Source organism: Acartia tonsa, chromosome 12 (assembly GCF_053477335.1).
Source record: "Acartia tonsa isolate MP-2025a chromosome 12, ASM5347733v1, whole genome shotgun sequence".
NCBI classification, from domain to species: domain Eukaryota; kingdom Metazoa; phylum Arthropoda; class Copepoda; order Calanoida; family Acartiidae; genus Acartia; species Acartia tonsa.
This window is the reverse complement of record NC_137271.1, coordinates 15,732,811-15,971,328: the sequence shown is the minus strand read 5'-3', so window position 1 is coordinate 15,971,328 and position 238,518 is coordinate 15,732,811. Positions and strand designations below refer to the sequence as shown.

General features: G+C 33.0%; 5 protein-coding genes across 7 annotated transcripts; 3 read left to right on the top strand and 2 right to left on the bottom strand.

Annotated features, from left to right (window-relative positions):
• The first annotated feature begins 6,997 nt into the window (after window positions 1–6,997).
• On the top strand, window positions 6,998–8,021 carry RpS21 (ribosomal protein S21). The gene is made up of 3 exons (XM_080179556.1): window positions 6,998–7,159; window positions 7,346–7,410; window positions 7,777–8,021. Exons 1-3 carry the CDS (start codon window positions 7,046–7,048, stop codon window positions 7,847–7,849), a joined length of 252 nt encoding a protein of 83 aa, XP_080035682.1. The 5' UTR covers window positions 6,998–7,045; the 3' UTR covers window positions 7,850–8,021.
• HisRS (histidine--tRNA ligase) lies at window positions 8,016–27,632 on the top strand. 3 transcript variants are annotated; one of them, XM_080179552.1, is made up of 21 exons: window positions 8,016–8,148; window positions 10,237–10,351; window positions 10,912–11,011; window positions 11,766–11,868; window positions 13,493–13,621; window positions 14,171–14,245; window positions 14,669–14,743; window positions 15,551–15,612; window positions 16,212–16,311; window positions 16,692–16,748; window positions 17,616–17,687; window positions 18,214–18,288; window positions 18,764–18,894; window positions 21,187–21,306; window positions 22,418–22,511; window positions 24,362–24,471; window positions 25,135–25,240; window positions 25,861–25,940; window positions 26,280–26,355; window positions 26,970–27,041; window positions 27,564–27,632. In XM_080179552.1, exons 1-21 carry the CDS (start codon window positions 8,065–8,067, stop codon window positions 27,621–27,623), a joined length of 1,896 nt encoding a protein of 631 aa, XP_080035678.1. In that variant the 5' UTR covers window positions 8,016–8,064; the 3' UTR covers window positions 27,624–27,632. The 3 variants fall into 3 exon arrangements, with proteins under 3 accessions (XP_080035678.1, XP_080035680.1, XP_080035681.1); XM_080179554.1 differs by lacking the exon at window positions 10,237–10,351; XM_080179555.1 differs by lacking the exons at window positions 10,237–10,351; window positions 10,912–11,011; window positions 11,766–11,868.
• Window positions 27,633–30,686: 3,054 nt separating this feature from the next.
• Window positions 30,687–31,896, bottom strand: LOC145334184 (uncharacterized). The gene is made up of 3 exons (XM_080179551.1): window positions 31,847–31,896; window positions 31,388–31,495; window positions 30,687–30,962 (listed from the first exon to the last, which is right to left on the bottom strand). Exons 2-3 carry the CDS (start codon window positions 31,492–31,494, stop codon window positions 30,716–30,718), a joined length of 354 nt encoding a protein of 117 aa, XP_080035677.1. The 5' UTR covers window position 31,495; window positions 31,847–31,896; the 3' UTR covers window positions 30,687–30,715.
• Window positions 31,897–45,015: 13,119 nt separating this feature from the next.
• LOC145333207 (uncharacterized) lies at window positions 45,016–160,690 on the top strand. Its single transcript, XM_080178353.1, has 32 exons — window positions 45,016–45,141; window positions 82,434–82,499; window positions 86,885–86,983; window positions 90,684–90,804; window positions 91,110–91,244; window positions 91,628–91,809; window positions 92,324–92,663; window positions 93,487–93,637; window positions 93,933–94,033; window positions 94,348–94,477; window positions 94,927–95,033; window positions 95,929–96,081; window positions 96,510–96,616; window positions 96,988–97,093; window positions 97,378–97,571; window positions 100,323–100,392; window positions 100,967–101,020; window positions 111,430–111,520; window positions 111,960–112,017; window positions 119,673–119,739; window positions 124,659–124,741; window positions 128,044–128,113; window positions 129,434–129,516; window positions 130,462–130,494; window positions 130,977–131,010; window positions 142,110–142,188; window positions 144,449–144,544; window positions 145,134–145,172; window positions 145,701–145,763; window positions 151,471–151,550; window positions 159,902–159,955; window positions 160,392–160,690. Exons 3-31 carry the CDS (start codon window positions 86,903–86,905, stop codon window positions 159,925–159,927), a joined length of 2,934 nt encoding a protein of 977 aa, XP_080034479.1. The 5' UTR covers window positions 45,016–45,141; window positions 82,434–82,499; window positions 86,885–86,902; the 3' UTR covers window positions 159,928–159,955; window positions 160,392–160,690.
• Window positions 160,691–165,942: 5,252 nt separating this feature from the next.
• Window positions 165,943–167,433, bottom strand: LOC145333206 (uncharacterized). The gene has a single exon (XM_080178352.1). The coding sequence runs from the start codon at window positions 167,431–167,433 to the stop codon at window positions 165,943–165,945; it is 1,491 nt and encodes a 496-aa protein (XP_080034478.1).
• Between the last annotated feature and the right edge of the window lie 71,085 nt (window positions 167,434–238,518).

The window sequence follows — 238,518 nt, the reverse complement described above, 5'->3', positions numbered from 1 at the left end:
CCATTGATGTTTTATAGTTAATTGTGCTCCTTAATGATGGGAATGTTGTCAAAAAATTTCAGCTCTCTATCTTTTATAGGAGCCGAGAAAATCACGTTTCCCCCAATTCATTAATTACGGACGGACAGACGGACGGACGGACAGACGGACGGACAGACGGACGGACAGACGGACGGACAGACGGACGGACAGACGGACGGACGGACATAGTGAATTATAGAGTAGCTTCGCTACTAATAACTTGTCTAAAAAGGAATAGAGTAAATGTATATAGAACCCTTCAAGAAATAAATTAAATAAAATCCTTATTATAAAGTAACAGGAAGTCTCTTTGTATGTTTGTTTGCACTTATGGATCTCGCTAACTTCTGAGCAGATATGGTTCAGTAAACTTCGATGATTGATAATTATTGTACTATAAATATTTCAGGTTTCTGAGTTAGATTTTGAGTCATTTCTGCAACTTCAACTGCAGCTCTTCGTTCTGATCAATGATGGTCCTTCAAAAGGAGAATTTCTTTTCATCCCCCAATATGTGATAAACTTCTTCAGCATATTCACATCTTGCTTTAGTCTGGTTTACGGGGCATCTGATTACTTGCTCTACCTGCTGTATGGTTCTCAACAAAAATCAACAAAAGTTGCAACATTTTGTGTGCTGTTTACGTTTCCTATCACACTAACAAAAATCAATTTTACACTTGTTGTTCCTCTTACATTCATGATAAACTATGTCACTGTCATTAACACATGTGACAATTCAGAGAAAAACTGTGTTGATGTTCATGACTATATTGAATTTAATGGAAAAGATATCTTTATTGTTGTAATATTGTATGTGCTTGATGAAATAATCTATGTATATTTCATGAAAGTCTCTCACTTTACCACAGTCAAAATTATAAAGTATAACAAAGATTGTCCACTGTTCACTGACTTTTATTCAATTTTTTGTTATTTCAAAGAGAGGCTTTGTACAAAAAATTTAGCTATCATTGTCAAACATTTTTTTAGACGCAATGCAATGTTTAACATTTTTTATGTAATTGGATGTATCTACCAATTGAACACTTTTGATCACAATTCTTTCAATGAATGTAGAAATAAATTCTCTGAATCCCCTAAATCCTGCAATATTCTAAAAGAGAGGCTACAAAGGGTTGACTTATTTTTCAACTATGTCATAATATCTGGAATTGTATTTATAACTTACATATTCATTGTGTTAATAGTCCTACGTTTTAAGAAAATTGACAAACTGTTTCTGACCTTTCTATTTGGCCTGACTAAAGAATGTGAAATTGAAGACCAGATAGCTGATACCCAGATAGCAGATACCCAGATAGCTGGTACTAAGATAGCTGGTACCAAGATAGCTGGTACCCAACCTGGCAACAATACTGAGACATACCTGAAATTGGATATGGATGGCAGTAAGAAGGAATGCCTGCGTGAATTAGAAGCAGCAATTGTCTTGAAATAGAGTTATTTATTTTAAATTTAAAAATTGAATATCATATTGTAATGTTCATATTGGACTTTTTATTTTATAATATTTACATTAATCATATTGATTATTTTTAAATAATTAGCTTTTTGTTATAAAATTGTAATTTTTAGTTTGTATTTTAGTTTAAATATAGCATCTACTCTACAACTAGGGTACGTCTGATGTATATACAAACAAGGATGACAACATCCATGAAAGCGAAGCTCTGAAATGGAAGAACAAACGAACATTAACACTTGTAGATTGTCAGAACTGAATTAGCAGAATATTAATGCATCAGTACAAACAATATTTTAAGAAAATTTGTTGCAAAACTGCATAAATAGATGATACTTTTTAAGGACATACTTACATTTTGAGGACTTGATTATAGAGATGCTTTGCTTATAACCTTTTACTTTGTTGTCTTAGGAATCAGTATTTCAAAAATCAGATCAATCGGATAATTTTATCACATAATTATTTGTTGTTAAAAAGTTAAAGAACAGTACATGTTTAAAATGGACTTACGGGCATACTTGTAACATTATAAAGTTGCTACGCTTTCTAAATCGTACCTAACTACTACAGGAATCACAATGCAAAGTTTGGAATCGATAGGACCATTCTAACATACTTAAATTAACGAAAAGAGCTATCTGTCTATGACGGACGGACGGACGGACCAACCCTAATTATAGAAAAGCTTCGCTTTTAACAACTGACCCTTGTATTGAACAATTATGTCCAAGCTCTAAATGTTAATGCAATATGACAGTGCTTGGTAGGGGCGTCCAAGCTTTTTATTTTGGGGGGGGGGGTTAATTCGTGTTTCGTGGGGGTAAAATGGCGCGCGAAGCGCGCCGCAAATTTTTTTTACCCCCCCCAAAATTTTTACCCCGGGGTAAAATTTGCTTGGGGGGGGGGTAATTACCCCCCCTGAAATCTGTTGGCAGGGGTAAATTTTGAATGGGGGGGGGGGGGTTGGTAATCGATTACCCCCCCCCCTTGGACGCCTATGGTGCTTGGTTCAAGAAATTTGGCAATAAAATCAATATATTAGTACTTCCGGATTGTTATGTACTCTGATAAAGTAAAACTCGCAGCTGGCTAAAATAAAGCTAATATAAACTTCAGGATTATTAAGAATAAGGTAAAATTGGAAGATAAATTAAAGTTCCTCACAATTTAATACTATTTTACTACTACTAGAGGCTTCTTTACCAAGGGGCTATAACCGAAAGATATGAAGAATGAATACACCACGAGATTTTGATGCATCTTTAAACAAAAACTTGCTTAATTGCTGTGCATGATAATATGGTCAAACGTTCTTTAGACAACCAACCCATTGATTGTAAACCCTTGGTCTTTAACTGTACATAGTAGTAAGTTGGACCTGTTTTGGGCCAAGACATTCCCTCTACTTTAACTATAAGTGTCACATGCTAGACATAGAAGCAGTAGGTACTAGTTTTAAGTATCATGATCAGTGGACCAGAATTAACCAAACTCCTCCTTAACAGTAAGCAGGCACACTATAATTTGCGCCAATACCGCGGTTTTGATCCTACTATTTAAAGTAGTAAGTTTTTTTTTGTCTGTAGCAAAGGATCTCGCTAACCGCTGAACCTATGTGGTTCTCCTATACAGTGAAGCTCCTTATAGGTCAATGGAATGTTTATATCTATTTTTGGGAATAGTATCTCAACCCAAGTAAGAAATCGCACCTAGAAGGAATAACTTTATTTTTTACTTTAAAAAAACTAAAGTTGAAAATGGTGGCGTGGTCGAATTACCCCCATCCTCAAGTTACCCTAAAGGTCTCTAGGAGCATAGCCGCTAGTAGATATAAATGTGGTACCCTCCACCAAAATAGTTATAAACCTTCCCGGGACCTATGAGAAGCTACCCTGTAAAAGAGAATCATATCGGTTCAGCGGGTATCGAGATCCTTCGGTACAAACATACAAACACAGAGATATCTTGTTACTTTATTATAAGGATAGTTATAAACCTTCCCAGGACCTATGAGAAGCTACCCCCTGTAAAGGAGAATCATATCGGTTCAGCGGGTATCGAGATCCTTCGGTACAAACATACAAACACAGAGATATCTTGTTACTTTATTATAAGGATAGTTATAAACCTTCCCAGGACCTATGAGAAGCTACCCTGTAAAGGAGAATCATATCGGTTCAGTGATTAGCGAGATCCTTCAGTACAAACAAACAGACACACATACAAACAAACATCCTTTTACTTTATTATAAGGATATACAATACATACAGAGGTTTGACTGCGAGAAGACATCCGCGATTTTTTACAAAATTAGACAGAGTAAGCTTTATAGTGGGATATTACAATTACGACTCTTTATTTGTTTCTCTGTGTCATTTGAAAAAGCCGAATAGACAAGCCCCCAAAATGGGGTTTTACTTTTATAGAGGAATTTTAAATAATCTAACTATAAAAGTTGACTTAACTTAATGTAAAAATCAATCGTCGGTAAAAATCATGTAAATAATATAATATTAAAGTATAAGTAATCAAGTTTTAAAGCAAAAACTTTTATATATCATTATATATTTTACATATCCTTTCCTTTATTCCAGTTTTGTGAAAATTCAGACACCATTTTTTTAAAATTATTCCATATCATTTAAAATTTTATGCTTCAAATAATATTCTAAAACATAATCACAAAATAAAAAGGATATTTTTCCTTTTCTTAAAAAAAACTACCTTTATTTTAGCGTTGTTATCATTATACATGAAACCTTATAAAACCGTGTCATGCGCATGAATGCCGCTGAATTTTTTTTACTTTTAATAATTTTCTGCTATAGGGAGAGTGTCCTTCACGTCACACGTGGAAGGATTTGAAAGGTCAAATTTATGACATTTCTTATGAATTTTGTTATTTTTATAGGTTACAGTACAATTTTGTCTTTTTTAATCTGTAAAAATGTATTTGTTATCTAATTAATTACATATTTTTTGCCCTTATTTAAGCTGTTATAAATCTGATGCAATTCTCGTAAAAATCTAATTTGGTGAAACAATTACAAAATTAATTGTTAATTGCAGTATAGGAATAGTTATTTCTCATATCGTATTATAAACGGCTTTCCGCGGATATAGAATGTACAATAATAAGATTAAAACTATTTTGAAGCCCCGAGGTGCCGAAGGCTGAAAATCCGTAAATGTGTGAGTTTTAACTTAAGGCTTCAATTTATATATAGAAATGCAGTTTTTTTCCAAGAGGTTTTTGTGAGGTTTATTTACACCTACGGGCAAATAGCTTAAAACCAGTGCGATCGAGCGTTAAGTAGATGTTAATGTCCTTGTTTGTTTCTATCCTTTGTCACCTTACAAGCGGGTGCGCACCTAGCATCTAGAGGCTCTATTCTAATGGAAAATAAGGATAGAAAAATAGCCTGAAACCATACCCAGACTTTAGCTGTAAATTAAAAAATAGCCTAAATTCCCCTCAGGACCTATAGGAAGCATTTAATGTAAAGGAGAGCCATATCGGGTCAGCGGTTAGCAAGATCCTTCGCTACAGACTAAAATAGCGCGCCAGCTAGCTTATTACTTTATATAATACTAGCGGCTTCGCGCATAGCCTCTAGTGGCTTTGCCCCAAGAGATGATAAAAAAGTCAAGAATAAATCAAATAAGGATATCTCCTACAAAAAAATGGGGGGATTTTTTTGTTGTTGGGGTTGCAGCTTTGTCGTCACTGTAGGTTGAAAATTAGGGGTAGAGAAATAAAAATCATCATAACTCCTCCAAATTTTAAGATAGATCAATAATATTTGAATTATTTAATTCCCCATTAACAGTAGTTTTAGAAAAATCTTTTTTATTTCTTTATTTACTAAGCAAAAAGTCGAAAAAAAAACACTTTTTAACAAAATTTCTAAAGCAAGTAATTTATACACGAATACTTGTTAATTGTTTAGCAAAATCAAATATTATGTATAAAATTCTTCAACTTTGACAAAAAAGTGGTTTTTAAGCTCTTAACCGCAAAAATCGTTAAATTTTCGATTTTATATCACTGCGCGCAGCTTTGTGGCCAATGTAGGCTAAAATTTTGGGGCAGTAAAATAAAAACTATCATAACTCCTACAAGCTTTAAGATAGATAAATAATAATTGGATTATTTAAATCTCCATTATCAGTAGTTTCAGAATATTTTTCAAATTTTTTTAATTTTTATAACAGAAAGTCGAAAAAAACCGTTTTTTACGAAATTTAGGCTAAAAAAGTGAACATTAGTTCCAGTAAAATCCAGTGGACTTAGAGTTGACCGATTTGAAATTTTTTTTTTTAAATGTTCATGAAGAATTTCTGTACCCCAAACATCTTTTTTTATATCTCTATTGTATTTGCAAGACAAGAAACAGATATTTTAGCGCCGTTATTGGTAATTTTTCAGGGGTAATTTTGTTTATCGGTGCTTAAAAATTATTTTTTTTTAAAGCATTTATATTAAATTCACATAATTAAAAGTAGATATTCGGAAAAAAAGATCTAAAATATTTACATAAATCACTTAAAATAAGATTTAAAAAGTCCTATTTTTCGTAAAAAATGCGCTCTTCCGTGACGGGTCGGAGTTGAAATCGGAGATTTTGTGGATTCTGCAGAATGCTCATCCCGCAGTGCGCGCATTATACTTGACAAAACTGCAGTGGGGGGGGGGGGGGCGCCCACCCCCAAGAAAATAGCCTAAAACCACCACAGGACCAGTAGGAATATTCCCTGAAGAATAGAATCCGATCGGTTCAGTGGTTACCGAGATCTTAAGCTTTAGACGGACAGACATCAAGCTACTTTGTAATATAGAATATATGCCTACTATTCAAACAATAAAGGTACTAAGAAAGAGAGGGAATGTCTGATTGAGCCAATAGGAGAATCGCATCGGAATTTACATTGGATCTCATTGGTTGAAATTATGTACACATTTTCCTATGAAGGCATGTTTTTTTTCATTTCATACATACATAAAAGTCAGCTGTTAACAGTATATTTTCTTAGTAGAAAGCTTTGCGGAATCAGAATTAATTGCCCAAAAATTTCGTTTACAATTTGAAAGCTTGAAACAAAGTTGGATTCTTAAAAAAAAGTTAGGCTGGCAACTCGCTGGTGAGGCAAAATTATTTTTGTGAAAAATCCTCCAAAATCGAATAAAAAAATTTACAAAAATGAAATAAAATCTTAAGAGGGTTATTAACATATGATTTTGTTTAATTTTTGTAGAGTTTTAATGTGCTTTTGGATGATTTTTCACAAAAATAATTTTGCCTCACTATCGAATAGCGAGTCTATCATTTTTAAGAATCCACATCAGCTTGAGTCGAAAGTAAACAATACTTTTGTCTGCTAGGAATGTTCTCTCTTAGATTTGACGAAAAAAGGGTTCAGAATATTCTTCTACTCTTCTATTTCTATTATTCAAACATTAATTGAACATTGGTTTGCAAGACAAATACTTATTACTTTTTATTAAAAGTCCTAGAATTATTTCAGAGCTCACCATGCAGAACTTAGCCGGAGAATACGTTGACCTGTACATCCCCAGGAAGTGCTCTGCCTCCAACAGGATCCTGGCAGCCAAGGACCATGCCTCGGTCCAGCTCAACTTTGCTGATGTAAGTAATTTTACTTTGTTTCCTCCTGTATGGAGATGAAATATTTTACCTTGTTGTTCTAAGACTCAATGTTCTAAAGATCAAATGATTCATCAGCGTCAGGACATTTATTTAAAGAGCTAACCGTTACGTACGGGCGTAAAATTCTCAAATTTTTTATTAGGTATTAATACTTTTTTGTAATAGGTTGATCCCGAGACTGGCCGTATGACTGGCGAGTTCAAGACCTACGCTATCTGCGGAGAAATCAGGCAATGAATTTAATAAATATAGAATTGAATAAAATGGTTACCTACTTGATAAAACGGAACGTTATTGATTTAGTAGTTATTGGGATATTAAGCTTCAGACCAAAGTCGCTCACTACTTTATATATTAGAATTATTCATTTACTTATTAAGTCAAAATAGAACTTGCAATTTACTATTATATGACTCTGAAACCCACATTTTAAGGGTTTATCCATAACCAATGGATTCTAGAAAGGTATTATTTAAATACTCTAACGTTTCTAATATACATTTATAAATACGTTTCCTATGTATTTTTAGTTTTTTTGTGAATGATTACCGAGGTACCTATAGATATTATCTATATTTATTATTTCTATTGTATAGACGCATCGGAGAGAGCGACGATTGCCTCAACAGATTGGCCAAGAAGGATGGGATGATTAGTCAAAACTTTTAAATCAAATATTTTTCCCAAGTGTGCTGTGCAGCGATCTCGTCAACAATTATTTTTAATGTGATTTAGAGATCTTAATTTAACATCTTGTAATCTTATTTTCATATTTTAATTGTATGATAAATATGAAAATTTGAACCATATTTGATCCTAATTAATCACATGTTACAGAAAACCAATGTATTAGTAGGGATATCTATCTATCTATCTAACCTAAAATGAGCGAAGATTTACAGCAGAAGATTAAGGAACAAGGAGATTTGGTCAGAAAGTTAAAAGCTGAGAAAGCGTCTAAAGATCAGGCAAGCAGTTTTGTTTACTAATAAAGGTATTAAGAAAGAGAGGGAATGTCTGATTGAGCCAATAGGAGAATCGCATCGGTACATACATTTAATTTCATTGGTTGAAATTTTGTACACATCTTGTTACGAATGCATGTTCTTTTTCATTTCATACATGGACAAAAGTCAGCTGTAAACAGTATATTTTCTTAGTAGAAAGCTTTTCGGAATCAGAATTAATTGCCCAAAAATTTCGTTTTAATTTGAAAGCTTCGAAACTAGGTGGATTCTTAAAAAAAAGTTAGGCTGGCTACTCGCTGGTGAGGCAAAATTATTTTTGCGAAAAATCCTCCAAAATCGAATAAAAAATTTACAAAAATTAAATAAAATCTTAAAAGGGTTATTAACATATGATTTTGTTTAATTTTTGTAGATTTTTAATGTGCTTTTGGATGATTTTTCACAAAAATAATTTTGCCTCACTATCGAGTAGCGAGTCTATAATTTTTTAAGAATCTACATCAGCTTGAGTCGAAAGTAAACAATACTTTTGTCTGTTAGAAGTGTTCCTTCTTAGATTTGACGAAAAAAGGGTTCAGAATATGCTTCTATTCTTCTATTTCTATTTGTTTACTAAATAAGTACACTTTTTGTTTGGTTATGGGATCTTTTATTTTCATAAATGAGGGTTTTTCGTTTTATTTCCACTATTAAATCATGTTCTTATATTTTCCTATTTTTATAATTAAGTTTAGCTAAAACCTGACTAAAGGTATCTTACTAAAATTTTTGTGTTATAGCTGCTGTACTTAAGGACATTATTCTCTTGAATTTGATATTTTTAGTGCAGGCATGATGACGGTAAATTCTTTCAAGTTGATATAGATTGCGCTTCAACGGGATTGAATTTATGTCTTGAAGTTTAATAATCTGGTGAAGGTTAATCCTGTATGTTAATGGTTTGGTATATTAATGCATAGCACTGTTAGGATCTTTTACTTTAACTCCAAACAAAATAAAGGATGTTCGTTATATTTCTACCAAGTACCTACCTAATCATATAGTTTCAAGTGTTTCAAAACCAGGATAAAAAAAATTGTCTAAAATCATGCACAATTGTCTTAGTTGGCGGAAAATAAAGAAAAAAAAATCTGCTGGAGATGGCAGTTACACATTTCAATATCAATGTTGCTCAATGTTTTAACTTTTTAAGTTGATATCCTTCCTTGCATAGTTTAAAAAGTTTATTTTATCTTATTGACATTTATTCACGCTATAAGAAATAACAAGATCATTACCTTTTGTTGGTCTTTAATGTTGCTATCTGTGGATAATTGTCTATAACTCAATCTTATTACAACGTTAATAAAACTTTATTTTTATTGAAGAAATTTCAAAGCTTTAAAACAAGACGTTAAAAGCTTTTATAAATTTAGCTGGATCAGATGCAGTTCAAGGTAGAATGGTAATTCAATCATAATTTTAATAGTGGTGTAATAACAGGGTTCAAGCTTATGTTTTAATATACAATTTACAATGTTTTTGTTTATATACAGCCACAGGGGTGTATATTCTGGAAATTTAACCCTGCTAAGCGGGGAGGGAGGAAGGGTTAAAGAATAAAAAAATATGGTTGAGGGAAAAAAATGTAAAATTCAAAAGAAAATTAAGATAAAAACTTAACTCTAAAAACATTTTTTCCATTTTTCTCCCCACCTTGGTGAATAAACTAAAAAAATATGTGGGAGGGAAGATAATATGAAAAAAATAAAGAGTTCTGAATAAAATGAACCTTGTGCAGAATATACAACCCTGTTTATATATACAATACAATATATCCAAAAATCCACATGCAATGGAGCGTCTGGCTAAAGATAACCCGTGTAAAATTTTGTCTCTGCAGTATTGAGTGTTATCGTAGGGGTGTATTTTTTCCAACAGTTTACGTAATTGAATTTCTTTTGGTACATCCCCCCGCTCCCTCTCCCTCTTAGAACTGGTGAAATGTTGGTAAACACATTATTTTGTGGAAATATTGTGATCCAGTAACATTTTACCGTGAACTGCACTACGTCCAAATTGTTTTATCATGGAACTTTTCATGTTCAGGGGTCCTCTAGCAAGGCGAGCTACAACGAGTTCATAACTACACCAGAATTAGAAAGTTTAAACTTATATTTTCAAGACAACAGCTATATTAGTTCCTATATTCTTACTGATCTAGGCAATTTTCACAGATTTTTATATATTTTGCCCTAAAGTTTGAATATGTTATGATTTAAATATCTGATAGTATTTTGTTGAGTCTTTTTGAACCACGGCGCGAAACCCAATTTTTTTTTCTCTTGCTTCGAATTTTTTTTGGTGTAGGTAAAAGTTTAGATAATCCGTGAAATTTGGTGGGTTTTTCTTATTCTTCCTACCCCTCCTTGTACGTCATTCAAGTTTAAAAAAAATCAGTAGCTGCTTCATAGTATTCTAGTGGCTACGCCCCTAGCATCTAGGGGCTCTGTATTCGAAGGGGAAGATAGGGACTAGATAAATATATCTTAAAACCATCCCAAGACCTAAATATGAAAATAAAAAATAGTCTAAATCCATTATATGACCTATGTGAAGATTGACTGCTTGGTTTTAATCAAGGGATTTCTAATAGTTTATTGGTTTTAAAGAATACGTTTCTTGGTGCGCTACTTGTAGACATAAATGTCCTTCTAAAAAAAGTAAAAAGTTAGACATAGAGCTTTTTGTTAAAGTTTTATGAATCTGTTCTACATTGTTCAGATATGATGTTGTACGGCATATTATCTGCCCATAGTTCCAAACTAACCAGCTATACGAACCTTTCAAGATGGTTTCATCATATTAAAGCTGTGGCTAATAGGAAAGCACAAATATATTTAGTCTTTCATTGGTTTTCATTTGAGAATTTTTAAACATAAGATACTTCAAAAATATCGGGTCATGTGATGGGAACTAAGTTGCGGGTTTCGTCGTATTTTCAAAGTAGCTTTTGAAAGGTTGTTTTATGGTAGGTTAGGTGATTTCCCCGCAGGGTTAGAGCTCCCCGAAGGGGCTAGAAATATTAGAAAAGCTACTGTGAAAATATGACGAAACCCTCAAATTCGTTTTATTTACATGACCCGAAATTTCTGTATCCAATGTTTACATTAATCATTAAATTAAAATATCAGTATGTCTTCTTTTTTTTTTGTTTTTTTGGTGAGGATATATTAAATCTTGCATGTGAAATTGTCTTCATAAATATTTTTAATACTGATAATCTAGGTAATGGGTAAAACTGTTCCACTATTCCCTCTAATTTTATTGCTTTGGCTCCTGGGAGATTGATTCACGGAGGGACCCATTGAGATTTTTAATACATCAGTCCCCAAAGTTTAAATAAAACTAAATTCTTACTCTTTGGCTTAAAAACTTAGAGACTTTAATTTAATCTTGCTTGGTTCATCAAGTTAAGTGTCTAAATGTTTCAACCACTAATTAAATTGAAATCTTCAGAATGGGTAATTTTGATTATTAATGGGTCTGTACATTAATATTTCTGCCATTGTCTTATCCCTTTAGAACCCTATAACTTAATTCATTTAATTTACCTTATTTGTGTTTCACTTTGATAGTGATAAACTTATAAAACCAGATCTGAACAGATTAAGAAACTCATTGAATTGCTCTTCTCCTAAATCAATTTCTACCTCTTCAATATCGTATCTTAACAAACAAGTAGGTTATAGCTTAGATACAGGGGTGTATATTGTGCATGTGCATGGAATATACATCACTGAAAACATTTTTCCAGTTTTTTGGGGAGAAAGTAGAATTAAAATTGTGGGAAATTAATAAAATAAACTGAAAACATTTTCTCTTTTTTTCCCCTCCTTGGGGGGGAAGAAATGAATTATTTTGCAGTAGGGACAAAAATACAAATCTTATGCAGAATATACATCCCCGTAGTAGATATAGTAGTTTCACTTAGGAATAGTTTTACGTAGGGTTTTGAATATTTTCTGACTTCTCCTATGTTGTGAATAAATGTCCTATTCTTCATTACAACCCCTCCTCCACCATTTGGTCTGTATTTCTAACTATTTAATCTGTAGAGAACAAGGTTTTTAAAAGCGAAGCTTTTCTATAATTTGGGTCGTCCGTCACGGATAGCTTTTTTTCGCTAATTTAGGCATGTTAGAATTGTCCTATTGAATATAAATTTTGCATGGTGATTCCTGTAGTAGTTAGGTACGATTTAGAAAGCGTAGCTAGCAACTATATAATCATTACCAGAATGTCCGTACGTCCATTTCAAACATGTTGAATTTTTTACTTTTTTAACAACAAATTTTTATGTAATCTAATAATCCGATTGATCTGATTTTTGGTATACTTATTCCTGGGACAACAAAGTACAATATTATAAGCGAAGCAACTCTATGATCAAGTCCTAAAAATGTAAGTATGTCCATAAACATTATTCTGTATCAAGCAGTTTTTCAACAGTTTTACTTATAATTTTGCTTCGACATTTATACATTTATATTCTGATTATTCAGTTCTGATACTATACAAGTGTTAGTGTCCGTTTGTCCTACCGTTTCAGTGCTTCGCTTTTATGGATGTTGTCATCCTTGTTTTCATAACGAACACCTGTTATTTTTATTACCTGTTATTACAAAAATTAAAACAACTTAATTATTTTTGTATTAGTATTACATAAATAAAAATAGGTAGATATTGAAATTAATCTATCATAAAAAAAATATTTTTTTTATAGACATTTGTTTAAAAGTCTAAATTCAGTATGCTTGCTTTTTTGTGTGTTTTATTTTAGACATGAAAAACAGTTATTGATAATATTTAACATACCCAATGCTTTATAGATATTAAGATAATTTAGAACTAATACTAATAAATATTTACACTAGAAGCGCAGCTACTAAATAACTATAGCATGTGTTTTATAGACTGATTGAAAACATACTAAAAATGTATAGCCTATGAAAAATGTAATTTTTCTTGCAAGAAATCTGCCAGTACGTTGCTGCGCTTCTTATGAACACCATTGATCTTGTTAGAATATATATCCGGTGTGGCCGGTTATCCGCCCGGATATCCGGCCATTTTCAATATCCGACCGATATTAAAACTATCCGGTTACATGATATCCGGATGCTTTTTGACGCCTGATATTCGGTTATCCGGCCGGATATCCGATAATTTGCCGGATATCGAACGTTTGCCAGTTATCCGGCCTTAACCGGATATCCGACATTAGAAATCAGCCGGATATCCGGTATCCGGCCAAAAAAGTATCCGGCCCAACCCTAGTATAAACAATACATTTTGTTTTTAGATTGATGAGGAAGTTGCCAAGTTAAAGGCGTTGAAACTCGAGGCGGGAGTTGATGCAAAACCCGCCAATGCCGCCCCCAAAGGATCGCCTAAAAAGGGTGGTGGAAACGCCCCCGACTCAAAATCTTCGGTAGGCATATTTTGAAATTTCCAACATTTTCGAAAAATTTACTTAGCTTCGGGGTTATGTATGTATGTTGTATATGAAAATTAACGTTAAGGAGGGGTGGGGGGGGGGAGGAGTTTAATGCCACCATCTCGTAATCAATGAGTAAATGGCAATTAGAATTCGAATTTCCATCTGAAATTTTGCATGAGTAATCCTTGTCAGGTATATTTTCCCTAAATCGAACAAAAAGTTGGAAAAGTAAAGCTAACGGCTGGCGGCTCAGCAGTTTTGCCATTATTTGGCTATCTTCGGGGCAAATTAGTCACGAAACCTATCTACATATTTACTTTGCATCTCCAAAACGTTATCAACCGGTTCTAGTCGGTAGCTTTTGGTACTAGAAATTTTAAAAATGGTTATTGCTATCATTCAATAGGAGGGGAGGGGAATCTTCATTTTAGCTAGTTACAAGTTTCACTTTATTTTAGTACTTAATAAGCTGATGTAATAACAAAGTAGAACCAGTAAAATTCCGATTGGTCGAAATCTTTAAACATCTTAAATATTTAGGGTGGAAAGTTGATACTCAAAACGGCCAAAGGAACCCGCGACTATGAACCATCACAAATGGCAGTTAGAGAAAAGGTATGTAATAATTGTTATTTATCGCATCGTATTGAAGACAGCTTTCCACTGATTTCAAAACTGATTTCAAAAAAAAAGAAAGTTCATAGTAAAACATAAGTTCCGAGGGTCCAAATTTTATGATGTTATTTTAATAATTATGGCAAATTGTCTGTAATACGATACGAATACACATAAAACTACTGGCAGCACCAGTAATACTTAGTTTTATTTTTTTTCAATTTTTGTTAATAGCCTCTTAGGGAAAAAAGCCCCTAGAGGCTAGGGGCGAAGCCGCTAGTGGTTTCAAAATTGTCACATCCACCCCCCCCCCCCCTTTTTTTCATTTCTGTTTATGATAGTATATCTGTAGATAAAAGGAACGTAACCTTTTTTATACTTTAAATTCATAAGTATTCATGAAAAATATTATTTTTAATTAAGGTATTTGGTAAGATCACAGAAATATTTAAACTTCATGGCGCTGAAACTATTGAAACTCCAGTATTTGAACTTAAGGTGAGTTTTACAGGATATTTTTTTTTATTTATATTGTTTTAGGGAAAAATCTTCCAAAATCACATAAAAAATCTACAAAATAAATTAAAATCTTATGTTAATGACCCAGAGCCTTTTAGGATTTTACTTAATTTTTGTAGATTTTTTTTTGAGGATTTTTCACTAAATGAATTTTGTTGATGTAGCTACCCTAATTTTTTTTAAAGAATCCATCTCAGAATTTTTACTTTAATCACTTCAATGGATATAGAATATACGTGGATATTATGCCAAGGGGAAAAATTGTCTACATTCAATTAAGGTTGCTAACATGGCGTTCCTTTATTGATTAGTTGTTTCATCTAGTAGGAGCAGGGATGGGTTAACGGGGGTATCGTTGTTTTTAGCCTGCTGCGAGTAATACTTTGTTTGAGTACATGAAAATCTAATCAACATCACAAGTAATAATATATCGAATTGTACAATGTACTTATCGTAAAATTTTTGTTGGGTAAAATTGTTCAAAGTTTAAATATTGCTTTTGAGCCTACGAATAACATAACATGTTAACATAACACAGGTAAATATACTTATTGGGACAGTACCTTTTTGGCCCATTGTACCCTTCCTTAATTGGTTAATGTATTATTCTGATTTTTTTTTCTCGAGGGATAGGTTGTTGATTTTCCATTTATATAGACCTCGTACAACACGCGAAGAAAAGCGCATTATTTTTACTATTTCATTGTTTATTTTAACTTTTTAAGATATTACATACCTAGGTACCTACTTGTGTTTTCTAATCGACGTATGTATCTCTTTGTTAAGGAAGTATTGACTGGCAAATATGGAGAAGATTCAAAACTGATCTACGATTTGGCCGATCAAGGAATAGCTGACATTCTAAACTTTTAGTAGGAAGCTAATCTTATATTGTACGTCCGTCCGTCCATAACGCTATTGTAAAAATTTTATGAATGAATTATATTAGGGTTGACAATCCGGAATCCGCCCAATTTTTGGGCCATTTTTGGAATCCATTTTTAATAACGGATTTCGGATTCTTAATTGGTATGCTAAAATTAGCGTCTTGAGTTTTTTCTTTCAACTCTCACTTTTTGAAGGAAAAGATTACCATCATTACATAATTTTTAAAAATCTGGTTCGATTCTCGGAAGTGAATTATAAAGAACACCAAGATTAAATTTTAGGACATATGTAGCACTTAATTTTTTTAAAAAGCATTTAAAAATACTGCTAGAATCCGGAATCCGAATCCGGAATCCGCCAAAAATATGAATCCGGAATCCGCAAGGAATCCGCCACTTTTTTTTGACCGATTCTTTTTAAGAATCCGAATCCGGCCCAAAAATTCGACGGATTGCCATCACTAAATTATATTGTCTCTAATAAATCTTTGCGCATCCGTCGGTTTGGTCCTTTGAGTAATGCTACAGAAATAGAATGTTAACTTGCTTGTACGTGAAGGTGGTGAGATCTTGGCCCTGCGTTATGACCTGACCGTTCCTTTTGCCAGATACTGCGCCATGAACAAGGTGGATAGGATCAAGAGATATCACATTGCGAAGGTATGGAACTGTTGTGCACTACCGACCTATTGTCAGTCTGTGAACCACAGTTAGTATTTCCTCGAATTTACCAATAAATCCAGGGACGTCCTAGCTTTTAATTTTGAGTGGAATAAAATGAGTGGTTTCTATGGTTTGAGGGGGATAATTTAATGTATTTAAAAAAAAACCTTCAGGGGTAAAATAAGAGTTCTTTAAAGTTTGAGGGAAACAACTCTACCTCTCACCCTACTCTTGGATGTTTCTCCTATCTTCTTTATTTCTCCTCTCTATACCCACTTTCCTTTAGTAACGTTCAAAAATCATATTAACGCGTATTTGTCTCTGATAAAATATAAAACTTTCAGAAATTTCAATTTGACTTAATTTTTTGTATTTAGGTCTATAGACGAGATAACCCGAGTATAGCTAGAGGAAGATTAAGAGAATTTTACCAGGAATGCATTTTTTTGTCGTCCATTTTATTAAATACCTACCTATGTAATATTAGAATTTTATTTCTAAGGAATACTTAAATCAAAGGGTGTTGTTTAAACAAATCCATATAAGGGGGGGGGGGAGGATAGGTTATTAGCGATAAAATCATTCTTATATGATGAATTTTCCCAAGTTTTAAGATTTTTTTGATAGGCCTCCAAGTTCAGGAGCTGCAGGCCTCCAGGTCCTCTCTGTACAGGTAAAAATTAAAAAAACAAATTTTGTTTTGAAGAGTTAGAAGTCAACCTATGAAACAAAATATGTATATTTTTGAATGTTATTCACATATTTAAAGAAAAAAATGCTTATTTTGTTTCATAAGTTGACTTTTAACTCTTAAATTTTTTTTTAAAATTAGGTAGCTGTAACCAAACTTTTCAACCAATAAGAGGGGGGGGGGGTTTACTTTTTCATCTTTTTGTTCGATTTAGGTAAAATAGACCTACCAAGGATTACTCGTGCAAGATTTCAGATCGTAATTCGAATTCTATGTGCCTTTAATCATTGATTACGAGGTGGTTGCATTACCCCCCCCCCCCCTTTGAATCAACAGAAGGGGTAATTTGTATATTAAATTATCGTCCATCAATTTTCTGGACAAGTTTAATGGATATATTTATAACATACTTTAAAGTGAAACTCGCAGCGAGCTAAATATATATTTCCTCTATCCAACCCTTTCCCCTCCCCTACCACTTGATGAACTAACTGCCCAATAAAGGAGATCCATGTTAGCAACTTAAGCTGATAATTATTTCCCTGTTATAATATCCATGTATATTCTATATCCATTAAATGTGTTAAAAATAATGCATTTTTCTTGATAGTGTGATTTTGACATAGCAGGAGCGTACGACGCCATGTTGCCTGACGCAGAATGCGTCAAAATTGTTGATCAGGTGTTTATACAATACTGCCAGTCTTAGATCGTATTGATACATAGACTTGTTTCACTCAATTAAGTTTGGATAGTAACTTAATTGAGACGTAAATTTTCTCAGACGCTTTTTAAGGCGTTTGGTTATAAGGTTCATAACTACCAATAAGCATCGGTTGGTCTGTTTGTCATGCTATAGATATGATAATGGATGCTGCTTGATTGATGAGCCATTATTTCACAGACTGGAGCCGCTAGTATGGCAGGTGTCTTAAATTAAGTCACCGTAATGAATAACCCTCTCAGCAGAGAAGCTGGGGCTACGGGGGGAACTAATATCATGTACGTGACTATTGATCAATCAATGATCCCCCGTTTTACACACTCGGGGGTTATTATTGTAAATGTGAAATTCAAGTCAACATGAGGAGATTTGAACACGAACTCTCACCACCGTAGCTCTTGTGTGCTGCCACGACGCCCCAATGAGGATTATGGATGTAGTCATCCTTGTTAGTGTCCGTATTGTATAAACTGATACTGCCCAGATCCTTTCTTCTGTGGATGTTGGCAAGTTTGTTATCAAGGTCAACCACAGGATGATTCTTGACGGAATTTTTGAGGTAAGATATTATATTGTTAACATATATCCTATTATATAAAGTAGTAAGGGTTTTTTTGTCTCAAGTTTTATACTAATCGATAATTATTCAGAAAAGTCCATTAATTTTCTGTTAAAAGTTTTGAATTTTTAGATTTCAAATTAAATGTAATAGTTCAACTTAGCAGTATTAAAATTATTAACCAATAATTTTAATTTGCTAAGGGGGTTATTTTATCCTTTGATTTCGTGTATGAAGTCGTCGTCAAATAAATATTTCCAGTATGTCTTCGAAACTGTGCCTTGTACATTTTATATCCGCGGAAAGCTGTTTATAATACGATGAGAGAATAACTATTATAGCATTGTATTACAGAAAATTTTCCATAAATATTAAAATGAAAACCATTAACAAAACTGGTTTCAATCTTAGGATTTTTTATTTTAATATCCGCGAAAAGCTGTCTATAATACGATATGGTAAATCAATATTCTAGGTATGCGGAGTTCCCAACTCAATGTTCCGTACAATTTGCTCAGCTGTGGACAAACTGGACAAGTCCCCCTGGGAAGAGGTGAAGAGAGAGATGGTCTCGGAAAAGGGACTGGATGAGGCAGCTGCAGATAGGTAACAAATCCTTATACTAAAGTAACAGGATGTTTGTCTGTGTGTCTGTACTGAAGGATCTCGCTAACCGCTGAACCGATCGGGTTCTCCTTAACAGGGTAGATTCTCATAGGTCCTGGGAAGGTTTATAACTATTTTGGGGGAGGGTACCACCACCCTCCTAAGAGAAATGACAAAAAAATTGAAATTTTTTTAATATCTGGGAGACTACAACGTAACATAAAGACTCAAAGAGGTATCCGTAACATAAAGAATTATCGTAGAGACTATAACAAAAAAAAACATTTAAGTGCCACTAGAGGCCTCTAGGGGCGTAGCCGCTAGTAATGGATATAATGGAATACACTAGACCGTGGTTTAAAATGTAGTGCATGCGCTCGTCGTCAGAGAGTTGATAGCAGGGGTGTATATTCTGCATGGTTGACCCTTCTAAAGGTTGGGGGGAGGTTGTTAATATTAAGAGAACTTCAACATTTTTTTTTCATTTTTCATATTAATGAAATAAGAGATCTTAAGATATTTTTCCATTTTTTCTTATTTTATGCTGGAAATAAACTAGGAGGGAGAAAAATTTTGCAGCAGGGGGAAAAAATTAATATTGTGCAGAATATACACTAAGAGATAAGTTTTCCGGAATTTTAATGTAGGGAGTAGATTTGAAATCCAGGGGTGTATAATTTACATGGGATCCCCGGCTCAGGGGGGGGGGGGGGGAAATAAAAAATAAGTGGTTGGAGGGAAAAAAATGTAAAAATTAAGAAAACTGAAAACATTTTTTCCATTTCCTGGTTTTTTCCATTTCCTTGGTGAAAAAAACTTAAAAAAATGTGTGGTAGGAGGGATAAAATAAATAAAATATAGAGTTCTTACATTATTTTTCCATTTTCCCCCTCCTTGGTGAGAAAAACTAGGGGGGAAAAAAAATAAAAAAAATTTTAGCCGGTGAAAAAAATAAATCTTGTGCAGAATATACACCCCTGTTGAAATCTGCATCAAATTTTAAGGATTTTTTATAAAATTCGTTTTTTGTATAATTCTTTATCTAAAAGCGGAAATACAAATTAAGTTAATTAATTTTGGCATCTGTGATTGGTGGATTTAAAAAATCTGCGCTCTGATTGGATGTCGTACATCATTCAACCAATTAGAGCGCAGGTAGTTTAAAATCCACCTATCCTATTGGTCAAAATTAATTAACTTAAAATGTATTTTCGCTTTTAGATAAAGAATTTTACAAAAAACGAATTTTATAAAAAATCCTTAAAATTTGATGCAGATTTCAAATCTACTCCCTACATTAAAATTCCGGAAAACTTTTATCTCTTAATATACACCCCTGGTTGATAGGTTGTATCTACTATCTACTCCATTAAAAATGATACATAAGCTTTTGTTGCTATCTTAGATGCACAACATTATTATTAGGGATGCGAATCCGTCGAATTTTTGGGCCGGATTCGGATTCCGGATTCCTTCGGAATCCGTCAAAAAAAGTGACGGATTCTTGCGGATTCCGGATTCTTATTTTTGACGGATTCCGGATTCGGATTCCGGATTCTAGCAGTATTTTAAAAGGCTTTTTAAAAAACAAATGAAGCATGAAAAGCTGTAAAATGAAAATAAATACCTACAAAAAAACGCAACTTTGGATGCTAGCTACCTTTTTACCTGTAGTGAAGAAGAAACAATAAAATCGCTGGCCTGACAATGAGAGTGTGTATATTTTTATGTCACGTGATCACTGTACAGCCAATTAGAGGGTTTGTTGATGTTGAGTGGATTACACTTCATCACGTGATCGTTGGCTGTCCAATCTGAGGTCTTGGAATTGAATAGTTCATCACGTGATCGCTCTGTGCTATTAGCTGGTATATCAACGTTGTTTATGTGGGAAGAAATGGGGGGGGGGGGAAGGTGGTGTGTTGGGGGGGGGGGGGGGGTGATCTTTGCTTTCAAAAAGAGGGAGTTGTAAGAAAAAACTCAAGACGGTAATTTTAGCCTACCAATTTAGAATCCGGAATCCGCTATAAAAAACGGATTCCGGATTCGGATTCGGATTCCAAAATTGGTCGAAAATTGGGCGGATTCCGGATTCCGGATTCGGATTCCGGATTCGGATTCGCATCACTAATTATTATAGTTATGCCTTGGCCCAAAACAGGCGTAACTCATGGTTAGTTTTTTAAGACAAAGGTCATTCAATCAAAACGTTGATTGACTGTCAGTTTTTCATTTTAGTATCCGCGTAAAGCTGTCTATAATACGTTGCGATATTAAACTATTCTTTTATAGGATTGGTGAATATGTGCAGAAGGCTGGTGGTCTACCTCTTATTGATGAGTTACTCCAGGGTGATCTTGCAAAGAGTAAAATTGCTAAGCAAGGCCTTGAAGATATGAAATTATTGCTAAAGTAAGTTTTTTCTTTTTCTAGAAGGTACCCATTGTTCATAAACATTCAACAGTTATTAGCCTGAAAACTCTGGGTACTTTCATTATATTATTGGTAGGTTGGTTAAAAATAGTAGAGTCTAAACATTTTAACAAATAATACTATTTACATGTGGGATGGTTTTTTTTTATTTGGGATGTACTGTACATCAATTTATCGTCTTCTACCTCAAGATAATATTTTAAAAGCGAAGCATTTCTATAATTAGGGTCTGTCCGTACGTCCGTCCGTAATTTTCGTTAATTTAGACACGTTAGAATTGTCCTATCGATTTCAAATTTTGCATGGTGATTCTTTTAGTAGTTAGGTACGATTTAGAAAGCGTAGCAACTCTATAATCATTACCAAAATGTCCGTACGTCCATTTTAAACATGTTGATTTTTTTACTTTTTTAAATAGCTTTCTATAATTAGGGTCTGTCCGTACGTCCGTCCGTACGACCGTCCGTCCGTAACGGATAGCTTTTTTCGTTAATTTAGGCATGTTAGAATTGTCCTATCGATTTCAAATTTTGCATGGTGATTCCTGTAATAGTTAGGTACGAGTTAGAAAGCGTAGCAACTCTATAATCATTACCAGAATATCCGTACGTTCATTTTAAACATGTTGATTTTTTTACATTTTTAACAACAAATTTGTATTGTGACCTAATTATCCGATTGGTCTGATTTTTGGTATACTGATTCCTAGGACAACAAAGTACAATATTATAAGCGAAGCAACTCTATATCTAGTCATAAAAATGTAAGTATGTCCATAATCATTATCCTTTATAAAGCAGTTTTTCAACAAATTTACTTACAATTTTGCTTTGACTCTTATACATTCGCATTCTGATTATTCAGTTCTGACATTATACAAGTGTTAATGTCCGTTTGTCCTTCCATTTCAGAGCTTCGCTTTTATGGATGTTGTCATCCTTATTGTTAAATAAAACGTATGTGCTAATTTAGCTCATATTTTCATGGTTTTCTTCAAATTATGCCTTCAAAACCAGTTTTTCCAAAGTGCTTGATTTTGGAAATATTTAACATTACCTAATGGATATAAAATTTTTTGAATTTTGTTAAGGTATTGTGAGCTGTACAACTGCAGTGAGAATGTATCTTTTGATCTGAGTTTGGCCAGAGGTCTGGACTATTATACTGGGGTTATTTATGAAGCGGTTAGTATACTCTTCTATTAGATGTTCTTAGATTGTTATTAAGCCTTTGTTTGTCCTTATTTGTTACAATTAGGGTTGGCAATCCGTCCAATTTTTTTGGACTGGGTTCAGATTCTTACAAAAATCCGCCCAAAAATGAAACTGATTGATCCGTAGATTCCGGATTATTATTTTTTTGACGGGTTCCGGATTCTAGCAATATTTAAAAAGGCCTTTTTAAAATAAATTTATGGATTAAAGAGGGGGGGGGGGTGGCGGATGTGCCACTTTTTGAAACCAACAGTAAAACACGCATAATCTCAGCCCATAAAAGAGTTACAGCTCTAAAATTTGGCACAGCAATTTCTTTTGTGGAGAACAATATGGAACTGTGAAGAAACTGCGGCGGAACCGCCGCTCCCGCCGAAAACCGCCGTTTTCCCGCCGAAATTTTTTTGACTTTTCTCGCCATAATAGACAATTTTGAATCATATGAGAAACTTTTTTTTTCATAAAAAAATTTTATTATATTTTCATGTGACACTTGTAATATTTTAAACATGTCAATATTTAAAAGTCAGGGGTGTATATTCTACATGGGATCCCCTGCTCAGGAGGGGGGAAAAAAAATAAAAAATAAGTGGTTGGAGGGATAAAAAATGTAAAAATTAAGAAAACTGAAAACATTTTTTCCATTTCCCCCCCCCCCCCCCCCCCCTCCTTGGTGAAAAAACTTTAAAAAATGTGTGGTAGGAGGGATAAAATAAAGAAAATATAGAGTTCTTTAAATATTTTCCATTTTCCCCCTACTTGGTGAGAAAAAACTAGGGGGGGGGGGGGGGAAGAAAAATAAAAAATTTTGTACCAGGGGAAAAAAATAAATCTTGTGCAGAATATACACCCCTGTTAAAAGTGTAAAATCTTTTTAAGTGTCAAGTGAAAATATAAGGGAAATTTTTATGAGAAAAAAAAGTTTATCCCAGATGATTGAAAATTGTCTATTATGGCGAGAAAAATTTCGGCGGCTTTCGGCGGGAGCGGCAGTTCCGCCGCCGTTTCTTCTCAGTTCCATATTGTTCTCCACAAAAGCAACTGCTGTGCCAAATTTAAGAGCTGTAACTCTTTTATGGGCTGAGAACATGCGCGTTTTACTTTTGGTTTTAAAAAGTGGCACATCTCCCCCCCCCCCCCTTTATGGGGTACTGGAAGGAATCTGCGTATTTCTTCATATTTTTACAGTAGCTTTTTCTCCTTTTTTTTCTAACCCTTACTCAACCTAACCTAACTTTGTTAAAAATTATAATATATATTTGGCCAAAAAAAAATCTCAAGACGCTAATTTTAGCCTAACAATGTATTAACAATCCGAATCCGTTGTTAAAATAACTGATTTGGATTCTGGATTTAAGAATTATCCAAAAATAGGACGTACTCTGGATTTCGGATTCCAGATTAGGATTAAGATTGCCAACCTTAGTTACAATGTTCAAGTTTCCGCTTCCCTCTCTTACTGACTAAATGACTCTTTCTGCATTTCACTTTTTACCCAAGAAAACATTGTTTACCCATATGATTTTAATTTAAGCTAGTCCACATTTGTGGAGGACATGATTTAATATATAAAGAAGTTGAATATCTGTTTATTTTTTATTTAATACCAGCCTGTCATTAACCAGCCTTTTTTTATACCAGCCTGTCACAAACAAGCCTTTTTTTATAAACACCATTTTTATGAGCCAGGCTACTCTATAATTCGCTGTTCTTATGTTTTGTCCTTTTTCTTCCTCTGTCTGCTAAAACTTTGTTGATGGTTCTGATTTAAGTGATATTATAAATATTTTTTTATTACAATATATTTCTCCTTTTTTCAGGTTTTGTGTGGTGATTCCGTGGATGATAAGGGAGAACCAATCACAGTTGGATCCGTGGCAGGAGGTGGCCGGTATGACGGTCTCGTTGGCATGTTCGATCCAAAACACAGGTATAGTCTTTGTAAAGGTAACAGGGATGTGCATTCTGCACAACATTTATTCGCCATTGTCTGTGCAGACGTAATATCTTGGCGGAAAGACCTTTTTGTTTCTTCAATAGGTATGTAATTTATATACCAAATAATTTATATTTAGGAGTGTACCTTGTGTTGGAGTTAGTATAGGTATAAAGAGGCTATTCCCTATTATGGAGGCTAATATGACAAGTATTTATATTTAGGAGTGTACCTTGTGTTGGAGTTAGTATAGGTATAAATAGGCTATTCCCTATTATGGAGGCTAATATGACAAGTATTTATATTAAGGAGTGTACCTTGTTTTGAAGTTAGTATAGGTATAAAGAGGCTACTCTCTATTATGGAGGCTAATATGACCATAATATTTATATTTAGGAGTGTTCCTTGTGTTGGAGTTATTATAGGTATAAAGAGGCTATTCCCTATTATGGAGGCTAATATCATAATATGACAAGTATTTATATTTAGGAGTGTACCTTGTGTTAGAGTTAGTATAGGAATAGAGAGGTTATTCTCTATTATGGAGGCTAATATGACAAGTATTTATATTTAGGAGTGTACCTTGTGTTAGTTAGTATAGGAATAGAGAGGCTATTCTCTATTATGGAGGCTAATATGACAAGTATTTATATTTAGGAGTGTACCTTGTGTTGGAGTTAGTATAGGAATAGAGAGGCTATTCTCTATTATGGAGGCTAATATGACCAAAAACCAGAGCAAAGTTAGAACTGTTGAAACGCAGGTTTGTGGCCTATTGCATGTTTTACTTACTATCTTAACTAGAGGCTAAAAATTTCTATGAAAATCAATATGTTTTCAAGGGTGTATATTCTGCACAAGATTCATTTTTTTCCTCTGCTGCGAAATTTTTTTTCCCCCTCCTGATTTTTCTAGCAAGGAAGGGGATAAAATGGAAAAATATTTTCAGAACTATTGATTTTATCCATATTATCCCCACTTCCACATTTTCTTTTATTTTTTTTCACCTAAGAGGGGAGAAAAATAGAAAAAAAAGCTTTCAGTTTTCGAAATTTTTTTAATTTTTTTGCCCCAACCACTTTTTTTTTTTTTTTAATCCCTTTGGCAGTGTCAAATTTGCAGAATATACACCCCTGCATGATTTTCTATTTTGCATTTTGAACTCAACAAAACATATTTCGTTGAAAAGATAACTTAATATTTTAGTCTAAACCATCGTAAAACTTTTTTTTGTTGATATATTTTTTAAACAGTACTTTAATAAAAACATACTCAAAATCACTGTTGCAAGTTGCTTCAAATCACTTGCTTTCGTTCATGCATAGTCCTCTTTCCTGTAAATTTACCTGCCATATCATCTAATTATGCTGTATGTATATGTAGGTGTATGTTGTAACTGCCCAGAAGGGGTTAATTGAGGAGAGAATTAAGATTGTTGCAGAGTTATGGGGAGCTGGAATCAAGTAAGTTGTTTGTACCAACCGTTAGAATCTGAATCCTATTGGATTAATCCCCCAAAGTTTTGGCCATTGAGTAAATTTGTTTTTAAAGTTTGTTTACTTTTTTTAAAATATCTGTAAATATAAAAAAATATTTTAAGAACATAATGCATATAAAAATGTGTTTTTTTGTGAGTTGTCCCTAACAAAAAAGCTTCAAACCACCGCAGGACCAGTATCTATTTTCCCTTAAGAGTAGAGCCCAATTAATAGTTGTTCTTAACATTTATCCTATTTGAATACCTATATTATTTCTGTAAAAATCTATAAAAAGTTATTTTGTATATAAAAATATTTGTTAAGGTGTGAACACTCGTACAAGCTAAATCCTAAGATGTTGAAACAATTACAAGACTGTGAAGATACTGGGGTTCCTTTGGTAAGTTTGTCTTCCGCTGGATTAGAACCGGTTTTAAAACGCACTGAAAAATCGTGTATCGTATCGTATTATTTCCAGTGCTCTACAAATATTAAAATGAACAAATATATATCCGCGAAAAACAGTTTATAATTAGATGGAATTAAATACTATTCTTAAAAATTTAATTTTTTTTGGACAAACTTAAAGCGTCGCATTCTTTGGAGAGGTTTCGATCGCCGGTCTTTTATACGTAAAATATTCCTTTTATATGCCCGATGGGATGTGAATTATGAAACTGGATACGTATAGGTTCATTCATGGCGTTCTTAGCAGGGAGGGAGGGGATATTGGGTAGTTTAATAAACAGTGATTATTACACAAATCCGCAAAGTCTTACAATATTTTTTTTTATTTGTTGGCTCAACATCTTTGAAGAATTTTAATTGGTTGGTTTTAAAATAAAGTGTCCAAATGTTTCATCCAATCACTAATGATGTAATATACAGAAAGCGAAATTTTTGTATCATCATTGGGGTTGCACATAATTTTATCGCTCATTGTCTTATCCCTTAAGAAGTTAAGATCCCTGTGTCCTTTTAATTTCTAAATTTGAAGTTTTTTTTAAATTTTAGGCCGTTGTTATCGGAGAATCTGAAATTGCCGGTGGTATTGTTAAGATTCGTAACATAGAATCTAGAGAAGAGGTAGTTTTTTTTTTTTTTTTTTTCTTCAGGTCTTTGAAATTATTGTCTTTTGTCTGTTGATGTAGCCGTCTATTCTTTTTGTCTATTTTTGTAAAAAACATTTATTTGAGCTATTAGTAGATTTTCCTTATCCTTATAATAAAGTAACAAAATTTGTGTGTTTGTACTAAAGGATCTCGCTAACCGCTGAACCGATATTGTTTTCTTCAGTGTAGCTTATCATAACTCTTTTTTGGTGGAGATTACCATCCCCCTCCCACGAGAAATCCCTTCCCTCCCTTAGAGGCCTCTAGGAGGCGTAGCAAATAGTTATAAAGAAAGCGTAAAATCAAACATTTTACCTAAAGACTTTTTTTAACCAACCTAAAGGGCTTTGTCTAAAAAAAGTTACAGATTATGAAAAATTCTCATCTGTTTCAATTAAATAAATATGAACATAAACCACGTAATTTCAGAGATTTAAAGTAAAACCCACAGACAACAAACTAATTAAAATAAAATTTAAAAAATCTTTGATTTTAGGTTGAAGTGAAGAGAGCTGATATGGTACAAGTATTGAAAGAAAGATTAGGTTTACTTTGATTATGAAAACATTATGAAATATTTAAAATATTATTTATTTGAAAATTAAATTTGTTCCTTCACCACCAAATGAAACTAATAGAAAAGGGAAGTAATCAAGAAAAAATGGGTAGGACTTTGCAGGATTTATGTTAAATATTTTTTATGCGCTTTATAGTGTTTGCTACTTATTCTAGCCTCCTTTTTTGTACCAAAAATATGTAATTTTAAGACTTTTGTAAACATTAAATAGGGGGAGGTAGGTTGTGTTAAATTCCGTAATATTGTGAGTTTTAAGGCTTAAAAATCGTAGTAGAACGATAAAATTTATGTTTACTTAAAAACTAATTTTTGTCCATGGTTCATTTCAATAAGGAATACACATATTTAGTTAATTTAGTTAATTTTTATCGTTTTACTATTGTTTTTATTCCTTGTAACTTGCACCTTTAAAATTTCAGCACAACTTTTCTTCCCCTTTCTCAACACAGTCCTTTTATAAAAGGAGGTAATTGTTCATTAAATATCTGGTGAATTTAGATTTTTAAGTTTTAGTAATTCTTTTCCAGTATGGCTTCAAAACCGATTAATATTCGCAGGATAAGAACCGGTTATTGGCCATACTAAAAAATCATGTATAGCATCGTAATACAGACAATTTTTAACGAATACTAAAAAAATTAATATAAGAACCAATTTAAAATTTTATCTTTTTAATTTAATATCTGCGGAAAGCTGTCTATAATACGATGGGATAAATAAGTAATTTTACTAATCTTGCCTTTAAGAATATTTGAAAATTTCTATCGTTCTCAAATTTGTTAGTTATTAAGTTAAATTGTATTATAGTTTCTTATTTTCTTTTGTTACGTTAGACATTTAATTTTATATTTATACCTTCACTATGTATTTAAGTATTTTAATAAAAGTTTATAAAAGGTTATTTGTTAAGGTATTTTCATTAAAAGCAGAGGTGTATATTCGGCAGAAGGTTAATTTTTTGATATCTCTATTTAATTCATGGGAGAAAAATGGGTAAAAAATGTTTTAAAAAAATGTTTTAGAAATATTAATTTTTTTTCTCGTATTCATTCGAATCCGGTGGATAGGAACCGGTTCTCATCCACACGAAAAAACTATGTCTATCATCGTATTATATTCAGCTTTCTACGAATATAAAAATGTACAATCATAAGATTAAAACTAGTTTTTTAGCCCGTGCCTTCGGCAACTCGGGGCTTAAAAAAATAGTTTTAATCTTATAATTGTACATTCTATATCCGCGGAAAGCGGTTTATAATACGATGAAAGAAATAACTATTCTTTTCCCCCCAACCACTCATTTTTTTATTTCCCTCGCCCCCATTAGCAGGGTCAACAATGCAGAATATACACTAAGAGATATAAGTTTTCCGGAATTTTAATGTAGGGAGTAGATTTGAAATCTGCATCAAATTTTAAGGATTTTTTATAAAATTCGTTTTTTGTAAAATTCTTTAGGTATCTAAAAGCGAAAATACATTTTAAGTTAATTAATTTTGACCAATAGGATAGGTGGATTTTAAACTACCTGCGCTCTAATTGGTTGAATGATGTACGACATCCAATCAGAGCGCAGATTTTTAAAATCCACCAATCACAGATGCCAAAATTAATTAACTTAATTTGTATTTCCGCTTTTAGATAAAGAATTATACAAAAAAACGAATTTTATAAAAAATCCTTAAAATTTGATGCAGATTTCAAATCTACTCCCTAAATTACAATTCCGGAAAACTTATATCTCTTAATATACACCCATGAATTTAAAAGTGAAGCTTTTTTACATTCAGATCTGTCCGTAACTCATATGTGTAAAATATTAAGTAATAATTTTAACCTAACTAAGTAACTAAGAGAAATTGCACTATGCAAGTTAAAAATCTAATTTTAGTTTTCTTTAAATTTTCAGTTGAGAATGGGTAGGAAGTGGTTTTTATAAAAAAATATCTGTTGAAATATGATTTATTTTTATTTCAATTTGTAATAGCATTTTTAAATGATATTGTATGGCTTCGAACCAGAAAAATATCCGCTATATTGGTTCTTAGCCATACTTAAAAATTAGGTATCGTATTGACAATTTTAACGAATAATAAAATACATTGATTTTTAGTAGCGAAGCTACTCTATAATTCACAATGTCCGTCCGTCTGTCCGTCCGTAATTAATGAATTGGGGAAACGTGATTTTCTCGGCTCCTATAAAAGATAGAGAGCTGAAATTTTTGACAACATTCCCATCATTAAGGAGCACAATTAACTATAAAACATCAATGGCAGTCGGGCCGCTTTTTAGAAGGTTCTAGGCTATTTTTATATTTTTTCAAATTTTCCTCATAAATTGGGTGTTTGTGGTCCGATTTTCAAATTTTTTTCAGTTAAAGATATCAAAATTAAATTTCCCGTCATTCGTAGAAGACAACAATGACGGTCAGACTTCCTTTTTGCAGGTTTTTGGCTATTTTTATATTTTTTACATTTTCCCCCATATCTTTGGTGTTTATGGTCCAATTTTCGAAATTTTTTCACTTATAGATATCAAAATTAAATTTCCTGTCTTTTTAAGAAAACAACCATGAAGGTCAGACTTCCTTTTTGCAGGTTTTTGGCTATTTTTATATTTTCACATTTTCCCCCATATCTTTGGTGTTCATGGTCCAATTTTCAAAAAATTTTCAGTTAAAGATATTAAAATTAAATTTCTGGCGTTTTAAGTAAAGAAACAATGGCGGCCAAACTGCCTTTTAGCAGGTTTTTGGCTATTTTTATATGTTTGACACATTTCCCCATATCTTTGGTATTTTTGGTTTAATTTTAAAACTTTTTTGCATTAACAGTTTCAAAGTATTTTTTCTCATTGTTATGTGCATCTAGTATGTAATTTACTTTAACCGTTTTCATCATGCAAATACAAACAAGGTTTCGTGTTTATTTTCTCCAATAAATCTATTCTTGATTTTAATAGATACACTTTAAATCTACTTCTACGTACTCCAATCCACAATTTTTTGTGCTTCGCTACTTATGGATGTTGTCATCCTTGTTATATATACAAACATAAGAGCATGGATATTAATTGTCTATTTTTAGTACATACTTATTCCACTCTTTCACAGTATAGAATTCAACACAGAGCTGATGTCTTCCCTCCCATTTCTTGCAATGGTAAGTGTACACTGATTTCCCGCCAATATTAAGCGGCAAATCAGCTGATTGCTCAGTCAGACTTGTTTCTGTACACAAGTGGCACCATCGTTCTCTAAAGGTTGGAGTTCCTGTTGATTCCGGCTTTTCAGCGCATTTTAAAACGGCTCTGCATCTGAAAAAAGTAAATAATTAAACGTTGTTTTTTTTTGTATTTGTCAGTCTAATTTCTTTAGTTCTTCGGTCCTTGATGTCTTAAAATAATAACAACTTTACGGTATTAAAAATTAGTTCTTTAATGCCATAGCGGTCACTGATATTTTGATACAAATCGACTTCGAAATAAATTTTCTAGTATGGCTTTGAAACCGATCAGTATACGCTGGATTACATCCGGTACTTAGCCGTACTGTAAAATCATGTATAGCATCGTATTACAGACAATTTTTCACAAATATTTAAATAAAATTTGAAATTGATGGGTAACAGTTTTGTGATACTGGCCCTTCGTGGCTAACAAAATTGATTTTACTCTTTCAAATTTCAATTTAATATCTAAAGCTGTCTATAATACTACGATAATTGACTATTTTTGCTTACCTGACATGACACCAGCCCAAGAGATGGCACAAGGCCGGCGGCGGCGTTAGGGAACTTGATCCAAGGTTGACCGACAGCACCAAAATTAGAATCGTTGCAATCTTCATTCTAAACAAAAATATATTGTAACTAAAGAACTACAGGAACCATTTCAAATAACAATTACTAATCCTTATATTAAAGTAACAGGATCTCTAATGTCTGTACCAAAGGATATCTCTAACCGATATGGTTCCCCTTTACAGTGTAGGTCCTCTTAAGGTTTAAAGCTATTTTAAGAAATAGCGAAAAAAAATAAGCGACGCCACTATATGACTTGTGGAATTCTCTTTCTAGAAGGGTGTTGAACTTTTTCTGTTAAAAAAGTTGGGGAGAAGGGGGCTAGGGGCGTAGCAGATAGAAATATTATTTTAATGTAATAGACCCAAAAACTTTGTAAAAATTAAAGTTATATGTTACCTGCGGTATAATACTTGTTTTCTTTACTCTTCAGATATTCTTTCCTAACTAACCATATTCTATTAATTCCTTATTTTAAAAACCTTTTAAAATGCCCGAATCAATACCATACCTTAATTTATCCCCTCCTACTTTCATTAAAAAGACACTCGATGACATTAGGTATTGTTTTGAAAATTTTTACACGTGACATAATAAAATGTTTTTATTTAATGCTTAAATTATGATTTATTGGATATATTCTTTAGTAAAGTAATAATAAAATTTTCAATGAATTTTCGAATAAAAATCCTAAATATTTTAATTCTTAAAAATAGATGACCCCTCCCACTAAAGGCAAGTGTCAAAGCTGCAAATTAAAACAAAATATAGGAATCTCTCTTTAATCCAGAATTTTCCATAATTCTAGCAACAACGCAGTATTCGGATCATGCGCTAACAACTCGCGATAATCACCTGAAACTCCGCCCATTCAATATTTACATTTCATTTACTAGTGACTGCCCTAAAAAAAAGGGGGGGGGGTGGAGTGAAACTCGCGTAAATACATCCTTGCGTTGTCCATACCTCGTACGAAAGAATAAAGTATACGTGGATATTGTGACGGTGGATTTTTTGTTTGTTGATTTAGGTTGCTAATATAGTCCTCAGAAATTGGTCAAGTATTCCTCCATGGTCAGGGGAGAGGATGTACATGGCCAAGCTGGCGAAGTTCTCCTTGATAGTGGCAATGAGGGAGGTCTTTGTGATATGGGCACGTCTATTGGTGCATGCTTCAAAGTAGCTTTAGGCCCAAAAGTCCATTGAATTAAGATCAGGCTGCTGAGAGGCCACATTTCCTTAGGAAGGTGAGTAACCGCAGGATCCAAATTAACCCAACTTTCAAGCTACCCTTAGACACGGAGGCTCTTATCTGGACCACAATTGAGCTATAAAGACTTTTTACCTTTTTGGAAATGGCATGAAGATTCAGCTAGGGTTGTCAGCGCAATCCATAGTCTGAAACGAGTTTTAAAGTTCCATATGGGTCCTTGAAATCGAGAACCGAGAAATATTTACAATTTTTCACGATTTTTGACATCTTAAAATCTGCCACGTTTCAGTTTGCTGGAGTACTACGGCCAAGCCATTTCAGATAGAGCACTCTAGTCTTTTCTACTTACTTATGTATCTAACAGTATCTCCAGCAAGTTTCATATGTCTATCTCACCTTCAGATGGGCCGAGGTCAGATTTAGTGGGCCCTAGTCGAGAATCAAGATGAAACCACCAGCGCATTTCGAATCTGCCTTGTTGAACATATGCGCGGCCAGCTCGGAATACACGTCCATCATCGCCCAAAGAATTTTTTTGTGCTTTAAGGTCATTACCTAAGCTTTTTATAGTGGGGTCAAATGTCCTGATTGGTCAAGTAGTTTTGACGCTATGGCCGTTTTAAAAAAGTCCGGATTTATGTACCCTGTATATTAGCCAGCTGAGAGAAACAGTTTATAGGGGTATTTGAGAATCACAATATCCACGTATTCTATGGGGTATGGCGCAATGGGTTAGACCTCAAAAACCCAGTAATAGAATTTAAAATTAATATTTTGGAATTCCCATCAATTTCAAGGTAATATATTGAGGTTTAATAGCCTTAAACCTACTATTGACCGGTATTTTCTTGTTTCCTGAAATTTTGTAAATGATCCAGTTACGAGATCTTATTGAAAATACACATATTTTCTTCATCATGATAACAGATGTACATTCTACTCCTGTGTACATTCAGCTTCTAGGTATGGACTTTGCCTCTGAAATAAAATGAAAACCATAAAACCTTTCAAATGGTCGTCTTTTACAGAAATAAAATTATAAAGCTGTTAGAATTTAAGTTATTGTCACAGAAACATTTTTGTTTAGTTTCTAGTAATATTTAGAATATCATAATAATATGGACAGTTTTCCGCTTATTTAGAAATTAAAATTAAGATTTTTTCCAGTTATGTTGGCCCCAGGGGACCGAAAGGTCTAGACCAACAATATCTTGGTATATTAGGGGAAGGATAAATTGAAATAAATGGCGTTATCCCTGAAAGTGGTTAGCGAGCACAGAACCCATACCTCGTAGTTTAGAAATAAAGGGAGAGGTTTTTTTTTCGTATGCGTTACCCCTGCGGGGAGCCCTAGCCTTGTGGGGCTACCTTGGACCCAATTTGCAAAGACACGAAAACAACCCTTTATAGGTATTCAATCCATTTTAGAATAAGGGTAAGGGTTCAGTGTTTGACTTGGCATTTTGAGGGAAACAACGACGCTTCCGTTGTACATTTGTTGTTCTTGTTCTTACTCTCATATTCTCTTTAATTTACCTGTAATTTGTATCGGAAATTAATTGTTGATGAGTTAATCAGCATGTGTTGGGATTCTCTCTAGGGACAGAGGGATGGGGGGGGGGGGGGGGGCAATGGGCTGTTTATTACACACAGGGTAAATGGAATGTGATTCTGAAAAACAAAAACACCCTTTTCCTCCCCTTCTTACCCACCTCTCTTCAGTTACATAAAAACAAGATATACTCCAACCTTGCTCCACAAGTTATAATAGTATATTTGTAATATGGAATTTTGTAGAGAAACAGTATTCACGACGTTTAGAAAAATAGCTTAAAACCCAGGTATGGTCAGTAAGTATATTCCATAATATACAATCGAATGGCCATAATATATAATTCAAGTAAACAGATAGACGGACCGACACCTTTCTACTTAGTATTATACTAGCGGGTTCGCCCCTAGCCAGTAGGAACTTTGCACCATGAGGTGTAATTACATCTTCTATTACCTACCCAGCCGAAAAAAGCGAATGGATAGCAAATTTTCGCGAATAAATGGCGAATTCCCGAAATTCGTAAAAATTCTTTTTAAAAAAAATTGCGAGGGGGATTTTTTTTGGGGGGGATCTTAAGAGACAGACAGACGGATGAACGGACAGACATTATTCTACTTTGTATTATAGATGTTCACCATGATTTGCTAAAATTAGAAAAGTGTCTTCTGAAAGACTTTCTTTAAAATTTTCACACAACAATAAAAATTACAACATTTGTCTTTAACATGTAGTTAAATAGCGGAGCATCTCTATAAACAATATCTCTATCAGGAAGGAAGGGGACTGTGGACTGTTTATGGCACTAGTCCCAAAAGTTTTATAATAATATTTTCTTATTCTTTTCTTATTCTTATCTTTGGTGACTTTCATTGAATTCTAATTGGTTGGATCATAAAGTTGAATGTCCAAATTTTTCAACTACAAATTGTAATCTACAAAAGGTGGAAATTTTGTGTATCATAATTGGGAATATACATCCATTTAAATCTCTGCTAACAATTGAATGCAATAGTTAAAAAGCAGTAAATTATACAGCCAAACGCGGCTTGGTTGCGGCTGCGGCAGGTGTCTTTTTTTTCCGGCAACGGTTGCAGTTTGTTAAACTTTTGTGGTTGCTCATGATAACTATAACTGTTCAGCATTTTATATTGCCTATGGAAAATGACGTCATACTGGCCTATCACTGGTTAATTAATATTTATAATTGCCTGCCATTGGTATTTAGTCTGTGTATTGGCCTTTCATTGGTCATTTGTATTGTATGACGTCATATAGAGCTGTAAAGAGCTTCATTATAACTTCTTTAGTAGCTGAAGCCCAAGTTACATCTGTTGGGCCATAAATAAAATTCTTTTATAGTGAAGTTAAAGTATTTTTTTTTCCTTCTGTATATTTTTTTATAATGGATATGATTATTCTTGTTTTTCTTTCTTAAGCACTTTCACTAAAACAAACACACAAAACAAGGACACTGATGTTACATATACAATTAGTAGCGCAGCAACACCATCTAATCTTAAAAACTGTTATGGTTAAGTCTGCAGTCATTACCAAATTAAGAAGAGTAATAGTTATTTATCACATCGAATTATAGACAGCTTTCCATGGATATTAAAATGAAAAATTATGGGATTAAAACCAATTTTGTTAGCCCCAAAGGCATGGACTAACAAAACTGGTATTAATTTCATTATTTTTATTTTAATATTTGTGGAACTGTCTGTAATTTGATGCTATACATGATTTTTCAGTATGGCTGAGAACCGGTTATAATCCACCGGATAATAGTAAGTTTTCCAATACTGAGAAATGAATTATAGAGTAGTTTTATTACTTTAACACACACACACACTAACATATATTTGTAAATTGTCTTCTTAAGTGAAAGTCTTTTAGTGAAATTGGGAAAAAAATATTATTGCTAATTTTAGAAAGAGGAAAGAGGGGAGAAATTTAGTTTTTTAATGGACAGAGCCATAGAATATAACAAGGATGACAACATCCATAAAAGCGAAGCACTGAAACGGTAGGACAAACGGACATTAACACATATATAGTTTCAGAACTGAATAATCAGAATATAAATGTGTAAGAGTCGAAGCAAAATTGTGAGTAAATTTGTTGAAAAACTGCTTGATAAAGGATAATGTTTATGGACATACTTACATTTTTAGGACTTTATTATAGAGTTGCTTCGCTTATAACATTATACTTTGTTGTCCCAGGAATCAACGTATCAAAAATCAGATCAATCGGATGATTAGATCACATAAAAATTTGTTAAAAAAGTAAAAAAATCAACATGTTTAAAATGGACGTACTGACATTCTTGTAATGCTTATAGAGTTGCAACGCTTTCTAAATTGTACCTAACTACTACAGGAATCATCATGCAAAGTTTGGAATCAATAGGACAATTCTAACCTGTTTAAATTAAAGAAAAAAGCTATCCGTTTGTGACGGACGGACGGACCGACCCTAATTATAGAAAAGCTTCGCTTTTAAAAATGAGGATGACAACATCCATATGTAGCGTAGCATATAAAGTTCATTGAATGGACAATAATACAAGCAGATATTCAGATCTCATAACAAACAAAAAAAATGAGAGAGAACATGCAAAAGCTCCGCGAAGTGAAACATGTAGCGGCTAAAATAATCATCCCTTTACTCTATCCCCTTCCCTCGTACTGGATGAACGACCTGGCCAATAGAAACCTAAATTGGCGACAATTTTCCCCCTGTCATAATATCCACGTATATTCTACATCTATTATTAAATAATTTATAGTTCTATGCATTAGCTACAAGCTTTTAAAAATTAGAGGGAGGGGGTATTTTTAAAAAAATGTTCCTAAATTAGAATACTCACATGGTATGATTAAAGTCATAAAAAAAGTTGATAATAACCTCTACAAATAATTATATTATCACAACAAGCTGATTAATTCCCTAATGATGATAAACAAATTACCCTTTCAGTAATTTGAAAATATCAGTTGAACATTTTTAGTTATTGAAATTATTAATCTATTTTTATTAAGTCGCCTAAGTTTTAAGCAAAACATGGAGAATTCATCGTTTGGCGAAAGTATTTCCCCTTATTATTGATATCACTTGCTTGACATAACAGCAAGAAAAAGAATTCAAGTAGTAAGAAGGGGAAAAAATATGTCAAGGGCCAGAAAACTACAGTCAAATAATCTATGTACCTCCTTTCTTTAGATACAAATAGCCACACCCCTAGAGGCCTCTAGGGGCTATTGAGGTGGTGGGAGTTGAATTTCCTCCCCCCTTATTATGTCTTTAGTTTTAAAAAAAGATGAAAAATGGGGGGTGGGGGATATATATGTGGTACGCTGGTACCCTTTCTCAAAGTAGCTATAAACCTTCCAAGGATCTGAAAAGCTACACTGTAAAGGAGAACCGTCTCGGTTTAGCGGTTAGCGAGATCCTTCGGTACAGATAGACACACAGAGATCCTGTCACTTTTATGTAAGGATAAAATCAAAAGCATATATTTTGTAAAATTAACCAATGAAAGTGGCTAGCGAAGGGTGAATATTAAAACCCTGTTGCAAGTCAAAGTTAAGCAATGAAAGTAAAAAAATAAAATGAAACTTATTTGCTATTGTCATAGCTTGTAGCAATAAGTGTGCAGAAGGGGGGGTTATAGAGAGATTCTAACACCCCTATCGAAAATGAAATTTGTATGATCTTCACAGGTAGCTTCCATGTTTTCAAGTTTGAAGGATACCATTTCCAATATATTTTAAATTCTCTACAAAATATGTTATTTTATATTGATTGTTAAGGAGAGCAGTGACTGTTCAGCAGTTAGCGAGATCTTTCAGTACAAACCCACAGACAGACATCCTTTTATTTGGGTTTTACATTTAAATAAATTTATCACTCTAGATTGTCAAATAAAAAAAATCCGCCTAACCGAGAATAGTTATTTTTTCTGCATCGTATTATAGACAGCTTTTCGCGGCTATGAAAATAAAAGATTAAAACCTTTGGCCCTGAAGAACCAGGCTAAAAAACTGGTAATAATTTTATGAGTTTCATTTTAATATTCATGGAAAATTCGCTGTAATATGATGCTTAATATGATTTTTCGGTATGGCTGAGAACCAATTCTAATACAGCAGAATCAGAGATTAATCGGTTTTGAAGCTATGGATAAGAGGTTCTTGTCATATAATTCAATCCTATACAATTAACATTAATTTTGAATGATATAATTTTCCAAAGCTCCTGAATTCTAATTATTTACAATTAACTTATAAAATGGATAAATGAGAAGCTCTGAAACCAATATTTAGAATTATGGTCAGATTGTTCCAACACTGGTTTTACATTGGTCCAATTCAAGGATGGATCATCTAGAAGTTCCATATTTATTAACATAATATATTTTAACAACAGATATATAGTATAGATATAACTAAAACCTTCCCTTTTCCAATTAACTTTTTCCTCTGTTAGCAAATTGTTTTCTGCTACTTGGCTGTGTTAATATTCCCGACACCATTGGTTGATTTTCAACGACCCAATTGAGAGTCGGCAAAAGTCCATATGGATATTGAATCCCTTTTCCCTCTAGTGTTTTACTATAATATTTTAACATTGAAAGAAATTTTAATATTGTTTTAGATTTTTTTATATGGTAACTTATTAACATGGATATAAAAACTTTGGATACGGTTTACTTCCTAGCTACTAGTAACTATACACAGTCACTATCCACAAGCTAAACCTCTTCCTATTGACATTCAATACCCGTAGTTACAGCTTGATATAGGTCCAAATTTTCTCTATGAAGTGGTGTGACATTATGAGTGATATACAACTTTAGAATTGACCTAAACTTTTTTTTGCAATTTCATGCATTTTACGTGATTCCTGCTTTTTTTCTCATTTACACGTACGCTTACACATAAATATACATGAAAAATATATTTTTAATTTTATGTTTTTAGTAGCGAAGCTACTCTATAATTCACTTTGTCCGTCCGTCCGTCAGTCCGTAACGCTATGGGGGAAATGGGATTTACTCAGCTCCTATAAAAGATAGAAAGCTGAAATTTTTTGACAACATTCCCATCATTAAGGAGCACAATTAACTATAAAACATTAATGGCGGTCGGACGGCTTTTTAGCAGGTTTTAGGCTATTTTTTTATTTTCCACATTTTTCCTCATATCTTTGGTGTTTATGGTCCGATTTTCAAAATTTTTTCATTTAGATATACTAAATTAAATTTTCCGTCGTTTGAAGAAAACAACAATGACGTTTTTGCAGGTTTTTGGCTATTTTTATATTTTTTACATTTTCCCCCATATCTTTGGTGTTTATGGTCCGATTTTCAAACTTTTTTTAGTTAAAGATATCAAAATTAAATTTCCCTTCGTTTGAAGAAAACAACAATGACGGTCAGACTGCCTTTTTGCAGGTTTTTGGCTATTTTTATATTTTTTTACATTTTCCCCCATATCTTTGGTGTTTATGGACTGATTTTCAAAATTTTTTCAGTTAAAGATATCAAAATTAAATTTCCGCTCAATTGAAGAAATCAACAATGACGGTCAGACTGCCTTTTTGCAGGTTTTTGGCTATTTTTATATTTTTTACATTTTCCCCCATATCTTTGGTGTTTATTAATTGATTTTCAAAATTTTTTCAGTTAAAGATATCAAAATTAAATTTCCCGTCGTTTTTAGAAAACAACAATGACTGTCAGTCCCATCCACGAAATTTTGTGCTTTGCTACTTATGGATGTTGTCATCCTTGTTTTTTAATTAAGGACAATTTTAAGGTAGGTCGTTTCGTTACGTTTTATGAGGTCAAAAGTACGATTGCGAAATAGACAATTATAAAACCATAAATACTTTTTCAAAAGAAAAGCTTTTAGCTATAATTAGAGTCTGATTGAAGATTGAAGATTTTTATCTGTTTTAACTGTGCATGGTAATAAATTGCGCATAATATATGGGACCAGGCATTCCCCTTGCACTTACTATCAATGTGACGCGCCTGACAGGCGGAGTGGGTACGGTTTTTAGCGTCTCTAGTTTGACGCAGTGTGGATTCGAGCAGCTTATCCGCCTGCCAATTCACTGAGCAAAAAAAAACAGGTTGTTGGCGATATTGACTCTATTTATCAATAAGCACGGCATCCCAGGGATCTAAACGGAAAAGACAATGGCCGATAAATGGATCTACATCCCCAAAATTATCACTTCTATCGACAAAAATTAGTGGTTGAAACGTTTGAACACTCAACTTAATAAAATAACCAATTAAAATTCAGTCCCAAATTCAAGTCCCAAATGTTGTTAAGCCAAGGAATAAGAAAACATTATTGTTAAACTCTTAGGACTAGTGTAATTGGACCATTCCCTCAATAGGTAATGCTATAGAAATACGAAATGTCAAAGGGGGGTATGTGATAATTATACTCTTCTGACATTTTAGTGAAGTCTTATATTTTTAAAAGCGAAGCTTTTCTATAATTAGGGTCGGTCCGTCCGTCCGTACGTACGTCCGTCACACACGGATAGCTTTTTTCGTTAATTTAGGCATGTTAGAATTGTCCTATCGATTTCAAACTTTGCATGGTGATTCCTTTAGTAGTTAGGTACGATTTAGAAAGCGTAGCAACTCTATAATCATAACAAGAATATCCGTACGTCCATTTTAAACATGTTGATTTTTTACTTTTTTAACAACAAATTTTTATGTGATCTAATCATCCGATTGATCTGATTTTTTGGTATGTTGATTCCTGGGACAACAAAGTATAATGTTATAAGCAAAGCAACTCTATAATCAAGTCCTAAAAATGTAAGTATGTCCATAAACATTTTCCTGTATCAAGCAGTTTTTCAACAAATTTACTACCAATTTTGCTCCGATTCTTATACGTTTATATTCTGATAATTCTGTTCTGAAACTATTTAAGTGTTAATGTCCGTTTGTCCTACCGTTTCAGTGCTTCGCTTTTATGGATGTTATCATCCTTGTTCATAAAAAAAGCTATTAATTCTTCCTAACCCTATACTACTTTATCAAAACTAACATCTTTGTAGTAGACTTAGAGCCAATATATATTTTTTATCAATTGTCATGTAAAGAATAAAAACAACAAGGATGACAACATCCATAAAAGCGAAGCTCTGAAACGATATGACAGACGAACATTAACTTTTGTTGAGTGTCAGAACTGAATATACAAAATATGAAAATATAAGGTTTGACAAAATTATACCAACGTAAATTTGTTGCAAAACTTCATAAATACAGAATTCTGTTTAAGGACATACTGACATTTTTAATACTTGATTATAGAGATGCTTCGCTCATAATATTGTACCTTATTGTAATAGGAATCAGTAATCCAAAAATCAGATAAATCGGATGTTTATATCACATAAAAAATTGTTATTAAAAAAGTAAAAAATTTAACATGTTTAAAATGGACGTTCGGACAAACTGGTAATGATTATAGAGTTGCTATGCTTTCTAAACCGTACCTAACTACTACAGGAATCACCATGCAAATTTTGAAATCGGTAGGACAATTCTAACATGCCTAAATTGACGAATAAAAGCTAACTATCTCGGACGGACGGACGGACGGACGTACGGACCGACCCTAATTATAGAAAAGCTTCGCTTTTAAAAACAGTATATTTTTTAAAATGATAGATATTTAATGTTCTATTTTTTTCTAACCAAATAAATAAGTTTTCTTGACCATCGGTAATATAGCGGTTACACATACAGATTACAGAAACAAATACCGATATGGTTCTCCTTTACATTGTACTTTCTCATGGAAGGTCCTGGAAAGGTTTATAGGTTATGACTTTTACCAACAATTCAAGTACCCCTAGTGGCCTCCAGGGCCGTAGCTCCTAGTATAGTATATAGAGCATTAGTGAATACGCCCCTAGCATCTAGGGGCTTCGTGTTCGATGGGGAAGAAATTTGCAGAAAAATTAGTATAAAACTATCCCAATACTTAAATCTAAAAAATAAAATAGCCTAAAACCATCCTGAGACTTGTATAAAGCTTCCCTAATATGGAGAACTCTATCGGTTCAGTAGTTTTTAGCTTTAGACAAAAAAAACCTTAGGATAAACATTAATGAACGTGAGCATTCGTTTAAATTTATAAGCCATCATGAAGAATATATCATGTTATTGCTTTCCTGTCAAGATACAGAATTATCCTTGTTAAAAGCGAAACTTTTCTATAATTAGAAACGGTCTGGCCGTCCGTTCGTAACGGTGAGCTCTTTTAGTTAATTTAGACATGTTTGACACGTCGGAATTGTAATATTTGTTACCGGAATCTCCGTACGTGCTGATTCATAACAAGGTACAATGTCATAAGCGAAGCATCTCTATAAACAGGTACTAAAAATGTAGGTATGTCCTTAAACAGTTTCCTCTATAGTTTTAACCAAATTTATAAATTTTGTTAGAATGCATAGATTTATATTCGACTTATTCAGCTCTGACACACTACAAGTGTTTGTCCTTTTATCCTTGCGTTTTAGAGCTTCGCTTTTATGGATGTTGTTATCCTTTTTATTTATTACCTGTCCCTATCAGAATAATAAAATAGTGATTATAAAAAAAATGTTAGTAAACAAAGTATTGTATACATAATGTCTTGTAAATATAAGCACTGCAATTCAAAATAAGTAAGTTCAAGTAGAATGGACATTGGAAATTAAGTCACAGTGCATTCGAAGGAGCTTTGACTTTTGTGTCAGAACCTAAATTGGGACATAGTGCATTTCATTACCCTAGGTTAGGAAACTTCATTTCTCTTTTCAATAAAATCTAAAATGCAGCCGTTTTTGAGAAAATTAGATTTGAAAATTTCAAGTTCAATTTTCACCCACTAGGAGTTACCGCATAATCATGACAAGAAAAGCAAAGATTTTTTTTGAACAATTTTGCTTTTATGAAGTCTTTCATAAAACCTCTCTATATATGATTTATTTAAGGCTTAATTTCCGTGACCATAGCAAAGCAACTGATAAAAATGGCCATGAATCATCTCACTTAGGGAATGATTTTATGAAGAACTTTATAATAGCAAACTTGTTCAAAATTTCAAATAAATAATCTTTGCTTTTCTTGTCATGATTATGCGATAACTTAGGGGATGAAAATTGAACTTGGTAATAGAGTTGCTACGCTTTCTGAATTGTACCTAACTACTACAGGAATCACCATACAAAGATTTTAATCAATAGTACAATTCTAACTTGCCTAAATTAACAAAAAAAAGCTATCTGTCTCGGATGGAGTGACCCTAATTATAGAAAAGCTTTGCTTTTAATAATGTTAAACCGAATATTAACTTGGAAAAAACGTAGATAGCATTAAAATCTATGCTTTAATTTAGATAAGTAATTTTAAAAAATTTTATGTAATTTATATTTAGCCTTTTTCACAGTTATGTTTCTGAATAAAGATAACTAGCGCCCCTAGTGGTGGTAAGACTGAACTACTAATAATTATTGGAAAACACTTAAAAGGTTTGGTTTAACATGTTATTTAGATATAAATATTACATTTAAGCTATCTTGAAAAAATTATATTTTTGATCATAAATGATGAATTCTCTTGTTTTTGAAAAAGTGTAATATACATTTAACCCTACCAAACAGCACCTGGCTGTTTGCTTTTTGAGAACAATATATTTATTATTTTCATTATTTCATTATATTGAAATGCAAAAAGCCGCATGCTGTTCGTCTGCAAAATTTGTATAAATTTTTGGGGGATAGGGAAGTAGTATTTTACAAGGATAAGGGGTGAGTATTCATCCTCTTATTCTTTTTCTTTATGGTGCAAAGGTTAAAAAATTTATCAAGTGTACTCTCTTTGCCTAATTAATCTGTCAGTTAGGCCTGACCAGAGGTAATGCAATCACACACACACACATACACACACACTCATACAAATACACATACACATACACACACACTCATACACACACACACACACTCACATACACAAACACACAGACACAATGATAAAATTGAGTTAAAGTTCAGAAACAAAATTTCACTTTGTATTGTATCTATCTACGGTTAAATCTTTTCCCGGCGCGATAACTCCCCCAACCCCAACCCCCTTTCATAAAGGCCCCCTTGCAGTATCCTTTCCCCTTTGTTTAGTTCACCTTAACTTTGTAGGGGATGGTTTGTGCGTGTGTGTGTGTGTGTGTGGGCGTTGGTGTGTAGAGCGCGGCGCTCCTGCAATGGTTGAAACCTCTCGCGCTCACATAAACACACACACACACATATGTATATACTCGTATGAGAGTGTCGTACAGACACACATATGTGGACCAACCAACCACTATCCTTCTATATGAACGTATATATGTATAATAAACACACGCACACAGACAGACTGACAATCAAAACACATTAGTACATGACGTCGATCTTTCCTTCCTTCTCGTATCCATCTATCTATCTATCTACATTAGTATGTATCTCTCTGTAAGTATCTCCCCAGCAATAATCCTTATTTCAAGTTTGCTGAGTTATTTAGTAAAATAAACATCAACTGTCCGGAACATATAAAGTTTCGAAGGTTGAATTTTCAAACAAAATTGTGAAAATACGGATTTTTATTTCTCTTGCTCACCATATTTCATATTTAATTCAGTGATTATTTTTATGTTACAGACTTGTTGATTATTTTTATGTGTTATTGTTTTGGAAAGTGATTCTTTTATATTTTAGTGTTTCAGAGTTGATAAAATCATTTATTTTTTATGACTTTATTGTAGTTAAAACAAGTGAATTAATAGATTTTTTTTATGGAATTAGTTTACATTTTTTCTCGTGAAACAAAAAACTGAATAATAATCTTTTATAAACAAGGTAAGTCTATTTTTCACTATTTTTTTTTATCAAAGTACAAACCTTCTAAGATTTTTGCTTGTTTGTCCCGATTAACTTAAGGCCCTGGGCCAACAAAGAAGTCATGAATTGTAAGATTTTCATTTTCGTTGACTGTCTATGTTATGATATCATGCATGTTTTTGTTTTACTGTTTGGCTTTACCGGTTTTAATCCAGCGGAAATTAATCTCATTAGTAGGTGTAAATAAAAATTAAGAACTTATGGCTTTAAATTTACTTTTACTATATTATAAATTTTACATTTATTCGAGAGAAGAAAAAACGGTGGTAGATTTTTAAAAGAAACCTTGAAGAATATTTTTTGACCTTCGATTTTTGTTATTTACAAAAAATAAAAAAATAATCTTCAGTTTAACTTTAAGAAAAGCTTCCACTCAAAAACTATGATATGTCCTTATGTCAGTCCGTTTATTTTTGGTTGTCATTATTGTGAATTTAGAAAAAACTAGCTATGAATAATTTTAATGACCAATTTATAATGTAAATTTATATGTATTACTTTCAACAATTTACTAATGAATTAAACATATTGTTCGATTTCATGTTACTTAAACTAATTTAAAGTAATAAAAGAAACTAAGTTTTAATTTTGATAAAAGCATAGACTTTCATAAATATGTTTAGATGTTTTATACATGTCTTGAGGTGGTTTTATGCTATAATCTTACCTAGATAGGTCTAAATGCAAATCAGCTAGTATTTTTACATTTTAACTTATGGTACCAAAACATATTTTGAAAAAAAAGAACATTGAAGACTGGATGTATTATTACTTGGATATTGCACCAGATTTCCATGTACTCTAACAAAGTGATACTTACAGCTGGCTACAATAACGATACTCCTCATTCACCCGCTTTACTCCATCCACTCCTCTTCTACCAATAAATGAGGTCCATATTAGTAACCTAAATTGACGACAAATTTCCCCCTGTCAATATATCGAATTAATTATAAATGGATTGATTGAAGATATATAGATGTAAATGACAACTAACTGTTACTTTATGTAAAAACTTCATTATTTAGATTGATACATTTTTTTATTGTCAAATTATAAATAAAAACACGGTAATAAGCGTACTTTTTCATCGTGATTGCCATAAGGATAAAAAGTGTTTCTTGCAAAATTTACAAAAATATAAAATAGCAAAATTTAATTATCCTATTATAAGGTTCTTATGTTAGTAGCTTAATATTTCTTAACTACTGAACCGATTGAGTTCTCCATTTTAGTGTAGCTTTATAAAATTCTTGGGATGGTTCTATGCTATTTGAATTTTTATTTTAATCTTTTGGATAGTTTTACGCTATTTTTCTGCCTCTTTACCCTTTTAAAGACAGAGTCCCTAGATGGTAGGGGCACAGCCGCTGGTTTTAATAAAGAAAGCATGTGTAAGATCTCGTTAACGGCTCTATCAATGTATTATTTTTTATGAAGCTGCACGTTGGTTTCAATCTCTTCATAGGGGCGAAGCCTTAAAGACCAAATATGATATTATGAAAATACTTAATTTTATTTTTTGTTTAATCTAAAAGTGTTGAAACTTATTTTAAATATATTTTTGCTGTAAAGTATGTTCACAATAAAAATAGATTTCAATAGCTAGTTAATTTTTCTATTTATAGCACCGTTACACAACTTATTATTGTTCTTACAGCTTATTGTTGTAAAGGCGAAGCATCTCTTTAATTAATTCTATTCTTATAACATGTTAAAACGGTATTATATCCTGTTTTATAAAGTAGTATAGTAAATTTTTTATGTTGCATATGGTTTTGATAACTGCAGAACCAATTGAGTTAGGTTTAGGAAGGTTTACATAGGTTTTAAGCTATGTTTCTGCTTTTCCCTACTCCTTTGAAGAAAAAGCCCTAAAATTCTGAGGCGCAGCTAATATAAAAAATACCAGCTATAAAAAATCATATCTCCCTTAAATAGAATACAGCCATTTTAAACATTTTTCTTCGCATAAGAAATTATAAATAACACTACTCAAATGAATACAACAGTTTTAAACTATACAAGTAGTTGGAGGAACTATTGGAACTTTTTTATTCTTGTTATTTTATAAAGGTTACAAGTAGTTATGTCTTAATCTCAGGAGTATTTGTATAAGCAGTAATATTTTTTCCAGCATGGTTTCGAAACTGTTTAATATCCGCTGCACTTGAACTGGTTCTCAGTCATACTGATAAATTATGAATAGCATCGTATTTCAGAAATTTTCTGTACATATTCAAATAAAAACCATAAGATTAATATCAGTTATATTAATGTGGCCTTCGACCCTTCAGGGCTAACAAAAATGTTATTAATCTCTTATTTTTTATTTTAAAATCTACGGAAAGTTGTCTATAATACATTTTACCGCCTTAAAAATTGCTTACTTATTGAAAATGAAGGTAAATAGAAAGAAAATGGCTGAATTAGATTACAAACCTTCTTACAAAAAAATGTTTCTTTTAACATTGTATTTAGACAGTCCTGAAAAAGCATACAATTCAAAGGCGTTTGAAATAAAAAAACTGTAACTTCTATTTAGTAAAAAGCAGAGTTTGCTAGGTCTTATTTAGAATTTGATTTTTATTCAAATTCACAATTAATGTACTTTTATAATCATTAATTTATTAGATATCATCTAAATACTTATATAATTAAGATTAATGCATTGCGATTAAAGTAAAATATTAGAGGGGACACGAGCTATAAGTAACTCTACCCACGGGTATGGGGACCCTGTGTCGACTTTCAATTTGGTCTTTGAATATCAGCCAATGACATCGGAAATATTTACACAGCCAAGTCGCAATAAAAGAGCAGAAAGCAATTTGCCAGCAGACGATTGGCCAGGTGGTTGTCTTGGTTAAACACTTATACTTATTCTTTGGTTTGTGTTAAATTCTGCTTTTTGTAGCTAAACATTGGGGTATGAGGGAGAAATGTTTTACTGCAATTGTCCTATCTCACAATGTTATTTAATCTGAATACATAAGCATGTAATTGCTACGCTCTTCATGACCATTATTGTCCTCGTTGATATAATTTCATTTATAAACACTCTTTAGAAAGGTAGCAAATTTAATCTTTAATTTGAAATACACTTTTGTATGTTAGAAAAGAGACTAGGGTAAACGCTAATTTCTCGGTTGCTATTCAAGATTTACAACTGCAATTTTCATCTGAGATCCTCTTTGAGCATCCAATATGATTACAGTAGACATTAATTGCAATTCTTCTCCATAACATTAGAGTAAAACACTAGATAGAGAATTTAAGAATTTGGGGACTAGTGTAATAAGCAGCCCAATATCCACTCCATCTCTAATATTTACCCCGTCCCAAAAATATCTAAAACATTATATCCAAAAAGTACAAAATTTTCAAGAAATTTAGCTTAAGACTAAAAACATTAGAGTGATACACTAGAGGGAGAAAGGGTTAAATAACTGTATCTCCCCATCGCAACCGCCTTGTGCAACATTTCTATTGGGTCATTGAAAATCAACCAATGGTGTCGCTTACATTAACACAGAAAAGTAGCAGAAAATAATTTAGAAGCAGACGAAAGAGGCCTTTTAAAAAGGAAGGGAGGTAGTTGTCTATGTATATATATCTATACTATAGATCGTTTCATCTTTCCATAATTTTTTTGTGCTTCACTTCTTATGGATGTTGTCATCCTTGTTCCTTTCTTATTTGCAAAATTCACGGAGGGAGTGGAAATTGGGGTGTTGATTACACTAGTCCCCAAATTTTTTTAATAACGTTTTCAAATTCGCTGGCTTAAAAACTTTTGGAACTTTCATTGAATTTTGATTGGTTGGTTCATTAAGTTGAGTATCTAAACTTTTCAACCACTAACTTTAATCTACAGAAGGGGCAATTTTATGTATGATCATTGGGATCTACATCAATTTATCGGCCATTGTCTTATCTCTCTAGATCCCTGTGCAAAACCACTTATTACATCTCGCCTTCCGTATGTCTGTAGCGGTTTGTCTGTCTGTTGGTGCATATTTATGTCTGTTAAAATATATGTCTATCTGTACGTGTGCTTAATAATACAGGGAACGAAAGAGATAAGTCAATGGCCGATAAATTGATTTGTACCTCCAATATATACACAAAATTACCCCTTTTGTAGATTATAATTAGTGGTTAAAACGTTTGGACACTCAACTTGATGAACCAACCAATCAAATTTCAATAAAAGTCCCAAAAGTTGTTTAGCAAAAGAATAAGAAAACAATATTATAAAACTTTAGGTTCTTGTGTAATAAACAACCCATTGTCCCCTTTCTTCCTGTTAACTATTAGTTGGTCTGTCTATTTGTTTGTCTGTCTGTCTGTCTGTCTGTTTGTCTGTCAATTACTAGATATGGTTGATGATAAGTAGTTGTTAAATGTAAACAAATTTTCAGAAAAGTTGTTCAGTAAATATAACAAATATAAATAAAATCAAAATAGCGATAAATATTGAAACCAAATTATATCAATTAAGTGAAATATATAAAGGAAAATTTCCATTAATTTTTTTGTTATATTTGTCTAAATCCTTATAATAAAGTAACAGGATATCTGTTTGTCTATCTGTCTGTTGTATCGAAGGATCTCGCTGGACGCTGTACCCATATGGATCTTTTTTTACAGGGTAACTTCACATAGGTCTTGGGAAGGTTTATAACTATTTTAGGGGAGCATAACACCACCTTTCCAAGAGAAATCGCCCAAAGAAAAAAATCCATCAATTTTTTTTCTTTTTCTTTTTAAATCTAAAACAAAAAAAATGGTTATTAAATTCAACACCCCCCCCCCCTTCTCAAGTGCCCCCACCGGCCTCTAGGAGCGTAGCCGCTAGTTTGAAATAATTATATTGGCTGTTTTAAATAGTAGCACAGAACAATCAAAGTTAAGTACATATTGAAAAGGGTTAAATCGCCTTGGTATTTCATCGCCTGGGGCTTTTCTTTGAATACATATTACTTGACAAGGACAATAAGGGTAGTAAATGGCGCAGCAATAATTAGCCCCATAATAATTTTGAAGAACCATAATCAGCAGGCTATCTAATGAAAAGTCATATTCATTGATTTATTTACACTTTAACTTGTGTTCTATAGAAGATTTCAACACTTTTCATACATGGTAGTAAATGGCGCAGTAATAACTAGATCACAATAATTTTGAAGAACCATAATCAGCAGGCTATCTAATGAAAAGTCATATTCAGTGATTCATTTACACTTTAACTCTTGTTCTATAGAAGTTTTCAACACTTTTAATACATGGACATAATAATCTTTTTTTTTTACAAAAAGTTATGCATTTTTAAAGGTATGTGCATATTTTAACATAAAGACATAAAATATTAAAAAAATATAAATTAGGATTAAAACATTCATTAGTAGCAAAGCATAAAAAACTCCTGGATAGACAAACGGACAAAGTGAGTTAGTAAGCTGATATTTTTGTATTTATATACATATATGTATTGTATATTTTTTTTTGTAGCATAACCGACAGACAGATTATAGACAGAGGGAGGGACGTACATACATATCGAATGACAATGTAGTTTCGCTACTAAAAACAGGAATAAGGAGTTAAAGCAACATGGTCAATTTTGATAATGAGTAACGTAGTAACAACAAACTAAGCATTAGGATGAAAAAAATAAGGAAATTTTACATTAATCCAATCTAGCACCCCAACCAATAAGTAAATCTATATGAGCTTTTGATGGAAATGTAGAATGTGAACTTATTCAATCCCTGTAAATTTCAGCTGGGCCATCGTGACTAGGAACGAGAAGACCACGTTTTCCCCATTGCGTTACAGACTGACTAACGGACGGACTGACAGACAGACAGACAGACAGACAGACAGACAGACAGACAGACAGACAGACAGACAGACAGACAGACAGACAGACAGACAGACAGACAGACAGACAGACAGACAGACAGACAGACAGACAGACAGACAGACAGACAGACAGACAGACAGACAAACAGACAGACATATAGACATACAGACATACAGACAGACAGACAGACAGACAGACAGACATACATACAAAGTAAATTACAGAGTAGCTTCGCTACTAAAAATTGTTGTACAGAATTCTTATCCCCTAAGAATGGTTGTTACTAACCGACTAACAGACCGTCTGTCTGTCTAGTACCTTCATAAGCATGACATTCAGTTTTTTTTCTGCAGCGAAGCTACTCTACAAGTCGTTTTGATCTTTTAATTATTCTCACACATTATTTTCTCTTACAAATTATTTCTAAAACAATCTTATACGTGGCTATTTTGACAGGGGGAATTTTTGTTAATTTAGCTTGCAAACATTGAACTCTTTTACTGGTCAGTTCGTTCAGTAGGGGAGGGGATTAGGCAAAGGGGGTTGATGAGGGTGGGGTATCGTTATTTATCCAACTAAGAGCATCACTTTATCAGAGTACTAGCGGCTACGCCCTTAGAAGCCTCTAGTGGCACTTTGAATGTTTTTTTTTATTTAAAATATCTAATTACAGAAATAATTGGTTTGATTTAATTTAATTTAAAATTCAAGTCTCTTTTTCGGGAGGGGTAATTTTTTCTAGGGGCGATTTCTCTTGAGAGGGTGGTGGTACCCTCCCCCAAAATAGTTATAAATCTTCCCGGGACTTATGAGAAGCTACCCTGTTAAGGTTCAGCGGTAAGCGAGATCCTTCGGTACAAACACATAGAGTAGGGTGTCCCATAGAGTAGTAGTTAGCGCACTGCTCTGTGGTAGGGAAAATCCGAGTTCAAGTCCCCTCATAGATATTGCACTTGGATGACAAATGCTGTTGCAACTTGTCAGAATATAATCACGCAACCTTCCCTGTGATGCCCTTAGGTTGTAAGGAGGGAGATATGTAGGATGTTAGGATCCTACTTATAAAGCAACTGCAATCGTGCTTTCCCTCGTCCATGCTCCTCATTCATATGAGAGTGTCATTAATTAGGGTGGCATAATATGGAACACCTGCCAAAACTCTAGGCCAGGGTGATGTAATAATTGAGTAGCTTCCACGAGAATTGCGGGTCAGCTTGTAATGTAACATAGAATACACTCAGCTGTGCGCGAAGCTTACCAATCTAGGATTGGTCAAAGGATTCTCACCTCCAATCTCCTCGTGCATCTGAATCCTAACTTCAGAGAATCAGGGCTACATACATACATACACAAACACATAGACATCCTGTTACTTTAGTATAAGGATATGAAAATCTGTTTCAACATTCAAATAATAATCGATGGCTAATGCTAAATTCTTTCTACATTTTAGATGAATATTTTACAAAAATTATATTATTAAAAATGAATGATTATGATAAATAATTAAGACTAAAGAATTTCCCTTTAAAATGTACATCTAATAGGCAGAAATTTCCCCAAAGATTTTATATAAGATGCCATGGAAAATCCCTTATAACCAGCGATTAAGCGATTGGAACATTTACTCATAAGATTAAAAAAAACTACCCCTTTTGTGGTTTAAAATTTTTGGTTGAAAATTATGCACTGTTTTTAACTAACTACGTATTATTTCAGCTAATTGCTATTTTATAAAGCAGTAAGGTTTATATTGTTTTACGTTCAGATCTCCCTAACTAAGTAATTCAATTTGGGTAACATATGGTGAAAACGGTTTTAGGCTATCTAATATTTAGAATTTAGTTATTCAAAAGTTTAAGGATGTTTTATACCCTCCTTCCCAAAGGATCTAAAGCTATGAGATTTAAACGTTTTTTTTAAACGTAGGTATCCTATAACAAGTTGATGTTTTTACTAATCTTAATATCCAAATAATGATAGAAAGATAATTTTATCATCCATTGTCTTATTCCTGTATCTCTATATCAGATTATTTATTGTAATCATTAATGGAATTTAAATTGTTAAAGCGAAGCTTTTCTATAATTAGGGTCGGTCCGTCCGTACGTCCGTCCGTCCGTACGTACGTCCATACGTCCGTAACGGATAGCTTTTTCCGTTAATTTAGGCATGTTAGAATTGTCCTATCGATTTCAAATTTTGCATGGTGATTCCTTTAGTAGTTAGGTACGATTTAGAAAGCGTAGCAACTCTATAATCATTACCAAAATGTCCATACGTCCATTTTAAACATGTTGATTTTTTACTTTTTTAACAACAAATTTTTATGTGATCAAATCATCGGATTGATCTGATTTTTGGTATATTGATTCCTCGGACAACAAAGTATAATGTAATAAGCGAAGCAACTCTATAATCAAGTCCTAAAAATGTAAGTATGTCTTTAAAAAATATCCTTTATCAAGCAGTTTTACAACAAATTTACTTACAATTTTGCTTTGACTCTTATAAATTTATATTATGATAATTAAGTTCTAACACTATACGTGTTAATGTCGGTTTGTCCTACCGTTTCAGAGCTTCGCTTTTATGGATGTTGTCATCCTTGTTTATTAAGTTCTAATATGTTATGTGTAGTACTCAAGAAATATGAAAATGAACAACAAAAAAAAGGGGGAGGTAGGTTGTGCTAAAATTTCGTAAAGGTGTGAGTTTTAAGGCTTCAAAACATTGGTAAGACAATAATATTCACTAAATATGTGTATTTCTTATTGAAAAGAACTATAGACAATTTTTTAAGTTAACATAAATTTTATCGTTCTACTGCTATCGTTTAAGCCTTTAAACTCACACCTTTACGGATTTTTAGCACAACCTACCTCCCCCTTTTCTATAAGATTTATAATGATAATAATGACGGAAAGTGTCTTGGCTAATAAACAGGCAACTTGGTTACCATGCATAGTTTAGAAAGGTCCCAATAAACTACAAACGAATATATTTTAAGATGTTGATTTTTCCTGACCCAAAATACATTATATAGATAAGAATTATTGGTTGAAAAGTTTGAACACAGTTAGTTTGTACAACCCAATCATATATCAATAAAAACCACTCATGATATGATTAAACATTTTTTAGCTGGTTCATTAACAGATCTCTAGTATAGATGTATATTCAGATAACTACCTGCCTCCCTTTTCCAAGAACCTTTTTCGTCTGCTAGCAAATTGTATTATGCTACTTTATGTAATAATATTCCCGACATTATTAGTTGATTTTCAAAGACCCAATTAGGAGTCGGCACTGGTCCATGGGATGGGAACATACAGTTATTTAACCAATTCCCCTCTAGTGTTTTACTCTAATGGTTTATTAATGCTGCGCTACTTATGGAGCAAATACAAATTCACTTTCTCTCTGACTATGATTATTCTGATTTGGGTTACTTAATCTACATGTTATTGGTTACTTAATCTACATGTTATTGGCTAGTAATCTGCATATCATTGGCTTGTATTCAGGGAGGGAGGGAGGGAGGGGGACATGGGATTGCAAATTACTCTGTAACCCAAAGTTTTATGACAACATTTTTGCTATTTTCTGTAGTTCACATCGTATTATAAACAGCTTTCCGCGGATATAGAATGTACAATTATAAGATTAAAACCAGTTTCTTTAGCCCCCTTAGATGCCGAAGGCACGGGCTAAAAATCTTTTTATCTTATGATTGTACATTTCTATATTCGTAGAAAACTGGATATAATACGATGCTAGACATAGTTTTTTTTTCGTTTGGATGAGAACCGGTCCTAATCCACCGGTTTCGAATAAATATGAGAAAATTGTTTATCCTCATTGGGAATGTTCATCAATTTATTATCCATTGTCTTATCCCTAGAGATTCCTGTTTGACTCTACAAGTTATTAGCTAGTAATCTACATATCTATTAGGCATTAGGTATTTCTAAACCCCTTAATAAAATTTTTAGACTTTAATTCAACTTAGAGAGGCATCGTTTAATCAAATATAAAATGTTTAAATGCATAAGATCGCTATATATTTTATATAAAAAAAACATTCCAAAGGCAAAACTCTATTGAAACATGTTAAAATTTTACTATAATTTTCAAACGTTGCATGATGATTCCTGTAACGTACCGTTGTCCGTTATAATAGAAAGAGAATTATGTAAAAATTTTGTATGTTTTTAAACAAAATTTTTAGCTGTTTTTTTTCATGAAATAATTTTTTAATTAACATGAGTTTTGGATTAGTGATTCCTAGATCGATCAGGTACATTGTTTATTGCGTAGCATCTCTAAAAATAAGTTATGCTAGCACTCACATATAAAACGTCCTGTATTTAAGTAGTTAAAGTTTTACGTGGAATTTTTGTTCAAACTTCATTGAAATAATGCAGTTAATGTCTTAAAGGCTGTGACTTTATTTTTTGCATCTATGGATGTTGCCATCCTTGTTTATTTATTTCAGTATCAAAAATAAAACACCTGCTTTAACATGATGTAATATAAATTTTAAATCTTTTATTGTTTTTCTTTATTTTAGTTTGGGGTAATAATAAATATAAATAAAAAAAGACGGATCAAGTCAAGCTGAGTATGCCAATAGCCTGTTTTGGCACACGCTACTTGACTTGGGGGAATATTGGCATACTCTACTTGACTAGGGGGAATATTGGCATACTCTACTTGACTAGGGGGAATATTGGCACACTCTGCTTTACTTGTCAAGATATGCTTTTTCTAAAATTTTGAAATAATTTATGTATATATACTAGCGGCTCCACAACCGCCCCCTCCCCCCCCCTCGAAGTCTCTAGGGGCATTTGAGGGAAGGAGAGAGCTGAAAATCTCCTTTACATTTAAGTTTTAAAAAGAAAAACCATTGTAACAAAATCATGGTATTTTGTATGGTAGGACCAATAAGAAGCTTCATTGAAAGAAGAACCATAACAGTCCATCGATTAGTGAGATCTTTTATTTTGAAATTTTAATGGTTTTAGGCAAAATTTTTGTAACTTTTCTACTACTTGAATAGAGAGCTCCTAGATGCTAGGGACGCAACTGCTAGTTTATATATTTTACGTACATAAAGTAGTAAATTTGTAGGTTGAATTATTATAACATAAATCGGAAAATATGTTAAATTCATCTTTTTTTTTTTTTTTTTCATGCTGCTTTGTTTGCTAAACTATTGGCATACTATGCTTTACTTGATGAAATATTGGCATACTAAGTTTTACTTGGGGGAATATTGGCATACTCTACTTGACTAGGGGGAATATTGGCACGCTCTGTTTTACTTGTTGCCATTGGCACACTCAGCTTGACTTGATCCAAAAAGACTTTTTCAACTGTTTCATTCAAGTCAGCAATTATACCAATAACGAAATTTATTCGGGGAAAAATCACGAAACCTATACTTGTTTTTCAGCTGTCGTTTGGGGGCAACACATCGTATAATTGACGACCTTTCCATTTGCCCTCCAAATATTATTTTAGATTTAATTCGCTTGTTGGTTATATCTTATTCCTGCCTTCAAGTTATATTCCAGCATTGCTTTATAAACAAATTTTCCATAACAATGGATTTATTAACACTTGGATCTTTAACCATATTTTAATGTTTTCAATTCCCTCTCCTCTTACTGGATTAACAAACTGACCAAGATGTACGGAAGCTAAATTGACGACAATATATCCACGTATATTATACATCCATTACTAAAACAAACCTTTAATTTTTTTAAATATTAAATGAAGATGATCAAAATTAGTACATAAACAAAATATATTCATTCGAATCCGGTGGATAGGAACCGGTTCTCATCCATACGAAAAAAACTATGTCTAGCATCGTATTATATCCAGTTTTCTACGAATATAAAAATGTACAATCATAAGATTAAAACCAGTTTTTTTAGCCCGTGCCTTCGGCATCTCGGGGCTGAAAAAACTGGTTTTAATCTTATAATTGTACATTCTATATCCGCGGAAAGCCGTTTATAATACGATGAAAGAAATAACTATTCTTAACTTCCAAGAAAAAAAGAAAGTTCATGTTCTTACTTCAATAGTAGCGCAACTACTCTATAGCTAGGGTATGTATGTGTTTCGATCCATTTGTTAAATTGTTTATTACATTTATTGAATATAACGCTTTAGTTAATAAACAAATAACGCTTATAATTAAATTTAACATCAGTGATTTATACATGCAGAATAAGATTTTATTTCTTGTTTTAATCTCCCTAATATTGTGTATTATTGACTCATAAAACAATAATATAATTAGTTTGTAATTGCTAAGCTACTAATAGATATTAATGTTCTTGTTAATAAAATAAACTATGAACAGCTGTCATTCCTTCGTGGTAAAATAACTTTTTTTTTACAATTTTTATAATTTTATTAAATATGAACTTGTAAATTTACTTCTACATATTCCTAGTATGGTTAAGTTGTCTGCGTATACGAAAATAAAAAAAATATGATACCATATTGAATATTTTATTTCTATACGGTGTAAAAGCAGTTTGTATTCAAACATTATATATTTCATCTATAGAAAGAGGTTCGCTTCTATTGAAATTTATCATTCATGTTAACATACTACATTATAAAATCTTAAGGTTATCATGGATGTAATATACACGTGGATATTATGGTTCGTTAACCCTGTGGGAGTGGTGGGGACCTTTTTCGTCTGCTAGCAAATTGCTTACTGCTTTTTTAGTTTTGTAGCGACCTGGGTGTGTTTATATTTCCGACGTTATATAACTGATATTCAAAGCTCAAATCTTTCGTTATCAAAAAAGGAAAATAATACCTTTTAGAACCCACTTTTTACTTTTTTTTTTAATTTTTGTGATTATTATACTTTTATATTTTTTTAATACTTCCCAATCCTATGTCCTATCATCTTTGTTATTAATGATCCTACAAGTTAAAAATTAAATCAACTGACATAAATATTCGAGAAAAAAAGTGGGGTATAGTCCCTTTCGTAACATCGCACCTTATGGGGCGATTCTTCGTATTTTTCACAGTAACTTTTCTTCTATTTCTACCCCTGCGGGGGGCTTTAACCCTGCGGGGCGAATTACCTAACTCTGTGGGGCAATCACCTAACCCAATATAACCTAACCTAACCTAAAATAACATATAAAAAGCAATTTTAAAAATACGACGAATCAATCGCCCCTTATGGGGCGATGTTACGAAAAGGACTATTCCCAAAAAGTGTTGCAGATTTATGATAATGTCAGTTTCATAGATAGATGTTTCAAGATTGTGAGTCCTTGCGGAATATAGCTTAAAGTAGCCAAAAACCTGTCTATGGCCAATAAGAAGTTTTCTCGTATTCATTCGAATCCGGTGGATAGGAACCGGTTCTCATCCATACGAAAAAACTATGTCTAGCATCGTATTTTATCCAGCTTTCTACGAATATAAAAATGTACAATCATAAGATTAAAACCAGTTTTTTTAGCCGGTGCCTTCGGCACCACGGGGCTAAAAAAACTAGTTTTAATCTCATAATTGTACATTCTATATCCGCGGAAAGCCGTTTTAATACGATGCGAGAAATAACTATTCTCGTATTCATTCGAATCCGGTGGATAGGAACCGGTTCTCATCCATACAAAAAAACTATGTCTAGCATCGTATTATATCCAGCTTTCTACGAATATAGAAATGTACAATCATAAGTGTCTCAACCATGACACTTTGGTTGAGTGTGACTTCCGAATTAGCGGGAAGTTCTAGAGATCTTGTTTGACGTACACACAAACCCCCAATACCAGGAACCATCAAGTTTCAACAGCAGGTTTGATTATAGATTTATTGAGGCAAACTATTTCAAAGTCCTGAAATTACAAAATCAATTAATACAAAATTCCAGTTTTTATAACCACGTAATCTTATTTGCTTTTTAAAATCTTTTTTTTCTACGGTTAAGAATCTTTGGAAACTTTGGCTTTAAAGGAAAATTATTTGGTTTAATAAATCATTGTTAAATGCAAAAATAAAGCACATAAAAAATTACTAAAACATAATAATTAATCATAATAAAGTTTCATGTTTAGCTGGCTAAAGCCTTTTAAACTAAATAAAATCGTCCTATACGCCATTCAATTTAAATAAAATTAACAAATTCTACCTGAAGTTCTTATGGTTTAAAGCCCCTGGTATACTAGGGTCGTTCACGCACTATGAGACCAATGATAGACGCATCAAAACATAAACAATCCATGCCGCGTCTCTTTAGAAAAGGAAAGTCAAACAAAGACGACATTTGCGCCTAATTTGGGATAATGAATAAGGAATTAATTTCGATCTTGATAAACACAAAGCTTCCTCGAAAAGAGGTTAAGACAATAAGATAAAACCAGTTTTTTAGCCCGTGCCTTCAGCACCTCGGGGCTAAAAAAACTAGTTTTAATCTTATAATTGTACATTCTATATCCGCGGATAGCGGTTTATAATATGATGAAAGAAATAACTATTCCAGCATGGCTACCCCAACAACTCTTTAACTACCCCCTTAAAAAAAACCTAAATAAAAATCCAAAAAGGCTAGTGGCGTAACATATATTAAAAAAGTAGTTTTGATTCAAAGTGTACTTTCAACTTTGTAATCAAAAATCTATAAAAAAAACATATTTACACCAAGAACTTTTACGTCCGTTATTAGGCAAAAATGTTAACTATTGAAAAGAAGAGTAGAGTAGGAAAATGGATAACGAAAATATAATCATTACAAAATTGATATTTCAATCCTAAAGCTCGTTTATTTGTTAGCATTTCTTAATAAACAAGAGTCTTGTAGTCATTATTGGCCGTCAGCCGGACGGACAAAAAGTAAGTATAGAGTAGCTACGCTACTAAAAATGGTCTCAAGGTTATTCGCATAGTTAATCTCTAAATAATATTATAATCAAGGAGGGAGGGAGGGGACATTGGGCTGGTTATTACACCAGTCCCAAAATTCCTATTATAACCTTTTGCTTATTCATTAGCTTAACAAGCTTGCGGACTTTTATTGAATTTTGATTGGTTGGTTCATTTAATTAAGTGTCCAAACGTTTATACAACTAATTATAACATATAACTTTGTTTATCATCATTGGGGATGTATATCAATTTTTGGCCATTGTCTTATCCCTTTACTTCCCTGATTTTAATACTCTTCTAGCAAAGATTATTTAAGGATTTGGATATTTTATATATTCACCATAATCAACCAAGCAAAAATATTGCTAATATCCTAAGAATATACAATGGACCAATTAAAAAGCCCTCCTTATTCTATTATTTTACTAATAAATGTTTATGTATAGATGTTTAGCACAGACAACTGCCTGGCCCAAGTGGTGGGGACCTTTTTCTTCTGATAGCAATTACCCCTTTTCTCTTTTGTAGCGACTTGGCCGTGTTATATTTCTGACGCTATTAGCTATTATTCAAAGACCCAATTAAAATTCGGTACAGGGTTCCCACCCCATTGGTAGGATTATATATAGATGTGTCCCCTCTATTCTTTTACTTTAATGTTTCACTGTCTTTACCTTTTAACTAGTGTATTTGTCTTCGAGTTCTTAAAAAACGGTGTTCTAAAATTGTCTGTCTATTTTCTTTTTAAACTTGATTCAAATTTGTCCATGCCTGAAGTAGTAGGATGTGTAGTGTAGGACTGTCTTTCATAAATAGATACGTCATAATAGAGACGTTAAAAATGGTGTCTACTGCTGGTATGTCAGGCGCGTGACAACAATAGTTCTAGTAGGGGGAATGTCCTGGATCATAAACAGTTATAACGTATTACCATGCACAGTTAGGACTTCCAGACAAAGGACGTGCAATCAAAGGGCCGGTGGTATACCCAATAATACCCATCGGGCAAATGGAGGCTTTACACCGCAATTATGAGACGCAGAGTATGTTTTAAAGTGAGTTGAGAGGTCTAGAACACGAAGCGCTAAATAAGTCCCCAAGTCAATATCTCCTAAATATATAATTCATTTGCTGTTCTGTAAAATTTTTTCATCTACTCAACTTAAAAGTCAAAAATATTTTTTAAAAAAATAATTCTTGTTGTATAATATTAGATTCGGTAAATTATTATTCAGGGGAGCCCCGTGAAAGAATTAGAGCCCTTGTAAGGCCTTGAAGATAAAGTAATGGGGGTGGGTTGGGTATGAGTATGTGATATCAAAAAAGGTATTTTTTGAGATTCTACATACATATTTTAAAATATAGGTTGAACAAAAACGATAATTTTCAAAAGTGAAAAAAAATAATTATGAATGTAATTCAATATTATGAACCACTAAAAAATCTTAAAATTAAACTTTGTTTGGATTTTTATCACTATAATTTGATTCGTTTGCATACAACATTCATTCCTTAGTTATAGACTAGCTTCGCTACAAAATATACTTTAAAATTAATCCTACTTATATATATTTTTCTTCCTTTTGTTGTCCATTTAATACGATTCATTTAATATGGACACTCCTGTCGTCAAAAGATTAAAAATAAAAAAAAATTTGAAATGTAAATAAAAGCTCTATTGAAAAGATACTATAAAAATATTTAGATTGTCCTTTTAGATTAGCTAATTGTTGGGAGGGAGGGGACATTTGGATGTTTTTTTTTATTAGTCACCAAAGTCTTATAATAACGTTTTCTTATTCGTTGGCTTAACAACCTTATGGACTTTTATTGAATATTGATTGATTGGTCCACTTAGTTCTGTGTCCAAAGATTTCAACCACTGATATAATGAAGGGGTAATATAGTGTATCATCATTGAGGTTGTATTTTAATTTATTGACCATTGTCTTATTCCTTTAGATCCCTCAGCTAAATGCCTATCCAAAAATATTAGAACTGTTAATTCTAAAAAAAGCTGTAATAGTCCTATTGATTTAAAACCTAACATGTCGATTCTTATGAAGATAAGGCACATTCGTCGAAGCGGAGTAAATCTTAAATCAATGTGTTCTTTTTGATTTTATACGATTTAAGGTAATATCCTCTTAGAATTTTTTTTCAATTTTTAAAAATTTGAGCCTCCCCCTTTCTCGACAGAACTCTATAAACTCTGGCCGCAGCGCTCGGCTCTTTACCCTATAACCTAACCTAACCTAAAATAGTTGTTCGTTGCCGGGTTGACAAGGATTAGATGTGATTAAATCGAAATATATTCCTACAAATTGAGCTGTGTGTTTTTCCTTTGATAGTCTCTTTTCAACAACGTTGCCGTGTATTATTCCAATGAATTAAACTCTTAATAATAATTTTTTGATTAAACTGATTTTAGTTAAATAGTTCCAAATTCTTCGCCATCTTTAATTAAGAAGCTCTATATTCAAAGTGATATGAAGGGCAGAAAAATGGCCTAAAACTACACCCTGCTTCGCATTCTTGTTAAATGCGAAGCTTTTCTATAATTAGGTCGGTCCGTCCGTAACGGATAACTTTTTTCGTTAATTTAGGCATGTTAGAATTGTCCTATCGATTTCAAACTTTTCATGGTGGTTCCTGTAATAGTTAGGTACGATTTAAAAAGTGTAGCAACTCTATAATTGTTACCAGAATTTCCGTACGTCCATTTTGAAAATGTTGATTTTTAACTTTAAAAAAAACAAATTTGTATGTGATAAAATTATCCGATTGATTTGATTTTTGGAATACTGATTCCTAGGACAACAAAGTACAATGTTATAAGCATCTCTATAATCAAGTCCTATAAAAACGTAAGCATATCCTTAAACACTATCCTGTATTTAAGCCGTTTTTCAACAAATTTTATTAAAATTTTGATTTGACATTCATACATTTATGTTCTGATTTTTCAGTTCTGACACACTACAAGTATTAATGTTCGTTTGTCCTACCGTTTCAGAGCTTCGCTTTTATGGATGTTGTCATACTTGTTTTATGTATATTTTATGCAATTTACCATCACATATGTTATAAAGATACAATTTGGATGTTCTGCTTAGTTGGTTTAGTTCAGGGCATCATAGATTTGGAATCATAAGAAAAACACGTTTCCGCTATTTAAAAATTAAAACTTTGAATTCTATCCTTTGTTATAAAGTAACAGGATGTAATTGTGTGTGTCGGCTGCTTTTTATTGATTCTGGGCAGGTTTCACACTATTTTGATTACTGGGAGTTTGTAAAGTAAACTTTCTAAAAATATCTCAAATGAAAAGTATATCCCAAAAAAGCTCATTAAAAGATTGACGCACATTTTCTAGAATAGCTTGAAACCTACACGTAAGTAATTAGTGTAAAAGTGCAGTTAATCTAGCCATTTGCGAGATTTAAATTGACTAACTAAGGTCAACATACACACATAATTCTTAAGATTTAAAAGAATTTTTAATTCATTTTTTTAAATGAATAAAAAACACATTTTAATTTAGACATTATAATTTTATTTGGTTGATTTTTTTTGTTTGATTACAAATATCTTCTCCCGGAATTTTATTTATTTATTTTACAAGCCAATCTTAACAGGAAAGGGATTAGAAAATAGACATGAAAATAGTCTTTAAATTATTTTAAATAAAAGACCCCAAGACTAAATTTTGAATAAAAACCATCCTTAGTCTTATTCAAAGTTTTTTTAAAAAGAGAACTCAATCTGTTTAATAGTTAGCGAGATATAAAGGGACAAGCAAAATACATCATTCATGTAATAGGATTTAAAATGTAAAATGTCACTTTTCAAATAAAGTTGAAAAATAAATTTTTGTCCTACCCATCTGTCCCTGGTATTCTATACTTTATGTTCACTAAATTAATTTACTAATAAAATTAAAATTATTTTTCAATGTTTCCTAGTACACATATCTCTAATTATAGACAACTACCTTGCCCAAGTGGTAAGAACCTTTTTCGTCTGCTAACAAATTGCTTCCTTATCTTTTTAGCGACTTGACTGTGTTTATATTTTTGATGCTATTGGCTAATATTCAAAGACCCTATTGAAAGTCGGCACGGGGTCCCCGCCCCGTGTGTAGAGTTACGTATAGCTCATGCTAATATCTGCAAAAATATAACTGGTTCTCAGCAACACTAACTCGAATTACATACAATTTTATACAAATATTAAAATTAAAATAAAATTAATATTAATTTTAATCTTTTGATTTTTCATTTTAATAATCGCAGAAAGCTGTCTATAATACGATGCTATGATAGAATATCTTTTACTTTGAAAAGACATCAGTTTTCATGAAAGCTGATCTTGTTTGAAAATAAAATTCTTTTAAATTCGACTTCAAAAAGAAAGGTCCTAAATATACAATAGCTTCGCTATTGAAAAATGTAAATGATTAATTATAATATTTTTTCAGGTAAGAATTGTCTTGGCCTAATAACTGGTCCTCTGTTCCGAGTTTTATATTTTCAAAATATATGTTTTAAGCAGATGCTATTGTAAGGGGTCAGCAGCCACCCATAAGCTGCAAATTTAAACCAGATTGGATGCAAAAGTACTAAACAGACGGATTGTCCAGGGATCTAAAGGGATAAGACAATGGTTGATAAATCCCAAATGACAAAATTACCCCTTCTGTAGATTTCAATTAGTGGCTGAATCGTTTGCACACCCAACTTGATGTACTAACCAATCAAAATAAATAAAAGTCCCCACGGTTGTTAAGCTAACGAATAAATAATTGTTATTAAAAGATTTTGGGGACTAGTGTATTAAACAGTTAATGTCACATTAAAAAAAGAAATCAACATCCATCGTTTTCTTTCAAACGAAATAAAACGTCCCTGGGTTGCAAATGCACGGCTGCCAAGCCTTGGTAATTATTCTATGCTGTTGCATATGCTTGGCTGCCGAGCCCTGGCTATTTATCTATGCTAAAAACAGTGAGAGAAGAGATAGGGAGATGGGACACTAGTCTCCAAAGTTTAACTTTTTCTTATTCGTTGACTTAACAAGTTTGGGGACTTTATACTGAATTTTGATTAATTGGTTTATTAATTATTTTAGTGTTAAAACGTTTCTATCACTAATTTTAATCTATAAAAGCGGTAATTTTGTGTGTAATTATTGGGGAAGTACATCAAATCATCGGACATTGTCTTATCCCTTTAGATCCCTGTGTTGCAAAGGTATATATTAATTTTAGAATAAAGGTACTAAGAAAGAGAGGTATTCAGGCTCCACCAATAAAAATATCCCGGGAGAACTCGGCAGACCTGCTATTGGGTAGAAACTGTACACATTTTGGTATGAAAGGCCTTATTTTTTTAATTTCTTCCCAATAAAAAAGTCGGCTATAAACGGTCGAATTTCTTAATTAAAACCCATAGATCAATTCGTTTCAATAGTTTTCAAATTTAGTGAGAGATTGATGCTAGTGACACTACTCCTTAATTTTTAATAGATTTTTAAAAAAATAGGGAAACAACTCCTAAATAATAAAAAACGAGTCATTAATTGTCACAATTCCAAGTATTTAGAGGATTCGCTAAAGAGGTGGATGAAAGTAACCCTAATATGAAAGATTGAAAAAATATGGCATATGATACTTGATTGTTTTTTTCTTTTGTAGGTTTATATATTGTAAGAACTGATATCTTCTAATATGAAAAAAAAACTACAAGCCGATATAAACACTTCCTGAAAATTGAGCATTAATTATTATTTTATATGTTGACGAGATCTTAAAAGACATACCATGCTCAACCCTATTTAATTTTCTTTAAATATCTTCTTTTAATTAAAGAATCTGGTTAGCGTACACTTATTCAAATATTACATATCAGTTCTTAATTAACAAATATTCGATTCCTTTTTTTAAAGATAATGTTGGAATCTAAAATAATTTTCTCATATGCAGTGTAAAAAATAAATGTACAATATTATTTGTAATGGTTATAAATACTTTAATTACTAAAGAAATCTATTAAACTAGTTTTGGTTCTGAATAAACGTGCGGCGATTAAAACTTTTTAAAGAATAAATGATTTTTAAAACTGTTTAAGTTTCTACCTTACCTGTTTTTTTATTCTTTTTTAACAAAAAGATTTTAGCTGATTCTAATAAGGTTTCAACTGTTACAATTTCTTTATAAAGAAACCATCTAATAGTTCCTTTTTCATTATGACCAAGTTCTTTACTATACATTAGTCTTCTTCTCTCATATTTCTATTAATTTTAGCATGGGAATGAATTGACATGATTTGATAATCATTTAACGCCAGCTTTGTATTTGGATTGGTGTGCTTACAATTCGACTATTTTTCTTATCATAAAAAGATAGGATGTTTGTCTGTTCATATGTGTGTATTTTTGTCTGTCCCTACGATCTCTTCAATGGCCTTTGCAATGAGTTTTTTTTGTTGTAGATGTAGTAGGGTTATATCTATTCTATGATCAAATCAACAAATGTTGACAGGGAGTTCGATTTTCTGAACCTGAACCTACAACCACCCCCCCCCCCCTCGGAATCAAGCAGTTTGTGTTTGTCCCCCCCCCCATTCGGAATTAAGCAGTTTGTGCTTGCCCCCCCCCCCTTCGGAATTAAGCAGTTTGTGTTTGTCCCCCCCCCCCTCTTCGGAATTAAGCAGTTTGTGTTTGTCCCCCCCCCCTTCGAAATTAAGCAGTTTGTGTTTGTTCCCATCCCCCCCCTTCGAAATTAAGCAGTTTGTTTGTCCCCCCCCCCCTTCGGAATTAAGCAGTTTGTGTTTGTCTTCCCAACCCCCTTCGGAATTAAGCAGTTTGTTTGTCCCCCCCCCTTTCGGAATTAAGCAGTTTGTGTTTGTCCCCCCCCCCCTTCGAAATTAAGCAGTGTGTGTTTGTCCTCCCCCCCCCCTTCGGAATTAAGCAGTTTGTGTTTGTCCCCCCCCCCCCTTCGGAATTAAGCAGTTTGTGTTTGTCTTCCCCACCCCCTTCGGAATTAAGCAGTTTGTGTTTGTCCCCCCCCCCCCCCCCCTCTTTGGGATTAAGCAGTTTGTGTTTGTTCCCATCCCCCCCTTCGAAATTAAGCAGTTTGTTTGTCCCCCCCCCCCTTCGGAATTAAGCAGTTTGTGTTTGTCTTCCCCACCCCCTTCGGAATTAAGCAGTTTGTTTGTCCCCCCCCCCCCTTCGGAATTAAGCAGTTTGTGTTTGTCCCCCCCCCCCCCCTTCGGAATTAAGCAGTTTGTGTTTGCCCCCCCCCCCCTTCGGAATTAAGCAGTTTGTGTTTGCCCCCCCCCCCCTTCGGAATTAAGCAGTTTGTGTTTGTCCCCCCCCCCCCTTCGGAATTAAGCAGTTTGTGTTTGCCCCCCCCCCTTTGGAATTAATCAGTTTGTGTTTGCCCCCCCCCCCCTTTGGAATTAAGCAGTTTGTTTCTGTCCCCCCCCCCCCCTCCTGGGTATATTATTTCCAACTTTTTGAATTTTTTCAGGGGGTTAAAGGGGGTTATCTCCTTCCCTACCCTGACCCAAATGAATGAATTATGTTTAGGGTTTTTAGAAATTCCTTTCATTAATATGACCTAAACAAAAAGAACTTAACAATTAGCCAGTTATAATTTTTTTTGTAAGAACACTTATTAATTAGCTGAACTAATTCATTGGATTGGATTATCGAAGCCTTGTAAATGTTGACAAACTCGGTCGAGCACTGTAAAAAATATTTCTCTACTACTTTTCCCTCCGTAAAAATATCCATCAGCCAACCGATCTTTGCCAAGTTGATTAAATTTTTGTTTAACTGGAAGCATTTAAAATTTTAAGTGTTTTTCAAGGACGTTCAAGCTTTTTATTTTTGGGCGTTGGGTACTAAATCTCATTAGGAGGGATATATGGATTTTTTTTTTTTTGGGGGGGGGGGGGGTTGGCGGACTAGAACCCTGTCCTTAATTCCACAAAACTATTTACCCGGGAGTCAAAATCCACATGAATGGGTTAAATAAATTATCCCTTTTAATATACTGGGAAGATTTTTTTATGAGAAAGAACAAAAATTAATATGATTTGTAGAAAGCTTATATAATAATAATATTTTTACCAAAATGAGAAGGGACAATGGACTGTTATTTCACTAGTTTTCTTATAGGTTGCCTTAACAACTATGGGGACATCGAATTTTGATTGGTTGGTTCATACAGTTGAGTGTCCAAAGTTTTAACCACTAAATTTAATCTACAGAAGATGTTATTTTGTGTATCATCATTGGGGATGTACATTAATTCATCTGCCATTGTCTTATCCCTATAAATACCTGATTTTTTACCGTGTAAACTAAACATTAAAGTGTATAAGCATTCCGATTATTAAACATGATTCATTAAATACTTCCTTGTTTTACAGTCAGGAGGTAGAAACAATCTTCATTCTCTTGAAACACTGACAATTATCCCATAGATAGAGAATTAAAAACGTATAGATCAACAAATTTAAAAGCATTTTAGAGGGGGGGGGGGGTAGACAAAAAAAAAAGTAAGGAGGGGGAGGGGGGGTACGGGATTTGCCCTTAAAAGCCCCAAAGAAAATTGTTTATAGAATTAGAGAGGGTATGTTCATGTTCTTATCAAAAATCGACAGGTTGTAAGCTATTTTGTCTAATACTTATTCTCTAATACAACTGTTTTATGCTGATTTAAAAACAGCAAAACGATTTTTATCTTTTATTGATTGGCAGACTAACAACGCTGTTCAACGTTAAAACCCTTCAAAACATTCAGGCATAAGATAATGGACGATAGTACATCCACAATGATAAGCCAAATTACCCCTTCTGTAGATTAAAATTATTGATTAAAAGGTAGAAGAGAAAAAATAGTTTAAACCAACCAATCAAGCAACCAAAGTTTTTGAGTCATCATATCAGAAAATGAATTTATAAAAAATGAGGTATCAATGCAATTTAAAGTTTCTTGTCCATTCCCTCACCGGTTAGATTACATAATATATTGCTGCGATATTGTTTGTTACTGCTATGATATTGTTTGTTACTGCTACGATATTGTTTGTTACTGCTACGATATTGTTTGTTACTGCTACGATATTGTTTGTTACTGCTACGATATTGTTTTTTACTGCTACGATAGTGTTTGTTACTGCTACGATATTGTTTGTTACTGCTACGATATTGTTTGTTACTGCTACAATATTGTTTGTTACTGCTACGATATTGTTTGTTACTGCTACGATGTTGTTTGTTTTTGCTACGATATTGTTTGTTACTGCTACGATATTGTTTGTTACTGCTACGATATTGTTTGTCACTGCTACGATATTGTTTGTTACTGCTATGATATTGTTTGTTACTGCTACGATATTGTTTGTTACTGCTACGATATTGTTTGTTACTGCTACAATATTGTTTGTTACTGCTTTGATATTGTTTGTTACTGCTATGATATTGTTTGTTACTGCTACGATATTGTTTGTTACTGCTACGATATTGTTTGTTACTGCTACAATATTGTTTGTTACTGCTATGATATTGTTTGTTACTGCTATGATATTGTTTGTTACTGCTATGATATTGTTTGTTACTGCTATGATATTGTTTGTTACTGCTACGATATTGTTTGTTACTGCTACGATATTGTTTGTTACTGCTACGATATCGTTTGTTAATGCTACGATAGCTATGACATAATTGTCCTTGTTATTTATGCATTATATCACGCTTGGTAAGTTTCAAGCTATGCATTGTTATTAGAATATATAAATTAAATTACAAATATTTATCTAATTAATTTGTTCCATATTACATATTATAATCTAGAAATATAAGATTTAATAAGACGACCTTTAAAGTCTTTTTTTCTTTGATATAAATAGCAAATAATACAAATGTATAAGTATTGTTGTATAATCCAGACAACTATCTGTCCCAAGTGGTGAAGACCCTCTTGATCTTTGTTTGCTAGAGAATGTATTTATGTTCTTTTGTAGGGAAGAGTTACATTACACATAGATTATACCCCTTCTACTTTTACCTTTATAATATTAATAATACACAGAAAACGCAAGAAGAATATAGTATATGTATCACATGCTTTTAAAGAATGTTTTCTACTCATTTGATAGTAATTTTAATGTAAGTTATACTTAATTGTGTTTAGTTAAATGAAACGATCTATAGTATAGATGTATATAACAGACAACTACCTCTCTTCCTTTTTCAAAGACCTCTTTCGTCTGCTTCTAAATTATTTTCTGCTGCTTGGCGGAGTTAATATAAGCTACACCATTGGTTGATTTTCAATGACCCAACAGAAAGGTTGCACATGGCGGTTGCGATGGGAAGATACAGTTATTTAACCCTTCTCCCTCTAGTGTTTTACTCTAATCTATTACTTATCACTATATTCCTGTAGGTCGAATGCAACTATTTATATATGTTTGTTGCAAACTTGCAATAAGTACAACAATGACATATTATTTTCAGGGATTGTAGGAATGTGACAATGAATGATAAATTTATGCCTCTTTTCCCTAAAAGTACGATAAAAAGTTACCCCAAATGTCGTCAAAACAACATTCAATAATATCCCTTCAAACTTTTTAAACTAACTTATTGCAGAACGAGTTCATTATGTTTGGGGGAAAAATAATGTCCAGACCATTAACTCTTCCCCTCCCTGATAATTGTCAGTACAGCAGGGATACAGAGATAGGTCAACATAAAGATTAGAATAAAAAGGGAAAAGTAGGTTGCGGGTAAAATCCGTAAAAGTGTGTGTTTTAAGGCTTAAAAATAGTAGTAGAACGATAATATTTACTAAATATGTGTACAGGGGCGTCCAAGCTATTTATTTTGGGGGAGGTAAAATTTTTTTAAGGGGGTGGTAAAACGTTTTGGGGGGGGGGGGGTAAAGCGGCGCGCAAAGCGCGCCGCAAATTTTTTTACCCCCCCCCCAAAGTTTTTACCCCGGGGGTAAAATTTGCTTGGGGGGGGTAATTACCCCCCCCTGAAACCTGTTGGCAGGGGTAAATTTAGTTTACCCCCCCAAAATTTACCCCTGGGGTAAAATTTTTGGGGGGGGTAATTTAAATTTTATTAAATATATAGTATTAAAAATGCGCGCGAAGCGCGCAAAAATTTTTTTTATTAGAGATTTTTTTATTTTGGGGGGGGTATTTACCCCCCTAAAATTGTTTGGGGGGGGGTAAATAACCCCTCCTAAATGGTTGGGGGTGCCTACGGCACCCCCAGGGTAGGGGTAAATTTAAATGGGGGGAGTAAAATGAAAAAAAATTTGGGGGCACCCCCAAAATCGTTTGGGGGGGGGGGGTAATCGCCCCATTACCCCCCCCCTTGGACGCCTATGTATGTGTATTTCTTATTGAAAAGAACTATAGACAATTTTTTTTATCGTTCTACTACTGTTTTTAACTTAAAATACACAACCTTTACGGATTTTACCCACAACCTACTTTTCCCTTTTTGTATATCTACTCAGGGAGAGAGAGAGGGTACAATGTTTATTACACTAGTCCTCAAAGTTTATAATAATGTTTTCTTATTGGTTGGCTTAACAACATTGGAGATTTTTACTGAATTTTGATTAGTTGATTTATTAAGTTGAGTGTTCAAACATTTCAACCAGTAATTTTAATCTACAGAAAAGGTAGATTTTTGTATCATCATTGGGGAAGTATATTAATTCATCGGCCATTGTTTTTTTTACTTTTATATCCCTGATATCAACAAAAGTCTTATCAGTTCTTACATTCCTGATATATATAAAAAATAACCTTTTTCACAAAAATGATTTATTAGACTTTATTAGCCCTTCAGATGACATGTCAAAAAAATAGTTGGCATTATGATGATTTAAGATTAAAACATGCCATAAAAAAGATTTAGTAAAATATATTTTGTTTTTGAAAATTTTTATGCCTTAATCAGACATTTTAATGTATTTTTTTGTACTTATTCCCGCCATTTGTAGTAATTAGTCCTTGGTATATTGTTTAGCCGAAACGGCAGCCCCTTTTACCTACAACCACCAGCAGTCGAGCGGCTGAAAGGACATTCTTTAACTATTCGTTTGAGCTATTGAAACTGAACGATGGCTGCTTTTTTCAATTAAGGCACAGAACATGCCCTAACTTTTGTGATTTTTTAAAAATAGCTAGTCGGTGCTTTTAGTAAGTGTAAAATGGCCCATAGAATCTAGAAAAAAATTAAGTTGGTTTTAAGGTACTAAAACGCAACAAAAAAGAAGAAAATTGCCATTATGAACAAAAATAGTAAAATCTTTAATTTGACACCTCACTTTTTCAATTCTGTTGAGTAATTATTGAAAAAATCTATTTTGTTGAACTCCGGTGAATCAAAACTTTGAACTTTGGGAGCTCGTCACGAATGGGTTAAAAAAACTACAAAAGTTAGGACACCTTCTTTATAAATTCTCGTTAGTAATGTAATCCTTATATTTATTACACTAAAAATAATTAATCTTTATTACACTTTTGAACCGGAAAGTTTGGACAATTAATCAAATAATAATATCATACATATCTTTTCCTGGTTTTATCAGAAGTAGATACTATACAGTTAGGGCATGTTCGTTTGTCTGTACGTCTTCTGTACATTTATACCATGCATAATTTTTCCGTCTGCCTATAGCATTTATTTCTTATTATTTAAAGTAACAGAATGTTTGATTGTCTTTTGTCTGTCAGCTTGTCCGTTTTTTTTGTACCGAAGAATCTCGCTAACCGCTGACCGATCTGGTTCTCCTTAACAGGGTAGATTCTCATAGGTCCTGGACAGGTTTATAACTATTTGGGGGGAGGGTACCACCACCCACCCGAGAGAAATGGTCCGTAAAAAAGGTTATTTCCTCAGGAAAAAATCAAGAACTAAAATAAAAAGCTATAATTTAGGATTCAACTTCCCTAATGTCTGTCTGTCCGTCCGTCCGTCTGAAGCTTAAGATCTCGATAACCACAAAACCGATCGGATTCTACTCTTCAGGGTAGATTCCTATTGGTCCTGTGGTGGTTTTAAGCTATTTTCTTGGGGGGTGGGACACCCCCAACCCCCCAAAAAATGAAATTTCCCCTCAAAAAAAAATTGGGGGGGAAAGTATGAGGGGAGAAATTTTTTATATTTTTTATTTTTTTAAAAACTACCTCATGGGGCAAAGCCCCTAGAGTCTAGGGGCAAAGCTGCTAGTATTATACAAAGCAGTAAGCTTTTTTGTATGTAGCGAAGGATCCCGCTTACCGCTGAACCGTTTTAGTTCTCCTTTACAGAAAAGCTTCTCATAGTTCCTGAGATGGTTTTTAGGCAATTTTATGCTGTTAAATAAGTCTAGGTATGGTTTTAGGTTATTTTTTTCTGTCCTTCTATATTCCTTAAAATTAAAGAGCCCCTTGATGCTAGGGGCGCATTTGCTAGTATTTTATAACGCGACAGTCGGCATTATGGACTTACCAACCGCGATCTGAATGAATGAAATACTCTCATATATTTCTTTTCCATCGAACAATTATTCACATGACTAAATAAATATATTTTAACAACTTTTTGCTACTTTTATTTAGCAGGAAGCGTTTTTACCTTAAATAAAACAAAAAAGGATTAATTTAGTCCAGTAGTGGCGCAGCTACTACATCTGTGCTCACTTTAGATGAAATAAAAATATTGCTTGAATAGAATAGTTATTTGTTGCATCGTACTATCGACAGCTTTCCGCGCATAGTAAAATAAAATTGTGAAATTGTCTATAATACGATACGATACTTATTTTTTAGTATGACTGAAAACCGGTTTCAATCCAATGCAATGGATTTCGGAGCCAATCTATACATAAGACTCACTGCAATTTGGATAGACCTACGTACATTATAGAATTGTAAAGTGGCTGCGCTATTGAAATCAAAATTACATACATGTATGTAACAAAAATATTTTTGTAATAAAAACTAATTTTGAGACAAGCAAAAAAATATTATGTTTAAGATATCAAGTATTTTTGAGTAAACAGACATACAGACCTAGATATTAAAGTGTATATTGGCTTTGCTGAAAAAAAGTATTCTTTTTATCCACCATTAATGTGTCTTTTGGACATTCAAGTTTTTATGACATTTAAGGATATTAAGAAATGGCTAATCTATTATTTTCTTTGATGAACACGTCCATGAAAAACAGATCTATAGTGCAGATGTATGTATAGACAACTACCTCCCTCCCTTTTTTAAGGACCTCTTTCGTCTGCTTCTAAATTTTCTGCTACTTGGCTGTGTTAATAATATAAGCGACACAATTGGTTGATTTTCAATGACCCAATAAAAAGGTTGCACAAGACGGTTGCGATGGGGAGATACAGTTATTTTACCCTTTCTCTCTCTAGTGTTTTTCTAATCATAAAAACGAAGCTAAACGAATTAGACAGTCGAAGAAACAAACATCAACACTTATAGAATTATCAATAAAAAAAATCAGAAAAGCCTGTGTATATTGTTATAGTATATCAATATACTAGCGGCTACGGTCCTAGAGGCCTCTAGGGACACGTAAAAATTGTTTCTTTTCGATCTATTTAAATTCAGCTATTTACCAAAAATATCTTTTTTCGCCGACAGCTGGTGTTAGTTATGTTTTTAGCAAATTGCAAAAATGTGCAGGGCGTCGTTTTTTATTTGATTTATTTTTGTCGATTTCTCTTGGGAGGGTGGTGGTCCCCTCCCCCAAGAAATAGTTATAAACCTACACGGGAACTATGAGAAGCTACCCTGTTAAGGAGAACCAGATCCGTTTAGCGGTTAGCGAGATCTTTCGGTACACACAGATACACAAACAGACAAACATCCTGTTTCTTTATTATAAGGATTGCCGATGTGTCGATATTATATCAACCATGACCACTTTTATTTTATTAAAGCCATATGGTCGACATAAATCAGTAGAAATCTTTCGCAAAATTACTCGATTATAAATAAGGATATACTGTTTTATAAGACTTGATTATAGAGATAATTCACATGTAACATTGTGTACAATCGTCTAAGTAATTATACTTCAAAATCTAGTTTAATGCTACAAAAATATCATTTATAAAATTGATGTCAAAATATGCAGAAAGAATCTAGCAGCAATATCATATTTAGTAATTTGCTGACATAAGATATTCAAAAAAAACTTTCCTTCTTATAAACGTTTGTCATCCTTGTTTTGAAATATTTATTTTATTCTGTTTTTGCTCATTTGCTATTGACATTTAAAAGGCCAAGATAACGACAAGGAAAATCATTTACTCTTTGAGATTTTAAAGGACAATAATTTGGTGCAAAAATTTAAAGAAGTATGTTTATCTTTCTAGTATGGCTTCGAAACCGATTGCTATCCGTTGGATTAGCATTTGTTCTCAGTCGTACTAAAATTTCATGCATTGCATCGTATTACAGACAATTTTCCTGGAATATTAAAAAAAAATCATAAAATCAATACAAGTTTTGTTAGCAAGGGCCTTCGGCAACTCGGGGTCTAACAAAACAGGTTTCAATATTTTAATTTCTCATTTCAATACCCTCGGAAAGCTGTCTATAATTAATACGATATGATTAATAACTATTATCCTTCTTTTACCTAATCCCTGATTAAGCTTTAAAGCATATGTTAAACATTAATTATATGAAAATTTAATTGTCAACTGTCAAGAGTAGCGGCTAACTATTGTGCGGCTAGCTAGGGATTGGACAATATAATTAAAGTATTAACGTAACCGAAAGTGGAAAGCCCCCCCCCCCTTCCTTACTTTCATAATAATTAAAATTATTTTAAAGCGATAATTTGTTAAAGCTCATTTGCTAATACCAGAGATCTTAAGGGACCAAACAATGTGCCCTTTAGATATATTGATATTATTGGTTGAAACGTTTAAACACTGCTATTTTTAAAGGTTGGAACCTTTTTAAAAAGATTTTCAGCTAACAAATGAGATAATGTTTTAATAAAATTTTGAGTACTAGACTTGTCTTGTCTTGTCATTTCCCCCTTCCTTCTCTTTTTTGTTGCTGTTAGGTTCATAGATAACTTTCTGCAGATAAAAAAAAAAAAAAAACAAGATGAAAATCAGTTTTGTTATCCCCAAGGGGTCGAAGGCCCTAGCTTACAAAACTTGTGTTAATTTTAAGATAATATTTTATTATTTGTATAAAATTGTCTGTAATACGATGCTATACAGTTGAGAGTATCACCCAAGTGGCTAGACGTAGCATTATTAACAATTTTTTCTTGGTTACTTTGAAAAGCGGGGCGGGGAGGGGAAGGTTTACTTATAGTGATCTTATGACAAAAAAAAGAAATAGTGCATGTAAATTATATTAACAATGTGGTCTGATACCATTCCTTGTAGTAATTATAATCAGCTGGTTAGATAATTATAATTATTCAAATCCAGGGAGGAAGGTAATGGACAATGTGTTTTAAATAAATTACAAGCCTCCAATAAACTCTAGAGCGCGTCAGCCGTGCGTAAGCCTCAGTAAAATCGTCATATTACAGTTTTGAAATCCAGCTGGATGTCTAAAATGGGTAAAGATTAGATAATGGTCCATTACCCTGTTCCTATTTCCCTGAGTTAGTTATTAACTATTATAATGGATATATTATTACTTGGATCTTACATCAGATTTTCATGTTCTCAAATAAGGTGAAACACACAGCGGGCTAAAATAACGATTCCCCCCTTTCAGCCCCTTTACCCTATACCCTGCTCTCTTCTGGATTGATAAACTCTTAACAATAAACAAGTAACATGTTAGTAGCTTAATTTACGAAAATTTTTCCCATGTTATAATATCCACTTATATTCTACATCCAGTATTATTCTTCCTAATCATACAACCTAATCCTTATACTAAAGTAACAGGATGTCTGTGTGTCTGTGTATCTGTGTGTCTGTACCGAAGGATCTCGCTAACCGCTGAACCGATCAGGTTCTCCTTAACAGGGTAGCTTTTTATAGGTCCCGGGAAGGTTTATAACTATTTTCTTGGTTGGTGGGACACCCCCAACCCCCCCCCCCAAAAAAATGAAAAATCCCCCCCCCCTCCAAAATTTTTTTTTTAAATTTTTGAAACTAAAATAAAAATGAGTGGGGGGGGGGCACCACCCCAAAAAAAAATTTTTTTTTTTAAATCTAAAATAGCCGCTAGTATATATAATAATATATAATATTATAATATATATTATTCAACCTAATAATAACAAGAAGCAAGGTTATTAATTAAAAATACCGGCGAGTCTTCTCTATATCAATCTCTACATATTTATCTTTCTTGCTCTATAGATCTGTCTATCTTTATAACTCACAAATGGACTGACTATTTAAGTAAAATAATAGAGGGGGCACGAGCTATATGTAACTCTGTCCCGATTTTGTATTGGATCTTTAAAATCGGCTAATAGCGTCGGAAATACAAACACAACCGAGTCCATACAGAGGAACATAAAGCAGATTTGGTAGCAGATGAAAAGGGTCTCCTCGAATAAGTCCAGTATAGTCGTCTTGAATATACAACTATACTAACTTGTGTAATATGTATGTGAGATTGGCTTTGGAAGATTCCCCTATAATCCTCCTTTGCAACTTACTATAATCTAAAAGGCTAAATTTTACAATCCAAACATATGAACTCTAGCTATATAATTCACTTTCACTTCCTGTGATTGTTATCATCCTTGTTTTATTATTAAGAAATATGTTTAATTTTGCAACATAAGTTGTTGTAAAATATAAAATGTGTCAACAATTTCATAATTTTAATGATTAATAGCATATTTTAAAAAGTAATTATGTATAATAAAAATAAAAATTATGTGTCAGATTAAGAAAAAGTAGCTGGATGTCTGTATGTATGTACCTTATTGTCTATGCTTTTGAAAAAAAGGTTTAGTTTTGCTCCTTAAACGATATTGACTTTTTGATTAGGGGGATGTAGGTCACCCTTTGAAGAAGCCAAAGAAAAATCATGAAATAAAACAACCCCTCAGGGTTAGAACCCCTTCATAATCAGACCTGCTGGGTTGGGAAGCTTTGTTTTGGTCTTGGTCATGTTTTATGCTATTTATAGAAGGCAAATTCAACACCTTAAATGAAATATCGGTTAAAAAGTGGCGTGCATAGGTTTTGTTTTCCGGGGAGATGTACTTTTTGAGGGCTTGAATAGAAGGGGACTATTGTCCTTTTAATTTCAATTTGAGGAAGACGTAAAACCCCTGTCTTTAAGCTTATGGTTTAAAAGCTTTTGATTAACAGATTTAAGTGGCTTAATAACTCAAAACAAACCAATTATGACATTGTATAAAAGCTTTGATATTCTTAACATGGCCTGGTATATGGTTTCAGGGATCTAAAGGGATAAGACAATGGCTGATTAATTAACGATAATACACAAAATTACAATTACAAATATTGTAGGTTACAATTATTGGTAGATACACTTAGACACTGAACTAAATGAACCAACCAATCAAAATTCAATAAAAGTTCCCGAGGTTGTTAAGACAACTAATAAGAAAACGTTATCATAAGACTTTGGGGACTAGTGTATCCAACAGAACACTGTCCTTTCCCTCCTTGCTGATATGGTACGATATTAAACTAGCTAGAATGTAATTGATTTTAATACAACACATATTATTATAACTGTTTCATACAATGTCAAGATAGTATTTTTACATTACAACAAATATTTTTTCTCCAAAAAAGATTAGCTATTTTTAAGGAGACAAAAAGTAACTACGTCCAATACAACACATCTATATGCAGATAACTACATCCCCCCCTTTTCCAAGGAACTTTGTCGTCTGTTAGCAAAATATTTTCTGCTACTTGGCTGTATTAATATTCTGGACACTATTGCATGATTTTCAAAGACCCAATTGAAAGTCGGCACAAGTTCCTTAAAATATAAGTATCAATGTAACTCAAATACCACATGTAATATACATCAACAGTACTTAAAAATACCATTTCCCTAAATGTAAGACAAAATCTAACTTTAAAAAATCATCCAAAATTCATTTAGAAAAATCTGCTTTTCTATGATTATGGCTATAATGTGTATACGTCAAATTATCAAGGATTCTGGAATTCCCACAAACAGGGAGATAAAAGGATTGTGGATTGGAATATTTCAAAAAATATAACAATGATAATTTTATCTATCATTAGCATAGCAACTACAAGATTTAAATAATTAGAATATTACACTTTGGGGGTAGATGGCCGTTAGTAAGTAAGTATGACATTTTATATTGTACTGCAAAGTTTTAAGATATATTGATATCATTTTGAATTGGGGCCCCTCACCTTTTGGGGCAGCATGAATTTAGGGGGTTATAGATTAAAACTAGCAGATGACCTATATAAGGCTTCCCTAAAATAAAGCAGTCAATCATATTGATTTAAGACACAAAAACTTACTTTATAGAATTGGATAGCTCTCTTTATCTCTGAAAATTTAAAGCTTAAAACTGTATAAACTTTAATGTTGATGTACTTTAATAATTCACTGTGTATTACATTATTAAAGTAAAAGAATAGAGGGGACATGAACTATATGTAACTCTGCCCAGACCAGAGGCCGGGGACCCTGTGCCGATTTTGTATTGGGCCTTTATAATCAGCCCAAAGCTTCAGTGCAAGTCCATATAAAAGTGATTAATAAGTGGTAAGGGTTTTTCGTTTCATTATATATTTTTTTTAGGTTAAGTTAGATAATAATAAGAACCGAGTTTGTACACTTTAACTCAAAACTGTAGAAAGGAACTCTTTTAAATGATGGAAAACTTGGAAGAAACATAACTTTGTCATGGAATAAAATCTCAGTTTTTTTCTTTTTATTAAGAAATGTTGTTGGAATCCCTTTAATCGCATAGAGACAAGCAATTTAAATCCCATCCCACCCCCTACCCATTGATTTTAAATATCATAATACCTAGTTGTCAAAGGAATATCAATTTAATTAATTATTTAAATCAATGGGTTGAATAAAAAATAAGCTAAAATCAACAAGTTTAATTGGAGTAATGCTTACGATTTTTTACGAGAATCTTCATAGGATTTTTAAAATAAATAGGACAATTTTCTCGTGCTTAAAAGTACGAAAAAGCTATACTGGGAAGCTGGGGTTAAAACTGGTCCACTGGTAATAGAAGGGAATTTACCTGGTAGCTTGGTTCCACTTTACAATTTTATATAAAGATAGAAGGACTCTTAACACACGAGGTCAATATTAATTTTAGACAAAAACAAGAATAAAAACAATCAAAGCTGTTTCATATTCAGGGCTTTTTTAATTAAAAACTGTTAAAATTTGCAATTATTTAAAATTATCAGAAGTTTATTCTTAAAAAAAAAATAGGGTTGCTTAGTGAGGCAAAATTATTTTTGTGAAAAATCCTCCAAAATCGCATAAAAAATCAACAAAAAAAAATAAAATTATAAGACATAAAATTTTGTTTAATTTTTGTAGAGTTTTATGTGATTTTGGAGGATTTTTTACAAAAATAATTTTGCCTCTCTAATTGACCCTAATTTTTTTTTGAAGAATCAACCTCAGAACTAAATAATAATAGAGTAGCTACTAACCTTACAAAAAAATAGAATAAAAAATAAAAAGAAATAAAAAGAAAAGAATAGAAAAGGAAGGTATAAAATTAGATTTCTTTATAATTTAATCTTAAAAATTTTAGCTGTTGCTTCACCCAACCATAGCCAACCATCCAGGGAAGGAGGGGACATTGGACTGTTTCTTACACTAGTCCCCAAAGTTTTATGATAAGGTTGTTTTATTTGTTGACTTAACAACTCCGGGGACTTTACTGAATTTTGATTAATTGGTTTATTAAGATTAGTGTTAAAACATTTCATTTTAACCACTTTTTGTAATCTTCAGAAGGAGTAATATTGTTTGTCATCCTTGGGGATGTATATCACTTTATCGGCCATTGTCTTATCCCTTTAGATCCCTGTTTTACTTTTGTGATGTTATTTTATCAAGATTGTAGTCACAATGTCAATAAAATAACAGGCGGTTTCCCTTAGTTAAAGGGCCTAGCCGAGCAATTTTTTTTCATAGCATCCAAACGGGATTAACGAGACCTGCCTTCCAACATTCTTTTTTTTTTAAATTGAAAATTATAAAACCATACGTCAGATTCGGTTAGGTTGTATTAGGTACTTTATAGCCCCGTAGGTTATGGCCCTTCAGAATAAGGTCCCCCTTCATTGGATGGTGGCTTAGTGCTCGATAGGCACTTTAAGAAAAGGCACCAAATAGCAATACTTAGGTAATATGTTAACAAAGAACGGTATTATGTTTTCGTCTAATGATATTAACAATAATGACTTTGATTTATATTTAAAAGTACAAAAAACAAAATCTTTTTATTTATTAATTAAAATCAATCATATGTAAAACATCAGTTATTGTTAAAATTTGAATATTATTTTTCGTTTATTTATTTGCTTTAAATCAGTTATTTTAAAAAGTGTTTACTCATTTTTTCAAAATTTTTTTATATTTTAATTGTTATTAAAATATACTGAAAGTACATATATAATACTTATATGAAAGCAGTTTTCTGAAACTTTTTTTAGCTGCAAAATTTATGTCTGCTTTTGAAAAGAATATTATTTAGAATCCTTAAAAAGATTTAAATTTATTTGGACATAGAATATACTTGAATATTATGCTTGCCATTGTCGTCAATTTAACTTGCTAACATGGGCATCATTTATTGGTACAGTTCGTTCATCCAGTTGAAGGGGAAGTGATGGGGTAAAATGGTACATAATTATCTGGTGTAAGATCCACGTAATAATAAATCCATTTCTATTCATCAATTTCATGTACTTTTTTGGTTGAAATCTCTAAACACTTTTTAAAAATCCGTTAGTCTAAGATGCACTTTAAAATTTTTGCATTTATCTTAGACTTCAACTTTATATCTTACAATAATATGATAAAGCATGGATCTAAAGGGATAAGACAATGACCGTTAAATTGATGTACATCCCCAATGATGACACAAAAAATTATCCCCTCTGTAGATTATAACCTGTGTTTGAAAAGTTTGGAAACTCAACTTAATGAACCAACCAATTAAAATAGCACGTCAAAAACAATCCTAAATATTATGTAGATTAAGATTTTGTAATTTAATTTTACAGTATTGTCAGTAAATAGCTATAGATATAATATTTCAGTTAAATATCTATAAGAAATTATGCTTTTCAAACTTAAAAACGTTTAAACATATAAAGGAAGACATTTAGAAGATTTACATTGACAGTCTAATGTTTTGATATTAAAAATATAATTAATTTGGATAATGCTAATTTCAGGTATGATCAGTTTCCGAGATCTTGTGTGTGCGGACTCTGGGAAGGACTGAATGCCGGCTGTCTCAGGTAATTAATTAATTGATTGATTGTTCTATTATGAAAATTAACGCGGTATTGCAGAAAAACTGCGCGGATATTTAGTTTTTGATTAAATTTAGGTTTTATAAGCAAAAATGCCGCTTTTAAAATAACAATTTTAAACATCAAGATGCCAACTAAAAATGAAAAAAAAGTAGATTTTTCCAATATCTTTTATAACATAATTTTTAATCCTTGTAGTTTTGTTTTTCTATTAAATATTACCTAAAATTCTTTCATTACTTATATACAGACAGGCATCTTTTATATTCAATTATTACCTGTAAATATATTTGTATAGTTTATGATAGACCAAGTTATCCAATAACAGCGCTATGCTTATTAATTAACTGAAATGTAAAAACATATTCAAATTTTAAAATATATAGATTTTAAAATGCATTAGACAATGATTGTACATAATATGATATTTAGCAGAAACTTTAATAGTCAAAAAAAGTTACATAATTACTAGGATATCTTAACGGTTAATATTAGATTGTATCTACACGGGTTTTTGGGTTAAGCAATAACCGAAGAAACTTATAATGCCTATATAAAATGAAGTCATACAATACAAATAACCAATGAAAGGCCAGTATACATTGTAATTAAACAATCATAAAATGTATACTGACCTATCATTAGTCATTTGTATTGTATGACGTCATTGTTGTTGTTACCTTGGTTTTCGGGCCCTCGGGGTTTTAATTATTTATTTTTTCATTTTAATATCAAGGGAAAACTGTCTGTAATACGATGCGATAAATAACTTAATCTTCATGCTTTTTCTTTCGCTATTATGTTATTCTAATTTTATGTACGTTTGTAGAAGAAAATGGATGATAAAAAATATATAAAAATGCAAAGATTTTTAAAGTAATGTGTAAGCACTTTTCTAGCAGTTTTTGAGATCTATAATGACACACATCTAGGGATATATTGATTTAGTTATAACAGCCATAATTCTTCTTAAACTATAAGAACGAAATTCACCTCAAGATCTTATTTTAGTGCACCTCTGAACAAAATATTGTGGGTATAGTCCCTTTCGTAACATCGCACCTTATGGGGCGATTCTTCGTATTTTTCACAGTAGTTTTTCTCCTATTTCTCGCCCCTACGGGGGGCTCTAACCCTGCGGGGCAATCACCTAACCCAATATAACATAACCTAACCTAAAATAACCTATAAAAAGCCATTTTAAAAATACGACGAATTGCCCCTTATGGGGCGATGTTACGAAAGGGACTATTCCCAATCTTGCTTACTTCCTGTGCAGGATATTTTTGGCCACACATCCTTCAGACAACCAACCCTTTAATTGCATGGCTATAATTTGCGCCGGCCAAGGCCCCCCCCCCCCTTCTCTAACGTTTTATGTCAAGCACATGACATAGCAGCAGAAGGAACCTCTTTTAACTTCTTTGGTTATGACACGGTGTTGGGCTGAGATTCGAACCTATCATCTTCCAAATAGAATTTAATTGCAGAGATAGAACTTTACAGTTTAATTTTGATATTAATAGTTAGTTGTAAATTGTAAGGCATTAAAAAATATATATCATTTTTTCCCCATCCAATATACATACATATCCCTACATCTAAAGGGTATATATATACTTTTGGAATTAATACCATAAACCACTAAAATGTCAAGGAAGCAATTTTAAACAGGATAGGGGCTGAGTAAGAAGGGGGGGGGGGGAGAGGGCAATAAGCAACAAAAAGAAACAATTACTGGACCATTTCATTTTATGGCTTTCTTGTAACCCCTTTCTGTTGCTTAAAAAGTAATTTGTATCTGGCTTAAATGTTTTTTTTTTGTCATTAAATAATATATAAATACTTTAGATGTTGTAATAGTATTTTTCTTGTATATCTTAGGTGTACTAGCGGCTACTCCCCTAGAGGCCTCAAGGTGCACATTAGGTGATTAAGCTGGAATTCGACCCTCTCCCCCATTTTTTATTTTGGTTTTGAATAAAATTTAAAAAAAAAAGTTGCGGGGGAAATTTTTTTTCGGGGGGTTGGTGATACCCTCTTTTCAATAGCTTAAAACCTTTCCAGGACCTATGAGATGCTTCACTGTAAAGGAGATCCATAAAGGTTCAGTAATTAGCGAAACCCTATGATGCATACTAAAAACACCTTACTACTTTATTTTAAAGGATATCTCAGTTTATATGTTTTTATTTTGTATACTAGATGTATTGAGTATCTACTGGATATCTATAATCTATATATCTAAATGTCTTTCTCTCTAGGTGGCTTGTATACTAGAGATGGTATTGAGTATCTACTGGATATCTATATATCTATATGTCTTTCTATCTAGGTGGCTTGTATACTAGAGATGGTATTGAGTATCTACTGTTCATCTATCTAACTATATGTCTTTCTATCTAGGTGGCTTGTATACTAGAGATGGTATTGAGTATCTACTAGGTATATATCTATATAACTATATTCTTTCTATCTAGGTGGCTTGTATACTAGAGATGGTATTGAGTATCTACTGTTCATCTATCTAACTATATGTCTTTCTATCTAGGTGGCTTGTATACTAGAGATGGTATTGAGTATCTACTAGGTATATATCTATATAACTATGTTCTTTCTATCTAGGTGGCTTGTATACTAGAGATGGTATTGAGTATCTACTAGGTATATATCTATATAACTATATTCTTTCTATCTAGGTGGCTTGTATACTAGAGATGGTATTGAGTATCTACTGGATATCTATATATCTATATGTCTTTCTATCTAGGTGGCTTGTATACTAGAGATGGTATTGAGTATCTACTGGATATCTATATATCTATATGGGTTTCTATCTAGGTGGCTTGTATACTAGAGATGGTTTTGAGTATCTACTAGGTATCTATCTATATAACTATATTCTTTCTATCTAGGTGGCTTGTATACTAGAGATGGTATTGAATATCTACTGGATATCTATATTTCTAAATGTCTTTCTATCTAGGTGGCTTGTATACTAGAGATGGTATTGAGTATTTACTGTTCATCTACCTAACTAAATGTCTTTCTATCTAGGTAGCTTGTATACTAGAGATGGTATTGGGTATCTACTAGGTATCTACCTATATAACTATATTCTTTCTATCTAGGTGGCTTGTATACTAGAGATGTTATTGAGTATCTACTGTTCATCTACCTAACTACATGTCTTTCTATCTAGGTGGCTTGTATACTAGAGATGGTGTTGGGTATTGAGTATCTACTGGATATCTATCCATCTATGTGTCTTTCTATCTAGTGGGTTGTTTACTAAAGATGGTATTAAGTATCTACTGGATATCTATATATCTATATGTCTTTCTATCTAGGTGGCTTGGATACTAGAGATGGTCTTGAGTATCTACTAGGTATCTATCTATATAACTATATTCTTTCTATCTAGGGGACTTGGATACTAAAGATGTTATTGAGTATCTACTGTTCATCTATCTAACTAAATGTCTTTCTATCTAGTTGTCTTGTATACTAGAGATGGTATTGGGTATCTACTAGGTATCTATCTATATATATATATGTCTTTCTATCTAGGTGGCTTGTATACTAAAGATGGTATTGAGTATCTACTGGATATCTATATATCTATATGTCTTTCTATCTAGGTGGCTTGTATACTAAAGATGGTATTGAGTATCTGCTGGATATCTATATATCTATATGTCTTTATTTCTAGGTGGCTTGGATACTAGAGATGGTCTTGAGTATCTACTAGGTATCTATCTATATAACTATATTCTTTCTATCTAGGGGACTTGGATACTAAAGATGTTATTGAGTATCTACTGTTCATCTATCTAACTAAATGTCTTTCTATCTAGTTGTCTTGTATACTAGAGATGGTATTGAGTATCTACTGGATATCTATATATCTATATGTCTTTCTATCTAGGTGGCTTGTATACTAAAGATGGTATTGAGTATCTGCTGGATATCTATATATCTATATGTCTTTATTTCTAGGTGGCTTGTATACTAGAGATGGTATTGAGTATCTACTAGGTATATATCTATATAACTATATTCTTTCTATCTAGGTGGCTTGTATACTAGAGATGGTATTGAGTATCTACTAGGTATATATCTATATATCTAAATGTCTTTCTCTCTAGGTGGCTTGTATACTAGAGATGGTATTGGGTATCTACTAGGTATCTATCTATATAACTATATTCTTTCTATCTAGGTGGCTTGTATACTAGAGATGGTATTGGGTATCTACTAGGTATCTATCTATATAACTATATTCTTTCTATCTAGGTGGCTTGTATACTAGAGATGGTATTGGGTATCTACTAGGTATCTATCTATATAACTATATTCTTTCTATCTAGGTGGCTTGTATACTAGAGATGGTATTGGGTATCTACTGGGTATCTACTTGGTACCTAGTCTGTCTAGGATTACTGGAATCTATAAATGCCAACACACAGGTTTCAAGCATGCTTCTAAATTGAAAATAAAAAAAAACTTTGAAAATTAAAAATCATCAAATATTGAAATGAAAAAAATATAGATTTAGAAGTTTTACCCGGAATCATAATGAGAAAAAATATTGTACATCCTAAATGTTTTTAAAGAAAATCAACCCATCTATAGTTTGGACACTGTTATTTTGTAACCTTTTTAGTTTTTTTTCTCACTTAGCTTTACCCAAAGATATGATTTAAAAAAAATTTAACTACAATCTAGAGCCTAAAAATATAGGTTGAAATTAGTAATTAGTCATATTCACATACACACACGATTTTTGCATTAAGAAAAAAGGTTGAATTTGAACCATGTATGGTTTAATTCCTAAACCTATTTTGACTTAAACATTTTGATCATGGAAAGAAATTGAAGTAACGGGTTTAGTCGTATTTTTATAGTAGCTTTTAAAAGGTTTATTTTAGATTAGGTTAGGTAAATAACGTTAATAATTGCCCCGCAGGGATAGGAAATAGACGTTGCAGGCAGGGGCGTCCAAGCTTTTTTTTTGTGGGGGGTAATTCGTTTTTTTTTTTTTGGGGGGGGGGGTAAAATGGCGCGCCACAAATTTTTTTATCCCCCCCCAAAAATTTTTTTTTACCCTGGGGGTAAAGTTTGCTTGTGGGGGGTAATTACCCCCCCCCCCCTGAAATCTGTTGGCAGAGGTAAATTTTGTTTACCTTCCCAAAAAAATTTACCTCCGGGGTAAAATTGTGGGGGGGGGGGGGTAATTTAAATTTTATTAAATATTTAGTATTAATAATGCGCGCGAAGCGCACAAAGATTTTTTTTGTTAGAGACTTTTTATTTTGGGGGGGTAAATACCCCCTCCTACATAGTTGGGGGTGCCTACGGCACCCCCTGGGTAGGGGTAAATTCTAAATAGGGGGGGTGTAAAATAAAAAAAAATTGGGGGGGGGGGGGGTAATCCCCACTTTACCTTCCCCCCCCCCCCTTGGACGTCTATGCTTGCAGGCAGGGTTAGAGACATCCACAGTAGAAAAGCTACTGTGAAAATACGACAAAACCCACTATTTCGTTTTCTTTCCATGATCCAAACTTTTTGATGATGAATTTACAAAAATTGAAATTGATTTCCTAGTTTGTTCAATAACTCTTTAACACCTTCCAACTCAAAATAAGCCAATATTCTTGCTTGTCATGCACATGGACTCAGGGATAGATATATTGCAGATTAATTACTTATTTTTCTCAATTAAAATAAAATTACTTTATTAAATTATTAGATACTAGCGACTGCGCCCCTAGCATCCAGGGGCTCAATATTTGAAGATATATGGAAGGGCAGGAAAATAGCTTAAAACCATACATACCCGGACTTTTATAAAAATAAAATAGCCTAAAACCATCCCGAGACCTATATGAAGCTTACCTAAAATAGAGAATCCAATCTGTTCAATGGTCATTGAGATCATAAGATTCAAGACAAAAAATAACCTTACTACTTTATGTAATAGCATATTGTATAATTACTTGAAGCTTACGCAAGATTTCATGTTCGCTAATAAAGTGAAATTTGTAGCGGGCTTAAATTGACGATAATTTTTCCCCTGTCATAATATCCACGTATATTCTACATCCATTATTCCTATATATTTTGCCATTGTCAATTCGAATTTATTTTTATGAAAAGTGAATGATTATGCAGAGAAAGGGGACAATGTGCTGCTTATTATACCGGTCCCCAAAGTTTTATATTAACGTTTTCTTATTCGTTGGCTTAACAACTTTAGGGATTTTTCTGTATTTCTAGTTGTTTTATTAAGATGAGTGTTCAAACGTTTCAACCACAATTTTAATCTAAATAATGGGTAATTTTGTGTGTCAACATTGGGGATATACATCAATTTATCGGCCATTGTCTTATCCCTTTAGATCCCTTATCCCATGATCAAATGTTTTGCTGATCTCATTTACTAGCCTTGACAATTAGAAACAGGAAAAATTAGGCAACATCTTATCTACCCTAGGTGGGACACTCATAACCCATTTTCCAATGTAGCTATGAAACCGATTATTATCCGCTGGATTATAACCGGTTCTCATTCATATTGAAAAACACATGTATAACATAGTGTTGCAGTCAATTTTCCACAAATATCAAAATAAAAACTAGTTTGAATCTTATAATTTTTTTATTTTGATATCCGTGAAAAACTGTCTATAATGCGATGCGATAAATAACTACGGAAATACCGTAGTGCATAAAAAAAAGCGCAAAAAGAACTTTTTTATGCACATTTTCTCTTGCCATACGCCTCCTCTCAATTACTAAATCTTGGCTATATCAGATTATTACAAAGACCTTTTGCATAAAAAGATGTTTTAAGAAACTATGTCCCTTACAAATGTCTTTTATGATTGAATTAGTTAAGCTACAGGAGAGCCCTAAATTACAAATAATTCGTAAGGTGGGTGGATGATGGGGGTTTCACAAGACGGTTAGTAAAATTTTACCACAAATTCCACAATGACACTCGGCAACACATAAAAAAGGGCTTTTCCTCGTTTTTGCTCAGCTTTTATACACGTAAAATTACACCTTTTGTTATTTAGATTAAATTTGTTCTATTTAAATATTTTCATGAAATAAAAATCCTTGGCCTTTTCAATTTTGTTTTCAAGGATTTTTAAAAAAAGTATTCGTTAGTTTTAACATTGTTTGTCGGTTAGTTTGTCCGTATACTTCCCTACTACTGGATGAACGTACTGACCAATATATGATGTCCATGTTAGCAACCTAAATTGACAAAAAAATGTCCTCAGCCATAATATCCACCTATATTCTACATCCATTAATAAAATTAACCCTTTTCTTGACACTAAAGGCATCAAATTCAGTTTCTGGTACCATAAAATTATTTCGGCGAAGAAATGGTTGAAGTTGAACCATTGTCCTATACCTTTATTCCTAAATGCAAGGACATATATTCACAAAGTGATACCAATTTAGTACTACTGTATGTAATTGGCCTTACAGAGTTTCTTACAACCAACCAAATATTATTTGATAATTATTTAGTTAGGGGAGAAAGTCGCTCAAAAACTTTCTGACGTCATAAAAATGAGGGATAAGGAGAGGAGGAGTGGGAAAGAAAACCTCTAAAAAGAGATGGATAATTCCTTATTTTTATGACGTCACATGTTGATTTTTTTGGCGACTTTTTCACTTCACAGTAATATGAAATACATTAAAACAAATTTAATTAAAAAGCCTCTTTGTTATAAAAACAGAACAGTTAAAATAAATATACTATCAATTAACACCATACTGTTATTGATTTCAAAATAGTACTGTTTAATTGAAATTAATTGTATACGAAATTATGAAATAAATAAACTGAAAAGGTAAACTTTCAACTAAACTATTGATATAAAATTTGTCCTTTATCAATAAAAACATAACAAGCAAACAGTAAAATATTATAAAAATTAAGAAAGTTAAGGACCTTAAAAAAGGCATTGAAAATGTGAAAATCCTATTTTGTTTTGTGTTGTTAAGAAAAAATCTTCAAAATTTATCAAAAAAAATCCTCAAAATTTATTAAAAAAATCTTTAAAAATCCAAAAATTCTTCAAAATTTATCCAAAAATCTTCAAAATTTAAAAATAAAGCTTGCTTGACATGATTCCTCCGTATAGGTACGACATACCTTACCATCTATAGCAGAAAGGTTACGGCCCCGCCTACCCAGAATTAATAATGGCGGATACGTGCCAAGTGAACGAAAGTTTCGCCGTCAACAAATTCCAAATTTTTCAGGTTAGTTTTAATAGTTATTTATCGTATCGTATTATAGACAGTTTTCCGCGGATATTAAAATGAAAAATTATAAGATAAAATCCAGTTTTGTTAGCCCTGATGGACCGGATGTCAAAGCTGGTATTAATCTTATGATTTTTATTTTAAATCTATGGAAAACTGTGTAATAAGATGGTATACATGATTTTTCAGTGCGGCTGGGAACCGGTTCGATCCAGCGGATATTCATCGGTTTTGATTGGTTAAACTATATCAATAATAGTACATAGTAGGGTGAAAGAAAAGTATATGTTATATTTATTAAGGTATTAATGAAGCCAGATCATTTACCAGCAGTCCATCCTCCTTTACAGATGTACATTTTGTGAGTAGCAGCGCTCCATCAAATAACCATGATACTGTGCTGACCGCTAGTGAAGTACTGCGACAACTTACAGGAATGTTTAAACAATAATATAATAAGTTGATTATGATTGTTCAATATATAAATTGTCTATTTTTTAAAAATAAATATAAAGTATTGCTTTATTTAACCCATTTACCCCAGATAGAAATTAATCATCTATATCTCATCTTCTCCTTTGGCGTGAGAAGAAAATATTTCATAGCTTTCCACAAATTTTGCCTCAAAAATCAGTTTTTTTTCTTTAAATTATTTTAATTTGAGAATATTGATCGGTTATGATGGATTTCTGTCAAGGGTAAGTGGGTTAAATTAACAAATTCTTATTAAAATAATATAAAAACACGCTGTATAACAAATAACTGTGTTTTGTCTTAATTGTTGTATACTTGATTCATTTAAACATCTTTCAAATAGGAAACGATGGCAGTAAACAGCTTTATGGCAGCAGCGAGGCAAGATCTTTTAGCAGCAGTATAAATAGTCAGCAGTCAATAATCAATGGCGGCGGCCAGCAGCCGGTTAGCAGCCGGCACCAGCAGGGAGGAGAGGTGTTTCAAGCCAGGGCGTTAGCTGCCAATAAAGAACCTTTTATACAACAGGTTTGCAGTGTTTTTTTTTATATTGAAAACAAGTACAAACTTTTGCCATGAAGTAGTCGCAATTCCTCCCAAATTTTGGTTTAATTGAGATTTTGGGAATTTTTTCTTGGGATTTATAGGTACTCCTCCCCCCCTCCCACTAAAAAAATCTGAATAGTTTTTAAACATTTCCTGGACCTATAAAAATCTTCACTGTAAAGAGAACCATTTTGTTTCAGCGGTTAATATTATCCTTCGCTACAAATAGACACACACACACAAAAGGCATCCTGTTACTTTTATATAAAAATTATTATGACAACGCCTCTGAAGGGGCGTGTCGTCGTATTTAACTTTAGCTTTTGAAAGGTTATTTTAGGTTAGGTAGGGTTAGGTTATTGCCCCGCAGGACAAGAAATAGGAGAAAATATACAGAGAAAATACGATGAAACGCCCCTTAAGAGTCGTTGTCACGAAAGGGACTATACCTGAATATTTTATAATTCATAACAACAAATATTCTTAATGATTTCAGGTTCAGCAGATTTCAAATCCTAATAAATATGAGGATGATCTATTAAGGACAGATCTTGTTAAATCATTTCAATATCCCAATAAACACAATTCATATGGTGATAAAGATAACTTAGAAACATCCATCCAATATAGAGATGATAATATTAAAGTTAGGATAGAAGCTGGTGGTGGGAGCAACACTGATAATGTGATAATCAAGGATATATATAGTGTTGATGTTAATGATAATAGTGAGCATAATGTGATCGATGAGAGCGAGTCGGTTAAATATGTTGATGATTATCTGCAGTCAGCTGTTAATAGTCAAGTTATTGATAGGTTTGATAAGCAAGTTATAGGTAAGATACATTTTGTTGGGTTCTGTAATTTCTACAACTTGAACAGTTTAATCACTGGGTTTTTAACAATAATTTGGCGCGTTCTTGTCAATTTTATTAGTATTTGTATAAATTCCAATTTGAAAAAAGGTTTCCCTTAATATTTGTTTTTTAATTTGAAATGCTTCCTATTGAATACTTTACTCTGTTATAAGTCCTAAAAATGTAAGTATGTCCATAATCATTATCCTGTATCAAGCAGTTTTTCAACAAATTTACTTACAATTTTGCTTTGACTCTTATACATTCGCATTCTGATTATCCAGTTCTGACATTATACAAGTGTTAATGTCCGTTTGTCCTACCGTTTCAGAGCTTCGCTTTTATGGATATTGTCATCCTTGTTCTTTTATGTCTTTTTGTAATATTTTTGAGTCAGTTTAATTTTATTAAAATGGTATACTTTTTAAGTTAGGGCACTTTAGTTAGGGCACCGCAGGGTTAGCCCCTCTCAAAGATGCTGTACGTATTGGTGCAAAAAATGGGGACGATTTTAAAATTGATTTGACGGGGCTGTTTATTTACGTCACAAGTGAGGGGAAAGAAAAGGGAAGGAGGAAAGAAACCCCCTAGAAAAGAGATGGGGGTATGACGTCACACGCCAAAACAATTTGAAATTTGTCCCCATTTTTTGCACCAATACGTACAGCATCCCTCGCAAATTTTTGTCATAGAAAAAATACCTCCACCACCTTTTTTTAAATAAAAAAATATCAGGGTTGGGATTTAAGTGTTCATTGGGCGCTTTACGGGAAAGTACCCATATTCATTACTTTTGTTTTAGAAGATGAACTGTTGAAAGAATATTCTGACCTATCAGTGAAGAATGTTGTTGGTCGCCAATACATTCCCCTGGACACACACAAAGAATATATTCCAGTAGAGACACACAATATTGTTTATATGGACAGCAACTCTTCTACATTTTCTTCAAGGGACGAATCCTTAAAAAAAATTTTAGTATTTTTTTTCTTAACACACTTGTCTCAGTTCATTTAAATTTTATATTTAACGTTGAGAGTTTTTTTCAGAGTAAGGATACATGACTTAATATTGGATAATTGGATATTTCGGCAGGAATAAGGTATATATAAAGGTAAATCTTCAAATTTTTCCTTTTAATATCCGAGGAAAGCTGTCTACAAATAACTATTGCCAAATTATTGTTCTTTTCAACTCTTACTTTATTTAAAGAGAAATATCTAAAACAAGGATGCACCTGTCCGATAGTTTGAATGATGACAGCACAGCACTGGACTCCACCCCAACAAGAACATACATTGTCCATGATCCAGCTTTCAACAAGGGACAAAGCCAATCTCCTATCTTAGGTCACAGATTTTGAATATTTAAGTAATGTACGAAGCAGCTTGTAGTGCCTATAAGAAAATAACGTCATACAATACAAATGTCCAATGATAGGCCAGTATACATATGAAATGACCAATGGTAAAATGTATACTGGCCTATTATTAATCATTTTATTGCATGACGTCATTTTTTATAGGCACCATAAGCTGCTTCGCAATGCACCCAAATTCATGCTAAATGAATTATATATAATTCCTACTAAAATTGATCATTTTTCCATTTAAAATAAATTTCTATTATATTTGAATTAAAAAATGTATTTTTTATATATTAGATGTGAATATAAGAGGACTAAATGATGGAAAAGGTAGACCAAGCTCCGGCACCCCTGTTCATCATATCACCAGTAACACAAGAACTCCACAATCTGGCGACCCTGTTCATTATATAAGCACAAATACAAGGCAAAATTTAGTCGAAGAACGCTTCCACTTTTGATTCAATACTTTGTTGCAGTCAAATGAGTTTAAATTAATGTTGTACTCAGGGAAATAAAGGGATAAGACAATGGCCGAAAAATTAATGTACCTGCCAAGTTATGATACACAAAATCATCTCCTCTCTAGATTACAATTAGTAGTTGAATCGTTTGGACACTAAACTTAACGAACCAAGCAATCAAAATTCAGTGAAAGTTGAACCATCTTATAAGAAAACGCTAATATAAAACTTTGGGGACTAGTGTTATAAACAGCTTATATCCCCTCCCTCCCAATATTGTGCAACATTATTTACTAAATTCTAAAAATGTAGAGTTGTGAAAATTGTATTTTTCTTGATACGAATTAACAGCCTAAATTTAGGACTTTTATTAGTGGTATTATTTCTTCAACTTAAATTTAATTTTGTGAAGGATAATCCAATCTGGCGACCCTGTTCACTATATAAGTGGCAACACGCGGATTCCCCAACACGGCGACCCTGTTCACCATATTACCAGTAATACTAGAACTACTTCAGGTACGAACAGACTAGTCAGGGAAATAAAGGGATAAGACAATAGCCGATAAATTGATGTACATTCCCAATTGATGATGCATAAAATTACCCCGTCTCTATAATACAATTACCTAATATTTGAAACGTGTGACTGTGGACACTCAACTTAATTAAACAACCAAACAAAATTCCATCAAAGTTCTCAAAGTTGTTAAGCCAAGGAATAAGAAACTTGTTTTAAAACTAGTGTAATAAACAGCCCAATAAGAAACTTGTTTTAAAACTAGTGTAATAAACAGCCCAATGTCCCCTTCTTCCCTGTAGACTAGTAATTTAGTGACAATATAGAACACTAGCGGCTTCGCCCCTAGCCAAGTAATTTCCCCTACTCTAACTATTTATGACATAGCAGCATTATGAACCATATTTAACGTCTTAAGATATGAAGGTGTGTTAAGCCGAGATTCTAACCTATCACCTCTCCGACGACGAACTGATGCGCTACGTGTTGAATTGCGGTCGCCTGTTGTAGAGACTGTTTTATTAAACACTAGTGGCTACGCCCCTAGAGGCCTCTAGTGGCACTTTAAATGTTTTTGTTTGTTAAAGTTAATTTTTTATGTACGATACCACCTTATTTGACGCTAAAGTCTCCCATATTTTAAGAAAATTTTAAATTTTTTTGTCATTTCTTTTGGGAGGGTGGTAGTACCCTCCCCCAAAATAGTTAAAAACCTTCCCAGGACATATGAGAATCTACCCTGTTAAGGAGAACCCGATCGGTTCGGTTAGCGAGATCCTTCGGTACACACAGACAGACAGACAGACACACAGACAGACAAACATCCTGTTACTTTAGTATAAGGATTGCTGTATGAAAATTGGTTCAATTTTAATTAATGTATTTTAATTTTAGCTGGACCCCACAAGATCTACACATCTGAGAACCCCTCCATCCCTTATGGCGGCCAAACCAGTTTTGGCGGGAATACCCTGACAACCAAACTGGTTCCCCCGCCAAGTCAAAAACCGGTTCAGATCATATCCACCTCCAGTATTACTACCAATGGTAACTTTTATAATTTTGTCATTTTTGCAAATTAATGATCAAGTAAATAACACATTAAATCTAAAATATTAAACAGTATGAAAGGAAAAATGTACTGTAAATTACAACGGTCCTACAGTTTTAAAATCACGTTAGCTTATTCGTTAGCTACAAAATTTTTGTATTTTTATTTGATTTTGATTGGTTGATTCTAAACTACTTACATCAACTTATCGCCAAGTGTTTCATACTTAAGATCATTTGTATTAACGGTGTTTGTTTAAGGTTTTGTAAAATTTAAAAGAGAGGTTACATGAGATTTGAAAAATATTGTTTGTACCTTAACAAAGGTTAATTAATATGACTATTTTTCTTTAGAAGAATTGGTAACAAAAAAAACCTTTAAACCCGAAGTCAACAACAACAAAATACTCCAATTATTTTTGTAGTGAACCCTCCAGTAAGAACTATACCTGGAGGCTTGTCCATTCCAGAAGGAAGCCAGCAACCTGGAACCATCATTTACACACAATCTAATCATAACCCTGACTCGAGGAAATAATTATTAATAATAACAGTTTTAATAATAATGATAAAAAAGTTGCATCTAGTTTTCATTTATATTTTGCACTTTTATTCAATATGATGAATTACCCGATTAATATCCGGTGGATTAGAGCTGGTTCTCAACCATCCTGAAAAATCAAGTATGACATCGAATTCGAAATAACAGTAATTTTCAACGAATATTATAATAAAAATCAGAATATTAATACCAGTTTTGTTGGACCGGGCCTTCGGTCCCTCGGATCTAACAAAATTGGTTTTAATCTTATATTTTTTTATTTTATTACCAAGGAAACTTGTCTATAATACGATGCGATAAATAACTATGAAGATTGTTAATTTTTATATAAACCCTGCAGGGTTCCAATAAGGAACAAGATCATACGTCACACCGTGCCCAAACAGTCCCACCCCATCCCACCTCCCTCGGAGAGTTTGCCCCATCCCACTAACATTCCCCCCACAGGTATGTTCTTTCAACTGTAGCTATTCTATAAGTAGGGTTAAGTATGTTATTTTTCTTCAAATTTTGGTTTGAGTCTTATACAGTCTTTTTTTATTATTAAATACAATAAACAAAATACTAAGTTTGTCTTGAATAGTAAGAGCAGAAGGCATGCCTTGACCTAAAATAGGCACACCCCATTTTCTTTCACAGTCTGGATCTCCATATTTTAAACTTTTGCAATAAACAACAACAAAAAAATTTTGAAAAATTTAAACAAAAAAATTTAAGAAATAAATGTTTAGGTTCTGACATAAGAACAGTACAGCATGTCCGTCAGAGCATTCCCAGAGTGGACGTCGGACCTCCTCCAGTTTTGGCGCCAAACAACAATGGCGCGCCAGTTTTGGCGGGAAATAACAGACAGAATGCCGCGTACCCTGTGGAAAGATATCAGACGACATCCAACCTCGTTGACACACAGAATATTGTAAATAAGGTAAAAGCAACTTCTGTAAGAATTAAAATTGGTTAGGCGATTTTAAACCCTTTATATAATAAAAAAAGAACCATGGAAAAAACCCAACTAGCTTGGTTGTATTTCACAATAGCTTTCTCTCCAATTTCTAGCCCCTGCGGTAGGCTCTAAACATGCGGGGCCAATTGCGAGGCAATCACTAACATTAATCATCCTAACCTAACCTAAAATACCCTATCAAAAGCTACTGTGAAAATAGACGAAACCAGGGATAAGGGATGGGAAACGTAGGAAAATATTATTTCAGGCCTATTTCAAGCCTAGGCCTAATAAACCAGTTTTGGGATGACGCAGTGGTTCGTCCTAAACGCTAATAAAAAAGCTGTGTGTGTGTGTGTAGATAAAGTATAGAATCAAATTCAGGTAGCTAGTTTAAAGTAAAAAACATAACTTTTTTATAAACCTATATATTAATGGCTTTTGTTAAAATGAAGTTTTTTCTCTCCCAAAATTTTTTATCTTTTACTTTGGTAATTTGAACTGTCAGAAAGCTATCGTTGGGTTTCCCTCAGACAGATTTTAGTTTGTATTATTTGCATTTTTATTAATGAGTAAAAATTTTATTTGAAAATTTCATTGCTAATTAAAATTTAAAATAAATAAATAAATATGCACTTGGGTAACATTCTATCAAGTTCTTTGGATACTATAATGTAATGATATATCTGTACTGTGTTGTATTGTACAAAAATTAGGGTTAAGGTGTTGTATCAATTCCGTACTAAATTTTTAAAATTCAAAATACAACATCTAATTTATAAACTACCAAATGAAAATTCGTAGCTACCTTCTTTGTTTTTTCTATATGGCCCTTTTTTAATGTTTAACTCTAAGCAGATTTAATAATTAAACTAATGTGATCTAACACCATTTATATTTATTTTTTCGTAGCAGACGAAATCATTATTTTTTCTAGAATTGTCTGCTTCTAAAATTTCCGCCATCTGTGATTTGGGCTTGTTTTGTATCAACCAATCACCAATTGGCGGCGCCAATTGGTGATTGGTTGATACAAAACAAGCCCAAATCACAGAACACTATTGGTTTAGAGCGGTAGCCAATATGAGCCGTCCGCCAGTAAGGTCATTAAATTAGGCAAATGGTAAAAGTTGCATGATCCCTTTCAAACCCAGGCCGAGACCTAATTTATGGCCAGGTTTCCTATCCATTATCCCTGGACGAAACCCGCTACTTCGTTTTCTCTCCATGGCCAAGAAAAGTTAGACAAAATTGACAGCCATTCTTTTTCTTATCGATTTTTAAGCTCAGAACTTGCTGGCAATTATCTTTGCACGCTACTGACTGATTATTGTACTAAAATATTGCAATCCCGCCTGGATGCAATTATTTGTTCACCCCCCCCCCCCCCCCCCCCCAAAGAATGCATTTTAACGGTGCCTTAGGATATTTCTAAATGAGTAAAAATTGACAAATTTTTACCAAATTGATGCCAATGTCCCAAAATCAATCATTAAACTGCATTTGAGGATTTTTATAATCTAAATTTGTCTTTGAACACTTGTCTGGACTAGTTAGTTTTTTTTTTTAATATGTATAAGTATTTTATGACCCACATAACAAATAATAATAATAACAGTATTATCATACAGGTATTAAATATTCATATATGTACAAACAATAAAATTGGATATGAATAAAAATTAAGGACAGTTTAATCAAATAATAATTATGCACTGTGTCAAAAGACTAAACAATCTCGACATGCAGCAGTAAAATGAATTTATTATTAATTCTCTCTTACACTAAATTATCATTTTTTTTTAATAAAGTGAACCTTGTAGCGGGCTCAATTAACGATCCCCCCATTCCCTCCCTTTATCCCATCCTCTTCCCTCCCCTCCTACTGGTTTAACGAACTAACCAATGAATTACAGGGGAAATAGCAACCTAAATGGACGACAATACCTCCCCCCTGGTCTTATGCTGATATTATCTTGAGTAAACATTTTAGTTTGTAAAGAAATGAAAAACTTAAAAGAATTGTGAAATCTTTATTGACAATAATGACGGGGCACTTTTTTAGTACCACAGCTTCTCTGTAACTCTTTTCAACATATAGGGCCGGTCTGTCCATAAAGTAGCCCTTATCTTTAATTGTCCTATCATTTTAAAACTTTGCATGATAATTCCTATAACAGTTGGATGCATATAGAAACGCTGCAAGTCTATAATCGTTATCAGAAAGTCCTTACGTTGGTTCCACGACAAACGCAGGAGTCCCAAACGTCGGATGGACAAACGCAGGAGTGTTAAAATATTAATTTAAGTAAGTATTTCTATACAGGTTAGGCTAGGTTAAGATATGAATGTACAAATAAGCCCCACGCAGGGGTTAGGCATTTAAAAAACCTAAAATATGGTTTAAAATAGGTTAGGTTAGGTTAAGTGTCAACTCCTGTGTTTGTGACCAACCTGATTTGTAACTTTTTTACTTTATATTTGTGTTTATGACATATAAACAAATCTCTATAATTAAGTTAAAAAATGTAAGTATATCCTTTTGCCACAAAATTATGCATTGCTTTAGACATATAAATTAATAGACTGTTGATTAAGTTCTGAAACTCTATTGTTTATATTCATTTGTCCTATCGTCTGATCTTAGAGCTTTGCTTTTATGGAGGTTGTCATCCTTGCTTTTTATTAACACGCACAGTTCTGAAAATTGACTAAATAATAAAAATATTTTAGGATGTGAGAATAAAGATCCTTGGAGATACATCAGATATTTTGCCTAGCACTGCTCAACTTTTACAATCAGGTATTTAAATTAGTTTTTTTTATATACAATCTTACATCCTTATATAAATAACATGGCGTCAATCTTTGTATATGTGTTTATGTGACTTAAAATCTATTAGATTTACAGCTTCTCATAGGCCCCTAAAAAGTTTTATAATTTTGGAGTAAGATACCTTCACCCTCCCAAGAGAAATATCCTCTGTAAAAATACCCCATTCCTCATTTTTTCGTTTTTCTTTTAAACCTAATAAGGAAGTTGGATAGTTGACTCACCCCATTTCACTCAAGAGCCCCTTAAAGGGCTCTAGGGGCTGGCTAGTTTATTCTATTTTTAACTTGCATACAGTCATACATACTGAAATATCCTCATAAATATAGACAGACAATCATACAAATTACATATAGCATTACATACAGATAGACAGAGAGACAGAGATTATAAATCAACCACACTTACATAATAATACATATATACCTAAAAAATAGACATATACAGAAACTGGCAAATATTCAGACAGACGTACAGTAAAAACTAATGGTCACAAAAACAACTTAAAACATATTCAAATTTTAAATTAAAATATATTTTTTAGGAGAATGGCATTCAGCTAGTGAAGAAAAGAAAAAGAACTCTTTTATTCCTCAAGGTATGTTTTGTTTCCAAGTATGGCTTCGAAACCGATTAATATTCGGTGGATTAGAACCGGTTCAAAGCCATACTGAAAAATCATGTATCGTATTGTATTATATCCAGTTTTCTACAAATATAAAAATGTCTAATCATGAAATCTAAACCATTTTTAGCCCTTGCCTTCGGCATCTCGGGGATAATAAAACTAGTCTTTCTCTTATAATTGTACATTTGTATCTGTGGAAAGCTGTTTATAACATGATGTGATAAATAACTGTTATTTTCATGGACATAAATAATATTGTCTTTGTTTCATTCACGAGTAACAGCATTGTCATATTCAGTGATTCATTGACATTACCCACTGATACCTTGAATTTTAGCATATCCTTTTAGCACAATTTAATTGATGCGCTATTATTAGAACAATAACAAGAACGTCAACATCCATAAAAAGCTAAGCAAAAAAGTCATAGATGGAAAGCCGGACAAGGCGGTTAAAAAAGTATAGGTAATCTCCACAAAAAAATCATTAGTCCATCTTGAATAGCAGCTAAGAAATTAACATTTCCTACGAACTGACGGATGGACAGATAAAGTAAATTAAAGAGTAGGTTCACTAATAAAAAATATAAAATTCCTAAAATTAAGAGGAGTAGAATAAAATTGAGAATTGTAAAAGTTACATTTGGAAGAATTTTATACATAGAAACACTAATACAATGTAATATAAAATTTGATTTAGCAACATAAATAACATGTTCAACAGAAAATAAATTTAAAAAAGAAAATTTTTAATGAAACTACTCCAGTATAAGGCATTGTTCAGTATAAGACTCTTAGATTAAACTGGCTGCTATGTATGATAATCGTCTGATTTTTTTTGTGTGTAGAATTCCAAATACATGGGGAAGGTTGATTTTTTACTTAATTTATTTTGTACTTATACCTGTGTCTTTAATGACTAATGGCTTTTTATTTCATTGGGCGTTTTTTAGTACTTTAGGGAAGGTTAGGTTAAGTTATATTGGGTACTGAGTAGTCCCACAGGGTAAAGGCAGCCCGAATGGGTTGGACACAAGAAAAAAATATATTTTTTTTATTTACAATTTATTTTAAAAATAAGGAGAGGTTGGATTCAGTGCTCGACGGGTACTTTGAGGAAAAGGCACCGAATTATTATGGTTTCAAACAAGTCAATTTTGTTAAACTGTTATTTTGTTGAAACATTTCAACTGGAGGCTAAATTTATTTTAATTATGAAACTCATTTATCAAAATGTGTTTTAATTTTGGAAGAATATCTTTCAAACCATAGATACAGGGGAAGAGCAACAGCAAATGGAATAACCCCCACTCCCATAATATAATTGTAAATTAATTCTTGTTATAATAGAATGAGTTGCAGAATCATTTATCTATCATTATCTTCGTCTAATTAATTGTTATTCAAGTAAGCAAAGAGTGATTTAAAATTGCTTGAAAAAGTACTTCTCAAAATACATTGTTTATAGTTAGACTCTTCAATAATTATCTAGACTCTACAGTATATGCACAGTCTAATGAAAATGACTTAACTAATACTGTAACCTTTGCTTGTTTCAATTAAATAAATTATTTTTTTCTTCATCCTATATGAAAACAATCGTCTTTGCCATTATTAAATCTGTTAATTTGAAATAATTTAGATTATTTTCGCTTTCATGGGTCAGAGGAAAAGAGTCATAAAATATCCAACTGTGTAGATTTAAGTTTCAATTATCTTAATATTTTAACTAAGTTTTTATACATTTCATGAAAATAGTGTCCTTTTATAAGATAGAACCTTAACTAGAATAGTTTGTAAGCGATCAAATACAATTATGTTAGGATATCCAGAATATCATTGAATCCCAGTTAGATCATTGTTAGAAAACACTGTTTCAATCCATTCGTAGTTGAAACATATTAATTTATTCTTATTTTGGAAACCCCTGTCTTAAACAGATACAATAGATACACTCGTATGTTTGGACACCCAGTTAGAATCCTACTTGAGACATATCATATACTCTGTTTGGAAAACCTAACTATACTATGAATACATTTTTGTTTGAACAACCTAACTAGACCAAATATAATATTATTTTTGGACATTCAAAAGAATGCAAGTTCGAACACTTTTATTTGATTTTTGGGACAACCTATTTAAAATTAGGACCATTTTTATTATACTATTACTCATGTCTTACCCCTAACAAAACAATTATAATCGTATGCTCAAAATGGGATACCCTGTTAGAATCCCAAATAAAACAAAATTTATGTAGACACCCTGTTTGACTTCTGGCAGAACTATTTTCAATATTTCGATGGGACACCCTTTTTTAACCCAAACCAGAGCAGATACAATATTGTGTTTGGACACCCATTCATTTAATGTTTGCTGAGAGCTTAAAGATATCAAGAAATTTTGTAGACACCCTGTTTGAGTCCTGGCTGAACTTTTTTTTTTGATATTTTGGTGGGACACCCAGTTAGAATCCTAGCTGGAACACATTCATTTAATTGGTCTCATTACAATTTTCTTGGAATTCATTTATCAACCCAAAGTTCTATACAGAATATAAAGGAATACAAGAATTATTATGTCCAAAAATATACAAAGTAGTTATAAAAAAAATAAACTCAAAAAAAAAGGATGATAACATCCATAAAAGCAAAGCTATGAAACGTTAGGACAAACGAACATTAAAACTTGTATCAGAACTGTGTTAGAACTGATTAATTAGAATATAAATGTATAAAAGTCGAACGAAACAAAATTGTAAGAAAATCTGATGAAAAACTGCTTAAAACAGGATATTGTTTAAGGACATACTTACATTTTTAGGACTTGATTATTGAGATGATTCGCTTATAACAATGTACTTTGTTGTCCTAGAAATCATTATTCCAAAATTCAGACAAATCGGATAATTTTGTCACATAAAAATTGGATGTTAAAAAAGTTGCTTTGCTTTCATACTCGTACCTAACTCCTATATAAATCATCATGTAAAGTTTGAAATTGATAGGACAATTCTAACATGCTTAGATTAACGAAAAGACCTATCCGTTACGTACGGACCAACCTTATTATAGCAAAGCTTCGCTTTTAAAAATAAATATAATTTTGGCATTGTAACTGAAGATAGGTCCCTCGACAAAAGATATATATATATGAGTTTTTGATAAAATTAAAGGAGAAATAGGGTGGATCAATTTTATTATTGAATGCCATATCCATTTATATTATTGGTAATATTCTTATTCTTTTATTCATGAACACTACATTCCATTGCAAAAAACGCGATATTCAGTTTGTTTAAATATTCAATTAATTAGGTTTTTTCAAGAATATCAAGCGTGGGAAAATTTTTAGAATGTGGGAACCATTTATTTTGATTTAAATGGTACATATGATTTTCATTTAATTTCATTTTTAGGACCCGTGGGAACTTTTTTTAACGTGAGAACCATTTAATTTTCATTGAATTTCATTTTTTGGAAGTGTGGGAAAAAATGGGAGAAAAAATATGTTTTAGTATAAAGAAATGTTCTATCATTTTCAAACCTTTTTCATTCAATAGATCATACTGACTTTGAAAAAACTGTCAGACCGATTTTTGAAATTCAATATGTGAAAAAAGATATTCAAGTTTTAATTTTTTGTTTTGAAAATTATTTTACATGTATTGACGCCATCTTGGATTATGATAATTTTTTTTTGTTAGAAGATTTTTTTTCTAAAATATTTTTAAAAAAATAACTTTTTACAATATAAAATCTTTGAACTTAAATTGACCAATAATTCAAAGATTTTTTCTCTTTGATTTGGAAGATTTTTTATGATTTTTATTTTTAATGTCAAATAAAAACACAACAGTGAAAAAAATGAAAATTAAATGAAAAAACGTTTTATGATTTTATTCAAGAAATTATTTGCTAACATCACCTTTTTGTTGCAATAGAATGTTATTTAAGCAAACAAAATTTAGCATAAATGGATATTTAAATCCCTCGGTATTAAATGATGAGCTAACGCTCGATCATTTAATACCTTGGGATTTAAATATCCATTTATGCTAAATTTTGTTTGCTTAAATAACTCATTCTTCTAGTTTTATTTTCAAGATTAACAAGGATAACAACATCCAGAAAAGCAAAGAATGTAGAGTGTCAGAACTGAAATAACAAAATATAAACAAGAAGTTTAAACAAAATTGGAAGTACATTTTTTACAAAATAGCTAAAATACAGAATATGCTTAAGAAAATATAACAGTGTACCTTGTTAAAGAAACCAGTATGCCAAAAATCAGATGAATAGGATAATTGTATCAAATAATTTTTCTTAAAAAAAGGTTAAAAAAGTTTTTAATGGACTTACGGACATTCTGGTAACGATTATAGTTTTGCTGCACTTTCTAAATCGTATCTAACTACTTCAGGAATCACCATGCCAAGCTTAAAATCGATAGGGAAATTCTAACATGCCTAAATGAACAGAAAGAGATATTCGTTAAAGACTAACGAACGTACGGGCCTACCCTAGTTTAAGAAAAGCTTTACTGTCAAAAACGGTAATTTCAAGACGTGTCAATTAAATGCTTTGTTAATGTCTTACTAACAATAACTATCAATATAAAAAAAACAATATGTAGTTGTCGCAGCAATGTCTTGGCTTCTAAGAAGACACACAACTCAATGTCATATTAAATAATGACCTTTGTCTTAAGGTTCCAACTTTGTACGTATAGTAATGAGTTTCCTCTGTTATTAGACCATTTCTATGCTTGCTGTCACTTATATATAGGAAAGAATCTGATTCAAAGGCAAAAGATAAAATGACACATTAAAGTTTTAAGTAATTTTTTTTACATTTACTATATGTAAAACTAGCTGCTACGCCGTTAGAGGCCTCAAGGGGCACTTGAGGAGGAGGGAGTTGAATCCAAACACCCATTTTTTACGGGGTGGGGTAGTTTTTTTTTTAGGGGCGATTTCTCTTGGGATGGTGGTGATACCTTCCCCCAAAATAAATGTAAACCTTCCTAGGACCTATGGGAAGCTAATCTGTAAAGGAGAACCTGATCGGTTCAGCGGTTAGCGAGATCCTTCGGTACAAACATACAGACAAACACACAGACAGACAGACATCATGTTCCTTTATTATGAGGATTAAATTGTACGCTTTAACCTTGAACAAACTATATTTATATTCTAAATAAAAGTGAGATGGAATGTAACAATTAGATTTATCCATATTTTCTTCCATCTACCAGATATACAGGGAGGGAGAGGACATTGGGCTGTTTATTACGCTAGTCCCTAAATTTGTATAATGACATTTTTTTATTCGTTGGCTTAACAACTTAGGGGAATTTTGTTAAATTATGATTGTTTGGTTTATTAAGTTGAGTGTCCAAACATTTCAACCACTCATTGTAATTTACAGAATGGGTAATTTCTTGTATCATCATTGGGGATGTATATCAACTTATCGGCCAATGTCTTATCCCTTCAGATTCTTCCAGATGTATCAAATATACATATATCAATACACAATCTATGCTTATAAGGTGCTTAAAAAAATACTTTTATTTTTTTACATTTTACGTACGGTTTACTAATTTCGTTTGATCATAAAAACTTTTCGGGACCTATGAGAAGCTTCACTGTTGAAAAGAGCCTTATCGGTTCAGTGGTTAGCGGTATCTTCTGGTTCATACACAAAAACACATACACATCAAGTACTTTTTTTATTAAGTATTGAATTAATTTTAGCTTTCTAGTATACATTTGCTTTATTGATAGCAATCAAGGCATGATATAATTCAATTATTTATTATTGCCAGTAATTAATACAAAGTGTCTTAAAAGTCATTTTGCGCTCTTACTCTAAATTTGTATAAGTCCGTCATACTCTCAACCATTGCAATTTTCAGCGAATGGTACTAGTGACTAGCAGAAAAGTAGCCTAAAACCATCAAGGACCTATAAGAAGCTTCATTGTGAATGATAACCATGTAAGTTTATCGATTAGCGAGGTCCATCGCTACAGACAAAAAAACTTACTACTTTATATAATAGGATAAAAAGATTAAAAGCATATTTTTTCATACATCCTCTTTTTACCCAATTCTTGCCTTCCCCTCTTTATGATGATTATTACCTTTATAAAAGCATATCTTGGATTTTATAAGCAAAGAAAAGACTGTTTACGCAATACAACGAAAAAATCTGTTTATACATTTGATGACTTTTTAGTATACTTGATATGTAATTTCTGCAGTTTCTACGACGAACATATGGACCTCCACAGTATCTAAGCAGTCGACAATATACAGTCATTAGTCACTGAAGCCTCCAGAAAACATGGGACCTTTGTAGTCTTGACTATACAGTAACTACGCAATCTATATAGATAGTAGGGTTGGGCCGGATACTTATTTGGTCGGCTACCGGATATCCGTCTGATTTATAATGCCAGATTTCCAGTATCCAATTTGATATCCGGCAAATAAAGGATACCCAGCCGGATAACCGGACATTGAAGTAGCATAGTCTTCATAAATATTGGTTGCTATTTGCTGTTGACTGCCGGGTATGGCGGCTAAGCGCAGCCAAGTACAGCTGCCACCACCAAAAATCATGTTTTGAGATTTCTAACATAAAATTATCAAATAAATGAACATTGTTTGAAATAAAGAATTTCATCCAGCCATTTAAAATACAAAAAGTAGAGATTTTTGTAGTATATTTCATTATCTGGTAACCAGGCGGATATTGAAAATGACCGGATATCCCAAACCCAAAGATAGCGATATTTTTTTCAGTAATGATTTTTGACAATTATGACCAAAGCCATAAAGTAGAATTAAAATCAATTAAAAAAGTAGTTTGAAAATTCAGTTTTGACCTACACTATTCTTGTCTTCTAAATAACATTCTATTGCAACAAAAAGGTGATGATAGCAAATAATTTCTTGAATAAAATCATAAAACGTTTTTTCATTTAATTTTCATTTTTTTCACTGTTGTGTTTTCATTTGACATTAAAAATAAAAATCATAAAAAATCTTCCAAATCAAAGAGAAAAAATCTTTGAATTATTGGTCAATTTAAGTTCAAAGATTTTTTTTATTGTAAAAAGTTAATTTTTGTAAAATATTTTAGAAAAAAAATCTTCTAACTAAAAAAAATTATCATAATCCAAGATGGCGTCAATACATGAAAATAATATTTTCAAAACAAAAAATTAAAACTTGAATATCTTTTTTCACAGATTGAATTTCAAAAATCGGTCTGACAGTTTTTCCAAAGTCAGTATGATCTATCAAATGAAAAAGGTTTGAAACTGATAGAACATTTCTTTATACTAAAACATATTTTTTCTCCCGTTTTTTCCCACACTTGCAAAAAATGAAATTCAATGAAAATTAAATGGTTCTCACTTTAAAAAAATTTTCTCACGGGTCCTAAAAATGAAATTAAATGAAAAACATATGTACCATTTAAATGAAAATTAAATGGTTCCCACATTCTAAGAATTTTCCCACGCTTGACATTCTTGAAAAAACCTAATTAATTGAATATTTAAACAAACTGAATATCGCGTTTTTTGCAATGGAATGTCTTTTGTATGAAAAAATCTTGAGGGTGGCCTATAGTGTAGTGGTTAGCGCACTAGTACTACAATATGGTTGGGAGAAACATAGTTCAAATCCCTCTTTAGACTATGCACTTGGTTGACAAATGATGCGGCAATTTGTCAGACTGGTATCACGCAACCTTCCCTGAGATACCCTAAGGTTGTAAGGAGGGAGATTTTAAGAAAGTTAGGATTCTACATATCATGCTCCTTATTCACATGAGAGTTTCTTAATATGGAACACCTGCCAAAACTCTGGGCCAGGGTGATGTAATAATTCAGCAGCTTCCACGATAATTTCGGGTCAGCTTGTAATGTATCATAGAATACACTCCGCTGTGCGCGAAGATTACCAATCAATGATTGGCCATGGGATTCCTACCGTCAATCTCCATGTGCATCTGAATCCTAACATTAGATAATCTGGGCTACAAACTAACTAACATGAAAAATCTATTTTGAGTATTAATGTATGAGCACCTATAAAGGATAAGAATCATTAATGGAATAATATAATATTCATGTATCATAACAACAATAACAAATACAACCAAAGAAAATGACTTGGAGAACATATTTTAAGATAAGAATATTTTTCTTTACATAAAAGTAACAGGATGTCTGCCTGTCTCATGTATGATAGACGAAGAAAGTCCCTCAAAAATCAGCATGTGACGTCATAAAAACGAGAGATTATCCATCTCTTTTTAGGGGTTTCCTTTCCCACTCCTCCTCTCTTCCCCTAATTTTTATGACGTCATTTAGGGACTTTCTTCGTTTTCCATGTATTTAGCGAATGATCTTGGTAACCGCTGAACCGATGTGGTTCTTCTTACAGTGAAGCTTTTTATTGGTGCAGGAAAGGTTTAATTCTATTTTGGGGTAAGGTTCCTTACCTAAATAAATTGGCTCAAAAAGTATGCCTATATGAGAGTAAGAAGGTGTCGATATGTTTGTTTTCTGTAAGAAAGATCTCGCTAACCGCTACACTAATCTGACTCTCCTTTACAGGAAAGTTTGTTAAAATTAAGCATTATACTTAATACTAGCGGCTACGCCCCTAGAGGCCTTTAGGGGCACTTGAGAAGAGGAGAGGGGAATTTGATAACCCAATTTCTTATTTTAGATTTTAAAAGAAAAAGTTGAAAATTTTTTTTTTTAGGGGGGGGGGGAATTTTCATTTTTAGGGGGGATGGGGGTGTCCCACTCCCCAAGAAAATAGTTATAAACCTTCCTGGGATCTATGAGAAGCTACCCTGTTAAGGAGAACCCGATCGGTTCAGTGGTTAGCGAGATCCTTCGGTACAAACACACAAACACAGGGACACACATCTTGTTACTTGATTATAAGGATAAGTTTTAATGAAAATTAAACTAAAAATAAGAATCTAAAATTTATATTCATTAAAAAAAGTACAAATCAACACAAAAAATTCCTCTTTTTGTACTTATTCTATGACCAACAATATGTCAGAAAAAATGTATAATAACATTATACATCAGACAAATCATTATAAGGAATATATCATTTTTTTATATGTACATTTTTGGAGTCCATCTACTATATACTTAGGTGGTGACCGTTTTATAGTTTGTCAAAGATTTGTTAAGGCAACACAAGTTTTTGGGCCATGGAGGGGATAGGAAAACAATTACCCCCCCCCCCCTTATATTTTTTTTCTAAGAAATGGAAGGGAGGATATTCATATAAAAGTATATAACTTAGTTTATACAAAATAAACATAAAAATATGCTAATGATTTTGATTTATAAAAAAAATCTTAATTTTATAATTTGATATGGACAATATTAATAATTGTTCTTGTTAGTGTAATAATTATTGTATATTCCCTGAATTAAAAGAAAAATAATAATGGGTTTATTCCCAGGGATCTAAAGGGGAAAGACATTGGACGATAAATTATTGTACATCTCCAATGATAATACACAAAATTATTCCTTCTGTAGATTACAATTAGTGTTTAAATTACTCAACCTAATGAAACAACTAATCAAAATTCACTGAAGTACCCAAAGTTATTCAGCCAACGAATAAGAAAACGTTATTATAAAACTTTGGGAACTAGTGCAATAACTTACCCATTATACCCTGGTTTATTCCAATGGAGGGGAAGGACAATGACACTTCTATATATATATACTAGCGGCTACGCCCCTAGAGGCCTCTAGGGGCACTTGAGGAGGGGGGAGTCGAATTTGATAACTCAATGTCTTATTTTAGATTTAAAAGAAAAAGTAAAAATTTTTTTGGGGGGAATGTAATTATTTTTTTTTGGGGGGGGGATTTTTCATTTTTTGGGGGGTTGGGGGTGTCCCACCCCCCAAGAAAATAGTTATAAACCATCGTAGGACCTATTAAAAAGCTACCCTGTTAAGGAGAACCCGATCGGTTCAAACGAGACAGGGTACAGATAGCGAGATCATTCGGTACAAACAGACACAAAAACAGACAGACATCCTGTTACTTATACTGTTAGTATAAAGGATTTATCCTATCCATTATCCCTGCGTTTTTCCTGGTCAATAATAGTTTTTCTCTAAATAAATCTCACTGTGAGATCCTTTGGTGCAAACAGACACACAAACACATAGACAAACAGACATCCTGTTACTTTAAGGATTTATCCTATCCATTATCTCTGCGTTTTTCCTGGTCAATAATAGTTTTTCTCTAAATAAATCCGCAAACTTAGATTTTTAAAAATCTTCTTATGTTTATGTTTTTTTTCAGATGTTGTAGCCAGTGGTGGAGTCATCCTGAAGGTTTTAAACCTGAACCTTTGGGGTCTTGGCTGGCCTCTTGGTGAAGATAAGGACCCAAGGTAAGCTTCATAACCCTAGACTATCGTCTAACTTACAGACAAAGATCATAAAATCAAGGGGGTGGATGTGTGTAGTACGTTTGTCGTCGTAATTGTAAACTTTACAGGCAAGATTTGGTTTAGTGATAAACTAAAATAGACTTCGGTGAGTATCCCGGTTTAGGCAAACTCGATATATGAAATATATGATATATTACATGTTAATAGAAGGAAAAGAACTTGTAAGTGTTGTTTGATAATTATTGTAGATACTATACAACTTAAACATGTCTATGATTAAATATAGCGGTCTGACTGTTCTTTGGTCAAAGATTTGTAAAAAAATCTCACTTTAAAAACTTAGTTACAACCGATAAGCTTCCCTCCCCCTCCCGACAGTTTTACAAACATCTCAATACTTTAATCAATACAAAATTTAATGTTTCAATTTTTATTTTAGGGTGCTAGCGCTGAGAGAGGAGTTATTAGATGGGAAATATGATATTGTCATGTTACAGGTTTCTTTTCATTTTATGTTTTCTTCTTGTTAACCGCTGAACCGATATGGTTATCCTTTACAATAAAGCTTTTATAGGTACTAAAATGGCTTAGGCTATATTATTTTTTGTAAATAGGTCTTAGTATGGTTTTATTCTATTTTTCTACACTTTAATATCCTTCGAAAATAGAGCCCATAGATGCTATGAGCACACAGCTGCTAGTTCTTTAAAGCATACTTGTGGTTTTGCCCCTTGCCTCTAAGAGCTTCGCTCCATAGAGGAGAAATAAAAGAATTTTACACCACATGTTACGCCATAGTTGTTAAATAAAGGAGTCGGATATTTTTAAAGGAGGCCCTAGGAGAGGGGGTGGGGTTGAGTGTCCCATAGGCAATGAATTGCCCATTGCCCAAAATAACTTCTGCATTTACAAATTTCTATATCTTTATTACTTTTTTCTTTACTTTTGGTATTTTTTTACACTTTTTATCTAATGGTTTAAATTATTCTTGTTTTATTTGATTGCGGAAATATTAACTGCTATAATAACAACTATAATAATCATAATGTATGTACATGGTCAAGTATTCGTAAGTATAAATAAATTCTCCTATTAAGTATTATTTGACCCGCGACCGTGGCTCAACACGTAGCGTATCCGCTCGTCGTCGGGAAGGTAATAGGTTCGAATCTCGGTCCGACACCGCGTCATAACTAAAGACGTTAAAAATGGTTCCTACTGCTGCTATGTCAGGTGCGGGACATAAATAGTTAGAGTAGGGGAAATGCCTTGGCCCCAAAACAGGCGCAACTCACTACCATGCACAGTTAGGACTTCTCAGACAAAGGTCGTGCAATCAAAGGGTTGGTTGTCTGATGGCAAATGGACGCTTTATACTGCAATCATAGGGCTTAGGGCTGACAACCCTATCCCATATCCATAAGCCACATTGTTACAGAAACACTGACGAATTGTCAGCGGCCTATGCTCCCCCCTGTGGAGTGAAAAGGGCTTGTTACTGTTACTGTTATTAAGTACAGAAGTAAGGGTTTTTGGTTGTCCATTAAGATCTCGCTAACCACTAAACCGATTAGATTTATGGAAGCTTCATATTGGTCTTGGGATGGTTTTGAGCTATTTTATTTATATTGATGGTTTGTGACTATTTTACTGTCAACACCTTACATTGGAATAAAGAATATATAAAACTTATTTTTTGTAAAAGAATATTGACTAGCATTGACCTAATGTGGCCTTTAACCCTGTCGGGCACTATATCTATGGCTTCTTCTAGCCTTTACTAAGCCTAACCTTTCCTCAAAAAAGTATCCAAAACATATTTTTAAAACAGTTTTAGGTTTAAGGGCATATTGTGACAGGGGAATTTATCGTCGATTTAGGTTACTAATTAAGTCCTCAGATATTGGTCAATATATTCTTCAATGGTCAGGAAAGTTAAAGGGGGGGGGGGTTTCATTATCATATTAATCAGTTTAGAGAACAATTTTATTAGGGTATGCGAGAATCTCTTACTATATCCATTTCTGTTCTACTCAGAGAGACAGAGAGGGAACAATGGGCTGTTTTTTACACTAGTCCCCAAAGTTTTATAATAACGGTTTCTTATTTGTTGACTTTGGGGACTTTTGTGAATTTTGATTGGTTGATACATTACGTTTAATTGATCAAACGTTTCAACCTTTAATTTTAATCTACAGAAGTGGCAATTTAGTGTATCATCATAGGGGATGTACATCAATTAATCCGCCATTGTCTTATTCCTTTAGATCCCGCGTTCTACCATTTGTTTATATGAATACAGATGACTATTTGTGCTGAGTATATTAATAATGTTGTTTATGCTAGATTTGACACATACTACTCCAATATACAGTTTCCCTTTACCAACTAGTGGACCGTAACCCTCCCACCCCAAAAAAAGTTCTCTAAATTTGACTCAGATTTTGACTTTTTACTATCTAAAAAAATAACATAATTGATATTTTAAAAAGGGAAAATTAGGCGTATATTATCCTGATGTGACGTCATAATTTCCAACCCCCCTTCCCTTCTCCTATACCGAAATTTATGACGTCACAACAGGACAGTATAGGCTTTGTCGATTTTGTCCTATAGGGGTCCTTATTTAACTTGACCTAACTCTTAAAAAAAACATCAAAAATACAAATGATGTTTAAGTTTTTAGGTGGGGTAGAGGGGTGGGGTGGGTTATGTTTGGTTCGTTGTCGGTTACTGGGAAACTGATAAATATATTGTACACTAAATAACACACAAACATGCATTACCATGCACAGAAAAATATAAAAAAAACAAGTACGACTTTACCAAACATTATTACCAAAATGTATACAAATAGTTATGATCAGGAAATTTTTGAGGAAGCTTGCTTGGCATCTAGAGGCTCTGTATTCAAAGGGGTAGGGAATTTAAATGAGCTACAGTATATATTTCTAATTTACAGCGGCGTGCGGTGAGGCGATGTAGACGGTGTCAACACCCCACAGGTCTCCTTAACAAAACCTTAGATTAAAAAAAATCTCCAAAGAAACGAACAACGGGGCCTTCAAATAGGGCACAGTGGTGGTCAGAATCCGTTGGAGATTAAATCTTAGCTGCTCCTTCATGCCAGATATTGCAATTTGAAGTTTTGTGGTAAAAATGCCTAAAATTACAAGAATTCCAAGGATATATGCATACATTTTTGATCAAATAAAAAGGTGAATTTAAAATTTGAGGAGTTTAGATGTCTCTGTATATGTAAACTACACAGTTCCTCCCCATTCAGAAAATTTTAAAACTTTTAAGAAATTATTTTAACAAGAGTAATGAAAAAGGTACAATGTCCTGTCCAGTTTATAACTTTAAGCTAGAGGCTGTTACCCTGGTACAGTAGGAAAAATCCTCAGTTCAAGTTTACATATAGCTAAAGTTAATTCTTAAAATACTCACAACCTCCTCCCCCTCCCCCCTACAACCCCACCACTTACAGCCCACAAATTTAAGGAGGGAGGGGGTGGGGGGGGCAAAGTAATAGTATTATGTTTTACTCAAAACTACTTGAAGTATTGTGAAAAAAAGGACCTAGGAAATCTTCCGCATATCCTCCTAGAATCAATTATATGAAAGAAGTGTTACAACAATCTTGTGAAATTTTATTTAAAGATTTAATAAATTAAATTATTTTTTTGAAAAATAAGTTATTTTTATAGTTTTTTATAAAAAAAATTTAATCGGTTAATTTAGGAAAAATCCGCCTTAAGATGTAAAATGTCGTCTTTTTATAGAGAAAACTTATTCTAATCCGCCATAAGTGTCACCATTCTTTTTTATATAAATATTTCTATATTCTTATTATAGGAAAAAATGGTTAAATTTTATTTTGACCGTGCGTTAAAAGAATGTTTTATGTTTGTGATTGGTTTTAGTTTGATTTGTGGCCATAATAGTATTAGAATTTTGGCAACATTGACCCAATAAAATGATTCTTTTGATTGTATTGATTAATGCTTACTACACTTTTTCATAAAAGCGTTTGGGGAAAACTTAAGTAAAATTTTATTAGTTTTTGATGCTATTTAGGGTATTTTAGATCTAAAAACAATAAAATTGAGTATTTACAATATTTTCCTCTAAAGCACCTATACAAAAACGTTTGTAAGCCCATACTACAAGTGTCTGCATACAATAGAAGTTAAGAATAATAAAGGAATACTATTTAAAAGGGTTTTAAAATACTTAAGCCTTAAATTACAAAATAACACATGGGAAATATTTAAAGGGTGATGTTGATGTCAAATAATTATTGTTAACTGCTGCAAAATTTTCAAGTTAAGAATATGGGTTATTATTGTTTAAGCCTTGGATTTGTTTTCATAGTGTTCTTCGTTTAAAACTTATTAAATCTATTGTGAAATAAAAAAAAAAACGAGTGTTAATGTATAATGTGTTTTGTAGATTTTGTTTAGTTGAAAACTTAATCGCAGTAAAAGAAATAATAGAAGATTAAAGTTTTAAATGTTTTTAAAATTATATTGAAAATTTTGATCTTCAAAATTAAAAATCTCTTCTAAGGCGGTATAGATCAAAAAATATCTAAAGCTTTTTTCAGATGGCGGAAAATTGTCTAAATGTGTCAATTAAATTTTTTGTTTAAAAAAAACATACAAAAAAGCAAAATTTTAAAAATTCAACCTCATTTTAGAAATCTACATAAAAAATTTCTCAACCTTATTGTACAAACATACAAGCAGGGATAAGGGATAAGGGATTTGTAGAAGATTTCCTAGGTCCTTTATATGTAAGATTCTTAGGCCCAAAGTTTCTGGAAATATTGTTGACTACCCCCCATCTCCCCCCCCCCCCAAGAAATCTAATAGGAAGGGGGTGAAGGGGCAGAGTTCTTTAGATATCACTAAAGAAATATATAAGCTTTAGTACTTAAACTTTAGTAGGCATCAAAATCTCTTGCAAAAATTACTTTTACAAACATTACTGAATCCCCCCCCCCCCATCTGTTGGAAATAGTGACTAGTGGCATAGGTAAATAATATTGTGTATCATTTAGAAATTTCTAGAGATATTTCAACTTATATAGGCCAATATTTACTTTTATAAATATCTATTCCAACTACAACCCTCCCAATTTAGTACAATTATTTTTACTTATAAAAGAAATATTGTCAACCCATTGCTCCTTCCCCAAACATTGAATAAGTAATACATATAAATCAATTTGGAAATCTAGAAGCTTTATTCCAAAGTTTGCTCCTCATTACTTTAGTGGTTCCTGAGTATAACACAGGTGGTGAGATTGTATGGAAGGTAGCTGTAGAGGGAGGGGAGGGCAAGCAATAATTTAATATTTTTCTATGGGGGTGGAGTGTGCAGCAATATAATTTTTCTGGTTGGAGTTGGTTGAAGTTGGGGAAAGGCCAGCAATATTTGTTCAAGTATGAAGTAATCATGGACTTACTAAAGTATTAATCCAAAAGCACACTATAACTTGAGGAATCTCCAAGTAAATCACAAGGGTATTGCTATACTCGCTTCTATTACATAATTTGAGGGGGGGGGGGAGGAAGGAGATTGTAAAGCAATATGGAGGGAAAGGGGGCTTAGGGGGGCTGGGGGGGTTCAGCAAAATTTGTAAAAGTTACTTTTGGCCAACCAAAGCATATCTCAAAGGTTTGCTTTGTTGCTATAATTCTAGCGGTCTCTGAGTTACACAACAGAGTAGTACCCTATCAACTGCAACCCTCCCCTCTTTCTCTCTTTACAAAATGTTATGTTTTTGATTTATGGGGGGAGGGGAAGAGGTCAGCAATATATGAAAAAGTGCTTTGGGTCCTACAACAATACAAATCCAAAAGCTTATATATATATATCTAATAGTCATTTAAAACACATTGGAATGATCTTTTGTCACCCCCCTTCCTCTCTCAATTAGGTTAGGAAGAAGGGAAGGGGGGGGGGAGAAGGTAGTCAACATAATTTGTACAAAGTTTTGGCCTAAAAACCTTACATAAAAATTTTTTGCACTATACTTAATTAGTTTTTGAGAAACACATAATAGTATCATTATGCTTCCCCCCCCTCTCCACAACAGTTTGGGGGGGGGGGGAGGGAGCAGAATTACTAAAAGTAACTTGGGCCATATGTAAACTTAAGGGTAATAGCCTTTAGGATAAAGTTGTAAATTGGAAAAACCTCCTTAAGCTTATAGTACCTTATTTATTACTCTTATTTAACCCATTAGTGCCGAGCGCCACTTTTATGGGCAGATCGAGCTGAAAGTTTCAGGGAAGCTTTATAATGGTCAAAACGAAATTCGTATTTTTTTGTTTTGCTCTAGTGGCATGCACAGGAAAGTTGCAAAAAAACCCGGTTCGGCTCGGCCATAAATACCAACCAGGCGTTATTACCCGTTTTGGGCGGTTTCCGCCGGCGTTAAAACCCAGTTTTGCTGTAAAAACCCGGTTATTTCGACCAAAAATCGAAAAATGTAAATTTTGAGCGCCAAAAGTGAGATGAACACTTTTTAGAACTTTGATACGATCCGAAATTGAAAACTACACAACTTCATGTAATCTATAGAGCTACAAGTATAATACGAAGCGATTTATTTCAAATTTAGTGTTTCGGCTATAGGTGCCGCCATTTTCGGGTAAAAAAACCCGTTGCTCAAAGTTTTAAAAGACACACACTACAAAAAAAGAACATATAAAATTTGGGTGTTACATATCAGAAAACAAGAATAAAACTATTGGGTGACACCTATAGAGATTACTAGGGTTATTAGGGTGGCTCAAACCCTTACTAATGACGTAAACTGTTATTTTTATTGGTTGAAAAGTTAAAACTGGGTAATAAAAACCAAAACCGAGCCGGGTTTTAAAACTGTCGGGTATTTATGGCCAAGCCGAACCGGGTCATAATAGGGCGTAAAAAAACGATAAAAATATCATATAAAAAATAATAATTTGAATAAAACGAATTCACAAATAGATGTACTTGTCAATAAACATTAGATTTCTCGAAAAAAATCAGCGACTTTACTATAAAAACAAAAAAGTTAGAAGGGGTATTTTGAATTTTCATGATTTTCAAATTTTGTTGAGCTATACCGGCAAACGGAAGTAAGCTAAACTGCCTGCTCCAGGGGGAAATGAAAGCCAGGGTAGTAGAGGGGGGATTCATACTGAGAATGATGCAATTATGAAGCCGGAAACCGTTTTTTTTCCATTTTTCGGAACCAGGTTTTAATGCCCGGTTTGGCACAATGGGTTAAGTTAAAAATATCATTTATAGTAGTAAAAATTGTTTTGAATGGGGATGTAGTGTGTAGTGTACATATGAAGAGATATCTAAACTCCTCAAATGTTAAATTCACCCTTTTTATTTCATGAATTAAGGTGTTCACTTATGCATATATCCTTGGAATCCATGTAATTTTAGGCATTTTTACCACAAAACTTCAAATTGCAATATCTGGCAAGAAGGAGCAGCTAATATTTAATCTCCAACGGATTCTGACCACCACTGTACCCTATTTGAAGGCCCCATTGTCCGTTTCTTTGGAGATTTTTTTTAATCTAAGGTTTTGTTAAGGAGACCTGTGACCCTCCTGAAAATTAAAATTATCCGCTTATGGTTTCACATCACATCCCTCTAGTGAATCGCTGTGCATGTCACTGTTTCTAAATTATAATATATTAACCAATATATCCTATAATCTAAAGTAGTAAGGATTGTTGTTTGATTGTCAAGATCTGACTTACCACTGAAACGTAACTATCATTGTGCAGTAAAGTACAAATTACTAGCTTTCAAATCTATCTAATAGAAAGTAGCTTGATGTCTGTTCGTCTGTCCGTCCGTCCCTTAAGATCTAGGTAACCACTGAACCGATTGGATTCTACTCTTTAGGGAATATAGCTACTGGTCTAGTGGTGGTTTTATGGCATTTTCTTGCTATTACCCCCAACCCCCCTCAAAAATAAAATTCTCCCCCATTTTTTTGGCAGTTAATTTAAAAGTAGTGGGCGCAGCACCAGAGGTACTTATTTTTTTTTAATGCCTCATGAGGTAAAGCCCCTAGAGGCTATGGACGAAGCCACGAGTAAGAATATATCATATTAATTTACTATTTTAGGAGCTATGGTACAGAGCCGATTATGAACTGTTGAAGTCAACAATGCCATACGTCACTGAATACGACAGTAAGTACATTCTCAAGTAGCGCAGCTACTCTATAACTAGAGTATATCTGCACGTTTATCTGTCTGTACTAGCGTGTCATGAAAAAATTAACTATCTGTCAATTTTTTTCACCTTATATTGTCTTTTGTTATGTTTGTTTATCTTTATATCTATCGATCTATCTATCTATTCATCCATCTATCTTTCTATCCATCTATCTACATTCTACAAATCCTTTTTTCAATATGACTGTAAGTATATTTTTTATAAGCGCAGCTACTCTATAACTAGAGCATCTTTTAACATTATACTTTTTTCATGTAAGTCCATTAAACTATTTAACTGTCTATCTATCTATTATGTATCTATATATCTATCTATATTCTACATATCACTTGAAAATAATTCTCTATAATATTTCCAACATGATGTGATAACTGAAACATAAAATATTTTAAAATGTAATAAAATATTCTTTGTTAGAAAATTGTAAAATATTTTGCAGCCTACTTTTGATTGGTTCAACATTGTTAAACACTAATATTTTGCTTTTTGGAGAAAAGACCCCTCCACTAAGATATATAAGTTGGAAAGAATTTTAATGTTAGAGGGAGATTTGAAATCTGCATCAAATTTTAAGGATTTTTTTTATAAAATTCGTTTATTGTATAATTCTTTATCTAAAAGCTGAAATACAATTTAAGTTAATTAATTTTGACATCTGTGATTGGTGGATTGAAAATTATCTGCGCTCTGATTGGAAAATCTTAAGTGTCGCACATCATTCAACCAATTAGAGCGCAGGTAGTTTCCAATCCACCTATATATTGGTCAAAATTTATGATCTTAAATTGTATTTCCGCTTTTAGATAAAGAATTATACAAAAAACGAATTTATAAAAAATCCTTAAAATTTGATGCAGATTTCAAATCTCCCTCTAATATTAAAATTCCTTCCAACTTATATATCCTACCCTCCCCCCTTACCCAAAGTTTAAAGGTAAAAGTAAAGCTTTACTCAGAGATATAGAGGGAAAATAGACTGTTTATTACACTAGTCCCCAAAGTTTAAAAAGACGTTTTCTTATTTTTTGGCATAATAACTTCAGAGACTTTTGAAGTTTTGATTGGTTGATTCATTAAGTGTTCAAACGTTTCAACCACCAATATTAATCCTGAAAAGGGGTAATTTTGTGTATCATCATTGGGGATGTACATTAAGAGATATAAGTTTTCCGGAATTGTAATGTAGGGAGTAGATTTGAAATCTGCATCAAATTTTAAGGATTTTTTATAAAATTCGTTTTTTGTATAATTCTTTATCTAAAAGCGGAAATACAATTTAAGTTAATTAATTTTGACATCTGTGATTGGTGGATTAAAAATTATCTGCGCTCTGATTGGAGAAGCTTAAGTGTTGCACATCATTCAACCAATTAGAGCGCAGGTAGTTTCGAATCCACCTATCCTATTGGTCAAAATTTACGAACTTAAATTGTATTTCCGCTTTTTGATAAAGAATTATACAAAAAAATGAATTTTATAAAAATCCTTAAAATTTGATGCAGATTTCAAATCTCCCTCTAACATTAAAATTCCTTCCAACTGATATATCCTACCCTCTCCCCTTACCCAAAGTTTAAAGGTAAAAGTAAAGCTTTACTCAGAGATATAGGAGAAAATAGACTGTTTATTACACTAGTCCCCAAAGTTTAAAAAGACGTTTTCTTATTAGTTGGCATAATAACTTTGGGGACTTTTAGAGTTTTGATTGGTTGATTCATTAAGTGTTCAAACGTTTCAACCACCAGTTTTAATCCTGAAAAGGGGTAATTTTGTGTATCATCATTGGGGATGTACATGTATATTTCTCGGCCATTGTCTTATCCCTTTAGTTCCCTGAGCTTTCCTTCATTTGATTTAGGGTTTGACTGATCATAAAATTTATAAACGTAGGCGATTTAAAATCGTCCTTTCGACGTCAAACCTTGCTGATTCATTTAACAGTTATCTAAAGAAAAACATTTTCCGTAGCACGTATACCAAATGATTTATAAGAATAAAAGGGTATAGTCCCTTTCGTGACAACGCCTCTTAAGAGACGTTTCGTCATATTTTTACAGTAGCTTTTAATAGGTTATTTTAGGTTAGGTGATTGCCCCGTAGGGTTAGGCCATTAACCCCTAAAGGCGCCAAGGGAAATCTACTGTGGAAATACGACGAAATGCTTCTTAAGATGCATTGTCACAAAGGGTACCCAATTTCAAAGTAAAGGATATTGCTGAAAAGATTACACACAAAATTTTAGATAAATTCCAATTTAGACTTTAAATATATAAAATAAGGGATATACATTCTTAAGATAAATTTATTGTAAATATATTTGCAAGGCTCCATTTAGAATGAAATTTTTAATATTAGAAAATATTGATAATTTATGTATAACTAGCGGTTACGACCTTAAAAGCCTCTAGGGGCACTTAAGGTAAAAGAGCGGAAAATGGAAACCCCCCCCCACATATTAAATTTGAGTTTTAAAAAGAAAATTAAAAGTTAATTCCAGCGGTTAGCAAGATCCTTCGCTTTTGACAAAAAAGCTTACTAATAGGATATTATATAATTTTCATAATTCGAATAATTTTCATATAAACTTTGCTTTTTAGTAATCATAATTTTGTTATCATATACTGTATACAAATATTTACCTTATAAATGTTTTTTATTGCTAAACTGCTTCTGAATACAATTTAACTTCTTTTATAATGTGTTTCACACCAGGCTACAATTAAATCAAGACAAATGTAAGTGCCGAACATGTATGGTGAAATTAGACATAAAACCATGATGATTCCAGGTAAAACAAAAATATTTCAGCGGGGTCTTTTTGAGAAAATCAGATTTGAAAATTTCAAATTCAATTTTCACCCCCTAGAAGTTGCCGCATAATCATGACAAGAAAAGCAAAGATTATAAATTTGAAATTTTAAACAACTTTGCTTTTATGAAGTCTTTCATAAAACCTCTCTATATATGATTTATTTAAGGCTGAATTTCCGTGACCTTAGCAAAGCAACTGATAAAAATGGCAATTAATTAACTCCCTTTAGGAGTGGTTTTATTAAAAACTTTATAAAAGCAAAGTTGTTAAAAATATTAAATAAATAATCTTTGCTTTTCTTGTCATGATTATGCGGCAACTCCCAGGGGGTGAAAATTGAACTTGAAATTTTTAAATCTTATTTTCTCAAAAAGATCCCGCTGAAATATTTTGGTTTTACCTGGAATCATCATGGTTATATGTCTAATTTCACCATACATAGGTCCCAGAGCTCGGCACTTACTTTTGTCTTGATTCAATTATAGCTTGGCGTGGTTTCCTTTTTCGGGATTAAATAGAGCTAAATGAAAGTTTCCCTCAAAGTGCTTCGTCGAGCACATAAATGCCCCTCCCTTAATTGAAATTAAATTGAAAAATGGGTATAGTGCAATTTTTTTGTTTTTTTCTTTTTTATTATAGGTCTGATATAAGGTTATGTTAGAGTAGGAGCTTTTTATAGTGCCTATAAAAAATGACATCATACTGGCCTACCATTGGTCAATTAAAATGTACATATACTGGCCTGCAATTGGTAATTTAGTATGTGTTTTAGCCTATCGTTGGTCATTTGTATAACGTTATTTTTAAAAGCGAAGCTTTTCTGTAACTAGGATCGGTCCGTCCGTACGTCCGTAACAGATAGCTTTTTTCGTTAATTTAGGAATGTTAGAATTGTCCTATCGATTTAAATTTTGCATGGTGATTCCTTCAATAGTTAGGTACGATTTAGAAAGCGTAGCAACTCTATAATCATCACCAAAATGTCCGTACGTCCATTTTAAACATGTTGATTTTTTTACTTTTTTTATTAACAAATTGTTATTTGATCTAATCATCCGATTGATCTGATTTTTGGTATATTTATTCCTGGGACAACAAAGTATAGTTTAATAAGCGAAGCAACTCTATAATCAAGTCCTAAAAATGTAAGTATGTCTATAAACATTATCCTTAATCAAGCAGTTTTTCAACAAATTTACTTACAATTTTGTTTTGCTATTATGATTATTCAGTTCTGACACTATACAAGTGTTAATGTCCGTTTGTCCTACCGTATCAGTGCTTCGCTTTTATGGATGTTGTCATCCTTGTTTTTATAGGTACTATAAAGAACTTCGATAGGGTAACCCACAGTATTACCACCCTCTCTTGATTTTTTTCTCCAAAATGAGGTTGGGGGGGTGTTTAGTGCTTGATTGTCACATTGTGGGAAAGCACCATTAAAATTTAATACTAAACCTTTGTCTACAATTTATTTGAGATTATCTTTTACAGTGACATTTAATATCCTTTTATTTTCAGCACAACTTTTGTTTATATTATGTTAGTATGTCTGTCTGACTGTTAACCTTAGTTTGGTATGAAAACATTATTAAACTCAATATCTACTTTTTTATGATAGCATATATGTTTATCTAAATCTATCTATCTAAAACTATTATGCATTAACAACTATCTTTAAATATGTCTAACAATTTCTCGATATCTATGAATCTATTTTTATCTGCATATTAATATACTTATTAAAAGAACTATCTTTATGTCTTTCTTTCAATTTGTATATCTATCTAAAACTAGCCAGGGAGGGGCAGGACATTGGGCTGTTTTTTACACAAGTCCCCAAAGTTTTATAAAATTACTTATTCGTTGGCCCAAAAACTTTGGGAATTTTAATTGGATTTTGATTGGTCGGTTCATGAAGTTACAAAATTTTGTGTATCATCATTTGAGATGTAAATAAATTTAGCGGCCATTGGCTTATCCCTTTAGATCCCTGCAAACTAGTTAACATTCTTTCAAATAATTTAATTATATCATTTTTACAAATCAATTTTTTTTCAGGTATAAATTCTGGATGTACCAGCTTCATCCTGCCCCTGGGATGTTCTGGTCTCACTGTCCTCTCAAGACATCCAATCCTAGATGTAAGTTTAATTTAAAATCGATAACGGGTATTTATTGCATCGTATTACAGACAGTTTTCCGTGGGTTTTGAAGCGAAAAATTATAATTTTATATAATTTATGGATTTTTATTTATTATTTGTGGAAAATTGTCCCAAATACAAATACAAATACGATTTTTCAGTATGGTTGAAAAACATTTCAAATCCAGCGGATATTAATCGTATTTGAGGCTATACTGAAATAATCATTCTAATTTTTTCTTAGGTGAAATACCATTTTTGTAGAATTATTCTTTTCTACATATTAATAATGATTCTATTTGAGGATATAAGGATAAAAAAGGTGGGCAATAAATTATTATTCTTATTATAAATTTAAACTCATATCAGTGTTTTAAAATGTTGTAGGGTTTTTTGTTTATGTGTTAAGATTTCTTTATCCACTGAACCGATTTAGTTTTTACATTTTCTAGGGAAGTTTTAAAGATGTTTTTTTTAGATTTAAGTGTGGAGAATTATTTTTCTACCCCCAACCCTTTAACTACAAAGCCTCTTAACAAGGGTCGTAGCTACTATTAGAGATTTAAGGTGGAAGGTCAAAAGACATTTTATAAAGCTTATTTGTAAAATACATTCAATAGAGCCAGAATTTTTCGAGATCTTTAGCTGCAAACATTACTTCTTGATATGATGGGATAAGTAAGTTACAAGATCCAAGATTTATAATTACTTGGATCTTACACCAGATTATCTTGTAACCTAATAAAGTAAAACTAGAAGCTGGCCAAAATAACGATCCCTCTTCCCCAACCACTTCCCGCCTACTGGATGAACGAACTGACCAATAAGTGGTGTCCATGTTAGCAATCTGAATTGACGACAATATTTCACCTGCCATAAAATCTACGCTTATTCTATATCCATTTATTTATTTTCTATTTTCCTGTCCCTGTATTTATGAGAATTATAGTAATCTTTTTGCAGATAATTGACAAGCAAATTGTATCGGTTATTATATGAGAATGGTTTGTACGAAGGGTTAAGGAACGGTAGCATGGGCTCATTTTCAATCATTTTCTAGATATTATTTTCTTTAAATTTGTTCTTGTTGTTTTGTGATACTAAGGAAATGCCTCGGTCCAAAACAGGCACAATTCAGTATAATACACTGAACTTTCAGACAAAGGTCATGTCATCAACGAGTTGGCTGGCTCTCTGTAGGACGTTGTGCCACTTAATGTTGCACTTGATAGACTAGATATGGTTAAAAAATACACCAAAATACGACCTGTGGTTTATTCTGTCCTCTAGAGTGTTGCAATATAAAGATAATGAAAAACAATTACTAGTCCTAAGTCTTATAGAACATCTTACCTACTAAATATAGTCTTATAGAGTGAAAATACAACATCCTCATAAAACAAGAACTTATCCTAGAGTCATTTTTAGGATAAGTATTACAGTACCCTTTCAAACTGTTATTTTATCAACATAATAACACTCATCTAGTGCCATTATTAGAAAAGCGTTGTATAGTATATAAGTGTTGGTATAATATCGATGTGTAATTTCAAGGGTTTATGTCGATTATATGATCATTTCTGACAATTTTCCACTAATATTTAGAAAGAAATAATACCAGTTTTGTTAGACCAGGTACTCAAACCCTCGGGCCTAACAAAACTGATTTAAATCTTATAATTTTCCATATTAATATCCGCGTAATGCTGTCTTTAATATGATGCGATAATTAACCATTAAAGATCTTTTTGAGTGATTGCTGTCATAATAAATTGGTACTGTTTTGTCATAGAGGTATGACATTATGACCAAAGAAATGAGCTGTGTAAGTTTACACATAGGAAAATAGGTTATTCTAGATTGTAAAAAAATACATATTTTTTATCCCTTTCAATTTTCCTCACTTCTTTTACAAGCAGTTTTCCTTTTAGCCCTTTAGCAGTGGTTTTACAGATTTTTTCTTTATTTTGGGAGGAAATTGTTGATTAAATGATGACCTATTTTCCTAAAAAATCTCCCCCCCCCTTGTCCTAACCCCTGTGACTAACTATTTGCCCCCCACACCCTGGTTAATACAATTACATTCAAAAACTTTCCAAGAAACCAGTAAAGAAGATGATTAAAGTCCCATAACAGATTATGACGTCATACGATAAAGCAACCAATGAGAGGCAAGAATAAATTTTACCATTGGTCAATTACAGTGTATACTGGCCTCTCATTGGCTATTCTATCGTATGACGTCATAATCTGCTGAGGAACTTTAATCATCTTCTCCAGTAAAAAGTAGAATTTTTTTTCTCGTATTCATTCGAATCCGGTGGACAGGAACCGGTTCTCATGAATACGAAAAAACTATGTCTAGCATCGTATTATATCCAGTTTTCTACGAATATAGAAATGTACAATCATAAGATTAAAACCAGTTTTTTTAGCCGGTGCCTCCGGCACCTCGGGGCTAAAAAACTAGTTTTAATTTTATAATTGTACATTCTATATCCGCGGAAAGCCGTTTATAATACGATACGAGAAATAACTATTCTCGTATTCATTCGAATCTGGTGGATGGGAACCGGTTCTCATCCATACGAAAAAACTATGTCTAGCATCGTATTATAAACGGCTTTCTACGAATATAAAAATGAACAATCATAAGATTAAAACCAGTTTTTTTAGCCCCGAGGTGCCGGAAAGCCGTTTATAATACGATGAAAGAAAAAACTATTTCAAACATCTCCAGTTTTTATTTTAACATCCTGTTGATAAGTTTCAACATAATTTGTGACAAATTAAAAAAATATATATTATATAATCATATTTGTTATTATATAATGTCTCATGACTGTTAAAATCGAAATGTATCTTCATGTCTAAGAATAATGTATTTTTAACATTCTAACTTTTAAAAATAATGTGAAACATTCAATCTGACCGTTTTAGAGATTTTAAGTAGCACAAAAGCTAAAAATGGTAATAATAGAACAGAACATTATAACAATAAACTAAAATTGTAATATCAAAGAATTTTTTTATCTCGTATTCATTCAAATCCGGTGGATAGGAACCGGTTCTCATCCATACGAAAAAACTATGTCTAGCATCGTATTATATCCAGCTTTCTGCGAATATAAAAATGTACAATCATAAGATAAAACCATTTTTTTTAGCCCATGCCTTTGGCACCTCGGGGCAAAAAAACTGGTTTTAATCTTGTAATTTTACATTCTATATCCACAGAAAGCTGTTTAAATACAATGCGAGAAATAACTATTAACAAATCTTAAATTTAAATTTCTTTAGGTGCGATTGATTCCTTTCAACGAACGTGGAAGCTTTTGGAGATTTGATGGAGAAATATTTGTTAGAAAAGGTAATTGTAGTACAGCTACTATATAACTAGGTATGTCCGTACGTCCGACAATAGTGTTATTCTATCCTAATATTATAAAGTTTTATAACCATCTTTGAGCACTTTCATTGAATTTTGATTGGTTGGTTCCAAACTTAAAGTGTCGTTTCAATCAATAATAATAACCCATAACAACCATAATCTTGTTAAAATTGATTTAGATGAATGTATATTTATCGTCCATTGTCTTTGATTTCTCAGAAATGAACTCCTGAATTTGATTCACAAAGACATAAAACTTGGTTTAGAGGGATGGACTTGCAATTAATTTCCCCTTTTAATGTTAATGTTAATGCACAGTTAGGATCTCCAGCCAAAGGTCGTGCAATCAAAGGGTTGGTTGTCTGTAATGTACTGTACTACGGGTATGAGGTGAAGGACCAAGAGTCTGGCCTTGAGTTGACAAGTTGACTGATCAGTCCAAGTGCAACTCACCCACACGACATTAACATTATTTCCCCTTTTAAAAATATGTCTAAGATACTTTGCATGTCTTTGCCAAATGCTACAAACACAGGGGATGGATATTTGGTTTTAGATTATGGTTGAGATAGATTTATAACTGTTAAAAGTGTTTAGATTATTTTAACTGCAATTATCCTCTCCCTACCTGTATGATACAAAATTCAAGGGCCTCTCTGTAACCTAAACTTATCCTGAAGTTAAATTTTGTGGTTATAATCCTAAGGATTAACATTGGTTAGAATTTGGCAGAGTAAGGACATGTGGTTACATTATTAAATAAAGAGGAAAATCTTCTAAAAAAATAAATTACTGCCTGTTTAAGCAATCCTAGGGGAAAACTAGGGCTCGGCAGCTGGTAGACTAATGCATTGCAAAATTATCAATGTTTATGATAGAAGGTTTAAAAAGCTATATTTCAGAGTGGCTCACAAACAAAAATTGTAATGCTTTATAAGTCAAGTTGATTCTATGTGAAGTTGAATCACATAAAAAATCTATGTATAGCCATCCCAACTATCTATAATCAAGAGAGGTATACTTATCTTTTATATAGATACAGCTCTATATCTGTAATTGTATTAAGGTGCCAAAAAGTTCTAGCCAGTTTGCTTCATACAAAGCTGCTTATAGTGCCTGTAAGAAATGACGTAATACTGGCCTACCATTAGTCAATTAAAATGTATACTTGCCTGCTTTTGGCAATTTAGTCTGTGTATTGGCCTATCATTGGTCATTTGTATTGTATGACGTCATTCTTTTTATAGGGACAATTACCATATTACATACACAATATCTTAACTAAAAATATATTTTTAGGATTGGGTGTCGCCAGAATTTTATTTAATCAGATGACAATTGATGTTTTTACCACTCATCTAGTCTCCTATACTAATATAAAGGTAAGTTTGTTTTTCTGTAAAAAAGCAAAAGGTCCATTGCATAGGGTTTTGTCACTCACAGGGTGACCTATTTTTACACGAAACAAGGATGTCAACATCCATAAAAGTGAAGCACTGAATCGGTAGGACAAACGGGCATTAACACTTGTATAGTGTCAGAACTGAATAATCAAAATATAAAAGTATAAGAGTCGAAGCAAAATTGTCAGTATATTTGTTGAAAAACTGTTTTAAACATGATAATGTTTACGGACATACTTACATTTTTTGGACTTGATTATAGAGTTGCTTCGCTTATATTATTGTACTTTGTTGTCCCAGGAATCAATATACCAAAAATCATATCAAACGGATAATTAGATCACATAAAAATTTGTTGTTAAAAAAGTAGAAAAATCAACATGATTAAAATGGATATACGGACATTCTGGTAATGATTATAGAGTTGCTACGCTTTCTAAATCGTACCTAACTACTACAGGCATCACCATGCAAAGTTTGAAATCGATAAGACAATTCTAACATGCCTAAGTTCACGAACCAAAGCTATCTGTCTCGGACGGGCGGACGGACGGACCAACCCTAATTATAGAAAAGCTTCGCTTTTAAAAAATGTAAGGTGAGGATTTTAGGTGTTATTTGGGACAAGTTACATAGATTTAAAACATGGTCGAAACAAGGATGACAACATCCATAAGCTCTGAAATGTAATATAAATAGCAGCAAAGTAACCTAACTATCTAGTTATCTTTTATAACAGTATAGAATTGTATTTAGGAGAAGTACCTATACATCCATGAACAGTGTTATCTATAGAGTTGACATGCATGTGTGCATTACCAACAGACGGACGGACCAAGTAAATATTTATAGGATGCTCATATTATAAGCTAATTTAAAGCTACAGCAATTTTTTTCATGTTTTTATTTCATAATTATATTTAGGCTGATGATAATAAGCTAGTCAGATATATGCAGGTATTATTACTTCCAGTATCACTTCCAAACCGTTTAATATCCGCTGGATTATAACCATTCCTCCGCCATACTTAAAGATCATATGTTGCATAGCATTAAAGACAATTTTCCACGAATATTGATACAAAAACCATAAAATAAAGTTTTTTTTATACAGAGAGTTTGGCCCTTGAGACTAACAAAACTGGTGTTAGCCTTACAATTTTCATTTTAATATCCGCGGAAAGCTGTCTATAATGCAGTGCAAAAAAATAACTATTCTAGGCATTTGCCGATTATTTTAATTCCTTTAGTTTTCAATCTTTCCAATAACTCCCATTGCTTTTATTTTTCCATAGATTTTTTTTGTAATTTGAAAAAGTCATTTAGTTTCTTATGCAGAAATTGATCTGAATATTTTTTTGAATCACGGACAACGCCTAATTAAAATTTTTGGTGGACAGTTGAAAATTATGTACATTTATATTTATTTTAATTTTTAGGCAACTGAAACTACAAATGCTATTACAAAATCAGGAAATTATTCAGTTATTGTAAGACAATACAGAGCTGGATCTTTAAATCATTTCAATGGTGCGCCAAATCGGGGTGCGCCGAATTTCAGCCAATCACAGCGCGGCATTTCGTAAAGATCCTGCTCAGGTTATGTCGGGTTCAAGTGTAAATTCTAATTGTTTGTTGGATTCTTACTTTTTTCATAAAAGTTTATTTGAAGCGTTGAAGGTAAATGTGACGTCATAAAAATGAGGAAGATGACAGAAAAAGTGGGAAAGAAACCCATAGAGGTGGATAATCACTCATTTTTATGACGTCACATGTCTTTTTTTCTCCATCTACCGTTAAACTACTAAAGGTTTATTAATGACTATACACGCATAAGCTATTTAAAAATAGTTATAATTTGCAAAATTATAAATATAAAAATAGAATATTGATAATAGTTGTTAAGTCAAATATCTTTGGTTAGATAGATAAATATTGATTTAGTTTAACGGCTGATAAACCTTTAGAGAGCTCTTGACTTTAGCAATTCAACAGATTAAATGAAAACCTCAGATCAGACTGAACGATAGGTTACATTAATTTATAAGTTTTGTACAACAAATTAGAAAATATTTTTATTATTATTGTGAATGTATAGCCTTGTAAAATTAACTGAAATGTTTGCAAAAACCCTTTTAGTAGTCCAAAAATACCTCAAATATGTTTAAAAACTTTAAAAAAAGAAATATGCATATTTAGCAAGGATATGAAAAATATTTCAAATAATAGGCATAGATGGTGCGGTTAGTCCAATATATTAGCGGCTAGACCCTTAAAGGCCACTAGGGTAAGAAGGGGGGGGGGGGGGATGATACTAGTCCTAACCCAATTTAAATTTTAGATTTAAAATAAAAGTAAAAAAATGTTTTTAGGGGGTATTTCTTGCCAGGAATAAGGTATACCCAACAAGCAAATTAAATATAAAATAATATTTGGGGGGCAAATGGAGAGGTCGTCAATTTTACGATGTGTTGCTCCCCAACGACAGCTGAAAAACGCGTATAGATTTCGTGATTTTTTCCCGAATTAATTTCGTTATTGGTAGAAGCTGATTTCTTGCAACCCTCCTCCAATATTGGTAAAACCTTCCCATCAGGAAGAAACACTTTAAAGGAGAACTAAATCGGTTTAGCGGTTAGTAAGATATTTGTTGACATAGAAATAAATGTATAAATATTGAAAATAATCATTGTGAACCTACCTAAGACCTTTGCCTTCATCAAGTATGATGTTTACACATGACTACTTTTCCAGTATGGCTTAGAAACCGATTACTATCCGCTGGATTAGAACAGGTTCTCGTGTATACTGAAACATCATGTGTAGCATTGCATTGCAGGAAATTTTCTACGGATTTTAAAATATTTTTTTTCGGGAATAGTCCCTTTCGTAACATCGCCCCATAAGGGGCGATTCGTCGTATTTTAAAAATGGCTTTTTATAGGTTATTTTAGTTTAGGTTAGGTTATATTTGGTTAGGTGATTGCCCCACAGGGTTAGAGCCCCCCGCAGGGGCTAGAAATAGGAGAAAAGCTACTGTGAAAAATACGAAGAATCGCCCCACAAGGTGCGATGTTACGAAAGGGACTATACCCTTTTCTTCTTCTTCATATTACTATCCACTAAAAGCTGATATAATACGATATGATAAATATCAATGACTTAAAGTAATGGATCTGTTACCTATAAAAAAAGAAGTATCAATGCTTTGAAATAACGTTTTCTTTATAATATCTCTTGATATCTGTATAATATAAAGGTTAATATTTAATATTTTTGTCTCAGTATCTTAAAATTGTATGTGTGATATCATAGATAAGATTTAATATATAATTTAACTTACAAGGCCGAAATTTCTATCTCTTTAAGTTTTCCCAAAAGACATCTATGGTCGCCTCCGTTATCCTTATTTAATAGTAACAGGATGAGTGTATGAGTTTGTCTGTGTGTCTGATTGTACCAGCTAATCTTGTCTGTGTGTCTGATTGTACCAGCTAATCTTGTCTGTGTGTCTGATTGTATCAGCTAATCGCTAATGTAGCTTCTCCTAGGTCCTGGGAAGGTGAGTAACTATTTTGGGGGAGGTTACCACCATACTTTGGAAACCACCCCTAGAAAAAAATGACTTACCCCCCCCCCCCGAAAAAGAAAAGAAAATGTTTGTATTACTTTTTATTTTAAAAATTAAAATTTGATATTAGAGTCGACGTCCCCACCCCCATCCCAAACAAATGCCCCTAAAGGCCTTCACATATTTATATAATATATATAAAGTATCTCCGCTGCAAATAAATGCTATCAGACTGTCAAATCTCTGTCTTTGTGTTGGGTGAGAGAAGTAAGATCCATTCAATTAGAAATTAATGCCCCAACAAATTTATTGTTCATCCCAGCTTTATCAACCACAGCCATGGGATAATATTTATTATTTTAACAAGGACAATCATGTTCATAAGTAGCGCAGCTTACATATGTAAATTTTGTTAAAATCTAATCAAAATGTTGCAATTTGTTACCATGCACGCGGTGGTCTAGAATTGAATCAAGACAAAAGTAAGTGCCGAGCCCTGGGACCTATGTATGGTGAAAATAAACATAACACCATGATTATTCCAGGTGAAACCAAAATATTTCAGCGGGGGCTTTTTGAGAAAATTAGATTTGAAAATTTCAAGTTCAATTTTCACCCCCTAGGAGTTGCTGCATAATCATGACAAGAAAAGCAAATATTATTTATTTTAAATTTTGAACAACTTTGCTTTTATAAAGTTCTTCATAAAACCACTCCTGAAGGGAGTTAATAAATGGCCATTTTTATCACTTGCTTTGCAAAGGTCACGAAAATTCAGCCTAAAATAAATCATATATAGAGAGATTTTAAGAAGGACTTCATAAAAGCAAATTGTTCAAAATTTAAAATAAATAATATTTGCTTTTCTTGTCATGATTATGCGGCAACTCCTAGGGGGTGAAAATTGAACTTGAAATTTTCAAATCTAATTTTCTCAAAAAGCCCCCGCTGAAATATTTTGGTTTTACCTGGAATAATCATGGTTTTCTATTGTCACCTATGTCTATTTTCACCAATAAAGGTACTAAGAAAGAGAGGTAATCAGGCTCCACCAATAAAAATATCCCGGGAGAACTCGGCAGACCTGCTATTGGGTAGAAACTATACACATTTTGGTATGAAAGGCCTTTTTTTTTTAATTTCTTCCCAATAAAAAAGTCGGCTATAAACGGTCGAATTTCTTAATTAAAACCCATAGATCAATTCGTTTCAATAGTTTTCAAATTTAGTGAAAGATTGATGCTAGTGACACTACTCCTTAATTTTTAATAGATTTAAAAAAAAATAGGGAAACAACTAAATAATAAAAAACGAGTCTACTCCATTTCCATTTTTTATAAGTGCAATTTTAATTAAGAAATTAATTGTCACAATTCCAAGTTTTTAGAGGATTCGCTAAAGAGGTGGATGAAAGTAACCCTAACACTAGTCGCCGGAAGGAAAAAGCAGTTTTTTGAAAGGGGCTATCTGAGATTATTACAGATTCTGATATATACATATATAGACAAATGAAAAATGCAAAAAACGAAATCAAAAGCGTTCCTTCTTGGGAGAAAATCCGGGAAAAAGATTTTAGCTATTTTTATCCTAAAATTGACATTGGCAATCCTGCAAAAAATATACAGACATTTTAAACTTGTCATTGCTCAGCACCTAGAAGTGGTAGAAAAATGCTACGCATACCATTGGAAAGCTTATAACCTCTATTTTTCATATTGGTATATTACGTTTTTGTACTATCATTAGTTTTTGAGCTATCCTCTGAAGTATACACAAATTTTAAAATGCAGTTTTTTCTTAAATTTTAAGTTTGATACTTGTTACACAAACCTTAAATCTTATTGCTTAGCACCTAGAGTTATATAATTATTTTATATAGATACCAGCAGCTTACCCCCTAACCTCTAGGGGCTTTGGCCTATAAGGTAATTTTAAAAAAATTGGGAATTTTCATTTTTGGGGGGGTTGGAGGTGTCCCACCCCCCCAAGAAAATAGCTTAAAACCACCACAGGACCAATAGGTATATACCCTGAAGAGTAGAATCCAATCGGTTCAGTGGTTACCAAGATCTTAAGGACAGACAGACAGATAGACGGACAGACATCAAGCTACTTTGTATTATAGATATTTGTATATTTTAGGTACTTTGGGTACTTTCAATCTTAGCTTAATTAAAATTGTCTTTGAAATGTGTATAGTTTGTAGTTTGGGGGGGGGGGGGGAGTTTATACACTTATAGGCAATGCAATTCAGTATAAAACTTTGCCTTTGATGTTTTTGGGTTTGTTGTCATTAACCTGATTCTCTTTGTAAAATCTCTTATATGACATAATCTGCCAGCAAATCTTTGAAAATTGAATTTTGGCACTTTTCTTCTAGGGGCTAGTGGGGTAAAACAGCTTTAAAAACACTAAAATCTAAAGTCTGAGCTTAGTTTTAGAAATATCAAGCTGATTTTTTAATGTAAACTTTTCTACATAATTAAGCTAGGTAGTCACTGAAGATTTCATTTGGTACTTTCCTCCTTGGAGTAGTTATGAGCCTATTTTTAAAGATGGCACTTTCCTTTTTGGGGCTAGTGGGGTAAAACACTCCCTGAAACATTAAAATCATAAGTCAGTACCAGATTTTGCCCTGGCTGTTTGGACTTGTTGTTATAGTTATTAAATGGTTCTTTTTTAAAATTTTCTTATATGAATATATCTACCTGTAAAACTTTAAAAATTAAATTTTGGCACTTTCCTTCTAGGGGCTTGTGGGGTAAAAAAGCCTGTAAAACACTAAAATTATAAGCTATGAGATTATTTTTGAAGATATCAAATTATTTTTTTTAATTTAACCCTTAACGGTCGGGGGGGGGGGGGGCGTTGAACGCCCCCCCATCCGGTTTTTTCTATCTCATTTTCTGTGTGTGAAAGATAAAGAGCCCAAACTGCTTGACTTTTTAAGTATGGGTATGACACATAACTGAGAGTTGGAATTTTTTGAATATCTCCATCCTGGCGGGCACAGGATGCCAGCAAACCTGGCAGGGTCATCCAGGTAAAGAGCAAAAATATTTTTTTGACTAAAACAAAGCATTTTATCATAGCAAAATACTAAAAAATCCTCTAGTAGTACATCCTTATATGAAATACAGGTGTTCAAGTCACTTTCAGGTTCCAGGTATGATCCTGCAGGTCCTGACCCTCCAGGTCTCCAGAAATCTTTAAAAGGCTCCTGTGGCCGCAATTTTTGACTTAGAGACTTCAAATTTTAAACTTAAGCTTTTCTTACATGTCTACATAACTTATTAAAATTTCATGAAGATCCGCCGCCGTTTTCCCGCCAACCGCCGACTGCGGCGGCTGGCAGCTGCCATTTACAGCTGCGGCCGCTGAAATTTATATTTTGATATTTGTAATGTAAAATTTACATAAAGATAAACATTTTCTGGAAAAAAATTTTTCTTCTAGCTTCAAAAATAAGAAAATTACAGCCGTTTATAATTTTTAAGTAAAAAAAGACCTAGAAACAAAGGTTGTCAAATAAAAGGGTGAAGGAAGCGAAAATTGACTTCGACTTATAAAAGGTCGGAAATTCATTATCAAACAGGGGACTTGCACAAAAAAAATTAGCCCTCTAGCTCTAATAGGAACTGAGATAATAAGGGGGGGCGTTGAACGCCCCCCCCCCCCCCCCGATCGATTAAGGTGCGGCAAGGGGCCCGACTGTAAAGGGTTAAACATATTTTACTAATTGAATTAGTAGCTTTTACAGATTTCCTTATGGCACTTTCCTTCTTGAGTCTAGTAGGGTAAAACACATCAAAATACAAAAATTATGAGTTCTGAGCTTTCAAAGATATCATGTTTAACATTGATGAAAACATATTTCACATAATTGAAACAAATGATATAGTCTTTGAAAGAAAGTGCCTAATTGAAATCTAATGATTATTTAGTTCAGTTATTTGAAAAAAGTTTTCATTAACAAAATCAGCCCAATATTTTTAAAAATAAGCACAGAACTTAAAGTTTTAGTAGTTTTAGAGTCAGTTTTACCCCCCACTATCCCCTCGAAGGAAAGTGCCAAAACTTAAGACTTTCTGGTATATTCAATCACAAGCGGTTAGGCTCTAGAGGACTCTAGAGGCCCTTGTGGTGAAGGTGACCCCTCTACTTTCAATTGTACTTATTAAAAGAAAGAGTTCATTTTTTTAGGGTAATTTCCCTTGGGAGGGTGATTGTACCCTCCCCCAAAAGAGTTAGAAAACTTCCCAGAACCTATAAGAAGCTACACAGTATAGAAGGACCATATCTGACCAGTGGTTACAGAGATCCTTTGCTACAGACAAAAATAGCGTACTACTTTATATAATAGGATATAAGAGATTTTACAAAAATAATCAGGTTGATAACTATAACAACAAGCCCAACATCTAGAGCAAAATTTTGTACCAAATTTATAAAAATTATATAAACTACCCCCACCCCCCCTTGGATCTTATAACTTAATTATTGGGGGGTCTTTCACCACACTACAACCTAGAAAGAAAGTGTTTAAATGAAATCATTAGTTGCTACTTAGCTCAATTATGTAAAAAAAGTTTACATTAAATAATCAGCTTGAAATCTCTATAAATAAGCTCAAGCCTTAAAGGCTTAAATTTTAATGTTTTGGGAAGTGTTTTACCCCACTAGCCCTAAGGAGGAAAGTGCCAAAATGAAATAAAAAGTAGCTACTTGGCTCAATTATTCAAAAAAGTATACTTTAATAAAATCAGCTTGATATCTCTAAAAATAAGCCCAGAACTTAAAGTTTTAGTAGTTTTGGGTGCAGTTTTACCCCACTAACCCCTTGAAGGAAAATATCAAACATTAGGTTTACTGGTATAATTAATCATATAAGAGATTTTACAAAAAGAATCAGTTTAATGGCTATAACAACAAGCCCAAAAACATCCATGGCAAAATTTTATACTGAATTTCATTGCCTATAAGTGTATAAATTTTCCCCCTCCCTACTTGGTTCTTACTACAAACTATACACATTTCAAAGACAATTTTTAATTAAGCAACAATTTAAAGTACCCAATGTACCTAAAATATACAAAGATATCTATATAGAAAAATTATATAACTCTAGGTGCTGAGCAATATGATTTTTAAAAGGTTTGTGTAACAAGTATTAAGCTTAAAATTCAAGGAATAAACTGCATTTTCAAAACTTGTGCATATTTCAGAGGATAGCTCAAAAACTAATAATAGTACAAAAACGAAATATACCAATATGAAAAATAGAGGTTATAAGCTTTCCAATGGTATGCGTAGCATTTTTCTACCACTTCTAGGTGCTGAGCAATGACATGTTTAAAATGTCTGTATATTTTTTTGCAGGCTTGCCAATGTCAATTTTAGGTTAAAAATAGCTAAAATCTTTTTCCCGGATTTTCTCCCAAGAAGGAACGCTTTTGATTTCGTTTTTTGCATTTTTCATTTGTCTATATATGTATATATCAGAATCTGTAATAATCTCAGATAGCCCCTTTCAAAAAACTGCTTTTTCCTTCCGGCGACTAGTGCTAATATGAAAGATTGAAAAAATATGGCATATGATACTTGATTGTTTTTTTCTTTTGTAGGTTTATATATTGTATGAACTGATATCTTCTAATATGAAAAAAAAACTACAAGCCGATATAAACACTTCCTGAAAATTGAGCATTAATTATTATTTTATATGTTGACGAGATCTTAAAAGACATACCATGCTCAACCCTATTTAATTTTCTTTAAATATTTTCTTTTAATTAAAGAATCTGGTTAGCGTACACTTATTCAAATATTACATATCAGTTCTTAATTAACAAATATTCGATTCCTTTTTTTTAAAGATAATGTTGGAATCTAAAATAATTTTCTCATATGCAGTGTAAAAAATAAATGTACAATATTATTTGTAATGGTTATAAATACTTTAATTACTAAAGAAATCTATTAAACTAGTTTTGGTTCTGAATAAACGTGCTGCGATTAAAACTTTTTAAAAGAATAAATGATTTTAAAAACTGTTTAAGTTTCTACCTTACCTGTTTTTTTATTCTTTTTTAACAAAAAGATTTTAGCTGATTCTAATAAGGTTTCAACTGTTACAATTTCTTAATAAAGAAACCATCTAATAGTTCCTTTTTCATTATGACCAAGTTCTTTACTATACATTAGTCTTCTTCTCTCATATTTCTATTTTTTCACCATACATAGGTCCCAGGGCTCGGCACTTACTTTTGTCTTGATTCAATTCTAGCCCACAGTGTGCACATTTAGTTGGGACTTTTAACCAAAGGTTTAGAACCGGATCTTATAAATACAAAAAAAAACTATGTCTGGCATCGTATTATATCCAGTTTTCTACAAATAAATATGTACAATCATATGTTTTTTTAGCCAGTGCCTTCAGCATCTCGGTGCTAAAAAAACTGGTTTTAATCTCATAATTGTACATTTTATCCGCAGAAAGCTATAATAAGATGCTAGATATAATATGGTCGAATTGTTCCTACATTACGATCCCATTGATCCTATTTAATTATTGGGATCTAGACTTTTTATTTTTATTGATACATATATCTTTCCTTAATCTTTATTAAACTGTTTTTAACCTATTTTTAAAACATATATCAAAAATATACTATGACACTAGTAGAATTAAACTGCAGAGCCTAAATTTGAATTAAGTCCCCAATAAACTTTTTTGAGGAGATTTAAAAATTAATTTTACTGTTGCTGTGGTCTTTTTTGATCAGAGCAAAAGGTCTTTTTTTATTTGGTTAAAATTCGTAGCTTTTAGAGTGTTTTGCTTCATATATATAGTATTCTGGTATAGAGTAAAATTAGGCCTTTTGATTTCATCTAAATTAATTCATTAAAAACTTAATTCTTTACAATATATCAATGAATTAACTTTATCGTGCTTGTTTTCCATCACTTATTTAAAACACAAAAAAATTGGTTGTAAAGGGTTAAATAGTGAAAGATGATAACAAACGTCTACGCAATACAACTAATTTTTTTTTGTCACATATACAAATATGATAAAATATAAGATTATTCAAACTTATTTTTTTAAATATTTTTAAAAAAACATGTATCTTTTAAGTGTATAGTTTTCATTCTTTTCATTTTGATTAAATAAAAATTATTTAACTACATTGGAAATAAGTCACTTGGTGAAAACACTCTTTTTTGAATTGTAAAAAACTGAAATGAAACGAGACTTCTAATTGGTTCAGACTTCAGAATAATATGTTTTATTTTAATGTTAAATTTCTTCTATATAAATTATTGTTTTAGAAAAAAATTATTTGCAACGAACAGAGTAGAGTTTTTATTATTGTATTGATATAATCTGAATCACATCAAATTGTTCTGTAAGAAACAATTTAACCCCAAACTAAAAAATGCTTTTGCTTCCATCAAAATGATCACAGCAACATATAAAATTGATTTTTAAATCCCCCAAAAAAAGTTTATTGGGGACTTAATTCAAATTTGGGCTCTGCAGTCTGATTCTACTGGTGTCATAGTATATTTTTGATATATGATAAAAAATAGGTTAAAAACAGTTTAACCAATACACATATTCTTCAATCTAGTTAGAAAGTTAAATTAACTATCTTTAGTTTTTATAAGATAGCCAGAATTCAGTCTTTCTTAATAGTACAATCCTATTTTATCAGAGAATTGCAGTTTTACTGGACAATTGCCAGGGAGTAAGGGAGGGGACAATAGATCGAATATTCAATATTTTTGGGGTCTCAAACCTTGGGGACTTGCCCAAAGTGTCCGTAAAGGATTTAGCAAGTTCTGACTGACTTTGGGGACTAGTGCACATTTGCCGCTGAATTTGTTAAGATCCTAGCAGACAAAACTCAATCTAGTTATAAAGTTAAATTAACTATCTTGATTTTTGTAAGGTAGACAAAATTTATCCTTTCTTAATATTATTACTTTTTAAAAGCGTAGCTATTATAAAATTAGGGTCGGGTCGTCCGTCCCTAACGGCTAGATTTTTTCGTTAATTTAGGCACGTTATAATTATCCTATCGATTTTAAACTTTGCATGATGATTCCTGTAGTACTTATGTACTATTTAAAAAGCGTAGTATCTCTATAATCATTACCAGAATGTCCGTACGTCCATTTAAAACATGTTGTTTTTTATAACTTTTTTAGCAACAATTTTTAAGTGATATAATCATCCGATTGATCTGGTTTTTTGAATACTGATTCCTATTACAATATAGTACAATATTGTAAGCGAAGCATCTCTATTAACCAAGTCCTAAAAATGTCAGTATGTCCTTAACCGGTATTCTGTATTTAAGAAGTTTTGCAACAAATCTATGTATAATTTTATCAAAACTTATATATCTATATTTTGTATGTTCAGTTCTGACACTCTTTAAGAGTTAATGTTCGTATGTCCTACCGTGTTTCAGAGCTTCGCTTTTATGGATGTTGTCATCCTTGATATCAGAGTATTTGCAGTTTTACTATTCTAAGACTTCCATCAGATTGTTAGTTTTATTTATTTTTTTTTCTCAATTATAGGAAAATCAATACTCAAAAAGTCATTAATTTCATAAAGTAGTTTTAGATAATTTAATCAGGAATGAGGTACATCCAACAAGCGAAATAAATCCAAGTCTATATTTTGGGTAGGGTTGGGCCGGATATCCGGCCATTTTCAATATCCGGCCGGATACCGAATATTGAGCCGGATATCCGGTAATTTGCCGGACATCGAAAGTTGGCCAGATATCCGGCCAGAACCGGATATCCGGCATTAGAAATCACAGAGATATCCGGTATCTGGTATCCGATCAAAAAAGTATCCGGCCCAACCCTAATTTTGGAGGCAGCCTAGTAAAAAAGTTTGTTATTTCTACTTAATATTTCCACAAAATTGGTCAAACCATAACCCTAAATTGTAAAGTAACTGAATAATGTTGATAATTAGATGCTGATATACAAATATTTGGTGGTGATATCAATGCTAATCCTATTGATAGTCTTAACCAACCTTATGGAATGCTAAGGTAAACCTTTTATTTTTTTTTGTTAAAATTGTCCTATAATTTTCAAACCTTGCAGAAAGTGTAGCAAATCTTTCAAAATTGTTAAAAGTCTGACTGTCAATTTTTACATCTTTTGTTTAGTATTATCTTTTTTTTGTATAAGAATAAGACAATTGATGATAAATTAATATACATCCCAAATAATGATAAACTAAATTAGCACTTTTGTTAAAACTATTGGTGAAAAAATTTGAGACTGCTCTTTTAGAACTAACCAATAAATTTAATAACAAAAGCCAACGGAAAAAAATTATATCTAACAAAAATAAATTCGTTTGAAAAAAATGCATATAAATAATATATAAATGATATATATTAAGCTATAAAAATTGGAAAGAATTTTAATGAATATAATAGATTTGAAATCTGCATAAAATTTTAAGGAATTTTTATAAAATTCGTTTTTTGTATAATTCTTTATCTATAAGCGCAAATACAAATTAAGTTAAATAATTTGACATCTGTGATTGGTGGATTGAAAACTATCTGCGCCCTGATTGAAGAAGCTTAAAAGACGTACATCATTCAACAAATTAGAGCGCAGGTAGTTTCCAATCCACCTATCCTATTGGTCAAAATTTATTAACTTAAATTGGATTTGCGCTTTTAAATAATGAATTATATAAAAAACGAACTTTATAAAAAATCCTTAAAATTTTATGCAGATTTCAAATCTATTATATTCATTAAAATTCTTTCAAATTTTTATAGCTTAATATATATACTGTATATGTTTATCTAAAATTAATTTATTCTGTGATGATTACCAAAATGCAAAATTTATCCAATGCCAAGTTAAAACTTTTCTGCATTAACACATTCACAAAGCGGCTTCTGGAAACCTCAATCTACTCTGCTATAACAGTTCATTAGAAGGCTTGCAGTAGCTAGAACTATTTATGATTTTATAGTATGGATGACAGAAGTTTTGCTGCAGACAGCTGGAACAAATTTGTACAAAAATAGCACTGCAATATTAAGCAGACAGTCTTTTTATTTCACCTTATTTAGTTCCATAATGAAGGATGATCTGTTAGAAAAGTACAATTGACAGTCTTTTTAAATCGTATTATATTTAGTTCCATAATGCAGGATACTCTATTAAAAAAATAAAATGGACAGTCTTTTTAATTCTTATTTTATTTAGTTCCATAATGAATGATGTTCTATTAGAAAAGTACAAGGGACAGTATTTTTAATTATTATTATATTTAGTTCCATTATGAAGGATGCTCTATTAGAAAAGTACAAGGGACAGAGTTTTTTAAATCGTATTATGTTTTGTTCCATAATGAAGGATACTCTATTAAAATATTACAATTGACAGTCTTTTTAATTCTTATTTTATTTAGTTCCATAATGAAGGATGCTCTATTAGAAAAGTACAAGGGACAGTCTTTTTAAATCGTATTATATTTAGTTTCATAATGAAGGATGTTCTGTTAGAAAAGTACAAGGGACAGTCTTTTTAATTATTATTATATTTAGTTCCATAATGAAGGAAGCTCTATTAGAAAAGTACAAGGGACAGTCTTTTTAAATCGTATTGTATTTAGTTTCACAATGAAGAATGCTCTATTAGAAAAGCACAAGAGACAGTCTTTTTAATTCTTTTTATATTTAGTTCCATAATGAAGGATGTTCTGTTAGAAAAGTACAAGGGACAGTCTTTTTAATTCTTATTATTTTAGTTCCATAATGAAGGATGCTCTATTAAAAAGTACAAGGAACAGTCTTTTTAATTCTTATTATTTTAGTTCCATAATGAAGAATGCTCTATTAAAAAGTACAAGGGACAGTCTTTTTAATTCTTATTTTTTTAGATCCATTATGATGCTCTGTTAGAAAAGTACAAGGGACAGTCTTTTTAATTATATTTAGTTCCATAATGAAGGATGCTCTGTAAGAAAAGTACAAGGGACAGTCTTTTTAATTCTTATTATATTTAGTTCCATAATAAATGAAGCTCTGTTAGAAAAGTACAAGGGACAGTCTTTTTAATTCTTTTTATATTTAGTTCCATTATAAAGGATGTTCTGTTAGAAAAGTAAAAGGGACAGTCTTTTTAAATCGTATTATATTTATTTATATAATGAAGAATGGTCTGTTAGAAAAGTACTAGGGACAGTCTTTTTAATTCTTTTTATATTTAGTTCCATTATGAAGGACGCTCTATTAGAAAAGTACAAGGGACAGTCTTTTTAATTCTTATTACATTTAGTTCCATAATGAAGGATGCTCTATTAGAAAAGTACAAGGGACAGTCTTTCCATCCATATTTTGCTACATTTGGTAATAGTGAAAATACATATACCAGGTAAAGTTTTTCTTAGAAATGGAAGTGCTGTTATGGTATCAACATACATCTATAGCTTTATTTAAAAGAATCACATAAATCATAAATTCTAAATATGTAAGGTGTATATATATCAGCCATATAGTAAGGTATTGGCAAATCCAGTTTAATTGATAGAGGCAAAGATTGCTTGTGGTTATACTCATTTATAGAATACCATTATAATTATACATCTATTCATGGCATTATTATTGAATCTTACAAAATTACGATAGAAATAACTGGCAATTTTTACAATAGTATGTCGATACAACATAGCAATTACCTAATGGTGCTAAATCTCAATGTGAAAAATGACAGTGGAGAACTTTTAAATAAATTATAAAAATATAAATAATTGTTACTAAAATCAGGCTTTAAATTTAAATAGATATATGCATAAATGTTTAATCCAGACAACTATCTGGCCAAATTGATGGAGACCCTCTTCGTCAGCTAGCAAATTGCTTTCTGTTCGTTGATATTTCAGTCGCTATTAGCTGATTTCAAAGACCCATTACAAAATCGCTACAGGGTCCCTTTTACTTTAATGCTATATAATTTTTTTTAGACATTACAAGCCAGAACGGATAGACTACCTCATGTACAGGTAAACTTTTCCAGGGGTGAAGTAAAATATGTGTAAAGTAATGTAGAATAGTTTTTTATTGGTCAGTGATTTATACACAAAATATCAGGCCTTCTATTTTTATTATATTAGATATATGTGTGAATTTGTTTTTTTAATATGGTAAATTATTTAGAATATACTAGAATAGACCAATAAATTGTCTACTTTACTTAATTCTACGCTTACTTCATGTAATTGTATTTTTAAAGAACGTGTCCTAACTCTTGTGATTTTGTTTTAACCCATTCGTGACGAGATTCCAAAGTTTAATGTTTTGATTCACCGGGCTTCAACAAAATATATTTTTTAATAACACTTTAGTACCTGAAAAACCAACTTAATTTAAAAACTTAAATCACTTATAAATAAGAGGTCTAAAAAAAACGATTGCATATCTAAATTCAATGGATCATTTTACATCTACTACTTGCTAAAAGCACCGACTAGCTATTAAAAAAAATCATAAAAGTTCTTTTAGGATTATTTCTAATTCTAAAACTTTTTAAGGACAAACAATCCTGCAGTAAAAATGGAGACACGAAATTTTAGCATGCCTATTATGCTTACAAGGTAAAAATTATTTGTAATTAATGAGAAAACAAGGATGACAACATCCATAAAAGCGAAGCACTGAAACGGTAGGACAAACGGACATTAACACTTGTATAGTATCTGAACTGAATAATCAGAATTTAAAAGTATAAGAGCCAAAGCAAAATTGTAAGTAAATTTGTTGAAAAGCTGCTTGAAGCAGGATAATGTTTATGGACATACTTAAATTTTTTGACTTGATTATAGAGTTGCTTCGCTTATAATATTGTTCTTTGTTGTCCCAGGAATCAATATACCAAAAATCAGATCAAACGGATAATTAGAACACTTGAAAATTTGTTGTTAAAAAAGGAGAAAAATCAACATGTTTAAAATGGACGTACGGACATTCTGGTAATGATTATAGAGTTGCTACGCTTTCTAAATCGTACCCAACTACTACAGGAATCATCATGCAAAGTTTGAAATCGATAGGACAATTCTAACATGCCTAAATTAACGAACAAAAGCTATCTATCTCGGACGGACGGACGGACGTACGGACGGACGGACGGACCGACCCTAATTATAGAAAAGCTTCGCTTTTAAAAAAATCGTCCAATATAAAGTAAGAAAATTGTCCAAAGATCACGAAACCTCTCTTTTTACTTCGTAAAACTGACTTATCCATATAAAAAAGTAACAGGATGTCTTCGTGCTTGTAGCTTGAAATCTCTGTAACAGCTCACCGATTCTATTTATACAATGAATCTTCTTATAAGCACAGGAAAGGTTTTTAACTATTTTAAGGGAGAATACCTCCATTCCAACCTCACTAAAGAAATTGCCCTAGAAAAAAATATTTAAAAAGTCATAGTGAGGGTCAAATTGCCCAAACCCTTTACTTAAGTGCTCCTAGAGGCATCTAGAGGCGAAGCCACTAATCCCTAATATTTAGCTATTATGGCTTTTAAATTTAATGAATGCCATATAGTCAAAATTAATAAATTGGTTAGAGCTACGTCGTGTTAAGCCAACAACTGCCGATATTATTTGGTAGAGGACTCTTCTTTGTTTCTTGGTTTTATATTAGGAAGGAAAGGCATTAGGGTTGGGGGACAATTTTGTACAGATCTAGAAATCAAATATCTAGGATATGATATAAGGGAAACATCACAGAAAACTAAATATGAAATAAAACTTTATTGATACCGGTTGCTACTGTTGATTTAGCTGTCAAAAATTGAAATAGAAGCAGCTTAGAGTACCTAACAAAATGACTTCATACAATAAAGATGACCAATAATAGGCCAGTATTTATTTTGCCATTAGTCAATTACAATGTATACTGGACTTTCATTTGTGTTTTGACGTCATTTTTTTTAGGCACTATAGGCTGCTTCATTGAAATGTATACACTTAATTGGACTATATATGGATATTTATTATGTAAAGATGTGTCGTATCGTTACAGAAATTACGGTTATTCTACATACAATCACACCCCCTCTACAGAGACAGTGGGGAAAATGGGCTGTTTATTACAGCAGTCCCCAAAGTTTTATAAGAACCTTTTTTTTAATTCGTTGGCTTAATAACTTTTGGAAGTTTAGGGGATTATGAATGGTTACTTTATTAAGTTGAGTGTGATTCAACTATTAATCTCTCGCTACAGAAGGGATAATTTTGTGTATCATCATTTGGGTTGTACATTAATTTATTGGCCATTATCCCTTTAGATCCCTACCCCCTTTATACACCCATCATTGGTAGCTAGCTAGCCCTGTCTAATTTACATTTTCAATTAGAAACTAATTATTATTCACATTTAGACAGAATAACATTACAACAAGGTTGACAATATCCATTATTACAACAATCAGATAATCATATCATACAAATTTTGTTATGAAAAAATCAGCCTGTTTTTTTATAGCCGAGATCCTTAATCGTACCTTATTGTTCATGATTCATAGTTTAAAATCGATAGGACAATTTAACTACATAAAAGAGCTAACTGTTACGAACGTACGGACTGACGGATCGACCCTAATTATAGAAAAGCTTCGCTTTTAACAACAAGCACATATCTACTTCATTAGCATATGAAGCATATTTTGAATACTGTCTTTAGATTATGAAATACCAGCGACTACGCCTCTAAAAATCTCTAGGGGCATTTAAGGAGTCCAACCCTTATACCATTTGCAATTTAATTTTAAAAAATTCAGATGGAATGTGGAAATGTCCTCCACCAAAATAGTTAAAAACCTTCCTGGACCTATGATAAGGTTCACTGTAAAGGAGAACTATATTGGTTCAGCGGTTAGCGAGACCCTTCGCTACAGAACAAAAAGCTTACTACTTAGTATAAAAGAATACTAGAATGTAAATAAAAAAAATATTACAATATTCTCAAAAATATTAGATTTTAATTTCAGATCTTTGTAGATTTTTTGTGTAAATACTGAGTGCAAGTGTAATTTTAGATATGCTTCGATCCTAAAAAGACAATTTGTTTGTCGTGTGTTTTAATTTTAACTTTTCTTTTTTTGCTTTATCCCTTTAATCGATATATTATTACTTGGATGTTGCACCAGATTTTCATGTACTTTACATACATTCAGTAAAATACCCCTATCCTACCCATTACCTCATCCCTTCTCATCCTACTGAAAGAACGAGCTGACCTATAAGGTCCATGTTAGCAACCTAAATTGACTAAAAAATTCCTCCTGTTGATATATCGACGTACATTACATCCATTGGATCTCCCTTAATTTTCTTCTCTTCTACAGTGACATTAGGTGACAAGACAAAGAACTATAGATTAATGTACACCTTTAATTACGATAAACAAAATTACCCCTTAAATAGATTACAATTGTTGGTCACACAGTTTGGATACTGCGGGTTTGTTCAACCCAACCAAGATTTAGTAAAAGTCCTCAAAGTGATTAAGCCAACCAAAAAGAGTAATTGTTAACTTTTGGGACCAGTAAAATTTAGAGTCCAATATCCCCTCCCTGACTGGATATATCCAGAGTTAAAAAGTAATAAGAGCTGTAATTTCATTGTTTGCTGATGGTTTTCAAAAATCTGCCAATAATTAACTGTTTCTCATCTATTTGTATACTATACTATACTACTTTTTATACTCCTTCAGTTATGAACATAATTTTTCTTGTTAAAATTCGTGGAATATATAAATTATCAGGGAGGGAGGGGGCAATGGTCTGTTTATTACACTAGTCCCCAAAGTGTTATATAATGTTTTCTTATTCGTTGGCTTAACAACTCTGATGAATTTAGGTTGGTTGATTATTAGGTTAAGTGTCCAAACGTTTCAACCAATAATATTGATCTACAGAAGGTTAATTTTGTGTATCATCATTGGGGATGTAATTAATTGATCGGCCATTGTCTTATCCCTTTAGATCCCTGATAAATTAATCTGTCACTGTTAATGCAAGACAATCATGAATAAGCACATTTTATCTCATATTTCTTTTTATGCATATTTAAAGCAATTATTTAAGGAAAGGATTTATAAAATTTTTATGTAAATTAACTTATTATTTTTTATTTAATTAAAAAATATATAATATATCCATTAAGAAATAAAGCTATTTAAGAAAATGGGCGGAGACAGCGTAAAGTGGCACCAAAAAAATGACGTCATACAGTAAAGTTAACTAATGAGAGGCCAGTATACACTGTATTTGACCAATGGTAAAATTTATACTGGCCTCTTAGTTTTTTTTTATCGAATGACATCATTTTTTTGGTGTCACTTACGCGTTAAGTTATGAACCAAAGTAATGGTGGAAAAGTTTGTGCATTTTTTGGTACACACCAATCATGACAAACTTTAATTACTAAAAATATATTTGTGTCGGATTATCACTTCTGAATAAGTTTCAACATGACACTTTATAGAAGTTTTTGCTGTTTTCTTCTAAAATGGGTCAAAATTGTCTTTTTATTTGTTACAATAAAAGTATATTGTGCTTCTACAAAAAAATCGCTATATATTTACTTCAATTTTCATTCATACAGTTTCCTAAATTTAATTATTGGAAATATTTTCTTTGTTTCTTTAAGAAGAATTTTATTTTCACCAGTTGAAAACTCACCCTACCCTTCCCTGTATATTTCACTCTTAAAACCTAGGAGATTAAAAAAGTGTCATGTGTGACGTCTGAAAAATACGTCTGAAAAGTAAGGATGAGAGGAGAAGTGGAAAAGAAAACCTCTAAAAAAGAGATGGATTTAAACGTATTTCTATGACGTCATACATGACACTTTCTGTATCTCCGAAAACCTATACTCTTTCTACGGGGCTCTCAATAATAAACCTAACCGAAAATAAAAACTAAATATGGGGATAGGGTAATATTAATTCATTCACAAAAAAAGCTAAATTTTGCCTGATTTGATATGTCTGTTTGGTTGAAAATTAATTATACAATGCAAATATGATTCCTTCTTACGGTGAAGTGGTAGAGTTGATTCGACTATAGTAGAATGTCATTAAATGTAAAAGTATAGTTGTATAATCCAGACAACTACCTGCCCCAAGTTGCAGAGATCCTATTCGTCTGCTAACAAATTGCTTTTTATATATGGACTCTGCTGTGTTCATATTTCCGACGCTATTAGCTTTCAAAGACCCAATCCAAGTTTTGGGTTTGGGTAACTGCCCTGAGGGAAGAGTTACACATAGCTCGTATCCCCTCTATTCTTTTATCTTTCCTGATTTTTAAGTCAATATTAATATGTGTTATAATGTTTTAGTATACTATACCCATAAAATTACATTCATAGAGCAGCTTTACAGTTTATTTTTATTAAGATTGATATCGTAGCAGCTTTACTTTAAAGAAAATAATTCAAATCTCTGACTGTTCTTATGTGTATTGTGTATGACCTAATATAAAATCAACAAGGATGACAACATTCATTAAAACTTGTTGAAGGAATATAAAAAATACTGTATTTCATTAAAATTTGATAACCAGTCAATTATAAGTATTCGCAGGCCATCTTTGTTTTAGGGGTAAGTAATTTTATCGGCCGCTTCAAGGTAGTCTACTAAAATTTATGCTTATATGTGAGAATTGCCATAGTATAACATCAACAAGGATGACAACTTTCATTAAAACCAGAAAAAAGGGAATGTGATTCTGACAAACAATTCTAAAGGAAAATTTCCCTACAACCCTCTTCCCCTTTTCCTCCATTTCTAACCCACCCCTCTTCAGTTACATGAAAAACAAGATATACCCTCCACCATACTTTCAAAGGTTTCGTAATTTTTTGTAGAATTTTTAGAATAGCTAGGCCTGATTAAAACTAAGATCAACTTGTTGTTGGAATATAAAACAATAAATACTGTATTACATTCATATATAATAATCAAATGTCTGTCTGTTGTGTTATACTTTGAATTAAATACACTTTTTTATATGCTATATAAGTATACATAAATATAAAATATCAACTTTTTATATAAAGTCGTTTACTAGATTTTTAAAACAAATAATATACTTTTCTCGTATTCATTCGAAACCGATTCATATCCGGTGGATTAGAACCGGTTCTCACCCAAACGAAAAAATTATGTCTAGTATCGTATTATATCCAGTTTTCTACGAATATAAAAATGTACAAGAATTGTACATTTTACATCCGCGGAAAGCTGTTTATAATACGATGCGAGAAATAACTAATATTTTTATTTCAGGGCAACTGATGGAAGAATTATATCAGTGAGTGACCACGAGCCTTTGGTAGCTGAGTTCATCATTCATGACACAAGGAATAATATTGCATATTTTATTTTTTGAAAAATATCAGATCTATAGTATAAATTTACATACAGACAACTATCTCCCTTCGAAGATGACTAAAGTCCCTCCACAGATTATGACGGCATACGATAAAATAACCAATGAGAAGCCAGCCTAAATTTTACCATTGTTCAATTACAGTATATACTGGCCTCTTACTGGCTATTCTATCGTACGACGTCATAATCTGTGGAGGGACTTTAATCATCTTCCCTCCCTTCCTTTTCCAAAGACCTCTTTCGTCTGCTTCTAAATTATTCTCTGCTACTTGGCTGTGTTAATTTAAGCGACACCATTGGTTGATTTTCAATGACCCAATAGAAAGGTTGCACAAGGCAATAGCGATGCGGATATACAGTTATTTAACCCTTTCTCCCTCTAGTGTTTTACTATAATGAAAAAATTACAAAAGGAGCATTTTGTACTACATTGAAAGAATAAATGTATAAGTACAGATGTATAATCTAGACAACTATTTTGCTAAAATAGTAGAGAACCTTTTCGTCTGCTGGCAAGTTGCTTTCTGTTCGTTTATAGGGACTTAGTTGTGTTTATATTTCCGATGCTATTCGCTGATTTCGAAGACCCTGTCGGCAGATATACTTATAGCCTATGGTCCCTCTATTATTTTACGTTAATATTGAGAGTATTTAAAAAGGCAATCATCAGCAAAAGGATGTATGTATGTATATCCATTAAGATCGCACAAACAGCAAAACTGTTTTGATTTTGATTTTTCATTACAGAAGCTCTAAATTTGTTCAAATATGTTTAATTATTAACACAAATTTTCATGATATAAATTGGCTTGCGGATATGTTAAAGGCAAAGCAGTTGTATATGTATCTATATAAATATATGTATTCTTTTATAAAGCATTTTCTTTTGGCATTTTTTGTAAAAATGCGCAAAGAAACAATTATATATAATGGTTCAATGGCCGCTAAACTGTTATGTTTTTATATCAAGGGCGTACATTGAATTTTCGCCAGGGGTGGGGGTGACTTCTTAAGATTATTTTGCCCACTCTTGGTAACTTTAGGATAAGGTTAAGGGGTGCATTATAACCCTCAAACGAAGAACCCCCTCATTTTACCCTCTTTCAAAAATTTAAAAACCTCCTTCAATCCTATGAAATCCTCCTTTTTTACCCCCCCCCCCTAAAATATAAAAAGCTGCGACGTCACTTTTTCCCACCTTCCTAAAAATAAATTATGGATAGGATTGCAACCCTTTCTTTCAGATTCTAGTTGGTTTTATTAATACGATTAAAGTGTTTAATAAAAAAATACCTTTAACACTTCTGTAAAATTTTTCTGAAATTTTCAGGAAGTATTTCCTGAAGAGTTACTCTACAACCCAGAAAATGATCAGGGTGGTTTGCCATCTCCCCCCACACTCGGACTAGCCCCCCATCATGTGCACGCCTATGATTATAATATGTATAATGTTTATTTTGATAAAAAAGATAAATGAGTTTATGTATTGGCGATTATATTGCTTCCTTGGACTCACTGGGCAATGCAGATTTCCAGGGATATCAGGGATAGTTACAACATGGACAATTATATTTTTTTTGTATAGCAGTAATAAGTAGCTTAAAACATTATAAAAGTCAGTCTAGTTGATTATGGTTTTTGTTTTCAGTATTAATAACGTAAAATAAAATAATGATATTATGTGCTATGGATCAAAATCGAAACAACGTATAGTGTCCAATAAAAAATGGTGCTATACAATACAAATAGCCAATGATAGGCCAGTATATATTGTAATTGACCTATCAATGGTCATTTGTATTGCATGACGTCATTTTTTATTGGACACAATACTCTGCTTCATCAAAATATTTCAAATTTTTCTCTTGAAAATTATTGCAAAATTTGGTTTTCAAAACTTTCTGTTGGAATATCCCTTATATTCCCTGTGCTACTTTGTTTGTACCAGGGATAAATGGATAGTTTCATGTTTTATATAAATATTTATATTCTCTGGCTCTTAGACAAATATACAAAAAAATTTATAACTAGCTTAACTATTTGAAGGCCGTGGGGTGGGGGGAATTCAAAAAATATTTTTTCAGCTTTTTCTAATAAAATAGTATAATCAAAATATGAATGGGGGGGGGGGGAGTCAATACTCCCGGATATCCATTGTTTTTTTCCCTATATCCCTGTATGGTATCAAGTATTGTTAATATAATTATGTCACTCACTTCCTGATATCACATCAATATTACTATAATGCTCACATATACATAAACAAATACATGCATTCATAAACATTAATTCAAGTATTATATATTAAGCTATAAAAATTGGAAAGAATTTTAATAAATATAATAGATTTGAAATCTGCATAAAATTTTAAGGAATTTTAATAAAATTTGTTTTTTTGTATAATTCTTTATCTATAAGCGCAAATACAAATTAAGTTAAATAATTTTGACATCTGTGATTGGTGGATTGAAAACTTTCTGCGCCCTGATTGGAGAAGCTTAAGTGACGTACATCATTCAACCAATTAGAGCGCAGGTAGTTTCCAATCCACCTATCCTATTGGTCAAAATTTATTAACTTAGATTGGATTTGCGATTTAAAATAATGAATTATATAAAAAACGAATTTTATAAAAAAATCCTTAAAATTTTATGCAGATTTCAAATCTATTATATTCATTAAAATTCTTTCCAATTTCTATAGCTTATTATATATGTCTTAATGGCTCAGAACCTTGCCGTTATAGAAGTCTTCCCTAAAAGCGCTAAGGTTTAGGGTAGGTTGGGAATGACGTCCAAGCTTTTGGATTAAATTCTATTTTCATTTTTTTTTTTTGGGGGGGGGGGGATGGGGGGGTTTACTTTTGCATATCAATAAAAAGTTGAATCGTTGAAATTTAAAAATTATAAAAATTTATGCAAAAATTTAAGGATCTAGCAATATGATCCTAATTTAACAGTCTAAAACCTTACCAGTACACATTTAATTATTAATTTACCTAATTCAACAGTCTCGCCAATCTTTCATGACAAATTAAAACTCTGATATTTATGAGAATCATTTATTTTTTTATGTTAAATGTGTTTAATGATTTTATATTTTTTGAGGGGTTGCTTTAAGTTTTCTTTTCTTATATATTTTTTATCAAAACATATTTTTTGGGAGTGAGAAATATTGGTGTTTTAATCTTGATTTCCAGATTTATAAAACTTCCTATTATTTTAGTCTATAGGTTTGTATTTTTAAATTTCAAATAATGTATATAACAAATGAAATATCCTAATACATAAAGGAGTAAGGTTTTTTTTTTGTCTGAAGCATAAGATATAGCATATGGAAATAACTGATTGAGTTCTACCTTTTAGGGAAGCTTTATACAAATCTTGGGGTGGTTTTAGGCTATCATTTAATAAATAAGTTAACTTATATTAAAAAAGGAAAGGTAAGCATGATGTTTAGTTGCCTATAAAGTGTATAATTCCTACATGGTATATGGACTAATCAATTACGAGTTCTATGTAGAGTATCGGTTCTATTGACATGGAATTCCTACAAACCAGTAAGATTATATATTTTAGGATTTTATTGTACAGCCCCTAAAGGCCTCTAAGGGAACTTGATGAGGGGAAAGTTGATCAACCACACTAGCATTTTCAATTTTAGTTTTAATCCTTTGGTACAAATAGACATAAAGACAGACAAACATCCAGTTACTTTATTATAAGAATAGTATTTAATATGGTCTAATATGGCATTAAGCCTTCTGTATATATCAATCCCCAAAAATGTATCTTACAGTGAAGTAGTTTATGTGATCTTAAAGGACACAACTCCACTTAGATACTACGAAAAACTACTTTATGACATTTAAACTAAACTTAGTTAGTATAACTAGATTTATTAACCGTTAGCTACCATTTAAAGATATTTGTTGCCTTCCCCCTTACTTTCAACATTGATATTTATAGAGTTTATTTTTGTTTAATTTCATTTGTAATTCCCTATACCCCTTTCAAAAAAGCTTTATATGAATAAAAAAATATTCTGATTCTTTAATACAAGATGGTTAAATAATTCATGTTTCCCTTTATATCACATACAAATAATAATAAAAACATTAAATGTTTTACCAAAGTCAAACTGCTAAAAACTAATTGTTATTCTTAAATTAAACACTTAAACTTAAAGATATTGGGATTAAATGATTATAATCCACTTAATCTTGGTTGTAAAGGTAGAAATTGGGAGAAAAATGGATTAAACTAATCGCCATTGTCTTTTCCCTTCATGTAAAAAAAAACTTTCGAAGATTTCTTGCTAATTTTAGAAGATTTTTTTGTTTTTTATGTTGTTGCACCTCTTGACAAAACTGTATGGTATACATTGACGGATAACCTATACAACATTCATTATATAACATATTGCAAAGACTCTTTAGCTCATCTCCTGTAGCATGGCTACTCTACACGTTATAATGTTAGTCTTATAGTTCATATTACATATTGTTACGTACTTAGAATTACTCCAAGCTATGGTAAAATGAAACCTTCCGATGATGAAAATAAGGCTGTTTGACTTCATTAAATGAACCTAATCCTTACAGGAATCTTCATCTTAGGTGAAAAAAAACAGTCTAACTATTTAGCATTTAAGAATTACTAATAAGAGCTGTTGATTAAGAATACATTACGAATGTAGAAATGCTACAATTTTCCCTACTTATGAATATGATATTGTAACCCTCGGCATTAGTGCAATTAAAAATGTATCGTTTTTTTCGAGTTGGAGTCTTAACAACACTGCATCATACAAGAGACTTTAAAAACGGTAACTATTGCTGATATGACAGCCGCGTTACATTAAGAGTAAGAATAAGGGGGAATGCCTTGGCCCATTAATCATTACTATGCACAGTTAGGTCTTTCAGACAAAGATGCTATCAACTTTACACCGCAATTATAAGTAGTGGGGCATGTTTCAAGGTGCGTAAATCTCGAAGCGACACCAAGCTCCATAAGCATCACGATATTTGGTTTATTTGTATTGTCAATGATTTATATTATTTATTGTATTTGCTATGATTTTCCAAAGTCAAATATTGCATTGTGTTTCCTATGCCTTTCCTATCGTTAGATTTTAACACTGAAAAGATTTTTAATTTATTTCAAATTTTATTTTTAAAAATTATTCTGATAAGAATTAATTTGGCAGTTTTCCGCAAAGTCCCCATCGATCAAAGATGTCACCCCCTTTGTTATTTTGATATAAAGGGTGTGCAAAAAAAAATGCGGACTTTTTTAAAATTAAAATTGCGCGGCTTGTGTTAATAGTAGAAAAATGTTATGCATATTGTTAGAACCGCTAAGAAGTCTATTTTTAGGAAATATAAAAATGATTCCTGTGCTACTCACAGTTTAGGAGCTACGTGGTAAAATGTCCCAACTGACTTAAAACTTGACTTGCGAGTAAATTTTAGGACATTTTACCATCAGGCTCCTAGATTATTTGTAGGACAGGAACCGCTCTTATATTTCCAAAAAATACAGTTCATAGCGGTTCTAATGGTATGCGTAACATTTTTTTTCTACTATTAACACAAGCTGCGCGATTTGAAATTAAAAAATGTAGGCATCCCTTTTTTGCAAAATATCTTCTCTAATTTTTAGTTATATTTTAAAATTTACTCGCAAGTCAAGTTTTACATCAGTTGGGACATTTTAACACGTAGCTCCGTAACTATACGTAGCAGAGGAATCTTTCTTATATTTCCAAAAAATAGAGTTTATAGCGGTTCTAACGATATGCATAACATTTTTCTACTATTAACACAAGCCGCGCAATTTCAATTTTAAAAAAGTCCGCATTTTTTTGCACACCCTTTACATTAGAAATTAGTTTTTCGTTTGTCTGCGTATAAGTTTAGGTTAAAATGGGTACAAGGTAATCCCGGATGATTAAGGCGTAGCTGGACAAAGTGTTTCAAAAATCAGCCATGTAACGTCATAAAAATGATGGAGATTAGAGGAAAAGAGATTGATAATCCGCATTTTTATGACGTCACAAGGCTGACACTTTGTCCAGCTACAAATGCACCAGTTATTTTTAAAATTATAAGTAAGTTCATAAGTAGCGGAATAATAATACTGAATGATTTTTGTAATTTTGTCTATGATTACATATAGATTTAAATATTTTTGTAGTAGCGGGACAAAGTGTCTAAAAAAATCGACCATTTGACGTCATAAAAATCAGGGAGATGAGATGAGAAATGGGAAAGACAACCACTAAAAAAGAGATGGATAATCCTCATTTGTATGATGTCACATGGCTGATTTTTAAGACACTTTGTCCCGCTACCTATGTACCAAAAAGACAAATTCTTGTTTAGGATAAAAGTTTTTTTTACAGTATTACTATAGGCATATGATCGTTTAGTCTGCATTTTAAAAACAAGATTTATTGCTTTGTATCTCTCTCTGTGTTAACCCTTTTAAGTTTCTTAATATCCCATTTATTTCATGTTGGTACCGTCCTATCATATTTAAACTTTGCATAAAGGTTACTGTAGCAATAAAAACATAGCTACCCTAAACTCATCATTAGACAGATTGATTTTTAACTTTATACCAACGATGTTTTTTATTCTTTTAACAAGATTGCTAGATCCTATGCTATAAAATTAGTAAGATTTTTTTTGTCTGAAATCTCTCGCCCTCCCCTAGGGGCAAAGCAACTAGTAATATTCAAAATGTTTCTTTGGTGTTTTAGTATTTTAAGTATTTAAGGTTCCGGGACAAACGCAGGAGTCCCAAACGCAGGATTGGACAAACGCAGGAATGTTAAAATATTAATTTAATTTAGTATTCTATACAGATTAGGTTAGGTTAAGATATGAATGTAAAAACAAGCCCCCTCGCAGGGGTTAGACACTAAAAAAACCTAACAGTCTAAAATATGATAGGTTAGGTTAAGTGTCCACTCCTTCGCTTGTCCTAGAACCGTATCAAAATCATCCTTTTTTTATTTACTTTTTTATGAGGTAAGAGGGTCTTTATTTTTCACATGAAATATTGCCTGAAATTTGACAAATATATTTACATATACATATTTATATATACAAGTATTTTCTAAACATGGCTTAACTTAGGCCATATAAAAACAATAGAGGTATAACTATAGAATATTTTTTTATTTGCTTTTAGAAGCGCAGATTCTCTAAAAATAAGTATTTGTATGTACTAGATTAAGAAAAAAATAAGTTTATAAAAATAAAATGTAGCTGTATTATGAATGTCATATTGAATGGCAATTCCTTTCAAATACTTTGAGATTAGAATTGGTTATTTGTACTGTCTTTAACTATGTCATGTTCGTCGGTTTATTGACAATACATGTCATAACTTACTTTTACTTTTATTATTAATAATAATATATAATTGTTTATACAATTTTTCATATATTCAGTGTGTTTTTTTTTTATGAGAACTTTTTTGAATGCAATTTTACCCCACTTATAGTTATCAGAATTTAATGGTTAATGGCTTATTTTCTTCGTTTTTTAATGAAATTAATAGAACATTAAAAAAATATTACAACTTTTTGTTTAAAAAGTACAGTAAAATGTAAAATTAAAACCTTAGGTGTCAACATCTAAAAATGGTTTTAGCACATTTTTCTTATGTTGAAATCTTCTACCTTTTTCAAGAATGGCTGCGAAATGCTTCAAAGTTGAGATCCAGAGCTAAAAATTGATACAGATACTATTGGGGACATGTACTAGAAAATATCAAAGTTTGCAGGTCATATCTCAACCAGAGAGGGAGTACTGGCCCCCCAAAGTCGACAACTGAAAATCCAATTTTTTTCTTGCAAAGGGTAGACGATTTGAGCATAAGAAAAATGCGCTAAAACCATTTTGATGTTGTCACCTAAGTTTTGAATTTTAAATTTTACTGTACTTTTTAATTAAAAACTGAAATATTTTTTTAATGTTCTATTAATTGCATTAAAAAACGAAAAAAATAAGCCATTAATCATTAAATTCTGATAACTATAAGTCGAATAAAATTTCTTTCAAAAAAGTTCTCATAAAAAAAAACACACTGTAGTTTAATATTGATTGTATTTTGTGAGTTAAAATTGCATTAAGAGAGATGACATTTCACTTATAATAAAGATTTAGTTGAGTGTCCAAACTATTCAATCACTAATTGTAATCATTTTTGTGTGCCATCATTTATCATTAATACTCTATGCATGTTAAGTCTATTGGAATAATAAAATAAATATTTCAGCATTTGCAATATTTGTATTTTGTGTAGGAATATCACACAACCCAGGACCTTTGCATAAACAAACGCCACCCCCAGCCAGCTACAAGGTAGGTATGTCCTTGTTTTTTTAAAGTAGCGAAGCTACTTAGCTTTGTTTAAAGTGTTGTCGGTTTGTCTTTATTATTCGTAATATAATTATTTTCATTTATTGTTGAAAACATCAGGAATAATTGATCGCATCGTATTATAGACAGCTTTCTGCGGATATTAAAATGAAAATTGATGCGATTAAACCAGTTTTGTTAACACCGAGGGCTCCGGGCTGGTATTATTTTTTAAATTTTTATCGTAATATTCGTGAAAATTTGAAAGTAGATAATTTTTGATTATGGCTGAGAACCGTATTCGATTGCAAATGATATTTTGAATATCTTTATTTTTTATTCGCAATTTTATTGTTTTGTAAGTTTAAAATAATTCGGGTTTGAATGTCCGTACACGAAAGGCACACGTTTTTACGAAAACTAAACTTGTTATTTTTAGGGTTCATGACATCTGTACAATGGAAAAGAAACTAAAATATCACATTAGGATTGGAAATAAAAACAGTGTAAACAAAAAATTATTTATAAAAAAAGTTAATACAGACTTATAATAAAAACATGTTTTGGAAAACACAACGTTAAATATAAAGTATATACATTTAGAAACTATAAATTATTTTATAAAATTCAATCATTTTATCTGAAATAAAATTAAAACCTATATTACAAATCAAATATTTTATTTTTAAAATGTTTACAAAAAATAATTGTTCAAGCTATTTCTTGGATATTTTGTAAAAAATATTTTTTTTTATTCAAAAATAATTTTAAAGCAATAAAGTTAAAAATTATTGATTTGTTAATTGAATGGTAATAATGTATGTAAATTAAGATGTGAAATAAACGTGTTCTGTAAAAAAGGGTAAAGCAGCCGCTAATAAGCCACCAAAAATTCATCAAATAGCCGCTTACAAAGAGCGAAAAAGCCGTTTACAAGCCGCTATGAACTTGAATTTTAAATATTTAAAAAAAGCTTGAATCCTCACGTTTCACTAAACAAATATGTTAATAAATTTTTTTTAAGTCGTCAAACGGCAGATAATTGGATGCTTATTGACTGCTGGCTGCCGAGCCCTGTAAAACCCTTTATTTTATCTCTTGGGCATTTATAATTTTTTAAAACAAACTTATTTCTAAACATAACCTTACTAAAAGCCATGAATATGACATACACATAAGTTATTTTATTATGAATATATTTTAAATTTTATTATTTATATTTTTTTGAAAAAGAAAAAAAAAGTATAAGTAATAATTATTGTTTTATCATTGTTGGAATTGTGATGTTTTTTTTATTTTTAAAGAGATTTTATATATTTTTGTTGTTAAAAAATCAGTATTATATTCTTGTAAATTTATGCGATTTCGATTTATGAGTTTAACTAACGTTTAATTATAGGAAAGGTTAATTTTCAATGAAATTATTTTGTTAAAAATACGGCCCTAGGACAAATGCAGGAGTCCCAAACATCGGAATGGACAAACGTCGGAGTGGACACTTAACCTAACCTATTTTAGACCATCTTATTGGTTTTTGTTTAAATGTCTAACCCCTGCGGGGGACCTATTTGTACATTCATATCTTAACCTAACCTAACCTATATAGAAATACTTATCAAATTAATATTTAACACTCCTGCGTTTGTCCACTCCAACGTTTGGGACTTCTGAGTTTGTCCTGGAACCAAAAATACATGTACTTAAATTGTTTTTTACTTGTCAGCGTATCTGACCCACCGATTATTATTTTTGTTAGGACTTACCTAGTTTTTAAAAGCATATAGCTAAATTTTTAAACAACACATATTAGCAAAGCAATGAGCTTAATAAATAGCGAATCTAATTTAAGTAAGCTTGAGACACTTTTTTTTGTAATTTTAAACATGGGAAATATTTTACTTGCTCATACAATAAGATTTGAAGTGTACAAAAATACTTTATTTGCTCATAGAAATAGAGTTTAAGTAGTAGTTTTAGGAGCGAGGCTACTCTATAATTTACTTTGTCTGTCCGTCCGTTAGTCGGCCAATCATTCGGCCCGTATCGCATTTGTGGAAATCTGATTTTCTTGGCTGCAATTGAGAATAGACAGCAGAAATTTTGACGAAGCCCATTTTGTTCCGAATTTGTATCACTTTTGAAAAGTGCGACTCCAGTTACGTCATATTTTTCTTTCCCGAAAAAGGGAAGGGGGAAAGAAAAAAAGGGAAGGGGGAAGAAAAAAGAGATGAGAGAAAAGGGGGTTTTCCCCATCTCTTTTGAAGAGATTTTCTTCCCCCCTTCCCTTTTTCGGGAAAGAAAAATAAGACGTAACTGGAGTCGCACTTTTTAAAAGTGATACAAATTCGGAACAAAATGGGCTTCGTCAGAAATTTTCTGTGAAGATTTCTATGACAAATGCCCATCGAGTCTTTACATTGTTGTGTTCATCTGTCTGTCGGTTATGCTTCAAAACATAAACCTTATCTTTTACTTGTTTTCTTTGAGTTTTGCATATTATCTCTCTTTCTTTTCTTTGTTATGACAGCTGATCATTTTTTCTATGTGTAACACTTTGTCCGTTTGTCCATTCCATGCTTTTATTTGTGCTTCGCTACTTCTGAATATTGTCATCCTTGTTATTGTATTGTAATGTAGATTTAGGTATCTTAGTTTTATCTAATAATAATATACATGAATCTACAAAAATATTTATAGTAACCCAGTTCAAATTATGTAATTTTAATTTCATTACTTCATAATGTTTTTTTTTGTTATTATTATTCCATAAAATTATATATATCATAATGTTTTAATAAAATGATTTATCTACAAATATTGTATTAGTTTCTTATCAAATGTAGCTTTAAAAACTTGTAGCCATTCTAGAGATACTTTTAGACACTGGGAACTTTAAGTCAGGGATCTAAAGGGATAAGACAATGGACAATAAATCCATGTACATCCCCAAAGTTTATGCATACAATTATCCCTTCTGTAGATTACAATTACTGAATAAACGGTTAAGACACTCAACTCAATGAACCAACCAATCCAAATTTAATAAAAATCCCCAAAGTTGTTGAGCCAACAAATAAGAAAACATTAATATAAAACTTTTAGGACTTTAAGTGGTTTTTTCCGTATTTTCTATGTTGAAATATCATTTTTAGTTAATACTGGATATACATATGCCAAACATATACAGTGTGATTAAAAAATGTATTTTCAAGAGTTAAATGATAGAGGGGGCAGGGGTTACATAACAGTATGTTCACAGGCTGGGAACCCTATGTCGACTTTCAATTGGAGTTAAGTTGTTAAGCAATTTTTGACGGCAATTACAGCGTTTTGTGAACGACCCTCAAAATCTGTAGTCACAATTTACATAAGAAGTTTTTTTTTTAAATATGCAGCCAAGCCCTTTTTCCTGTAATTTAAAGCCACATCAAGACTATCTAAATTGGGCGGATGATTAATAGTAACTGCGTTAATATAGGACAAAAATAAACCTTAATTCTTTTCATATGAAACAGTTAGTATTGGAAGGGAAGGGGAGTCGAGACGTCCAAGCTTTTTATTTTGATTGGGGCAAAATGAGTAGTTTCAAAGTTTGAGTTGGTTAAACACTTCTTTACCCCCAACCCTTGGATCTCTATGAGTATGGGAATACTTTTTTGTAGGTCATACTGTAAATATTTCTACTCCTCCATACATAAATGTATGTTTCATTCAGGTCAGAATTGGTTTTCTTACTCTGAGTGTAAGATTTTTAAAGAAACGGGATTAAGAAAAGAGTTTCAATTTAAACGTCTGTTCCTAACTCTTTAATTAAGGTAAAAAAAACATTTTTTTCTATTTTACACCATATGCTGTTCAGGAAACTTAATTTTCTCTTTTTAATAGCAAAGCTATTCTATACTTTACTTTTTCGTCCGTCAGTCCGTAAGGGCGGACAGACAAAGTGATCCTAATGGCTCTTTTAAAAATTATGGTCTGTGCTTATAATAATAATATGGTGATGTTATTTACGGGTGTGCCATCAATTTTGCAAAAATATAGAACCCAAAATTTTTTTTCAAAATGCCAAAAGCCACAATATAAAAAAATGTGAAGGGGGAATAAATGACACAAATGGTGAATGTTGGGAAATACACTTTTTGCGCTCTGGTAATCAGCGATTTAAAGGGATCAGACAATTGCCGATAAAATGATGTACACACCTAAAGATGATAAACAAAACCAACCCTTTTGTGGAGAAACATTAGTGATTAAACACTCAACTTAATAAATCAACCAATAGAAATTCACTTAGGTCTCCCAAATTGTCAAGTCAACGGACAAGAAATGTTATAATAAAACTTTGTTGGCTGCTAGTGTAATGAACAGCAGCCATTGTCCCCTCTCTCTCTATGTGTTGTAATGCTTTTAAACAGTAACAAGTCTTTTTCATTCCACAGGGGGAGCATAGGCCGCTGACAATTTGTCAATGTTTCTATAACAATGTGGTTTTTTTTATGGATATAGGATAAAATCGTCAGCCCTAAGCCCTATCATTGCGGTGTAAGCCGTCCATATGCCCATCAGACAACCAACCCTTTGATTGCACGACCTTTGTCTGAGAAGTCCTAACTGTGTATGTTAGTGAGTTGCGCCTGTTTTGGGCCAAGGCATTCCCCCTACTCTAACTATTTATGTCGCGCTCCTGACAAAGCAGCAGTATGAACCATTTTTAAGGTCTTTAGTTATGACGCGGTTTATGACCGAGATTCGAACCTATCACCTTCCCGACGACGAGCAGATGCGCTACGTGTTGAGCCGCGGTCGCGGGTTATGCTTCTACCAAGGAATATATTGCTGTATCGACTAAACACCTATTTGTGAAGCAGTGAAGGATAAAAGTCAATGATGTATTATGATCAAGGGTCTTTTTCAGGGCTCGGCAGTCGAGCCTCAGCCAAGACTAAACCTCAAATTTAAACTCGTTTGGATGCTTCGAAACTGCTTTTTGAAAAGAGAGATTGGCATATTTGGGTTAGGCTTTAACTTACAGCAAAATTGTAACCCTGAGATTTACAGGCGGCTGACGCGCAGCTGCCGAGCCCTTGTATTTTTTCTACTTTGTATGGTATATATATTGGACAAATAAACCACATACTTATAAAATAAATCTTATTTATAATATGTAAAAATTTTTAATTTATGGTTAAAATCAAAATGCTATAAAAAGAATAATTTCTAAAAAGAGAATCTCAAAGCTTAAGATTAAATATAAAAATGACAAAAAAGATGAAGATTTCCTTTGGCCCCTAGGGGTTAACAAAACTAGTTCTAATTTCACAATCTTTCATTTTTATATCCGGGGAAAGCTATACAAGATTTTTCAGTATGTCCCAATTATATTAATCGGTTTCGAAGCTATACTGAAAAAAATTTAAATATCACAAACTTTTTTATTATCAGGTATCAGGTATCAGAATATAGCAGGCCTCAGGAACTTGGACGACTTCGCCATCTTGTCCAAGGCAGGGACCAAACTTATGCTACGCACTTGACCACAGACCTATCTGCTTTGTTACCACTGTTCTTGGCTAGCAAACCTAAATAGTATATGTTAGCCTTCTCTTGTTGTGACATGGTGTCCCATGTCCGCCTATGATATATGTTTCTCTAAACTTGTGGTTTTAAACTCTAAATTTTCCTGTTCTGTTCATAAATTTTAATATGTGCTTAAGGCTCAAGGTATGGAAGTCTTTGGTCCGTATGGTGTTGTTACCAAATAGCTCCAGCCTGAGCTTGTTGTATCTGGGGCAGTAGCCGATGAGATGTTCGATGGTTTCCTCATGGAATCCACACTGTTGACAGCCTGGGTTGTCTGTCAGGTTCATTCTAAATAAGTGTTTATTAGTGTTAGCGTGGCCAGTCAGGATCTGGCATGCATACATGACATAGGTCCTGTTATTATTCTGGATGAGTTTCCAGACATTGTTTCTGGCTTCTTTCAGGAACATTCATGTTTGTCTGCAGAATCTTGGGTCAGCAGGACTCATCCACTTCTGTTGATGAGCCCTGTCGGCCCAGTCTTTGATTATACCATTGATGTATGATGTAGGAATGGGTGCATGTGGTTCTGGATAGATTACCTGTTTGTTGTTCATTGCAAAGCCAAGCTTGGCGAGGCGGTCCGCAATTTCATTACCTTTGTGACTTACATGTGTTGGGATCCAGATAAGTTCCACCATATTTTTCTTACCTAATCTGTTTAGTGCCTGTTTGGCTCTCGCCACGCAGGTGCTGTCCACTATATACTTACTTGCAGCTTTGATAGCTGCCTGGCTATCAATATGTACTTTAATATTTTTACCTGTGGGGTTGATTTCTAGTAGATGTTGTGCCGCAGCTTCCATTGCCAGGATTTCCGCTTGGAACACTGTGGCAATCTTACCTAGGTGCCTGTATCCCTGTTGTTTGATATTGATACCTTTAGTTGTGTAGCCAAAGCCACTACCTGATTTGGTTTTTGACCCGTCTGTGTAGACATGGATGGTGCTGTCATTTGATGGAGTGAGCTTAAACTGATATTTGTTCAGCTCATCTTTTGTTTTTATGATACTAATAAAATTAAACTCACCCCTTTGCTTGTTGATGAGCTTGTCTGATGGCAGTGATAGTTCTGGGAGTTCTTTTGCCAATTTTAGAACTCTGTTGGTGTGGTTTTCAGGTTTTGTGACCTCTCCATCCTGGTGTGACCAGTTACCATTCCTCGTCAACCTTAGGTAACTTTTCAGTGATAGAGCCTTAATATGAATTTCTATAGGATGTAGATCTAAAATAATTTTTATGGCCTGTGTGGCTGTGGTTTTCATTGCGTTAAGAGAGGCAAGGCACCCCCTGCGCAGGACCTTTTCTAGTTTTTTAATGTGTGTGGTTTTGTAGGCACTGTTTAGCCAAACTAGACATCCATATGTAAGGATGGGTCTGACTAGACTAGTGTACATCCACCTACACACTTTGGGTCTTAGCCCCCAATTTTTCCCAAGCATTTTACGACACTGGTTCATGACAATGTTGGCTCTCCTGGTGATGTTATCAACATGTTTGGTCCAGGTGAGTTTGGAGTCTAGAGTGACCCCCAGGTACTTAAAGGTTTTAACAACTTCGACTAACTCACCATTTACCTTGACTATGTGGTTTCTGATGTTGTGTTTGCGGGTGAAAACCATGATTTTGGTTTTTGAGGCACTGAAGCTGAGGCCGCAGTCTTTGGCCCAGGTTTCCATTACCTTTGCATCCTGGTTTAGACGATCCTCTATGATTGATATATCTATACCTGTGACTAAGTCCACTAAGTCATCAGCAAAGGCATTTATCATGCTGGGGTGTACATCTGGGAACCTATCTAAAAGATCATCTGGTTCTAAATTCCAGAAGATGATGGACATAATGCCACCTTGTGGTGTCCCCCTGGTGGGGATCTTTGTGACACACTCACCGTTTAGCATGGCTTCGGCTATTCTGTTGGTGAGCAGGTGTTCTGAACTTTTTTATTAAAGTGAAACACTAGAGAGGGAATGGGTTAAATAACTGTATTTCTCTATCCCAATATTCTTGTGCCGACTCTCAATCGGGTCAATGAAAATCAACCAATGGTGTGGGAATATTAACACAGCTAAGTAGCAGAAAATAATTTGCCAACAGACGATAAAGGTCATCGAAAAGGGGGAGGTAGTTATTTGTAAATACAACTATATTATATATCTGTATTTATTACACTGATCTTTTATTGAGCTTATAGTTCCTAAAAATATCTTATTATATTAATTTAATTTTATTCCAAATAGTTTGTTTACGTAAATTTAATGATTCTTTTTCCTCAAAAGGAGAGGAGAAAGATTGTATTTTGTTAATTCCATAATCATTTATTTCATCAAATTAATTTTAAAATGTTACATTAAAGCATAAAGAAAGTCTGTTGTGATTTATCAAAGACTGTATTTATAGAACCCGGCTATTGTAAAAGTTGCAAGCGCGTGCACAGTATTTTGAGGGGGGATTGGGATCTAAAGGGATACGACAATTTAATGTATATCCCAATGATGATACACAAAATTACACCTTCTATAGATTAAAACTAGCGGCTACGCCCCTAGAAGCCTCTAGGGGCACTTGAGGAGGAGAGAGTCGAATTTAATAATTTAATTTCTTATTTTTTATATATTTTTTTTTTTTTTTGGGGGGGGGGGGGTTGCTCCCCTTCATTTTTAATTTTAGTTAAAAAAATAAAAATAAAAAATTTGGGGGGTGGGTTGGGGGTGTCCCACCCCTCAAGAAAATAGTTATAAACCTTCCCAGGACCTATAAGAAGCTACCCTGTTAAGGAGAACCCGATCGGTTCAGCGGTTAGTGAGATCCTTCGGTACAAACACACAAACACACAGACATCCTGTTACTTTAGTATAAGGATTAGCAGTTGAAACATTTGGACACTCAACTTATTGAACTAACCAATCAAAATTTAATAAAAGTCCATATAGTTGTTCAGCCAACGAAAAAGAAAACGTTATTATAAAACTTTAAGGACTACTGTAATAAACAGCTAATGTATCCTCCCTCCCTGGCTAATGTTAGTTAGAGGGGTGGTGTTGTCCCCCCCCCCCATCTTCACGCTCCTGAAAAGTTGAATGAAACTGAAATATTGAATCTCACCTTTAATCAAGACTTTCCTTTGTAAACTGATAGAATCATAACATATTTATACACAAACGTTTCTACAACATTGAAATACATTCCAAAATCTAAACTGAAAGGATTAAAACATCAATGTAGTGAAGCATGGACGGACAAACGGCCAAAATGATTATTTAGAGTAAATGACCAGTGGTCATATTCAAATGAATAAGAGAAAATATTAGAAATATAGAAAACATTTGACAAGAAAGCCTAAAGTGTCATGCGTGACGTCAAAAAAATATGTCTTAAAAGGAAGAATGAGAGGAGAAGTGGAAAAGGAAACCCCCTCAAAAAAGATGGATTTTTATGACGTCACACATGACACTTTAGGCTTTCTCCATTTGATATACAATGTATGTCTTTTGTAGAATGACCGACAGACCAGATAATTAATCAGAGACAGCATAAAGTTGCACCAAAAAAACGACGTCATACTATAAAGTTGACCAATGAGAGGCCAGTATATACGGTAATTGACCAATGGTAAAATTTGTACTGGCCACTCAGTGCAGTGGTTATTTTATCATATGATGTCATTTTTTTGGGTGCCACTTTATGCTGTCTCATTAAATCACTAATCTCGGTCTATCACAAATAGCAGCGAGAAACCCCAGTTTCCCAATGGTGTTACCTTCTTATAGGCTGGCGTACTGAAAAATTAGATTCGTTATCAATATTATAAAACTGAAAATGTACTTCTGAAGCGTAAAATTTCATGAATCATTGAACCATTTGGGATATACATTCATTTTACTTATATATTTGTCATACCATAGTTTTAAGCTATTTTTATCGTAGGTAGAAATTCTTTTCCCACTCCCCTGCAAATATTAAATTGTAAGGCCTAAAAAAAGGTTTTATCTTATTTTGTTAACAAACATTTGAATTTATTTTAAATACTAGCCTACAGTTCACGTTGTTCACTGGTCTGTTTTATGAAAAGACATCAAATACTTCAATGTTATTCATATAGCAACATGGATTAAAAAAATTGAATTAATGATGCAAAAAGTAGAATAAAGGGTCTTATCGTTCTGGTCAATGAGAGTTAAATAGGGATTGTTGGAGCACTATGAGTTTTAAACACTGTATGCTTGGAAGACTTGAGCTCAATTAAAGAAGTTTATTTCCTTTATAGATCTGTCATGGATCTTGATGCAATAAAGCAAGCCGTTTTGTAAGTGTTGAAAATGAGAAGATTTCATTAAACAAAAGTTCTCGCAAATATAAGTATTAAATGAATAATGTATTGTATATCCGTGTTTTGAAAGGATAAGACAAGTCATTCAAGAAAACAAAGAGTAGAACACGATAGACTTATAACTGTAAGGCTCCTAACATATGTAAACAAGATAATAGAGGAAATGCTCTGACACTTAAACAGGTGCAACCATTTAAAGACCTCTTAAATCTAACTTCAAGGGTTTATCTTTATAATTAAGACTTCTGGGCACATTAATTATTAAAAAATAAATCATCATATACATAAAAATTAAGTCGACATTCTGTATTATTTTCTTCCATCCATTAAAAAATAAGAACAATGTGAATCAATTATTACATCTTGTAAATTATCTTGCCAAGTTATTGTCCATGAAACTGATGCTTCAGAACTTTAGGTCCAACAGCTAAGACTAACTTATAATGCCTCTTTAGGCCAAGAAACATCTAATTTACGTCAAAACCTAACTTAAGATGAAAATAGAATTTTTAATTGTTCCCTCTAGCACAAAAGCTATGCCTGTTTCTGGGCCAATGTATTACCATACTCTTAATTTTCATGCAGTGGTAATCGTTTTTCATGTCTCTAGCATGATGCTGATTGGTCAGAGCTTTGATAGTGCATAATTGTATGGAATTTAAAGTTCTTATTATAAATCAATTTAGGAGTATATGTGGATATTATGACAGGGGAATAATTGTCGTCGATTTAGGTTGCTAATATGGAACTCGATTATTGGTCAGTTTATTTATCCAGTAGGAGGGGAAGGGATAGAAGGTTTGAAAGGGGGTAGAATTATTTTAGCCCTCTACACATTTCACATTATTAAAGACCGTTAAATATGGTGTAAGATCCAAGTGCTATTATCAATTTTATTAGAGAAAATATCTCTCCCCCTGAGGTGAACAGATATTTATAAGAAAACACATAAAAGTTTTGAAAATATACACAATAGCGAAAAAGAAACATATACAGCAGGCATAAGGCAGGGATGTAAAGAGATAAGATAATGGCCAATGAATTGATGTACATCCCCAATGATGATACACAAAATTACCCCTTCTGTAGATAAAAAAATAGTTGCTGAAACGTTTGAACACTCAACTTAATGAGCTAACCAATCAAAATTCACTAATGCCCCCAAAGTTGTTACGTTAACGAATAAGAAAATATTATTTTAAAACTTCGGGGACTAGTGTAATAAACAGCCTATTGCTCTTGAAAAAAAACAATTCTCAAAGCTTGCTTAAAACAACAACAAAAAGATCTAATATCAAATAAAGAGAGTTGTCGCATTTTGTTTCGAAATGAGAATTTATGAAACCTTCTATTTGCGTTTTTATTAAACAATAGAAGGCAGCCAATTGGGTTTCTTAAAGGTTAAAAACCAGTTTATTCTAATAGAAGAAAGAAGAACATTAAAATGATAACTTTAAGATTGACCAACATATATTAAACGAACTATACTTCTAAAAAAGTTGGTAAAAGAAAAAATTGGAAAAGTCCAATTTACTTTAATTGACTGTTTAATCCTCCCCTTTACAATTTATTTTTGTACTTCTATACTATTGATGTAGTAACCCGAACCACAGGTTAGAAAATGTTCTTCATTGCGAACAGCGGTGAATGACGTAACTGAAAGACGTACGGACTGTGTCAACCTTTAACTATAGTTGAGCTTCGCTTCTAGATATTAATAATGACAAGATAATAGTTATTTCTCGCATCGTATTATAAACAGCTTTCCGCGGATATAGAATGTACAATTATAAGATTAAAACCAGTTTTTTTAGCCCCGAGGTGCCGACACTAAATTTAAGGTAATCAAAGGTAATGGCTGGAACTCAATTTAAAGTGTCCTTAATGGCTACTAAGGCTTATATTCTATAATTGGCTATACTGGAGACAAACAATCTTAAAGTTAAGAGTAGACTTGCTACCAAAAAAAGGGACCAAGAAAAGCTTAAGGGAAATTGGCCAAAAAAGTTTTGTAAAAGTAGGTACAGTTCCATAGTTTCATACACACACAGATGAAAAGAAATATTTTATATAATAAATGTAAAAGTGGGAGACGTGCCTAAGGGGTGTTGGGGGGTGTTGATAACCTCTAATAAAAATAAGTAGATGTATACCATATTTATAGAAATGTGTGAAGAATTCCCACATTTTTAGTTCGAAGCTACTCTATAATTCGCTTAGCTGTTCGTCAGCCAGTCTTATAGCATAGTTAAGATTCCTATTATTGTATTGTCCGTCTGTCTATCGGTCATACTTCAAAAGATGTAAACGTGATTTTCTTGGAGCTCTTGCCTATTCTGTCTCAACTTTTCATTATTATGAGAACTGAACATCTGCTCTATAGCTCACTCTGTCTGTTTGTCCATTCCATGATTTTTTTGTGCTTTGCTACCTATCAATGTTGTCGTCCTTGTTGATTTTAATTTTATTTTATAATCCGTTTGTATTTCCTAAAGTTAACATTTGAGGAAGTGAACTAAGCGCCCGCCCCCTGAAAATTGCTATGTATGGGCCTGTATAAAAGTATATAATAATAATGTATATCTTCAATATTTGATAGAAAAAAGTTTAACCGAGAATGAGGGTTGCCACTTTTTTTTTATTGATCATCAATAGAATTGATTATCTTAGGCTTTGAAAATTGGGGAAAATTTGATGTTTCAAAATAAAACAGTTATCTTTTTATTATGATTATACCTTGTTGTTACATGAATTACCATACAAGGTTTAAATGTAGAGTAATGTTGCCAATCCTAAATTTTAAATTAAAACTCTTATCCACGGTTATATAATAGAAAAGGTTAATTAAATTTTTAAAAAGAATTGTTTTAAATTTAGAACAGGAACCCTGAATTCTCTTTAGTAAACTTTTCTCCCCTATAATCCTATACTTGGTCAAAATTTTCTAGTTTTATCAGAGACTAGGGTTGTACATCCCCAATGTTAATATACAAAATTATCCATTTCGTAAATTTTAATTTTTGATTATTTGGTTTGAACACTCAACTTCATGAACCAACCAATTAAATTTGATAAGTCCCAAAAGTGGTAACGCCATAAAACGTAATTATAAAACTGTGGGGACTAGTGTAAGAAACATTCCAATATCTCCTCCCTCCCTTGTTCTTTTTCTTAAATTAAGGTGTTGCTTTACTCGACTAGGAACTTGCTCGGGAAACCACAAAGGTCGATTGGACTTTAACAAAGCCTTTAGGTGAATCAAATACACAAATCAGAACACAGTAAAAGTGTCGGACTGATTATGACGTAAAAAAAAATTAGCCAATGAGAGGCCACTATAAATTTTACCATTGGTCAATAATGGCCTCTCATTGGCTAATTTTTTTTACGTCATAATCAGTCCGACACTTTTACTGTGTTCCACAAATCATCCTATAAAACAACAATCCATATATGATTCTGCAGGTCAAGATAATCCAGCTTTCTAGGAAGTTCAAAGGTACTTGAATATGACTATACATTAAAATCTTAATATGAACCCATGAAATTAAAGTTGAATTTCCTGGTCCCTGGTAGAACCAAGTTATTTTCTTTGTTAAAAGTATTAAATGCCTTCAAATTTTTGGATGGTTGGGTTGTAAGGATAATATCATAATATACTCAGGATAGATGTAAATTTTCCAGCATACTGAAATATCATACATAGCATTGTATTATAGACAGATTTCTAAATGACGAGGGGCCGATAAATAACTATTCGAACCATAGACGTCCAAGGGGGGGGGGGGTAATGGGGCGTTTTCCCCCCCACATATTTAAAATTTACCTCTACCCAGGGGGGGTATTTACCCCCCCAAAACAATTTTGGGGGGGCCCCCCAAAATAAAAAATCTCTAATAAAATTTTTTTTTGCGCGCTTCGCCGCATTTTTAATACTAAATATTTAATAAAATTTAAATAACCCCCCCAAAAAATTTTACCCCGGGGGTAAACTAAATTTACCCCTGCCAACAGATTTCAGGGGGGGTAATTACCCCCCCAAGCAAATTTTACCCCCGGGGTTAAAATTTTGGGGGGGGGGAAGTAAAAAAAATTGGCAGCGCGCTTCGCGCGTCATTTACCCCCCCCCCCAAAAAAAAAAACGAATTACCCCCCGCTTAAAAAAATTTTAGCCCCCCCCCACAAAAAAAAGCTTGGACGTCTATTATTCAAATTAAAAAAAAATACTACTATCAAAATTATAATTTTACATTAAGTAGGGCGGTAGTGATAATATTTTATGATTAGGTAAGGCTAGATTTGGTTTTATAAGATGTTCCTAAGAGGTTAAATATTTCCTTTTCCCATTTCTCATTTTAGTTGAATGTCCCTGGTCTTTAACCTTTAGTAATCCTATAATGAAGTAGGAAGGTTATTTGTCTGAACTAAAGATCTCGGATGGGTTGTTCTTTTCAGGGAAGCTTAATAAATATCTTGGAGGTTGTTTTAAACTATTTCTGACGTCTCCCGCCCTCCTTAAGAGGCTAGGGAAAAAATAGGATATACTAATTAAACATTTTTCTCAAAAAGTTTTGATATTTTTCCCTCCTATTGTTAAAGTGTTCAAATCTCTAGGGATCTTTAGGTAGGACAATGGACAATAAATTAACACCTAAAAAATTATAATAAACAAATTTACCCCGTCTGCAGATTAAAGAAATTATTGAACATGTTTTGACATTGCATGGTTATACAACCCAATTAACAGTCGCCTTAATTTTCAAATTTCATGAAAGGAAAAACCTTGGAGATAAGTTTAATGTATTCCCACCCCCTCCCCCACCTTATGACTTTATCCCGTCGCCTCCCCCGGAGGAATGTATTGATCATTGTCTGAGGATTATATTAGCAACCTAAATTGATTACAAAATTCCAATGTTACAATATCCACATATTTTATATCCATTTAAACAAAAGATATTTATATGGAGATAACGGGAAAGGGAAAAGGGGTTATACTAATTTAGATGTTTTCACAATAATGTAAAACGTTTGATAGAATAAATAGCATAAAATTGCACTGGTTTAAATTCAAATTCAAATGAGAAAATTCAATCAATTAGCCTTATTAGATAGAATTGAAGTAACATATAAAAGAAAAAAACATAAAAGGTAACTTTAGCTCTAAGAAAATACTTGTTTTCACACACACTGATTTTTATCATAATTGTTTATTGTATTAATACAGCAAAATATGAATAGCCTACTTTGAGATAATATTTGTTTTACAAAAATATGTTTCTGTAACAAAATAGATATATGTTAGAGATGCTATTTTGTTGAAATGGATATATACTCCAAATTAGATTATAACTAATCACAGGTCTCATAACTTTGTAAAGTTAGAACAAGAAAAACTTTGCTAAAAACTTTCAGTCTGATATTCAGTTTTTTTAACAACAAAAACATATAAAGATGTTCATTATATGTTTCTAATGTGTAATAATGATTTAGAATAACATTTTCTTTTGAAAATTTTTAAAAATATATTACGGTATCATCTGAAAATGATAATTTTGTCAACCAATATCGTCTAACTTTTCTGTGTTTTTTTTCATGTTCACTTATTGTGCTGTAAAATCAAGCTTAGTTGTTAAATCATTTGTTCAAGACGCAAAAAAAATACTTTTTTATGTGTCTTGAACCTATCTGGAACCTAAAAATGGATTGTATGCTTACATTTCACATTAGTTTTTTTTTATTATGATGGATCATTTTAGCATTTCATCAATTTTTAATTATTTGTTTAGGGCCTAAAAATTTTGCTCTGTATCTTTATGACATGGCAAGGTTTGCTTGCTGCTGACCTGTCCTTTGCCTGAAAGGATATAGTTATATTAAATTGAGTTTAGAAAAATTAACTTTTGTCCACACTCAAAAAGTAAATTAATAAATATAGCTTTCTATCTTTACAAAAAAAAATTACAAACAAGGGTGAGCATTTCATCCCCCTTCCCCCTCACCCACTAACTTGTTCAGCCACCACAACTGAAAATTCATGTTTTGAAATTTTTTCTATACAATTAACCCATTAGTATCCACCCCACGATTTAATTAAAAATTAAAACTTTTTTTGAAATACCCTGCATACTATGGATGATTTTAATACAAATCAAAAGAAATTTTTTTGTTATGACCACTATGACAGAAAATATGACCACGTTTATAAATTGACGTTTGGCCACTCCCTACCCCATTATCAGATGATAGGAAATAACTGACATTAGGTAATAAAATTGCTAGAAAACTTTATTTGTTTTTCTTAATTCAAAAGAAAAGTTATTTTACTTAAATTATATATATAACAAAATATGAAAATGGTTTTAAATACTATTTCTTATTAAATTACTAGCGATTTTGCCCCTAGCATCTAGGACTCTGTCTCTAACAGGATAGGAAGGTGGTAGAAAGTAGCCCAAAACCACCCAAAGCTTAAATATAAAAAAGTTAAAGAGTCTAAAACCATGACTTATGAAAGGCTTCCCTAAAATGTAGAAGTCAATCGGTTTAGTAGTTATAGAAATCTTAGGCTACAGACATAAGAAACTTTTAATATATGAGAGGATATAGCTTAGAAACAAATGTAAGCTAGATAAATTGTATTCAGGAATTAGGGAAAAATTGCATTTTTAAAAAGTAGTTCTTTGTTTCTGTACAATGTTTTTTATCTCTATGTCATATAAAACTATCAAAAAAATATTCTGATCAATACCTTTAGTTCCTGCTAAAACATATACAAATTATTAAGGCTTATTAATTACTTCTCTTATTCCCTACTCCATTTATAAAATCGCATTACTAAATCCTTTCCTATCACAGGGTTTCACAAATGCGCGAGGATTTTACCAGAATATATGACAATGATTTCAACCAATCAGAAATAAGCTTGGTTTGATGTTCCGCCCTAAATTTTCACCCAGAGTATTCAAGATGTCAAATAACGCCCAACTACGCATTTCCGGTCAACTTGTTTTATCAGCTTATATATGACCCCTCCCATTATATTCTTGACCATAAAATTAATCCTTTTATGGAAAAAAAACCGGCCCCCCCCCCCACACCATTATACATCCAATTAATTTATCACATCTTTGTAAAACTATATCTTGACTTGACCAATCCTATTTCCTGTTAATCTAGAGATAAAGAGATATGTTTTTTTTTTTTAATTATTTATCCGGAAAATCATTGACATAGAGCTCAGTATAGTATGAAAAAATCTATAAATCTAAATGTTGTACACATAAAAATGGTTCAGAGTGTTGTAATTTTTTTGTTGTAAAAAACAATTTTAACTTTTAAGTATCAGGTATATGAAGGAAAGTTGTTTTCTAACTTCATAGAAATATATTCTTTATATTAGTCTTATTATGTTCTTGAAAAAATTATTTTCAAGAGGCTAGGTCATTTAACTATCCCTTTTTCCAACTTATGTCTGTCCTTCCTGATTTTATTACTAGCAAAGCAAAGCTTCTATATAAATTGTGGTGCAGCTACTCTATAATTATATATGTCCGTTCGTCTATCATTTAGAAACTGTAATTCTCAAAGTTTCCATCATCTTTCTAACTGTTTTTTTTTAAATTTTCTCCTTCTCTTTCATGTTTTTATGAATTCTGAACATGATAAAATTTTTCTTATTGTCTGTTTATCACTGTATAGATTTGTTTGTCTTTCGGTTAAGAACTGACCAAACACCCTAAACATGATTTTAGGGCATAATTTCTAGGGGATTTATATATTCACTATGCATATTACTACTACTATTAAGCCATGCAAAATAATACTTACGTAACTTTTGAAACACTTTTTTCTCCGTGAAATTTTAAGAATCCATTACAATTTTTTTTAAAAGCTAAAAGTTTTAATTATTGATAAATGGAACATTTAAGAAAATTTGTAAAAACACCATATCCTTTGGTTGATTTATGGCTATAAAAATTATTACCCTCTCAATTTTCAATTTTTGATTAAGCCCTCCATTAAAACATTAAAAGAGGACTATCCACGAACAAGAGCACGTGATTCTGAGTACCTTCCAGCATTGATCCTGAGTATTTTCTTTCAGAATATAATAGGTCACTATCAATAAATAATATCTTGACGAGAAAATTTATGTTTTGTTGAGTTCGGGGTGTCTTTAATTGTCCATGTTGTCAAATGATAAAAATTTAAAAAAAGTCAAAAGCATATTTACTATATCTCATAAGTATGTTTAAATTAATGCTAATATGGATTAATTTACAATCTATATAACACGAGTATACGCATATGTATCATCAAATATCCATTTTATTAAAAGAATTAGCTTCATAAAATTTTTCAAAATCAATTAAAATAACTAAAAGAACATGGTGAAACATAAATTTTCTTGTCAATATATTAATAATATATGGTGTCCTGTTATATTCTGAAAGAAAATACTTAGGATCAATGCTGGAAGGTACTTAGAATCATGTGCTCTCGTTCATGGATAGTCCTCTTTTAATTAGTTTTTTATTGTTTTAATATTTTTACTTTTTAAAATGAAAGTGATAGCAATAATCTTTCAACATCTATTCTTATTTTTCAGATATATCATCCCTGTCAGTTTTTAGAGCCATCTAAACAGAGGCTACTTTAATGTAGTTTTATTGACGTGTGGGTATGAATGGGTTAACCAAAAAATCAGCATTATTAAAAAATATTATTTCAGTTTAGTCTCTATTTAAAGTGTAATAGGGAATTGAAATAAAGTGAAACGGATTGAAACAAGGGAAAATGTTTTATGAGTATTATAAGCATTAAAAAAATGGGGTTTAGACTTTTTATATAGTTTTTTAAAGCAAAAATGTATAAAAACATAATATAAGGGTTGCTTAAGATTATTAATGCTTAAGACTTAACAAAGATGTAAGTAAATTTGTTGCAAAACTGATTAAATATATTATACTGTTTAAGGACACACTTATATTTTTAAGACTTGATTATAGAGGTGCTTTGCTTATAACATTATACCATGTTGTATTAAGAATCAGAATTCCAAAAATCAGATGAATCTGATAATTTTAACATACATAAAATATATTTTCAAAAAATGTAAAAAAATTGTCATGTATATAATGGAGGTACGGACTTTCTAGTGACAATTATAGAGTTGATGCACTTTCTAAGTACTTAACTATTATAGGAATCAACATGCAAAGTTTTTAATTGATAGGACAAGTCTAACCATTATGTATTCCAGACATAAGTACGTACGACCCTAATTATAGAAAAGCTTTGCTTTTAAAATGAAAAATTTTTGATAGAGGATTTAAGAGGAATAAAGATTGGGAAAAGAGAAATCAATGAGAGAAGAAAAACAAACAGAGAAAAAAAGAATTTGGAGAATTTGACAAAAGACGTGTTTTATTTAATTTTTTCATTGATTAGTAACACTGTAGAAACACCTTATTTTAAGGGTTTCAGGGTAGAGGGTTAAAGAAGGGGAGAAAATTTTAAGGGAAGTTCTAATAGAGGGTTGAAGAGAGAGAGAATAAAAGAAGCACTCAACATGTGTGTTTACACAAGATAAAGGAATAGGTAAAACTATTCTTTACTGGTCTGAGGCTATTATGGATATTAATTATCATATCTGTTAATCTCTTATTATATTTCAGTCTGTCAATCTGCAAGCAAGGACATCTAAGGGGGTGGGGTCAAGGGGTGTTTACACCCAAAATGTTTGGAAATACTTCAGATTAACCCCACAACGTACTTTGAAAATCTTCATTTTATTCCCCTCCCCAAAAAAATTAAAGTTAAAAGCTTGGACGTCATTGCCTGTCATTTAACAAAATGTTTGGCTTTAGTTTTATTTAGAAGTTAAAACTTACTCTCTTTAATTTTTGTACCTAGCTATTGTAACTTCAAATGATTGTTTTTAAGAAACATTTTGAGAGAATCATGATTTGACTCGCTACTAATTAAGATAGAGGTCAGATATTTTGAGAGAATCATGATTTGACTGGCTATGTATTAAGATAGAAGTCTGATATTTTTTATTTGATTCATGTTACCAATAATCACCAAATCTCTGATTTATTAAAGATATTTTGGTGAATAGCAATTCTGGTAAAAAAAAACAGTTTTCTTTCTTATTCCTAATGTGACCCATTAATCAGTATACTACTTTTTATCAGTTACAAGTTTCTTTATCTACGGTGTTTACACTTGACTACTTCACTTGACATATTTTCAACAAAAATCAACAGTGGTGAAAAATAATATATATTGTAAAGATAACCATAGCCAAAACCTGACAAAAATATATTTTTTGGGGTGACTGGAAAGGGAGGTAGACTGGGGGTTGATTAGAATAAAGAGAATTAAAAAAAAATTATTACATTTGAAGTTTTGTTTTTCAAACTTCAAATTATCTTTAAAAGATTTAGGAATTTTCTTTTGATTTTTTAGCAGCAAATATGCATAACTCCATATCTAAAGCTTCCATGAATAGCCTTACTAATTATCTCAGAAAACAGATATAGATAGATAGATGGGTGGGATAAATATAGATCCTAAATATTGTTGGATCAGAAATAGTTTGAAAAGTGTGTGTTTGAAGTCTAGTGAAGCAAATCATTCAATATATTGTCTTCCTACATATCAATTTACTTGTTTTAAGTAAAGCAGCTACTTCATAACCAAGACTTTTACACCTTTTTTGTTGGTGTGCTTGTCTGTGTTTTTTTGTATAGTTTTCTTTTCTCCATTAGCCAGCATATTATTATATTATAAATTTTCGCTCAACTAACTATATTATTTTTTCCTTGATTTTAGAAATTAGCTGTTGGGTCCCTTACCGGATCTTTATTTGTGTGGGAATAGGTGAGGGGCGGAATATGAACGCTGCCCTCCCTCTGTTATCTCATTTCCTATATGAGCTAGAGGCCAAAAAAGATATTTGTTTTCTTGTTTAATAAAGAATTTTCGACTATAAGTCATATAAAGTCATATTTTGCTTCTTTTACCATTTTATTTAACAACCTTTTTGAAAAAATATATATTCAATATTTGCGTTATTCTTATGATTACGTGATGGCTGAAAAACTTTGGGTACTTTTATTAAATCTTTACTGGTTGATACAAATTAGCAATGTTCAATCTTTTAAATAAAAATTTGTAATCTACATAATGATTTAATATTGTTAATCACCATCAATTTATCATCCATTGTGACACAACCCAATCTTTCCCGATTTTGTATAATTTTTGATGGAACACGACTCCAGTGACGTCATATTTTTCTTTCCTGAAAAAGGGAAGGGGGGAAGAAAAAAGAGATGGGAGAAAAGGGGGTTTTCCCCATCTTTTTTGAAGAGATTTTCTTCCCCCCTTCCCTTTTTCAGGAAAGAAAAATATGACGTCACTTGAGTCGTGTTCCATCAACAATTATACAAAATCGGGAAAGATTGGGTTGTGTCTCCATTGTCTCATCCAACACCCATACTTTATTAAATTTTTCCCGGACAATTCATTATCCTATTCCCCTATTCCTGATAGGTTAAGTGACTGAAGAGTATGTTTGATGTTAAGTCATCCAAATGATTTCATATTTTAAACAATTTAGATAAACTCTTTGCTTTACTTCATGTCTACAACTTGAAATTCAACTAGGACAATTATATTCTTGAATAACACAGCTTTTAAGATTTGTCTATTATTGTATTTTAAACCTTAAACCTGCGCAGTGGGTTAAAAATCTAAGGGGATTAGATAATGGTAGATTAAACTGATGGACATTCCCAATGATGATACACAAAATCATCCCTTCAGTAGATGGATATTAGTGGTTGAAATGTTTGAACACTGAATGAACTAACCAATCAAAATTTAGTAAAAGTCCCCTAAGTTGATATGCCAACTATTAGGAAAATGTATTGTTAAACTTTGGGGTCTAATGAAATAAACTGCCCATTGTCCCCTCTCTCTCTGGCTATTCATCTACATTTATTGATAAGACATTGGTTGCTAAACTGATGTATATTCCCCATGATGATACACAAAATCACCCTGTCAGTAGATTTAAATTTGTACTTGAAACATTTGGAGACTTAACCCTTAACAGTCGGGCCCCTTGCCGCACCATAATCGGTTGGGGGGGGGGGGGGGAAGGGCGCGTTCAACACCCCCCCTATTATCTCAGTTCCTATTAGAGCTAGAAAGCAAAAAATTTGTGTGCAAGTTTTTTTCCGACCTTAAGTAAGTTAAAGTCAATTTTTGCTTCCTTCACCCTTTGTTTTTAGGTCCTTTTTTACTTAAAAATTTCAAACAGCTGTAATTTTCTTATTTTTGAAGCTATAGGAACAATTTTTGCAGAAAATGTTTATCTTTATTTAAATTTTATATTAGAAATATCAAAACATAAATTTCAGTGGCCGCAGCTGTACTTGGCAGCTGCCAGCCGCCGCAGTCGGCCGTCGGCGGGAAAACGGAGGTGGGACTTTAGGAAATTTCAAAACGTTATGTAGACATGTAAGAAAAGCTTAAGTTTAAAATTTGAAGTCAAAAATTGCGGCCACAGGAGCCTTTTAAAGATTTATGGAGACCTGGAGGATCAGGACCTGCAGGTTCATACCTGGAACCTGAAATTGACTTGAACACCTGTAATTCATATGAGGATTTACAACTAGAGGCTATTTTAGTATTTTGGTAAGATAAAATGCTTTGTCAAAAGAATATTTTTGCTCTTTACCTGGATGACCTTGCCAGGTTTGCTGGCATCCTGTGCCCGCCGGGATGAAGATATTAAAAAAATTCCAACTATCAGTTATGTGTCATACCCCTACTTAAAAAGTCACGCAGTTTGGGCTCTTTATCTTTAACACACAGAAAATGAGATAGACAAAACCGGCCCCTTCCCCCGCACCCGACCGTTAAGGGTTAATAAAACAACCAATCAAATTTTATAAAAGGCCCAACAATTGTTACTAAGTAACAGAAACTAAAAACTTTCTTTCAAATATGGATATTGTCTAGTTATAGAGTGGCTATATTATTAGACCAAATATTTGTCCATTGTGTTCCATTGCTTCTAAAACATAAAGTGGTAAGGTTGATTTTAAGCTTTGTATTTCTTAATTTACTGGGTGGGTTAAGATGTGCCTTTTAAAGAAAATAGGCTAAGGGGGGGAGGGAGGACAAAATCAAAAGGTTCGGGGCGCAACCGCTACGCTAGTTACTAATACTTTGTGACTAAAGATAAAATTATGAAATACAACCAACTTATAGAAATCTTTTTTTATTTGGTCTTTTCAAACAAAAGTTGGAATAAAATGGAACATTTTAACGGAATCCGATTGAATAAGTCAAATGTTTTAAACAGAGGGTAGCTGGAGAGAGAAAGGGAGAAAGAGAGAAAACAAAAAAAATTGGAGGGGAGAAATTTGAAAACTTTAACCTTTTGAATAATCAATAGAACACAGTCTCAAATATCTAAAAATAGTTTCCAAATAAATGTGTAAAATAACAGAGAAAGAGAGAAATAAAAGATTTATTTGTAGCAAAACTTCTCTAAACTTGTTGACATTTTATTTTCCCTTTGTTTTTGCAAAGATTTACTATTTATTATCTATTTTCAATTTTAGATTGTATTATTCTGATTTGCGTTTAAGATTTACCCTAAGATTTATATAAGATTAGTCATACTTGTGGCTTCGCCCATTGCCTCGTGTCAAGGGATAAAAAGGTAATTGAGGGGTTTTAGCAAGATTTTCCTATCATCCAGAGAACTCAAGGGTATCATCTGCTTGTAAAGGGATGATTAACACCCACTGAAAGATTTTATTTTAAGTAACATTCAACTAATAACTAACCCTTTGATTATAGTAAATTTGACCTGATGTTCTAATGTGCATTAAAATAAGTTACGACTGTTTATGTGCCAAAGTGTTCCCTAACTCTCAAAGTTAGTACCATTCTTCAGGCATTTATTTATGTGGTCCGGATTCGAACCCGATACCTATCAGACAGCTTTTATCTACGCATGTGATGCAGGTCTAGGGCAGTAGCCATATTTTTTTCACTAAAATAAATAAGAGGAAAACTTATAAGGAAATGTAACCAATCGATAAATGTTTCCAATAATCATAATGACATATAAACACACGATTTTTAAATAAATATAAGTATTATTACTTTGATGTTGAACCAGATTTTCTTGTTCTCTAAAAAAGTGTACCAGCTAGCTATAATAATGATCCACCCCCATCACCCTATCCCCTCCACTTATACTGGATGTACAAACTGACTAATAAATGTGGCTCACATTAACAACATAAACATAATATAGATTTTCCCCTGTCAGTACATTAATTATATCTATTTTGTATATTTATTCCATAGGTGTCGCTGCCATGGCACGTAATCATTCTTGTTTTGATTTTCAGCAGTATTAGTTTCCACCTAAATTTCGGTTAATAATTAAATATCCCAAAACTAGAACAACAACATTCATAGCTTTAAATATGAAATAATCCTAAAAATATCAAGAACGTCCAAACATGCAGTGAAACAAAATGATCACACTGCAAGAACTGCAAAGGAGCCAGACGGACAAAGTGAGTTATAGAGTAGATGTCCATTATTCAACAGTGTAGTATGAGTATTTATGCTTATTTTCATAAAATCTTCAAATAAAATTTCCGACCTTAATCTCTTATGGCAGCGGAGAAAATCACCTTTATATTTTAGCACAGCTGTAGGAAAGACATTTAGAATTATAAAATGGCTCTTTTACCTATAAAAGTTACATTATATTTAATGAACATTAGTACAGACATGTATTATAAATATAAAAATGGTTAAATAGATGATTATACATACATAATATCAAAATATGACATATTAGAAAAAAATGAGTTTTTTTCCAAGTCTTCTTTTTTTGCAAGGTACTTAAAAATCTTCCAATCTGATAATTCATATTTTTCCCGTACCATCAGTTTGTAAATCCTCCAAAATATTGTCCTCGCCAATTAAAGAATTTTGTGTTGTTAGTAATGCAGGCATAGTGTGATACACAGTCAAACGCCTTTGTGTAGTCGAAGTAAAACTGAACAATTTTGTGGATAATCCTTGGAATTTATTCTGTTTCAATAATTGCATTCCAAAACTAATTTATGATCAAAATATTTTCTCAGACATGATGACTCTTATGAATGTTAATTTTTGATATAATTTAATTTTATTGAATTTTTTTAACAAATGAAAAAGTTTTTGTATTTCAAAATAGGTTGCAAATATTTAGAAACTTTTTTTTTGTTTTGGTTTAAGTGAATTTTAATTAAATTTTTTTATGACTCGATATAATTGAAAATTTATTGTTCTATTATTTTAGATATTTTATGATTATTCTAGGATCTAATGGGATAAGACAATCTAATGATGATACACAAAACTTTCCCTTCAATAGATAACGGTTAGTGAGTGGAACTTTTGGACACTCAACTTAAAGAAACTAACTTGTGTTTTAATGCATATTGAGAGAGGGGACAATGAGCTGTTTATTAACGTTTCAACCACCGAGTCTAATCTACAGAAGAAGTAATTTTGTGTATCATCATTGGGGATGTACATCAATTTATCGGCCATTGTCTTATTCCTTTAAATCCCTGGTTATCATGACTAAGGAAACAAAATTGTAATTGATATATTCCTAACATTAGTCATGAGAAAAATATTCTTAGGAAATTTGCAACGAAATTTATAATTTAATGTCAATAAATTGTACTGAACAAATTGTTCAACAAAAATGATTGTTTTTAGCTGAGAGGGAGAGGCTATTGGGCTGTTTATTACACTAGTCCCCAAAGTCTTATAATAATGTTTTCTCATTCGTTGGCTGAACAACCTTGGGCAGTTGTATTGAATTTTAATTGGTTTGTTAATTTAGTTAAGTGTCCAAACATTACAACCAATAATTGTAATCTAAAGAAGGGAAATTTAGTGAAACATTATTCAGAATATATATCAATTTATCAGCCATTGTCTTATCCCTTTAGATCACTTGTTTTTAGAGAAATTGTCTCAATCTGCTTTCACAAAAAGTGGCTATTGAGCACTAAAACCCTTGGTTATTTTCATGAAAATGAATTTGAAATATGGGGTGGTATGTTTAACCGTGCGGAGTCTATACATACACGTTGTGGGGCTGCTAATTATAAAATGTAATCATATATTAACCTAACCTGCCATAAAGTATTAAAGAAATAAACGAAAAATATCCCCCCCCCCCCTCCAAGTTATTTTCAAAAATAAGGGAAGAGGTTTTTTTGTAATAGTAATTTGTCTGTATTTTTACATTTCTAAGAAGCCTTTAATATCAAAATATTTACTTTTATTAGTAAAAAATAAAGAATAATTCAAAAATAGCAGACAGTAGTAAATTTATAAAAGATATTTTGTCTTGGTTCCTTTTACCTATCTTCAATTCTTGTAACACCCTTCCGAATTTTTTGCTTCAATTAATTTTTTTATGTAAGCCAAGGTCTTTATTCTTTGGGCAAAATCCAACTACCTATTTATCCATCTACCTATCTATCCATCTACCTATCTATCCATCTACCTATCTATATATCTACCTATCTATCCATCTACCTATCTATCCATCTACATATCTATCCATCTACCTATCTATCCATCTACCTATCTATCCATCTACCTATCTATCCATCTACCTATCTATCCATCTACCTATCTATCCATCTACCTATCTATCCATCTACCTATCTATCCATCTACCTATCTTAAGTTTTGGTTATTTATCATGGACATTATCATTTGATTTGCCTCAATTTATTACAGTTTTTTCATGGAGCCGGGATGTAACATTTATCTCTATATGAGAGTAACAGGATCTCTATGTGTCTGTCTGTCTGCACCGTATGATCTCGCTTACCACTTAACCGATATGGTATTCCCTTATAATATAGCTTTTTAGTTACTGAGAAGTTTTATCAATTATTTTGGGGGACGGTACCACCAACCTCCCAAGATAAATCGCCCCTCCAAAAACATTATCCACCCTCCAAAAACATTTATTCTTAATTTTAATTTTTCAAACTAAAATTTTAAATTGGAAGTTGATCGACCCCAAATTTCAAATAAAAAAATTGGGCTGAGGCCTCTAGGGGTGTAGCCGCTAGTAAAACAAATATTAAAACAGATCAGACTTAGATTACAGCTTATATTAAAGTAAACCTTCTTAATAAAACAAGAAACATTATCGCATAAATAACGCAGCAATAACTAGGAAAACATTAATGAAAATAGGACAGAAAAAGAAAAGATATTTGTATAATGCTATGAAATATTCAGAAAATACTATTATTAACAGAAGATGTTTAAAGATTATGACGTTAGTTTGTGAGGCTAGTATACACTGTAATTAACCAATAGTAAAATTTATGCTTGCCTCTCATTGGTTATTGTATCGTATGACGTCATAATCTGTGGAGAGACTTTAATCATCTTCTTCTTTATAGCCTATAACCATTCAGGAACTTAATCGGTTCATTACATATCAAAATCTTAATCTACAGACAAAAAGATCTTACTACTTTATGCAATAGGATTAGGTTATACTGGGTTCTGTGTATCGCTGCAGAGTTAGGGCATAACCACACACGGTTCCCCGCAGGGAAATCTTTATCTTGGAAAGAAATTCAATAGCAGGTATCATCTCTGAATCTTGCAAATATGCCAAACCTCTGTAAATATATATTGTCTGAAGAATATATTAAAAGCTTTATGTGCCTTACTTTTTCTAAAGACGTACTAAAACTAGAAACATTGTTCCAAAGTTATCCTAAAATTAAAGCATAGAAGCTGATGGTAACAGTAACAAAATGCTTTTTCTCAAAGTCGTACACGGTCATACACAGTGTTGGAAGGGTGACGCATAGTTCAGATCTCAGTTTTCGCGATTTGATAAAAATTCATCTTAATATCATAGCGAATTAGATAATCTTGCAAGCATCGCTTTTATTTTATAGAGAAAATAAGTAGAAACGGCGTTTTATTACTGTATAACATCATAGAAACTTACCCCTCCCCCTCTTCTTAAATTAAATAAACACAAGTTAAGAAGGGAGTAGATCAGATTATATTGGATTTTTGGCCCATGCAAGGGATATATATAAAGACTAAAAACCCATCCCTTATTTTCAAATTGTTTGAAAAAAAGGTCAATGGGTGTTTTGAGGGAAAGCACCCACATTTAGTTTGTCTGTACCAAAGACCTTGAGAACCTTGAAACAATATGCCTCTCATAGACAGTAAGACATTAAGGTAGCTTTAAGTCTAGTTTCCAAACGTCTATTTTCTGACGTCATAATTTATTTAAGATTTACGCTCAAGCCCACCGTATAAGTAATTCTAAATGTGTTTTGCAAGCGAAGATTCTTTTCAAGACTTATGGTCTGTTTGTCTCTATTTACTGCAAGTGATTATTACCCTCAAGGCCTCTAGAGACACTTAAGAGAGGGAGGGGTAGCCAAATATCCACTTTGATTTTGTTTACAATTAGTTCTTTCTCTTTGAATGGTTGATTGTTAATTTTCTGCAATATTTTCTATTTTAAACCAAATATTGAAATTAGTATCTATAGTTTAGATGTATGTACAGATTACTACCTCCACCCTTTTCCAAGGACCTTTCTCGTCTGCTTGTAAATTATTTTCTGCTACTTGGCTGTGTTAATATTCCCAAAGACCCAATTGAGAGTCGGCACAAGTTCCTTCGGAAAGGGACATACAGTTATTTAACCCTTTCCCCCCTTTAGTGTTTTACTCTAGTGTCAGCCTACAGTTATCTTTATTTTCTTTTAATTTTAACTTTTAATTATTTAAGTTATTCAATTTAAGCTACTAATTTATCAGAATGTATACTTTTTTCACCAAATCTTCTACAAATAAGGATGACAACATCCATTAAAGCGAAACTGTGAAATTGAAGGACAAACGAACATTAACAATAGAAGAGAGTCAGAACTGAATAAGCAGGTTATTATTGCATAAGTATAAACAAAATTTTAAGTAAATTTGTTGCGAAACTGCGTACATACATAATACTGTTTAAGGACATACTTACATTTTTAGGACTTGATTATAGAGATGCTTCGCTTATAACATTGTACCTTGTTGTAATAGGAATCATAATTTCAAAAATCAGATGAATCGGATAATTCTAACATTCAAAACTTTGACGTCAAAAAAGTAAAAAAAAACATATTTTAAATGGACATCCGGACATTTTAGTAATGACTAGTGAGTTGCTACGATTTCTAAATAGTACCAAACTACTACAAGAATCACCATGCAAAGTTTGAAATCGATAGGATAATTCTAATATACCTAAGTTAACGAAAAGAGCTAACCGTGACGGACGGACGGACGGACCTACCCTAATTATAGAAAAGCTTTGCTTTTAAAAACATTCTCATTCTTACTAAAATATGTTAGTTTGGCTAAACACTGAAAATTTTACCTTTCCTGTCGATACAGATATCTTTCAGCAGTTCTTTCTGTACACACATATACAAAACATACAGCTTATTTTATAAACAAGGGTGACAACATCCATAAAAGCGAAGCACAGAAACGGTAAGACAAACGAACATTAATACTTGTAAAGTGTCAGAACTGAATAATCAGAATATAAATGTAGAAGAGTCAACGCAAAATTGTAAGTAAATTTGTTGAAAAACAGCTTGATTCAGGATAATGTTTATGGACATACTTACATTTTTAGGACTTGATTATAGAGTTGCTCCGCTTATTACATTATACTTTGTTGTCCCAGGAATCAATACACCAAAAATCAGATCAATCGGATAATTAGGTCACATACAAATTTGTTGTTAAAAATGTAAAAAAAATCAACATGTTTAAAATGGAAGTACGGACATTCTGGTAATGATTATAGAGTTGCTACGCTTTCTAACTCGTACCTAACTATTATAGGAATCACCATGCAAAATTTGAAATCGATAGGACAATTCTAACATTCCTAAATTAACGAAAAAAGCTATTTAAAAAAGTAAAAAAATCAACATGTTTAAAATGAACGTACGGACATTTTGGTAATGATTATAGAGTTGCTACGCTTTCTAAATCGTATCTAACTACTAAAGGAATCACCATGCAAAATTTGAAATCGATAGGACAATTCTAACATGTCTAAATTAACGAAAAAAGCTATCCGTGACGGACGGACGGACGTACGGACGGACCGACCCTAATTATAGAAAAGCTTCGCTTTTAATAAGGAAACTCTAATTTCTGAGGATAGCCTAAGAATTTTTACAGGCTTTGACCCTACACCGGTGTCCTGGATAGGAAACAGGTTTTTTTTGAGTTACGTATGACAAGACCTATATTTCTATGACCGGGTGTGTATGACGGTTCAGCTCATAACTTTCATTAAATCACAGCTGATCATTTTTATGGATTTTTTTGAAAATTACTTTTTTACCTATATTTTCATAGTTTTTCTCCCAAAAAAACACAATATTCTCACATTTCCAGCTTAGTTATTCTAAATTCATGCAAAAAAAGTATAATAGACGATAGCTGTAACAAGATCAATAACCTCAATTGACTATTTTAAGATTTGTAGGTAAAACATAAATCCTGGAAGTGATAAAAGGATCCTCTGAGGTTCCACCAAAAAAGTTTAAACAAATCAGAATCAGCAATGATTTTGTACAATGTACAAAGTAAATCACTTCTAGATACCAAGCATATAGAGGACTGGTAAAATTATTTCATTACTGAAACAAGAGAAACTTGACAATTAGGGTTCCAGCTACTGCCCTGTCTCACTTATTTTTCCTGCCTGCATGATTTGTCCCTACCTGAATGATGCTGTTAAACTTGCAGATCAACATTATGGCTTTCACACAGGCAGGTTCACCACCACTGCCTTACAGAGTATTAAACCCTTAATCAACAGCCTAAACAATAAGAAACCAGTTATCAGAACAGTGCCAGTTGCCATTTATCTTTCAATAGATTTTGACACTGTAAACAATGAAGTTCTACTGCATAATATTAATGCACTAGACTTGAATGAGTACATGTAATGTTTTTATGTGAATACCTTAGAGGTAGACAACAATTTGTTGTTATCAGAGGATCTAAATATGCATACAAATCTGCCAAACAGGCTGACCTACAAGGAGGGGTCCTATACCATGTACTATTTGAACTGTAAATTTCATAAATGCCAACACCTCACTCTCATTACATCTAGTTTCCTGTGCTGACAACTCCAACAGCATAGGTCCTCTTATTTATCCTTATGTCAAGGACATAAAAGCAGTTCTTAATGATAGGTTAAAAAGTCAGAACCCATTAATTTAAAATAATCTACAATAGTCTTTACCACCTTTTTGAATGAAGCAGGCACTGTAGTCATTGTTGAAACAGTACCATAAGTCAGACATCCTAAGTTCTTATGTGTTACATGTGATCTTTTTTAAATCGACCATCTTGGTAAGGAGCCTAGAAACAAACTAAACCCTAAAAACAAAATGCTTTAAGCTCTCTCCACCAGAGGGAAAGAAAAGTAAGTCATAGTAAATACTTACAAAGCAATTTGCCAGTCCCTGATATTCTACTGCAGTTCCATATTTAGTTATGCCAGCTGGGACAGCCTACTGTTTGTTGGAAAAGCTGCTCTGAGAACAGCCATCTACTGTCATGTCATGAACCAGGAAGCATTCGTTACCAGCAATATTTTACCATGAACTGTAGTAGATCCAAATGCATTACCCAGAACAGCTAAAACCACCCTGTCCCAATACTTTCAGGTTACAATGTTTACCTGAATACCTTAAAGGTTAGAGTAAACAAGAATCTGGTGCAGTTTGTGTCTGACACTGGCAAGAATTTCACACAACCCCCATCATTTCAACTGCAACCACAACCCATCAAAACCTTTAAAAGCAGCCACAATACTAAACTGACTGTTTCCAATGATGATGAGCAGGAACAAACAATAACACAGGAACTATTTAGACATCAAGATAGCAAGGAATCAATACTGAGCATGATAACAAGGAAAACTTTATACAGATTGCTGATTCTGAAGCTTGTTAGTTTAAACTTCATTGGTGGAACCTCAGAGGGACATCTTATTACAGCCAGGAACTATGCCATAAGAATTCATGAGGCATGCATGAGGGACTTAAAAAGTGAGTATTTTTTCGTGTTGACTACCAAAACAAACTTAAGTTTTGTTTAACTGTTTAGACATTTATTCAAATAACAACTTCAAATAACTCTTACCCATCTTCTAGACTACAAATCTTAGATTAGTTAATTGATTCTGAAAGATCTTGTTATTGATGATAACATTATCTTTGGTTCAGCTGTCATCTATTATACTTTTCTTTAAATAAATTTAGATTAACTAAGCTGTAAATATGAGAACATCGTGTTTTTTTGAAGAAAAACTATGAAAATCTGGGTAAAAAAGAAATTTTCAAAAAAATCCACAAAAATGATCAGCTGTGATTTAATGAAAGTTATGTGCTGAACCGTCATACACCCCCGGTCATAGAAATATAGGTCTTGTCATACGTAACTCAAAAAAAACCTGTTTCCTATCCAGGACACCAGTGCCTATATTTAGAAAAAGCAAAAGGAATAGAAATTTTTAAAAAATAAGATGTTTTTTTTCTAGATTTTCAGGCATTTGAAGGATAAGGATAGCCTAGAAAATTGAACTAATGTGATAACTTACATCATTCATATTATTTATATTTATAGTAAATAATATGTAAGACTTGGCCTCTAGCCTCTTGGGGAGGACGAAGGAAGAAGGGCAGGAATCAATATCTTTACACCCAAAATAAATTTATAAAGCTTCCCTAAAAAGAAAATAAATTCAGACCAGTAGTTTCCGAGTTCTTAAGCTTCAAACAAAAAACTTGCCACTTTATATTACAGGCTCATTTTTATATCTATCTCGTTGGATAATCTTACTCTTGTTTAGTTTATGTTGTGTATATTTTAAGTAAAATATATGTGTAGGCTTTGAAAAGGTTTTGAATGGAGAAGAATTGATGAGAAAATCATCTCAATTGGATAGTGATGCCATGGTTTTTAGATTATATATCTCTCTATCCAGTTTTCAGAATTTATTTTTAGATTATAATTCCCACCCACTCCCTTTATTTTAGAATTGAAAATAATGAGGGAGGGTAATATAGATTTAATTATTTGTTTATTACTTTAGGTTAGGTTATTTTGGGTACTGGTTAGCCTCGCAGGGTTAGAGCACAAAAGGTATCAGTCTCACTTAGTTAGGGATCCCTCTTGAATTTTTAAAATTATTTGAATGTGAAGGGTAGTTTTCAGTGCTCAATAGTCACTTTTAGGGAAAGCAACCTGAAATGATAAGTTTAATTTTTTATCAGCAAAATATCTATTTTTTTCTATCCAACTAAATTTTTACCTATAATTTGATATCTTTTTTTAGGTTTTAAATATATTGGGATAGGTCAAATTCTTAACCAGATATCTAACATATACTTTTCAAAAAAGATTTTAAATGATAGATGCTTGGATAAAAAAAAATAGTTATAAAACGCAGCGAACTCTAGACAGCTGTCCACATATGTTTAAATGCAAAATAACAAGATTAAATCTGTTTTAGTTAGCTCCAAGCGGCTGAATGCCTGGCCGGGTGTTCAAAACTGATATTAAATTTACGATTTTTATTTCATTATTCATTGAAAATTGTCTGCAAATATAATGTTATACATGATTTTTCAGTATATCTGAGAAACGGTTCTAATCCAGCGGATATCAATCGTTTTCAAAGTCATACTGGAAAATATTTTCTTTATAATAATTATGTGTACAGCTATTTGACTTTATGTATGGTATTTAAATTATCTTTCTATATAAAGATAAATTGGGTTATTTGTCTATGTGTCTCACTATTTAAATTGGATATATATTGAATAAAAACAAGAATAACGACATCCATGAAAGCAAAGATCTTATAAATAATTAAAAGCCAGAAAATTGTTGATATATTCATATATAAATTTATATAAATACTAATAACGGTAGAACAAACAAACATTAACACTAGTAGAGTCTCAGTATTGAAAAAACAGAAAAGAAATGTATAATTTTAAACTTGATTGTAAGAATATACTTCCATTTTTAGGACTAGATCATAGAAATGCTTAGCTTATAACATTGCACTTTGTTGTCCTAGGAATCATCATTTCAGTAATCAGATTACTAGTACCTAACTATTATAGGGATCATCATGCATAGTTTAAAATCGATAGGATAGTTCTAACATGTCTAAAATAACGATAATCCAGACGGACAAACACTAATTATAGAAAAAAGCTTCTTTTAAAAAAATAAAAGTAAAAGTTTCCAATATCTATTATTTCCAAATATTTACAACAAGCCTAACCTAAACTATAACGTAGCTATAGTGTAGCAGCATCGGTTGGGGGGGGGGGGGGAGATGAATACAGCGTTATCAGGGATAGGACATCTAGAGAATAATTTTTTTCTCGACACAAAAATATCCAAAAATATTATAGGATGAATTCTAACATTGTTAAACACAAACACGTATTTGGAAAATGTTAATGTATGTTTCTTTTTGAAGCTTTGCTATAATTTTAATGAATCATATTCTCAGGATACAGAGTATATTTTATCTTGTAGTATTTCTGTATTACAGTTAACTGTTTTACTTTATTATCACGGAACTAGAACGAATCCGACCAATAATAGCGAAACTGTTGGAACAAGAAGAAGTATAGAAAAGGAACGAGAATTACGCAAAAAAAGGTAGAAAAAGAAATGAATATCGAGAGAACCTTCAATTACCTCGTACAGCGGGGTGCAGTCAAGGACCTTATCGACTTGATGTACTGTCCAGGTCCTGGTCCAGCAATCCAGGAGAACTAAGGATGACTGTTACGCAACCTTCTCTGTCCAAACACCCAAGGATATTAGGTTAAGTAACATCCAACAGACAACCAACTCTCTGTGATGCACGACCTTTGTCTGAGAAGTCCCAACTGTAACGAGTTGCGCCTGTTTTGGGCCAAGGCATTCCCCCTACCCTAACTATTTATGTCGCGCATCTGACATAGCATCAGTAGGAACCATTTTTAACGTCTTTAGTTATGACGCGGTGTTGGTCCGAGATTCGAATTTATCATCTTCCCGACGACGAGCGGATGCGCTACGTGTTGAGCCACGGTCGCGGGAGAAAGAACAGTGACTGAATAAAAGAACGAGAAATGATTTATTAATATCGAGAAATAAAGAAAACAAGTATGACAACATCCATAAAAGCAAAGCACTAAAACGGTAGGACAAACGGACATTAACACTTGTATAGTGTCTGAACTGAATAATCAGAATATAAAAGTATAAGAGTCGAAGCAAAATTGTAAGTAAATTTGTTGAAAAACTGCTTGATACAGGATAATGTTTATGGACATACTTACATTTTTAGGACTTGATTAGAGAGTTGCTACGCTTGTAATATTGTTCTTTGTTGTCCCAGGAATCAATATACCAAAAATCAGATCAAACGGATAATTAGATCACATAAAAATTTGTTGTAGAAAAAGTAAAAAAGTCCACATGTTTCAAATGGACGTACGGACATTCTGGTAATGATTATAGAGTTGCTACGCTTTCTAAATCGTACCTAACTACTACAGAAATCATTATGCAAAGTTTGAAATCGATAGGACAATTCTAACATGCCTAAATTAACGAATAAAAGCTATCTATCTCGGACGGACGGACGGACGTACGGACGGAACGACCCTAATTATAGAAAAGCTTCTCTTTTAAAAAGCAGAAAGTAAGTAAGTAAGTATATCGAGGGCAATTTTTAGGCAATAGACAAACAATGAAATAAAGAGAAGCTTCGCTACTAATAAACTCTGTTAACAAAAAAAAAAAAATCTTGAGTTGCTCAATCCCTTACCATTCCTGTGTACGAAGAAAAATGTTTTTAAAGGAAAATGAATATTGAACTTGAGGATTTTTCAGACATGCATTACTTTGTCACGGACACGGAACAACATTAATAAAACAAACTTTCATTCTTAAAGATTTGATTACAATAATGTACTTTGATGTCCTGGTAATCATTATGCCAAAAATCAGATGATAATAGGGTAGGTAATTATATTATACAATAAGATGTTGTTAATTTTTTAAAATCAGCATGTTCCTAATAGACAATACAAATTATAAAGTTTGGAAACGATAGAACAATACTAACAAGTCTAAATTAATAAAAAGAGCATCTTTCCGTGGATATTAAATTTAAAGTTAAAAGAGAAAACATGTCTTTATTGATTGTTATATTTTTATTTTATAATTCGTAGAAAAATGTATACATTAGTTTATTATAAATGTTTTTTTCGTATTCATTCGAATCCGGTGGATAGGAACCGGTTCTCATCCATACGAAAAAACTATGTCTACCATCGTATTATATCCAGCTTTCTACGAATATAAAAACGTACAATCATTTTTTAGTTCGTGCCTTCGGCACCTCGGGGCTTAAAAAACTGGTTTTAATCTTATAATTGTACATTCTATATCCGCGGAAAGCCGTTTATAATACGATGCGAGAAATAACTATTTCACTTTGATTAAAAAAACAATTCTAATCCAACTGATAATAATCGTTTTCGAAACCATACTTTCTTAATTTTTTTTTTGTTTAAAGCTTAACCCTTAACAGTCGGGCCCCTTGCCGCACCTTAATCAGTCGGGGGGGGGGGGGGGGGGGCAACGCCCCCCAATATTATCTCAGTTCCTATTAGAGCTAGAGGGCTAAATTTTTTTGTACAAGTCCCCTGTGTTATGAATTTCCGACCTTAAGTAAGTCAAAGTAAATTTTCGCTTCCTTCACCCTTTTATTTAACAACATTTGTTTTTAGGTCCTTTTTTACTTAAAAATTTCAAACGGCTGTAATTTTCTTATTTTTGAAGCTAGAAGAACAATTTTTTTGCAGAAAATGTTTATCTTTATGTAAATTTTATATTTGAAATGTCAAAATATAAATTTCAGCGGCCGCAGCTGTACTTGGCAGCTGCCAGCCGCCGCAGTCGGCGGTCGGCGGGAAAACGGCGGTGGATCTTTATGAAATTTTAATACGTTATGTATACATGTAAGAAAAGCTTAAGTTTAAAATTTGAAGTCTCTAAGTAAAAAATTGAGGCCACAGGAGCCTTTTAAAGATTTCTGGAGACCTGGAGGATCAGGACCTGCAGGATCATACCTGGAACCTGAAATTGACTTAAACACCTGTATTTCATATAAGGATGTACTACTAGAGGATATTTTAGTATTTTGGCAAGATAAAATACTTTGTTTAAGTCAAAAAAATATTTTTGCTCTTTACCTGGATGACCCTGCCAGGTTTGCTGGCATCCTGTGCCCGCCAGGATGGAGATATTCAAAAAATTCCAACTCTCAGTTATGTGTCATACACAAACTTAAAAAGTCACGCAGTTTGGGCTCTTTATCTTTCACACACAGAAAATGAGATAGAAAAAACCGAATGGGGGGGCCTTCAACGCCCCCCCCCCCCCCCCGACCGTTAAGGGTTAAGATCTCAATAATAATTCAACCATTTGGGTTCTCTATTTTAAGTAAGCTGCATATAGCTTCTGTGATGGTTTTAGACTATTTATATTCGATATTTAAGTCATAGGTTGGTTTTATTTTAATCTTATTTTCTGGTCCCTTTCGGTCACTACATGCAAGTGGCGTAGCTGCTAGTAGAGGCTTAAATTCGAATTCGTTTTTTTTCGAAACGTTTTTTTGACTCCTTATTCCTTTCTTAGTTTTTTTCCCCTCTCTCCAAATATCTTTTCCCTTTCTCAATTCTCTACTTTTCTTTTCACTTTAACATCAGAAATAATAGGATAAATATTATTTTAATACTTCAAAAGTGCCAATTCTTTAATTTATAGACGTTATAGACTTTTTTCAAAAGAATTTATACAATAATTGAGTTTTGAATATGGGTTTGTCAATTAAAACAGTAATCTTATTTAGGGGCCAAGGCAATCGTCTCACTAATTGTGTCATTCGTTAGACATAGTAGCTTTAGGTGTCAATTTTAACGTATCTAGTATGACCCGGTATGAACCAGACTCAAACCTAATACCTCCCTGACAGCAAGCAGGCATTTAAATAAAGTAAATTGTTAAAAATTATCTACTTATGGATGTTATGATCCTTGTATTATAATGATCTGACAACATATTTCTTTATTCTGAGCCTAAATTGTAGGTAATCTCTTACACTTACAACATCAATTATTGGAGAAAAGTACGTTTGTAAATTTTATCATGTGTTATACGTTTAAACTTTTGAATAACAAGGAACATTTTGTGAATACAAAGCGGAGCTACGGCATTGTTTTAAAAGACAATTCACTGTAAATTAGTAAAATGAAACTTGTGGTACATTCAGTAAATGTAATGTTTAAATGTTAATACCTTAATTTTGACCACAACTATTTCTATCTTATATAACATTTACTACTGTTCTATTAATTTTTAAAGCTATTTTAAATTATGGATGGATATGGCTCGGTGGTTTAACGTCCGCTTATCTGTTGGGGAGGTGTCGGGTTCGAGTCCACAGACTGCATCAATACTAAAGATGTAAAAATTAGTTCCTACTGCTGCTCTTTCATGCGTTAGAGATTTGGAGTAAGAGTAGGGGGGGAAGCCTTAGCCCTAAATCAGGTATGCATGGGTGGTCCTTGGCATGGTACACTAGTGATCGAAAAACTTTGCTCAGTCAAACTGAAAAGTCCCTGTGGACTAACATTGTGTAGTAGCTAGCTAGTGTGTTAGTGGCGTTTGTTAGTTCATCTACTTGGAGTCATCCTTGGATACTAGGTTGACTGAAAAGTCCCTGTGGACTAGCATTGTGTAGTAGCTAGCTAGTGTGTTAGTGGCGTTTGTTAGTTCATCTACTGGGAGTCATCCTTAAATTCTAGGTTTACTTAAAAGTCCCTGGGATTTGATGTGACTTTTTTGTGTTTGTCAAAACAGCGCCACGTCCTGTGCCTTGGTTGCATTAAAAGTCGCAATAATATCGTGACAAAAATCACGAAACCTTAACTCACCCATCCATAAGTGTAAATTACCTACAAGCCCTAATTAAAGTGTCAAGGGAAATGATGGAAAGGATGCAAACTCGTATCCGCGTCATACCAAAAACGTTAAAAATGGTACCTACCTGCTCTGTTCGGCACAGGACATCAAAGAGTTTGAGTAGGGGGAATGACTTGGCCCCAAACAGGCGCAACTCACTACCATGAACAGTTAGGATCTCCAGACAAAGATCGTGCAATCAAAGGGTTGGTTGTCTGTAATGTACTGTACCAAGGGTATGAGGTGAAGGACCAAGAGTCTGGCCTTGAGTTAACAAGTTTACTGTTCAGTCCAGGTGCAACTCACCCACACGACATTAACAAATGATGTATGGATAACAATTTTGAAACCATTATGCGACCCATTTCCCCCAAGACAATGACCCAGCCCTATAGGCTAGTATGGTGCCATGCTTGATAATTTATTTTAAATACGATTTAAAAATAATTCTTACCTATTAGTACTCTAAGGAAATAATTTTAGTAAAAATGGAATATTTGTTACTTTGACTTTAAAGAGGCATTTGATATCTTGCAATAATCTCGCAAAAGCAGAATAAGGACGGACGAAAAGACAGAAAAACAGACATACAGTATAGACAAAAGTTAATGACGGAAGAGCAAACGGACAAAGAGACTTACAGACAGACAGATGGATAGATAAACGGACTGACAAACTAACATCCAATTACTAGACAACTATTGGTTATAAGTAAAATATATAAAATGTATACTTATATACAGGGACTAAATGGATAAGGAAATGGCCGATACCTTAATATGGATCTCCAATGATGATACACAAAAATACCCCTTCTGTAGATTACAGTGGTTGAAACGTTTGGACAATTAGCTTAATGAACGGACAAATATAAATGCAATAAAGATATCTAAAGTTGTCAACCCAACGAATAAGAAAACGTGATTATAAAACTTTGGGGACTAAAGGGCCCATTGTCCTCTTCCGTCCTGCCATATATCCCCTTTCCCTTTGTATACCTAATCTGAGAGCAATCATATGAAACTGTGTATTTCCTTTTCTTACTAGAATTAGTAAATACGCTCAGTGTTCCAACGTTATTGTAAATTAAAGCGATTTATGTTTAAGAGTAAAACTAACGGTTTAAACTATTTTAAATTTTATTTACATTAAATCATCACTTTAAATCTATGGTAGTGTCATTTATTATGTTTCCTACAACAATAAGGTACAATTTAAAATTGTCTAAACTCTATAATCATTATCGAAGTCTATAGGTTCATTTAAAACTTTTTAACAGCAATTTTATATGTGGTATTCTTATCTTATTGATATTATTTCTGAAATATTTACACGTAATATCAGTTTAGACTTCTAGATAATGTCGAATATTTATAATTGTCATGTTCTATTGCCTGTCTCATTTATTTTTTTGGGATTTTGGCATCCTTGTTAAAATAGTTATTCATCGCATCGTAATTTAGACAGCTTTACGCGGACATTAAAATTAAAACCAGTTTTGTTAGCACAGAGGGACCGAAAACTCCGGCTAACAAAACTGGTTTTAATTAAAATGTTCGTGGAAAGTTATCTGTAATACGATGCTATACATGATTTTTAGTATCGGTTCTAATTCAAAGGATATTAATCAGTTTCGAAGCCTTACTGGAAAAGTTTTGGTCTTTTCGTGTATAACCATTCTGAGATCTTACTATAAGTATACAAACAATCAAACACCTTTTTTATAAAACACTTTTGCTAAAACTAATTTTCTGTTAATTTGTACGAGCACCATTACGCCTGGCACCAATTATAATCTGGCAAGCTATACTATATAGATAAATGATAGATAGATACATACAAAGATAGGTATAACCCTTAAAAATATTTCAATTTTTTGAAATAGCATAAAATAATGTAAATTTGTTTTTTGAAAAGTAATAGAATTATGATATAAAACACTTTGAAACCGATTAATATCGGTTCTTAACCATACTGAAATGTCATGTATAGCATCGTATTTGGACGTATATTTATAGAAAAAAAATAAAATTATTACCAGTTTTAACATTATGATATTTTATATTATATCTGTGGAACTTTGTCTATACTACGATGCGATAAATAACTATTATTTAGTTGGCATAATGATATTATTTTGCATATGTATATATAAAACACATAATTAGCGATTTTTTCTCTCGTTACAATGTAAGAACTTTTTATTTGTGTGCCTATGTTATAAATGGCTTACTTTTACAATAAACATAAATAATATTTTCTTTACATTTATTTGTATATATCATAGTAATTGCTTTTAGGGTTAGGTAGGAATTAGTTATTTATCGCACCTTATTATAGACAGCTTTCGTTAGATATTAGAATGAAATATAATGAATATAATGATTTTGTTAGCCCGAGATAACAAAACTGGTTTATATGATTTTTGTTTCAATATTCATGGAAAGTTGTATGTAATACGATCATAGGCGTCCAAGGGGGGGGGGGGTAATGGGCCATTTGGCACCCCCAAACGATTTTAGGGGTGCCGTAGGCACCCCCAAAATTTTTTGAACAATACCCCCCCCAAAAAAAAATTATCCCTACCTTGGGGGTGCCGTAGGCACCCCCAACGATTTTGGGGGAGGTATTTACCCCCCCCAAACCATTTTGGGGGGGGTAATTACCCCCCCCAAAATTAATGTTCTTTAAAAAAAATTTTTTGGGGGGGGTATTTACCCCCCCCAAATTGAATGTTTTTAAAAAAAAAAATTTACTGAAAAATTTTTTTTTTGGGGGGGAGGGAGTAATCCCCACCCCCCCCCCTAAAAAAGTCATAGTGTGACTCGAGCCTTGAGGTGTAATATATTTTATGTTCCTCGTTTGGTCTCCTAATAGTTAATGAAAAGTATATCCTAATGTTTCAATTCAATCAGATCTTGAAGACGACATTTAAACCGGCTTCCAAAAAACAGGTTTCTTACGAATACGTTCATAGCAGACAGATTGTTATTGTTTACAAATTTCATCATACACGCTAAACGAGAATAAAAAAGTGAAGTTATATTTTAATTGAAAAAAAAGATTTAAAGTTATTTTGGTGAACTGTGTTACCAAAAATAAAATAAGTAGTACATTAGTCGTTGAAATATCAAGCTTTATATCATTGCAAACTGTCAGTCAGTCATAAAATCTTTAGGGTAGGGCAGGGCCAAGTCAGTTGCTAGGCGAAATCGTTATTATTTTGACATATCTTCATTAAATGACATTTATCTCCATGTTCTAATCGATTGACAGAAAATTACATGAAACATAAGTTGTTTGTTGTTAAATTGCCTATAAAAAAATATAAAAGCAAATTTTTTTGAGATGATTTTTACGGGTACTTATTTGGTCTCAAAGTCGAACGAGAAAAAAAAACATTTTTTGATTATTTTTAAAGGTAAGAAAAAGATTGGGTTGTACAAAAACGGGAAAGAGTTAGGAGTCTAGACGTCTTCATGGGACAGAATGAGCATTCAATTCCATTGAAATCATAAAAAAAGCTTGTTTAGTTTTCTCAAAAATTGACATTTTCTGAGGTGGGATGAATCTGGATTTTGCTTTTTAGCAGCAATGCTACTCTATAATTCACTTTGTCTATCAGTCCGTCCGTCAGTTCGTCCATCTGTAATGCTATGGGGGAAATGTGATTTTCTTGGCTTACAAGATAGACAGCTGAAATTTTTAGTGAAGATTCCTATGACATATGTTTCATTAATTTGTCTGTTAATTGAGGGGCTAGATTGATTTCTAGATTTTTAGTATCGAAGCTACTCTATAATTTGAAATGTCTGTCTGTCTGTCCGTCTGTCTGTATGTCCTTATGTCTTAGTTTTGGCGAGACTCATATAAAAGATAAAAGGACCGCTTTATAGCAGGTTTTAGGCTATTTTTGTATTTTTCACAATTTTCTCCATATCATTTGGTGTTTATGGTCCAATTTCAAAAAAAAATTATCAGACATAAATATCAAAATTAAATTTCCTGAATCCTGTAGTTTAAAGAAAACAACTATGATGGTCAGACTGCCTATAAGACGGGTTTTAGGCTATTTTTGTATTTTTCACATTTTTCTTCATACCTTTGGTGTTTATGGTCCGATTTCCAAAATTTTTTCAATTATAGGTATCAAAATTAAATTTCCTGTTGTTGAAACAACCATGATGGTCATACTGCCTTTTTGCAGGTTTTTGGCTATTTAAAATTTTCCCCCAATTTTTCCATATCTCTGATGTATATAGTCAAATTACAAATGTTAAAAATGTTACAATGCTTTTACTTCAACAGAAAAAAACGTGTTCCTGTTTTGGTGAGTACTACTAGTAAAAAAGATAGAGACTCTAAATACAAATTTGAACATAATTGATGTACCCTAACTGAAACTCTTAAAATTTTTCTATTGGAATATATTTTTGTTTTGGTTAATTGTTGTTAAAATCCCAATTTTCTTTAGTTTCTCTCTCTTTTTATTGTCTTTTACATAATTTGCATCGTGGCAACGCCCCTTAAGGGGCAATTCGTCGTATTTTTAAAATGGCTTTTGATAGTTTATTTTAGGATAGGTTATATTGGTTTAGGTGATTGCCCCACATGGTTAAGCAATTGGCCCCCCGCAGGGGCTAGAAATAGGAGAGAAGCTTGTGTGAAAAAAACGAAGAAACGCCCCTTAAAGAGCGTTGCCACAAAAGGGACTATACCCCAATATAGTCCAACCAGTTAAAACAGTTCTTAACCATGATAAAAAAAAATTTAATAGTTTGATCATGTTTTATTTGCTTGGGCCTTTATAAGGGCTAAAACCATCCCGGGGATCTATGATGTAATTGTAAAGCACTGAAGATTCCATAAAATAGATACCTAACTAAATTAAATATTTCATTAAATAATGAAAAAGAATTTCTATAGGCGATTTCTTTTGGGAGGATGTCAGGGTGTCTCAAAACTAGTTATAAAACTTACCAGGACCTATAAGACGCTTCACTTTAAAGTATAATCATATTGGTTCATTGGTTAGTGAGTTAATTATTGTATTTTTATGTTCTAAAGAATGAGATACTACTATATATTTGAATAGTAGTGGCGCCCTTAGCATCTAAGAACTCGTGTTTTCTAAAGGGTAAAAAGGGAGGAGAAAAATAGCCTAAAACCACTCAAAGGATTGACCTATAATAGTGTGGAACCATCATGGGATCTATGTGAAGCTTTCCTAAAAAGGAGAACTCAGTATTAAAAGTAATGAAATCTGAAGCTATAGTCAAATAAACCTTACTTACTACTTTATGTTATAGGATAGTACTTATTAACTTAATAGATTAGGTAGGTGCTTTTTTTACATAATTAAATTACCCCCCCAAAAAATTTTACCCCCGGGGTAAATTAGTTTGGGGGGGGGTAATTACCCCCCCCAACAGATTTGGGGGGAGTATTTACCCCCCCCAACAGACTTTAGGGGGGGTAATTACCCCCCCCAATCAAATTTTACCCCCGGGGTAAAAATTTTGGGGGGGGTAAAAAAAAATTTCGGCGCGCTTCGCGCGCCATTTTACCCCCCCCAAACACGAATTACCCCCCCCCCTAAAATTTTTTACCCCCCCCAAAAAAAAAAGCTTGGACGCCCCTGAATACGATGTTATACATGATTTTTTAGTATTGATGAAAATCTGTTCTAATCCACTGGATATTAATCGGTTTCCAAGCTATATTGCAAATTTTTATTTTTTTTATTCTCCCCTAGCATTTAAGGGCGATGAAGGAGTTTATAAAATAGGCTATTACAATCCCATTAATTATTATATCAGTGATTCCTATGACAATTAGTCACAATGACAATAGTAAAGCATCTTTATTTGTCGTAAAAATGTCTTGATAGTAAGTCCAAATTAAGCATCAAACCTTTTTTAAAATATAGTTTAGATTTAAAATCAATATTCTATATTTGTTTTCCGACTGTCTTTTTTTTCATCCTTGTTTAATGTGGAAAAATATGATATTTGTATTGTAAACCCTAGCTGTGCTTTATGGTGTAATCATATTGATCATTAAGATCCTCATTACATCTGACAATAGTAATTACATTATTTGATTTATAGTATTATCATATAATATTTTTATATGTAGGGAATAATGTTCATAGAATTTTTTTTGTCTTTACAGCTATGGGGAAAATATGATTTTCACAGCTGCGGGTTAAGATAGATTGCGTAGATTTGTTGAAAAGATTTCTATAATAATTAGGCATATTTCTTATTTGTCTTTCATGTTTAAACATGTAAATTACTATCAGAAATAGACTATACATATATTTAATTTGTGAAGATTTCTTAGTCTAGAAATCGTATTTAATCTTGGGTTATTGGTATAAACTAGCTGTTATCAAACTTTTAAAAAATAATTTATTCTATTTAAGGGTGATTTTGTTTATTATGATCTAAAAGGAAATTTTTTTGACTAAAATTTACATACATATTATATCTAATGTCATAATCCTAACTATGTATATGTGATATACTGGATTCATTTTCTTTTGATTAATATATCCATTGATATTATTTCCAATGTCATAATGCTAACAAATATAATTGTATATGTGATATGTATTATAATACAGTACATATTTCCTTTAATCTATTTGTAATAGTAGTAAATACAAATACGGTATGTCCTTTATTACATAATTATAGCTTAACTACGCTCATTGTATATCATGTATAGAATTTATTATTATCATAATATAAACACAAATGTCAAAAAACTACAGTTATTATTCAATACCCAATATTTAAATAAATTAACAACTGGGATCGAATAATGTCATGAAAATAAATCAATCTACAACTCTTTTTCCCCCAAAATGTTTGAAAACTACAAAAGTAAGAACTTCACATGGAATGCAAGTGTATTGACAATTTTCCTATATATGACTTTATTTATTTATCGCATCTCATTATATATAGTTGCCCGCGGATAGGCAAATAAAACAAACAATTCCTAATTTGTTGGACCCGTACCATCAAAAAAGAATAATTATGTTTTTTTAGTTACTTATTTTTTTCCAATAAGACGTAAAGTCAGTTTTAATTTAGCGGAAATGGATGTAAATTTCTATTTTTTCTTATAAAAAACTGTTTATGTTTTTTTTTATAAAAATGGCTAAAATTGTTAGTATAATCCTTTTAATGGTAAAGAATTATTTCTATTTTGTTGTGCATCAAAATGAAAAAAATTGCATTCTCTCGCCCCACAGTGAAATTTTGTGGATTTTTTGTTCTACTTGTAGATGTAACCGTTATCATTATTATTAGTTATGAAGTTAAAGCTTTTTTTAAACTGGTATGTAAATTTCTGAACCAATCAATTAACCAATTTTAGAAAAGAACACTAAAGGTCCAAAGCTGGCTATTTAAAGGAAGGGGGATGGTGGGCATTTGGAGATATTTGAAAGCAGCTTAAAGTACAAATGACCAACGACAGGCCAGTAAACATTTTACCATTGATCAATTACAATGTATACTGTCCTATCATTGGTCATTTTGATTGCATAACGACATTTTTTAATAGGCACTATAAGCAGTTTCAAAATCTTGTTTTAAAAACTCCGACAAAGTTTAGCTGTGTGTGTATGTTATGAAGTCAGTATAGTCTCTTTAATTGTCTAGGAACAGCTTTATTTTCATTTTCTGCATCCGACAAGGACTTAGGAATAGTTTCCTGGCAAAATTTGGGACAATTTTTTTACCTGCGACCGTGGCTCAACTCGTAGGTGTTCAAGGAGGTGTTAGGTTCGGCTTAACACCGCGTCATAACTAAAGACGTTAAAAATATTTCCTACTGTAACGATGTCAGATGCGCAACATTAATAACCAGAGTAGGGAAATGCCTTGGCCTTAAAACAGACGCAACTCCTTACCATGTACAGTTAGGTATTTGAGGTAATTGATGGGCACATATGTAGAAGAGGATTAATCAGGATGGAAGGGGGCAATGGGCTATTTCTTACATTCGTTGGTTTAACAATTTTGGGGACCTTTATTAAATTTTGATTAGTTCGTTCGTCATGTTTAGTGTCCAAATGTGTCAACCACTAATTGTAATCTATAAAATGGGTAATTTTGTGTATGATCATTGGGGATGTAAATCAATTCATCGGTCATTGTATTAATCTTTTAGACCCCTGGTTTTACCTTACAATTTTATTAAATGATTATATGACAAATTGTTGTTTTATTTATGTTTTTATTCAAATACAGAATGGATCTATTATTAATTGACTGTTATACCAGATTCTAATGTTCTCTAATAAAGTGAAAATAACAAAACCCCCTATCAACCCCCTTCATCCCATCACCTACTGTATAAAAAGTCTGACCAATAAATGAGTTCTTTTTTAGCAACCTAAATTAAAGAGAATTTTTCCTCTATCATTATATCAACCTATATCCATTCATTTATACTGTCATTGACGGATATTAAAACTGTTAAATATACATAAAGACGCACGTACAGACATAGCCTGTTATAGAGTAAATACGCTACTCAGGAATTTTAACACAATTTATTTATTCCATTTTCCCTGGTTGTTTCTATTGCTTAAGAAATAACATGTTAACCAAGAATGATTACATCCATTAAAAAGTAACATTTGAACACAAAAAAAAACATTGCCAATCGTTGGGTATCAGCTCTTTAAATTCTTCTTTTTTTAAATTTAAAATTCTTTTAAAGCCTTGAAATATTACTTAAAACATCATGTCAAATCACCACAGGAATCTACATTACCAAATTTTAATCAATTAATAATATTTCAATAAAGAATTGTTAATCTTAATAGATAAAAAATCTTAATTATAATTTTAAGTCTAGAGGTCATTTTTGGGGAGGGAGGGGACATTGGGCTGTTTATCATACTAGTCCCAAAAGTTTTAAAATACCGTTTTTTTATTCGTTGGGGGACTTTTCAATGAATTTTCATTGGTTGAGTATCCAAACGTTTCAACCACTAATTATAATCTACAGATGGGGTAATTTTTTGTATAATAATTTGGGATATTTATTAATATATCTGCCATTGTCTTATCCCTTTAGATCCCTGAGACCTCACCCTACATACAGACATATAATCAGGTAAGAACAGAAATAAATATTCATCACATGACAGACAGCGTTCCGCGGATATTAAATAAAAAATTATTGATAGCCTCTTGTAACCGAAGGCTTGGGCTAACAACACTAGTATTAATTTTATGATTTTTATTCGTGGAAAATACATAATTTTTCAGTAAGGCTGAAAACCGGTTCCAATGCGGCAGATATTAATTGGTTTTAAAGCAAATATTTAGAAAAGTTTTGCTTTCAATAATGGAAATGGGGAGAAAAGTGAAAGGGGGAAAAGGAAAGAAAAACTGGGGAAGATAATGCAATTTTAAATGTATTACTCAAATAAACAAACACACACATACCAACCAGAGATCTAAAGGGATAAGACAAAAGCCTGTAAGTTAAAACACTATGCATCTCCAATGATGATACACAAAATTACCCCTTTTGTAGATTGTGGTTGAAACGTTTGGAAACTCAACTAATAAACTGAATAAAAATAAACCAATCAAAATTATCTACAGTTTTTTAGCGAATAAAAGCGTTATTATCAAACTTTGGGGACTAGTGTAATAAACAGTCCATTATCCCCTTCTTTCCTGCATATACACACATAGATTTTTGTTTTAAGTAAGACTAACAAGGACACTCTAATAAGCAGTCACTTAAAACTCATTGAAAAAATAGGTACAAAATGTACGTGAATATTAGGACAAATTGATCAGTTCATTCATCCAATAGAAGGAAATTATTGTGTAACATATAAGTTATAATATAATTATTGAAATTTAAAACATTTGATAAATTCTTAATAAAATATCTTTATTTTTTGACAAAATTGAAAAATTTAAATATTTTAGTTTCAAACATATTCGCTTCTCTTGGACGCAATCGTCCATGTTAAAATGTGATAAATTTTGTTTCATATTTGATAATAAAGTATAAACAACAAAATTATACTAAATGAATAAATATTAAATTTCGAGTTTGTTTTCTTTTCTGTTAAAACTACTTTACTATCATAACAAACAGCATAAAAACTCAGGAAGTTACAGGGATAAGACATTTCAAGATTATTTAATCTTCCTCCAAATTCTTATTTATAAAATTTTGAGGAGATGCGTCGGAAAGTGTCATGTTTGACGTCATAGAAATACGTGCAAATCCATTTGTTTTCGGATTTATTTTCTTTCCAACTTCTCTTATCATCCTTCTTTTTAAGACGTATTTTTATGACGTCACACATGACACTTTCCACATCTCCAAATTTTAATATTGTAAATATTTGTGAAACTGAAAGGTCTGTAGATTATTTTCTCCAGCCAATGTCCTCTCCCTCCCTGAAACTCTAACCTTTAAGCTAAATATTGGGGGAAGAATGAATGGGGAATGGGGGAAATATTAGTAGTGAGGCTACTTTATAAAGAGATACTTGTGGCCTCGCCCCTGGCCTCTAGGGGCTTTGCCATAAATAAGTACTACTGGAGCTGCCACCACTAATTTTAAAGAATTTTTTTTTAAAAATGGGGGGGGGGATTTTTATTAATAGGGGGGTTGGGGGTGTCCCACCGTCCATGAAAATAGCCTAAAACCACCAAAGGACCATTAGGTATATTCCCTGAAGAGTAGAATCCGATCGGTTCAGTGGTTATGGAGATCTTAAGGGACAGACAGACAAACAGACGGTCAGACATCAAGCTACTCGTTACTATAGATAGTCAGTCAGTTACTCTAACTCTATGTCATGCATCTGACATATTAACAGTAGATTCTATTTACTAACTGACGTCTTTAGTTATGATGCGGTCTTGAAACGAAATTTGAACTTAGCATCTCCCCGACAACGAGCGGATGCGTAAAATGTTCAGCCACAATCGCGGGTTAGCTTTTTCGTTATTAAACCGTATTAGATGAAGCAATTTATGTAATTTCAACTTTAGCAAAACATTTGATTAAAAATTATAATTATCTAGGTAGGAGAGTGCAATTGGACTTTAATTTTATTGAATTTTAAACTTTAATTCCAAAATTAATAGTAAGGTCCCAACTTATTAACCAATAATATTAATCTAAAAAGAGGTAATTTTGTTATCATTATTGAGATGTTTATCAGTTAATTTATCGTCTATTATCTTATTCCTTAATATCCAAGGAATCATGTAACAAGTTATTAATCAACACGTTGAAAATAATTTGATATTTGGTTGTATATTAAGTTTTAAAATTTAATGACTCTGATCAAAATATGACTGTTTAGCAAGTACTGTCAGTAAACTAATTTTGTCTATGATACAAAATAGATTAATGTTTGTCTGTCCGTTATTATGTCCGTTTGTCTGAAAGAAGTTGAAATAGTAATGAATGTAAAGAATGAAGGCAAAGAGTAATATTTCCAGTATGGCTTCGAATGGATACTGAACAATCATGTATTACAGACAATTTTTAAAAAAATCTTAAAATTAGTACCAGGTTTGAATCTTATAATTTTTATTTTGATATCCGCGGAAAGCTGTCTATAATACGATGCGATAAATAACTATTGGTAGATAGATAGTACATATTAAATTATCTTAGTTAATCAAGAACGTATAGAACCAATGCAATGGTAATACATTTCTTATTGATAACTTTTTATTTTAGTAGCGCAGCTACTCTATAACTAGAGTCTACGGGTTTAAACATATCTTTTCTTCTGTTTATGTAAGTAACACATTTTCCCCTTTTTTTAAAGCAAAGTTCTTCTATAATTAGGGTCGGTCTGTCCGTCCGTCCGACATTCCGTAACGGTTGACTCTTTAGGCGCGTTAGAATTGTCCTATCGATTTCAAACTTTGCTTGGTGATTCCTGTGGTATTTAGGTAGGAGTTAGAAATCGTAGCAACCCTATCAGAATGTCCTTACGTCCATTCTAAACCAGCTGATTGTCTGACTTTTTTAACTGCAAATTTTTGTATGATATAATTATTCGATTGGACTGATTTTAGAAATACTATTTCCTGTATTTAAGCAGTTTTTCAACAAATTTACTTACAATTTTGTTTAAACTTTTAAACATTAATAAGTACTGTCACTTTACAAATGTTAATGTTCGTTTGTCCTACCGTTTCAGAGCTTAGCTTTTAAAAATGTAATCATCTTTAGTATATTCTAATTATATAAGTAGCATGATTCTTCAAAGTATTACGGACATACTTACACACCTGTGTAATAACACTTGTAGAGTAGCTTCGCGTCTAAAAATACATCTGAGGACATCTGGTTAAAAACTTTTAAATCACTTTAAAACTTTCATTAACTTTGCCGACTAAGGGAATATCATAGTTAACTAGAGATGGATTATCAGGTAGCCTTTTCTTAAAGTAGAGATAAGGGTTTCAATCATACCTATATAATTACTAATGAATTTTCCCTTCATACTAACGCGTAACTTAACCTAACCTAAAATAAGCACCAAAACACAGTTGTTTCTTCTCCAAAAATTTCTGGTCCAATAACGATATGAAAAAAAACATTCAAAGAAAAAACTGCAAAAAAATTTTATGAACAGCAGAGTTTTCAAAGATGAAAACAAAATTAGTTTTCATAAAAACTGATGCCTTTATAAAATAAGAAAAAGAGTTATGTTCTTTTAAGAACAGACAACATTTGAAACTGTCGTTATTATGTATATCGACTAGGCTTGATTACAAAATTCTAAAACTTCTAAAGACCACCGTTCTGAAGGGCTCAAGACGAGAAATCATTAAAAAATAAATTGATTGAAGAAACAAATACTTTAGTCATTTTTTAAAAGGGCTAAACTAAAATTACAAAAAGTAGATTCAACCGTAAATACATTCTACATACAATAATCTAAGTAGAATATAAAGATGTATAAAATAAGAGATAGAGAGAGAAAGAAAAAAAGAGAAGTCATTAATGAAATTCAGAGAGAATGAGAAAAAAGGGGAGAGAAAGTGAATTGTCAACAAGATTTCAACTCTTTCAACAAGTACAGTCATGTCCATAGAATCAAAGATGTGAAAACTAATTCATTTTTTGATGAAGTAAAAATTATCATTTAGTATTAAAACTATTCTTTAACTAACTATGTTTGTACGTGACGTCTGTCCATATGTCTGACTAATGGTTATAATGTGGGTTAATGTGATTTACTTACAAACAAACAGGTGATTTTTTATAGAGATTATTCTGTTCAATACGTTCTTTGGTTTTTAAAGATAGAAAGCTAAAAAACTTTTTAAAAGTAGCTTTTGTAATAAATACATATATATATATGTATATATTATATTTTTTTTTATAAAAATGGTTGTCATAAAACGGTTGTGTAAATTTTCTCATTTCCCTGTCATTACTATAACGACACAGCCCATTCAACATAATATCCCCAGTCAGACCATTTCCCAGGCACAAACTTCTAGTATTTTAGGGAGCGCAGCTGCTCTATATTATAGGTTTCTATATTGTCTATACGTCGATCTAAAAATTTGTTGCAAATCAAAAAATTCTGCCAAAAATTGCTCTATTGCTTTTGAATGCATAAATAATAAATTTGTTAGAAATTAGCGAGAACCAGATATTTAGATATCCCGTTACTTTTATCCTATTATATAAAGAAGTAAAGTTTTTTTTTTGTCTGTAGCTAAAGCTTTTGATAACTACTGAACCGATTAAGTTCTCTATTTTAGGGAAGATTCTTATAGTTCCCCGGATTGTTTTAGGATATATAATTCTTACATTTAAGTCTGGTTTTAGGCTTTTTAACCTTCTTTTCTTACTCATACATAGATCCTAGATTTTATGTGCGCACCCGCTATTATATAATTAAATTGTCGTCAGGTTAGCAAGATCAAGACTTATAGATAGATATCCTGTTACTTTTCTAATACCTGATTATTTGCAAATGTACCCCCTAGGGTTTTACACGAATTTTGGTTAGGTTTGGTAAAAAAATATCCTAAATCGACCCGTATGATATGAACAATAACATAAAGATAAATGTAAAGCATACCTAAAAAGTGAACCTTACTTGGTTAGGCTCCTTTAAAGATCTTTCGCTCATTAAAAAAGTGTTTCTTTACTTTACGATCTTTTCAAAAAAAGTTTCACTTTATTAACTCATAGTGGCATTTAATTGTTTTTATATATATTTAAAATATCTAATTTGAGAAATAATTTGTCCATGTTATCAGCTGTTAAATTCATGTCTCTACGCAGCGCGACAACGCTAGCGACACTATGCGGCGGAAATATTTCTCAATTTTTTCGATTTCTCTTGGAGGGTGGTGTTACGCTCCCTCTAAATAGTTATAAACCTTCCCGGGACCAATGAGAAGCTACCCTGTTAAGGAGAACCCGATCGGTTCAGCGGTTAGCAAGATCCTGCGCTTCAAACAAACAGACAGACATCGTTCTACTTTGTATTAACTTATATAAGAGGAATATAAGGAATCTTAAAGGATAAGATCATAAGACAATGAACAATGATACCTCCTCAATGATGAAAAACAATAGTATTCCTATATGTTGAAAAGTTTAGTATGACAATTCTAAATTTTTAAAAAGTACTCAAAGTTTTTAAGACAAAGAATAAGATATCTTAGGGTACAACTGTAATTTACACTTCAATGGCCCCTCTCTTCCTGAGTAATAAGATACAATCTTTAAAAAATAGATTAAATCCTGCCTGTTAACATAACTATTAACTAGGACAATATTTAATGTGCTAAATAGTTGAATTAATCGAATGAGTGAGTGTTACATCTTCTGTAACTTAACAATGAAAATAAAAAAAGGTGAACACAATGTAGCTTTACTTTTATGTTCTTCTACCTACCTTAATTACCTAGATGGGACATCAACCGCTTGTAATGGGATATGCGGTACTCTAATGCCTACTATAGAATACTAGGTTAAGTAACATCCCACAGACAACCAACCCTTTGATTGCATAACCTTTGTCTGAAAGTCCTAAATTAATAAGTTTCGCCTGTTTTTTGCCGAGAAATCCCCCCCCCCCCCACTCTTATTAACAAAGTCACGTGCCATTTTTTACAGATACCATCTTAAGGTCTTTAGTAAGACGCGGTGTTATTCATACCTCTTTGCGACTACTACTAAAAGCAGCTATAATAGGTCACAGGATATTATAGCCTTAAACCTACCTACATCAAATATAATTTATAAAAGAATTTACAAGACCCTAAGTAACACACAAACATCCAACTACTTTTTTCTGTAAATTACACGTGTGATGATAATAAAAGTATATGAGGTGAGAAAACTGTAATTTCTTGTTCTATAAATCAAAACATGTACAACAATGGATCCATAAAAGGTTCCAGGACAAACGCCGAAGTGACTAACGTCGGAGTGGACAAACATAGGAGTATCTAAAGTTTTAAGTTAACTAAAAATTTCTATACAGGAAAGGTTAGGGTTTGATATGAAAATACAGATAAACCCCCTTTGGAGGTTAGGCATTTAAAAAACCTAAAACACGGTTAAAATAGGTTAGGTTAAGTTAAGTATCACCTCCGACGTTTTTTATCAAAAAAGTAAAAAATTATCAAGTTTTTTAATTGACGTATGACCTTTGTGGTAACGGTTATAGAGTTGCTACGCTTTTTATCTCGTACCAAATTACCACAAGAATTATATGCCAAGTTTGAAATCGATAGGACAACTATTACATGCCTGAATTAAGGATATCCGTTACGGACCGACCCTGATTATAGAAAAGTTTTGCTAACAAAAAGAACAAGATTTAAGCCAAACAAGCACTCGAGGGGAAAAAAGGTAAATCATATTTATTTAAGATTTTGAGTAAATATTATCAAAATATTATTTCTTTGACTTCAAACAATTTCTGACATTTAAGCATTTCAATTTTGTACATTTTTAATATCTTTATAAACAAGTTCCTGTAAATTGTTACTTATCACTTTTGATAAAGCATAAAAATTAAAGGAAGGGGCATTAAAATAGCCTTAAACCATCCAAGGACCTATTTATTATAAAGCTTCCCTAAAAAGGAGAAGTTATTGAAATCTTGAGATTTAGACAAAAAACCTAACCCTTTATAGATTTTGAGAATTCTTTGATGGGGGTTGTATTCACAGAGGAGGGTACCCAAAGTTTTATAACCCATTACCTTAATCGTTTGCTCAAAAATTGTGGTTCGTTAATCTAATCTTGATTGGTTGGTAAATAATAGTCCAAACCTTTAAGTTATCTATTATACAAAGTAGATCTATAATACAAAGTAGAACGATGTCTGTCTGTCGTTTTGTCTGTCTGTTTGTAGCGAAGAGTCTCGCTAACCGCTGAACCGATCGGGTTCTCCTTTACAGGGTAGCTTCTCATAGGTCCCAGGAAGGTTTATAACTATTTTCTTGGTGGGTGAAGTAATGAAAAATACCCCCCCCCAAAAAAAAAATATTTTTAAAACTAAAATTTAAATAGTGGGGTCGACTACTACCCCCCCAAAAAAAAATTCCCCCCCCCCCCCATATTATTTTTTAAATTTTTCTTTTAAATCTAAAATACGAAAAATTGGTTAAACCTTTTGGGGCAAAGGATACTTTTGTTCATCACAATAAGGGATGTACATACATTTAACTTTCATTGTCCTATTACTAAAGATCCATAGCTTGGATGTAACACCTGAGGTGGAGTCTTAAAAAAAATATGCCCCACTAATCGCTTAGTGGGGCAAAATTGTTTTCGTGAAAAATTCTAAAATCACATAAAAAATCTACAAAAATTAAATAAAATCTTATTTTTATAACACTTCTTTGATTTTGTTTAATTTTTGTAGATTTTTAATGTGATTTTGGTGGTTTTTTCACAAAATTTTTTTGCCCCACTAAGCGATTAGTGGGGCAATTTTTTTTTAAGAATCCACCTCTGATAAAGGACAGAAATGTGCCTGATTATAGAAAGCTTTCCTGATTGGTCTAGTTGTTTAGAAACATAACCAAATACACGAACAACCAAAATTATTAAAGTCTTTTACCGTATCGTATTATAGATTTTTCCGTGGATATTAAAATAAAAAAAATATACGATTAAAGTCAGTTTTTAGTCAGTTACTTCTTATCAATAAAATTTACCAATTACAGAAAATAACAGAAATGGAAATGAAGCGAAGATTAATTTATCGTCTATTGTCCTATATATCCCTGATTAATTTCTTGTTGTATCTGAATACACCATGTCTCCTACAAAAGATAATAAATCTGTCTCGTATTTATTCGAATCCGGTGGATAGGAACCGGTTCTCATCCATACGAAAAAACTATGTCTAGCATCGTATTATATCCAGCTTTCTACAATTATAAAAATGTACAATCATAATATTAAAACCAGTTTTTTAACCCTTGCCTTTGGCACCTCGGGGCTAAAAAATGGTTTTAATCTTATAATTGTACATTCTATATCCGCGGAAAGCTGTTTATAATACGATGTGAGAAATAACTATTCTTTAATTCCCATGGATCTTAAGGGATAATACATTGAACGGTAAATTTATGAACTTACCCAAAAATAATAAACAAAATAACCCTTTCTGTAGATTGAAATTTTAGTTGAAAGGTGTGTTTTTTTAGTTACTAAAAAAAGATCACATTATAAGTACCTAAAGTTTTTTTATGAAACCAGTGTAATTTAAAGCTTCACCGTAAAAACTATTTTAGGTCAGCGGTTAACGGGATCCTTCGCTACAAACAGACAGTCTTCCTGATACTTTGATTTGCAAATAAATATGTAAGATCAATTCCTAAAAGTATAAAGCTCTCCTAAAGCCTAACAGCCGCCGTAACAACGATAACACTACTAACCCTAAGTGTAGAAAGCTTCGCTATCAGGAATTCAAAATTCTAGTCTAAGTAAAATTGATATCAGCAGAGAATTGTTAAGAACACTTAAATCCATAAAGAAGGATGATGTAACTATATTAAAAAGAGATATGATTGATACATTTAAGAAATTTAGCAACACCCCTCCAATGGTTATTGGACCACTTACATGTAACTCTGGTAAGCCGAGCGTACTCGGCCCACGGGGTAACGAGTTCGGATTCAACGGGCCCTAGCCTTTAAGTATTCTACCAAACAAACAAGCAGGATTCAATCATACAGAATTATATATTTAAACTGAATAATATTTACAAGTTATGTTTACTATATATATACAACAAAAATATAACAATGGTTAGGTTTGAAGGGGGTGTGGGGCGCTAGGGCTTAGCGCCCGACGGTAGACAGGCTGTGGGGGCAGCGGTGGTAAAAGGGGAGGCAGTGCCTCCCGATTATATAAGCGCATGATGGACTCGTGATAGTTGCATGTTCAAGTCCCCTCCCCACATTTAGGCAGGCTAGTTTGACCGCCGGGTGCGGGGTTAACAGCGGTCATGAGATGGATAGTGATATACTAGGATTAGTGCGGGGGGTTTGTTATCATAAGTCACAGCGAAGCAACTCTGTAATCGGCCTGTCCGTATGGGTGTCGTATTACCACAACCTCCCCTTCAAGGGTTGCGTGGCTCCTGAGCCACCAGGCCTTGAACCTGGGGATACGACAGCCGGCTCATGCGCCGGACAGGCAGTTCTTGGGGCACAGCTCGATGGAGGACAGCTCGGGCTACACAGGCTCCCCGGGACACTCGTTGCTCGGTCTGACTGTGGTTGGTGATCAGCATTGTCAGCTCCTGGTTGGCTTCTAGGCGTGGGTTGGCCACGGCCAGGCCTCGCCGCTGGAAATTTTGCCTCGTCTGCAGGATCAGTTCTGTCGCGGCTGGTAGCTGGACACGGAGGCCTAGGCAGACTCTGGTGGTTCCTAAGGGTGGAATGGTGATGGCAAAGGGCGCATAGAATTCCATGGGGGCGCCTGCTTGATTCAGGTTGCTTGGCCTCCTAGCTCCTACCCGGATGGGGATGGCTGTCATCAGCAGGGGGCACATGGCTTCTTCTTCTTCTTCTGGGGCGGCCTCTTCCATCGCAGTGGCTGGCTCTTCTCCTACAGGCTCGCTGCTGGCTGGCAGGTTCTCCATGTCTGCGTCAGGGTTCCAGATGGCATCTCTGAGTGGCTCTGGAGCGGGCGGCGGCGGCGGTGGTTCGTTGGGCTGCTCCTGCAGGTTTTCCTCCACTGGGTCACGATCTTGGCCGCTAGGCTGTGGGGCGGCTGCGGCTGGCTGGTGCACTGGGAGCTCTCCTGGGTTGCTAGCTGCGGGCGCCGCCGCTCCAACGGGCAGCTCGGTGGCATCCTCGTCGCCGTCCACGTCAACTTGGATGTCTTCTGGGATCTGGTGGGCAGTCACATCTCCAGTGTATTTGCGCAGTCGGCCTACATGCGCGGTAACTTCTGAGATCCTGGCTACTGGAGAGGCAGGTTTAATGACATAATGGACTTCTGTAGCTTTCCTCACTACTTTCCAGGGGCCAGTCCATCTCTTGGTAATCTTGGCTGCCTTTCCTGGCACCAGGCGAGGGGCCAGGTACCAGACCAAGTCTCCAACCTCATACTTGGCCGTGCCTTCGTAAGCTGCCGCGCTCCTCCTGATGGCTCCCTCCTCCTTCTGCTGGATGGCATCATAAACTGCATAGTAGCGCTGCAACAGAGCTTGGACGTTGGCTGGAACTGAAGCATATTCGGTCTCTGGCAGCCGTAGCACCATGTCCACCGGAAGTTTGGCCTCTCTCCCAAAGAAGGCCAGGAACGGGGTCACACCAGTGGATCTGCAGGCCTTGGTGTTGTAGGCAAAGGCGATGGCAGGCAGGTGTGGCTCCCAGTTGTTATCGTCTCTGTCTAGGAACAGGCGCATGCCTGTGTTGAGCGTCCTATGAAACCTCTCCACTCGGTTGGACTGCGGGTTGTAGGGTGGTGGATGTGTCAGGCCAATCTCGAGCCGGGAGGCCAGTTCCTGGAATACCTGGCCGGTAAATTCCATTCCATTGTCGGAATGGATCTTCAGGGGGCATCCGAACGTGGCCAGGTGGCGGTGCAACAGGGCTTCAGCCACCGTGAGGGTGCGCTTGTTGGGGATGGCGTAGAGGCTGACAAACCGGCTAAATCCATCTTGGCAGGTGAGGATGTAGCGGTTCCCAGCTGGGGTCTCTGGCAGTGGCCCCACCAGGTCGATGAATAGGACTTGCTGTGGATACCCCTGGCGGGAGGGCACGTGGATCCCCTGCTTCAGCCTCTCCTTGGTAACTTTCTGGACACACTCAGGGCAGGTTTGTACCATCAGGCGGACGTCACGGGCCAGGTTGGGCCACCAGAAGTGCATGGCAACGCGGGCGATAGTTGCGTCCATCCCAAAGTGCCCAGCCATGGGGGTCCCATGGGCTAGAAAGAACGCGTCCTGCTGGAGGGCCGAAGGCAGCAGGTATCTTGTCCTCTCTCCTGTCAGAGTCTGGTCAGTGGTGGTGAGGCAGCCATGCTCGTCAAGCCCCAGGGCTGAGAAGCGGCTGGCGTACTGCTGCTCGTCTCGTTCCTTGCCACGCAGCTCAGCCTTGGTTGGGGCCTTGCCATCAGCCACCCATTGGCGGACACGGAGCAGGAGGGGGTCCTGTGTCTGGGCTTCCAATACTCTAGCTGAATCCAGTCGAGCGGCAGGAGGCCGGCTAGCTGCGGCCTCCCCTAGCTGGCCCAGGTGGTGGATATACTCAGCCTGCTCTGCTAATTCTTCGGCGCTAGCCGTTGGCATGTTGGCATCTTCCCGGCGGCTGAGGGCGTCTGCGTTGGTATTCTGGGTGCCAGGCCTGTGGCAGACGGTAAAGTCTAAGGCCGCTAGCTCCTCCTGCCAGCGGGCCACCATCCCTGTGGATGTGTTCAGTGATTTCATCTGTAGCAGGGCAGAGGAATCAGTGTTGATCTGGAAGCTGCGGTAGGACAAGATGCCGTGGAATTTTCAGATCCCATAGATAATGGCGGCCATCTCTCCCTTCCAGGACGGGTAGCGCGTCTCAGGGTCGGTTGTCTTGCGCCCCACGGCGGCAATCAGCCTCTCCTTGCCCTCCTGGCATTGACTCAGTATGGCAGAGATGGCGCGGCTGCTGAAATCTGTGGTGAGCTGGAACACTGCTGGTAAATCAAACCTGGGCGGCGCTCGGATGGGGGCCTGGCGGAACTTGTCCTTGAGTTGCAGCAGCTGGGCTTCCATCTCAGGCGTCCAGGTTAGGGCCTTGGCCGTCTTCTGCCGATTCATCTCGTAGGTGAGGTCTGCATACTCTGGGATGAACAGACGGTAGTATCCAAAGAAGCCCAGCAACGCCAGCAAATCCTTGGGGGTGCTAGGGGCTGGCCAGTCCAAGATGCGGTCAATATAGTCCTCTTGCATGGCTATCCCCTCACGGCTGAGGGTGTGGCCCAGATAATCCACCTTGGACCGGAACAACTTGGTCTTGGCTGGCTTGAGGCGGATCCCTCCCCTGCGGTGGGCTTCCAAGACCTCTCGGAGCCTGGCCAGGTGGGCCCAGGTATCCTGATGGAAGGTCAGGACGTCGTCAAGGTATGACTGGAGGTTGGCTGTGCCTAGTGGGTTTAGGACCCCTGCAATAAACCTGGAATAGACAGACGGTGCCGTAGCCAGGCCAAAGGGCATCCTTTTCCATTGATACAAGCCCCTGGGGGTGGTGAAGGCTGTGCAGGGCCGGCTGTCCTCAGACACACGGATGGTGTAGTATGCGGCCACCGCGTCTAAAGCACTGTAGACACGGTGCCCGCCAGCTCGTTCCACCAATTGCTGGATCCTAGGCAGGGGGTAGCTGTCCAGCTCCAGACACTTGTTGAGGGCCCTGTAGTCGACGGCCCAGCGGGTGCTCCCGTCCTTCTTCTTGATGGGCACCAGGGGGCTGCTCCAGGCGGAGTCCGACGGCTCTATAACTCCTTCCTGCAGCCAGGTGTCCAGTTGTTTCTCCAGTTCAGCCTCTTGCCGCGGGTTCAGATCCCTAAATCTCTGGCGGATCGGCTGGGTCCCTGGCTTGAGGCGCAGCTGCAATTCAACCACATCTGTGCAGCCGGGGGTAGAATTGGAGAAGACGTCCCTGTACTCTGACAACGTAGTCCAGACCTCCTTCTTGAGCAAGGGGTCCTTGCGTAGGAACTCATTGTCTTCCATCTCCAGGGCCTCCCACAACTCTTGCATGTCTATAGGCTCAGCAGGTTCTTGGAACGAGTGGAGACGCGGGGGAGGCGTATCAGAGACCTCCAAAATGTCAGGTTTGACCAGCTCCCCTGCCACTGGGAGGCCAGCATCCAGCAAGAGGGGCACCTCCCCCTCATTGACCACCAGTACTCTAAACACAGTGGCAGAGCCAGGCCTGTGGGCATACAGGCCCTCTGGAATAACAAGGTCCTCCCCAAACCTCTGTTCTGGGGCAGCTAGTTGAATGGCATCCTTGGTGCGATGGCCTACTAGCTCAACAGGGACCGCCATAACCCCGCGGCCAGGCAGGACCACCCGCTTGGCTGTGCGGAGCTGGGGTGGTTGACCGTCAGTTGGAGTGACAGCGCTTAGCCTATACGTGGCTGGTGAGGGGTCAGCCTTGGCTCCGGGACCCACCGGCCGCGACTTGACGGGCTCGGCTTCTGGAGAGGCTGACGTGTCGGAGCCAGGCGTGGCTCCGGGGGCGTCCGGCCACGATTTGACGGGCTCGGCGCTGGGAGAGGCCAAAGTGCTGGGTCCAGCTTTGGCTCCGTGGGCGTCCGGCCGCGACTTGACGGGCACGGCGCCGGGAGAGGCTGGGGCCTGAGAGTTGAGTGTGGCTCCGGGTACATCAGACCGCGACTTGACGGGTCTGGACTCGGGCTTGGCTGGTGGACTGGCTGGAGGTCCCAGGTAGAGGGGGCCAGGTGGACACGGCTGGCCGTTGATAAAAATGTCGGCGGAGAAGATTGGTTCTGGAGGGCTGGCAATCTCAGGAAACGTTGTTGGCAGGCTCTCCCTTGGCACCTTGGGCACTGGGGGCAACCCCATGGCTAGCAGGTTAGCTCCCTTGTGTGCGTTGAGCTCAGCGTCCACCCAGTGTGTGCCTTTCTCAACCACACGCGGCTGCTCAGGCAGGGGGCCTGGCAGAGGCCCCTCATAGCTTAACTCTCTCTCGGCTGTCTCCCGGTCAATGGGGACGCCACGGAGTGGGATAAACTCCCCACGCGCCCACAAGCAAGGTGGTTGCATGTCGAAACAGAGCCTAGTTCCGAACTCCTTGAGAAAATACCCTCCTAGGTTCAGAGGGTGTGAGAGATTTCGGACCACAGTCACGTGATATAGATGGAGTATAAGAGTGTGTGAAACTGCCATGTATAACTCTTTTAATTTTCCAATTACCTGGAGGGGCTGGCCTTCCTCATTAGCAGTCAGGATCTGGGTGTTGTCCGGAATCAACATGCGTTGCACGCCCATCGCGTGCATGAGGTGCTCAGAAATTACAGCAGACCCTGGTACACGGTTGCCAGAGTCAATCATGGCATCAACCTGTACATGCTGGGCAGGGTCAGGAGTAGGAAACCTCACCCTGATATGGCAGGGGAAGTGGAGGTCCTGCCCTTGAGACAAGGGGGCCTCTCGTTCGGCTGGGGTTGGCAGAAACTTTGGTGGTGGCCGCACCGCAGCTATGGTGGTATCGCTTACCATGGTGGCTTAGACTGTAGCTTCGAATCACTTAATTATTAATTATCACTTGGTCAACAATTTTATATTTATTTTTTTTATCACTTGGTTGACATTTTATACACAATGATGTGTTGTTATCACTAGGAGCTCTAGGTGTGATTCTGGAAGCACTGGCAGCAGGGAATGTCCGTCCTGCAAGGTTCAGAGGGGTGACGGCGGTAGGGAATGACCCGTCCTACAGCGCCGCTGGTTCGAATCCCGAAAAATGGCGGCAGGGAATGGCCCGTCCTGCAGCGCCTCGGGTTCGAATCCTGGGAGGCAGCGGCAGGGAATGTCCCGTCCTGCCGTGCCTGTGGCTCAAAATCTGCTATCCGTCGCAGTGGTAGGGCTTACTTGTGTGCTGAAGCTTCGCAGCCACACATTGCCTTCTTAGGGAGACCAGCACACAGCTGTCTGTCTCGTAGGTTTGGCCTGGGTGTCCTGGGGCTTGTCCCAGCTACACTTGCCAATTTAGACTCAGTTTTGTAGCCGTCTGAGCTAAATTATCCGATTGCCGTGGCTGCGCACCTAGCGCTACTCCTACACGACACGGAAAAAGCGTCTTAACTGGCGCTTTTAGCAGGCTAAATCTGCTTGCCGTAGGCCAGAGGCCCACATATTGCGTTCAAAATGATGGAAATTCGACCTAAAAAGGCCGTCTCACGGGTCAGTTGGCGGCTGATTGTCCCCTTACTTGCCAAAGGGTCCAATCAGAGGTAGAATAGGCTAGTTTCTGTAAGGCTCGATTGAAACACGCTGACACCAAGTTCTGGTAAGCCGAGCGTACTCGGCCCACGGGGTAACGAGTTCGGATTCAACGGGCCCTAGCCTTTAAGTATTCTACCAAACAAACAAGCAGGATTCAATCATACAGAATTATATATTTAAACTGAATAATATTTACAAGTTATGTTTACTATATATATACAACAAAAATATAACAATGGTTAGGTTTGAAGGGGGTGTGGGGCGCTAGGGCTTAGCGCCCGACGGTAGACAGGCTGTGGGGGCAGCGGTGGTAAAAGGGGAGGCAGTGCCTCCCGATTATATAAGCGCATGATGGACTCGTGATAGTTGCATGTTCAAGTCCCCTCCCCACATTTAGGCAGGCTAGTTTGACCGCCGGGTGCGGGGTTAACAGCGGTCATGAGATGGATAGTGATATACTAGGATTAGTGCGGGGGGTTTGTTATCATAAGTCACAGCGAAGCAACTCTGTAATCGGCCTGTCCGTATGGGTGTCGTATTACCACATAACCCCTTCCCATATTTATCCTTCTATAATACAAAGTAGAGCGATGTCTGTCCGTCTGAAGCTTAAGATCTCAGTAACCGCTGAACCGATTGGGCTCTACTTTTCAGGGATTATACCTACTGGTCTTGTGATGGTTTTAAGCTATTTTTTTTGGGGGGAGTGGGACAACCCCAACCCTCCCCCAATTTTTTTTTATTGCAGAAGATTTCCTTGGTCCTTTTTTTGCAGCCGATTTCGCCTCTTTGGGCAAAGCCCCTAGAGGCTAGGGGCGAAGCCGCTAGTAGTATATTAATGCAGTAAGAGCTATTATCTGCAGCAAAGGATCTTGCTAACTGCTGAACTGATAGGGCTCTTCTGAACAATGAAGCTTTTTGAAGGTCCAGGGAAGGTTTTTAACTTATTTGGGGGAGGGTATCTCTCACAGTAATTTCCCCTAGAGGCTTTTGGGGGCGTACTCGCTAATATTTAAAAAAGAGTCTTTGGGACATTAAAGAAGCACAGCCAATTTATAGCCAATTTTAAATGAATCGTGTTCTCTTTTTTAATTTTGCAGATTTTTTTAATCAAAAACAAAAAATTACTTTTCATGAGGATATATTTTATCCATGTATGAATTTATTTACAATACCTGCAAAAAAATGTTCTTGTAGTCAAATTTGGGATGGTGAAAAAAATATTATGGATAGATTTTTCAAATTTATTAAGAAAGGTTAACTTCATACTATCTTATATTTTTCTTTATATTTCTCTCTCTCTTTCATTCTCTCTCTCTCTCTCTCTCTCTCTCTCTCTCTTTCTCTCTCTTTCTTTCTCTCTCTCTCTTTCTCTCTCTTTTTCCCTTTATCAATCTTTCTTTTCTCTCTCTCTCTTTCTCTCTCTTTTTCCCTTTATCAATCTTTCTCTTCTCTCTTTCTCTCTCTCTCTCTCTCTCTCTCTCTCTCTCTCTCTCTCTCTCTCTCTCTCTCTCTCTCTCTCTCTCTCTCTCTCTCTCTCTTTCTCTCTCTTTCTTTCTCTCTCTCTCTTTCTCTCTCTTTTTCCCTTTATCAATCTTTCTTTTCTCTCTCTCTCTTTCTCTCTCTTTTTCCCTTTATCAATCTTTCTCTTCTCTCTTTCTCTCTCTCTCTCTCTCTCTCTCTCTCTCTTTCTCTCTCACTCTTTCTAATATCACCAAGATATATCGTTTCTTTTACTGAAATATGAAATCCAACTCCCAATAGATTACTTCTTTTAATAACTTTTTCAACTTTGTTTTTAAATACCTAGTATATTTTCTTTAAGTTGTCTTAGAAGTTTCATAAATGAGTTATCGCATTTGTTGGCGTAAAACCTTTTTTATTTTTATTGAATCTTAAATGTCTTAACTTCTCAACCATTGGTTATAATCTGCAGAAGAGGTAGTTTTATTATTATAGAAGTACATTAATGTACTGTTAATTTTCAGTATCGCTTTGAAACTGATTAATATTCGCTGGATTAGAACCGGTTCATAGCCATAATGAAATATCATGTACAGTCTCATATTACAGACAATATTCCACGATTATTAAAAAATAATTATAAAATCAATACCGGATTTGCAAGCTGTTTCAACTTTAGATGACTTTTTATTTTAATATTCAGGGAAAGCTGTCTATAATACGATGCAGTATACAACTATTCCGAAACTTACTACAATCGTAATTTCAATCTCTATTTAATTTGTTGTCAGTGTTTATGAAAATTGTCATCCAAGTTAAGATTTGACGCAATTTAGTTTTTAGTATGAATTGGAATGACGTAAAACATTGATAATTCATCTGAAATTATTGAAAAATTTGCATTTTTAAAAATATTCTATTTCGGAAGAAAAATCTTTCAAATTTTAACTGAAATTTCGCAGTAGATATGTGTAAACAAATTTTTGACGCTTACACAGTTCTAGCATGTTGTTACAACTTATCATCCTCTTAATAGTTTCTATACGATTCCTGAACCGATAAGGTACTAATTTCTAACCATTTGAGAAATATAGGCATTTTTAGAAGTATGATACTTAGAAGGATAAGACACAATGCAACACAAAAAATATTTATGCAATTTTGCGACATTTTTACATTGATAAATAAATAACATTTAGTTTCTTAAATATTAAAAATTAAAAACCATCCTCTCTATAATTGTATTCTGTTTTATACAGATAATAGCGGCTGCGCCCCTAGCATCTAGGGGCTATAAAAATAGCTTAAAACCTAAAGTTAAGACTTAAAACTAAACATAAAGATAAACTACCATGCCGGGACCTATGCGAAGCTTCCCTAAAAAGGAAAACTCAATCAGTTCAGTATTATAAAAAAAACTACTTTATCTAAAAGGAAAATAAGGAACAGTTAAATATTTCCAGGGGCCGTGATTCAGCACATTTATTCAACTTTAAATTGCTTAAAATCAGGATATTTAAAATAACAATATCTTAATAGCTCTCCTAATGATTGAGCTAAATATCTCGCTGACTGCTGTACCGATTGTGTTACTTTTAAAATACGAGATCTTGATTTTAAGTTATTTAGTATTTTCTTGCAAAAAATCGTCGATTATACCCCCCCCCCCCCTAAAAAAGCTATGCTACCCTGGTCAATTCTATTTAATTTTTACTTTTGACAGTTAAATGCTTAACTACTTTAATTTGGATGTTGACTTCCTTGCTGAAAATAAAGAAACTATCATTTAAACTCTGGAATTTGGCAGTTTCTTTTTGAAAACCTTAATCCTTAAAGTTTGAACAGATAATCCAATTTTGGTCTGATTAGTTAACAATATTATATGCATTGTTAGGTTTTATACAGATGTTTAGGTAGATATTGAGATAAATGATTTGATGGAGAGATGGATAACAAATAGTTAAAAAGATTATGAGATAGATAGATAAATCATTAAATAGATTATTTTTTTTTAATTCACATCGTCAAGTAAATGATCACGTATTAGATTTAAAGCTCACATAAGAATTTGAATTAAAAAGACGTCATTATTACTTTAGCAATTAATCATAAGTTAGAGAAGGAGGGGGGGGGGGGGAGGGGGGTTCGTTTAGTATATTTAAATATCTAAATAATTTAAAGAAGGTTAGGTTAAATTCGTTCTGGTCAACTAACTCCGCATTGTTTTGGCATAGCAAACTTACGGCTCCACCACGTAAGTTTTGCTTAAAATTTGTTACAAAGTAGAAGAGGGAGGGGAGGACAGTGCTCGACAAGCATTTTGAGGCACATATATCTAAATTTATTGCAACCAGATGTGGTTTTTATTTTGGTTTACTGTTTTTAACTTCTATTTTTTTTATTCCATGTTTTAAATGTGTAAAGTTACACAGACAGATTTTAAGTATGAAGATAATCTGTCAAAACCATACTTTTACTACAAACATCCTAAGAGAGGTAGGGAACATTTAACTGTAAATTATACAGGTACCCAAAGTTTTTTTTCTCTCGTTTCTTAGATCAAAAACATTGGGCACTTTTAATAATCTTGATTAAATTTTTAAAACTAGGAGTGCACAAACTTGTCAACTAATAATTTTTTAGTCTTCATATCTCCTTTTTGTTTATTATATTACTTAAGATTTATTAATATTTCTATTCATAATTTGTTTTTCAATGCCTTATGCCTCAAAGTCTCTGCATATTTGAAATGTTTTCTTACGTACCATATGTTTTCCGCGGATAACAAAATTGATAGAAATAGGTTCACAATTTTCTTTTTAAAAATTTTTTTACTAGTCAATAAAGATATAATACCCAGAAAGCTTAAATTCTCCGCCCTGTCCTATAGCAGTTAAAAAATTGAAAATTACGACAAATGCTATGCTTAAGTCAACCTAACACTAATTGCAAAGATAAATTTTACATCAACTAGGGAACGGCAGCCGAATATAATTCCTCACTTTTCAAAATCAGCTGGAAGTCTAAATATTATTAAGATATAGTAATCCCTATTTTAAAATTATTTTTTTAAAGAATTCAAACTGGTTTAAATTTGATGCTTAGTCGCGTCAGTTGCGCGGATGCCGAGCCCTTATATTAACTTTTATAATTGGTAGTTTAATCATTTTAGAAACTAATAGGAGAATATTTCACTCCCCAAGTTTTGCTTTATTTTTTCATGAATGCTTTCATTTTTGTCTTACATCTTAAATATATTTCTTCTTTGTTTCATTTCATTTAAACCAAGAACAGATATATCTCTTTGTAGTGCAGCTGTAACAAGACATATATTTTTTTCAAAAAACGCAATCTATAATACAAAGTAGAACGATTTCTGTCTGTCTGTTTGTAGCGAAGGATCTCGCTAACCGCTGAATCGATCGGGTTCTCCTTTACAGGGTAGCTTCTCATAGGTCCCGGGAAGGTTTATAACTATTTTCTTGGGGAATTGGACACCCCCAACCCCCCCAAAAATGAAAAATACCACCCCCAAAAATTTTTCTTTTCTTTTTAAAACTAAAATTTAAATAGTGGGGTCGACTACAGCACCCCCAACCCCCCCCAAAAAAATATTTTTCTTTATTTTTCTTTTAAATCTAAAATACGAAAAATTGGTTTGATTTAACCCCTTGGGGCACAGCCTCTAGAGGCTAGGGGCGAAGCCGCTAGTAAAGTATAAAACAGAAAGAAATGATACATTTAAAATGAACATTAGAATAAGATAATCAATAGTTATAAGACTTCAAGTTGTGTTTGAAACTAAAGATCTCAGAAAATGCTGACCCAAATGCATGTATTTTTCATTGAATCTTTTCTAATGTCTTGAGTTGGTTTTTGGCCATTTTCCTGGGCTCCCCTGCCATCCCCCAGGTGCTATAGCCAAGGCAACTATCAATTAAAGGAGTAGAATTAATTAAAAGCTTATTTAATATTTCTAAACCGACTAAGCTAATAATACTACTTTAGATCATAAAGAGAAGGTTTAAGTCCATATTAAAGAAAATCGTTGCTTAAGACAATTCATTTTAAATTTGAAATAGACGTTTCCTTCCTAGCTCTGTTCATAAACATCAAACTTTATGGTGTATAATCCCCCAAAAATAAATAATGAACCCCAATACCCTTTACCCATCCCATTATTTTGTACTTTGAGCACGAATAATAAAATTCTTAAAAGCGAAGCTTAACATAAAATAGAAATTGAATTTATCCAAGCAAAGCTTACCCTAAGAATTTCAAAGGGTCGGATTGTTCATCTCCCCTTTTTAATCATGGCTCGGTAGTTGCTAGTCATCTGCGTGTAAGCCTCAGTAAAATCGTAATTTTGTAACTGGACAAATGGACAATAAATCTTTTAAAAACATTTTTTTTTGTCAAGCTAGCGGTTTTTTATTTGAAGCTTATGCACCACTGCCGAGCCCTGATTTTTAAAATATTTTTAGGTTCAGACTGACCGACTATAAAAATAAGTGGTGTATAAAAATAATCCACTGACAATTTGATGGCAATTTCTCTTTATTGAGATTTCAAATACGCGACACAAAGCAAAGACAATACACATTAGTTTTGACAGCGAAGCTTTCTACATTTAGGGTTAGAACGTCATGGACAGTGTTCATCAAAAAGAATCGTATAATATTGATAAAACTCAAATATAGCGCAAAGATACGTAAGGTTATTTGAAGAAAAAAAACTTTAAAGCTGGATTAAATTCAAGATTGCGTAGATTTTGTCCTATATGTTTGAAATTCAACAACTCTACTTGTATTCATCATTTGATTAACAGCTTTAATGGATGTTGTTATCCTTATTTATTTTATTCTTTTTATTATAAATTGTCTTTGTGTTTAATGTAAGCATTGTATGTCTTTTGATTTTAAAATTTAGTATACCATACAACAAGTCAGTTTGCCGTATTAAGGTGGATCTATTCTTAAGGTTTATAATAAGTCTATTTAGAAATTCAATATCCTGTTTAAAAAGTATTAAAATTTTCGTTTTTTTTCCTTCAAGAAATTGCAACTGTTTGAGTTTGCAATAAACGGAAAGCTTCTACTATGTTTTTACGCTATATTTTTTATACCCCCCCCCCTTCCTCGAGAGCTTCGGATTGCTAGGGGCGAAGATGCTATGAGTACATCAAAATACAAATTTATAGTTAGGTATTCTTAAATAAATGTGAAATAATAACCATTAGGATAATGTATCCTTATGCATGTGTTTATATATGTTTCTTAATAAAGTTTCTTCTTGTATTTTTTGCAGGGAGGGAGAGGATATTGGATATTTATTATTATTAGATTCTTTAGTTTGTTGGTTTAAACCTTTTGGGACTTTTCTTAAATCTTACCTACCTTATAACATTTATAAAAAAAACAAATTTATGTTATAGTATTACAATTAGGTCGCAAGTATTAATGAATGTATTAATTTTAGAAAGGATTTACTGTTTGAAAATGATTTAGATCTGATTATTTAATTTAAACATGTAGATTAAATTTGTAAATTTTTATCAATGAAACATCAGAATATCTTTAATTTTTAAAATTTCTGTTTTTTTCTCTAGTACATTTATTATCTAATGTATGCTACGAGATAAACAATAAATTTGTGCCTAATCTAAGCCAAGTTCAGGGGCGTCCAAGCTTTTTTTTTTGGGGGGGTAAAAAATTTTAGGGTGGGGGGTAATTCGTGTTTGGGGGGTGTAAAATGGCGCGCGAAGCGCGCCAAAATTTTTTTTTACCCTCCCCCCCAAAATTTTTACCCCGGGGGTAAAATTTGATTGGGGGGGGTAATTACCCCCCCTAAAGTCTGTTGGGGGGGGGTAATTACCCCCCAAACTAATTTACCCCGGGGGTAAAATTTTTTTTGGGGGGGGGGTAATTTAATTATGTAAAAAAAGCACCTACCTAATCTATTAAGTTAATAAGTACTATCCTATAACATAAAGTAGTAAGTAAGGTTTATTTGACTATAGCTTCAGATTTCATTACTTTTAATACTGAGTTCTCCTTTTTAGGAAAGCTTCACATAGATCCCATGATGGTTCCACACTATTATAGGTCAATCCTTTGAGTGGTTTTAGGCTATTTTTCTCCTCTCTTTTTACCCTTTAGAAAACACGAGTTCTTAGATGCTAAGGGCGCCACTACTATTCAAATATATAGTAGTATCTCATTCTTTAGAACATAAAAATACAATAATTAACTCACTAACCAATGAACTAATATGATTATACTTTAAAGTGAAGAGTCTTATAGGTCCTGGTAAGTTTTATAACTAGTTTTGAGACACCCTGACATCCTCCCAAAAGAAATCGCCTATAGATATTCTTTTTCATTATTTAATGAAATATTTAATTTAGTTAGGTATCTATTTTATGGAATCTTCAGTGCTTTACAATTACATCATAGATCCCCGGGATGGTTTTAGCCCTTATAAAGGCCCAAGCAAATAAAACATGATCAAACTATTAAATTTTTTGTTATCATGGTTAAGAACTGTTTTAACTGGTTGGACAATATTGGGGTATAGTCCCTTTTGTGGCAACGCTCTTTAAGGGGCGTTTCTTCGTTTTTTTCACACAAGCTTCTCTCCTATTTCTAGCCCCTGCGGGGGGCCAATTGCTTAACCATGTGGGGCAATCACCTAAACCAATATAACCTATCCTAAAATAAACTATCAAAAGCCATTTAGGATATACCTTTCATTAACTATTAGGAGACCAAACGAGGAACATAAAATATATTACACCTCAAGGCTCGAGTCACACTATGACTTTTTTTAGGGGGGGGAGAGCGGGGATTATTTATTTTGGGGGGGTAATTACCTCCCAAAATGGTTTGGGGGGGTAAATACCCCCCCCAAAATCGTTGGGGGTGCCTACGGCACCCCCAAGGTAGGGGTAATTTTTTTTTGGGGGGGGTATTATTCACAAAATTTTGGGGGTGCCTACGGCACCCCCAAAATCGTTTGGGGGTGCCAAATGGCCCATTACCCCCCCCCTTGGACGCCTATGGCCAAGTTGTTTCTTTTCTTTAACTCATGGCTCGGCACTTGCATCTCAAATATTATTCATTCTCCATTTTTAAACATGCTGGATTAATATCCGCTGGATTAAAACGGGTCTTTACCGTTAAAAATGTCCGTTTGTCCATCTAAGATGTTTCTAAGCTTTTTATGTAAATATGTTGTCATCCTTGTTTTTGGTCAGCATTCCCCAACAAAATGCGTGCACTCAAATTAATCCTCTGAACCAAAAAGCGTCATTTGATTATTTAGAATTAGGTTATCAACATCTAATAAAAACAAAACAAAGCCATTAAAAAAATCTAACATTAATTAATCAAGAAATAGGGTAAACTCTTAATTGTTCTAAAAAGTATTATATATATTTTTACTATTTCTTTAGGTAAATTCAATCTAATGAAGTTGACTTCAAATATGCTGGGGTCAAAGTACTATAACAGATAAATCAAATTTATAAAGTAGCTGCGCTACTTGCTGATTAAAACTAGGTAGGAAATGCATAACAGACAGACAGACTAGCCGACGGACAGACAGACAAAAAGCTATGCTCCCTAAATTTCTAGATATAAAGTTTGAAGTCAATTTATCTTAGATTAAAGCTTTTTGCATAAATTTTAAAGTTTCGTTGGTTAGCTTTCTGTCTAAGTTTTGTAACTTAGTGGTTAATCATATATGTATATGTGCATTAGTAGCGGAGCTGTTACCAAAATAATTGTTAATAAGTGCAATCACTTGATAACTAGTGTGGTTGATCAGTGTTAAAACTCTGGGATCCAAAGGGATAGTAAAATGGCCGATAATTTGATGTATGTCTCCAATGATGATTTACAAAATTACCCCTTCTAAAGATTACAATTAGTGGTTAAAAAGTGTGAACACCCACATTAATGAACAAACCAATCAACATTCAATAAAAAAAACTCAAAGTTGTTATGTCAACGAATAAAAAAAAATGTTTTAAGAAGGGGCTCTGTATTTGAAAGAGTAGAAAAGACCTAAGTAATGGAGAACCCAATCGGTTCAGTGGTAAAGGAGATCTTAAGCTTCAGACAAAACATATTATTAATGAAATAGAATATGCTCTATATTGACGGAAATGTTGACAAGAAAAGCCAGTCGTCTATCTTGCATAGAAGCAGGATGTACAGATGGACAGACGGGTCGACAAACATTTCTAATCATAGAGTAGCTTCGCTACTTACAAACTACAGTAATAATTAATAAAATCTTGTTCACTAGCGCATTTTGTCATATTCGTACATTGTTTTTCAAAATGGCTTCGAAACCGATCGTATTATAGACAATTTTCCACTTATATTAAAATAAAAATTATAAAATTTATACTAATTAATAGTATGAAATAACTATTATTATAACAAAAATGCACTATAGGACCCCTTTATTTGGTTATAAAATTTAAAAGGTAAGGTTAGGTTATATTGAATACATGGTAGCCCTGCAGTGTTTGGCTTAAGCTTAAACATACAATGATGACAACATCCATAAAAGCGAAGCTCTAAAATGGAAGGACATCCGTACATTAACAGTTGTAGAGTGCCAGAACTGAATAAGCAGAATAATAACGTAAAAGTCTAAACAAAATTTTAAGTAGATTTGTTACAAAACTGCTTAAATACATGATACTGTTTAAGGACATACTTACATTTTTAGGACTTAAAAATAGAGATGCTTCGCGTATAACATTGTACCTTGTTGCAATAGAAATCAGTGTGCTTGTTAGGTACTTTGTTAGAAAGCACTTTTTTGCGATAATGTAAGCACACCTCCTTGTATAAGTGCAAAATTGTTAATTTTTGCAAGAACTAGAGGACTTAAGTAGAAGTAATGATTTTATTTTGCATAAATCTGTACAATTGCACGGATGAAGGGATACGTTAATGGACAATAAATTATTTATCCCCATTCTTATTTGTAGAATTCAGCTTTTTGGTATGTTATAAACTTTAGGGGGATAAAATAGTTGGAGATTAATTTAAGTGCAATTGTCCTATATCTCCCTGGTAGATAGAACTTTGCAAAGCGTTGGTGTTATAAAGAATTAAGAAATATGTCCAAAAGAGAGAGAGAAAGAGAGAGAGAGAGAGAGAGAGAGAGAGAGAGAGAGAGAGAGAGAGAGAGAGAGAGAGAGAGAGAGAGAGAGAGAGAGAGAGAGAGAGAGAGAGAGAGAGAGAGAGAGAGAAAGAGAAATAGGAAGATAAAAGAAAGCTAGATAATCAAGGACAAAAAAATTTGAAGTACAGGATATGTAAAACTGAAAATGTTTATAAATGTTTCCTAAATATAATGTAGTTGCATTTCCCATATATAACAAGGATAATCATATCAATAAGTAACACAGCATTAATAAACATTCACAGATGTTTATTTAAAGACAGTAAACTTATTACAATTTTAATAAAAAAAGTACATTTGACTATTATACAGAAATGAAGTCAAGCTAATCTAATTCAAATTACAACAATGATTTGGTGTTTGGTATAAAAGAGAGAGCTGTACTTTATAAAAAAAACAGATTTACAAAAAAAAAAATTTGGATTATAAACTATAAAGATACCCCAAGTTATAAAATTCGTTTTTTTGTGATTAGTGATTGGTTTGTACAAACTATCAGTGTTCAAACTTTTCCACCGATAATTATAATCTACAGAAGGGATAATTTTATTATAATTGGGAGTGTATAACACTTTCAGCCCAAATTTTAGAAAAGCCTTGCATTGAAATGAGAATAGTAGTAATTAGTAAGCGGAGGAAATGTTTAAAATAATGAGAATCTATTAGCTATGCATTTTCAGAGATCTAAAGGGATAAGACATTGGCCGATAAATTGATATACATCCCTAATTATGATACACAAAATTATCCTTCTATAGATTATAATTAGTGGTTGAAACGTTTTGACATTTAAATTAATGAACCAAGAATTCAAAATTCAATGAAGGTACCCAAAGTAAACTTTGGGGACTAGTGTAATAAAAAGCCCGATGTCCCTTCCCTTCCGGATGTATAACACTCTAATTACCATTGAACATTACTTTTATTTTAAAATTTTAAAACTCATTTATAAATGAAGTAGTATTTTTATGTTTTTTAGTTTTTTTTTTCTGTAAAAAAATCCGAAGTGTATTTTATGTACAGTTACAAATGCTACGTCCCTAGCCTCTAGGGAAGTGCTGAGGTCAAGAAAATAGCCTAAAACTACCACAAGATATTTATAAAGCTTTATAAAATTTAGTTCACAATCAATAAAGCGAAAATCTAAATAAAATTATCGTATTCTTATGTTTATTAATCCAACAAAATAAATATTTTTTATTAAATTCTTTTTCACTAGAAGTAAAAAAGTTAATTATTTCCTTTTCAAAAAATATTTTTAAAGTAAGGTGTATCTTATCAAAGATTTGATCTCAGATGTGAGCCTGTCAAAAAGCATTCTTTTCAAGTGTTAGGACAAATGCGCATTTTTTTGTTTTAAATAGAAGCTAATCAATTTTTTACAATAAAAGAAAAAACACCTAAAAAATCTGAAAAACTGTAATTATAAACTGTTTTATTTAGGACTCTATTATGTTAGTTGTTTAATATTTTTAAAAGCGAAGCTTTTCTATAATTAGGGTCGGTCCGTCCGTACGTCCGTACGTCAGTACGTCCGTCCGTCCGTCCGTCCGTCCGTAACGGATAGCTTTTTCGTTAATTTAGACATGTTAGAATTGTCCTATCGATTTCAAATTTTGCATGGTGATTCCTTTAGTAGTTAGGTACGATTTAGAAAGCGTAGCAACTCTATAATCAGTACCAAAATGTCCGTACGTTCATTTTAAACATGTTGATTTTTTTTACTTTTTTAATATCAAATTTTTATGTGATCTAATCATCGGATTGATCTGATTTTTGGTATATTGATTCCTGGGACAACAAAGTATAATGTAATAAACGAAGCAACTCTATAATCAAGTCCTAAAAAGTAAGTATGTCCATAAACATTATCCTGTATCAAGCAGTTTTTTAACAAATTTACTTACAATTTTGCTTTGACTCTTATACATTTATATTAGGATTATTCAGTTCTGAAACTATACAAGTGTTAATGTCCGTTTGTCCTACCGTTCCAGTGCTTCGCTTTTATGGATGTTGTCATCCTTGTTTTTTAGAAAATTGATGTTAATTGTTTTTGTTGATTTGAATAAACATACAAAAGTCTTTTCTTTTCTTTCTGCTCTAAAAATTAATTCTTTCTCATAAAGTATTATATCATTTATTTTTCTATTGTTTCAGATTTTTGTATTACTATTAAGGTCTGTCTGTTTGTTTGTCTGCCAAGAAAAAATATTATTAAGATATGAATGTACTGTACATACAAAGTAAAATAACTTTTCAGTTAGGAGAACAAACATACACTAAGTGTTTCAAGCAGCTATTGTATAGCATTACTAGTAATTGCACAGGATTATAAATAATAATTTTTTTTAATTTTTGAATTACTTTAACTAATCAATTTTAAATGTAATTTTCTTGTTTTTTTTCATTGATAAGAGTTGTATTTATTTAGTTGTTTCTAAAAGTCCATTAAATATTCAATATTAACTGATTTTTAAAGCCTATAAGCTAGTTTTATTGATATACTGATATACCATCCTTAAGTATACATATTTAAGGATGAAAAAAAATCCATAAGAAAAAAAATAACCAAATTAAAAATCTAATTTTTGTATTTATAGTTTTTATCGGGCAAAAGTAACAAAACACTTTTTCAGTATGGCTTTGAAACCGATTAATATTCGCAGGGTTTACAACTGTTTATCAGCCATACTGAGAAATCATGTATAGCATTGTGTTGAGACAATTTCCCACGAATACTAAAATAAAAATCATATAATTAAAACCAGTTTTGTTACCCCAGATCCTCATTTTGATATCCGCGGAAAGCTGTTTATGATACGATGCGATAAGTAACTATTCTTAAACAGTAAATTTGGGTCAAACAGACATATAATATGTCTTTATTATTGAGAATCTTTGCTTTTAATAATATAATATAGTACTATATATAGTTATTTTATTATAATACCCTATACATTATCAATCATTGGGAGCTGTCAGAACCAATACAACCCATCCCCTTAAATCTCAATAACAGTTGATCCATATATACATTATAATTTAGTTAGGGTTAGGAAAGATGTATTGTATAATAAAACCTCGAAGCTCTTATAAAAGAGTAACAGGATATTTAACTGTCTTTGCGTCTGTATGTTATTTATAACGACAGATCTTGTACATTTATGAAACGATATGACTTTAAAGCAAAAATTGAAAAAGGGCGGTCGACTTTCCTAATCTCTTTAGTACCCCTAGAGGCTTTTATGGGCGTAGCGGCAACTCTTTTTGAAATACTAGCGGCTACGTCCCCTAGAAACCTCTAGGGGCACTTAAGGTAGGAGGGGGGAAAGTCGACGTACCTCATCCCATTTTAAATTTGAGTTTCAAATGAGTGAAAATAATTTTTTTTTGGGGGGGGGTTAAGACACCCTCCTCAAAAATAGTTTAAAACCTTACCATGACCTATACGAAGCTTCACTGTCAAGTAACTTTTTGTAAATTCTATATTAGAAATATCAAAATAAAAATTTCAGCAGCTGCCAGCCGCAACAGTCGGCGTTCGGCAGGATAACGGCGGCGGATCTTTATGAAATTTTAATACATTATGTAGACTTGTAAGAAAAGCTTAAGTTTAAAATTTTGAAGTCTCTAAGTCAAAAGTTGAGGCCACAGGAGCCTTTTAAAGATTTCTGGAGAAATGGAGGATCAGGACCTGCAGGATCATATCTGAAAATATTTTTTCTCATTACCTGGATGACCCTGCCAGGTTTGCTGGCATCCTGTGCCCGCCAGTGTCAGTTATGTGTCATACCCATACTTAAAAAGTCACGCAGTTTGGGCTCTCCATCTTTTACACACAAAAAATGAGATAGAAAAAAACGACCGTTAAGGGTTAATATTAAATAATAAACATGTCTTTAAAAGAAAGCTAAAAAATTAAAAAATATATTAAAATTTAAAATGTTAAAATACAATTATTGTTAATTTGACTTCTACAAAGCATTTGAAATAATTTTAACTTTATTGCCGAGAATGAATTTATTTTCATGATTATGTCCATTTAGTTATCTAATGGATAAATAATATACGTGGATATTATGACAGGGGAAAACTGTCGTCAATTGTGGTTGCTAACATGGCTTTATTGGTCAATTGGTAGTAGGGTAGGTAATGGGGCGGATTGTATCGCTATTTTAGCCTGAAGCATTTTTTACTTTATTAGAGAATATGAAAATCTTGTGTAACATCCAAATCATAATAAATCAATTTCAAAAAA

What these genes read in the sequence shown, in the direction of transcription:
- RpS21 (XM_080179556.1), top strand. Translation starts at nt 7,046, where the DNA reads ATGCAGAACTTAGCCGGAGAATACGTTGACCTGTACATCCCCAGGAAG. An exon ending in TCCAGCTCAACTTTGCTGAT is followed by an intron (nt 7,160 to 7,345) that starts GTAAGTAATTTT and finishes TTTTTGTAATAG; the next exon opens with GTTGATCCCGAGACTGGCCG. An exon ending in GCTATCTGCGGAGAAATCAG is followed by an intron (nt 7,411 to 7,776) that starts GCAATGAATTTA and finishes TCTATTGTATAG; the next exon opens with ACGCATCGGAGAGAGCGACG.
- HisRS (XM_080179552.1), top strand. Translation starts at nt 8,065, where the DNA reads ATGAGCGAAGATTTACAGCAGAAGATTAAGGAACAAGGAGATTTGGTC. An exon ending in TATCGTATCTTAACAAACAA is followed by an intron (nt 11,869 to 13,492) that starts GTAGGTTATAGC and finishes TTTTGTTTTTAG; the next exon opens with ATTGATGAGGAAGTTGCCAA. An exon ending in GATGAGGCAGCTGCAGATAG is followed by an intron (nt 18,895 to 21,186) that starts GTAACAAATCCT and finishes ATTCTTTTATAG; the next exon opens with GATTGGTGAATATGTGCAGA.
- LOC145334184 (XM_080179551.1), bottom strand. Translation starts at nt 31,494, where the DNA reads ATGAAGATTGCAACGATTCTAATTTTGGTGCTGTCGGTCAACCTTGGA. An exon ending in TTGGGCTGGTGTCATGTCAG is followed by an intron (nt 30,963 to 31,387) that starts GTAAGCAAAAAT and finishes TACTTTTTTCAG; the next exon opens with ATGCAGAGCCGTTTTAAAAT.
- LOC145333207 (XM_080178353.1), top strand. Translation starts at nt 86,903, where the DNA reads ATGGTATTGGGTATCTACTGGGTATCTACTTGGTACCTAGTCTGTCTA. An exon ending in TCTTCTACATTTTCTTCAAG is followed by an intron (nt 93,638 to 93,932) that starts GGACGAATCCTT and finishes CCTGTCCGATAG; the next exon opens with TTTGAATGATGACAGCACAG. An exon ending in GAACTCTTTTATTCCTCAAG is followed by an intron (nt 101,021 to 111,429) that starts GTATGTTTTGTT and finishes GTTTTTTTTCAG; the next exon opens with ATGTTGTAGCCAGTGGTGGA.
- LOC145333206 (XM_080178352.1), bottom strand. Translation starts at nt 167,433, where the DNA reads ATGCTAAACGGTGAGTGTGTCACAAAGATCCCCACCAGGGGGACACCA.